The sequence below is a fragment of the Uloborus diversus genome, chromosome 1 (assembly GCF_026930045.1).
Source record: "Uloborus diversus isolate 005 chromosome 1, Udiv.v.3.1, whole genome shotgun sequence".
Classification (NCBI taxonomy): Eukaryota; Metazoa; Arthropoda; class Arachnida; order Araneae; family Uloboridae; genus Uloborus; species Uloborus diversus.
This window is the reverse complement of record NC_072731.1, coordinates 73769579-74011463: the sequence shown is the minus strand read 5'-3', so window position 1 is coordinate 74011463 and position 241885 is coordinate 73769579. Positions and strand designations below refer to the sequence as shown.

Sequence of the window (241885 nt, the reverse complement as noted above, 5' to 3'; positions counted from 1 at the left end):
TATTGTATGCTTAGCTGAAAACTTTAGCAGTCTCTATGAATCAGAATAAAATTTCTCACCACGGGTAAAATCCCTCCCCCTCCCCTTTTTTTTGAGAATTAAGGATTTTTTTCATTTTTTCCTATAGTTCTTTTTCTTGCAAATTTTATTTTTATTTATTTTTTTAAAGCATTTTTCAACTTATATGATCATTTTTTTAAGAAATTTTTTTAAAAAATTCCTTTTTTTCTTCCTTTTACGAAAAAGGAAGTATTGTATTCATGAAAAAATTTTCAATAGATCAGTGATATTTTGCTATATTTATATACAAATGGAGTGAAGCATAAAAACATTTTAAGTAAGGGTCTGGTAAGTCCCACAAATTTTTATTTCAACTAAAACATTGGGATCAAATAGCTTTAATTTTAAATTTTTAGTTTCTTTTAATTTTTTCAAAAGAATTTTCTCTGATTGAATTACTCTGCTTCACAATATTCCAAAACAAGTTTCTCTTTTTACTTACTTTAAAACATGCTGTTCAGTCATAGCTTAATGTTTTTTAAATATGTCTTTGACAAATGAGAAAAGGTTTTATTTTAGTTCATTTTTTAAAAAAAAAGCATTGTATGAAAATTAATTTATTGCATCATGTAATTGAATCTCACTTTTATTTTTTAGGGAACAAATTTTACGTGTGAAAGGAGATGATAATATCCCTTTCTTACTTGTTGGTAATAAAGCTGATTTGGAAGATAAACGACAAGTGTCATTAGAGGAAGCTGATCTTAAAGCTAGGCAATGGAATGTGCCTTACGTTGAAACTTCAGCCAAGACGAGATGTAATGTTGATAAGGTAAATTTCTAGTAATTCATTCCATAGGTATAGTCAGTATTGTAGATAGGAAAAAAATGTTTGAAGGAACTCGCCAAAAGATAAGGTTTGAAACCATTTTACATTACATTAGCATTATTTTTTGCTATAAAAAAAAATTCTTGGGTAATGGCCTCCTCCCCCCCCCCCCCTTCCACAGCACTAGGTGCAGCGGAACTCACTCCAGCTTGGTATGCAATGGAATCAGTTATACAGCAGCTGCCACCATGTCCCCCCTTAATCTATGCAATACATAAAATTATAATACATAAACTAAAAAACCCCAAATTTCTTTCATAAGAGAAATCTTTCGTATGTCCGACATTTTTATGCATACAGTATGGGAGCCCAAATTCTGATTATGTGGTCGTGACCTTTTCAGATTGTGGAATTTTGCAGATTTTAGATCCTGACTCAAAAAGTATTTAAAACTGATGTCGTGCAATGTTAGGCATGTTTTTCCAAATTTCTCTTGTTTATTTCTACCTATGCCATGATATTTATTTTTACCCCTATTACCTTTTCTCTTATTTATTCCCCCCTCTTTTATATTCCTCAAAATTCTATTCTACCAGCGTCTTGTGTTTGAGCCTTTTTTTTTTTTTTGTTCTTTATCAATCCCTTTTATCTTATCAAAAAAAAAATCTAAAAAAAAATCAGAGATGATTTACATTGGTGTATAATCTGTGGATGTTGCTTTTTCATGGTATGCATTATACGCTTTTTCAAATCGATGCAGTAAGTAAATCATATTTATTCTAAAAATAACTTAGCATTTTTGCTAAATAAGCTTTTTACTCTATACAAATGAGAAAATTAAAATCAATGTCGTAAACCGAAACCAGATAATAAAAGATTGCACAATTACAGCAAAACGCTAATTATTACACACAACACATGGCATCAATGAAATGTAAAAAGAAGCTGTAATTTTTAAACAATCAAAATTTAGAAAGAAAATGAGGATTTTTTTTATATATATGGGGTAAAGGAGGATACGATGAAGAATCGGCTAAAATGACAAATTTAGCATTTCTTTTCCCCCAAACATAAATCCTGTCCCAAAGAGGGAAAGACATGTCTCCCAATCTCAACATTATATGATAGATCTGCTTACTGTTCCATTTTTTTATCCCTTTTCTCCTGGTTTTAATATTCATTCAGTTTTACCTTCTGTTTTGTTCAATTTTTCCTGTTTTTCAATCAATATTTTTTAAGTCTTCCTAAACTGAGACTTACTTCTGACAAACTACATTCACCAGTCGGAATTAGCGCCAACAAATCTAGTTTAACTTCTACTCTTTTTCATTGTTCGATCACTATTTCTGTTTCAATGTGCACTGTAACCTACTAGTGGGATATTTTTATAATTTGGTTTTCAGATCTAAGTTATGCAGTACATTTGGGATTTTATGTTGATGGGTGTTTTTGCAGTGTGAGTTTTTGACCTATGTGTTATTAGATAACACAATGATTTTCATTTCAACAATGTCTGGGAAATAGTTGTTCAGACATTGTGTTAAAAATTCCACAACACTGTGCCACAACAGAACTGCTGTTGTACAGATTATCACAGCATCTATTTTTCGCATTAGTGTTAGTGGATAAAAACATGATTTTTAACGTTATCTGAAACATTCATAATGCCAGTAAGCATTTAACTGATTATTATTGCGAAGTAAATTTCAATTTAGTAACATATAGGATAAGCGTTTGTATCATGCTTTTTGCAAAGATTCATGTGTCTTTTTCCTCTCACTGTATTAAAGATTTTACCTGGTTATTAACTGATCATTTGTTTATGTGCACCTTCACCTTAAATTTTATTATGGACTTCAGGTATGCAATCTTTTGTTTCAACTTTTAAACTGGCAACGTAGAAACACTACTGAGTGTCAAATAAACTGATTTGAGTGCTTAGTTAATTCAGTAAAAACCTTTTCCTTTTTAACCTTTAACTGTGTTTACTTGGTGTAAGTATTGTGCATTCATGACGGGAAGGCACTTAGCTGTGCCTCCCCGAAAGCAGAGCTAATTTTAGCCCAAGAGATGATCGCCACTGCTTGCCATTGAGACAGCCCTAACTTTGGAGTGCATTTAAATTTGCAAAAATGTCTTGATTTTCTTTCCATTTCACGCTTCTCTTAATTGTCTGTATCCAGGGAATCTTTACTTTTTAAACTGAAAATTTCAGAACTATAAATATTGTATGTACAAAAAAAAAAACGTAAGGTATTTTGCAATACGAATGAAATATTTCTATTAAGGATAGGCCTTCTGAACTTTGTACGATATCCTTTTAAACACTATTGGCCTAAATTCTAAATTACAACTGCGCTCATGAAAAAAAAGGGGGGGGGTTGAACTTTTGTGGAAAATTCCATTGGCACACAGTCTGTGGATTGAAATGCTTAAGGGTGCTCTTCACTGAGAGTCTGAAAGATTCGGATCTAATGTTAACCTACGGGGAAAGTTGAATGTTATTTTACAAAATTCCTTTGAAGTTTTCGGGTCAGTTTTTTTTCTGAGTATTTTTCAAGCCTATGTCTGTGTATTTTAGTTTTTACTTTTTTGATACGTCCATTCTTCGATTTTTTAAAATTCGAGAAAAAATGAATTTCTTCGAAAACGAGGTACTGTTTGACCTTTCGCTCTGTAAAAAAGCTGCAAATCGTGCTATCGAAATTTTAAGAATGCCCCAACATGCAAAATATTTCCAGCTCTCTTTTGAGACTAAGTTTGAAATGATGCGACCATTTCTAAAAATATATCGGAGTTCCAACCATCTGAAATATTTTCGAAAAAGCTCAATTTCTCTACTAAGCCACGCCTCCCACCAGTCCGTCCTTCCTTGAGGGGAAAAACCGGGTGAGGTGTATAAGATTTACAATCATTAGCGCAAACGACCGTTTCCATTTACTACTCCCCTCTTTTCCGGAGGCAATTTTCAATGAAGGAATGAATGAGTGCTTTTGAAAGTGAATCCACATGCTTGGAAACATCTTCACGATTTGATTTGCGGTCAGAAAGGATATAGTTTTTAAAGAGTGCTTCTGAGATAATTCTTGTGAATTCTTGTGCTAAATGACCTCCTGAATCCAAATATGACCACCTTTTCCCATTCAAACGTCCCGCTTTTTTGGAAATGTCGCCTGCAATTTTTTTCAGTTTTTGACAGTTTCATAGCCATTATTTTTATTTGGAGGGGAAGGGATCATTATATTATGCATTAATACTTTTCTGAGGGGCTAGAGAGGTGCTAAGTTAGTACGCAAGAACATATGGAGGAAATTGGTTAACTCATGGGGGTATTACCACTTATTACATTTTTAAAATCATCAAAAGCCATCCTTTTTTCTAGGGGTTTGTTTTAAAAATTTTTCTCTTATTTTTTGGCATGAAACCAGAGTATAGGACTCACACCTATAAACCCTATATCCGAAAAAAAAAAAAAATTCACGTTGTAAATTTAAAAAAAAAAAGGAAGTATCGCATTTTGCGTAAAGTTGCATCGCAGACCTTCAGTGAAGAACCTTTCCGTGTTTCTCAAATTAATTTACGGATATAATTAAGATTAAAATGATCTTAAGTATGCTTATAATATAGCATTAATGAATATTTCTATTTCTGGGGATGCACTACCCCCATTACTTTTCACTACATCAAGAAGGCATAAACAATGGAGCTGGTGCATCCAACGAAAGATAAATATGCATATTAATGCTACTTCATAAGCAAATTTAAGGGTGCTTTTCACTGAGAGTCTGAAAGCCTACGGATCCAATGTTAACCTGCGGGGAAAGTTGGATGAAGGTTTTACAAATTCCTTTGAAGTTTTCATATAAATTTTTTTCCGAGTATTTTTCAAGCCTCCATCTGTGTCGTGTACTTTTTGCTTTTTTGAAATATCCATTCTTTGATTCTTTAAAATTCGAGAAAAAATGAATTTCGTTGAAAAAGGTGGTAGGTACTGTTTGACATTTTGCTCCATAAAAAATCTGGCAAAATATTTCCAGCACTCTTTTGAGACTTTGCTCGAAATAATGCGACCATTTCAAAAAAAAAAAACCGGGGTCCAAAACCGTATTTCAGATACTTACTAGACATTTGGAATCTATTTTTGTCTATATTATACTATGTTACTACAAATGTAAACGCATAAAATGCTTTCCACAGCTCAACAAACATTTTTGAAAATAATTTCTCGAGCCAAACTCGTAAAAAATTCTTTACAAGGTATGTACACATTGATCATGTAATTCATAATACAGTGAAATCCAGTAACAATGAACTTCAAAATCGGGACTAAAAACTTATTTGGTTGAAACGGGTATTTCGTTATACTGATATACGTTGTAACAGGATTTCACTGAATTTTTCTTTTGAAAACTTTCTAAGGAGAAAAATGGTACATACCTGCATTTCTTTAAAGCATGAATGAGTATAAAAAAATTGTTTTAAAGCAGGGGTGGGTTCCCAGGGTCGTGACCCCAAATGGGGTCGTGTAGCATTTCTTATTCGGTCGAAACATTATTCCTACTACAGTATAGTTGGGGGTGGATCGAATCTAACATAGCAGTTTTGTAATGTAGCATCTAACGTAGCTTTCACAATGTTGCCAGGTTAGGTCCACACCTAGCGATACTTTACTGACATGTAGGCTACGGGATCACAGGTCCTTTACTTGGACAAAAAAGGGTCGCAACGTGCAAAAGATTGGGAACCACTGGTTTAAATTTACAGATAATTAGAGAACTGATGGGGGAAGGGGGAGAACACTGACCATTTCGTTTTTAACTGGATGAATACACAATGTTCTAAGAATCTTCCGGTAGTCGTGTTACACTGAAATTTTCATAAGCTCAGACAAATAATTTGTCTGGCGTCTAAAACATTTCCCTGAAACCTAAGGTTTTTCAATTTTAGCCAGTCTTTATCAATATATATTTGTGTGTATGCACTGTGCAGTTGCGCCTGTTCATAGTGAAGTCTAAGGAACCGAATAACAATTTCGTTTATAGCCTCAATTTCGCTATAAAAAAGGTAAACAACAAGAAGGGAACTGAACCACAAATACAATATATACGGCTTGAATATTAGTACAAAAAACCAAATTTCTAGTTGAATTTTAATTTAAAGTGTCAAAGGTCAAAGTTTTTTTAATATGCTGGATAAAAAAACAAATACATAGCCACAAGTTTTCAATCAAGCAATGCATTTTCTACACTTATAATTAACATCTTTTACATGTGCTTTTAAGACGTTGTTTTTGACTTTATCTATTTCTTGCACAAAGCTCATGCTTTTTAAAGTGCATATTTTATTTACAATTTACACATTTAAAAATTGAAGATATTTTGGAGCACCCAATTTAAAATGGTGTTAAAGCTTCATTGAAACATTATCATTACTTAATATTATTCATAAATGGGGGGAAAACATTCAAAAAATAAATTAATACCAAACAGAAAAGAAAGAAACATTTAGCATCCAGCCCATAGCTTTCATTTGAATTTTGACGTCTTGAATTTAAATTATGTTTTTCACAATCACGAATTGTGGTAGAACAATACTCGTTGGGTTTCTCATTTCTACAAATGGTTCCTATCCGAATTACATTTGTAAAAGTCATGATTTAAATACAAGACGTCTACATTCAAATGAATTCCAGGGGCTGGATGCTGGACGTTGTTGACTGAATGCTGTTTTGTCTGAAAAGTATTGTAAAAAATCGAGAGGGTCGGGAATAAGTAAAGTCGATAGCGGGGGACATGAACTTCACCGCCCAGGAGGAGGGACATGATCGCGAAGACACGTGGAACAGACGAGTTTGCATTAAAAGCATAGAAAAATAAAGTCGAAAGAACATCAACTATACGGACAAGTGAAAACAATAACCAACTGTGGTCGCTCAAAAAAAGAATATATTTGGTCTTGGTCAAGCAATAATAAGGTATTCGAGGGCGAATGATTGGTATTAGTCTCACGCAACTTTGCGCACATCTCTCAACTTTTGTTGATTTTAAATGTTAACATTTATTAACATAGAAATTACACTATTTTAATGTACAAACATGCAAATTAAATTACACTTGTTTCGGGGTTACTAAGAACATCTTTATCAATAGAGATAGATACATGTGTTTCTGTCTTTTACATCATTCAAAAAGTTTTTATTGGGCCTGACAGATTTCTCTTCCACGTTCTAGAGTTATTTGAGTTACACTAATTTTGCTAACAGTTTAAAATTTCCCCGGGAAGTCGAGAAGAGATCAAAAAAAAAGAAAAATTAGAAAAATTAGAGCAATAAATGTTAGTACACTCAACAATTTATAAATTCTGCTTCATGAATACTTTTATACAAAAAGAAAAAAATGAAATTGAAATATTTTTTAAACTTAAAGGATAGTATACTAATGTGTGTGATTTGCAAATGTCGGATTATATTTTCAATTCTGATATTTTTTTCTGAATATAAATTACGTATGTAAGACATTGTTCACGTTCTTACGATCAAACAATTGACGTAAGTAGGGAATATTCCACGTAATTGTTACGATTGTTTGATTGATTGCAATAATTTGCATCAATGAAAGCTTGATTGAGTGCAGCTATCAAGTTTAGGACTTCGTTTGCACGAAGCTGTCAACATTGTGTGATAATAAAGATGTTTCATTTAATTTCAAAATGCGAGCATGAATGAATTTTCTGAAAATTGTGATTTTAGCCGTTGCTTTTCTCACCATAGTATCCGCAGAAAGGAAAGCATTTCTGATTATTGTTATTGTTACTATTTTGAATCGCAGAAAGCAATGCATAACTAATGTAACCAAAAATTGAAAACCATTAGAAAAAAAAAGACCTGAGAAGAAAAAAACCAAAAAAAGTTTTAAAAAGTTATTCTATTCCTCCTAACATTTTGCATTTGAATAAGTCGAAGTACATTGTTCCAAGTGTACTACAAGTAAACTGCAGCTTGTATTTTTAATTTAATTACATTATTGCAAGTAATTCCTTGTTGCTCGCGTAATTCCACCCACGAAATGTATTTTCAAATGTTCTCAAATATCATATAACTGCGTGCTTCGAAAATACACTTCAATAAAAGACTTACCAACTACTTATTATTATAGCCTGTTGCACTTTTCCTCTGATGCGTAAAATATTATTTATTATTAATATTATTTTTATTATTATTATTATTATTTTTGAAAAAGAATTTCAAATTTAAGAAGTATATTAATCATTTAGTCTTGTGTATGCTGCTCTAGTCACCACGCTGATTATCTATGTTTTTGCGGGATGATTTGTTTACTGATAGTAAACAAATGCAGCCCTGCGCATGATGAATCACCGGAAAAATATAAATAAATATCTAAAACATTAATTGATTAATTAACAAAAATGTCAGTTCAGCGTTGCATATCCTCCATCAAATTGCAGAAGTATTCCTCTTTCGACCATATAGATATATATATACTTATAATAGCGGGATCCTCCCCCCCCCCCTCTTTGAAATGTAACCATATCCTAATATGAAATTGTTTTCTGATTACGACATTTCTGCCGTCCTCCCAATAATTAAAAATAAAATCAGCATCGTTCCACCTCTTGACTGTAAATATCCGATAACCGATATGTAATCATCCCTCCTCACCCCTCACCCTTTTTTTCCGGGACTACACCATAGTTTTACACTAAGCTTATACCTCTTATGTTTTTTTTTATATATATATATATAATCATATCCTAACGCAAAAAATTGCATTCTTTAATTAAACTTCAGACAAGAAACGAATTAGCTTTATGAACGAAATAAAATTCGGACGTGGTAATTGAAAACATCGTTTAAAAAAAAATATGACAATCGTTTTTACTGTTCAATTTATGATAAATTTTCATTTCATTCATCAATTTTTCATGAATATAAAATCTGGGAACGCATATCCAAAAAAAAAAAAACTTTGTTTCAAAAATTACCGCAGACCCTTTGGTACTGACTATTATTTTCTGTTCTGTTCAACCTTCGCGTCGGTACTGTTCAAGTGGGGTTTTGGCCGCCAGCTAATTTCCTTGATTGCTCTTCACGACGGGGGTCATTTAGGGGTTCCTTTCCCTCCAGAACAATGACAGCTGTGACAGGTCACGTGTTCCTGCCTTACATCGATTACCGTCCACTCCATTGGCTGTTGAAGTGTCAATCATTTGATTCAGGTTCACTCCCGTCGTTCAAGGAAGAAAGTCATTTACACCCTAACTTCAATGTTTTCCCTCACTGAAGAGCAGCCTTAAGGGTTACGTTCCTTTTGCAGACTTAGTATCTCTCTCTTCCATCTCTCTTTTCTTGAGGGAGGGGGGGAAGGTGACTCAACAGCTCTTAGGGGTTGGGTGTTTGGTACATCTGTATGGATTATGTACAAAATTTCAGATCATATAGAGTGGGTATACAGTCAGTAGACCTAAAGTAGCACGTTATAATTTTTAAAAAAATGTTGAAAACATTATTCGAACAAAAGCTGCTCCCTCTCCCTAAACTTCGTTGAACCAAAGGCGGGGAATGGCCAGAAAGGATTTACATGTGAGAAATAAAAGTAAATGTAGAAACAATAAAAAAATCAATCTGAAATATATTAATGCTATTGGCTATTAAAAATCAAGATAATTTCTCTAAATATTGCATGAATGTTAATGTTTAGAAATATGTAATAATTTGTGGTGTGTTGTAAAAAGTGACTTTAGTTTGAATACTGTTTTAAAACTATAGGTTCATTAGTTATTTTGTCCTTTTGAGTGCATTATGAAAAGTGCTTAGTATTTTTTTTTTTAAATTTTGTTATTTTATTCTTTTTAGTGTAAATGTATTTCAGAAATAGAATAATTTTACCCTCACGAAACCTCACCTTATTTTTTCATATAAATAATCGGTACTAAAAGGGGAAAAACCTTTATATGTGTCTAAAACTTTAAGCAGTAGGCTCTAAAATTTAATCTTTGTTCCTCTTTAGGATTTATGCTTGCTAATTTCATCCTTGCTTCAGAGAAGCCTTGATTCAAAATTTTCATTATGATTGCTTTTAACATTACTGTTACAAGGCAACAAAATTTGTAACAATGGGCTTCATGTTTAAACATTTAATGGGGAAATTACATGAAATTTACTGTTTTCTATCCTGACTGAAATGATAATTTTATTTTAGAATTTTAATTTTTTAGTGCTAAGTTGTACCTTAAGATTAAGCAAATAATTTAGTGAAATCCCGAAGTCTCTAAGTGGTCTAGTTGCAGAGATATAAGCAAAATCAGGACTCAGATTTCTCCGTGACAATCAGGCCAAGTATAATAAAAGTGCTTAAAAATAAAAACTTGCATTAAAAAAAATAATTTTGAAAATTCTATTTTATCTGTTACGTCTAAATGTTTGCTGCTTACATTGCAAAAATTGAAATTTACATCCAACGTAATGTAAAAACTGAAAATATTTGGGGGAAAACTTTTGGTTCAGGAAAATCTGTTTGGTTAAAAAAAAAAGAAAATGTTTAAACCATGCAGTTTAACGAAACAACCCTGCTACTTAGTATAAAAGTACAATTAGTAAAGTAAAATCAACTGTAATTCAGATCTCATCCCTAGCGGTATTTAGATGAAGTATTGATTATATGTTTTGTCTGACTATTTACATTGCAAGAATGCTTAGAAACATGTAAAATTAGAATGCATTTTATATTTGATCTTTATTTTCACTTTTGATTTATGCCCTACCAAATTCTTAGACTTTCTACTCATTCCATCACTTGATGTTTTCTGACATTGTATACGTTCTTTTTAACTCATAATAATCTGAATATAGTAGTTTGATTATTTATTTTTTTAATTGTGAGGCATAATGCTTTTGACTATTTGCTATTAGACTGTATTTTATGTCCTGATATATATATTTTTTATTTTTGCATAGGTTTTTTTTGACCTTATGAGAGAGATTAAAAACAGAAAATTCTCTGAAAGTAAAACAAATAATGGACCCAAGAAGCCTGGTAGAAAGAAGAAATGTGTTATATTGTAAATGGTGCTGGTGTATGAATGTATTACTATTTTACAGACTGAATGTGCCAGTATTGAAATGTTTCATTACATTTGTTTTTGAAATGCCAAGAGAAACTTTGTATTACTAAAGGCAAAATGCTGATTGCATGCTTTAGCTCTTTTTCACTGAATTTCACTAAAACCTAGAATTTTCTTTTGTAAAAGTTTTGTAATTTTCAAAAATTAATTGAAATGGAAAAAAAAGAGCAGCTTCTACACTCTGTCTCTTAAAATAAAATCAGTGATGTAAATAGTAATTGCAAAGAGCTAATTAATAATGCTTTTTTCTGAAAAGCATTGACACGTTTTTTAATTTGAGATATTCATTTTAGTATTTGCTAATTTCAGTTAAATTTTGTTAGCATTGTAGCAATCTTCAGTTTAGTTCTTCATTCGTTGAATAAAAGTTGCCATTTTGTTGATGTAGAAATTGATTTGCTCACAGGAAATGATGTGTACAAAGTGTTTCCTCTTGTTTTTATATGTATATATGATTTTTTAGAATGTGTAAAATGTTTTGTTATACATATATGCATATATAAAATGTAATATTTCTGCTACAAATGAGCAATAAATGTTTCTGTATTTAAATAAGAAGTTTTCTCTGCTTAAATTTCGCCTATAATGATTTTCCATTTATAGCGTGCATAGTTTTTTCATGTGCAGAGAGGCCTGGATCTATAAATTTTGGAGCCCCCCTGCAAAAAATCAGGACGCTTAACCGCCGCTGGATAGCTCCCCCCTCCATACTGAATTTTGGAAAGAGTAATTGTTTGTTTTTTACTGCCTTAATGCTTCTACCTATATTTTGAATTAATTTGTTTTAACCTTTTTATTTATTTCTTATTATTTTGAGGTTTTTAACTTATCTGTTTAAGTGCTTCTAAATAATAATATGGGGTTTTTAATCCTGATTTTTAAAAACTCTCTATTTGTACCGTCTCCCTTATTGATGTTTGCAATTGAAATGCATGTCTGCAGTAAAATGCAATTTTTGTGCAATAAAATGTAGTTCATAATTTTAATACTATGACATGTTAAGGGGATCTTTTAATATCCTTGTCTTACTCTGAAGTTATAAATTTTTTCATCAGAAAAGGATTTATTGGGGGGGAAAGTTGGCTAATTGTTTTTATTCTTCAATAAATAGAATATATTACAGAGTCAATAGAAACTTCATCGTTTCTTCTCATCGTTTTTAAGTAAGATGTATCAACCAGTAAATGAACATTGAAATATGAATAGAATATACAAACAGTAGTAGTAAATGTATCAAATAAGTGTAAAATTCTTATTAAGATTTTCAAGAGAGTTTAAAGTACAAAAAATTACTCATTCAACATTTATCAGCATTTTCATCACTATCAATACAAAACAATTCTTGTTTAAGCATCATTTAATAAAGTACAAGTTTAGAAACATTTTTAATTCCTTTAAATCTATTTTGAGCTTTTGAGTGACCAACAAATGTTGGCAAATATTCTTTCTATTTCAGTACTACTGGATGAAGCACTATTAAAATTCTTTTTGTTCATAACTAAGGTTTCTCTTACTCCGGTGATCACCTAGGGAGGAGTAGGTCATGGCGCAGACTATGGCATTGAAATTTAGGGGTGGGGTGTTTTAAGGGGTATTTTTCTTTTGGGGGGGCCTCCTGATTTTGGGGGTTTTTTTGTGATATTTAGGGGAGGGCACCCCTGTCATACTTCTATTTTAGGTGTAATAAATAAGCAAGAAGATGTGAAGGCAAGATTGCATGATGTTCAATCCTCATTTTTACTTTTACCAAACTTGATTTCTAATTATCTCTCAGCGAGTTTTGCCGCAAATAACAAGCAACTGTTATTTTTGTGAAATCAGTCTACGGGATATCTAATGCTGTTGAGACTGGCTTAAATTGCTTAATCGGGTCTTTTACTTGTTGCAAACAAAGTCACATATGCAAGCAACAATGTTTTGGTTCATTTTGCTGCAAATGGTCATTTGATATTTTTATGTACAAGTTCAGTGGTGGATGTACCATGTGGAAAATCGTGATTGCAAAGGGCTCCCATGACGTAAGTTCCTGAAAAGGATTCAAAAGACACATAAAAATGTTTTGTCTAGACAAACGGGCCACCAAACTTGTAAATTCGCAACTGCACAAGTCATGATTTTGTTTAAAAGTTTATATGGAATTCAGATGACTACTCTGCCGTGGGCAGGTAAAAAGCAGAAACCTCAATTTTTGTTTTTTGTTTTTTTTTTGCATTTTTGTCATATGTTATATGTTAGCATTATTGTACAAACTTGTTTATTTGGTTACCGCAGAAAAATAGGCGCAAAAAAATGTCTATTTTCAACATTTTCCAATTGTTAGCATTGAAGTATTGAATCCATACACATTTCTTCAAATATCTTGAAAACTCATTTCTGCAGATACTGCCGTCTACCTGCCCACGGCAGTATTCCATGTGGTACTTACTAGTAACTGAAGTGAAATATATTCATTATTGGGGCCGGATTTAGACTTTACGGGGCCCTAAGCTATTTCAGATATGGGGTCCCTTTGGTAAACCACACAACTATTCTGTTGGAAGTGAAGTTTTTTTTCTCTCCATTAAGTTTATCTCTTTCCTGTGATACATAAAGCTTTGACTTTTTTTGTTTAATTTTTTTACTTTTAATGTGTTTTGCCTGGTGTCCTTTTTGGATTGAACTTAAGAGGGAGAACGATATCATGAGTGATGCAAGGCTCTCTTCAGAGTCGATGAATACATATATAGAATATCTTTAAATTTATGCGGTCCGTTTAAAAAAAATTGAATCAATATAAAATTCTGAATTCTGAATTTTGAAGCCTTACAAGAGGTAATTGGAAGTACAAAAATGTCTGTAAAAATGGACAAACAAAACTTTTTTAAAAGTTATGTACTATTTTGCAAATTAAGATAATGCTCAGTAAAAATTGTGTTTGGTTCGAGAAATTAACGACAGCATTCGTCGGAGGGAAAAAACGCGGAAGGAGAAAAGATAATGCATAGTTACTTGTTTACATCAACTTTCAATACAATAAGTTTTTGATTATCCTTCCAACCCACCGACAAATACAACAATGAATTAAATATCAAATGATCAATAGCAAAAAATGCTTCAATAAAGAAATTATTGACAGATTTAGAAAATAGGTAACAAGAGAGTAACATACTAACCCTTTGGACAATTCATAATTTGTGCACTTTATAAGAAAAAATTAAAGCACACCTTGCTTAGGAGTTTCAGAGACTTATATAATTATTTTAAAGCACTCTAGAACAATTAAAATTGTTTGAGGCACTTCACTTGCACTTTCTAATCTCTGACATTTTAGTACTTGGTTGTATAGTTTTACAGTATTGTTCTAACTTTGTAAGAAACAGCTGTTTTAAGTTTAAAAGAGAAAATAAGCAAAAGATTTCTCATTACAACATTTTTTTCAGTTGCAAGTAGTGCAGAAAACGAAAAAAAAATAGAGGTAGTTTAATATGTTTTTTTTTTTTTTTTTTGTGCTAAACAGATGTTTGGTCTCTCCTAACAATCTGCAGTAGAAATAAGATAAAAGCAAGCAATACAAAAGAATTTCCGAAATACTGCATTCGGAATTAAATAAATAGCAAGGTATGAAACATGTGAGTCACAAAAAATTATCGCAAGTAATATGTTACAGACACATGAGAACCATGATTTTTACATTTTGTTGTTGTTGTTGCAAATCTCCGGTGTTTAGCAGCGCTAAACCAGGTCTATGAAATTCGTCACTCTCAAAAAATCCAACACCAACATAGGATCCGCCAAAAGATCCAATTTTGAAAGTCCCAGACAATTCAGTATATGTTCGGGGGTGGCCTGATGGTCGGCACACTTCACACAGGCTGGAAAAGTCTTTTTTCCACTGCAATAAGTCAATGATTTTAGGTGCCCACTAACGAGCCTAGTGATGGTCGTCTGATCTCGCCTACCACACTTGAGAGATAATGCACCTCCCGGGCACACCAGTCCCTTTTTTAGCCAAGATATGGGCCATCTCATTACCGTGTACATCAACGTGAGATGGAATCCACTGAAAATGCACCTCTCGAAAAGAAGAAATATGTTCCAGTTTGTTAATAATAGAAACACCAGTACCATCACCCACTTTATGCCAGTTAGAGAGGTACTGGATGGAACTTCGGCTATCCGACAGAATCCAAACGGCTGAAGAGCCGGGAGAAGTCAAAATTGAACCGAGCCATTTTACATTTTTGATGCAGGATGTAGCATAAAGCTGAATTGGAATCAAGCTTTAATTGGCCCCACCACCTCCTATTTTTTATAGATTTTAAAATTCAAGATTTGCAGCCTCATTTTTCCAAACTTTTAAGGTTTTCAAGCATTTGAAAATTATTTTTCCTAAGTACTATTTTATTTATGTATTTATTTATTATTTTTTTTTAGAAACGAGTTGGGGGCCTGAAGCTATATATCTTTCTTAGCTTATCGTTAATAACGGCTCTGTTAATTACATTCTTTCACCCATGCTGAAGGAGCATGGTGATTTCGAAAACATAAAAAATAGAAGGAGTAGAGGGGAATTTATACTCCCCCCACCCCCTTTAAAAAAAAGAAAACATTTTAGTTGCTGATGATTTTCAAACTAGATTTAGCTTTGCAAATTTTTGTTTCTGCCTTTTTTTACTAATTTTTGCCATTGTCCTCTTAAAAATGACATTTTGCTGGCAAACTGACGAACCAGGGTTTAAATTAATTTTGATCCATACTCATAATTATTTTGCTTCAGCTTGCCTTCTGAAAATTTTTCCTACCTGTTAGGTGATGTATTTCAATCCAAATTCGATTTTTTATTTTACTTCATCCTGCGCAAAAATGATAATTTTCTTGCTCCAGCCTGCAGCAAAACGGTAATTTTTCTGCACCAAAGCGGTATTTTAGCTCCTCCGAAAGGGTATCATGTCTCACCCCCGTATTTTGAGGGGAAAAAAGTAATGGAGAAATTGTAGTATCAAAAATAACCGCGATCATAAATCGGTAATCGTCCAATTTGCTTATTGGTGCATCCCTAACGGAAACTCTTCCTACAGGAACAACACTTACTAAGCTTCATAGTGGTTGCAAGGGCTCTTATCGAAACGAAAGCAAAAGTTTTAAGCAGGTAAATACTATCAAAGTTTTGAAACCCAGCTAATTTTTGAAAGAATGATGTTTTGCCAGACAGTTTATGAAATTAGTTTTTATGCAATCAATAAAGTTGTGAAATATTTTTACTGTTTGAATCCATTTCCATTTAAATTATTTTGTAACATTTAATGAAAATTTGGGCGACTTTTGCATAACGTGCTTCCGCCTATTCCGTTTTTTTTTTCTTGTCAATCCCGCAAAAACGTCAATTTAGAGTTCTGCTGTAAAAATTTAAAAAGCTATAAAGCACGTTCTTGTAGCAATATGAACTAAAAAGTAACCTATAACCTCTGAATGCAAAGTAAAATCAGCAGCGACAGAATGTCCCACCATCAAGTATAAGTTAATATTTGAATGAACTTAGAACAATAGAAATAAAATAATTGACCGAAAGATTAACTTTAATGTAAATTTAAAAAAGCTTGATATCAATTGCCTTCATTTCTCATCGATGGGTAGTCATCAATGCAGAATCTGTGTAAAAATCATATAAAAAAGAATCCACGCATTTTTTTACTTAAAAGTTAACTGTTTGAGTAATTATTTTATTCCATCCAGAGCACCCATCCATATTCGGTTTGATATGAGAGCGCAGTTATTTCATGCATCTCATTACGCTGGGTACAAAGGGATATAACCAGGCCCGGATCATTGGGAGGGGGAAGGGGGGGGGGGGCAAGAAATGGCGAAAAGAAATTAGAAAAAAATATTGCAAAAAACTAGCACTAAGACTTCTTAACGTTACAAATATACACTGCTGGCCTCTGGGGAGGGGCGCTACAGACTTTGTTGTATGGGGGCCCAAAATTCATAGATCCGGGCCTGGATATAACAACAAGGCTACTAGGCGTACGTACAATTAATACTAACCCCACCCCTGTAAATACTCCAATAGGGAAGTAATTCAGGCATTTATCCTCACCTTGGAATATTATTTGTATGGAAAGCAGCGGAACACAGCTTGCAAAACTTGTGTTTTTTCAGGACGCATAAAAGGAAGTATGCAAAAATCTACTTACATCCTTCCTTTGTTTCTCAGTGTCACAATTGCTTTTAAGTGTAATTTAAAACCAATTTACATGTTAAAATTTCACCAATTTTACAATAATAAACCAATTATTCAGGGAATGGCGTCCACCCCCCCACCCCTTTTAATAGCCTGCAGCTCTGTCTATAGTAGCAACATAACCCATAAACGGTGCAAATATTACTTGTTTTGCAAATATAAACTTAAAGCATCTCATCATTATTTGCATACTGGATTGGCTAAATGGTATAGTTTCAAATGTCCTACCCTGGATCTTCAAATGCGCTTTTCTCTAAAGTCCCTTTGCTTCTCAGTGCCACAACTTTTTTGAGGGAAACTTAAACTCAGTTTACATAGTAAATTTGCATCAATTTTAAAATAATAAACCAATTATTCCGAGGACGGCGTCCCTCTACCCCTCCTCTCCAAAATAAAACTCTGTCTACTACAGCAATACAATACGTGAACGGCGCAAACAATACTTGTTACACGTTTTGCAAATACAAACTTAAAGCATCTCTTCATTATATTTGCATACTGGGTTGGCTAAGTGGTATAGCGTGAGATGCCCTAACCAGGATCTGAGCTTCAAAAGCGTTTTAATCGAAAGTTAAAAAAACTGCATTTACATCCCTTTTGCTTCTCAGTGCCACAGCTGGTTTTTGAGGGTAATTTAAAACCTAGTTACATAGAAAGTTTGCATCAATTTTACAATTATAAACCAATTATTATTAACGCCCCCCCCCCTCCTCCTCTCCAAATCTAAAGCTCTGTCTACAGCAGCAATATAATCCATGAACGATGCAAGCACTACTTGTTACACGTTTTGCAAATACAAACTTAAAGCATCTCCTCATTATTTGCATACTGGGTTGGATGGATAAGTGGTTTAGTCTCAAATGACGAGAAGAATCAACAGATTTACTTGCACCCTGGACCAATCCCACATCACGCAGCATCACCTAACTCATTAAACTGCCTTTGACCTTCACTTCGCCAAGACCCCGTGAACTATGCAGGGATGAGCTGACCTCTTTACCTCACGTGTTCTAGAGCCTTGACCGATAGAGTAGCATGAAAACGAGAGAACTAAAGGCATCATTGGGTAAAGATTTGAACGCGTGGTTTCTAACTTAGTAACAATGAATGGATCAACAGAAGAAACTGAAAGGGTCCGCTTCAGTCAAGTATGGATTAAATGGTAAAATGATTTCTAAAAGACGGAGACCACCGGGTGTAACAGGTATGTGTTGCATTTTGAGATGTGTTTCAATGAAAATGCAGCTGAAACTGGAAAACATAAAAAAAATTCAGTACAGCTATCGAAATGTTTTGTATTTTCGAAAATTTATGTTGTCATGGTGATTCTGGTAATATTTTAAAGTTAAAAAAGTTCCTTATTAAAAAAACGTGTTCGTAAGGAAACGTAAAATTGAAACATGAAAAAGAAATTTCAGAATTAAATTTCATAATATCATAGCAATCAGTCTATAAAGTGGCCGGTCAGGGCCGTGTTTAAGGGGTGGCAAACTGTGCGGCTGCACAGGGCCGCTAAAATATTTTAAAGTTAAGTGGCCGCTCAAATATTACAAGAGAATAAAATATTTCTGTGTGAAAAAATATCTTCTTTTTAATGGTATCAACAGAGAGAAGATGCAATGGGACAAACTTGAGCTACAGCGTATTAAAAATTGGCTATTTTCATGTGACCGATTTTGACAGCCACTTTGGATGCCAATATCTTTTAGAAAATCAATATTTACGCTCTGCAACTATAACCCATTAAAAGCATGTATACTGACAATAGAATTACAAAGTAAGAGCTTTTGAATCGTTCAGAATTTATGACATTCTAAAATCTGGAAAAAAGTTTCTCCACTGCGTTTTTTTTTTTTTTTTTTTGCGACTTTGCATGCATGATACACAAAAATTAATGAACTCAAATTCGTAAAAATACTTAAACGTATTGACAACCAAAACTACTTTGAGTTCCTAAAATTTCAGGCTTCCGGTGTGATAAAATTTCCCGTAATCTGAGTGTAAACATGACATTTCGTTGCGATAGACAGAATTTCAAACTCATTTCTATCCTTATTCGAAAGACCACCATCCAAGAAAAAACTATTTGGAAAGGAAAAAATATATTCTTTCTAATTGTATTAACGAAAAGAAGATGCGAAATGACAAACTTTAGCTACAGCGCTTTGAAAAGAAGCTATTCTTTACTTGAACGGTTTTAATAGCCACTTTGGATGACAATATCTTTTAGAAAATAGGTGTTTAAGAGCCATTGTCTGTAAGGATCAGGCAGGTTGTGATTGTTGGGATTTTTAATTTATTTTATTTTTACATATGTTGTTCCTTATCATGAATGTAATGTAAATCCAAAATTTGAGCTTTGTCTGACTCACCGTTTTTGAGAAAACATTTTTTTTTTTTGTTTAGGGAGCGTGGCACATTTTTGCTGGTTTTTCAAATTTGCAGATTTTAATGTGCGTGTTGCTTGAAGCGCCCTTATAATGACATGGATTTTTTAATTCTATATTACTATATGCTTTTTTTAGATACTGTTACAGCTGTCAAATCGGTGACACTACAAGGGCGACGCCCACAAACTCCGTTTAAAAATGACCGAAAATGAATTTTTTTTCTATGTTCAAGGCCAATTTTCTCAAAGCGCCTTCATGATGACACCAATATTTTTAGATCATTTTCTAGCCACACTTACATACATCAAAAATATGTATCAAAATCGGTGTCACTATAAGGGCGCCAGATGATATTGGAACTTTTATTCGATAAATTTCACAAAAACACAAATATTTAAAATCTAACTACAACTGTCGCCCTCATAGCAGAGATCTGATACTAAATTTGGTTGATAACCGACATGTTTGTCTAACATTTGCACAAAAAAAATCGGTATCACTCCTATTATTTTTGGAAATATAATCGTTCGAAGTTAGTACGTTATGGCGTTTTTTAATATTTATTTATTTAATCTTTTCATCCCCAGATAGTTTTTTTGAACATATTTATTTTTAATTTAATACAAAAATGTGTATCTTTTAACATAAATAGCTTTGGGCAGTAAGAGCGTCTTTTTCTTGAATAGAAAATGCCCGTTTTGATATAGGTACAGGCGGATGTATTGTGCATAATATGTCTAGATTATCATACCAATACTCATCTTGTTTTTTCGGCCAAACAAATCTATTTATTCCAATTGTTCTTGACATACATTTGACCTCAACTTGCAAAAGGATTTTATACGAAAGATGTATAGAGAGAAGCTCTTACAAACATCTTATATAAATGCTTCAAATTTTCAACTAATAAATACCCCTGCATTGCCAAAAGTTCAATTTAATGAAATTGGATGGGCCCTATCTTTACGAACTCAGTTCAAGTTCACTTCAAAGCAGAAGGAGTATTTATAAGAACAATTTACGATTGGTGAAAATATTGGGAAAAAACAACATCCCTGTCAAGTTGCACACTAGATGAGAAATGCAGTTCGCAAAGGGGAAAAACTGTTCGTTGCTTCAGAGTATTGTACTATGAAACAAATCCTATCCCTTTTTTTTTCGATGGAAGAAACAAAAAAACGAATGCATTCTCAATACATCAAATGAGAATATTGAAGAAAGCGAACATTCAGATCTGAAACTGAATTTGAGGATGACATAGACCAAAGCGAAGAAAACATTAAGAATCAAATCAAACCAATTTCAGATAGACGGTCATCTCTTATTGAAAACTGCTAATTTTGTAGCACTAAAGCATGGGAAAACATGGTATCCCAGAAAAATAGTACAAGTTGACCATTTGCAAGTTTAGGTCAAATGCATGCAGTGGCGGATCCACGGGGGGGGCTAAGGGGGCTATAGCCCCCCCCCATGAGGTCTGAACTTACACTAGATAAAATCGAAATTTCAGAGATTTTTAATACTGCAATATTGTTACATGCTTAAGTTTGTATTATATTTAAATAAATATAGAAGCACTATCAGTGGCGGATCCACGGGGGGGGGGGGGCTAAAGGGGCTATAGTCCCCCCCCCCATGAGGTCTGAACTTACACTAGATAAAATCGAAATTTCAGAGATTTTTAATACTGCGATATTGTAACATGTTTAAGTTTGTATTATATTTAAATAAATATAGAAGCACTATGTAGAGCGGCGTATACATGGGGGATGGGAGAGGGCATAAGGGACTGTAGCTTCTTCTCTCATTTCGTCAAAACTTACGACAGATTAAATTGTGATCTGCAATGGCACGGAACGGCTCAGAGGGAATAATTTCATTCTGCGATCGAGGTATTTTTTAATCTGAAAGTTAGCCGTAATATATTTTACATCATTCCAAGGCTAAGGGAGCTGTAGCCCCCCCCCCCTCCTCTCCCATAAGGTCAAAATTTACACTAGATAAAACCGAAATTTCGAAGATTTTAAATACGTCAATACTTCTGCGAATTACAAACATGCATTATATTTTATTAAATATGCACACTATATACGGTGGTTTATTAATGGCGAGTTTGGGGTGGGGGGGGGGTAGTAAGGGGACTGTGACCCCTTCTCCCATTTGGCTAAAACTTACAACAGATTACAATGCGATTTGTAATTTCATGGAAAGTCTTCGAGACAATAACTTTGTTCTGCTATCGAGGTTTTTAATCTGAAGTTATTACTTTCCAATTAACGCCGTCAGTGGCGAATCTATGAGGGGGGGGGGCAAGGGAGTATAGCCCCCCCCTACCTCCATGAGGTCAAAACTTATACTAGATAAAACTGAAATTTTATATTTTTTAATACTGCACTACTTATGGATATTTTATGTTTGTATTATATTAAATTAAATTTATACATTTCACTGGCAGATCTATGCGGGGGGGGGGGCTAAGGGGGTCTATAGTATCCCCTTGAGGTCAGAACTTACACTCGATAAAATTTCAGTTTTAGATATTTTTAATACTTTAATATTTTTACTAAGTTTGTAATATTTCATAAAATTTATACAGCTTCAATGGTGGATCTGTAGAGCAGTGGGGAGGAGGGGGAGGTGCTAAGGATACTATAGCAACCCTTACCATTTGGTTAAAAATTACATTCATAGAAAATGAAATTTCAGCGATTTTCATTACTGCACCACTTTTGTAAACTTAAGCTAGGATTATGTTTACTAAATTCTCTTCCTGTCAACGGACACCACTGTTCTTTCTTTGAAGCCCGCGACATCCAGAATGAAAACCTGTCGTTCACTAATCCTTTTCAAAACGTTTAGGCAGTAAATTAAGCAAGTGTACTAAGCAAGCCGGAGAGGACGATACATAATGGCTACTGACAGGTATCATCAGGAGCAGGTATGGTGCATCCCTATTTCCGCGGAAACCGATAATAGAGTCCCTCCCACTGAATTAGGAATATGCAGTCGGACTAGAAAAAAAGCAATAGTTCCTTTCTGTAATGTTGAATTGCTGACCATGTGTCTCGTTAGGACTTATGTTTATTGTAAATGAACTCTTAATAGGCTGTTTCTGCCCAGAGACAACATTGAGTACTCCTCTTTTGAACAACCAGCAATAGCACAACTAGTCCGGTCAATTTAGACAATTGAAATAACAAAAATTCCGGGAAAGCTAAATTTTTGTAGGGACCTTGGGTTTACTATTACAAATAAGGTGCCAAAAGTCCCCATCGATCCCATGTGCGCTAAAAAAGTTATTCGGGGTCAAAGGTCAAAAATTTAGGTTTTTTGGATTTTTCTCAAAAACGGTAAATTTTATCGAAAAGTACCGCAGACCAAAGTTGTAGATCTCAAAATTCTCTATAAAAATGGTCCTTATCATTTTTTTTCTCCAAGATCAAACCTTCCCAGATATTGCGTACTCTCAAAAGACAGCCAGCCATTTGCAGAATCCCCTCTACTCGCGTGGCCTTGAATAACATCTGGCTATTCTAGTCCGTGTGGCATCGTTCACGTACCCAGAGGTGCCCAACCCACTAAGAGCAAAGGCGCATCCCCTCATTTTCGCGGAAATCCCCCCCCCCCAAAAGCATGCCTCCCTCCAAATGAAAAATATTCCTCAAAACAATCCCCCTAAAAATTTCGATGGCGCAGTCTGGGCCATGAGCCCTCCTAGGGGGGAGGGCACTCCTGACGTACCTGCTTCTTTTTGAGTTAAACGTGCAGTTCGAGTAAATAAACGTATTTATCACAAGCGTCTACTGTTGGTTGTGCTGATCAATGTTTAAGAAAAATGTAACAATTTCGCTTTATTTGCAATAAACTTTTGACTGAAGGGGAAACTGTTGTGCTGGGCAGTTATGGAATGCCAACTTTAATCGATGCAAGTCTCGGGAGAAGTTATAAGAATGCTAATTATTTAAGAAGTCAAAAGTCCATTACAATTCGCGTGAATTGCAGAAAATCATACACCCGGAAAAATTCAATCTCTGCAGCAACGTGAGGATAAAGATTCCAGTACTTCAAAAGTAAGTCCTCCTCGTACTGTAGCGCGATTAAGTGAATTTGAATCCAGTTTTTGTTTTTAAAAACACTGCTTATTTTGTGGCTGTAAAGCGGATGAGGAGGCTGAGAAGAAGAAAACGCAGAATAATGAAAGAAAAATTCATAAAGCATCGACTAAATCATACTCAAAATTAAAACGTGCAAGAGCAGCTTTTGACACACCTCAGAACGATCTTTAGATAATTTTAAAAGTGATTCTTTGAATGTAAGTGTGGAAACTTTAAATTTTTCTGCGATAATTCTGCGTTTTGTTCTTCTCAGTCTCTTCATCTGCTTCCTCGCCACGAAATAAGCAGTGTTTTTTAGAACAAAAGCTGGATTCAGATTCACTTAATCCCGCTTTTGTTCGAGGTGGACTTACTTTTGAATTACTGACCATGCTCATTAGGGTGGATTGAAAAAAATCAAAATCTGATAAACGCTAAGTAATAGCCCGGAAAAATTGCTTTTTGTAGAGATATTTGGTTCAACAAAAGGATTTCGACCGCAAAAAATATTTTAAGGTGTCGCTCGCGCCTCGAAGTTGACCATAAATGCATAAAAACTGGAAAAAGTTATAATAATTTCATCAAATATCAGAATTTGAGAAATTTAATGTTATCGCTTTTAAGAGCAGGCTTTTTGTGTAGATTACACATTGCATAAGATCATTTTAATAATAAACTGTATTTTAAAGTTCCACACATGCGTTGAGTCTTGAATTTGACCAATATAGTCAGAATTGAATGACATCGTGTTGCTCCGTACTTAGAGAAAAAAATTAGAAGTTATGATTTGTAAAAGTTTGTTTTCATATTAATTCTTACATACATACGAAAAAAAATAAATAATAAAAGCATTTCTTATCTAGTAAAAAAATGTTTAATTCTCCACTTAGCAGATAACTTTGGCTCAAAATGTCAAGTTTACCTATGATAGAGAACAAAGGTTAAGTATAAAAATTTTAAAATAATGTGGCTTGCAACAGCCCACATCAGTCACCCTTTGAAACAAGAGACGTTTCTAAAGAAATTTTAATGGGTTTTGAGCCCTCAAACTGCAACCACATTGATTACAATAAAACATAAGTTTTGCATGCGAGTTGAACTATTTTACTCCTCATAATTTTCAGTCTTGATTGAAATTGTGGCTTGATGGTATTGTGGCTTAATATTTCTAGATTCTAATCTGACTCGAATAATCCATCCCTTTTGGTTAGGCAGCAAACTACCTGACATTAATTTTTCTTATATTACCTATCGTCTCACTGCATTAGTATGACACGTGAGGTTTTGAGTACCTGACACTTCTTTTTCTTATTTTACCTATCGTCTCGCTGCTTTAGTATGACGTGAAGTTTTGAAAACCATACTACTGGTGGCGTACCAGTAGGTACGCCACCAAGCAATTTCTTTCAAAGTTTTATCGGAAGTCCACTTTTTGAAAGAGGGAGCTGCCGAGTTTTACCAGTTCTGCTTATCGATGAGCTCATAGCAGTCTCTCTGCTTCAAAATTGAAATCTGGAATTATACATGTTCATTGTCCATCTTCGAACTGATCGTCGTAATCCGTCTTGAAACAAGTTCTCTGATGATGGTCATCCGCAATGCCTAGTGTTATATTTTTTAGATTCTCAAAGTAACCAGTTTACAGAACAAGAGCTGATGTTCTAAACATTGTACGTTGGCAAGTTTAAAAAATTCGATTGTATAGCGAAAATTTACAATTTCAGATTTTAACTTGAGTTCTTTGATAAGCAGAAGTGGGAAAACTCGGATCATCTTCTTAAAAAAGGAATATCAGATAAAACTTTAAAAGAAATGGTGCTTGAGGGCGTAACTACTGAATTATATGATTTCCAATACCTCATGTTATACTAAAGCAGTGAGACGATACGTAAAATTAGATGAAGAAGCGTCAATTACGGTTTGTTGTCTAACCAAGAGAGATGGATTTCTTAGAGTCAGATTAGAATCCAGAAATCTTACTCACAATGTATCACTAAGGCCAAACATTGTCAGAAGTCAAGATAATAATGCGACTCGCCAGCCAAACTATGTTTTATTGTATGAAATGTGGTTACAGTTTGAGAGCTCAAAACACATTTAAAGGGGGGCTGTTTTGAGGGGTATTTTTCTCAGTTTTTGGAGGGGGACTCTTGCTTCTTAGGGGGGGGCTCCGCGATATTGAGGGGTGCGCCCATGCCCTTAGTAGGTCCGGCCCCTTTGGGTACGTGAACGATACCACACGGACTAGAACAGCCAGATGTTATTCAAGGCCATGCAAGTAGAGGGGATTTTGTAAATGACTGGCTGTCTTTTGAGAGTACGCAATATCTGGGAAGGTTTGGTCTTGGAGAGATAAGGACCATTTTTATAGATAATTTTGAGATCTACAACTTTGGTCTGCGGTACTTTTCGATAAAACTTACCGTTTTTGAGAAAAATTCAAAAAACCTAAAATTTTGACCTTTGACCCCGAATAACTTTTTTAGCGCACATGGGATCGATGGGGACTTTTGGCACATTATTTGTAATAGTAAGCCCAAGATCCCTACAAAAATTTAGCTTTCCCGGAATTTTTGTTATTTGATCACTATTTTTATGTCTAAATTGACCAGGCTAAACGAAGTAGTAATGCTCATAATATGCTAAGGTTACTGATAAGGAAACACCAAGAGCGAAAATTTAGTTAAAATAATAAAAGGTGGAAAATTGTGGAAAAGTTTTTCTGGGACGCGGCATCGGTTGTCGCAGTATTGAACTGTTGTTTTAACGAATTGCTTGTATTAAAATTCATACTTGGATTCTTGGTTTTTTCACACTTGGAAGTTTTGTTAAGAAACAAATGTGGCGATTTTGTTGGACTGGCGCTTTAAAGGGCGGGCGCAAAATTGGTGTTTGACTTGATTTATTTCGCAATTGTTTTGATATTTTAAATATAAGTATTGTCGAGTGAATATGAAGCGTCGACTTACAGATTATTTTAGTAAAAGCAATACGCATATAACTGATGATTTCCAAGGACACGATGGAGTTAGTATCGATAAAATACCATCAGATTCCAAACAGCCGTGTTCTAATAATGGACTACTACAACGCATGCCGACTACATCTAACGTTGAGAATGTGAACAACTGTACAGCTGGATGTGAGACTTCTAAAGAACAAGTAAATATATTTTCTTTAAAATTCAGCTATATTTTAAATATGTTATAACATACCAACTGTATATTGATATACAAAAATAAAATTAAAATTATCGTTTAAAGCATAAATAAGTAAAATAGTAATCATGATTGCTGGTACATGGGGGGGGGGGTCATGTTAGCAGGAACCCCCTTTTTCAATGTAAAAAAAAGTGTGAGATTATGGAGTCTAAGACGTTTAACGAATTTCTGCATCCATAAGCTTGCACTTTTTTTTTTTTGCATTGAAAAATCTTTTTTTTTTTTTTTTTTTTTTTACCCCAAAACATGGGCAAAAGATGAGGTGATTTCAAAGCAATCTGATAAAAATCAGGTGCCTTTGTTCAATTTTTAATTCATTTATTTATTTTTCACATGTTAAGTTTCAGCATTTTATACTGAGGGTTTTTTTTTTTTTTTTTTTGCAATACTACTATAGTTTTTTCTCTCTTCTACATTGGTACTCTCATAAGTTGAAAAAATAAAGGTGTGAATTTAGAATGTTTGCTAATGAATTAGACAAATTTTTTGAAATTTACTAAAACTTTGAAAAGGAATCTTATTTGTTCATATATTATTAAATAACTATCTTTTTGCATGAGAAAGATAGTTTCGTTTTCAGAAAATTGGTTTAACCATAAAAAATAATGAAAAATTACAGTGCTTAAATTTAAGATTTTTAATTTTTTTTTCTAGAGAATAATTCTTAAAATCGTGAGTGTTCGTAAATAGAGTTTCGTAAAATTGAGTGTCAACTGCATTTTAAATGCATTTAAACCGTTTTGAACATTCAAGATTTTTTGTATCAGGTAAATCATTTCTATTTGAATGTATTTTTAAGATAGGAATATGTATTATAATTTGTAGGGAATATATTAAATTACTTAACTTATAAATGTATTTTTTTTTTAGAATCCTACTGATATAACATCTTTAACAAATTATCAATTATATGATATTGGATTAGCTGTTGGAAAGATTTTAGATGACGATAAAAAGCTGAAATATTTAAATGAAACATGGAAGCCTCCGGTGAGTTATAGCTTTCCAACAAGAGCTGAAGGAAAGCAGAACCGTAAATTTAGACGAGAATGGTTGGAGCAGTACAATTGGCTTGCTTACAGTGAGCTTTCGTCTGGTGGATTTTGTAAAATGTGCGTTCTGTTTGCACCAACTGGAGCTGGAATTGGAAATCAGGTGAGAAATTCCATCAGTTCATAAGTGGCATTTTTCAGAATTGAATTGAATTTTTTTTTTAATAGTGTCAATATTCTTTATAGGCAAAATAATAGTTTAAGCGCTCTTCTCGATATTTTTTTTCTGTTTTTTTTTTTTGGTTTATTTCTTAGATTCTTCCATTAAGTGGTGGTCAAAAGTTCTTTTCGGCTATTTCATTTATACTGACTGTCGTTATTAAGTACATTTGAAAAATAGAAAAATTCAAGATAAGAAAGACCGCGATCTTTTAAAAAACGGGAATCGCGCAACCCCGCGCCTTAGTGCGAACTCAGCTTTAGGTTTTACGCAAATCTCATGACCCACTGAATACATTTCACGATGTCAATATCGATCAAGCTTCCATCATTCACAAGCCAAAGGAAGAAATAGACCAAAACAACCTCGTAGATAGAAAAATTATTATTAAAATAGTTCATTTAAATTAATTTTTAATTATTTTTGAAACATCAATGACAAAATATCTATGTTAACAGTTTTAACGTCGATGGCATCAATACATCATATTTTTTACATATGTTTAAGGCTTGTAAACTAAAAGTTATCATATTAGACAAGTAAATTCATAAGCTGTATTTATTCATAACAAATTTATTTTTTTAATTGTCTAAGCAAAGTCCATAAAAATAGGAAGAATGGTAATTTTAATGAATTATTGAAATTACCTCAATTCGAAATCAAGTAATACAAAGGAATAAGCAACTCATGCATACTGTTAAAAGATAAAACCTCGAATATCAACATAAATTAGTTTGAATTATTTCGAAAGACTTTTGCTTCTAATGTTCCACCCGGTTCTTAACACCTAAATTGGGATATTAATTGAGCGTCAAATTTTTTTTTATATTGCAGTTTAATAAGATGTTTATTTATTTTCAGGTGCTTAAAACATTCGTTAAGGAGCCGTTGATTAAGTTTAAGAAAGCTACAGAAGAACTAAAATATCACCAAACTACCCAATACCATCAATTTTCTGTGGAAAAAGCCCTGCATTTTAAACAATCCATGGAGCCTATTCCTGGAAGTTCAGTAAGTCATGTTGGCCTCCTGATAGACGCTAGAAAAGCCTCTATAATAGAGCAAAATTTAAAACGCTTGAAGCCTATAGTAAAAACCGTACTGTTTTGTGCCCATAACAATCTGCCTTTGAGAGGTCATAGGGATGACGGCAATTTGAACAGCAGGGAAGAGCAAGAAAATGCATTAAGAGGAAACCAGGGTGTTTTCAAAAGTCTATTGGCTTTTAGAATTGATGCTGGTGATGAAGATTTGAAAACGCACCTTACCACTTGCAGAAAAAACAGTACACATATCAGCAAAACAATCCAAAACGACATAATCGAATGCATTGGCGATTATATCCGTTCGGAGATTACGAGTAGTATACAAAAAGCCAAATACTTCTCAATAATATGTGATGAAACCACAGATGAAAGTAAGAAGGAGCAGCTTACGTTTTGTGTGCGATATGTCGACATAGACAGTTTCACAACCAGGGAAGATTTCCTTGGATTCGTGGAACTCAAAGCGACAACTGGTTTATCGATTAAATCCGCAATAGACGAAGAACTGACAAAACTGAATTTGTCTTACAAATACCTCTGTGGACAAGGCTACGATGGAGCAAGCAACATGTCTGGGCCATTTAAGGGCGTTCAAGCTCTAATTTCCGAGGAGCAACCCCTCGCCATTTATACTCATTGTTTCAGCCATTCCCTGAATTTGTGCATCACAAAAAGCTGCCAAATTCCTGTTATAAGAAACGTAATGGGAACAGTTGAGACTGTCTCTGTGTTTCTCTCGGCTTCTGCGCACAGAACAAATGCATTAATCGATGTTGTAGAAAAGCAAGACTTTTCGGAAACTAAAAAAAAGAGATTGAAAGCACTTTGCCCTACACGGTGGGTAGAAAGGCATGACAGCCTAATAACATTTAAGGAACTACTTGTTCCTGTTGTGACTGTGCTGGAAAGTTTACATACAACTGCCTCTTCCGAAGCGTCAACAAAAGCATATATGTTAAATGCTTCAATAAAAAGGAGTGAATTTATTGTTGGCGTCGAAATATCAGTGTACTGTCTTAGTTTGACACTGAGGCTAAGTCAGCAGTTGCAAAGCCCGAAGCAGGATTTGTCTTCTGCATTAGCTAATGTGTCTCAAGTTTTGGACACTTTTCGGAGTGTAAGACAAAACGCAGAACTCGAATTTCAAACTATTTACAAAAACTGCCTTGAAATTGCTGAAGAATTGGATCTGGAGTTAGAAATACCCAGATCAGGAAAGCGTAAAAGTGCTCGAGACTGTACACCTCCAGAAAATCCAGAAGTTTATTTCAGACGAACAGTCTTTCTTCCTCTGATAGATCACTTCATTTCCGAGATTGATTGCAGATTTAGCAGAGATTTTCTTGGAGTGCTTCCCCTCGAAGGTCTAATTCCATCGAACTTGTCGAGGTATACTGACAAAAATATTATAACTGCTGCAGAAAAATACAGGAATTTTACAGATGAACTAGGAAGTTTGAGCTTGCTATTAGCAGAAATCAAGATGTGGAGGAATAAATGGCTGCCGATATGCGGTCCTCCTACAACAGCTATCGGGGCACTGAAAGAGCTAGACCCTTCGTTTTTCCCATCTATTGCTGTTCTTCTCCAAATTTTCGCAACAATCCCAGTAACGACTTCAACAGCTGAACGTAGTTTTTCTACCTTAAAAAGGATAAAAACCTATTTAAGAAGCACAATGGGAGAAGTACGGTTAAATGGACTTGCTCTAGCAAATGTGGCAAGAGATAGAGATGTATCTGTCGACAAAATAATTGAACTCTTCTGCAAAAGTAAGAAGAGGAGAATGTGCTTGGAAAACTGGGAACATGTCAAATAATGTTTAAAGTATTTTTTTTTTGTTTTAAACTAGAGTAACAAATTAAATCATTTTATTTTCTTACAACTAATGTGCCGACTGTGTTTTTGAAAAATTGTTTCATAATCATTTTAAAAAATAAACTCTTTTGACAATTTTTTAGTGTATTTCATGTTTTACAAGTTAAAAATAAACATATGCTTATTTTAAATAACAAATGTCGTAACATTCTCGTGAAAAGGATGCTGAACGATATTATACTGGACTTTTTTTTTTTTTTTAACAGACCTAAGTTAGCCCCCCCCTTGTCCAAGTTCTAGATCCGCCACTGAATGCATGTCAAGAACAATTGGAATAAATAAATTTGTTTGGCCGGAAAAACAAGACGAGTATTGGTATAATAGTCTAGACATGTTATGCACAATAGATCCACATGGTACCTATATCAAAACGGGCATTTTCTATTTAAGAAAAAGACTCTCTTGCTGCCCAAAGCTGTTTATGTTATAAGGTACACTTCTTTGTATTAAATTAAAAATAAATATGTTCAAAAAAAAATCTGGATGTGAAAATATTAAATAAATAAATATAAAAAAAACGCCATAACGTACTAACTTGGAACGATTATATTTCCAAAAATGATAGGAGTGACACCGATTTTTTTTTTGTGTAAATGTTAGACAAACATGTTGGTTATCAACCTAATGTAGTATCAGATATCTGCTATGAGGGCGACAGTTGTAATTAGATTCTAAATATTTGTGTTTTTGTGAAATTTACTGAATAAAAGTTCCAATATCTTCTGGCGCCCTTATAGTGACACCGATTTTGATACATATTTTTGATGTATATAAGTGTGGCTAGAAAATGATCTAAAAATGTTGGTGTCATCATGAAGGCGCTTTAAGAAAATTGGCCTTGAATATAGAAAAAAATCATTTTCGGTCATTTTTAAACGGAGTTTGTGGGCGTCGCCCTCGTAGTGTCACCGATTTGACAGCTGTAACAGTATCTAACAATACCATATAGTAATATGGAATTGAAAAATCCATGTCATTATAAGGGCGCTTCAAGCAACAAGCACATTAAAATCTGCAAATTTGAAAAACCGGCAAAAATGTGCCACGCCCCCTAAACAAAAAAAAATTGTTTTCTCAAAAACGGTGAGTCAGACAAAGCTCAAATTTCGGATTTACATTACATTTATGATAAGGAACAACATATGTGAAATTAAAAAAAATTAAAAATGTCAACAATCACAAATGCTTTAAACTGCCTGATTCTTACAGACAATGGCTCTTAAGCTCTGAAACTGTAACATATTAAAAACAAGTATTTTTACGATGTAATCGCGAAGTACGAGCCTTTGAATTATTTTGTTCAAATTTTATGACAACGTAAAATCTAGGAAAAAATTTCTCCGCCGCGCTTTTTCACGAGTTAACACGCGTGCATAAAAAATCTAATGAGCTCAAATTTCCAAAAATACTTGATTGTATTAACAACCAATTGTACTTTAAGCGCCTAAAATTTCAGGTTTTCAGTGTGATAAAATTTTCTGTAAATTTAGTCTAAACTTGGGAATTCGACACAAAAAGTTGATCCGCCGTTTTGGATCACATTTTTTGGAGATTCTAGATCCTCAGGATTTGGATCTAGGAAGCTGAAAATTTGCATAGGTCAGTTTAAAAGGCATCTCTATACCTCTGTAAAATTTCATCCAAATCGGAGATGGTCGAGCGGGGAATCCTAGGTCACTTGACATGGAATGACTCTTCTATATTTGCTAGTAGTAAAAGTAAATGAAAAGGCAGAAAAAGGTCAAAATTTTTCATTCATTTTCCGAAAGTTATTCTGAAGTTAGATTTCAATTTCGTAATTCATACCCCCCCCCCGGCTGAAAACAACGCAATTTAGATACCTTTATTTCATCAATTTCATCTCTTTCGGATTCCCAAAAAAATTTTATTGCAACCATATTTTGTGTCATATTTTTTCACATTAATTTTGTTATCTTAATATATAAAAATCTTCAGTGCGGATGTTTGTCACCATTAGGTTTTTAAACGGCTGGACAGATTTTGATCAATTTTTTTGTGTGTAATTAAGTTATGGCAAGCATGGTTTTGATGCGCGATGGATCGAATCGGAAACGTTTTTGCTAATTAAATAGTTAATTTCAACATTGGATGGTTATATCTCCCAAATCTATATATATATAAATGAATGTTTGTCTGTATGTCATCCATGAACTGAAAAACTACCCGGCAGATTTGGCTGAAACTTTCACCGTTTGTTATTTTTGATACTGGGAATGTTTATTGACCAGTTTGAAAAAAATCCGATTGATAGTTCCTTTTTTATTCCAATTTAAGTCACAATCCATTGGATAAATACGAATAAAATTATCGGTTGCAGAAATTAATTCGTGTGAAAGATCTCATTGATAAGAAGTTAGCTGTTGCCATTTTTCTTGAGTTTGAACAAATAAATTCTTTCTTTATAGTTTTATGGCTTTTCATGCAACGGGGGGATTTAAAACTTTTTCTATTTGATATTTTTAGCGATTGATTGATCTTGCAAACTGCGTGAGTACAAAATTTGAGTATAGTCACGGCTTCACTTGATACCTGAACCGATTATTATGAAAATTGCTATATATATGTATTTTTCCCCGGAGAAGGTGCATAATATGCTCATTGAAGCCACTCGCCACCAGGTGGCACTGCAGAGTAGCGACTTCTGCCCCGTTCAACCGATTGTCATGAAACTCAGTATAATGATGTATTTTTTTGTTGGCGTAGCAACGCGCGTCGGGTACAGCTAGTGATTAATATTTATTTCGACCTATTGTTGAGCGAGAACTGAAATAAATATTTACCCCGTTGCCAAAGGACAATAAAATAGCCAGCTCTACTTTTTGTAATGAAATTCCCTACTGTGATATATGTCAATGTCGCTGTTCTTTAGTTATAAACATACCTAAATGCTTATGCAATTTTTAATTTTTAAAATATAAATTTCGAAAAATCCTCGATTACTCCTAACATAAAATGTACTGTATTTTCCATAGCTAAAATATAAATTTTAAAAAAATATCCACATCGGAGCAATGTAGAAATCTATACTTGAAATTAATATTCGTCAATTTCAGTACATAGTCCTTTATTATCATCAAATTCTTGCGATTCACAAGATTTAGAAACCGAAATGGATATCTATCCTAACCTGTTGAACTTTTGTTTCTACAGCTGGTCTACCACAATGCATAAAAGCTTGTCAACTATTGATATCTGCTCGCCTTTCATCACTGTTAGACAAATGCCATATTAGGGATAAGATGTTATTCATTTATTTACAGTCTACACTGGTGTGCAAAAATTAAGGACGAGACGGTTTTTTCAATATAACATTGTACAAAAGCTTTCCAAATCAACACATTTAATACCGCAAGATCCCCAATACGTAAGGACATGTGTAATGTTAGCAACACTTACTAAAAGAGAAAACAGAGGGATAAAAAGAAGCTTTATTGAAAAAGTAGCATGGAGCGCAATGCGACTGAAGGCCGAAACATCCCTGTGATGGGTGTCCAGCAAGAAACATCAGGTCTTTAGTAGGGGATATGATCTCCCCCGACTACTAGGCAGGTTTCACAGCGTCTGCCCATGATGAGAATGAGGGTGTCAATGAGTTGTTGAGGCATTGCTGCCCATTCGTCTTGCAGCGCCAATCGAAGCTCCCGAATCGTTACTGGTGGTAAGATACGATCTGCCAAGAGTCTGCCTAGAAAATCCGATACATGCTCGATCTGATTGAGATCCGGAGATCGTGCCAGCCAATCCATACGTTCAATATCCTCACTCTCTAAGAGCTGTTCGGCAGCTACTGTGCGATGACATGGTGCATTGTCGTCCATGAAAAGGAGCTGCGGACCCATAGCGCATCTAAAAAGACGCACATATGGAAGAAGAATCTAGTTACAATAATGGGTCCCGTTGACTGAACCTGCGTCGAAGATGTGAAGGTCTGTACGACTACCAAGCATGATGCCTCCCCAAACGAGAACACCACGACCTCCATACCTGCCCCTTTCAATGATGTTCGAGGGATGATTGCGGCTTCCCCGCTTTCTCCAGATGAGTATGCGATGAGAATCGCAACTCAGACTGAATCTGCTCTCATCTGTAAAGAGTACTCGTCCCCATTCATTGTCTTTCCAATTCCGGAGTTCCCGGCACCACAGAGAATGCCTTCTCCGATGGGCAGGCGTTAGAGGTACACACCGTATAGGGCGTCGTGCAAACAGACCACCACCGTGCAGTCTTCTGGCCACGGTAAAACGCGATATCGGTCGTCCAGTCGCCTGTGTCGTGTGTCTAGCGATTTCTCCCGCTGTCTGCCGCCTGTTTCTTCTGGCCTGTAAGACAATATACCGGTCATCTGCGGGTGTGGTTCCTCGTGGACGATCACTACTGAACTCGCGGATAGCTGTTCCCATGGTTTGAAATTGTCTCCAAAGTCGTGAAACGATGCTGTGAACAATTCCGAACTCTGCAGCCACACTTGTCACACTGCGGCCTTCCTCCAACTTCCCAATGATTCGACATCGGGTAAAAGCATCCAGATGTCGTCTAACAGATTGATTATTCGCCATTTCTCGCTGAGGCAGCAACTCGGTGTGATTTTAACTGCTATACGACGTGCAATCTCTTTGCCAGAATTACTGATCTTACACCGACAACATGCTTTATACTACTCAGACACTCCTCCATTACGTCTGCCTGCATATCTGTGCATGTGCTACCGTACATCACCTTACTTAATCTCCTGATTGGTCTTTCTGTCCGCTCTGCCTCTTCGTTCAGCTGATATGCAGTGTATGTAGATGCAGTAAATTTAAATCCAAATGACCTAGTGATCAATCGTATATTCCTTAAGAGAGCAAAAGAAAATCTTCGAGAGGTAAAATTAAATTTCATGAATTTAAATTTAAATTTTGTAGTTATTCACTGGGATACAAAGCTACATCCAGATGTAACTGGAAAAAGAACGCCGACAGGATTACCGTGATAGCTTCAGGTCCTAATATTGAACAGCTGCTCGGAATTCCTTAGATATTTCTTCAGTTGTATATGATATCTTAGATGATAGCGCTTTATTGCTAACTGTTCTAGCTGTAGTGTTTGATACAACGACTTGCAATACCATCCGTATAAATTGTGCATGCAATTTTTTAGAGCAAAAACTGAAGGTGATATATTACATTTGGATTGCCATCATCATGCTCTTGAAATCGTACTGCAGAGTGTGTCCTTAAAGAAATTCTTGCCTTTCTTAGTTCTAGATCAGATATTCAATTATTTAAGCGCTTCAAAACTTTGTGGACAGATCTCCATCATTCAGAACTTATAACATTTTAATCAAGTACACATACCATTTAAATTCTAAAAAACGAAGTTAATGACATATTATTGTTCGCGAAAAGCGGAATTGAGAAAGATTACAGGAAATTCTCATAAATTGTAATAATATTTCCTGGTGAATTTCCTCCTACAGTGATATGTTTTCGGCAACCTGAAGCTTATCAATGAGCCGCATGGATGGCAAAAGGAATTTTTGTTTGAAAATTTTTATGTTTAGGAAACAATTTAAATTGACCTTACATGAAAAGAAAGTCCTCCAATGCTGTTTTACAAAGCTGTTTTACAATTAAATGCTGTATGAAGATAATGTTTTTCGCAGCAACCCAATCGAATCTCCTTTGAATAATATAATGTGTCTGAAAAACTAGCAGCGTACAAAATGACGACAAACCTGCAGCAGAATCAGTAATTGGAAAATTCATAAATCGCTTATGGTATTTAGGGGATAAACTAGTAGGTTTGTCCGTATTGGATGAAGGAATTAACTTTGAAGATAGGAAAAGACTAGTTCAAAAAATGCTTGTGATAAGGAAGACGTGTCTGATGACTGTTTAACAATTTTCAGATAACAGTAGATGATTTGGAATACTTTCTTAGTAAAGATCTTCCTCTTTATAGAATCAATTACGAGTCAATAAAACTGTTTGATAAGTTACAAATACTAAAAGATTTTTTTCTATTTGATCCTGATTCACGGCAAAATGAAGGACGCTATTTAAAGGGAAGAGAGATTGTTAAAATACTGAAAATTGTGAATGATACAACTGAAAGAGGAGCACAATATTAATCGAAGATTTTCACAACTAATTTACCATATATGAGTCACAAAACAATTTATTTTACAGACCGACCAAGACTATCGGAAAAAAATACACACTATCGAGATACATTGAGAAAAGCGTACGATTAAGGAAAGTTTCTAAAGCATTATTTCATTCTTATTCAACGAAAAATCTTTAGATGATATAAAGTAATTTAAAAGATTAGTTTTAGTGCTACCTCACTAAAAATATTTTGCAAACCTAGGAGAAACGATGTACTGGGTCTGAAGTAAAAACTCGAAGATTTGTGGGAAAATTGTCAAAAGTGTTAAAGTTCAGTGGCCTAGGAGCACGTGTTATTATTGACCGATCGAGTTCAAATTTTGCACACGTTACTTTTTATTATAGTTTCACAAAACTAGGGGGCGTCACATGTTGAATTCCGAAATTTTATATATATATATATATATATATATATATATCCAGAAGAAGGAGCAAAAACTATGTAAATATTCATCAAAAGTAAGTACAGGTTAAGTTAGTTTAATTTGTAAAAGGCTTCCCACAAACACAACTCATGAAAGACAAGAGAAGTTTTGCAAATTTAATAGAAATGCTTGCTAAAAGTAATTATACTTCTTTAAAGTTGTTTATACATTGCAAATTTCTTAGTTATGTTCATTTATGACACATTCCCATATTTCCATTATTTAATTCATTTATAAACTTACTAGAGAGAAAGGATTTAAAACGTCTAAGTATTTTCAATCTTTAAATTAGTAAATATATTTATTTATTAATTTTAAGTATTGAGGAATATTCTTTTAAGTTAAATAAGAAGAAAGTTAAAAGAACTTAATTAAGAAATTTAAGTTAAAAATTTTTTTTATTTGTCTTCTCTCTGCGTTTCATCCCTTTTCCTTTTTGATTGAAAATTTTCCGTGAGATGGCAGCACTAAAAATATTTCTACGGCCAGTAATTGTTGTTTTGAAACCTGTGTAAGTTGACCACTTGCGGTGCAGTACCTTGGTGGTCATCTTACACAGGTGGTCAACTTACAAAGGGTGTTTCGTAATGATTTTTTTTAAATTATTATTATTTTTTGTCATTTCTTGCACCATATTTTCACTTTTTGACTAGTTGACACTTACTTTTTCTGTTTAACTCACTTTTATTGTTTAACATTACTTTGAAACAATAATTAAAAATGTTATTCAAATATTTTTGTTTTTATCTTCCTTGTTTTTTTACTACATTAGACACTAGTTGTAGAAATTCCATATCTGTCAGCTAATTTTCTCTGGCTTTCTCCCTTTTCAATTAATTTCAATATTTCATACTTTTTATCAATCTCAAGTTTAACTAACGTTCTTTTTGAAGTCATTTTATGTAAAACTTATAACACAAAAAGCAACAAGCTGGACTCTCCTAGTTCATAAAGGTCGCTGAAAATGAAAATGTGCTATCCAGAAATAAGTAACTACTGTGCTGCTGTTTTATTTGATCGGTAAAATACTGGTCTGGCATCAAATCATTAAAATTATTCTTGGAAATCTATAAAAATAATAAATAAATGAAATAATTTGCTTAGTTAAATTAAAAAAATAAACCAAGTGGTCAACTTAAAAAGGTTTTTTTTACAATACTCCAAAGCAAATTCGGTACTCATTAGTGGTCAAGATAGACAGGTGGTCAAGATAGAGAGGTGGTCAAGTTACAGAGGTTTTTCCTCATTATATAAGTTAGGACTCATTCCGTTCCTGACAAAAGCGGTCAACATAGGCAGGTGGTCAACTTACAAGGGTGGTCAACTTTACAGGTTTTACTGTAATTTCATGTTACAGGTATAGTACTGTTTGACCACGGATTGTATGTAATTCGGCAATCTGTCAAGTAAAGACTATTCCATCTGAATGAATCTAGCAGGGGAGAAGGGAAAATAACGATGGGATTTTTATGCACGTGTTTCATAATGTCAGTAGTGCCTTATTCATTTATTTTATTCTCAAAAATAAAATAAGGGGAAACCAAAATAGTTACCATGGAAACAACAAAAAGAAAATAAAACATTTTCATTTCGTTCAGGAACGTAAAAACAAAATGGTAAGCTCAAAACTTTGTTGTGAATAAATAAATCAGTAAATTTTTCCCGCAAGAATATAAATCGAATATACTTTAGATTAAAAAAATGTTGCTGAGAGCAAATTTTAATTTTTACGAAACCAAGGCTAAATAACTGAGAGGCAAAAGTGCACATCTGAAACAAACCAACTAACATCCCTGGAAACTAATAGATGCGTCCATTTCCGCCTATAAACCGGATATTAGGCTTTCCATGTAGTCGATGGTCAAACAGTATAAGTCACGACATTAGTGCTAAAGGTGTTTGGGCTTGACATAACATTCTTGTCAACGAAAAAGTGGTAGAAAACTTTGTAGTCACATTTCAACTTTTTTTTTTATTTGCATTTTAAGTTTTGGAAGCCACGACGGTCCAAGTCATAGGCAAGTCGTAGGGGGGAGGGGGGGGGGGTAACTGCTCCCTTACTTTTAAAATTAAGGAGGCTTAGCTCCTTCACGTTTCTAACAATCGATCAAAAAATCATGTAATTTATCATTTCACGTGTTAAAAGACTGAAGAACTGACTGATACATGTTCATTTTTTTTTCAAAGAAGTTAATTATTTCATAAAAAATAAATTTGAGCATCAAATTAGAAGAAGAGGGTCTTCTGTGTTCACTAGGGTGTTCACAAAAAATCGATCTTCGAATTTCTTCCGCGGCACCCCCCTAAAATGTGCCAATGGAGTAGAAAACATGATTTGCAAAGTTTCAGATCAATTCGATAATATTAACACGTGCGGCAAAGCGGCTAAAGTTACAAAAAAAAGTGATTTTTAGCGAAAAATCGTAGTTTTTCTTCTTTAAAACCAAAACTTTTCATGCTAGAAACTTCGTTCTGGTCTCATTTTATAGGAAATTTTATTAACAAAATTTATAGAATGGTACTGGGCATTTTTCAGGTCAGGTCATGGAAGATATCATGAATAATGAATTTTCTTGCAAAGATCTAAAAGCATTACAATATTCAATTACATTTATTTGCTCTTTGTTGATTTTAATTTATCCATTAAAAAGGCTTCATTTGGAGGTACTTTAAAAATTAAATGCAACAAGTTGCTGATTTAAAATAAAATAACTAAGCAGTTCAGAAGAGAAAGCAGAGTTAAAAATGTACAAAAAAGAAAAGAAAAAATCTAATGCATTGTATTGCTTACACTGTTAAATTATGCATCATTATGTTATTACTTTTCATTGAGAAGTTAAAGTGGTAATGGCTTCGATATGACACATTTTGATGAATGTGGAAAAATGTGCCTGCATTCGGACATAACTTGTAATAGAAACTGTCCTTAGTTAGAAATTTGTTTTACACCTGTTTCAGATGTGCAATTTACAACCCTTAAACTTTTTACTATCTTTTTAGCTTTAATATAGTATTGGTTTTCACACTATTCATCAAGATCAGTATTTAAAAACTTTGTATCGATTTCGAATCTCTGTAAAAATGTGTATCTCTTTAAAAGTTTGAGGAGAAATGAAACAATCTACTTCTTTGTCCAATAAACTAAGCTTCTTTCAGATTGAGCTGTGGCTTTGTATCCCTATCATCACAATCATCTTCATTATCTCCTACTTCGGATTTTAATTTTGCAGCCTTCTTTGTTTTGATCTTTTTTTTTCTCTCTCAAAAGTATCGTCAAAAAAGGGAAATGCAGCCTTCTCTGAGTTTAGGGACCACAAATGATTAACTGTTTTAGGTAGTTCTGTGCCTACATCATCTTTTTAAATACTCTTGTATTGAACCAAAGATTTTACTAACTGTAGATCTTGGTTGGGGGCCAAAGCTGGATCGCAGACAATAAACCATACTTTTCCGTAAATATTGTTGATAAACAACCAAATATCTTCAATGCCCTTTATCTTTAAATCAATTATTAAAAACTGATCCCTGAGAAGATATATTTTAAAGAGTAGATGAGGCAGTGAGAAGCAAAGGAATGCAATTGACAAAATTAACATTTTCGAGATAATCATTACAAATAATAGGAGAACTTCTCCTCTGCTTAAGAGTTGGTACTAGTTGCTCTGGTAGGGGCTGTTATATAGCAGGATTTAGAAAAAAAAGTTCAACGAGAGCCTGCGTAGGATTTGCACTTTAAACGCATTTTATAAGGAACTTTAAAAAGTCCACTTACATCAATTTGCTTCTCACTACGTCATATGGCCTTTGCCATCCACTTGTGCGATGAATAGCGCCAGGTACTCGAAAAGTATCATTGTTTGGAGAAAGACTCCCTAAATAAGTTAAGCAAAGTTTGATGGACTTTTTACAGGCATCCCTAAGCTGCTACTGTTTTTATTTCTCAAAAAGAAAGCTTGAAATTTCACCTGGATTGCTTATTTTGTTTTTAATCTTCTATACTTGCTTTGAATTGCCTCTTATCTATACCATTCATCCTGAAATTCTTGAAAAATATAGATAGTTTTTCCTTTCTCTGGGGGAGTCGAAAACTCTTACAAGACTGGGATTTTTAAGCTAGAGTTTAGCGCTGACCACCGAGGAGGAAAGCAACGTTCCGTATTTATGACCTCTACAGTTAATTTCATAAGTTTTACATGCAGTTGTTTGTTTTATAGCTTTGAGTTTTAGAGACGAAACTATTCAACAGCAAAATTCTCTTACAACGAACTTCAAATTATCAGAAATTTTCTTCTTGTAACGAGGTTTTAGTAGTAATGAAATTCAATCAACGTAATGGAAATAAAATCGGAGCGGAAAATTTATTTCGTTGAAACATATTTCGTTGTATCGGTATTCGTTGTAACAGGATTACACTTCGTATATTTCTGATAATATTGCTTTTTTTTCTCTGATAGCTTAACATTGTAAGGGGGTTACAACCATTAATTAAAAGAAGCAATACAACTTATATTTTATTGATTCGTTCTTTTTACGCGATTTTGAGGATATTAGCTACGACCTGACTTGAAACATCCTGAATAATGTTCAATCAATTTTTACAAGACTTTAGATGAAATTAGACTTAAGGAGAATAAAAATCCCTATGAAATGAGACCAGAATAAAGTTTCTTGAATGAATAGTTTCAGTTTTACAGATGAAAAACTACGATTTTTCGCTAAAAATTGCCATTTTTCGTAACTTTAGCCTTTTTGCGGCACGTGTTAATATCATCGAAATGACTTGTAACTTTCCAAATCACATTTTCTAGTCTATTGGCACATTTTAGGGGGGTGCCGCAAAAGATTAGTTGAAAAAAGTTTTCCCACATGTACCTTGTGACCACCCTAGTGTCCACCCATTCCGTTTTTGAGGTCGCGTCCCTAATTTTTTAGAGGTCATTTCATCAATTATAACGTTAAATTTCAATTCATAAAAAAAAGAAAAAAAAATGATGTACACCATTTTTTGTTGCTACTAAAACCAGTGTTGTACACATCCTTTTACAGCGCTTTCTCATCTTTTCTCAAATATCTGTCTCCCTCCGTTCTTCCCTATAAAATCAGGGAAGAAGTTTAAAATATATTTTAAGAAACGTCAGATTCAGTCAATACCACCAAATAAATAAATAATGTACTGCATAATGCCGTTGTTGTAGCCAGAATTTACCTTCTTGTGGAGATTTTTTGCACATAATCGTCCTTACATGTACGCAAGCTTTCGCTTTAAGATTGAAAATATGTGTTTTGCTAAGGGTTTTAAGGAGATAAACTTTCAAACTCCTCCTAGTTGCGCTAGTGCATACAGCTTGCCCATTTTCAAATGCGCCTAAGCCTCCTGCGCGAGGAAGATTCCATCGGACATCAACTTAAGCCCAAAACTATCTAATGCAAAAGTAAAAAGTTTATGAAATCATTTTAAAAAATAAGAAAGCATCTTTGAAGAATAAAACAACCTGAAATTGATGAAGTGGTTCAAGAACTTTTCAAAATTTCAGTGATGTTATAAAGAAACTAATATTTGGTTTAGTTTAGATACATCATGTTTTGGGATTGCAATACCGGACCAAAAAGGGAATACGGGAATTCGGTATTTTTAAAACGTGATACCGGAATAGCAGTATTAGAAATTTCTCAAAGAGTGATCAAAAATTTACTGTTTCATTGCCATATTTCAAAGTTTTGTGTAAAAATTGTATAATTTATGAAAACGATTGTACTGCAAAAGCCTGATAAAAAGGTTTAAAGAATCCTGCACAGTAATCCTGGGCCTGATTAAGATATCGGGAGACCCAAGGCCGAACGCTTTCTCGGGACCCCCAAGTTATCAAAACATACAATTGTAGCCATTTGAGGCCCCTAAACAGTGCGGGGCCTTAGGTTACGGCCTAGTTGACTTATTCAGTTAACAGGTCCTGCAGTGACCTTTATTACGTGAATAGATTTCCCAGCAAAACAGCGTGATGTTGGTCAGCTTGGAACCAAATGTGAAATACTTGCTAAATAGTAATCAAAAAATCACAATTATTCTTCCATCACACATGACGGTGCTCGCACTGCCACACCATTGCAACCACTACAAATCTCCCGTTTACAATATGCCCTCTCCAATTACGGGAGGTTGATATGCCACAACGAATATCATATTGGCTAGATTTGAAATTTAGAACGAAGGTTAGCAATTTATATCTAGGTCAGTTCTGAAAATTGGTTTGATTCTGAAACAGTTCCGGACATTGAAGGCTAATTTTAAATGTAATCGAAGGTCTATTGATATTTATCAATAACATTTCTGGGAAAAATATGTTTTCCGGTATCGTATATTGAAATGCTGTCTGGGGCGTCTCAAACTTAAATTTTTGAGAGGGCGGAATTCCAAATTTTGGCGAAGGATGACAGTTTTGTTGAATGATCATAATTTGGTAGAATAGAACTCCAAAATTTACCGATTAATGACAATTTTGCCCAGGGTGCCCACCCCCTAAGAGTAAGCGCTCACCCCTCCCACGAGGACCCACCCCAAATCGGAAGCCTTCCAAAAAGGAAGGGAAATACCCCTTAATCCCTCCCCTAAAAATTTCAAGGGTGCAGTCTGGCCATGACTCTTTCTAGGGGGGCACCCCTAAATTTTGCCGAATCGTCAGACAAAATTTGCCGAAAAAGAAAAATTTTGGAAGTTTACAATGACCTCCCATCGGAACACCCCTGTACGTTTTCTGTGAGGAATTTCCAAGCTCCTAGTTATAGAAAAAAGCAGGGAATGAAATTTCTCTTGATTCTGGTCTTGTTCGATTTGCATCTTCTCTAGTCTCGTATTCACGAGAATGAGATCAAGTTACGACAGAGACGGCTGTTATTTGAGATTTCTCACGTTCGAATAAATTTAACATATATCAGGAACATGGAATCAAAGTACCAGCGTTTGTTTTGTACCACTAACAGAAAGGTGGTTGAATTGTTGAGTATAGCATATTGTGAAAGAAAACATTCTCACATCCTATTTTAAATAATCGCGAACGGAACGTGTCGTTATTTTACGGAACATGTTTTTGCGTTTGGATGTGTGAATATCCACAGCTATTATTACAACCATTTGTTTTGGAATAGTGGTACTGAAGAAGCGATTTCAGTGCTCATATGATACATACAGCGAAAAATTTCATTGGCCATCTTTTCCACGAAATATGCTTTCGTGTCTGAATGTGTGACTATCCAAATTTCTGCAGTTGTATTATCAGCATTTCTATTGGAATGATTGCTTATAAACGGTGATTTCAGTGATCATATCATATCTATAGTGAATTAATCAAAAGACAATATAGATAATAGCTGACAAAAACCATCAAGGATATCTTATTTTCAAACAAAAATGTTTTAAACGAACCTAATATAGTTGCTGCTTTCTAAACTGTTAATTTATTCCTTTGTTACCACACAAAGGTGAACACCTGATCATAGAATTTCTGGAGTCGGCACACATTGCATTATAAATGTTTTTAGGAATATAAAATGGATCTCCTTCAACTAATTAAATATGTGTGCGCTCTACTTATTTTATTTTTATTTTACTTCAATTGCATTGCATTATACTTGTACAAGGTCCGGCACATAAAGTTCCCGTATTTGGAGCGGGTGCTGTTTCAGTTGTGTTGGAGATCATACGGGGGGGGGGGGGGTGAAAGAGTCATCGGTATATAATAGTATACGAGCCATTTGCAGTAGTAGTGACTTGATCCGGTGATCATCGTCATATGTGGAGAAAGAGTACATTCGTGATGGTGTTTTTTAATTACTACTCGACAGGAATTTTGCATTGACGCCCAGCTTGGCGCGACATGATCATGTTCAGTTGGAAAAACTATTCACGTTACAAAGATCACTGTGGAGAAATAATAAAGTAAAGGGTAAGGATTTTTCTTACATTCCCCATTAGAAAATCGCTGGGCAACTGTGCTAAACAAGCTAGAAGTTCCAGGATGGACGTTCTCATATGCTCCTGATTTTTCAGCGGTTGAAGCGGTCTGAGATCGGCCAGGCGTTTCTGTGTTCTGTGCAGTACCTGTGACTCTTAAGTTTGACATCCAAACATATTTTTTTTTCTATCTGGAACAGGAAATGTCGGCTAAATTGGAACAGAGCGCGAAGTTCCTGCAAAGTAGTAGCCAAAATACTGCCATGACGAATATTCTCCTCCACAACACATAACGATGATCACTTAATATGGTCGATATAAAACTCTTCAAAAATAACTACGGCATTAGATAAAAAGAATTTGCATTTTTTAACTACCGATCAGAAATTTCTATGAATGCAAATTTAGAGTGACCAAATCAGTGACATAATTTTGATTTCATTCTAAACAATTCATTTCAAATCAACCGATCTTGTCTTTTGCCGAAGAGACACGCCCACATTAATTGTGGGGAAAAAGTTTGCTTTAAACATTAATTTTCCAAAATAACATCGTTGTGATCTTTCTATAGATATGTCTTTCTTAATTGCGTTAGTATACCAAAGTACCCCGTAATCTTCATGTATACAATCTACAGTTACAAGATCAAGTTACTAAAAACTTACTGTGTATACTTTTATGTCGATTTTAAAATTCTAAGATTGTTCACAATTCAAACAATTCTTTTTCTTTGATTAGACCGTTGTGTCTGACTGCGTGAAAATGGCACATAATTCTGCCACGAGATCTGCTTTTACGATTGCACTTACATAAATCAAGCCGCGCGGGAAGTAAATAGAGATTTCAACCCTTTGTTTAATTATATGCCACGTGCTCATTCCTGAAAGTGAACTTTCGATACTCTGACAGAAAGTATAAACAATAGCTTTAACTAAGGCAGTCTGGAAGCAAATGAATCTATCTTAAGGTGCGGCTATAATAATATGGTCGATATAGAATTCTTCAAAAATAATTGCGGCGTAAGATAAAAAGAGCTTGTATTTTAGAACTACCGATCAGAAATGGCCGTATTATTCTACGAGCATCTCTTTGATCTACCTGTAGTTATTGTCTTTGCAGTTAATATGAGCTATTTTGTTTTAGGGTAGCACTATTTTTTTCTTGTAACAGACTGGATAGCAAAATTCAAATCCATTAATTATAGACATTTGTAGTCAATATGCAGAATCGGTTTTTACAAGAGTATGTGATCTAAATTATTAAAAAAAAAAACAAACAAACAAACAAACTTTTACAAGACTTTTTATGTATACGCTGTTTATGAGTTCGTATAAAAATGTATGTTGTACCAAGAACTATGTGAATTCAATTTATTAATATTCGTATGGAAGGTCCAATGCCGTGCAACTTTGATCTTCGGTACATTGCAGTATTATATATTCCAGTTATCCAAACTCCTATTATCCGAATCGCTGATGATCCAAATTGCTTTCAGAATTGGGAGTCACAAAATAGTAAAAATAGTAGTTTTGTCTACGCACTGTTCTCCCCCGAAACTAGTCAACAGAGTATTACAGAGATATTCAGCAAGCAATGCCTTTCATTTAAAGTACGGTGTGCACATACTAAACTAATATACAGCAGTTGTAACTACGCTTAACATTGCCTTCTCACTTGATTAATTAAAAGCTCTCTTCTTCTGAAAGTAGTTTTTTTCTCCCTTTTAACATGCATTCGATAATTAATTTCAATAGATCCTTTTATAGTGGACAAAATCCAACTACTCGTTTTTTTTTTTTTTTTTTTTTGTTATCCTAATGGGGTCTGGTTCCATTTGATTCGAATAGTTGAAGTTTTGCTGTACTATATTTTACAGGAATAAAAAAAAACTTGCTGGATCATGTCAGTGAAATAAAAAACTAAGAAGGCAAAATATCATTCATAGTAAATTCTCTCGTGCTATTTACAGCTCAAAAATACAAAGGTATAGTCAACATTTATTTCAAATTTCAGCATTTCTATCCACCTGTTAGTAGCGAAAAAGTCTTAGTGGATAATCATGTACATTAAAATGAAATACATCTCAGAGTCTTTGATAAAAGACTGCATTTTTTCATACTCGCGATATGCTGAATTTTTACCTCAAAGTAACTCCAAACTAATCCTTAAATTTGGTCGATTATTGATTTCATTTTTGACTTCTAATGCAGTTTTATTTTTCGACCTATAATGCGATTTTTTTCCATATAAACTAGAGCTGTTGTCAGCTGAAATACTTGTTGTTTGGGAAATATTCTGATTTAATCGAAGTTTCTTAAAATAGATTCAAAGTTTCTGCATTTCCTATTGTGTGGTCAAAACAGGTTGGCAATTTTGATTATTGCCAAAAGTCTCACCTCTAATGCGTGGTATGACCTTGAAGTAAAGCCGGCGCAGGCCAACGTTCGATAAATAAGAGTTGGAACTTGTTACTTAACTTGAAATAAAGCTTGTTCTCTGACGCAGCTTCTGACAAGTGGACGTCACAAATGTGGAAAAAAAAAAAAAAATGAAACTTTTAAAAACACGTTTCGGCCCGTTGCACCAATTCCGAGAGTGTTGGGCGCAAGAGCAACACTCATTACCCTAAGTGTTACCTCGTTGAAATTTCTGTCACGCTTGCCCAAACAGAAAATTTGAGCCTTTTAAACTCGAGTCCTGATGGATAAACAAGTAAATGAGGGGAAAAAGAAAATGATTTAGACATCACCTATAATGCATTTCTGCTTTAAATGCCGTGAACAGAATTTTGCAATTTTTTCAGTGGTGAATGAGCAGTAAACGATGAAAGATGAATTAAAATCAGTGCCGGATCCCCGATTTTTTCAAGCAGGAGAAAAAAACAAGGCTTCAGTGTCCGGGTCGAAGAGTTGTAGTCGGACTGATTTTGGAGTAAGAGAGTCGGAAGTCAAAAGTTTAAAAACTCGAGTCGCAATCTGTCATTTTCTTTCAAAATTCACAAACTTACGGTACTTTATAAGAGTTTACGGAGTCGAAGTTGGAGTTGGAGTTGGACTGTTTTTGGGATAAAAGAGTCGGAGATATAGTCGAAGGCTCTAAAATTCCCGGAGTCGGAGTAGATAATTTTTCCTCTAACTCCGTAACCCTGGGAAAACTTGTACCTGCCGCCCTTACCCTTTTTCCATCAAGTTTTTGTTTCGAGTTTTAACGAAAGAAACAGAATCAGGGGGATTTGCCACCCATTTGCTCTTTCTATTTGCTCCTCCTAGATTTGACACTGATTAAAACACGGTGAAAGGAATCATCGAGAAAAAAATTTTCTTGCATAGCATAACATGACTGAAGAACCTTATCGGCAAAGGAAATCGCTATTTAAAACTTTTCTAAAGTGCATTTTCTATTTATTTTTTCTTTTGGAACAGTTTTAATAGTTGGTATACACATGGTGAAAAATCAGATTTCTGTTAATCTTCATGGACCATAAAGTACTAAACACCGCAAGTGGGCTGCGTCTGTGGAAACACAAGTCACGTGAACAAGAAGTGAAGAACAAAAACTCTATAAGTATTCAGAGCTCAAGGACCGTTAAGAACGAATAAATATATAAAAATTAGCAGAATTTTGTCCTTTTTTGAGAAGTGAATTTGTATGGACAGAAAAATTCTTAAATTTTGTTGCACGTTAAAAATAAATCAAAACTTGCCGACGGGGCACGTTTACGCATTTTCAGCGGAGCACATTTACACACGTTCTTACTGTGTTCGCTAGAAGAAAAATAGTCTTTTTGTTTTATATCCGCGAGCTTTTTTGGTCAAACACGAGAAATAAGTCAAATCGTGGTTCAACCAATAATATTGGGTAAGGTGTGTCTAACTCATAACAATTAGGTTTCTAATTTAGATTGCCTTTGAAACTTGAAATAATAATAGCAATCATTGACATTCAAACATGATTGATATTGTTTGAAAGGAAAATATGTATGATTTCCCTCCCATGCAATGTAACTTTGCTGTCTGAAAATGAAAGCTTTTGAGTTTTGATTTTTTGCAATCCAGTCTAAGTACAAATCAAAACTAAATTGTTTTTTCTTTATCTTTCCAACAGAAACCCCAAACCAAAACTGCGTAATGGTTTTTCAAGCTGAACCGAAACTCACGCTCGAGTTTCAGTTAACTATGCGGCCGTGGTAAGCACAGTAGTAAAAGTACTCATACCTGCACTTTTGAACAAAATTGAGTCAGTGTAACCAAGTTGTTCTCAGTTTCGCATTTTGCTTAATAAATGAAATGTTTTAGGGTCATTTTATCGGGAACTATTTTTAGAAAAATTCTGAGGAAAAAATAACTTCTGAATCAAATTTATCGAAGAGCCAAACTTTAAAACGCACTATTTCAGTCTGAGCTCAACTGCAGACTGCAGATTCCACTTCTGTTCTTAGCACGGCAGAGTATGCAGATTTTTTTTTAAAGTGGTGTTTAATTTATTGCTATGTGAATTTATAATAAATAAATTTTTGTTCAATGGAATGTAAAAGTTAATAAAAAGACATTAGGGCGTTTAGCCCCCCCCCCCCCCAAAAAAAAAAAACGTCGAACGAAGTCGATTTTTCAAGTCGCACACCCTCTTTTATTTTGCCTTTTAGGTCAAAAAAAAAAAAGTTAAAAAGTTTCATACAGTTTGAACAATGGCAATCTGTGCTGACATGTGCCTGAAAGTGTGAACCAACACTGTGTACTAGACCGAATCGAAAAAATATTTTTTTGGAAGTTTGAAACTTCATGTTTATAAAACGTTACTTCTAGCCGCACATGTTCCGCAAAAATGTTTATCAAAATCAAAAAATATTTAGGTGTCGAGCAGAACTCAATTTTGTAATTTTCTTCAAAAGATTGACTTAATTTCTCTATATATTTTTAAAAATGTAAGGTAAATTTGAAGAAGTTATCAAGATAAAAAATTATAAACAATAGAGTCGATAATAGCGTTAAATAGCAATTTTTGCTCTCTTGTGATATTTAAGTCTCCCACATTGTATTCAAAATATTGTAATTAAGAGGAAAATGCCAAAAGTAAGTGATGAAAAGGAAGCTGTCGCTTGTTGTAATTTCATCAGAACATTGCCAGAGGTTAGATATATCTATTTGTGTGTGACCAAAGAAAATTTTAGCCTTTTTGCACAATTTATATGAACTACAACCTACTATCGCAGCCAAAGCTTACCTTCCTGGAGTGGACAAGGATGGAGGGTTTAGCAGCCCTTAAATACATAGAAACTCCGGCGTTAGAATTGGCGATAAAATATTTAAATTGGTAAAGCACTTTTACTTGATTTCGTAGTGTTCTTAGTGTTCTTATTTGGTTTTTCACTACTTTATAGCTAACATTAAAAATGTGAGCAGCTTATCCTCTACAGTCAGTAGAAAGTTACAAAATAAATAAATCTTTCTTTACTAATAATAAAGCTCAAAGGTTGTCTGGATATCTGGATCTCTGTCGGGATATCTCTCCGAATCTCTGTCTGGGTCTCCGTTACGAGCAAAGCGCCTAAACCGTTCAGTCGAGTTTCATGAAATTTGGTACAAAATTAGTTTGTAGCATGGAGGTGTGCACTTCGAAGCGATTTTTCTAAAATTCGATTTTGTTCTTTTTCTATTCCAATTTTAAGAACATTTGAAGGAGGAAATTATCACAACATGGACGAGCAAATTACCATAATGTGGACGAGCAAATGAACATAGGAAATTGGCAAGAAATTCATCATTTATTATTTGTAAATATGCAGCTGAACCAAAATGACCTTTTAATTTTCTACTACGGGCAAAGCCGTGTGGGTACCACGCTGGTGAATGAATATAATAAAAGCACGGAAGTAAAAGATATGGATGACTGGTACCTTAAAACATAGAAAAATATTAGGCAAAAAAAATGAAAAAAAAACAGATTGTCTGGAACTTATTCCATTATGCACAACAAATTAAACAAAGTAAAGAAGTTATGCACAGTTTAGAGACAATACTTTTTGAGAGAAAAGGAACCTTCGAATACATTAAAATGATTCATCATCATTGCCAAAATTTACTTTCTGGGGCAAAGCGGTCTTCTGCAACTTATTTCACTTTTCTATTTCACACTGTTTTGAAGTTATGGTATTTCAAAATAGATTTTTTTTTTCAAACACTCTGTATGTAAATATACTGGGGTTTCTTGAGAAAATTTTAATTCATCAATGTGTGCAGCAAATCGTAAAAGTTTGGGAACCCCTGTTCTAGGAGGTTGACCCTCTAAATCCTACTCGCGGTGCCTCTGTACGTTTTTTCTTTCATAAGCGTCATTTTCAGTTTTTTGATGCTAGCGTCATCTACATGCCTTTAATTAGTACGGTATGATTGAAGGAAAATTCATATTAAAAAAAAATGTGCAAAAGTCTGAAATTGTTTTTTCAAATTAATTTTTTAACAGTGACACACTTTATAAACATCCTGTACAGCCATAACTGTACAGGATGATTTCTGTTTCATTAAGCGACTTTTTAACTGTCGCCAAATGTGCTGGGAAGATTATCGATGAAAATTTTTGACCGGGTCAATTTTCGAACAATCGAAAACACTCTTAAATACTCTTCTTTCTTCCTAATCCAACACATTTCATTTCTAATTCACATCCTTATAAAAATCGTGTCATTCAAAACTTCATTCGCATTTTTATCCCTGTGTTATAAGAAAGAGAGGAACTACATCGTATATATTTTTTTCGACCAAAACTAAATATCCGTATCAAAATAATGGCCATTGACAAATTCATCAAATAATGCCAGATAGAAGGTTACCGGTTTCGCTATGTAAACGAACCGATTGTTGTCATCCGGAAAAAGATAAATTACGCTAATTTTTGGCTCTATAGTTGCGCACTTGAGCTCTTTATATGTAACGTGCTTCCCAGAAAACTAGAACTGATCTTATATTAATTTTTGTTGCAAAAGATAGGCTGGGCTTAATTTCAAGGGATGACTTATTTTTTGACTGCCTAACAATTAACATTTGTTCATGCTCGAAAAAAACATTTATTAGGGTTCAAACGATGCATTTATTTATATTTAAGATACATCTATTCATGTTCAATAATAATCATTTAAAACTTGAAAAAATCGTAAAACAACTGTGACTTTAATCATAAATTCAGGGGAGTCATGACCTTCCCTTAAACGACTAAATTGAGCGTAGAACTGCGTTTTAGGCTCACGGGTTTACTCTCAAAGGTTAGGCTCTGCGTTTTAGGTTTTGCTACAGTTTATTGAAATTAACAGGGAAGAACGTCCCAGAGCACCTATTTGTTTGTCTTGAGGTCTTCTTTTTTATGATGATCTTAACTAGGGCTCATTTTAGGAGTCGGGCTTAATATTAAACGTTCCCAGAAAACTTGTGCTGGAACTTATTCCTTGATTAAATCGTATTCTCGGAGAAACATGCTATAGATGACGTATTTTCAGTTTACAATAGAGTTGGTCCTTGGTGCAAAAACTTCCTTTACCCGAGGGCCGTACCTCACATTAAATTAAATCTCGCGTGCCAGAACACGCATATCACCCGCAGAACTAAGGTTGGAAACAACTGCTGTTGGTTAATACATCTCTTTTGTGGAAACAACATTGTACATTTCCAAAACCGAAGTTACTCAGTTCGGATAGCCTATTACTACTAACGCTACTATTATTATTATCATTATTAGCAACATCGCCACCATTGTCGTAACTATTATCTTGTTGCTCTTCTTGTTGTTACTAAGTTGCTCTTCTTTTCTTCTTCGCCTCTTACTGAGTATGCTTGCCTCTTAGTATGCTTATTAGAGGTGATACGGGATGGGATTTAAAAAAAAAAAAAAGAGAGAAAAATATGAATTTGAATTCTGAAATTTTGAATTCAAATTATGTTTTTCGCAATCACGAGCTGCGACAGGACTCTACTCATTGGAGTTAAATTGTTTTTAGAAACGACTCCTGTCTCCCCAAGCCTGCCCCTCCTCTTCGGGCGTTTACGTGTGTATAGTTGTGTGTGCGTAGACATGCGTGAATGCATGTTGGCGTGTGTGTGTGTGAATGTGTATGAGCGTGCGTGTGTGTAGGTCATGGACGCCACCGACCAAGAGAAACGCATTCCGGGGGACAGTGCTCAGGACCGGAGGAACCACGCCTGCAGGGGACGGTGGGATTGAAAAAGGAACCAGACGCCAAAGACGGTCAAATGAAAACAATTAGCAATCGTGATTGCTCATAAAAAGCATGTTTAAAATACGTAATTGATTTATACTTAACCGAAATAAATTGTTACTGAAGCTACAATTATTCAAGTTTGATACAAAAACAGAGAAAAGTCTCCCGGTTACGATATCGCTGCTGGCGCCAAATTAATCAAAATAGCGACTTCCGCGCAGAAGAAAGCTAATTGTCATATCACCAGCAACATATAGAACATCTATAAAAATTTGGATAACAATAGTTTCTCTGTATGTTTCATTCATTAAAATAAAATAATTAGAAAATTGCAGGTTTTCTTTTTGTTCCACTCCCATTTAGGGATTGCAATACCGGACCGAAAACTCAATAGCGATATTCGGTATTTTAAAACGTAATACCGGAATACTGATATTAATACCGGTATTTAGAATTTCTCAAAAATCATTGAAAACATATTGTTTCGTTGGCACGTAAATAATTTTGTACAAAAATTGCATTATTTATGAAAATGTATTGTGAGCAAATATAAAATGAAGGATGTCATAATAAGAATTCTATTATTTTAAAAAACATAGTGCATCTGTTGAATTATCTAACCCTGGAGTCAATTTTAGTGCTCAATTTTCCTACAGTTGAAATTACTCTTTCTGAATTCACGCAGGTCGTTAGTACTGTTAAAAATGCGCGATACACCTCCTCTAATTGTATAGAAGTCCTTCCTTTTCAAATAATTCAGTCTCTTGTTCATTATTTTTGGATAAATCCTTTTGTGAGTGTATGTGTGTTTCATTTGTATAGTATGTATTATTATTCAAATTTATAGCTAATTGTAATTTCTTTCCGAAAGACGATACTTTTCCAAAATTAACATCATTTTTTCTTGAGCAAGAGAGGTTTATGTTTGCTTTTTATTAGCTTGACTAAAATTGATCTTGTTAGTTTCTCTTATTCGTTTTAGCTTTTTTTTTTTTTTTCAAAATTCCTTACAGTTATAATTATGTAAATATTTGAAGTTATGTTTCAATTAAGATTTACCTCTATGCAAAATTTCAAGGCACTATAGAATTTCTAAATATTATCTTTCAAATATAAAGCCAAATATAGCGAGACAGGACAACAAACCATGGTGAAACAAATTGCCATTTGTTATGCAAACAAAAAAAAGTTTTTGTCAAAATTTAGTACAGTTAAGACAAATATTTAAAAAAAAATCATAAAATTTTTCTGCAATTGATAGTTGGAATAAATTGTTCATCGGACAGATGCATTCAAAATTACACTCGAAAGTAACTTTTACAAAAGAGAAAGTGCGGATCAGGGAAATGGGAAAAAATAAAGACATAGTGCACAAAAGCGAACGAAATTACGATTCATCTCACCAGCTAGTAATGACAGTATAATTTTGCAATCTTTTCGCTACTTTTTTAAATGATATTCTATTAGTTCGAGTGTTTGAAGCCAAATTTTTACATCAATAGAATGATTTTGGTTCTGTATCATGGAAAAATAAATGTACATTTAAAATATTAGTAGATATTTAATAAGTTCAATTGAGAGAGAAAGTTCTCTAATTGAAACTGTTTATTTTTTCAGCTAATACCGAAATTACCTCAGAAAATACCGGTATTACGAAATTGCAGAAATGCTCAAAATACCGGTATTCGGTATACCGGTACTGCAATCACTAGTCGTATCACTGTCAATTTTTTTTTAATGAAAAGGCGAAGTATGATACTAAAATCAATAGTAAAATCAATTGCAAGTTAAAAAAGGGCTTTTCGTTCATCACTCACTCCTTTCAACAACGTCATATCTCAAAAAAAAAAAAAAAAAAAGTGATTTTTAAGGTGAGCGATTTTAAAAATTAAAAGTAAGATATCATGAAGAAAAACTATACTTCAAGCCTCTAATTGAACTTTTTCTAACGCATAAGGTCTGTTTCAAGAAAATCTGGTGTTTCTTTTCTGTTTCATGAAGAAGAGGTGTAAAAACTGTAAGTTTAAAAAAGTTGCGATTTGTGACGTTTTTGCACTAAATTTCAAAAGATACTGTTTGAAGTATCTCAAAATATCTCATTACTGTTACTAACTATTCTCTTAATAATACCGATATGAATGCAAATAGTGCGCTCTTGATTAAAAATAAGAATGAAAAATACCCCCCCTTTTGTGTACAATACTCTTTTTGGAATAAATAATACCATCTTTAACTGAACGACGCAGACGTTTCATGCCTAATGGATCAAACGCAAGATGTGACATTCTTGAAAAGAACATTCCGAAAATACTTGAAAATGCAAAATACGAGTTTTGCTCTCTAACAGCGAAATATTAAGTTATAGAAATCCAGGTCAAACTGAGATATTGCTACTCATTCATGTCAGTTCAGAAGGAGGCGTTACTCAAAATCGCTAATTTTTGAGATATGACGTTTTTAAAACGAGTGAGCGATATAATGGGCAATTTCGCTGATCACTTGGACGGACTAAAATCTCGAATTCAGACTGGAGAAGAAACCAAAAATGGGGCGCAATTTTCTTCTTAGTAGATAACCTCCGAAATCTCACGTTGTGATTGAATCAATTGCAGTTATTTTAATTATTTTGCACCTAAGCGCCGACAGTGTGGTGTAGATGAATGCGGCATGTAAAAGATCTCTCGAGTACTCGTTTGGCATGGATTATTTCTTGGCAAAATTAATATCCTAGTTCAGTTTCGCATCGAATAGAACCCAGATGCCTCCATCTAGTGGGGAAACTGGGCGTCGAAATCCTCGTGGCAATGGCATCCCACTAATAGTGGTGCTACGTGAAAGAGCGGATGCTATGCCGAAGGATCCCATTGTAAAAGGCAATGCCTAAGCAGGCTAGCACCGCAAACACCATGGTATAAGCTCACGGACCTCCAGGGGTCTGGGGACCTCACTTAGAGAAACTCTGAATGTTCAAAATGATGAAAGGAATACTTTAAATATCTTTACCCAGTTATCAAAACCAACTCAAGCCATTTTTAAATATTTTACAGGAGAGTCAAAAAATATTTCACGCACTGTTAACTTCATTTTCCCAAAAAGTTTTTTTTCCTGCGTTTAAAAAACATTTAGTGTATGACTTCATTTTTGTTTTCTTTTTAAAATTTAGCAGCGTTACCTGATTATTTACAGATAAAAATAATTTGGATTAAGCTGATTTTGTTTTTTCAAAATATTTTGATTCAAATTTCGTGGTCACATTGTTCTCAACGCTGCCATTCCAGATCTATACCTCTGAGGGGTGCTGCATCAGAGGTTGCTTGACTCCTGGTCTGGATTGAAAAAAAAACAGATCTCGATTTGGAGCTAGATCCAACCGGTAAAACCATACGTAGTGGTAGGTAGGGAGGACCCTGGAGTGTGGTATATAGTATTGTTGCAACAGAGAATGGCTCTTTCTGATTCAAAGAAAGATAATGTACCGTATTGAAGAATTACTCCAAGCTTTCAGAAGGTAAGTTTTTCGATCAACCTCAAACTGTGAGTCAGCAATTATTTAAACAAAACCAGTACCATTGTCTACAAGGAGAAAAAACAAACACTGATAAGTAATTAATCTACTAAAGAACTTCTGAACGTACTTACATAAAATTTATCTTGTTTATTGTAAATAGATACCCTTTAAGAAGAAAGAAAGAAAAGAAAGACCGTTTGAAAATACTGTGACACACCCAAATTCCCAGTCTTTTTAGATTTCAACATTAATGTAACAGTTGTTTTGAGTTATCAAGCTAGGCGAAAACCGGTATAATTTTATGAGTAAAAATCGGTTTATCCAGGAAAACATTTGATTTACCTCTCAAGTATGTACTCAACAACCATTTTCACCACCCTTAACAATTTCAACGTTAATATGTTAGTAATTTCATTCATTTAAGCAAGGCGCTATAAACCAGTGTATTTTTTACAAGTAAAGGTCGATTCATCGAGAATATATGTATTTTTAGTCACTTAACAGCAAGACTCAGCATTCATATTTACTGTTTTTTTTTCAATTGCAATTTTAATTAAATCACGTTATTCCGATCCATTTAAGCAAATCAAGAGAACCCTGATAGTTTTTATGAGTAAAGGCCGAATGATCAGGAAAACATTTGTTTTCATTTAACCAAACCACGATACTCAAGAATTTAAGCTCAAGGATACCACTAAATGTTCTTCCCATAAGAGTTTTAAACTGAACATTACTTCCTCAATAATTTAAAGAAAATTAAAAACTAGAGCGAACAAAATGAACCATTAATCATTAATGTGATTGCCGCCGCCGCTGCTACGCATGTTTCAGCTGCCGCCCGTTTGATGCTCTCTACCACCTTCGTAAAAGTTCCACTGAAATATTTTCTGCGGAACAAGTGTAGGAAATGACCGCTAGATGGCACGTTTTAACTGCTCTTGTAAGACGGACTGCTCGAGGCGTGTCTCAGGTTCATTGTGAAAGCCGAAAGTGAAAAGACAGCCTACTACTGTCCGATCATATCGAGTTTTTATATACGAGCAAGCAGGAAGTTGAGAACTGGCGCGATTTTGAAACTATTTAGAACGAGCTAGTTTCTGTTTTTAGACGCGCTCTTACGGAGCATTATTGGTTTTCTTAGTTTTCAATACCAATTCTTCAGTGCTGTAAAATACAACAATGTAAGTTTTTCTTTTCCTTTCTTTTTTTTTCCAGCTAAGAATTTTCACGTTATTAATTTAAAAAAACTTTTTGCTGTATTTTTATTATTTTTCATTGTTTTGAAAGAAATATTGAAAACTGTGAAAATATGCTTTAAAATTTGCAATACTTTATGTATTTCTGTTCCAGAGCTGAGAAGAAAATATGATCTTCTCTTTACTTTGTAACTTTACCAACAGTGCTGCAGTTGAAAAAAAAATTAAAAAAGAAAAAAGAAAATCTTTGGGGGTCATCATCGTCATTCATCTTAGGGTTTGGGAAACTTACCTAGGGTTAGAGGGCATTCACCAAAAGAAGAAGTGGTTTGAAATCACTTTGAATTACATTTGCACTACTTTTACACAGAAACCCGAACATTTTGAGGGACGACACATCCCTCTCTTTCTCTCTCCCATCCCCTAACTACAGCATTAGTTACCAAAGATTTCATATTTTTTGAGATATTTTGCATTTTTATTGATTCGTGACATAACTAGTACAGGTATCATCTATCTGTACATGTATTATCTGTGCTTTATCTCTTTTTATGCATGAAATTTAGAACAATTGATGTTTAATTTAAAGGCTAAGAATTTCACGGCCGGCGTTGATAAATAACTTCTTTCCGAGCTTGTCAGCTGTGGTCAATTCAGAATGTTTGTAATTGACGTTTCGTCTGACATGTCTCAACTTTTTCAGAGCTACCTTCATTTTAGAGTTCATTCAGGGTGTTTCCGGTTGACGTTTCGTCTGACATATCTCAGACTTCTTCACAAAAAGCTTCATTTTGGAGTTCGTTCCGGATGTTTCTGCCTGACATTTCTCAGATATCGCTTCAGTGCAAGCTTCATTTTGGAGTTCTGAAGAAGCTTTGGCCGACATGTCAGACGAAATATCAGCCAGAAGCACCCTAGATGGACCTCAGCTTACGAGTCTGGAAAGTAGTTAAATAGTTAAACTGTAAATTTGTACCACACAGCCCGTTTATGGCATTTACTGACTACAGTTTCACTCATTTTAGAAATTATCAGTATGGAATTTTCATAAAAGAGTTGGCGACATTAAATCTCTCACAGAAGCTGAGATAACCTTCACACCTGTAGCAAAATTAAATTTAGTGCAGAAAAGATTGGTCCGCAAGCATGACGCACCTCCGCCTCGTTAAAAAAAAAAAAAAACTTTCAGTGAATTTTCCACTATTCATTATTGTGTATTATGTATGCACTAAAAAGATTTCTTTTCCTTCTTTCTTTTTTTACTTGACTGTAAAAATTTTTTTTTTTAGTTTTGCATCTATTTACTGTAATTAATTACTCCGTTATAAACTCGTCTTGTGAGAGAGTTTCAGTAATTCAATCCTTCTCTCCTACTTCAGACACATAATGATCTTGCAGTAGGCGGGTCTCCGTCATAGATTTCTAACCTTGTTTGTGACTGTCTAGTCTATTAAAAAAAAAAAAAATCTGGTTACTTACCCAGTATTGTATTTCCTCTGTTTGGTGGGTATTTTTTGTTATTTGTTAGTGCAAGGTTTGTTGTATAAATCCCAATGCTACCTGTCACCCAGCGTTGCAGATACTTATACTTAACTTCTCTAAATATTCAAGTTCAGATACGTTTGTACTTCTCTTTGTTTTATTTGTTTAAATGTAGTTTTGTTGATACTTTTTGCTTCCTCGTTCGATAGAAATGAAATCGACGGCTTGGACTGTGCTAGGGCTATCTTTTAGGTGGCGAGGAAGGGCCAATTGCCCCCCTCCCTCCAGGCTTTGTGAAATTAATGCAGTTACATATTACTGGGCGTCATATTTGTTGCTTTTCGATTAATTTGCTTCTAGCTCGATTTTGTGCCCCCTCCCTTCCAACAAATGACGATATGACGGGACTGGACGATAAACTAGCTTACTCCCACATACTGTCCAAAAAAAAGTTTTTGTCCCCCATTAACTCGATTATTGTTAGGGCTGCGGAGTCAGAGTCAAAGAGACGGAATCGGGATGTTTTTGGGGTAAAAGAGTCGGAGCCGGAGTCGATCATTCTCCCTCCAAATCCGCAACTCTATCGGTACTTGCGGAGGCGGAGTCGGACTGATTTTTGGGTGAAGGTAAAAAGTAACTTATCATGGAGTTAGCTTTTCTGCACATCACTCCACTTTTTAGCGTGTAGCCTAAGATTATCCTAGAGTTAGCTGGTTAGCATTCTAAGCCAATGGTGCCTAACCTTTTTTTAACCAAGGGTCTCACCTCATACTGATTCTAATATGAATCTCGCGGGCCAGAGTACACATAACATTTAAATACAGGGTGTTTCAAAATGAATAGCGGGGTTTTAACATGTTATAATATTTATTACACCAAACTTACAGTCACAAGTGATATATCAAATGAAAGAGAAACTCAAACAGTTTTGTTTGTTGGCATCAGTGCGCATGCGCGTGGAATGTTTCTGCTGCAATCCGCTAGAAAACGCTTGTAGCAAAGATGGCGACTAAAGAACAGAAAGCGTTTTGTGTTTTACAGAAAACTTCATCTTTCAGCAAGATGGTGCGCCACCTCACTGGCATAATGAGGTACGCGATTGGCTTAACCTAACTGTACCCGACCGCTGGATTGGCCGTAAGGGGCCTAATGACAGGGCTTGTTTCCCATGGCCTCCACGGTCACCCGACCTAACGCCGTGTGATTTCTATCTTTGGGGTTTATTAAGGACCGTGTGTATGTGCCTCCACTGGCCGCCGACCTTCCCGAATTAAGGAACAGGATTGAAACAGCTGTTGCAGCAATTACTAATGAGACACTCATCAAAGTTTGGGAAGAACTCGCATATCGTCTTGATGTGTGCCGAGTGACGAATGGTGCTCACATTGAACACTTTTAGGCTATTATGTAAAACTGTTTGAGTTTCTCTTTCATTTGATATATCACTTGTGGCTGTAAGTTTGGTGTAATAAATATTATAACTTGTTAAAACCCCGCTATTCATTTTGAAACACCCTGTATTTTTAGATAACATGAAAAGCATGGAAAAGAGAAGAAAATTGCAAACCGAGAATGATTGTTATCATCGATCAGTACATACCTATTTCATTCATACGAATTTCTCATCTGGATTTCAGAAAATAATTACTGAGGCAACAATTTGCAACGATCATTCATAGTACTGAGCAAAGATGATTGGTTCTTTTGGAAGGTCCCATAATGTGTTTTTTGAATCGTAACATTGAACATAACAACGGGCCACGTGGATGAACTTCGCGAGCCGCATATCACTCGCGGGCCGTAGGTTGGGCTCCAATATGCTAAGGCATCGAAGTATTGTATCATCGAAATTTTTTCCACGCAAATATTGGCTTAAATTTGCGTTTTACTCAAACGCTTGATGTTGCATAGAGTTTTAAAAGAATGTACGAAAGCAGACTTAATGCATTGTAAAAATATCGCTAAAAATTGAAATCAAAATTTCAATAAATATTGACAGGGAAATATTTAAAAATGGGGTCATAAAATGAAGAAATGGGTGAATCGGCAACAACTTGTTGGTCGGTCCGTTTGTAGTCCGTAACAACATTTGATAGAATATTTCGATTCGAGCAAATGATCTTTAATTAGAATGACCTCAACCAGGGCACCCCATTCCCATGTTTCATGTTTTGATTTGAGCAAGTTTTCGTTCAGTAACAACCAGTTCAAAAAATAAATGAATAAATAAATTAAGTTAACTATTATAGCTGTTCAAGGAAATTTGAATTCCATTCTGATATAAAAGATTTTCTTCGTCCAACTTTGCCGAGGATAGCTTACGTTGCGTCGAAGCAGAGAATAAAAATACTTTTGCGTTGATAATTTCAAGGGTTATTTTAAATAAATTTTTACTAAATAAATAAATCCTCATATACATATATAATAGCGAATTTACTGATCGAGTAACGTCCTGACGTCACAAAAACTGATAATTTGACAACATTTTTTGGTAATGTTTGACATGCAGGGAAACGCTTTATTCTGACAAGGCTCAACCGGATCCGGTAACTTAACTGTTTTACTGTTAAAACTGTAACTTTAGGATAATGAAGAAATGAAATGGTGGTCAACAACTAACGCTATCTACTGGAGTTTAGGGTTCATTCACTGAATTTATCGTTAAAATTTCACATAGCAAAATATCCCCAAACAGGCAATGGCTTCATTTAAATGTAAAAGCAATTTTCGCCCGTCATACCTTGACGGGCGATCTCAAATTTTTTCGCCTTAAACCGCGGTTCCAAACCTTTTATCTTCCCAAAATCCGAAAGAAATTGCCGGTTCAAAATTTTTGAACCTGTTAACCCTTTAAACTTTATTTTCTTTTTTCTTTTTAAAGAAGAACAAAAAATAGGAGGGAATATTTTTCCCATGTTGCTCAATTAGAGTTCATAACAAGAAACGAAAACCTAAATAAAAAATATAAGTGCAAGCATTGCTGTAAACTAAAATTACAGCTAAACGAATTCAAAACTAATTCAACGAAGAAAAACCCCACTGTTTATTCTTTGTTAAGCATCAAACACCTTTGAAAAGTAAAAATATTAATAGGACATTAGTAGAAAAAAGAAGCTCGAAACTTCGCTAAACGTCTCAAAGTTTCAATCTTTACATTTAATTTGCTTCTGTATTCGTCTTTCAGTTAAGTGTATATTGAAAATCTTCTTTCACTCAAAAAGGTTAGTTAAAAAGCTTCGCTATAAAATTTTAAATAGATTTTTGTGACACAACAATTCATTTATTTGTAACAATAAGACTGAACTCAATCAAAGAGTGATCGTCAAAAATACCTGTCTCAGAAAAACTAAATGAGCTTTTACTTTCTTCAAAGTGTCTAAGTTGCAGTAAAGAACTACGTGTTCAGCTGTCTGACAAGTGTATATTAAACTTTCACATTAAACGCATACATTAATGGGTTGTGTGCTGAAAAAATTTCCTGACGTGTATGCTAAAAGTTTGGAATAAAATTCAGTTTCATCTATTTATTAATTTTTTAAATCAACATTAACCGGTTATAATTAACTCTAATTATTAAATAATAAAATATAAAAAATGTTTTTTAATTCTAAAGACTGTTTCCATAAACTTGGTTTGCACTAAAAAGCGCACTAAGTTAGCGGTATACAGTTCTATTCGGATAGCTTTTTTTTGTACCGCTAAAATTTCTTCTTCTCACAAAATTTTAATTTGAAATTTATTGGCTGCTCTAAAATTAACCAAAATATAACTATATTAAGATTATGCAATTTTTGAGTGTTGCAATGAAGAAATCATACTTGTTTTATTTCCTTCATTTTAGTGCAAACCTTGCTGATAGAAATGGTCTTTAGAACAAAAAAAAAAAAAAAAATCATTTTTTATGTTTTATTTAAAAATTATTAGAGGTGAAAATTTTTGAAATTTGAAACATGTTTACCTGTTACCCATTCGTAAAATTAAAAAAAAAAGAAAGAAACACGGCTTTGACTTTTGTTGTACTATAAATGTACTAGTCGACCCGTGCGGAACTCCGCACTGTACTTTGAATCGTTTCATAAGGCATTTTGATCTTTAAAAATTTCAAAGAAAGAATATTATGAAGAAAAACCGAAAAAAGTAAACGGAAAAAAGTAAGCGCACAAGAGAAGGCATTTAATTTGAAGACATCAGTAACAAAGCCTCGTTAAATACAACGTTGTGATAATTTGATCATCGCACCCCTTTTGGTTGTACGTATTTTCAATGCAAATATAAATATCATTAAAAGTGTGGCTGAGTGACACGTGAAAAATCAGTAATTTTGCATGTGAAAAAACAGGTTGTGGCAAATACAGTCCTGCCCATGTGAGCATCTGATGGAAAAAAAAAGAAACATTAAAGAGATATTTAGTGGTACGGATTCGAACTGGCGCCAGACTGATTAACAATACGACGCTCCAACAAACCTAGCAACTGTGCCTTCCTTTTCGAATGCTATTCATTGAAGGAATGCGTAATAAAACACAGTAAAAAAAAATTTCGCCGAAAAAGTATAATAAGATCATGTGTCTATGTTTTGTCATTAGCCAGCATGATACGATTTAAAATTATTCGTAAAACATTTAATTTGATTAAAGAATGAGGAAGATCTCACGTAGCGATTGAAACAAACATTCTAGAGAAGTAATAAATTCGGTTGAAAAAATAAGTGTTTTTATTTTTGAATATTCAACAATTTCCCATATAGCAGGCTTCTTTAACCTGTACGGCTTAAAAGCCCGCACTTGTTTTTCTTTTAATCGAACACTTAAAATTCAAAACCAAAACCAGTTGATTTGAGTCCGTTTTTTAAGTGTAATTTTTCGAACGTAGACAAAATGTTTTTTTTTTTCAGCCGAAAGCAGAGGAGTAGAAAATGATATCTTACTAATGAAGTTGATAATAATTTTAATGCTTTATATCGTATTCAAATAAATAATTAAAGATTTACTGGTTGAAACTCGTAGTTTTAATTTGGCGTAGTATTTTTTCATTTGTACAAAAGTGCAAACATTGCTATTAGAAAAATCTACATTTCAGCATACAATGAAAATGTTTTTCTGCACAAAAAATATTCCCTTGAGGTATATCTAATACTTTTTTTTATGCTTACATTATGCTCAGTGGTCTGGACGGAGTCAAAGCTTAAAAAAAAAAAAAGGGAAGAACACCTTTCGATTAGCAGTCAACTTATCTGAATGATAACTGTAGCCTGCATATAGGAGTCGAAACACCAAATAGCATTACCACTGCATTTATTTTGTTACGTGTGCTGTCTGTTGTATGTTATGAGTACATGTAATGCGTAATATTACTGTAAATTTGCTATTATGTCAGACAGCCCGAACTGGCCCGAAGTTCATACAGTTTATAGCCGAACTCTCTACCGAAAAAAAAAAAAACACAGGTAATTTTAATTTTTTTTTCCTTGCCGAGAAGTGTTTTTATTTTTAAAAATTTTTACAATTTGTTATCGCACGCTGTTTAACCGTTATGACTTAGATGGCAGCACGTGTTCATCATTTAACAGCACGGTTAAAATACAAAATAATTTGAACTAAGTTCTTTTTTAAGCGTAGCTTTTCAAATGTAGTAAAAATGTGATACGCTATTTGTTTTTTTGCAAAAAGAAGAAAAATATATATATTACCCTTTAAATTGAGGTAGTATTTTTTTATTTGTACAAAGAGTCAAACACTCATTAGAAGAATCTATATTTCAACATACGATTTATGTAATTTTACTGAACAAAAAACAATTCCAATGTAGTCTGAAATCTTAAACCTGATACTTATATTTTCGCTTACATTATGCTTTAATTTTCTTCCCGGAGCCAAAGCTTTAAAAAAAAAGAACCCCTTACAATTGAGTATCAATTTAGCTCCGTGTTGCATCGAGTTTTCATAACAGCTAGGAGCGTTTTTACCTCATGTATTCCCTCATATTTGTTATTCATTGTTCATATAATGAGAGATATTTTTCTAATTTTTTGATGCAGATTGTCCGGACGTGGGCCCGAACGCGCATTCTCCTGGTTACCAGTCGAACGCTCTGCCGATCAAGCTATTCAGCTCTGTCGGTAACAGTGCAAGTTAAAGTTTTAAATTTAACCGAAAACCTCATTTTGGTTCTTTAAAACAGGTTTTTTTGCCCGAAAAAACAATTTTTAGACCGTGGGTCTATTTTTCGTCAGTAGTCTGCACGATAAGCTTTAAAATAAGGTGTAAATCAAAGAAATCGATCAAGAATTGAGGAAAATCTCGCGTAGAAACCAAAAACAGGCTACAGAAATAATATATAAGGATTGCGCATAAAGAGAAAATGGCCTATAGTCACCATTATCTGCTCTAAATATTGCAAAGGGTTTATACTAAAAAGCGCACTAAGTTAGCGGTATACAGTTCTATTCGCATAGCTTTTTTTGTACCGCTATTGCTTGCCGCCTACCAATGTATTTTAATATGAAAACCAACTAAATGTGTACGCAAATGCATAACCGCAAGGTTTCAAAACTCTTGTGGTGGGGGATGGGGGGACAATTGACCCCTGATCTTCCAAATTATGGGCCTGCCTCTTCTTCCATTTTGAGATGGACACGCCTTTGGAAAGATTGTTCTTCTGTTTCAGCTCATTAGGGGCCATTCATTAATTAAGTAAATATGATTTTGGCAATTTGACGTCCCCTCCCCCATGTAAGGGTACGTAAGATTTTTCAAACTCATCCCCCTATTCTTACGTAAGATTCCATTTCGTTTTTCGAAATGATAAAATAACGAATCTTTCATCACTGGAATCGAAATTAAATTCACTAGTTTATTAAATTCAAACCTTTTTGTGTAAAGAAATATTTACTAAAAAGTTGGAATTTAGACTGAATGTTTTTTCGACATTTTTTTGTGAACATGCCATACATAGTGCGATTCTTTTATTATATTTTACACTATTCATTTTTTGTAAAACAAATAAAAAACAGCTCATCCTAATACGTTTTTTACCTTCCAGACGCAAATGAAATATAATCCCTGTCAAACCACTTGACCGCGCAATTTCGAATGCAAAATATCCACTTGAAAAATATTACTCATGAATGGGTTTGACCCCCCCCCCCACCCCAAAGTAAGGGTATGCAGAAATTTTCCGACCCCGTCCCGCTCGGGACCCTAACGTAATTAATGAATGGCCCCTTACCAATGGTTTAATTATAATTATCGTCTTCTAGACGACAGGCATGTTTTCTTTCAAGGAGTGGCCTTTATTTTTTGTGCTGTGTGAAGCGAAAGATTATTTAAATTAATGACATTTTAGGCGATCAATGACGACATTTTTTTAAAATTTCTCTCCTTGACTACTACTTTTCATTGAGTAGAAAAAGAAAAACCTTGAAATTGCTTAAATATGAAAAATTTTAAGAAGTCAAAATGGCAGGAAAATAACTTATTGATTTAATCGACGACTATTTTAACTGAACAGTGAATATCCAGTTTTCGTGTCGAAGTACTAACTCACTGTCCTTGTGATTAAGCTCTGAAAAAAAGAAATTTATTAGCAATAGGTATATTAATAATCTTTTCGATAAGCAACAAAGATCAAATTAATTTATTTTAATCATTTACTTACCTACTTTCTTCATTATTTACTTGTTTTATATATTATATGATTAATATTATCATTATTATCGTTAAAGTAATAATAATAATAATAATTATTATTATTATTATTATTAATACTTTATTACTATTGTTATTGGTATAGTTGATGCTGCTGCTGTAATGATTATGATTATGGTTGTTGTTGTTCTTGTTATTATTATTTTGATTTTTCAGAAGTTAAAGGAATATTGTAACTTTTTCTACGTACAAACCGTTTTAAGAAAGTTTTGCGTGCGTGAAAGTTTTTGATTTCCGAATTTTGGTGGATTTATCCGGCTTAACGTGTAGGGGAAAGTGGTGTAAAACTTAGACACATATGTGCCTTGATCCTACATTGCATTGACTTTACTTTTAGTGGTTTCAGTAACACTACACATGTAGTTCGCCTCTTTATCACCATAATTTTCAATGTGGCTAAATTTTTTCCAGAAAAGCTTGCAAATTTTGTTAAATTAATGCATTGAAAGTAATTTTTAAATTTTGCTTTTTTGTGTTATAGTTCAAAGTATACAAATTTTGTGTTACAGAGAATTAATCAACTCACAATGTGTACTTTTAGCTATACATATTATTTATCTGTGTATAGAGCATGTGATTAAAATGATGCTAAGCCTATACTCAAATTTTCCAGTAGACGCTCAAACAGTGTACCTTCAACCCACCATGAGTGGTTCACCTTGAACAAGTCTGAGGTACACTTAAAGGTACCTAGATTTACTTCAAAAACCACCACGATGTCTTATATAACATTACCTAGGATTATGATTTTCAGAGCGGGGTAGGGTTTAGTTTCAAAACTAAAGATAAATGAAAGCTTCAATAATGTGATTAAAAAAAAAAAGTTTCAGCAATAAACATTCGTATACTCGACATTATTTTCCAAAAGCAAAACGAAAACAAGAAATCATGAACAAATCAATAACTATAAAGTTTAGGACTTAATGACTATCAAAAACATAATAATAATGATAAATTTTGCTAATCACAGTACACATCTTGATGATTAATAACTGGCATGTGGATAATAAAGAAGTGGCAATAACTTATAACGTGTAAAACTATATGCACAACTTATCAGTGTAATATACTTCCATACTTAAGATGCCACGTAATAAAGTAGGAGTTAAAAGGAAACCCATGTCAGCAGGTTTAGATTTTTAAAAGCTCGTCAAAGGAGCTCTACTCTTGAGATCAAGCTACACCGCCTAAGATGTACCTTGGTCCTATTTGCATTTTTTTTTTTGGTTTTTAAATGCACTAATAGAGTTTAATTAACACCCCTACCCCCCAAATAAATATATATGTTGTGTATGAAAGGCCAATATGTTTAGGGAAAATCGTTTTATTATTTTATTGACAGTAAACCTAAACTTAAAAGGGTGAAAAGTTAAAATAGGTACAATCTTCCCCTCTGCCGAACACTTTAATATGTGTTCATCAGACTAAGGTTTTTAGGGGCCATTCATTAATTACGTAATGGTCCCGAGGGGAAGGGGGGGGGAGGGTTTTTGGAAAAATTTCTACATACCTTTACTTTGGGAGGGGGAGTAAAACCAAGAGTTTCCAAGTTGATATTTTATATTAGAAATCGCGCGATCTACTGGTTTAACCGGGATCATATTTCATTTGTGTCTGGAAGGTAAAAAACGTATTAGGATAAGCTTTTTTTTTCTTGCTTTACAAAGAATGAATAGTGTGAAACATAATAAAAGAATCACACTTCTATGGCATGTTTTTTTCAATTAGTATCGCATCATATACAAAAAAAAAAAAAAAATGTCGAAAAAGCACTTAGTCTAGATTTTCACTTGTTAGTAATTCTTTCTTTATACAAAAAGTTTTTTTTAAATAATTTAATAGTGAATTAAGTAACAATTCCAGTGTTGTAAGATTTGTATACATTAGGCAAAAAACTGCAATGAGATGCTTGTTTATGTTACGCGTATTCAGTTACGCTGCGCGCAACAGTACTTAAAGTACTTAAACAACGCGTATCAACCACGACGCCAGCGACAGCAAATGAAATAATGTAACAACTTATGTGGTGAAAAATGAAATTCTTTGATTTACGTCAAACTGGGTGTTTTAGTGAAAATAATCCCTTTCCAACAACATTGCATTAATTTTAAAAACGAAATGGAATCCTACGTAAGAATAGAGGGAGGGATTTGAAAAATCTTTCACTCTTACATGGAGGTAGTAGCGGTCAGAAATTGACAAAATCATCCTTACGTAATTAATGAATGGTCCCTAGAAATATCTGCATGTATGTTTGTTTGTGTGTATGTCATTTCGTTGAGAAACACTTTTTCGTTGGCGTTTTAATTCGAAAGGCAGTGCGAGAGACCGAAAGTAATTTGTTACACTGGACTTCAAAGGGAACTGATAAATTGAGCAATTGAATGCTTTTTTAAAACCTAACCTGACTGCTATGTCTCAAGAAAAAACTAGAGATTCATGCAAAAATTGGTGTGCATGTGGACTTCAATAATAAGATTATGCAGGGTTTTTTTTTTTTTTTTTTTTTTTTGACATTAATCACTTCAAGGTAAGAGACGCAATCGAATGTTTCAACACTACGCATGAGCTATGCATCTTAAAAAGTGCAGATATGTAAAAAAATAGTTTTTGTATGGACTTAAATTGGATTTCAGATCGGTTAAACTTTAGTGTCAATCACGCGATAGTTAGTAGTATAATCAAACGCTGTTCTAATAAACACCTGAAGACTTAATCTCAAGAATTACCCCAAGGATTCCAACAAGTATTGGTATACCAATGTACCGAGTGGGATATAGGGATCAGTATTTTTTGGCTCATTCTTTCAAAAGTTATATCACAATTGATAGTTTTCTTGGTAAACGTGATTGCTATATCTCAAGAAGTAATGTAAGGGTTCCAACAAAAATATGTGTGCTGATGGACTTCAATGAAAACAAGAGCTGATTTGTTTTTAATTGCTCTTTGAAAAATTTCAAAAGCATTGAGTTTTCATATGAAAGGAATGAAAGAACGCTTCGTGATAGCCGCAAATTACTAATTTACTTCTGTCACAGATACTAATTTGCTCAGCAAAGTTATGAATATACGTTCCAACAGATTACTGCATACACGGGTTTCGGAGTTTCAAGGAACCCAGTTTTCAATGCAAAATGGCGAGCTTTTGGATGTAAAGATATCCGATTAAAGCTTTTATCAGTTTGGAAGGTTTTTTTATTTAATTTTATTTTTGATTCAAAGTCCCATCACTTTTATTTAAATAGTTTAGAATATTCCACATTGCTCACATGTTTCAACCTTACAATGAATGTCAGAAAAGCTTTTAACCAGGCTAGTATTTCTTTCAAACTGTTTTAATTATTATTTCGTAATTTTTAGTAACCATGCAATATTTTTGAATTCTGTTTCAAATTTATTATACCTTTAGATACAGTCTTAGCATTATTTTAATATATTAGTGAAGCAGTTATCTATGTAGATAAGAATAGCGCCACCGTGGATCAAAGTTACACTGAATAGCTGGGATTTCTCTGGAAAAAAATTTCAAAATTGTTCAAACTCCATCAAATAAATAAATAAATAACAAATTATAAATATATGCACAAAACTGTGACTAAACGTGATTCCTTGTCGTTTTAACGTAAAATTCTGAGAGAGAGAAAAAAGAAAGATAAATTTGCAGATAAATTGAAATTGAAAGGAGTTCCAATCATCATGTTCTACTATATTTCAAATTGATTTAAAATAAAACGTCATTGAAAAATAAAGGCATGCCAAATTATTCCGAGAATAGATTAAAAAATTATCTGGATATTCCAATCTGTACTCAAATTTTGGTACATATAAGAATGTATGGTCATAAATTATCGATTCAAAAATTCATTAAATGCTCCAATATCTATTAAAGTGTATTCAGAAATATAGCGTCAAAATTACATATTTAAAAATTATTTAAATGTTCCAATTTACACTCAAGTTATGGTACATTTAAAGATATATCGTCAAAATTTTATCGATTTACAAATTCTCTACATTTTCCGATTTGAATTTAAATTATGGTACATTTAAATATGTGTGGTTAGAGATGAGCGAATATAAATTCTTTAAATGTTGCAATTTGTATTTGAATTGTATTATAATTAAGATACATCTTCAAAAATTATCGATTTCAAAATTCTGTAATCTTCCGATTCGTACTCAATTTGTGGTAAATGTAAAGATGTATCGTTAAAAATTATAGAACTAAAACCTCTTTAAATGTTCCAATTTGTATTTTTAATGATATATCCTAAAAAACTATAGTTAAAAATTCTCTAAATATTCCAATTTGTAACAAGTTAAAGGTTATTTAAAAATATGTCGGCAGAGATTATGAATTTAAAATTCTTCAAAATGTTCCAGGCGTGCCCTGAACTTCAATTTTTGGGAGGGCGGAATTTCTCAATTGGCCGAATAAAACTCCAAATTTTGTCGATTAGAACTCCAAATTGTGTCAAATGGAACTCCAAATTTCGCCGAATGATGATAATTTTGCCGAGCAGAACTCCAACTTTTATCAAGTGACAATATTTCTTGCCGAATTGTCAGACAAAATGCTTCCTAATAAAAGAATTTTTGGGAGGTCATAGTGACTTCCCACGACCCCTCCCCCCGTTTCAGTTTTAATCCAAATTATGGGGCATCAAAAAATATATCGTCAAAAAATTAGGAAGCGAAATGTGTCTGCAGATTCATGCCCTAATTGTTGTCAGTGAAGCAAGATATCCTTTCTTCAAACCCGACGACAAGGGATTTTTGTCATTCTTCTGTGCGCGCAATTCCAAGATAGTTGGAAAACAGCTTTTCCTATGCGCACTGGTGCTTAGCTAAGCGGCATTTAACTGTTGTATGCATGTCCGATTGAGGCGAAAATCGCGTAGATATTGCTGTCACGAATCTATGTCAAGGTTCGCTTTTATTGATGTAATAAATAGGTAATTTTTGGCCGATCAGAACTATCATCCATCGGTGATGGTGCGTTTCGTTAATGCGCGGACGTCAAGTGGACGAAATATAGTTGATTTTGTAAAGCTACCCTGCAAAAACGATTCAGCTACGTTCCTGGAAAATAATGGGCAGCTGATGTGCCCAATTTCTTCCAGTAACATATCTTACAAAAGCCAGGAACGTTTTCCTCTAAAATTCAATAAACTTACTGAAATTATCCTGGAAGCTCCCGAAAATATTCAGAACTCACTCCGTTTAGATCCAGGTGTATTTCTGGAATCTTAGACTAAACTTAGGTGAGTATAGTATAATCGTTTGGCACCTTACTGCGTTTCGAGGAAAGCTCCAAAAGGAGTATTGCAAACATGACCAAAGCTAAGATGGAATTGCAAGTAAATAGCAAGAATTTTACGCGCCTGTAATTCTTGCATATAGCTACGTAGCCCCTACACTGATTTTCAGCTTTTGGACGCTTTATCAGTCTGAACGGGCCGCAATCGAACTGAAGCGGATACACTTAATAAATACGCTCAGTTAATCTTTAAACTGGGAGCTAAAAATGTTTTTTGCAACAGTGAGAAGTATGCATTCGTGCTACCTGTAGCGATTCAGGAAACCTTTTGATAAGGATACTTGATTTTTCCAGGACTCGGATAAAACCATATAAATCTCGGAACGTTGCACGGAAATACTCAGTAACATTTCGATTTTTTTTCACAGTAAATAGCAGAAAGAATATTTTGTAAAAGCTTTGTCGATTTCATGTAAAATGTTATGTGTCCAAATTACATCTGGAAAAAGGAGCAGAAAAATAGTGCGTATATTAAGGTTTATACGTGAAAATGCAGATTTAGGTATGCTGTCTTTTCGCAATCTGCGGAAAATGCGAAAGAGTCATTAAAGTAGGAACAACACCTCCCCTACCCCAGCACATCCATCAGAATAAGGACAACATTTTCTAAAATTCTCCATTTGAATAAGAATTACGGTCCCTAAAAATCCTCATTGGAGTAAGGACAACAGTCCAAAAACATAAACTTTTGAGCCGACGATATATATTAACAAATTCAGCGTAATGAGCAAATTTGAGATAAAAATTTTAATTTTCATTGCGGATTTTCGCCTAAAGATGTTAGTTTTGTTTGTCTGCTACGTCTAAGTTTTCATCTGTCTCTCCCTTTGCAACTCTTTGTCTATCCAACTGGTTTATCTAAACAGTGTTACTAATCATAAATTTGCGATGTTCATCAAGGATTCTGCAGTGAAAATCGCAACTTTTATAGCACATTTGCTAATCCGAATATTTCAATTCATTGTCAATGTGTAAAATAATTAATATTATGGTAACTAGTATAACAATAAATGTGTAAGTTAAGTAAACGGATTAATGTATGTTTCAGTCTTTCTCTTCAACGATCTGTTTGTCCAACAGGTAGCTGAATAGCTAGATTGTGTGTCCGATCGTCTGTTTGTTCACTCGGTCTTCCTATCGAATTGTTCAGTCTAGACTACGTTTTTTAAGTTTGAATTCCAAATAAAAATATAATTTTTTTCCTAATGGGTTGTTAAATTTGTTAATATGTATACTCTTACCTATCTGATCAAGATTTTTTAATAACTTAGTTTCTAGGGAATGTAGGTTTTCATGCAAAATGTTAAGCTTAAATTCGTGATTTTAACTGCATAAGTAAACAAACATGGTGAACATCTTAGTAGTTAAAATACCAATGAAACTTAGAAATCTGTTACTTTTTCAGTGTTGTGCAAAATTAATGCCACTTACAATGATCCCAAATATTACCATTAGTCGGATTCTAAAATGTTTTTGAAGTATGCAACACATTATCTGTCTCAAATAAAAAATAACATATTTTTATCACGAAGCAATCTAACCAGAATTGGATTTAATGAACTTATATTTTTATTTTTTTCGTACACTTCTGATAAAATGCATTGTGTTCATGTTTTAAGTAAAATAAACTAAAACTCAAGCTGTTTCAATACTTTGATATTATATGTTCTCGCCATAGTATTTTCTTTTGGGTTCTGTTGTCGGAAAAAAAAAAAAAAAAAACTGGAGACAGTGAACTAAAGATAAGCTTATGCTAATGAATACGCTGCAAATAAAAAAGAGCGATGTAATACAGTTTTAAAAAATCTTGAATCTATTTAAAAAATATTCATCGATTTATAGCGTTTTATTCTATGGATATACTTTTTCTAATCTTAATTTTCATCAATAATCCTTGGGATAACCATGCATGAGCTTGGACGAAGTGGACAAACATCGTTTCTTAAAAATCGCAAATAGCGAATCATTGTCTCTCTTGTCTTTCACACATTGGATTGTAAATTGCAATCTAAGTTTCTGAGCAAAAAATCCCTAATATTTTTTCTGCAATTAGGTTTTTTCAAAAAATTAAGAAACAACTTGTTTTTTTTTTTTTGATCAGTGCCAATTTTGATTCATATCTTGTGTTGTGACAGAGATAAAATGCGAAAACCATTGCAATATGATGACGAGTGAATGTGCCAATAAATTTATTTTATGCTTATATGTTTCTTTCTGTTGTTGTTTTTGTTTCATGTTTTTCAATATTACGAGAACTCCTTGTAGCGATGAATCTATAATCCTCATTTCTATAAAAACAAATTCACTGATCGAGTAACGCTCCTGATGTCACAACAAGGAAACTCGTTCCAAGCCATAATAATTTTTTTGGTAATGTTTGACATGCAGGGACATGTTTTATTTTCAGAAAGCTGAACTGGACCCGGTCACTTAACTGTTTTATTGGTAAAACTAAGTTTAGGAGAATGAAGAAACGAAAAGGTGGTCAACAATGAACGGTATCTACTGGAGTCAAGATTTAATTCACTGGAGTTAAGGTTAAAATTCCAATTATCGAAATATCACTAAACGGACAATTGCTTCGTTCAAATGTAGAAGCAATTTTTACCCGTCATACCTTGACGCGCGATTTTCTAGTTTTGAATAAAAATCGAAGAACTACATGGTATGCTTTCACTGGGGGCATTAACTGAGATAGCCAGATAATAATTCAGGTCCTTGATAAAGAAGTCATCCTCTCAACTCCACACATTGGTTAAGGCTTGTCACTACTTAGAAGAGAAACTTGATTCGTCAACATGAAGTTTCTCTTCAATAAATATTGAAAACAGAAAACAATTTCTTCAGTTCTTGGTATATGTAGGCATCTGCTTTGGAAATGAATAGGTAGTAGTGACTATGATCAGCCTGCTTGGAAGTGAGGAACTCTAGTACATTGGAATGTTTTTCTTGATAAATAACTCATTTATTCTTTCAAAACTTTCTTCTGCAGATACACGATGTTATAAGACGATCCAAGCTTCCTTCACATCTTTGAGAAGTTTTAGCATTGCGTGTGTGTTTCCGTAACAAAGCAGCTGCTTAAAATCCGAAAATGAGGGGGCTCTATAATATAAGAGGTAAGATTTGCAAAAAAAAAATGGTGGTGGTGTTGATTTTGTTAGTTGGTATCTTGGTGATGGGATGGCTATTGTTCACTTTTCTTTCCCTTTTAGAATTCCAGCTATTTAAAATTTTTTCATGTTGAATGTTTCCAACACTGAAACGCAGATCTAACGTTTTTTATACGAATTTCATCTTTTGTGTTGTTTTTTACTGGTGTTTTGAATTCAGATTTGAAAATAGTTATTCTTGAATCTTCATCAATTTGTGTTAGTAAAGTGGCGACGAATTCTTCTTAATGGTATGTTGGACACCCAAAATGACCAAATTAAAATTGTTATTATATCAATTGTTTCGATTAAAAAGGTGTTGTTTAAAATTAATAGATTTTTCTTTGTTACATTTTCATCCTTACTGAAACGTTTAAAGAACAATAAATATTAATTTCTCTTGTTACTGGTGGAAACTATACCAAAGAGGTAGTACTTTAAATGAATATTATTTTGAATTTATATTATATCAAGGTCAGTGATACCCAACCTGCGAAGCGCGGGACACATCCGGTCCACGAAGCTGATTCTTGTAGCCCGTTGTTTTGATTAAATGCTACAAAACGAAAAGCTCGATTAATGACATACTTACAAATTTTTAGCCAAGTAGCCAGAAATTGGTTTCTGAAAACCAGAAGCAATTTGTAACAGAAGCAACAAGTAATAATAACGAAAATTATTGGTTGAAAATTTTCTTTATTTTTTCAATATTTTCTCATCTTATTTAAACTTCTTAAAAGTATTTAAAAATTTATACGTGTTTTAACTCGCAAGAATCATTTTAATATGAGGTGCGGCTCTCGGGTAAAAAAAAAAAACTTTGGGCTCCATAGGTGTAAGTGAAAACTTACCAAATTTTAGGCGCTTATTTTCGACCAGGAAACGCTAATACTGTCGTGTGCAGGTAAACGGTAGTATCTGCAGAAATGAGTTTTCGATATATTTGAAGAAATTCGTGTTGGATTCAATACTAACAAAGGGAAATCTTAGAATTAGATGTTTTTTCGCGCCTTCTTTTTAACGGAAACCAAATAAGCAAGCTTGAACAGTAAAGCTAAGTCACAACAGATGACAAAAATACAAAATAAATAAATGAATAAATAAATTTTAAAAAATGAAAAATAAGTAATTTGCAGTTACTGCCCTTTACCTGCACATGGCAGAATAGTCCGGCCTCTTTTTCGTATTTACGGATGTTATAGGTTGAATAGAGGCATTGTTACAAGACAGTAAATAATATCCATGTTTATACTACGCGTTGAAATAGTGCAATAATTAGAGTAAATGAGAGTAAAATGTTTTTTAATAACCCAATACGTTGTTAGTTTATTTATTATTTTTTAAGGTAAGTAATGGGAGACTCATGAGCAGTTAATATTTGATAAAGTTCTTTCTAGTCGCCATTTTTATTGTTTTTCAAACCTTGTTAAAAGGTATATTGAGCAGCTGATGTGTTATTAGCTCTTATTTAATGTTTTTTGAAGATGGCTTATTATTTTGGCTCGCCGAAAAAAAAAAGTAATAGTATAAGGAAGGCTTTCTTCATAAGTTGTAGTATAAATTTAAAGCAATGCTTAGTTTCTGGTAAACTCATAACAATTCTCACAAACAGTTTGAATAGTCACATTACTCGTTAATATCTCTACGACTTATAACATTGTTGAGCATTAAAATTGCCGTAAGTAAAATTTAAACAACCCCATTATGGGGTTGTAAAGACGACCTTGAAGACATGTTATGTCAGCTATAACGTTTCATTAACGTGTGTGTCAGACGTCACATTGAATACTGGTGATTAAAATTTTAAGCAAAAAAAAGTCTTTATTCCTTTTAACGGCACTTGCCAAACCCTGTATACAGATTTCTATATCTATCTATCTATCTGTCTCCATCTATATCTCTATCTATCTATCTATCTATCTGTGAATAAAATATGACAACGTATATAAAGTACAAATTCAAAATGAAGGGGAATTTCAAATGAATCACAGGAGCAAGTGTGAACTATTCGAGTTCCGTTGTCTTACCCTTTTTTCCTAAAAATCAGTCTACAAATTGCCAAAATCTTAAAAAAGTTTCATTTTTTCCGTCACTTTTTCTCCTGTTAATAAATTAAAATTTTCACAGCTTAAACACCCTGTTCAGAACCTTGACAAATGGGGCATTTATAGTGTTTCCTGCCAGTGCAAATTGGCCTACATTGGGCAGACTCGACGATCCCTCAAATTCCGGATAAAAGAACACGAAAATTACGTCAAAAAACAGGATCTCAAACGCTCCTCTATTGCTCAACATTGTTGGTCTTGTGGCCATAATTTTATTTTTTCTTCCGCCAAAGTTATTCACGAGTGTTCGTCCATTCATGATTTAGATTTTTGGGAGTCATATTACATATGGAAAAATGCTAATTTAATCGTCAATGATTTGTCTAGCACTCCCCCTTTTCCTAATGTTTGGAAGTCTGTTATTTGATTTATTTTTTGTCCGTGACGTTTTCTCCTGAGTGAAACTGTCCTATGTAGTTCTGACGTAACCTTGATGTCATCGTTTTCCGGTACTGCTCTCATATCTTTTACAACTCGTCCTCTCATTCCAATGTTCGCCTCGACTGTGTGTTTAGTCGGGTTGAACCTGTCTTCGTTTTTAATTGCACTGATGATAGCACTTGTATTTTAGAGTGCCGAAACAGCTGTTTGCTGGTTTTTTAACCTTTTTTCATTTTGAATTTGTACTTTATATACGTTGTCATATTTTATTCACTATGCAGTACAAAGTTTTCGACTACTTTTTATGTATCTATCTATCTATCCATCTATTTATCTATGTCCTTATCTATCTATCTATTTATCTATATCTTTACCTATAAATCTATGCATCTATCTATTTATTAATCTATCTATCTATCTATACTCACACATAAAAGAATTAGTTGAAGCTACATTTTATTTATCTTTGCCATCAAAATAATGATGCCTAAAAAATGTAAATTTCTGTTTTTGCGATATATAACCACATCAAAAGGTAAGAAATGAGTAAATTGTGGCAAAATAAACATTGAATGAATTTAGTTATTTTCAATAGAAATAATATTTTATTTCTACAAAAACACTTTTTTGGAAAGAAAATATCTTATTTTAAAAGTTTAACTTGATAACACTTTAACCTTATGATCATTGTTTGAAATTTAGAGAAAACAATCTGCAAGAAACGAATCGGCTCTTGAATGCTGCAATGATAATGTATCTGGTATTATTTACTTTTTCGACTGTCTATTGCAAGTTTAATTTTCTGGAATTTGTTTGAATTTAACGTAAAGGTAGATGTAAAAATAATTTGCTTCGGAAAATTTATTTGCATTTTGAATAGGTCTGAATCACATTAAAATGATTGTCTCTAAAACGGAATATAGAGCCTCTTTTTAGAGAATAAAAGATTTAGTAAAGCTTATCTTTCTTCTTGCATTTCTTCCGAAGAATCCAGTTTTCCTCTATTGTTACGAACATTTAGTTACTTTCAGTTTAGTTTAAAACGTATATATTTTTTATTGTATTCTTTTTCACAGTCTTCGCATACTCTCATGCAGTAAATCATCTTTCTGTCATGGCATAAATCCTTCAGGCTCTCTTAACTCCTGTTTTACATTGATGATCTCAAAGTGGCGTTACAAAAGTTAGTGTTGAAAAAAAAAAAAAGTGTCGCAAAAGCTTGAAAGGGGTGTGAAACTTGTTGAGCATGAAACTTTTTCTAGTGGAAACAATATCAACTAGTTCCGTGGTAGAATAAAACTTGTCCACATCACTGAATTTGTAAACAGTGAGAAAAGGAAACTTGGCTTTCTGTTATGGATTGGGAGTCTTATCAGAATGAAAAACCCTTTGGTGCAAAATAAATAAATGAATCAAACTATAGAAGTATAAATAAAACAAAATAAGTAAGTAAATTTGCACGAAAGAAAGCAGTAAAAATAATATAGAGGTAAAAAAATTAAATAAATCAATCACACTAAAATAAAGTATATTGCAATTTATTAAAATAAATAAAGAAAATTCACTTTTAAAATTGTTAATTTAGAGTGAATTATCACTATAAAATTTAATGAAATTATTTTTTGAACGCTAACCATATCAGAAGGAAAATTATTCATTCTGCCTTTGTAAAGAAGAGTAGAATTTTTTTTTTAATTATTTATTTGCTACTAAAGTTTATAACTATTAATGAATTAATTTCATAAAAGGGAAACTCATAATAACAGCATAATGAATCGAAAGTATATAAAAAAATAATAAATGTATAAATGAAACAAAAATTGATTGAAAAAGTTATGAATGCGTTAATGTAGCTAATAAAAGGTAGTAAAATAAGTAGAGAAACAAACTCTCAAAGGCGTTAGTTTTATCATCGACTTTTAAAGGCGAATTATATTCGAACCATTTGTAACCGAACTCATCGAATCGTTTTCTGAAGGCGAACCATGTTTCGTAAACCATTATTAATTCGGCTTGAACATAAAATAATAAGGCATCATTTTGTTAATAAATAGCTAGTTGAAAGTCATTTTTTAATTAATGAGTTAGAGCACATATTAATGTTAGAAACATTTATTCTGACGTGGGCAAGTAAACGACAAAATCTGCAGCAATGAATTTTCGAGATATTTAAGGAAATATCGTCGAATCAGAGCAACACTAAGATATCTAATCCCAGAAATAATACTAAGATATCTTACAAATACAAATGTGACGAATAGCAACAGGCTCTTGGCCCAGCTAGGCCGGTCCTAGCTGGGCCAAGCTGTTACTGTTGCTCTGAGGTGACGATATGTGTTGGATTTCATTCTAACAATGGGGAAATGTTGGAATTAGACATTGTTTTCGAGTCTTTTTTTCAGCGAAAACCAAATAAGCCAGCTTGTGCAATAAAGCTAACATACAATAGATGACAATAATACAAAAGAATGAAAAATTTGCAGTTTACCTGCCCACGGCAGTATTAGTGTGGAAGCTTCCAAAGGTTATATTATATACTGAGGCGTACGATAATCTGAACAAAATAGATAATTATGAAAGCAAATTCTACTCTTGATGATGGCCATCTTTAACGTTTGAAACAATTATTTACTTTTGCTCATAAAATTTCATGTTACGTACACTGTTAAAAATTGTCCTAAAAATTTACGGTAAAAGTTACTGGCATCCATGTTGCCAGTAACTTTTAGTGTAAAATCCTATTATACTGTAAAATTTTACGATAGAAAAAACGAGAACGCTGTGGATATTTGTGCTGAGTAAAAAGAACAATTTGCACGCAGTTGTGTCCGAACCTGCGTCGTTGTGAGTCGAGACTACTTCGTTATCCATCATACCAAGTGGCACGTGAAGTGAACGGGGATGGAGAAATATAAGCCTCGCACTATAAGTCACTTGGTGTACAAATTGACGCTGCTATCACTTACTTTTTCCCGTACAATTTACTATAAAATTTTTCTGTGCTGCAAATACTCCGTTTTACCATAATAGTAACCTGAAAAACTTTCCTGAATTTTTAACTGTGTATATTTATCAACTTGCACCGGTTAAGAATCATCATGGGACAAGCAGATGTTATCCAAAGAAATGTTAATACTATCGGTAGTCATTTCGGACAAAATCTGATTCAACGTTTGTATCTACAAAATGCTCTTGTTTTTGTATCTTACCGTCAGTTTATTTATAAGTGTCAGGCTGCCGGTTTATTCGGTTAGCAAAAGATATATATTTCAAGAAGTAAAGAGTAAAATATTTCAAGAAAATAAGTTGATTTTTAGTGAAATATTCCAGGACAATCAGAAAAGAGATTTCATCTACAAAATCTTAAAATCTTAGGCTTACGAGTCCTAGCCTCAGTCTACACACAAAGCTCTGAGTGGGTACTTCAGCAAATATGAAAGATTTCAATAATTAAAAAACAAAGTTGTTCAATAGGAAGTTTGCTCTCGATGAGATATTCCTTCGCAGAAGAAGACTTTTCATCTGCAAAGGCCTTCGGTTTGTGAATTTAGGCATAGTAGAACTCCAATTATCCGAATCAATTGGGATAGAACCCCATTCGGATGATTGGGTTTCTCTGAAAAAAAGGTTCATTTTAACTAGTTAATGTATGCATGTTGAAAATCAGAGAAAGAACTATTTTTAATGAAAGAGAACGGTTAATTACATATAGAAAGGAAACCTTTTTCAAGTGCTTTACATTAGAACAATGTGTACTACGGGTCTTTAAATGATTGTCATTGCTTGCTGAACACTTCAGTCAGAGTAAGGTGCTTGACATACTGAAGAATACGTAGACGCAATCATTATTTTGCTAATCGCAGTAAGCTTCGTTTTATTATTTTTCCCCCCGAAATTCTGAAAGCGGATTTCGGATTTTCTGATTCGGATAATCAGCGATTCGGACAGTTGGAGTTTGGACTGTTGGAGCTCTATGGTATTATAATTAAGCTATTAGTTTGCTTCATCAACAAGAAAGAAGCATCTCAAAGCGTGTAAAGTGAAACTTTTCAGGAATTTCACTTTTGGTGAAATATTCCTGCATAGATGAGATTGTTCACCAAAAATCTTTTGGTTTTAGAACTCTAGTACTTACGTCAAGCTATAACTCAAAAACCTTATTAAAAGTGAAACATATCATAAAAAGCCACTATTTAGTGGATAACTCTATGTGGATCAACTCTAGAGATAACGCTAGGTCAGCGTTTCTTAACTTGTGCTATGAGGAACCCAGGGGTTCCATGGAGACCAATCAAGGGTTCGACGAAACCCTCAATCATTATTTCCTTTTTTTAAAGAAAAGTTAAAAAACCTATTAAAATAATAAATTTTCTGAACTTTAGCTTAAATTTTAAAATTTGACATTTTGTTCGTTTTTGAGAAATTACGTTTTGGCATTAAAATATTTTATTTGAACTAATTTTCACTTTGACTGAAAATGAAACATTTCAAGAATCTTGCTTTAAACTATACAACTTAAGAAAATAAAACAGGAGTTCCACAAAAAAAGACGTTTCTTAAAAGGGTTCCACTGATATGATTAAAAAAATTAAAAAACGCTGCTCTAGGTGGATATTCGTGAAAATCCTGACACATAAAGATTTTCATCTGAAACGTCTTTGATTCACAGAAGAAGGATTCAGTTGACTCATCAACGGTCAGCTATTAAATTGCACCTTTAGCAAAAGTGAAACATCACAAGAAGACAGGTTATAGCATTGGTGACATACACGTGAACCACCTGATGCCTAGAGAAAGAGATTAATCCAAACTGACCCACTTTTGCTTCAGAGTGATTTCACGGACGTGACTAAAATAAAATTTTGATTTCCGTCCCGATCGATAACCTCGTTTACCCCTTTTCGCAGAAAGTCATTTTTATTTCGCAGAAGAAACTTTCTCCTTGGAGTCTCGGAGGTCTTTAACTAACGCGAAGGAGGCGAAAAACATAAAATGTTCGATGGTGACACATACACATTCCAGGTAAAAAACTTCACTAATTGTACTCATGCAGCCAAGGACAAGAGCCAAATATAATAAATCGTAAACGTGTTCTGAAACTTGCTTCAGCTGGAAAGCCGATTTTTGCGCTAAAAAAAGTCTCAACAAATTGAAGTGTTTTTAATTAATTAATGAACCATTGGGCAATCAACATGGAAGAAATCAGAATATTTCAGAAAAAAATGCGTAAACTTGGAGCAACAAAATAATTTTTTCAAAGCAACATTTTTAAAGAATTTCTTAGTTGGGTTGCAGAGTCAAAGGAAAAACGACCCGCTCCGATTCTGGCGACCCTGACTCATTTTCCCCAAAATCAGTCCGACTCCGCAAGCACTGGCAGATTTGCTTATTTTCGGGGGAAATGACTGACTCCGACTCCGACTCTTTAAATTTTAAACATTCGACTCCGACTCTTTTACCTCAAAATAGCCTGACTACGACTCCGCAACTCTGTTTCTTAGACGCTAATTCGGATTGTTAAGGATGAGTATTTTTGGATGAGGAATAATTTTGTTCCGACCGATTCACGAAAAACAATTATTTGAATAATGTCATTTGAGTTGAATAGGACATTTTTTACTTCCTTTTACAAAAAAAGGAAGTATTGTTTTCGCGAAAAAATTTTCACTCAAAAATCGACCTTAATTTCAATTTTGCTCACCCCTGAATGAATGTTGAGTTTTTTTTTTTTTTGGCTAGACCACACGTGGATCTAAGAACACGCTAAGAACGTATAGACACGCGAAATATCCATTTTGACCAGTCCCGAAATTAATTACAACGAGTTTTCTCGTGACGTCTGTTTGTATGTATGTATATACAGGGTGTCCGGAAAAAGACTGACTGTTTTCAAAAATTTATAACAGGAAAATGGTAAATGATAAAAAAATAATTCTTGCAAAAAATTCATATGGTGATCCATAAATTTTCTCCCCCGGAGTTCCAAATTTTTGTTGAAAAGTTCTCCAGAAGATGGCGCTGCAGATAGTAAGCCCTTAAATGAAAAAAAAAATGGATAGGAAATTACATTATAATGTTTCAAAAAAAAATGAACAAAAGAACAAAACAATATTTTAAAACAATCGTCGGCTGCAATCCCATGTCGCAATCGAAGGAAAAATCAGTAAATTACAATTCTTCTTTTTTGCCTTATAGGTTTACTATGTGCAGCGTTATCTATTGAAACAATTTTGAACTAAAATTTGGAGCTCTGAGGGAAAAATTTAGCTTCCACTACATGAGTTTTCTGCAAGAATTTGTTTTTTATCATTAACCGCTCTCCTGTTATAATTTTTTAAAAATAGTCAGTCTTTTTCAGGACACCCTGTATGTATGTACGTATATGCGTATATGCGTATGTATGTCGCATAACTCAAGAACGGAATTTCCTAGAAAGTTGAAATTTGGTATGTAGACTCCTAGTGGAGTCTAGTTGTGCACCTCCCTTTTTGGTTGCATTCGGGTGTTTCTTAAAGGGTCTTTTGCCCCTTTTTGGGGGGAAAACATTTTTAATTTCGATGTAAACTCAAGTGGTGTTATAATTTGGCGGACACTTAGCGATATACAGCCAGTCTTTTGGTCGCCAAGTTTTGTCGCCAACTTGGTGACAAATTTAGCGATTTATTATTATTATTATTTTTAATCTGGTTTCAATTTGGGCACTGTTGGTGAGATTTAGAGAGTAAACTATTGAATCACATTAAAATTGCCAATAATGGGGAAATGACATTAAATTGGAGTAAAAGGAAGCCATGTGATGAACACATCAACTCGTTTTTCTCTGACATCACAACTTTCAAGCAAAACTACAATCGCAACTGTCATTTCATCTCAATTAAAACAAATTAGGACATGCAATATATTTACCAATATCCTTTTCATGTAGTATTTAAATATTTATGAATAAAAATGCTCTTTTTCCAACCTGATGATTTTGATTACCCATCAGTGTAGTTTTGTTGAATTTTCGTTGACTTTTGAATTTTTAGCACTGCCAATGGTGTTTAGAAATTTATTTCCAGTACACTTACCAGCTGATTTATTGCATTAACCGCAAACTTCTTTCTACTCATCATCGTTTCACTATATTAGCTACACATAGAAAATATTTCAATTATAAAAAATGAAAATTCATTTTAATTTTGACGTTTTGAATTCAATTTAATGTTTTTTGCAATCACGAACTGCAATAGGACCCTACTCGTGATGTTTCTTGTTTCTACAAATTGAATGGAATGGAACTGGAGAAGAAATTCGCATCCGTCACATTATGACTTGTAGTTTTTTAAATTAGGTAACACGAAGCATATTTATTAAAAAAGAAATGGCAACTAGGATGTGGTAAGAAAGATACCAATTTGCACCTGTACACTTATCATTAACATTATAATTACAGCTTATACCATTATGGTATTTTTATTTCTTATCAATCTTCAATGGTGGGAATTAGTAATCTGGAAATGCTGTATTTAGAGGAAGTTTTGCTATTTAGTTCATCTTTATCAGTGTTTTTCCTGAAAAAAAAAGCTTTATTTTCTCAAAAAAAAAAAAAAAAAACCCCGTTTTTAATGTAAAATCTGCTTTAGGTAAGCCTTGAATGAACACAAACGATTTGTAACCATGATGACGAAAATTAATGTCTCTAATTGAGCAAAAACAATGAGCTAGACTTCTTCTCATCGTCATGGTAATCTGAAAAATCAGACTGACGTCAACTACGGTCAAATAAGGATAATAAGCAGTTCACGATGGCTCAGAAAAACAAAGCCTTTTTCTTGAAAAAGAAAAGAAAAGAAAACTACATGTACAGGGTGCCCTGAAATGGACTGACTGTTTTCAAAAATTCATAACAGGAAAACGGTTAATGATAAAAAGATGATTCTTGCAGTAAGTTAATATGGCGGTCTGTAAATTTTTCTCACTAATATTGCAAATTTTAGTTCAAAACTTTTCTAACAGATGGCGTTGCAAATAGTAAGCCCTTAAATTAAAGAAAGTTACAAAATTACATCATAATTTTTCTAAAAATGTTTTTATTGAACAAAATTAAATAACAATATTTTTTAAATGTCTACTGTCGGCTGTAATCACATGTCGCAAGCAAAGGAAAAATCGGTGAATTTCGAAACTTTTGCTTTGACTTACAGGCTTACTATCTGCAGCGCCATCTGTTGAAAAAAGTTTGAACTAAAACTTGGAACTTTGCAGTAAAAAGTTTCGGCCCATTACATGAATTTTCTGCAAGAATTTTCTTTTTATCATTAACCATTTTTTCTGTTATAAATTTTTGAAAACAGTCAGTCTGTTTCAGGACACCCTGCATAAAGTTAGAAACCTAAGTTGGAGGTACACTAGGGTGGTTCAAAAAAAATTTTTTTTTCAGCTAGAGTACAGGACACCATATTTTTTTAGACTTACTAATAGTATTATGCTGTAAAAGTTTTACCTTCGTACTCAAATTTTAAGAGGGTGCTCAATGGCCCTTCATCTTAACATTAGCCGTATCATAGAAAATGTCACAAATTTAGAAACATTTTATTTTTTATCCAGCTTTTCTGTAAATAATTATTTTATTGCAATTTATATGCATATTACTCGTGTATATTGTAATATGTAGCATTTTTTTTCAGTTCAATGTATTTTTTCAACCCCCTCCCCATCGTATGAAGTTTGGGGGAGAGGGTTGAGCAACCCTCTTTCAGTTGAAATAGGAAGCTAAAATTCTTCCAGTAATTACTATCCAGAAGTCTAACGATATTGAGGGGTGTCCTGTTATCTAGGAGAACCCTTTTTTTTTTTTGCATGTTTTTTTGAACCACCCTAAGGTACACTCGTACTAAATGCTGGGGATTTTATTTTTGCTGTGTACCCAACTACTTAGCTTCCGAGTCCAGAATATGACCTTTATTTTATGCTTCTTTGCTTTCACACACAGATTTTAAGAACCCTAAGAAAGTGTTGTAAAAATGGTTGGGTATAACAACTTCCTTGTGTGCTATTCGGAATTAAAATAAAAAAAGTTACGAGAAAGATTGTTGTCATTTGTAATTTATGTTCTGTCTTTATATCAAAACATACAACGGCTGATATGTATTAAAAATAAAGCGGTAATAAAATGCATTGTCATTCTTGTCAAAGTACGACATAAATGAATCTGCTTCCGAGTTCAAAGACATTTTTTTATTTCTCTTTTTTTAGCCATTAAAATACTCATTGCTGTCGAAATTGTCTGCCGACCAATTTGGAAGGGAAGAAATTATTTCCGAAAGTTTTAGTTGAAAAAAGAATTTTCGCTAGAGTATTAGAAAAAAGTTTAATAGCATATAGCATAATTTATAGCATACTCTAAGGTGCAAATACGATTTTTTTAAAAAAGATTTAGTTACAATTTAAAAATTGGTGTTCTATGTAAAAGTTTTTGCTTTTAGGATTCGACATTTCAGTATTTGTCGTTTACCAAACAATGATACATTTTATTGCCCTGAAATAGCACCTTTTGCTTTTAAATATAACTTAAGATCTCACTACTACAGATTACTACATTTTGAAAAAAGAAAAAAAAAATGCTTATTACAATGCTAGGAGTAGAACTTTTTATATATTTTTTTATTTTTTAATTTTTTTAGAATTTTGTTTCAATAATAGAAGAACAGTGAAAAATTAAAGGTTTTTACCTCAAACAACGTAGATGGTCAGTAGTTAATGGGGAATAGTATTGATTCTCTCTCCCTCCCTCTCTCTCTCTCTCCCTCTCTCTCTCTCTCTCTCTCTATATATATATATATATATATATATATATATATATATATATATATATATATATATATATATATATATATATATATATATATATATATATATATATATATATATATATATATATATATATATATATATATATATATATATATATATATATATATATATATATATATATATATATATATATATATATATATATATATATATATATATATATATTTCTTTCTCTCTATATATATATGTATGTATGTATGTATACATTTTAAAGTGTTTTTCAGTGCTAGTTTATTCATTTATACAACGAAATATTTTTTGAACTTTCTGCCACCCCTGTAAGAAAATAAAAGGATGGTAGTTTTGATACGAATCATTTAGGCAAGAAAACTCCATCTTACCATTTTTGATACTGTATTCTCTTACCTTCAATTTGAATCTGGCTCGATGCTTTTACACAAGTATGATTAAAACATCTTGTATGAAAATGCTTTTCACAATATTATTTTAAACATTAATTTTTGTTAAAATGCATTTTGCTTCAGTCGTTTTTTTCCCGATTTATTCCAGCTCTATTTGTAACTCTTTAAATGATATAAGTATTACTTATTTCTTGCTTTATTAATAAAAAAACATTTTCGACTGCAAGAGTCCATGTATGGATTGGAAATTTTCCAAGTTGATGAACAAAGGGGACGAATTTATATGCAGTGTCATTCTTTCTCATTGGTGGCAGTTTTATAGCATTATATCTTCATTTTCAACAGCGTTTGTAAATGCTAACTTCATTCTGAAAAATAAGTATTTTTGATTAAGTCAGGATTAACATAAAATTTTTGAAACTATTTGCTTTAAAATTTTAGCTCTTCCTGTAGTTCTAAAAGCAGAAAAATGTTTCTAAAATTTCTTGATTTCGTGGCAGTCTAAAATAGTATTTTTGATCAAATTCAAAACTGAAGAAAATGAAAAAACTATGTTTCCATAAAATAAATCGACCATTTGCAATGAGGCCTGTCATTTTGAATTTTTCAAGGGGGAGGAGGCAAAAGATGCATACTCAATGCAATTTTTATCGGAAAACAAATAAAAACATGCCCACTCATATGTTAAAACACTAATTTTTAAAAGTCATTGAGGAGAGGAACAATTGACTCCCTTCACACCCCTCCCCTAATGAGGGACGTGTTCACAATATTAAGTATCAAGCTGTTTTATTAAGCGACCATTTCCAGCTCTTGTGCTTTTTGATGTAGAAGTGAGAAGAAGTAATAAATGTTTTCCCAGAACGAGTATTCTGTAACTAAAATCTACCTGCTAATGAACGAATACTAATCTTACTACCGAACTATCGAACAAACTTTTTTTTAAATTACCAAATGCGCTTTCTTATATTATTAATGAAACAAATAAACCGCCACAAAACAATTGATTGAAAATTTGTAAATTCGAGGATCACATGGTATTTGGAAACGCAGTAACATTAAAGTTCGCTTTCAAAGGGACAGAAGACGTGACAAACATTCGAAAACGAAACCTAGTGTTTCTAACGCCATCTTCAGGGACAAAACGAATTTTTTTTTTCGTCTCTCAATCTGAAAGAAGCAATTGAGTCCATCGATTTCTTACTTTACATAAAACCAAGACACGTATTTTCTACGAAAGATTACAGTTTATTATGACAGTAGAACAGAGTTGGGGGAGTGATATCCTTGAAAAAGAGAAAGAGAGACAGAGAGGAAAGAAAAAATTGGGTTACGGGGGTCATGGCAAACTGTTCGCTCAGGAATAATGTCCGGTAATTTCCCATAGCACGCAACAATGTTTTTGGAAAAACTGCTACTTCTGTATTTAAGATTGAGGAAGGTAAAGCTGGGTGTGTCTAGAGGGTGCTTGTGATGGCAGAATTAGGTTAGTGTCGTCTGCAGTTCTCAGAAAATTGAGGTATTCTTCTTGACCTGAAACGATAGTCGAATTAAAATTAGCACAATCATCACAATCGTGAATAATACAATTAAAACCATGTTTTGTGAGGTCGTACTGCTATTTTAAGAGTTTCTCTAGAAGTTACTTTGTTAATAGTCACTTTAATAGTTGCTTGTTTCAAAGTTGCTTGAGCGTCATTCTGAACGTCCCCCCCCCTCATACCTTTAAAATTTTATTTCCTCGACGCTATTGATTCTACATTATTTACTCTTATTTAGATTGTATAATATGTTTATAACTATATTGTATGCGTTGTTCATGGTCTTTCGGTGAAAAGTAAAAGCTTCAAGTAATTTTTGAGATTAGCTCTGTTTATTTAAGAGGTCACCATAAATGACGATTTTAGCAAGTTAGGAGTTTGATAAACTTAAGGAGATTCTAAATATTCAGTAGCTAACTAAAATGTATATTAACTTTCAGTTTAATACAGATCTAGTCTTGTGAATCAGTTTTTATGCTCTATCATTTACCCTTCATCAAAAGCCTTTTTTGAGACAAGTTGAGCCTGCTTAAAAGGAATAACATATTCTAAGCGAAAAAGGATTCTAATAAGCAGATATTCCATTATCTGGGATCAAAACCACAAATTACGACTGTTTGGTACATTGAAAACATATTGCATTAAGCGGGATATTCATTCAACCGATATTCCAATGGGCGGGCTCAACTGTATTTATAGTTAATAATGTGATATTAAAAGTTAATTTCAATTTGTTTTTACAATGTTTCAAAATATTGCTGCTTATTTTCTTTTTTTGAAAATTTATGCAATGAAGTAGCTTTTGGAGCAAATGGTAATTTTAGGAATATGCAGTTTGAAATACATTAAACAAATACGGTATACTGTCCAATGTCCATTTTCTGTATCTACATTAACATAATGTTTGTTTAAAAGTTATTTATTTATTAAACGTTTAATAAGAGAGAGAGAGAGGGAATGTGAGGGAAAATGAAATGGTAAAATATTTTCAGTTTGCGTTGCTACCTATCTATCAATGTTTCATCTATGTTTTGGAACATGTAATTAAATCCTGTCCAAATATTAATAGCTTTATAGATCATGGTATATAATTAATGCAAGTCAGTTTCAATTTCTTTTTTTACATTTATTGCGATATTTGGGGAAAATAAAAAAATGTTTTTGTTGCAATAAAACTATTCAGTTCTTTTAATTAACATTTTAAGTGCCAATTGATGTCCAAAGTATTACTTATTTAGTTACTATTAGGTATGTTTTGATTTTAAATGTTTTATATGTTTTGTCCGTTTCACGCGGAGCAAAGTGAAATAGTTATTTTTTTTTACTTATTCATTTATTAAATCACTTGAGTATAAATACCTTAATTCATTCATTTACATTCCTTTCATTTCTTATTCGCTTATTTATTCATTCATTCACTTTTTTTCCTGGTTGTTCACTCTTTTATCTACTCATTTTTTCTGATATGTTAATTATTTAATTAATTTATTTATTTTATTATTCATTCCTATATTTACTCATCTATTTGACCAAAAATATTTATGAAAATTAAATAGAAACTACGTATTTCATTGGAAAAATATTTTGTCTTTCACTTTGTCTAAAAAAAAATGTAAAACTTTTCACTTTTTTTATGAAGATATAAGTTTACTTGCAAAAAAAAAAAAAAAAAAAAAAAAAAAAAAAAAAGAAAAAAAAAATAATGCAATGCAAGTATTATTAAAACTACATTGTTCTATCTTAGTGTACATTCTATAATTTTAAATCAAATTCCCAATTCCTTCATTTAGAAAATGTAAATTATCTTAACTATTTTTCTTTGCCCTACATTTCCCAACTTGTTTTTTATTTTTGGCATTTTTAACTTTAAAAACAAATCAACACAATTCTGTAAAACCTTAGTAAATTTCGAACTTCAAGAATGAAATTTATAGGTCAAGATCTGGTACTTCATAATAACCGTTTTTTTTTCTTTGTATTAAATATATTTCGTTCCTATTGTTATGTTTGAACTGTTGATTTATTCTAAAAACCATTATTAATCGTCAATTGTTTATTGTTTAAACATAAAAAGCTATTAGAAAAAATTAACAAATGGTATTTTCATCATAACTATTAATTTGTAGCTATCTACGATAGCTTCAAATACAATGCACATGATAGTTTTGTATCAAATATAGTTCTGTCCGACAGATTTACACTGGTGGACAATTGCTAAGGACGGATGGCAATAGCAGCGTTAGCAACCACAAAATGGAAGGCAAGGAAATATGGAAATTACCATAAGTTCGGGACACAGTAAGACGTGTTGTGAGTATGAAAATTTTCGACTCATGACGTTGCTGGACACGTGATAACGCTGATAGGCGATATAAAGAATTGGGCGCGTGATGACCATTGCTGTTCAGAAGCAAAGTTTGACGGAAAAGAATCAATGGGGTTGTTTCCTTCAGTCAAATGTAGTACTTTTTGTCACTGAAATTGATGGAATAAGCAAAAAAAAGAAAAAAGACATGGATCCAGGAAATACTTTTATTTTCCAAACAGTTATTTTTTAATTAATTTTTTAAAATGTCCGATTTTTGAAACAAGGCGTGGTCTTGATGACGTCACAAATGATGCACTTTTCCGCATCTTTCTACCGCGATTGCACGTTATGATAATCAAGAAGCGAATTAAAATTGCGCTCTATGCTTGCTATCAACCATATCGTTGCCAATACACGAGAGTAAAGATGCGAATTAAATATTTTTCTCTGTAAATGGCAACACAGAATGGCACATCATCATTTGTGATGTCATAAGACAGAAGCATAAACATTGAAAGCGCGCCGATTTAAATATTTTTTTTTAAAATATTAAACTTAAACAAATTATATAAAAAATGGTCACATCCTATGCTTTTAAGCATGCTCTTTCAGAAAAAAAAAATACTTTTAAAATTTTGAAAACGACCCCATTGACGAACTTGAATTTTTCGGCACGTCTTCCCGACATCCCTTAGATGATTTTATGGGTGGCCATGCGGTTTGCACCATCGAAGAAGGTCAGAAAATTTTAGATGTTGCCAGGGAGTTCGACGTCAGCCACAGGATTGTTTCTAGAGTTTGGAAATCATTTCAAACAAATAGAATGTGTAGCATATGTCTCGAGAGAGGTCGCGTATGTAATACGACGTCAGCAGAATATTGGTACATAGTGCTAGGAACGAAAAGGAACCAGCGCAACTCAGCTACTAAGGTAGCAAAGCAGTTTTCTGCTGCTACTAGCAGGCAAATATCCCGAAAAACTGTAGCCAGGCGTTTGAATGCAGTAAGACTATACGCCGGTCAGCTTGTTTTGTACATCTCATTGTCTACAAGTCAGTGTTTTGCTCGTTTGTAATGATGACTTCGGCATCGCGTTTGGAGAGAAGTCGACTCGGTTTGTGTACTATTCTCTGAGATGAAAGCTGGTTCAATCTTTCGTCTAACTGTGGACGACAATTAACCTGCCATGAGAGTGGTACAGCATACAAGCCGGAATACATAAAAGAAAAAGAATAGTATCCTGCAAGTTGTGTCATGGTATGGGTAAGATTATGATCAATGGCCGTACGTTGCTCGTGTGCTTCCAAACAAGACTATGACGTCTAGTGATACATTAATGTTGTTCTCCTGCCTCATGTTCACGTGTTCTCTGGCTCTGTGGGCGATAAATTCATTTTCCTGGATGGCAACGTAACATGCCATTAACAATCGCCATCCAGGAGTGTCTAGCTCACTCAAATATTCAAACCATCGGATGGCCACGTTCTATAGATCTGAATCATATTGAAAATGTTTGGGATGCTTTGGAGAGCAGTCTTGCTGTTCGACAACGCCTTCCAATAAACAAGGACACCCTTATCCGTGACTAACGGAAGAATGGGATAAATTATCCCAACAGCTGCTGGATAATGTTGTGTAAAAATAATCACATAACGTGTGGAAGCTTTCATCGCTCTCCATGGTAGCCATATCCCATATTGGCAAATTACGCCGGAACGCCCGGGGGTGGCAATTACATTTATTCACTTTTAAGTATTCAGCCCAAAATGAGTTTCGTCTTTTAAACATTTTTCAACAACACTTTCATTTCAAAGCACAACAAATTACCGACATTGCAATGTCTGTTCTGGCACTAGTTGATTTCACTTATATCGAATTACACTTACTTTTTTACGCGCTACATAGCCCGTTTGAATTCGTCCGTCCGGAGCGATTGTCCATCAGTGTAATTTCTCATGAAGCTAAGTTTTTCCTGATGAATTGATAAGTACTAAAATATTATACCAATTTTATTTTTATCCTCATTAATAATAGCCCAAAGCGGGTAGATTTTCGAAGAACGCTCGAAAACGGTAGTTTTTGGATTTTTATCGCAACAATTTCGGTTTTATTTCCTAGCAGGGTTCTTGAACTTCAAAATAAAGAGTGTTTTTTGTATTATTTAAAACCCAATATTTATTTATTACCAAACTTTACAAACATTTGAAAAACCCGCTTTGGCCTACCACGGAGCCCAAAGCGGGTAGGCTTAACTTATTGTAATTTGGTACATTTACCAATCAAATCAAATATGAAGTTATAAATGATTTAAATAGTTGAATAGCTACCTGCCATTATAAAAAAATATATAAAAAAGTTGTACTTATCCAATTTAAAATCAGCATATTTGTTTACAAACATAAAGAAATAACTGATTAAATTAATAGACTAATTAATTGCCGTCCTAAAAAATAACTTTTTAAAGTTATACTTATCCAATTGAAATAGAAATCTAAGTCAGTACAGTAGTCAAGAAATTATAAACAAATATATGATTGAATCCTAGAACCCGCTTTGCCCGAAGGCACGTTTTTTATTTTAGTAATTATAACCTTAAATTAAAAAAAGAATCAAACGAAATGAGTGTCATAGTTTTTTTTAGACACAAAAAGAAACTCCCTATGCACCACATAGTATCACATAGGGCCAGAAGGTAAGAGGCACAACGGTACAAAATACACAAAATAAAATGAGCACAACATACAAACATTGTAGATGAATCATGTTAGAATAACGTAATATTATTGACAATCAAAAAAATAAGCTGGTCTTCGACTAATCACGAGTTACAAAACTTCATTTTTTTTAAACAAATGTATCATTTTTATTATTTTAAGCCTGGTTGCAACATGCCGTTGCCGATTCACTGCTGCTTCGCTGGGACTGATTAAAACTCGGGGGTGTTCATGTACACACGACATACTTATGCATCGCCGCTTACACACCATGGGGGGGGGGGCATACGAAGGTCTATCCGCTTTGGGCCACCCTACCCTATTTTAACTTTATTTTCATTAATAATACACAGTAATATGCTGCTATAAGGAGCAAAAATCTTCAACAATGAATAAACTATATATTAATAAAATAATAATGGTGATGTATAACGTTAAAAGACCTTGTTTACATTTTTGCTCAAATTGCATTACATTATTTTTAAAAAATCGATTCGACATTTAAGGACAACTTCAAAGACAAAATTACAAAAATATTGAAATCAAATAGTAGTTTATAATGTAGGAGGACGTGGGGCACGTTGATTTGCTTTTTACTTCCTTTTACGAAAAAAGGAAGTATTGTATTCGCGAAAACAATTTCACTCAAAAATCGACCTTAATTTCCATTTTACTCACCCCCGAATAAATATTTAGTTTTTTTCGACTCGACCACACGTGGATAAGTGCCTAAGAACGTATAGACATGCGAAATATCCATAATGATGATTCCCGAGTTAATTACAACGAATTTTCTCATGACGTCTGTATGTACGTATGTAAGCATGTATGTGCGGATGTGCATATGTGCGTATGTGCAGATGTGCGTATGTCGCATAACTCAAGAACGGTAAGTGCTAGAATGTTGAACTTTGCTACGTAGACTCCTAGTGGAGTCTAGTTGTGCACTGTCTGAGGCACAAATTTGCGTAAATCACTGGCTCCTTAGCAATTGTCAAGTAGTCTATACATTGAGTAAAATCCAAGAGTCTAAAGTTTTTAAATTTCACCTGTAAACTGTTATTACATTGAAACGCAATAAGTTCCATTTGATACACTAGTGTTTATTAAAATGACAGCAAATATGAAAAAAAAAAGAAAATATTACTGAAGTTTAACTGTTAGGCGGGCCAGTGAAATCTTAATAGCGGGCTGCGAGCAGCCCAATGACCGCGAGTTGACGATTACTGGTGTAGAACATCAGTAAGGAGTAGAAGAGTAAATGATTAAGAGCAAAAAAAAAAAAGTTTACTGTTAATTTCTATCAATTTATTTAACTCCCAGTTGCTTGATTAATCTTTATAATTGGTTGTCATCAATGATTTTCATTTGCTTATAAGAAAACTCTATAAATCTTATTATAAATTAGTGCAAAACTTCAGTTTCCTTTTAAAGTGACTTAGAAAATCTTCCCGAAGAGTTTTATCAGAAATATTTCTCAGACTCATAAATCTTTAGAAGCAATTATAAACTTCAAATCTATTGCGCCATTTAGAAATAAACTCGTTTTATTTGAAAAGAGCAGCTTTATAGACTTTTATATTACTTTCTGGTACTTTAATCCGTTTGGAAACCATTTTCCATCCCCCGGAATCTCACTTTAGACCATAAAAGTTTCATAACAACGGAATTTGTTGTACACCATAAAAGTTGATTTTGCAGTATGAAGTATTGATGTTTTGAGGACGACTAAAAGGACTGTATTTCATCAAAATATAAATTTCTCTTAAAAGCGCGTATGTATAATAATTGTGCGTACAATATTGTTCATAGGAATCAAATTGAGTGATTTATTCAATGTATAGTCGAATCTCGAGAGCTCGAAGTCTTATAACTCGAATATTTTTTAATCTCGAAGTTTTCATTCGGTCTCAAAACAATTTAGTGTTTTTAATACAAAAATGTCTCTATATCTCGAATGTACTCTTTAAGTCGAAGTATTATATTTATGAAAACTTCGTTTTTATTTTATGCATAATATATATATATATATATATATATATTTCTCTTCAACACATGCTTTGTTAATTAGCTTGCATGAGGGGAATAATTTATCTGCAACTGGGGGGAAGGGGGCTCCTTAATGCTCATACTATTGCAAAATGGAGTGAAAAATAACGACTAGGGATATTTTTTGCCTTGACTGAAGACCTAAAATTTCATTGCCGGCTAATTTTCGAAAGACTTAAAATTCTGTTAAAAACCCCAAAAAACATCCTTTATTTTCTGTATGACTCAAATAATTATGTTTTGACGACAGAAAACTGCGCTAGGGGGTATGGTTTCGTATTCAGCAATGATACCGAAGCTAAAGTGACCGACGAATGTGATAATTTTAGGATGGATACGAAATTTTTGTTTCCGCTTAGACGCATGACTTACACTTACATCAAGACTCATGGAATCATAAGGTTGCGGGATTCCTAGTTGTTCCACAATGCCTGACATGCCATCTTGAAAAATAATTTTTCAGCTAACAAACGATCACAGACAAGCCCATCATTTAGGGAGTTGATGGCCCCCTCCCTTGCTTTGAAAAATTAGTGTTTTTACATATAGGCGGGCGTGATTTTTATTGTTTTCCGATAAAATTGGCATTGAGTATATATACCACCCCACCCCCCCTCTCTGGAAAAATTCGAAATGACGAGCCTAATTACTATATAACTAGCTACAATTTCTTCGGTGTATGTTATGGTTAATATTAATGTCCAAGTCACACGTGTACTACGCAGTTAGTACATTTCCTCAGGTAGCACACTTCGTAACAGAACCGTTGTAGAATGGTTGTTTACTTTGTGACATTATTTTGAAACGTTTAAACGTTACATGTGATTCCTGGGTAGTAGATTAAAATGTTTGAAAATGTTCATGAAGAAACTCTTGAAAATCACAAAACACACTTGTTTTCTAGGGAATGGTTCTAGAAGTTCATAAAATTCCCACGTGATAATAGCTCCAAACAGAGCCAAAATCTCGGTAATATTTCTCGACTGTTGCATTGTAAACTGTTATAATGTTAGATCCCTGTAACATTTTCCTTTCTGATATGAAATTTTCTCCTCCGAACATTTGAAACAAGTAGAAATACAGTCGAGTCCCGACTTACGCGAGGAATGCGTTCGAAGACCCCTCGCGTAAGTCGAAATTTCGCGTTGTAGAAAAAGGCATGTGTACCATTTTTTTAACATAACAAATTCTTTTAGGCACTTAGAAATACCCCTTAAACTACTTTAAAGTATTCCTCAATAATACATTAGTCTCTTACACAAAGAACTGAACTTACCGTATTTAAAAAAAAAAAAAAAAAAGCTGTTTTATTCAGTATAAAATTCTTTAAGATGCACAAAATGATCAATGGGAGGGAAATACATGAAATAAAACAACACGGCACGCACACTAATTAATAATAATAAAATGCTGCGCGATAATAGTACTTACTGTACAGTAGATGCAGTAATAATATTTATGAGTTAAAAAATAAAGATGATGTTTTACGCTCCATTGTCAGATGGTTATTCTTATCTAGTACATTTTTAAATACGGTTGATTCACTTTTTCTTTTATAATGTTTTCATTTATGGCAAGCTCTTCCTGATCTCTTTAACCCATGATACAAGAGCAGCTTCCATTTTCATAATAGTATTTACTTCGCTTAGACATTACTTTGCAAGTTTCAATATTGAACCCAAGTTCTGAACTTTTACGGATATCTTTTTGTTTTGACTAGACATTACTTTGCAAGTTTCAATATTGAACCCAAGTTCTGAACTTTTAAGGATATCTTTTTTGTTTTGACTTTTAATTGTACGTATGGAGGTTTCACTTATACTTATTGTCGTGCTACCGTCGACGTTTTGTAATCGTTCAATCATATCAAGAATCTTAACCTTTTTTTTGTCAGATACTTTCTTCTTCTTCTCATCTTCAAACTTTGGATGAAACAGCGCACTAAAGTGCCATTATATTTCATGAACTTTAAATATTTGGAATGGGATAAAAAAATGAAAGAAGCTGAGTTTTTATTTGATGCACTAACAACGCGATGTGCAGACTTGCATGATGCGGCAATTTTTGCTGTCAGTGATGATAAAGAAATGTAATGACATTCATGAAATCAATATTAGTAGCCAATAATGAAGCTGATACCTGCTTTAAAAAAAGAATCGTGTTGTAGACGAGGAATTCGCGTTAGCTCTAAAATTTGTCACTTGTGAAAAATTCGCGTTGTAGCCATTTCGCGTAAGTCGAATCGCGTTGTAGCGGGAGTCAACTGAGTAGATGTTGATAAAAAATCTCGACTAATTATAAGACCAGACCTCGAACTTCCGACTGTTCCACAGATAGAGTAACCTACATACCAGCATATACAATGCGATGCAAAAGTTTAGACAATGACGTTCTTCAGCTGTAGAATTTAGAATTGCGATTGTAGAAATACAAAAGTCTGCAAACATATTCAAAAACTCTTTTGAAATACTATAACCAAAATACAATTGTTTGATTTGCTTTAACAATACTGTTTCGGATAAAAATAGAAATTTGCTTGTTGCAAAAGTTTAGACACTATTACGAGTTTCTGTGAATTTTTTTTCGTATATGCAAATTTAAAAGAGATGACATCACAGACCTCTTGTACTTAATGTCTGCCAACGATAACACTTGGTAGTCGAGATGCCTCAAGCTGAGCAGATTAAAGCGGATGAGGTTACTAAGATTTGGCAGTTGAAAGCTGAAGGTAAGCTTGTTCCTGAAATTTCGGCTATTATTAAGAGATCAAAAAAATCTATTTATCAAGTTTTATCTAGTCACTGCAATTATAAAGCAAAACACAGATCTGGGAGGCCCCGTGGGACGAATAAACGGGATTCGTCAGATCCAAAGACTAGCAAGTACCCAAACAAATGACTGTTCGTGAAGTTCAAAGCTCCTTAGGGCTTTCGGTATCAAAGAATACGATTCGTAGACGAATTTTGGAAACAGGGACAGTGGTTCACTGCAAAATGAAAAAGAAACCAGCTCTAAAGCCACATCATAAATCACAATGAATGTTGTGGGCTCGAAATCTTATGTCATATGGATCGAAATGGATATCAGTAATATTTAGTGACGAAAAAAAGTGGAATCTGGATAATCCAGATGGCTGGACATCGTACTGACATGACTTACGGAAGGAACCCAGATTTTTTTTTAGTTGCCGACAAGGTGGTGGCTCTGTGATGGTTTGGGCAGCGTTTTGCTACAATGGACAAGAGTCTTTGACCTTTACCAGTGGTCGCCAAACATCACAGCATTACACTAAGACACTAGAGGATAATCTCCTACCATTTTCTGAGCTTATAGGGGATCCTCAGTGGGAATTTTAGCAAGACAATGCTTCGATCAACTGCAGGAAACACATAATCTTGGTTAAATTCAAGTAATATAAAAGTTCTCAATTGGCCAGCGTGTTGCCCAGACCTCAACCCTATAGAGAATCTTTGGGGCATCATGTGTCTTAAAGTTTACAGCAATGGTAGTATCGGAACTTAGGAGATCTATTGAGGAAGTATGTTACGAAATTGAGCCCCAAACCATACAAGATTTAGTTTCTTCGATGGAAACTCGTATTTATGAACTAATAAAAAAGAATGGATGCACAAGCAGGTTTTAAAACTGTTTTATTTAATTTTTATTTCGTTTGTGTCTAAACTTTTGAGACAAAGTTAATTTTTTGTTACAATGTAAAAACTTGTGAAATGCACAAGTCAAATTTTTATTGCTATAAATATTATATAGTATGCATAGCACCTTAGACTAAAGTAGTCTGAGGAAAACTGAATAAATAGATTTCGAAATCTGTGTGAATTTGCTCTTTGTCTAAACTTTTGCGTCGCACTGTACATGCATTTGTATGGGATGATTTTTGAAAACGGAGCGGAACGCAAATTTCAGATGCGAAGAAAACAATAAGCAATTATCAATTGCACAAACTGCGATACCTTTTTTAAATTATTTAATATTGTTTTCTCCTTCTTCGAAAATGTATAGTTACACATTTCTACTTTGGTACTCTAAAATTACATCGATTCTTCAACGTTTCGCGGGCAATTCATTAATTTTCACACATCAACACGGAAGAGGCATTGAAGCAACTATTCATTTCCTTCTGTGAAAAAATTCTTACTAAAAATTTAATTAAAACAAAACATTTACATTCTGGTATCCTTCAATCGGTCAAAAGGACATTTCAATGAATATTTGCTAGCTACTTGCAATGGCCTTGGTATCCTATCGAGAATCTAGCTCTTAGTTTTCTTAAGATAAATAACATTTAATTTTCCGTATATTATACGCAATCTCCCGTATAATACTTGACTCTTATAAAAGTTCCATCATTATATAATAATAATTATTTTACTTTCTTTTTTCACCTTCAACGCTTCCTGTCAAACAGTTTAACTGCGTCATACCTTGAAACATTTGATTAAAATTAAGCGCACGAAAGTGGTACAAAAATCGATAACACCTTTCAGTTGATAATGATAGACAGATGTTATTCATATCTTCCAATATTACTTCGGGGGAACAACGTAGAGAACATCGGAATTCAAATGCTCCCTTATTGTTTTGTGGTTATTTTTTAGTCTGGAGTAGAATTTCCTAATTTCTTTGATTCGAAAAACCTTCTTTAATATCCACAGTTTGGAACATATAGTTTTTCTTTAATGGAATACATCTGAAAAAGTTTACTCGCAATAAAATGGAAGATTTTTTCAAAATACGTTTTTTGTTTTTGAAAACCAACATAATTATTTAAAAAATAACTTTTAAAAAAACTCGTTCAAGCAGAGTATTAAATTTTAATATTTTATATCAACCTAAATATAATAATCATTACGCTTTATGGATGGCATTTGAAATTTCATGTCAGGTTAAACAGCAAGTATTTTACGGTACGTATTTTTGTTGACTGATAAGTTGAATTGAATCTATAGTTTCGCACATACTATATGTAGTTGTTAGCGGTAGAAGAGCTATTACCCACTTCGAGTCAACACCGACTTCCGTAACAATTGATAAGATTCATTTTTTATACTGAGCCAGAATCCTAATGTACGTAAATAAAACCAACAATATATGTGTATATATGTGTGTGTGTGTGTGTATTATTAGCAATAGAAAATTTGAACAAGAAGAATTGTAAATTATTTTTGAACCAAAATCTGAAAACACCCAGGGGGGGGGGGCTTTTCTCTCTCTCTCTCTCTCGATTTTAGGACTCGAAAATGGCGTTTTCCTATAATATGAGGGCGAAAAAATGCTCGCAAAAATTAGAATAAAATACTTATAGTAACCCCTGATTTTTCTGCATCAGATAAAATTTGTTTCAATGTTCCAAGGCAACTAGAACGTGAGTTATAACTGTTTTTAACTAATTTCATGCTAAAATGTAGGTGAGCCTTCACTTAGATATTCATTGTTGATCACGGTCATTATTGAACAATATGCTTTTATTCAAATTTGTAGTGTGAAGAAAAAGAATTATCTGTTGCCATTTTTTTCTTGAATAGGAATAAATAAAATTCTGGTTTTTGTTTTGTGTCTTTTCCTGTAATCGGGGGACTTAAAAATTTTCCAGTTTGGTTTTTTTTTTGCAATTTGTCGGGAAATTTTACAGATTTTACTTTTTTGTTCAAGCCTGATTCTTGAACACGCGTCACTTGACGTAACTTTTCTTTTTTTCGAGGTCTACCGAACAAAGCCGGGTGACGCTATTAGTGACTGTATAAATTCGAATTTCCGTCGCAAAGACTAATCGGGTGGCGTTTGAGTATCTTGTTCTGTTTCTGGCATAGTTAAAGGCAATAAATACATTGACAATGTACAATTTATTTTGTTATCTTCTCTGCTGTTCATTCGAAAAGTGCGGATTGAAACCTTCAGTCAAACCTTATTTTCATTGATTTCTTTAAGTGACTAACTTGGTTTAAAAAAGGAATGTTTTTGTTTCTTAAAACTCATGAATGACTCCATGGAACCATGAGATTCTGCGAAACACAGTTGCAGAAACTCTTCTCTAGACTGCTTTATTCTATTTTCGCCAGTTGTATAGTTTAATCATTTAATGGTAAAATTTTTTTCTTTTTTTTTAAATTGTGTAATTATATCACTATCATCACACGATTTGGCATATATATAGCAGTGCTTCTCAACTTGAGGGCGATCGGCCCATAGGGGCTATTTCACTCCTCGGGGGGGGGGGGGGGAAGGGGGCGATAATTTCTAGATTGGAGATGAGCATCTAAAAGATAAAATTGTAATACTATAAAACCAGTGAGTATCGAAATTGAAAACGCATACGAAACCGTATATTCAGAGTTCACACACAAGTTAAAAATAAAAGAAATTTAAGTTCAAAGATCTTCCCTCTCACATTTTGGCTGAACCGTACGCAAGTATTTCATCATTCACCGCCACGTTCATGAATTTTTGTTTGCTTGTTTTTTTTTTTTTTTTTTTTTTTTTTTTTAAATTTTATTTCAAGTGTCAGTGTGTTTTTCCCTCGTTTCCGATTTGAAAAAGAAAATGTTCGAAAAAATGTGCTTTCGTTTTTGAAAATTACTTCAAAGCTCTGAGTTAAGTATTTCCTTTGGAATAAGTATCCGTTCGTTTTGAAAAATATGTTTTTCTCACCAATGGCACTGCGTAAGAGACCTAATCTTTTTGCACACATACAATTGGTAGCCAAATTATTAGGGACACTTCTCAAATTCTCTTATTTTCAAGTGTAGGCTCACTTTTTGAAGAAATAAACCACAAACCACAATTTTATTTTATTTATTCTGAACTGCTGCTGATATCATTATTATTGTTTTTTAGAAGTGGCAACACTACTAGTCTGCGTTATTTTACAAATATTTGAGGTTATTCCAGTTTTAGTCACCTAATGAGAAAAAACTGCTGTTGTCATGAAGTTATATTAAGTATTCTAGAATTATTTCTTCGAAAATTTTGGTGTTTGCTATAGTTAATACGTAGTTAACACTTATTAATGAAGCATTGTTACTACAGTTCGCAATTAAAATTTCAATATTTGATTTATATTGTTGCTTGATATTGCTAAAACTGTTTTTTTTTTTTTTTGTTTTTCAAAGAATGGACAAAGCTTCAAACATGTCTCCTAGAAAGTGTGGGGAAATACAAGCATTGCTACTTCCCTTCACACATACCCAGAGAGTTATTGCAAGTATAACAGGTGCTTTTAGGTTAATAGTTGGATGTATTAAAATTAAAATTGCCCAAAACATGCCACTGGAAGTAGATCACTTAGGAAAATGTGACAGAAAACACATCATCAATTCTGGTACCGGCCACAGAGAGTAATATTTCCCTCGAAAATTGCAAAAGGAGTGTAGCCCGTCTTACTTATGAACGAACAGGGCTTTGAAGTTTTCACCAGGGCTGTCCGGAGGCGGTTGGTCGTAGAATAAAAAAAAAAAAAAACCACACCGCACAGAGGCAGAGAAAAAACTTATGAAGTGGGCAAAGCAACCCCCCCCCCCCCCCCCCCAAAAAAAAGGTGTTGAGGACTGGAATCAGGTAAGAGTGTAAGTAGTGCTATAAATAAATAATGTTATTATTTTGACTAGTTTAGGGTTTCATAGGCATGCTTCTCCGACGACTCCACTTTTAGCATTTTAGTTGAAAAACGTTTCTTTTGCCAGTGCCCCCCAGGTGGCGTGCGACGCTACATGGGGGAGTTATTCCATCAAGAATTTTTAGAGAGAGTTGAATATTCGAAAAAGCACATATCCCCGATTCTACGACCGGTACAAGGTGCAGTGATGCATTTTCTGTTCCATTTGTCTATGCGATCTGCTTTCAGTGACTTGTTTTGGTTAATTTTGAGCTTTTGATGCTTACAACTACTGACTTAAAAACACCAGTTAAATTTACAATGTTTTAGTGGAGTAGCAATGTTTTTATTTCCTTACATTTTCTAAGGGACATGTCTGAAGCCTTGAACATTCTTAAAAAATACAGTTTTGACAATATCAAACAATAATATAAATCAAATATTGAAATTTAATTGCAAAATGTAGCAACATTACTTTGTTAATAAATGTTACTTACGTATTAACTATAGCAGACACCAAAACTTTAGAAAAAAAAATTCTAGAATGCTTTAAATATCCTCACGACAACAGCAGTTTTTTCTCACTAGTGATTAAAACTGGAATAACATCAAATATTTGTACACTGATGCAGTCTGGTATTGTTGCCATTTCTAAAAAACGATAATAATGATCAAGCTGCTACGTAGAATTAAAAAAAAAGTGGTTCAGGTTTTTTTTCTTAAAAAAATGAGTTTATGAGAGTATCTGACTCAAATTAGTCCTCAATAGGCATTCAAATTCACCGATTGAGCACTTGGACTCCAGTTGACAAGATCACGTCGCTTTTTTGGCCAGCCATAAGTCAGTAGCATAAATCGAAGTTCTTAAACAGTGCATGAATTCTGTTTTTCTTCTGATTCTTCATTTCCTATGTTCTGCATAATACTACGATCAGAAAATCGCAAAATAGGGGAACCGTGGGTGGATGTAATTTTTATTGAAAAAATAACTGATAGCCGATAAGTTAACTTAAAAAAATGTTACTTGATTTGCTTGGGTCTCTTAGTCCAAGAAGCTTCTGATTTTAAGTCGACTGAAGTGGTTCAAAATGTACAAATGCACTGTTTCGCCCTTTTTGCTGTGGCTTTGAATCAGTAGCGATAACTTTTTTTGCTGTACCTTACGTCACAGAGCAATCAAGAAATCACTGTCATCTGATGAAAGAAATTTTTATAACGGAACAAAAAGTAATAAATAAATATGCATTACTCAAGAGGGTGTGTTGGTTCTCTTATGCTATTTAAAGACGTGTGTCGATGGTTTCGACAACTATTCCGTCGCAGTCTTTGAAACCAGCACCAGCAGGCCATTATGTATTACACCTGTTAAATGGACCCCATTCGTAATTTGCATACAATTTTCTATCATTTGTAATTGCAATGAATTGTTCAAATGGTTTTGATGATTTATTGGCATCCTCAGCTATCGTATCCTTGAAAATCTTTCAAATGTTCCATCAGTCGCCTTCCTTTGATGTATTGTTTTTCCGTGCCACAGTTATATATCATGCCTTGATCCCTACCTATCAGATGAAGTGGATCATATGCTTCAGTTATCTTGGAACAGAGAGTGTTGTACTTTGAAGACTCCGATTATGAGATGGAAAATAAATTTAAATATTACCCCGTAGCTCATTATACTATTCTTATTCCAAGGTCTCGTTCTTTTCATGGATTCTTATCTTTGGCACAATGTCTGAAAAACTAGCAATTTTCTTTCAGACAAATCAAGGTCGGAAGTCCCTAAGGTTCTCTCCTTGGCCCCACAATCTTTAATCTTCCGAATCGATCCAAAACAACAGAGTGGTGTTTTAAACACTGTATGACGCAATTTTCACTTTCTTGCTATAATAGTTTTGCGTGATGCTACAGCATTTTTAAATGCCTCCGGTAATTTACAAGGAATAGAAAGCGACGTCTGACCACAAAAACGAAAAGTCTTATAATATTTTTCTGACAGATTGATTGCGTGCATTCAATGATGACTTTCTAGAAAGTAATTTCTTTCTCAGTTAACAAAATTGACTACATTGATTCACACTGACATTGAACCACACTTGAAACAATTAGAACTCATTGAAGGAAAAGGTACATCTCAAAATACTATCAATGCTGTGCCTGTCTCACATTTGTTCCCTCTTTTCAGTAGGCAGTTTAATAAGGGTATCAACTGATATCTATAGCGGTGACTATTAGCACCAGAATACTCAGCTTCATGTTCAAGGTTGAGAAAGGCCCTTAAATATTTTTTTTAAAAAACGCAATTTTTAAGACACACTGTTCTACTCGTGGGAATTCTAGGTTTGAATATTTGAAAGTAGCTAAAATTGTTAGTTCTTCATGAATATTATTATTACTAAACGTAAAAATGTCTACTTTTTCCAAATGAGAAATTTTGTAATGGTTTCCATTTGTAAGGCTCACTTATAAGTACTTTCTTTAACATTAACGTTCTCGGCAAATGTTATAAAATTAGCAAATGTGAACGTACCCAGAGAATGCCAACTACAATTAAACGTGAATAAGATAAAACGTTGCAAAGCCATTAACGCCAGATATGGAAGATATCTGCGATTAAAATTTGAGAAAAATAAAACTTTTCTTGAGAAACGGTTTAACGAATTTAATGTTCTCTTTTATATCCTTTGTTTACAGAACGATGTAAAACCAGCAAATAGCGTAAATGACTAATTATGGGCATGGTTAAGGGATTTTTTAAATGTAGCTACTAAGGTTGCAGCTCTAGTTCATAGTAAAAACTAATTCTATTGCTGTTAGAAATTTCACTTTCATAACTGTGATATTTTCATTAATTTTCAATTATGATTTATATATATTTTTGAAATGAATTGGAATGCATTAATTGAGCTAGTTATTTCCCACACGTTTAGTTATGGTCGCATTAAAAACAAGTAATGACCATGTCAGATGGATTCAAATATTTTCAGGAAATACGCACAAAAAATACCTATTCAACAATATTAATGGCACTTGTTTTTCGTACAACTTAATGCATCTTGAGTAATAATCTATTCGAGCAGCACAAAATCAAAAAACGTATATCTGATAAATTGCTTTTGAAAGGCTCGTCTGAACAACAACAAAAATTAATCTCTACATAGTATAAAATGAAGTCTCCAAAAAGCGTCTGTGTGTTTGAACTCGCAAAACTCGAGAATTACCCAGCCGATTTCGCTGAAATTTTCAGTTTGTTCCTTTAAGTCCTGAAAAGGTTTGCAGACCAGTTCGAAAAAGATTCGATGAATAGTTCTTTTTTTTTTTCCAATTTAGGCCCAATTTTCACATACATTCCCGAATATGGAGGTGAAAAATTATTTGCACATATTAATATTATATATCGTTGGAAAGAGTAGAATTTTCCGCGTTCTACGTAATTTCTTTCAACGCTCTAACTTAATTACGGCGGGAGTTATTTGCGTTTTTAGCTCGAATTTTTTTAGGCTTAGCTGAAATTTAGGCACTACTTTCTTCATTAAATCCATCAATAAAAAGTGAAGGCATTGTCCCACAGTTTTCGTTTGGACTCCATTGGAAAGAGCTGCTTTTTCTACTCCAGATCTAACTCGACCTAAGGTCGAAAGTTTAACCCTCTATCTCCATTAGAAAAAAGTTACAAGTGAATTAAATGAAGTTCAAAAATCTGTTCTCTATACAAGTTTTTAACCATTTTATTTTGCGTTTCCACGGTAACGCTTTTTGAATCCATTGTTTATTTCCATCTTTCTCATTTTCAATTCTTAAACTTAATTTATTTTGTATTTCCATGGTTACGCCTTTTAAATCTATATTTCTCATTTTATTTTAATTTCTTAAAAGTGTTTTAGTACCTGTCGTCATTGTTTGGCGGGGAAATTTTGCATGATGATTTTTTTTTCTTTCATTTAATCCTGGTTATTGAATATACTTCACTTGACACAGTGGTTTTTTTCAAGGTAGACCGAGCAAAGCTGGGCAATGCAGCTAGTGAATAAGTAAATAAATGAAATAAATAGAATTATTCAGCTATGGAATTTTTTATTTATCGTTTGCAAAATTTAGCTCATGTTTGATCATAATGACAATTTTCTAAATAATGTATAAGAAATAAACTAGTATCATCTATTTCTATTTGAAGACGGACACGAAAAATAAGCAATAAAGTTTTTAAAGTTTGAATGAAGCCTTTAATTCTAAGAACTTATATTCTCTTTAATTGATTTTAAGTATCATTATCATTCCTAGCTAATACTTTTGAGTAAGAAAGGCCAGAACTTTAGTTATTGCCCCACGTGTCCATAGCTAAAATATTTCCTTTTGACTAATTATGGGCGAATATGTTTAAAAGGATCTTAAATATTATAACTAATGTTAGAAATATATCTATAAGATAGAAAAAAGCTAAGGAATCAAGACGTACCAGTAAAACTGCGATTCTGCGATTTAAAGAAAAACAGCAAAGTCAGTTCGTTAGAAAGAAACACTTAAAATACTAAAATTCAAAGAAAACTCACTATTGACCACTGAGAAACATTAACATTATAAATAACACTAGATAAAAACTTCTACTTAAAAAAATGCGGCGGAGGCATTCTTGAAAGAATTTCTTCCACTGATGTTGGTCCTAGAATATTGATTACAAACTTAATATTGGTAATACAAGATCAACCTGTCCATTACAGGTTGGCTGAATATAACTAATAATTTACTCTTAATAGTGACTCTTACGTAAAATTTAGTTAATCGAAAGCAATAATCCACGAGGACCATCAACCAGGGGTTCGTGGCGCAAACTGCGTTGTTGAAATGGTTAGGGGAGAGGGGAAAGAGATTTTTTGCGAGGTCTCGTTCTTGAGGATAACCATAGTTGGGAGTGAGGGGGGGGGACCACAGGGCCTGATTACTGAATAGGCCAACTAGGCATGGCTTAGGGTCCCCTTTAGGGGCCCCCTAATGGCTTGTTGGTAAAACTGTTTTCGCCAATTGCTAAAACTGTAAGGGTTGACTACACAGGGGCCCCTAAAAGGCATATGGCCTGGAAACCCCTGGTATCTTAATCGGTCCCTGGGCACCGACTACACAGGGGCCTTAAAAAAGATTATGACTTAGGGACCCCTGATATCTTAATCAGTCCCTGGGCACCATTGCTCTAGTGAGATGCATGGATACTCGTGAGTAGTCTATGATTGTTGAAAATAGCTACCAAATGAACAAAATCTGTTGTATGGCAGCTTGATTTCTTGGTACATGTAAAACTTTATAAAAGCACACTATAAAAAATACAATAAAATGAAAAATAACAATAAGAATGGTTTTGCATTAATCATCATGTGCGAGTCCGAAGATTTCTTTTTGAAGTTTCCGTCAGGGTCATATATCACGTAAAAATAATGAATCAACTCTGTTACATCACTAAAATCGGTACATGACTAAGTACTATTATTAAAATAGCATAAAAATAGTATTTTTTTTAATCAAAATATTAACAAATGTATGTTAACTCTTTAATTCCCGGAAGAATGCTCAAAATTGTGTGTCGGAAAAAGAGAAAACGTAGGTATTACAAAGCTTGTTATAGGTAAATAATGTAATAGTTGTTAGGTTTGCGTCAAATTGCTTTGTTTTGTTTGGACAACTGTCATGCCGTGACAGGTGTAGATGATGTACGGCTTTGCAATTAAATATAAATATTATACTATGTCAGCCACGAAGTCTCCAAAAGCTGTTATTGATTTTAAAAAGTTTCTTTAAGGTGTTATAATTATTTATCATAATTATATTACGAAAGGTGGTTTGAATGCACGATTTACTCTGCATTGTACTAATGGGCAGTATCTACAAATGTTTCATTTTTTATTTTTGTGCTATTTTTCTTCTATTGCTCTGAAGATTTATTGTACAAGCTTACCTATTTGGTTTCCGCTGAAAATAAAGCACGTAAAACACTTCGAATTCCAGTATTTTCCTACTGTTAGTACGGAAACCAAAACGCGTTTTTTTCAAATATCTCAACCCCTCATTTCTGCAGATACCCCTCTTTACCTTTCCACGGCAGTACTCGCTACTGGTGAGTAATTTTTCCGAGGGATTTAAACATAGTCAGATATTTTTCTGAATGCAGATCAGTTTCCGTCATATCAACCTCCCGTATTTAGAGAGGGCGCCGTACAAGTTGTTATGGTGGAGTGCGGAGGGATATTGATAGATAGCAGTTAACACAACATTTGCAGAAATAACAAATGGAGTGGCGTGGTGAACATCGTCATGTGTTGTGGAAAAGTGTATTCCAAATGGTGGTTTTTTGATCATTAAACTAGAATTTGCGATCGGTTTCAACTTGGTCAACATGATCAAGTTCAGCCAGAAAAACTATTCACGTTGTAAAGATCACTGTGTAGAGGATTTTCTTACATTTTTATGAAAAAACTGCTGGACAGCTTCGTGTTTAAGTGCTAAACGCGTTGGAAATTTATGTTCGGACGCTCTCACACGCACTACATTATTCAGCATTGTAGCTGTCAAAGGTAGGTCAGGCATTTTTGTGTTCAGTGCAGTCTGTACCTGTAATTGTAAATCTTGATAACCAAACTTGACTTTTTTAAAAATCTGGAACAGGATCATGTCGGCCAAATTGGAACCGAATGTGAAATTCCCGCTAAGTAGTAATAAAAAAATCACCATAACGAATATATTCCTCCACAACACGAGACGATGGTCACTGCGCCATGCCATTGCTACGATTGCACATGGCACGTATACTGCTATTGATCGAAATCATGTCCACCAACGGATATCACCATTCAGCACCTTCTCCAAATACGGGAGATTGATATGCTGGACCCTGTACAATAGTTATCAGCATGTAAGCTGTAACCACTGCATTTGGCAGTCTGAAGCATGAGTAACTGAATTTAATCCATACGTATTAAGAAAACAAAATAATATCATTAAATTATAAGTAACAGAAATAAATCCATCTTTGTTTAAACTTTTACTTCGAAGTCCAAAAACTAGATTCAATTCATCCGGGCCGTTTTCATTTTTTTACATCTCAGAGTATTTATTTTGTATACTACTACTAATAATAATAATAAGATACTGATAATAATTAGAAGAATATTATAATAATAATAAGAAGAAAAATAATATAATAATAATAAAAAAACAGCAATAATAATAATAATAATAATAACAGTAATAATAATAATAATAATAATAATAATAATAATAATAATAATAATAATAACTATAATAATAAGAATGTATTACTAATAAAAATGATCGTTAGGGTTGTTATCATTATGATTTTTTTACTATTATTTTTTATTATTATCGTTATATTTATTGCTTTTTAATTTGTTATTGTTATTATTGCTGTTGTAAGCGTTGTTTTATATTTCAGGCTTTTTTGATGTTGAATCATTCGAATATTTTAAACTTTAAGAAAATGGAATAGTTTTTATTAAATTAGTTTTAGTTTGAAAGGGATCTGATAATAATAGTTTTCAAATTATCTAATTATTACGTTTCCTTTTTTGTTTAGATAATTAATAAAGTATTATATATTTTAATTCTGGTTGAAAATATCTTTTTGCTGGTAAGAGTTTTAAAAATTCCCCAACCCTGATTGAACCACTTTTACCAAAATTCAAAGTTTTTGTAAAGACAACCACACTAAATTATTCCCATACAATAGCACTGAAATCGATCCAGATCTGAAGGTTTTACTAAACTTACTAAAATACTGCATGGAAACGCAGTTTCTACTTTTAATGTATAATGTCTGTTTTACTATTTCAACAATCAATTTTCTTCAACTTAGGATGAAAAATTTAAGCAAAAGAAGGATTTGTTAAGTAAAGATTGTAAGCAATTCAGTTCTGTCGTCCTTCATACTTTAAGCCTGCATTAATAAAAGGGATTGTATTTAAAAATAAGAAAACTCATGCAATCACTTTTTCACAAAGTCCGTTTGTACTAAAATAATTCATGACATAATTTATTTAGTAAATAAACAAATATCTTTAATGAATAAAAAACTGTTGAAAATTGTTTCATTTACTCACGTTATGCAAAGCAAGCTATTTTCCCGTCGTCAACGCATTAGTATTGATACCAAATTGAATTAGATTAAATATTTTGAAAGTTTTTCAAGGGATTATAATCTATACTTCAACCTTTTTATGTTTTTAATTCGGACGACGCCTATTCCATAAAAATTTACTTTTCAAGGACACGAAGTCGAGAAACATATTAATTGTGGTGGGTACCGAAGTAAAAAAGATTCGGAACAATTGCTTTCAAGGCTTGCTTCGCCACTTTCGTGCACTTCTGACTGGTGCAGAGGTGGGACTCAATGTTACTCGAATTTGAGTAAACTCTTGCTTGCAGACTTGAATCAGCAAATGACTTCAAACCCGTAGTCCGTGATTTAAGATGTTTCTCGGAATGATTTCCTCATTTGTCATGATTATGATTATGACAACGCGAGTCAATGTTAGTGACACGGTGGAATAAATTATTTGTTAGGAAACCAAATTTTTGATATTGTGTCAGAAAATTGCTTTGATTATTTTTTTGTCGTGGCGTATTGACTACTTTCCGGATTCACTGATTGAACTCTCGATTTGATCATCTCGACTGAGGAATTAAGCAGTTAGACTACGCAAAAAAGCTCGAATAGTACGTTTGCTTTTGCCTCAAAGAGGGTTAATAATGGATTTTTTTGGAATACAGTGAAATTCCGTTACGACGAACTTCAAGAGACAGCAAATTTTTTTCGTTGTAAAGCAAATTTCGTTGTAATGGAATTCAAGTAATATAATGGAAATTCACTCAGAATTAAAAATTAATTTCGTTGAAGTGGATATTTCGTTGTAATGGGACTTCACTGTATCTTCAAATAAAGAAATGTTTTTTTTTATTGGTGATCAGTAGAAAGTCCGATGACGTAATTGGCAATGCATCAAGTTTTGGTTATCTATGGATTTATTGCTAGAAGTTAAACAAAGAACTTCTTGCACTGTGCAGGCTCTAAACTGGACGAATTGTAGCAGAAAATACATTAGTTATTTTAGTTTATTTTCTTTTCATTGAATTGCTTCTATTTATTTATTGTAAGAGAGACTTGCTGAAGGAAAAAACGGTCAACAAAGCATTAGTTTCGATTTTTAAGTAGCTTAAAAGTCATTGTTTTGTGGGGTACAAAACCTTTGCGAAAGATGCTTTTAATTATTGACAAAACAGTTATTTCAAATCTCATTTTGAAAAAAAAAAGAAAGAAAAAATAATATGCATTATTTTATCCACTCTTCTTTTACCTTCAATACGTGTTATAAAGACAAGGTGTCTCAAAATATTTGAGAAATAGAGTTTCATATACTTGGAAAATTTTGGACGTAAATAAAACTGTCTTTGCGACAGACCGAATTTAGGTTTACGTTGACCGACGACTGATCAGATATTCGCCGCCGTATTATTTTGAATAAGGAACTTTTTTTTAATGCAGACAGGCTAAAACCTTTGCTAAAACGCTCCGAGGACCGATCATATTACTTCGAGGACCCGTGCCAGTTTGCCGGACCAGTTGTTTAGAATCCTTGTAGTAAAGCGTTTTCTCACCAGTTGTGCAGATATTTTTCGCTCATCTGCAGGTAATTTGCTGTAAGAATAGTAAATTTGCTGTGCTCTCTAGTGGTAAATATCAGAACAAAAAAAAATCTGTCATTATTTTCCAAAGAAGATAACGTCAGTTGAAGCCCTTTAAGCGAAAAAAATTAAGAATTTCATGTATATATATATATATATATATATATATATATATATATATATATATATATATATATATATATATATATATATATATATATATATATATATATATATATATATATATATATATATATATATATATATATATATATACATTTAGCGACTTGAATCGTTCTTTTCTTCATTACTTTGTTTTTGACAGTAGTAAAAACATAATGTGATAAGAAATATTGGCCGCCCTTAAAAACTTTGCCAGCTAACTACACTGCCTTATCAAAAGTTTGGCACTGCTATGCGGAAAAGTTGGAATAAAGGATAAAAACAAACTACGAAAACGGGAAGTGAAACTTAAAAGGTGAAGAAAATGAAGTCAAGGTGAATTTTTTTTTCATACTAGTAAAAAAAAACGGTTTAAGAGGAATCCCAACTACGCCTTTACAAAATAAATATTACAAGGTTTTACGACTAAAATGAGACAGCAGTTCAAGTATTGTTATTAGATTTAGAGATTTCCGTAAGCGATAAGTAGTGCTAGATTAATCGATGGACGATATGTTGCGTTAGAATGAAAAAAAGAAAGTAAAATGCGGGATAACTTAACCCTGAATGCTTGATTACTTAGTTTAATAGCACGTTTGAACGGCTCTCACTTTGAAATTTGTCTGTCTACAGTTTACTTTGATTTGACCTTTTATGCAATTTTTTTTTCAACTTGTTTATTTATTCTTTTTCAAATAAGTTAGTTTGCCGCCGAGGAAGTTTTTCTTTCGTATTTATAGGTATTGTTTATGTGTTATACAAATTTAGAATTTCGTTAATTTTGTATTCCCACAGTGGACTGTGATGATGAATTTTGTTTCTTTTTCATTTTTTTGGAAATGCTACATTGATTCTTTTCAAAACAACTTCCATTTTTAAATAAATTTACAGGGGTGCCGATACCCTTAAAAGTGATGGCGTACCCACCTCAGATTTTAAGGAGCACCCCCAAACAACAAGCCCCAGCCCCAAGTGAAGGCGAAAATCGGCACAAGATTAGCTCTTCCCTCTCCCCCCCCCTCTCCGCAAAAAAAAAAAAAAAAGAGAGAGAAAGGAAACGCTTGTGGGCACCTCTGAAGTTTAGAAGAAAAGAAAAGATGCATAAAATTTTGCAATAAACCACAATTTCTTGTAAACCCCCCCTCCCCCCGCTCGAAAAAAAAAATAACTCAGATTTTTCATTCAATGAATGGCAAAAGTAAAAATACTGGCCTCAGAAAACTTTATATTTAATCTAATTGCTAAGTAATTCCGTTTTTAAAATGAAATACCATAAAGAATATTTTAAGTACATTGATAAAATTGATAATCTATTTTCTTCTGCGAGATTTAAACTACTGAATGTTGACAGCAAATTAAATTTCTGCTGCATTCTTGACCGCTTGAAAAGTTATATTTAACGATTATTAGAAGGAATATTCATTACTTGTTTCAGAAGAATGTTGTTTTTGTGCAAGGAAAATGAAAATGAAACTTGAGTTAAACTTATCCGTGTGAATCATGTAAATTACAATCAAGGTTGGCAATCGAAAAAACCCGTACGGGTTTTTCTGACTCATCAGCATAATAAAACCACTTTTGTTTCTGTGCAATATGTCTTTGAAGTTGTATTTTTTGAATAATACCAATTTTGATATTTCTTTTGCGAATAAAACAGTCCTGCAAACTTTAGTTTGTTTAGTTCAAAAGCCAATGGTTACTCAAGGGCTTATTTAGAGAAAAGTTAAAACTTCATTTAAAAAAAATGATATTGGAACTCTTTTCAACTTTTCCTGCCATGATTTTAGCATAAATAATTACCACTTCAAGCAAATTAATTATTATTTAAATAAATTTTCCTAAAATGACAAAATATTTCGTATGCATAATCATTCGTTAACTAATCTGTCCTGATAAATGACTTAACATATAGATACTAGCACTAAAGAAACAGGTTAAATATGTGCCAGTCTCTGATTAGACAGAAGAGCAGAATTGTAAAAGCACTTCTATATATATTTGAAATATGCTTCTTTTGGAGTGAAGAAGGTAAAATAGTAACGAAAACCCGAAATGATGTCATTGATTGTCGATAATTTAGTGACAGAAATTAAGTCGGCAATTTGGCTTTAAAAATGATTGGTAAAATACAGAGTAAGCTCTTCAATACTTGGCGAGCTTTCCGTAGAGTCTAATACTAAAAGCATTGGTTTATCAGTTATCGCTGTAAAACTGTTTTTTCAGCGTTGGTTTGTGACAAGCAAAGAAGCGTGGAAATTGAATTTAAAATATTCTCCTCACTCTAAAGACAGGTTTTCTCAACTGATGGCCGGCGGACGGGCGCCGATCCGCAGAAAGAATTGATTGGTTCTCAGAGATCTATACATGTCCACGTTAAAAAAATTTCTTACTCAAATAAATAAATAAATAAATAAATAAAAAATATTAAAAAAAATAATAAAACAAAATGAAATAAAATAAAAAATGAAAACCAATACAAAATTTTGAATGTTAATTTTTTGATTACTTTTCATAATTTTTGTCCTCCCCCAACCCCCTTTTCAAAGACTTCCTTTGACATATCGATTGCAATCATTACTTTTCTTAGTATTTGAACAGTTTGAAGGTGAATTATGTTAAAATATATATTTTCATTTTGTGTATCAGTTTTTCAATACCTAGTACAGTAACCTCTCACTAGTTTTCAAAATTTATCAAAAAGGTTAAGAAACGCTTCTGTAAGCTTTTTTTAAAATCAAAATTGCATTCATTTTACGCATTCCATCACGCTATTGTTATTGCAGATTTATGATCCGAACAAAACTGCATATCCAACTGCAAAATGTTTGACGACAGGGGGTTGACTGTGGTAAAAGACAGGTGCTCGTTTTTTTGCACTGTCCTGATACTTATTAACAGATTTAGCAAGTTCTGACGATATGGAGTAAGGGTTTGATTATGATAGCATGAGATCATGAGGGACATACATTTAATTCGGGGCCTCCTTATACATTATTTTCACTATCAGAGAAAATGAAAGGATTTCAAAATTAATATTTAAATATCAAAATGCTAATGAAAATATTTAGACAGATATAAGACAATAAATACTATGAAGCTGTAAAACAACACAGCCTTTACTTGATGACTAGAGAGCAAATTTACCTTTTTTCTAGTCAAACATTTGCTATTTTAAAAAAGTTTTGACTAAAAAGATAGTCTTGCTACGCAGAGGCATAGTCATGGGGGGGAAGGGGAGGGTATCCTCCCGAAACCCAGAAATTTAAATTTTGACCACATAAAAAGGCTAAAACTAACACTATACCCCACCGAAAATTTATCATTTCCCCTCCCGAGTTTTTTTTTTCTGGCTACACTACTGTTGTTGCTCACTATGCAGTGATGAAAGCATCATACATTTTTTTTAGTTTTTAAAATTTTTTGTTACTAATCGGGGATTCGCAGTTATCCTAAAAATGTTGAGTTTTTCCCCTCCCCCCCCCAGGAATCCTGGGCATTTTCTCTACTTACCTCTACAGTAGTTAAGCCATGTATATCGTTATGGTCGTTAGAGCACACGGCACTGTGCTGTGTGGAGGCTTGTGCGATATTCTCAGATAGCACCTTCTAACAAACCATGAGGATATATAACAGCAAGTCGCCAAGAAAGTATCACAAGGCTTAGGATCACAAATAATCTAGCTAATAAGTCTGCTAATAAGTCAGAGCTTGTTCTTGAAAACACTAGCATTGACTATATACAACAGCAAATTATTTGTCGTCATGGAATCATAGCTCAAAATGAACCAACCTACAATTAGATAGGGCCAGGATAGCATTTGTTTAAAAACCAAACACTGTTTATAGTATATTATAGCAAGTTGTTTGTTTATTATTCTTTTAAGCGATCGTAGTTCGATATAATTTTAAAAGATTATGCCCTGTGGTCAGGACTCGGCTGGTATTTGCTCTCAAAAGAGGCAGTGACTATTAGCAAATGAAAATTGGTTTTCTGCAAAAAGCCACGACATTATACTGGTAGCACATAACATTTTGTCTGTATGTGAGATCACGAATTCCTAATATCTGTCCAGGGAAAAATGTAAATTTAGGCTGTGAGATGCAAAAGGATGTAAGTGCCAAATTAAAAATGTGACGATAACCAGTACAAATGGTAGGTAAACCGCTCCTCTCTTTTAGAGCGAGAGATGGTACTAGAAGTTTTGGTGGAAGCTGCTATACAGCAAGGTGTAGAAAAGAAATGTCAATGAGAGCTTATTGCGTCTCATGTGTTACATCAAGTTAATTTTCTCATGAAACCATGAAATTAATTTCTCAGAAAAGCTCACCATTTAATGAATTTCAGATTGGTAGGCATAAATCACAAAGCAAAAACAGTAATCTGTGTACCTGGATACCGCAAGCCACCATTGCTTAGAAACCGCATCCGTTGCTTATTCTGTGCTTTTTCAATATCAACAACTATCACTTTCTTTGCGATACGTATTGATGTTTGAGTTAAAGATTAACACAAGAATGCATTATTGAAAAAATTCCATCCATCAGCTCATTTGCATTTATTAGTTCAATTTCTCATTTCATCGAGCTCCTGCTATCCCATTGTTTTTTCAATGAATCGCTTTTCCTCCACCAAGGGCATCTCATAGACGTGACATTTCCCCTCGAAACTTCGTTAAGTTTGGAACCAGCTGCTTTTAGCTGACCTTGGTTCCGTTTTGGGATAATTCGTATCTTGCGTTACCCGTTTTTTAGTAATTTCATTACACTCCTCACGCAGTGATCGAGCAGTTTGGTTGATCTTCTTGCAGTAGTTTGCGCGCGCTGGGATTCTACTTCGGAAGCTCTAATTCTAAACAAGTAGATGTTGTTTAATTTGGTGCCGCATATTTAGCGTTTTGTTTCCCCGATTGCTCAACAGGAGAGAACCTAAATTTACTTTTAGTAAGCATAAGTTGCATGCGTTTATAATATTTTTAAGCATTGTGTAATTCGCCATTTTCTATGTTTGCATAAGTTTTTGTATTTACTATGTAGTTTCAAAAAATTGGATATTATTATTGTTAATATTATTATTATTTCAGTTTTGATGCGTTTCATACTTAAGCATGACGTACCTTAATTTACTAAGAATATGTCGCTGAAATGAAAACTATTTATTAGTTAATAATGCATTCGATTTCGTGAGCCATAAATCTCTTTTCGTGATTTCGGTATTTATTGCTATATTTTTTAAATTTGATTTGCACATTTCTATTTCTTTTTTTATTAGCCTATACGCATAATTTTCCAGTTGGAATACAGTTTTTCTTTTGAAATCCTATTTCGTTGGTAAATCTATATAATTTGACACATATTGAAAAAAGAAAGCTTTTGGGTCATTCTAAAGTAATCCTTGAAATTCAATTAATTATTTGAATGAACTTTACTTATAAAGTGCTGTAGAAAACCGCGGAGTTGTTGTGAAAAAGAATCGGTTTTGACTAAAATATGCCAGTGAACTTACTTCAATGTGCAAAAATTTGTCACCGCGAACGATTTTTAAAATTTAAATTATTTTAGTGCCCTTAATAAGTATTAGGCTTCATTTCAAAAGTGATGAAATTTAGAAGTTTATTAAAAGTCCTGTTGCGTCTGTTGACAATAGGTTCAATATTGAAATCAACTAACAGTTTTCACTTAAAATGTTTCTTATAGGGGAACAAAAAGTTAACTGAAGACTTACTTGATTATATTCTTGCGTGTTTCAGATTCAGCTCAATTCAATTCATCTTATTTCGATCAGGGAAATTTTTTTTCACAAATTCATTTCACAAATGAAATAAAAGAAAATAAATTACAAACATAAGTACATTTTTCCCTGTCTATTTGAAACTCCCTGATTAAATAGATATGAGTAAAGGATATAACAATAACCTGAAATAGCTAGCCAAATCTTTCTGCTAGCTAGATATAGCCAATAACTAGATATTTCTGATTCAGAAATCTAAAAAAAGGTTTTAGCAAATATGCATGCTCGCTCTTAGTTCTGATAAAATGTGTGAATCTCGTAAAGTATATGCTTTGTAAAAACGGAGTTCCATTTAGTGCCATAACTGAGTTTTCTCGTGTAATCCAGCTTTTTAGGCCTTCAGATCTGAAATTAGACAATGAAAAACACTCTATTCAAATTTAGTGGTGTTAAATATTTGGACAATGACACGAAACATAGCTGCATTTTGTATGAAATAATTATTTTTATGCAAAACACTACAAAAAAAAAAAAAAAAAAAAAAAAAAAAAAAAAATCTTTAATATAACAAAATTACTTAATTGTTCAAGAAAATTAACAACTTTGCGACGGGGTTCGAAGTTGCGTTATTTAAAGAAAAAGGAGCGGTTCTAACAATACTTTTGTTAAAAATAAACTAAATTACTGCTAGACGGAATGCAAGTATAAAAGATAAATTACTATATATGGGCAATACATTGTAAATATCTAAAAGATATAGATAGATAGATATATCTGAACTATTTTGTTTACTTGTTAATGACCTCTTTGATAGAAGATGATTGCTTGAAAGTTAGTAAAATTGGAACATTTTTTTATTTTGAAATTATGTTATTAACAGAAACTGTTTACAATTATTATAATAGCAATCTCGATTACAATACAATAAATTAATGTTACACTGAATGTGAGAATTAAAATCAAATTATTATTTGCGAGCAACGTATCATAAAAAGTTTAAAAAGAAGAACAAGAAAGACCTATATCACTCAGATTCCCAGTTAATGACGCCTGTAATAGATGATGATTGCTTGAAAATTAGTAAAAAGCGAAACAATACTCGATTTTGAAATTGCTTTATTAAGAGGCAGTTCAACCAGCAATTTCGGTGAAAATGAAATAAATTGCTGTTATATTTAATGCGAGCATTAAAAAAAATTACTGTGATAGGCTGACGCATCGCATTTTTTTATTATTCTTTTGGAGAAAGAAGAAAAACGGTAGACATCATTCATGTTCCTTGGAAATGACATTTATAATAGATGATGATTGCTTGAAAATTAGTAAAAAGCGAAATAATATTCGATTTTACAATTGCGCTATTTAGAGAAAATATTTATAGCAATTCAACTAGTAATGTCAATTAAAATAAAACAAGTTACTGTTTTATTGAATCGGAGTATTAAAAAAACACTATTTTAGGGCAACACAACATTTTTTTTTAAAAGGAAGAAAAAAAGGTAAACATCATTCCGATTCCGTGTGAATGACGTCCGTGATAGATGATGCTTGCTTGAAAATTAGTAAAAAGCGGAACAATATTCGATTTTATCTGCTGAGTGCATGACGGAGAAAGATCATGATTTCCAACTTGATGATAAGCATCTTCTTTCCGCTTTCGTTCACCTGATTCGTCAGAGTATTTTTACGAATATGTGAGTCAGAAGAGAAATCGAAAGAGGGATATGTCTCACTCAGTAAGTTTATAAGAACATTGAATGAAACATGCACGGATAAAATAACCACTTGTAGTTGTTAAAAGACAAAATTGGGGGAAATCTTTAGTTGCCTCTTTTTGGAAATGCTTTCGTTTTTACTTCATTTTACAAAAAAAAGGAAGTATTGTATTCGCGAAAAAAAATTTCACTAAAAATTCGGCATTAATTTCAATTTTGCTCAGCCCCGAATTAATGTTGAGTTTTTTTTTTCAAGCCGACCGCACGCGGATAAGTGCCTAAGAATGTATAGACATCCGAAATGTCCATTTTGACATTCTCCGAGTTAATTACAACGACTTTTCTCGTGACGTCCCTATGTACGTATGTATGCATGTGCGTATGTGCGTATGTATGCCGCATAACTCAAGAACGGTATGTCCTAGAAAGTTGAAATTTGGTACGTAGACTCCTAGTTGGGTCTAGTTGTGCACCTCCCTTTTTGGTTGCATTCGAATGTTCCAAAGGGGGTCTTTTACACCTTTTTGGGGGGAAATCAATGTTAATTTCAATACAAACTCAAGTGGTGTTATAATTTATGCAAACACTTAGCAATATATCGCCAAGATTTTGGTCGTCAAGTTTTGTCGCTTTGTTTTAAAATCTGGTTTGCATTTGGCCATTGTTGGTGATATTTAAAGAGTTAACTATTGAATCACATTAAAATTGCCAGTAATGAGGAAATACCTTTAAATTGGTGTAAAAGGAAGTCATGTGATGCACACATCAGCTCGTTTTTTTACTCATAGTGCTAAATGCAATATATTTTTAGTTGGTGAAGTTTATACTCCTAAACACATCAATTGGTATAAGCAATATATTTTTATTAATTAGTTCATGTTAAGCAAGACGTGTCTCACTCAGCATGTTTATGTCATAAGAACGTTGAATGAAACATGCAAGTATAAAATAACCATTCATAGCTACTGCAGGGCAAAAGTGAAAAAAGACTTTTAGTCACCACTTTTTTGAAATACTGACCACATCAATTTTTTTAACGATATGTTTTTCTTAATTGCTGAAGTTAATAATCCTAAATACATTAATTGATGTAAGGGGTAATGCATAAATGATGTCACGTTTAGAGGGGTAGGGGTGCAAACATTGTGACAAGTGGGAAATTAACGAGAAGTGTGACGTCATACATTCTTTGTCAGAACAATATGCTGATGAGAAACAGCGAGACATGTGCCAAACGGAGGGGGAGAAGGTAAGGTGAGGCATAACATTTTGTGACCAAAGGGGAAGGGGGTAAAATTTTTTGAACAAAAGTTTGACATCATTTGTGAGCAGCCCCTTAATAATATATTTTTAATACATTTGATCATATAGATTGCATCTACGTTTTGGCGGGAAAAAAAAATTTCCAACCACTTTATGTCTTTTGTACATTTTAAGATCATCAATTTATTTTTTGGTGTGCCGATCAGATAGCGATTGACAGCTGACCGTCACTTTAAAAAAAAAAAAAAAAAAAGACTTTAAAGTTTACAAAAGGCATTAAGTATCTGGTAGAATCCTTTCCACAAAAAACGAGATGCAGCGTGTGTAGAGTAATTTATTAAGAATACATACATTAGTGAATGTATTTTGGATTATTAGCTTCAAAGAACTCAAAAGAAGTACTGGGGTGTCCCGAAGTTAGATTTTTGGGAAAGCGGAAACTCTTAAGTTGCCGAACGGAACTCCAAAGTTTGCCGAATGATGATGACTTTGCCGAATAAGTAAATTTTTGGGAGGTCACAGTGACCTTCCGCGACCTCCCATCGAGGCGCCCCTAAAGAATTTTCGTTTAGCGCGTTCGAATAGCAAAAAAAAAAACTGTCCCTATTTAAAAAAAGTGACTAGTAATGAAGATGCCGGTGACTGGTGACTAAAAACTTTTCCTTAGTTTTTTCCTTCATTTACACCCTTTCTAAGATTTTCTTATATAACTTTCAACTACTTTGATTTTGTGGAAAATTTTATCCGCAAAAACTTTGTTTAAAATTCATTCACCGTTCAAACATAATTCTTGAAACTGGCATCATTGCAACACAATGCTCTGCGGAATTTTTTTTTGGCTTTTTTTTTTTTTTTTTTGTTAACTCAAAATCCAAATATTTATTTAATTTTCGTTTGTACAGCAAAATTTTTAACGCTCACCTGAATTTATGCAAAAAAATTCCCAAAGCACTGACATTAATTAAGATCTTGATATCGAAAATCGGAGGGACCTTTCAAGGTGAGAATGATTCTAAAAATAAACTGCCGCTAGCAGATATCTATTATAAAACAAGAGATCCTCTAAAAACATTTCGAATAGTAATTATGACAAACACAGTTACATAAGCCATTGGGCAAGTTTTTCTTTTTTTTTCAGAACGCTTTATATAAATATTCTGAGTTGCCTTGGGTTTTCTTTATTGCCATTCGCTGAAGAAGGTTTAGCATCTTACATAAGACAAGCTCTTTTTTCTTTTGAAAATATTTTATATGCATAAGGAAAACGTGAGTAGATTCTCAACTCGCCTAAAACTATTTATAGATAATCAATAAAATTAAAGTGTGTTTAGTTTTTCTTTTCTTTTTTTTTTGCAAAGTGGTTAGCTTTATGGTGACGTGACGAAAAAAAACATTCAAAAAAATCGAACGAATAAAAACAAGTGTTAAATTAATCGGAATATTTTTTCAAAAAAAATTTTCATAAGCATCTAAAATTTGACATTTTTAAAAATTTCAGTCTATGCATTTTCAACAGTGTTTCGCTCGTAAATGATTATAATTAACCTCTATGATAGCTGCGTAATGAAGAAGCATGTGTGCCACACAGAATTAAGTTTTTTCGCGCAGAGTCTTTTTTTGGCAAAGTGGTTAGCTTTATGGTGACATGACTTAAAAAAATAAATAAATAAATAAATAAAAAATAATAAAAAATCGAATAAATAAAAAAAAAAGTGTTTTTAAGCAGAATATTGAAAACGAAAGTTTTTCTTCAGCATCTAAAATTTGACATTTTTTAAAATTTCAGTTTATGCATTTTCAACACTGTTTCGCTCGTAAATGATTATAATTAACCTCCATGACAGCTGCGTAATGAAGAAGCATGCGTGCGACACAGACTTAAGTTTTTCCGCGCAGCGTCCATTTTATTTTTTTCAACGTGTATTTTTTCCTTTTAAATTTTAATAATAAGTAAATTTAGTCAAAGAAAATAAATTTAAGATAAAAGTTGAATGCATGTTTTAAATACATTGTATAATTTCAATTAAAAGTAGAGAAGTTCGTACGTGAAAAACAAATTTAGAAAAGATGCAAAAAACAATAATTTTTTTTTAAATTAACAATTTTGAGGTGAATATGTTACTTGCATAGGAATTCTTACAAATGGCAAAATTCTGCTACATGCTTGAAAACGTTTTGAAAAAAATATCAGCTAATACGAAGGAGTAACGTTTCGAATAGGCATAATCAACATACATATAGTTAACTAAAGCCTCGCATATAACAATTTGGGCCATTTTATTTCTTTTTAGATTCATTTGCATTTTCTGAATATTTAATGATACTAGTTCGAACTCTTCAACATTTCAGTATATTCTTTTCAAGTTTTGTTCATTTCAACTTCTCTTTGAGATTTTTTATTCCTGCTTGTATTTAATTTCTTATTTTTCGTTTTCTCTTTATTTCTCTTTCTTTGGGGTAATGACGTTGAACACTTCACTGTGCAGAAAGTTCTGTGATGAGAAAGTTAATGCAATCCACCTCCCTGCCAGGTGACCAGAGAGGAATTTAAGGTCAATCATGTTAGCCTCAAGTTCCATGAATTGTGAGAGTATGTCTTAGATAAAGATTTTTTGGGAGAAAAATCTTTCCAAACTTTAGTTATACCTAAAGTTATTAGAGAAGATAAAGACACAGAAAAACAGACCGACAAACATTTCCCCATGTTAACAATCCATTTTCAATTTTTTTTTTTTTAATTTTCTAATTTGATTTTCTTTTGTAATTGATTACCATTTGCATATTTAATGGTATTTTCACGTAAAATTGAGCATTTTTTCATACTTTTATTTGACTATTTATATTGTTTCGTCCATATTTTTTTTTTCAAAAAAGAGGTTAAAAGCTTAACAGCTAAATTTTTTTTTACTAAGAGACAGCGGTCCGAAATACTTGAGAAATATCAGCTTCGTCTTTGTTAGGAAATTTATTTTTAACAACTATAGCTAAAACAGTACAATAATGCTGACACAATTATTATGCAAATCGAAAAAAAAATACATTGACAAGATTTAACGACCATGAAATCTAATTGAAAACAAAAACCACGAAAATAGAAATAAGTTTATTTTTAATCACTTGGATGTGACAAAGTTTTTTCATAATCTCTGAATTAATTTCTATGTAAGAATGATTCATTATAATACTGGTTATTGAAGGAAAATACTTGACAATCGAAGCACGACTGACGGGGAAATTTTTCCAAGGTGAGAAGTTTTTAAATGAATGGGAAGCGAAACGGAAAAGCTTCTTGGATCATTTCGTCCTTAGAGATTCAGTGAAGATAACTGACAAAGATCGGGGGAAAGAGTGAGTGTTAAAACAATTTACACACACACTGACAAAGGATTATGCACAAGTGATACGGCAGCTTCGTTGCGCAAAATCTGTAACGGCTCATTTCGAGGCACGCGGATTGAATTTGACCTGTGTTTTTGAAAACGGTGCTAACGTAAGTATGTGCTGTTTTTAATTGAAAGAAATAATGGCAGTTCATGGTTAAATACCTTTCTTCCATATCTTAAAATACAGTATAATCTTCCTATTTCGAATTTTTCATGAACCTGCCTATCTCAAAACTTCCTTATGTCGAAAATTTTCAATTTTTCTGCATTTGTTGTGTACATTTTGCGATTCTTGTCGTGTTTTTCTTGAACAGATTTTCGCATAAACGTCTATATCTCAAATTTTGGCTATGCTCGAAGTATTTAAAGGGTAATTGCCCTACTATTCATTAATGAATGAATAAATGAATGAAATAAACAAATAATTAATAAAAGAGCAATTAGGCAATAACTAAATGAATGAATGAGGAATTAAATTATAAAGAATTAGTAAATACATAAATGAATGAATAAAATAAACAAGCAAATAAATAAAAAGTAATTAGTAAACAAATAAATGAATGGACAAAATAAATAAAATTAAATTTCTGCTTGCTATTCTTCCGTGTTAGGAAATTTGAATTTAAAATTCCCAACCAATGTTTTCTCGTTTTTATAATTCTGAGACTGGTGAAATATCCTTGTTCAGGTTTTGGGCTACCGTAGCAGCATTACCAAGTTCTAACTCCTGATGATTTTCATGTATGTATGATATATATGTTGCTTAGTAAATTTAATGTTTTATAAACGTCCTTTTATGATGCCGCTATTGAAGGTGTTGCAATAATAGATATGGTTTGCGTCAATGGAACTCGGAACTATTTTTTCAGTATCAGTTTTTTCTTAGTACTTATATATACGAAGCTATTTGGGCGTTTCTCAGATGCCTTTTAATCATTTCGCAAGTAGCATGAATGTTCAAAACTTCGTACAACAGTTAATTTTGTCAAAATTATGCATTACTGAATCATTTAAATTTGGTGTATAACTAGAAAAAGTCTATTTTAATTTGTTCAAGTGTAGGAGATAATTCTTAACTTTTTGTCACAGCATCAATTATTGTTAAAAGTTGATTTTTATTGAAAGATTTGTCATTTTTCACTCTTTATTTTCACGAGGTAATAATATCATTTATTTTAAAATTAATTAGAGCCTTACTGATACTATGTGGAACCCACAGCGACTCTTGCATGCTGAAAAACTATTACTTCACTAATTGAAAAACTTTGAAGATAAATTTCCAATCAAAAAGTTTTACAAGAACCAGGTTGCTAACAATGCAAAGATAAACCAACGGTTTACAGTTAGAATGCGGAACGAAATAAAGTGAAACTGTTCTTCAATTTATTTTTTAAAGATAGGAGGTGAAGAAGGTAGCTGTTAACATAGCGCAATGCTCTTAGATCTTTTTGAACTTGTTGTCCTGCTATTTCTCAAAAAGATGTTTCTAACTTGATTTGTTTGTAATTCAAAGTAATATCAACGTTGCAAAAGTGTCCTTTGTGCTTCCTGGAGGATTTCATGTCCTGTAAAAAATAAAGCAGAAGTGAGAAAGAATGGTGCTTAATTGATGGGAGAAAAAAATCTAGCTGCTGATTGATAAGGTTTTGATAGAATACACCAATGCACGGGAAATATAATAAAAAAAAGTTTTTTTTTTAAATATAATCTATGAAATATGTGACATGAATTCAGTAATATTGAAAGTTATGTCACAGATTATCAATATCAGGAAGTCATTTGTAGGATTATGTAAGGATAAAAAAAAATCACTTTTTCATTTAAAAAGGAAAATGTATTCAATAAAGGGAGTGATTAAATACGTTATTAGGAAGCTGGTGCTTTTCTTTCTTCGTTAAGGATGATTTGTGTCACCCATGTACTATTCATTTTATTTATTTAATCAGAACAATATTTACTTTGCTTTCAAACGGAATCCATTTTTCATTTATAATTTGTTTGCTTCCCTCCGTATTTTTGCTTCTGTATAAACCTTTTATTAACATTTCTGATTTCCTGAACGGAAAGAAATTTTGTGACTAAGCAATATACTTAAAAGCTTTCTCATTCTCTTTATTTAGAAGGTATTTTATCATGTCGTATGATAAAGTAATGTTACCAATATGTTTGAAGACATTGATTATAATAGTAATAATGATGATTATAATGATAATGAATACAGTTTGTAAAGTAACAAATGAATAAGTGTATATGTATTATTTGAACTAAACTTTAAAAACTAAATGAATACACTGTGAGAAACGTAAAAGGAAAACGAAAGCATAAAACTGAGTTTAAAAAATTGGCAATACTCTACTATTGAAAAACGACAAAGAAGTAATTTTCATAAGTTGCATATTTATAGAGCATAAGTAACAGCTTTATTTTCTAATGTACTTTAAGCTTATTTGTGTACCAAAAATCAAAAATTTAAGCGTCTTGAAAAAAAAAAAAAGAATATGAGCACTATTTTACTCTTAACACAAATTTGACTGAAGAAAAATAGGTAACAATGATTTAGTTCTGGGTCGATTTTAAATGAATCTGCTTTTGCAAATTTTAGTTATAATATACACGGTGTAAAACAAAATAACAACTAACATTATCTGTTTTTTTTTCCGCTAAATTCTTATTTTTTTCAATTTTTCTCCATTTTGGTTCTCGAATACAGCCGATAGTTTTAAGATAATATGTTTGAATTGGTTACTGTTTTTCTTGAAACGTTTTCCTATTGGAGTTTTAAAATAATTTTTAAAAAATATCATCCTTTAAAAACAGATTCAAGACATAATTGGCACTTTGTATTCAATGTTTCCATTATTTTATGTTTCATAAAACCAACATTCAAATTCCTCATCCTCTCTCTTTTTAACAGCTTTGAATTTTCTTCGTCTTAAAATAAATTATTATTTTCTTCTTGTTACGAATGTCAAAAAATTTTTTAAGAAAGGAAGAAACCCCTGAGAAAAGTATGTTTTAAATCAGATTTAAAAGCGTTTAGGGAGAACTGACCAGAAAATTTAACGACTAACTTGTTTAATTATCCTGAATAAGAACTCCTCTAACTTGGAATATTATTGTGAAAATATAACTGAAAATAAATTATATTTGTCTCAACTTACTTGATTATTATCACAAAATAGGGGGGTTATTTAACTTTTTCCCGCATCGTTTTTGGTAACGTGAGACTTGAAGAAAATATGTAAACTATTTTAAAAAGAGCATTTTAAGTTTAAATAATAATATTAGTGACCAAATTAAAATTTTGGAGATAACTCAGTGTAAATTATGTGAGAAGCACAAATCAGTTTTGTGGCACGAAAATTTAGTGGTAGCCCTTACCTGTTCTACTATCAAGAGGGATTCTGTATTAATTAATTAAAGAAATAATAATAATGAAACACGGAAAGCTCCACATTACTAAAACTTAGCACTCGTTATTCTCAAAACCTACCATTTACACCCCTTTGCTTCAAAGTAGGGGAATGTGGCGCAAAGTAAAATAGTTAAGATAACTTACCTTTTTGAAAAAGAACAAATTGGAAATATGTTTTGAAAATTACAGTACATAATGAAACAACAATGTATTTTATTATAAAACTTTCATTGAAGCATCATTTTTTACTCTTCACAGTAAATGTGTACTTTCATAAAAAGTGGAAATTTTTCACTTTTAATTTTCATGGGGCAAAGTGAAAAATTAAATTTTTCCAATGAAATATCTTCTGTTCGATTATTAAAAATATTTTTGATCAAATGAATGAGTAAATAAAAGACTGAATGAATAAATGAGAATATAATGAAAAAACAAATATAAATATAAACTAATAAATGAGCAAAAAATATGTGAGTGAATTAAATAGAGAATGAAAATAAAGATGAATAAACGAATAAATAAAAGTATTTTTAAATGCAGGAGTATAAATGACTTAATTAATAAGTGAATGGGTTTGTGGTTTAATAAATGATCGAATAAGTAAACGATATGAACTATTTCACTTTTCCCCCCATGAACTTGACTAATTGCACAAAATATTAAAAATAATAAAATGCTTAATATTGAATAAATAACTATCGCACCGAAATTAGTAGGTCTTGATTGATATTTATAACTAGCTGCGTCCCCCGGCTTTGAACGGTCTACCTTGAAAATGAAAGTTATGTCTAGTGACGCGTGTTCAACACTCAGACTTAAACAAAAAAAGAAAAATAACCAAAAAGTAAACATTTTAAACACGCCAATTACAGGAAAAGCCTTTGAAACAAAAGCAAGAATTTTATATTCGAGAAACAAAAATGGCAACAGATCTTTCGTCTCAGTGATTTTCTTCACGCGATAAATTTTAATAAAAGCATTGTTGCGGATAGTTGAGATGAAGCACTGAATAATAATTTGAATGGAAGAAAGCCTGCGAAAAATAGGATTTTATGCCGAAACCTAAGTGTCATATCTAATATATATATATATATATATATATATATATATATATATATATATATATATATATATATATATATATATATATATATATATATATATATATATAGTTTTTAATTGACATCTCCGCTAATTATTATCAGAGATGATGTTAAATAGCCAAACGTAAGGACGGGAAGATTACGAATCCATCGTACATGGTTTGATGGTCAGCTCACTGTCGTTCGGGAGAAGTAACTCGGACATAGATGACTGCATAGATACATAGATGACTGTATAGGTATACACATAGTTACATACTCTCAGTTTCTAATTATACGAAAATGTTAATAACAAGAACTTCATCATTTTATAAAAACAAAAATAATTTTTGACTTATAACAAAAAATCAGAATATGAGGGTCAATTTTCGGAAATTGCTTGTGTTATCATATGATTTGATTTTCAGAGGTAAATTTTTCTGGGTTGGAATAGACAACATGTGTAGTTGTATAGCTAAAATATTACCAGATAGGCGGAGCTAAGAGCAGAGCAACTATTTTACCATTTTAATTCGCCCCGCTATTTCACTTTGCCCCACATTCTCCTACATCAATTCATGCTTGCATTTGCATAAATAATTAGTTAGTGACATTGAAAGTTTTTTAGTTAAGTAAGGACAACGAAAAATACGCTTTGAAAATGTGAATCTGCTGACACGGAAAAAAATATATTTTGTTTCTGATTTAATGATAAAAATTAATGGTTCCTAAACTTTCCATATCAATGAAAACCTACTAATTGTCACTTACACAACTTTGCTTTATAGTGCATCAATTTATGTTTGTATTTGCATAAATAATTAGTTAGTACATTGAAAGGAATGTTAAATTAAGTTAGGACAACGAAACACACGCTTAGAAAATGCGTATTCTGTGTATTTTGCTTCTGATTTGATGATAACCATTAATGTTTCCTAAACTTTGCATATCAATGAAAACCGACTATTTGTCACTTTCATCCATTTGCTTCAAAGTACATCAATTTATGTTTGCATTTGCATAAATAACTAGTTAGTCACATTGAAAGGAATATTAAATTAAGTTAGGACAACGAAAAACATGCTTAGAAAATGCGTATTCTGCTGACACGGAAAAGAAAATATTTTGCTTCTGATTTGATGATAACCATTAATGTTTCCCAAACTTTGCCATATCAATGAAAACATCCGTCAGAATGAAATTCTCTAGAAGGACAAAGAATCGGTCAGGTTTGAAAGACTGAGACAGAGTGATTATCTAGAAGGTAAAGAAACAACCTTAAAAACTGCGCAGATCGCACTAATACTTCCTCCAGCTTGAATCTTGGAACGTCCTTCCAATCTTGTAAGCAGACTTTCCGTTTCATTTTGTCTTCTCTTCCACCCCAAATGCCCAAGAATTCCCGCTTGCTTTTTCTGTTTCGTTTGATAATTTCATTACCCGGCTTTTGTAATATTGTCTGTTGGTGAATGGCAACGGTAATGCAGACTGAAAGGATTTTTCCGCTTTTGAGATTCAACCTTCGTTGAGTATTTCGGTCAAGCGATTTCGGCCGTTTAGTATGTCTGGTTTTAGCGGTTTTCTGACCGTGAACAGCTGTTGTCTGCTGACACGCGACTTGGCGAATCGATACTCAAGATGGTGTTTATTTATTTCTCCACATGTTTGTTTGTTTTCATACCGCATTTGTTTTGTATTATTTATTCGCAAAAGAGTGTTACTCTTATCAAGGTGCACAACATTTCTAGACATCGATTACGTAAAAAGAAAACTTTTATTTCCGAGTGGAAGTGTGAAAAGTGTATTTTTTAGTATAAACAAGCTATGAAATTTAAACAAAATGTTGTTTAAATGTTGTTGTGTTAATGTTGTTGTGTTTGTAATTTGCTCATACTAAATTTACACTTTGCCTCGGATCTTTCCTAATTTTGGTACGGAGGTGTTGTTTTTTAGCTACACATTGTCAAAAGGCAGTTTAAAAAGTTAAAAGTTTCAAACCATTTGAATTTTATGTTTAAAATCATAAACCTTCATACAACTGTTTCTTTCTATTCGAACTGTTCTGTTTCGTTTCGTATTTCGTGCCACATTAAAACCTATAAAATTAGTCAGATGAAGTAAATCTGTATGACAAACAAACAGTACGACATTGTTTCTAACGAAGAAAAATGGAAAGACTTTGCAATTCATCTGATAAAACTGTCCCATGAAGAATAAAATGAACGCAAAAGATAAATTACGCTTAAACATTTTCAGTTCAACATCATCTGCTTTTGTTTAGGAAGTTTTACGAACTCATTAGCATAGTAATATTTCTTTTAAAAATGATGGTGAAAAGGTATTGGAGGTACAAGCAATATCCCAGATACCAATTATCACTTCCAGAGGCTGCAGTTTCGTTCTTATTAGAACTCATAAGCCTGGATAAGTGAATAACCGAGCTGGAGGTAGATGTCATCTTATTGAAGCTGAGATTGCCAACAAACTTTTGCCTTCAATTCACGAGTGGAACCGTAACATGTTGCGGATACTCGGTGGTGAGATAAATTTACTTTATCTACCAGTTTGTTGGCACTCTTAGCTTCAATGAGATGACATCTACCTCCGGTGCGGTTATTCACTATCCCAAATTGATGAGTTTTAAGGGAAGAAACCAGTTTAGACCGGTCAAAAAATTCACTTTTTTTAATGTTATAAAATGTTAGTAAGACTGTTCCAAGAATATGTTGCCAAAATTTCAGAGAAAACTTCTGATTAGTTCCGATACTATGAGCACTTAAAGTGACTGTGAAGATCCGAAAATGTTAACAGCATTTTGTTTTTCAAACGCACTTTTTTCGAAGCAACGTTTTTTTCAACTGGTTGGCATTCTAGCTCAAAAAGTTTATGACCAATCGTTCTGAAAATTTGTGTAAATATTCTTTATTCAATTATACTCTATATGAACCTAACTCTTTGATGATATTATTAAAAAAATAATAATAATGCAAGAAATGTGAAAACAATGCCAGAAAAGCATAACATTGTAATCAAACGCCTCAAAAACGTGCAATTTTCATCTTGTTTGATCACAGTTAGGTTCATATTCCAGGGAAATATGTTGTTTACGAGAAAGAAAAATTGTAATGATTACAGACAAAAATTGTGGCTTCGGTAATGCCCATCAGCAAGAAACTCTGATGGCGACCGCCCATGAACAGCAGCTTCTAACTCCACTAATTCTCGGGGAAATGACTTCAAAATATAACAAGGTGTACTTCAAAAGATAAATAAAATATTCTCTAAGTTTTGAAAAATTCTGATTTTTTTTTCCTGTTGAAAAAAAAAATCACGAAAAACACTGAAATGTCGACCTCCTAAACAAGTTTCCCCCCTTAATAAAAACGAAACTGCAATCTTTGGACGTGATAACCCGGCTGTCTGGTATATAGCATGTAGTTTTTGGGACCTTAGCCTTGGCTTAGGGGTGATAACTAACCGCTAAAAGTATTGGAAAATTTGCTGAAAATTTGAATGTTATTAAACTAAAAAAAGAAAAAAAAATCTTCCCAAAAAAAAAAAATAAAATAAATAAAAAAAAAATATTCTTCGAGAACGGAATTTTTTTTTTCTTTGAACGAACTGGAGCTACGTCAAATTCTGAAAAATTTCACTTTAAAGGCTGTAATTTGTTATTGCGTTTGTATCGCTTGATTGTTTGCGTTACATCAGGTCTATTAATTTCCTTTAATTACCACACATTTGTGATTAGGACTTTTATTGTCTCTTATCATAAAAACGATACGCAATGATACAGCCACAGAAATTCTGTTCTGCGTAACAACTTACTTTAATACATGTTTAGATCCTTAAAGTTTCTTTAGATCGTTTATGCCAGCCATAATCAACCCGCGGCCCATAGATCACATGCAACTGTTATGGTGTCATGTTACCTTACTAAAACACAAATACTCAATACTCCCGAAAATTTAAAAACTTTTCTGCCATTGTCACACCTCCAAGAAAAGGCCTTCTAGTGATTTTCACGTTGAATTGAAGAATATCTACGGGGAAATAACTACCCATCAAGCAGAAATGATGAGACACTTCGAAAATTATTTTAATTGAAAAAGTTCAAATGCTCCATAAGATCGTTCTGATTATTTATTTATTTATTTTTGTTAAAAAGGCACAGTTTGTAATACTGACATATCCTATTTCTAACCCTTCATATTTAAAAAAACTTAAAATTTCATATTAAAGGATTTATACTTTCTGTTATTGATTATTGATATTTTTATTTATGAAATTTGCACTTTTACCAATTTAAACAAAAAATGTCTTCGTACAATTGACTTACATTATAAATTATTTCAGATTTTTCAAACATATTTAATACATTAAATCAAATTTTCGAATAAAATAAAATAAAAAGTCATGCATTATTTTTTCGATTAAACGTTAAATTTTTGAAACAAAACTAAATGTTCAATTATTAAGACTTTTTGATGTGTAACACATCTAAAATTTTCAATAAATACTTTGCTATTTCCGATTCATGATTTTAAAAAAAAAGGAAAAAAAAAAAAGCAAGAGGTAACATTTTTAATAAAACGTATTTCGCATTGTTAGTTTAGGATAAAATGATTTCTTGACATATTTTTATGCTTAATTTTTTGATTATATTATTATTATTGCTGGTAAATTCATTATTGAACTTAATGTTCCCTAATTCTTTGCGGTAACGTCGTTATTCAATTCCAAGAAACCACAGTTTTGTGTTTCATGAGGGATTTTTTAACCTTATTCCCGTGTGACATAAATAGTCAATGTAGTTCACCAGCTGCTGACCAATTATGTTTGAATTGTCAATCATAAATGAATAAATAGATAAAAATACAAGTCAAAATAGAAAACAATGGATTCCAAAAGTTTTATGTTTACTGTACCAAAAACCTTCTAATTTATCATTGGTCTTTCGTAATCTTTCAGGGTTAAAATTGTATTTTTTCATTTTTAATGCTATAGTTAATTTTTAAAATTTTATTCTCTAGTTATCTTATATACTATTGAATACGTTTGCTAAGTTTTAGCTTCAAGTACTTTTTAATTTGAAGGATAATTTCTATAACCAGAACTTAAATATCTTAATCAGCACTAAACATAATGAAACAGTTTTTTCTTCATGAATTCTCGATTTAAAAAATAAAGTAGTAATTAAATTAACTAGTAAATGAAATTTCAGCTCAGAAATGGTTACTCTAATAAGTTTTCCAACAGCAAAATCATTATCCACATACTTCGTTTTTGGACAATATTAGAAACCAAGAGAGTATGGAAAATTCTTCAACTTGTTCTAAAACTGTTTTCATGATCTTTATCTTAAGGGTTTCAAGGGGGAAAAATTAATCCTGTTTATTTTTTATTTAATTGCTTTTTGTAATCACTTTTTCTTACATGTCTGGAACTTTCGTTATAATTTAAAGTTGTTTTCTAATCTGAAACAATATTTTTACGATTCTGACTTAAATGGCTTACACAGCACTTTATCTAATAAATTGTAGTTCTTAATGTCCAGTCAATTTAAAGAATATAAAGCTAAACTTTCATCAATAAATTAAGTATCAATCTGGAATAGATTATTTTTAAAGATGTGTGAAAAGCAAAATTAATAATTCACATACGTTGAAACTTTTGATTAATTTTTGCACGATATTGAAAACCGGGAAAGTTATGGTTGAACGATAACGAAAACTCTTCAACTTGTTTAAAAAAAACTTTTCCTTGTCTTTATCATAAGGGTCACTAGGGGAAAATTTAATCATACTCTCACGTTTGATTTTAAGTTTTTATTCTATTCTTTTTTTATTGCACGTCTCAGAACTAACGACCTTTTCCAACTCACATTCAATATTCTAGGCCTTACGCTATGTCATTGAGCCTTACATTGTTGGACAAGCAATTACTTATCATATGACGTATTGTTTATTTACCTCATGAAAATAGTTGTTCGAACGCTGCTTTTACGTAACGAAGAATGAGAATCATTTCCGCAGACGATCAGGATGCTGTAGGGTGGAACAATGCGTAGAACTTCCACCATTTGAAATATAACTTGTGAGCTATGAAGAAATATAGGACTACTCCAGTGAAGATTTCATTGTAGATGCAAATATTCTTTACTTTCGCTGAAGTGTTGCCACTGTATGTTTTAAAATATTGAATCTTTACAAAAAAAAAAAAAAAAAATTAGTGTCAAGTAAAAAAAAAAAATGTTAATTATTTTCTTATGGTTTCGAAGAAAGTGAATATTTTTGGGGTATACGTGATTACTTTGGTGATATTACGTTTTACTTAATAAAGGTAAGTTAATTGCTTTGTTTATTTTAATTTTAAAATGACATCATTAGAATATTTTGTTTATAAAATGTTCAGTAATATTGAGTACGGTATGTTGTACAAGAAAATGATTGAAATGATAACCTCAATTTTTATGCAACGTCAATTTCCTCTTCTTCCGTTCCGTATTTGATGCTCTAATTATACTCAGTAGAATTTCTACATTTATATCTCATCTTATTTTGTGTGTCTTTTTCTAGAAAACAGTATTTAATATCGCTAATCAATCAAACACACCCAATGACAATGGATAAAAACGCCATTATGGCTTTAACTGAAGAGGTACGTTTGTTTTTTACTACCACTATTGCTAAAAGCAATTTGTGTTAACATTTTTTCAATTCTATTGCTTGAAACGTGATTCCAAAAAAAAAAAAAAAAAAAAAAAACTTAGAAGTGCACAGCTAAAAAAAGTCGATATCTTCTGAAACTTTTTAAAATTTTAATTTAATCTACATATTTTCATCATTCTATAATTTATTCAACTAATGTTAGATACTAATTTTTCAGAACTTAGTAAATAGAAGATAAAAAATATACGTAAAAGCAGTTAATTTATAAAAGGGAGTGTAAAGAAAATCATAAATCTGTCTCTTAGATTATTATTATATGAAATACCTGTAATTTATTCTAACATTGAAAATACTTGGAACTAAAAAATGAGGCAAATAAAATAATACATATTAATCAAGGAAAGTAAAAATTGAGGAGGGTGGCCCAAAGCGAGTAGGTTTTCGAAGAACGTTCGAAAATTGTAGTTTTTGGATTTTAATCGCAACAATTTCGGTTTTATTTCCTAGCAAGGTTCTTGAACTTCAAAATAAAAAGTGTGATTTTTGTATTATTTCAATCCCAATATTTATTTATTATCAAGCTTAACAAACATGTGAAAAACCCGCTTGCCTTACCATTGAGCCCAAAACGGGTAAGCTTAACTAATTGTGGTTTGGTACATTTTCCAATCAAATATGAAGTTATAAATGATTAAAATAGTTGACTAGCTACCTGCCATTATATAAAAAAAATGTAAAACAGTTGTACTTATCCAATTTGAAGTCAGTACATTTGTTTATAAAACATAAAGAAATAATTGAGTTAATTAATACACTAACTAATTGCCATCCTAAAAAATAACTTTTCAAAGTTATACTTATCCTATTGAAAGAGAAAATCTAAGTCAGCACACGAGTCAAGAAATTTTAAATAGATACTTGATTAAATCCTATAACCGCTTATTTTAAGCTTGGTTGCGCCATGCCACTTCACTGTTACTTCGCTGGGACTGATAATAACTCGGGGGTGTTCGAGTAAACACGACATACGTATTCATCGCCGTTAACAGATCATGGGAGGGGGGGGGGCAAAGGAAGGTCCATCCACTTTGGGCCACCCTCCCCTAAGTTTTACTATTAAATACCTAAATAAAAAAAAAAATCTAAAAATGTTCTTTGGCTTTAACTTCCCTTTTTAACCATGGTGCTTTTAAAAAAATCTTTTTTAAATTAGGGTATAGAGAACAGTTACAAATTCATTTGTCAACACCATTTAGCTTGAAAAATAACAAATACTTCATAGTCAATTATTTTAAGATGATGATAAATACTGTAAAAGTACCTAACTGTTCAAGTAGGATATTTTTTCATAAAATAACAGAAATAGGAAAAAAACTAAATAAGAAACATATTTAAAAACAAAGGTACATGTATAGTAAATGCTGCAAAAATAAATCCATTTTTATGAACCATCAGCATCAGTGTTGCTGTTTACAAGCTCAAAATTGATACCATAGCATCTTCAACGCGTCTTATTAAGCTTTATTTGTGTTTTACTAGTTATTGGCAAAATCAGAGCTTCAGTTTCGCTTTCATAGTATTAATAAGGCTAAATTGGGTACGTTGCAAGATGGAGACATGTGGCGCTGGGTTAAATCGTCGTTTTCTATGTTTCAAATTGAGCGATTAGTAACTGATGTGAAAACTGCGTTTCATAAGCTTCGTAAATTGAGTTGAAAGATTGCCTTCCGAGATCGCAGTTCAAGTATTGCACGGTTAATTTCAGCTTAGAATGGACATTAAAAGTAACTTAACGCTGTTGTCTGAAGTGAAGTCGAAAAGTGTTTTTAGATTAGCGAAAATATTTTCTTCTTACTACTTTGATGGATCATTAGTCACTAAAATGAATTTAAATGGCTACTTTTACTTGTAAATAGGACATTAAAGAGCAGTTTCTTAGAAAAACATTTCTCTTTCCTTTCATTGAGTGTTTTGAATATTGCTTTTCTTGGTTTAAAAAATGTAAACAAATAAATTGATTAATCAAAATTAAAATTAAAAGGAAATAAATAGATAAATGAAATTTAAATTAAAAACGAATAAACAACTAGACATAAAATAAAAAATAAGCAAATGTAAATAAATTAATGAAAAAATATGTAAATAGATAAAAAAAAATAAGTAAATAAATTTATAAAAAGATTCAATATTTTAAAAACCCAAAGCAGACAAATCATTTTAGTTAGGAATGACAGTTACAGTACTGATAGATGTGAAATTTACGCTGTAATATTTAGCACATTTAATCGCCAATTTTAAAAGCATTCGCATGAAACAGTGTGTGACATATACGTTCTCCTCGTGGCATCAAACGGTCTTATTAAGTACTAAAAAGTCTCCCGTCCAAGTACGACGGTGAAAATTGCTTTTCTTCTTCTACATTTTAAAGAAGCAATTGCCTGTTTGCGGATATTTTGGTAGTTGAAATTTTAACCCTAACTCCAGTATATTAACCCTAAACTCCAGTTGATGGCGTTCATAGGCGACCGCTTTTTCGTTGCTTCTTTCCCCTGAAAAGATACAGTCTTACCAGTAAAACAGTTAAATTACCGGATTGAGTTCAGCCTTGTCACGATAAAGTCTTTCCCTGCATGTTAAACTTTACCAAAATATAATATCAAATTATCATGCCGTGCGCAGGTTTCATTGTTGAAACACGCGGGTTACTCGATCATCGGTTATTATTTGTATGAAGATATTCCCGCAAATATGCATGGTTACACTTTAGGCATCTCCTTGTAAAGTGCTGGTATTGAGCCCATTACTTAAGTAAATACTACCTGTAATGAGTTTTTCTTTTTGAAATATAAACTACTTGATGTCATCTTAATGTTTAAGAGAAACAATTAATATTATTGAAGTTAGAAAATTTTCCAGTTTGAAAAATGAAGACTTTTTACTCCGTGGCACTGAAAGTAAAATTGACTGCTGAAAAAAAAACCTGACGAATTTTATCTCCCTCCCCCTTCCTCCCCACAATAATTATTTTTTTTAATTTTTGTTTATTTAAATTGAACTCGTGATCGCATGAAAAGAATAGATATAATTCTTCTGGATTAAAAAGAACGTACATTTATTTTGAAGTCAACTTATTGATTGTACTTGTTCTCGCACTTTTTTTGCTCCATTTATTTTACCGCAAAGTCTTCACTAACAGAAAGTGCAACTACTTTACCTCTCTACATTCGTTTATTTTTTTCTTTTTACGCTAAACAAGCTAAGCTCTGAACACGTTAAGCTATAACCAAACCCCTTATTTAGAAGGAACCGTCGTGTCGTTTCACCGTCGAATTGACTGCACACTAATTTCATTAAATTTGTTTTTGCCGCACTTTCGTCGATGCATACAAAACTGATAAACTGGTCTAAGGTATGAGAAGTAAATAGTTGTAAAAGCTTTTTACCAAAATTTCTGCCTAAATCTGATCAGACCAATACTGATCAGATCACAGATAGCTAAAGAAAAAAAAAAGTGAAAATTTATAATTCTAACCTGGCAGAAAACTTGAATTCTCTCTGATAGCGTATGTGTGTGTGTGTGTGTGTGTGTGTCTGTCCAAAAACCTTCCCACAGATAGGGAAAGCTGCTGGACCCACGGACGGTTGTACCTACGGACGTTGGCTGGGAAATTCCGGGTATCGTCAAGAAAGATCCTAATTCGGGTTCAACGTGTGTGTCACAGCCTTCTCCAGTACCCCAGGAAGTTTCAACGCCATCAAACAAACATTTAAGATTCTATCCCATTTTTTTTTCGGTTTTAGTAGGATCAAAGTAAAAAAAAAACATGAGCAATTTCTTTTTTTTTTCGTCCGTCGTGGATTGTATTATTCATTTTTGTTGTAGGTATCATGATTCCCTATATTTTGAAGGTTTTGTTTCTGATTTTTAATGTTGTAAAACTGTGGTCCTGTCGATGTGACCGACTTGCAAAACCAAAATGGCGTACCTTTGTCTCCAAGGATTCATAACCATGTGTACCCATGGATGACAATTTTTAATCTCCTTGGGTCACACCTGTGTTTTCTTGCATTGTAAAAGTACCTAAAAATGGTGCCTTGTCATCAGCGTCCTAAATTTGCTTTCAACAATGATGATGAATTTGAAGTAAGCCTTAAAGATATATGTTGAAGTAACCCCCACCTGTTCTAGGATCTACAGACCATCAATCCCACCTGTTTTCATTTGAAGTCGACTTTTCTAGATTTTTGTTGATTTAATCTAAACTGACTTTTTTGTCATGGGTTAATTTTGGTTGAAGGTTTCAATTTGCATATAAATTGAAGTTATTGTGTAGGTACATAGAGAGCCAAACTATCATGAATCTAGTTTTTTTTTTTTGTTTAAAAACATATTAATTATTCATAGCATCATTAACTCTATTAAGAGCAATAACTTTTCTAAAGAGTTCACTAATGTTAAAAACTGAGGAAAATTTAAAAAAAAGGGAAAAATCCTTCGATTAATTTACAAAGTTTAATTTCTGTTAGATATTTTATTTAACATTTTTTTCAATAGATGTTTGAAGTATTTCAATTTAAACTGGCTTTTGATAATGTATTGAGTATAATATAGTTCCTCAGACCTATATATATATATATATATATATATATATATATATATATATATATATATATATATATATATATATATATATATATATATATATATATATATATATATATATATATATATATATATATATATATATATATATATATATATATATATATATATATTATGTCCATGGGTACAAAGGCATCTGTCCGCGGGGTGAACAGGGTATTGTACCGACGGACAAAACAGATGGTTTTTAAGAAATTCTTTTTTGAAGTTGAAAACTTTGAGATTTTCATTTGACAAAAATTGCCAAATTAGATGATAAGTTGTAGATTCTGCCAGAAAATTTTTCCGATCGATTATCCATTCCCAGAGACCAGCAAAAATTGAAACGTAAATTTTGTCCGTGGGTACAGCAGCTTCCCCTACTTGAGATTAAAAAACAATTTTGAATTTTTTTTATTTCAAAGAAAATATAGTAAGTACCTTATGACTCCTGATAATGTTCAATAATATATATGAAAGTAACTTCACTCTTTCACTTAATATTTTAACTTTCTTTTAATGTTTCAGTATGGAATGTATGAAAAAATTTTCAAACTTAGAACATCAAGTAGTTCTGAGCAAATATTTTCTCTTTGTTCAGTAACCAACCATTAGCCAGCGATAAAGCAGAAATACATAAAATACACCGCCAGCTCAATCATTTCCAGCCGAGGGCTGCAGTTTCGTGCTTATTAGCACTCATCAGCCCGGCATAGGAAAGTGACTGAGCCGGAGATAGAAAACCTCTTAAGGAAGCCAAATTTCATGTATTTTCTCTTTGGTTCATAATATTTGCAAACTATCTTTCTAATCATCATAATTAAAATTTCTCCGAGTACTGAGTCTCATTTTTCTGTTCGTGTGGTAGGTATGTGAAACCTAACTTTTGTTTCTGCCAGTTAGATTAAAATTAGAACTGCAAGCAACAATAAAATGCGATGTAAATAAAGTACGATTACATAGCAGATTATTTAATCGTTACACCATTAAAGAAAATTTTTTAAAGTTTCCGTATGAAATTACGTAAGAATGCTCACTCTAGTGAAAGCTTTTTAATCTTAAAGTATTATAATATCATTAAACTTTCCATTCTAGTAGTCGATTATTGTTTAGAAATTTCTGAATACTTTGCTGATTCTTGAAATTATCTTTTCATTTTTAATGAAAGACATGACATCCCCTTGTTTGATGATTTTAAATGCAATTAATTTAAATTTTTTTCTCTGTATCACATGCATGAGCACATATGCTTGATCAGTCATTTGTTTTTTGTCGAGTTGTTGTGTTTCGTAAGATGCTTTTAAGAGTTTTTCGAGGAATAATTTATCGCTTCATTGTCAAAATTTCAAATTGTTTGTTTTTTTAAACAAAACCCGTTTTCTGAACAAAAAATTCGTTTAAAATACAATGCAAAAAATAAACTTGAGTACTGCGAAGATACCGAGTAAACATTTTGCATGTAAGCAAACAATCGTTTTAAAATTTTGAAATGTATTCTTTTTTTCAAGACTTAAAAATCTGAAGAACTAAAAGGGCGTTTTAGCCAGTGTTTTGCGATCTGATTTTCTGTGAAGAAATTATTTAACGGAGATGGGAGGGAGGGGGAAGGGGGGTCTTTAATAAAGTTGCATTAAAAAAAGAATTTCTAACTCCTCTTTTGTTCAGCAGTAAGTAGTTCTTAAGCCAGAGCAAAACCAGAACTGCATGCAAAAGGTTTCAATTTTCATTATTGCACCAATCACATGTGTAGGCGATATGTATGGCATAAATGTATACGATTACGACGGGATAATGAATAAATATTAGGAACTAACCCAGATGTGTCCCGTAATGAGTGTTAATCAACCGTTTTTTAAGTAAATATTTGAACCAGCCTCTCCCCCCCCCCCAAAAAAAAAGAAGAAAATGTAAGAAAGAGAGAGAAGCTAAAAAGAGAGAGAAGCGCGCGCGCGTAATTCGCTCGTTTTGCAATTTGCTTTACTTAGGCGTAATTATTCGTTGCATTATAGAACCTAGCAAAATAGGAATGAAAATTAAGAACGAGATCGGGAAGAATTCTGTGATGAATATTCACCAATCTTTTTTAATTTTTTTCTAAGTATGAATTCTTTATTTTAACTCTGTGCCAACAATTGCAACCGTTATTCATATTAGATTCATTGATAAGATGAACAACAATCATTTAATGTCGAAAATAGTAATAACAATAATATCAGTTATGGGACAGCACTGTTTGTTTTTCTAAGCAAAACATAGGAGGTAGTTTTTGTTACTGAAAAATTTAACTGATGTAATTTTTGAGGAGAAAAAAAAAACTAATGCATAACCGTAGTTCCGTAGTTCATTGCTTATCGAATTTTATTTATAAAGAAAAGTCGGTGCTATATTTTAACCGTACACTTATGTTTGCAAGTGCACCATCACTCCTGCTGCGACTCTATTTTGAACTTGAGAATTTTGATTGCCAAATAAGTTCAAATTCAGAAACAGATTAATTTCGTTGTATTCAGTAGTTATACTTTAGGTTTGTTTAGCTGTTCAATTCTCATTTCAAAAAAGTAACTCCAGTTCTTTCCCTCCGGAAGTCTCTGTTGACAAATTTACATGCGGTTCTCAAGATTTTGTGGAACCAACTTTCTCCACTTAGTATCCTTTCCCCTTAGCCATTTTTATCAACAAAATGGATGAGACATTTCTTCCTATTTCATAAGGTTGGAGGTCACGAGACTTGAAAGAAAAAAAAATCTCGATTCGGCCGATGACCCCATAAGCCAGATAAAGAGGCCAGTGTTGGGAACTGCAGTACGAGCAAATTAGAATAACTTATGACAATGCGAGGATCATTCTTCCCCGGAGAAAATGTAAGTCAATTGGTATTTCATGTTTTGTTCGGTTCACTCTTTCAGTGCTGCTGCTCAGTTAATCTACATGCGTGAGAGCCGTCCTGCGATGAAAAGCTTTATGAATATGTCATGTGCAGTTTATGATAGCCTCAAAAAGAAATATATCATTATGAAACAGTGAGGCCCACAATCGCCATCTTCAAGATAACCATCGAAATTAGATCGTATTTAATGAAAATAAGATTTCCATGGCACTGATTAAAGCTGTCATGAACTTCAAAGAGTAAAACTTTCAAGGGTGACTGCTAAAGCATTTTTGGCCAAAAAAAAAAAAAAAAAAGAGTTTGTAGGTGCGCAAAAATTTAAAGCTAGGTTTAAAAAATAGCAAATTTTGGCATAAATGTATATTTTTTGGATTGAAGAAGAGTTTCCTAGCAATTCTTATCAATGGTATGTGCCTCAAGTTCTGAAGAAGAGGTTTCCAACAATTGTAATAAATGGTATGTACCTCAAATTATGAAGAAGTTTCTAACTATTCAATCAAAGGTATGTTCCTCAAATTCTAAAGAAGAGGCTCCTAGAAATTCGAATTAATGGTATGTGCCTCAAATTCTGAAGAAGTGGTTCCTAATAAGTCTAATCAATGGTATGTGCCTCAAATTCTGAAGAAGTGGTTCCTAGCGATTCTTATCAATGGTATGTGCCTTAAATTCTGGAGAAGAAGTTTCTAGAAATTCTAATCAATGTATGTGACTCAAATTCAGACCAAAAGCTTGAACCTTGATTCCACTGTTCTTGCTAAATGTGATACCAAAATATAGGAAACTTTTTTTGTTTTTACGTAGATTCGTTCAAGCTACCAAATGCATTTTCTGCAGCATTTTTTTTTTTTTTACTGTTCGTGATTTTATAATATGAAATATGATTTATCATTATTAACTGTATAAATTAATTTCAAAACTTTGGATCTAGAATTAGAACCAAGCTGGAGACTAGACGCAAAGCAAGAGTTTGCACACAGCTATGTCCAGTTCGCGTTTCAATTACTTCATAATGTTTTTCTGAATCGAGTTGAGGAACGTAATTTGACTTTGGTATTTTCAATTAAATACGATGCACTGCTTTTTATCTACTTCAAACAATGAAAAAGGAAGAAGAAAGCTCGTAAGCTTTTGAAGGTTTTAAAATCCAAGTCGTTTGCCATATGATGCATCTGGTATTGGTTCTTATTACTGTGATATGTTAAAAATACGTGCTGGAACAGATCATAGCTGAGTATTTTTAACAATGCTGATCACCATTAAGTCGAACAGATCAGCTTATCTTTAAAGCACATAGTTTCTAAGGACCAAACTGAATGTTTCAATTGTTCACTCATGCATGGTTGTTTTCCGATAAGCATCGTCTTGGAGTTGACAAGAGCACCGATTAAAAAGGAAACCTTAAGGAGCTTTTTGTGGAAAATTCTTTTGAAAAACTACGCAAAAAATAAATATTTTCCACATATTTTTAACGTTTTCTCTTGTCTGTGTGCACGTCCATTAGGCTTAATCTTTTTTTTTTTTAGTAATCAATTCTTTACAATTTTAAAGTGAATTTCTTTCATTCTTTCATTTCTTTTTTATTCTTTTTTCGTTTTCTTTCCCTACTTGTCCTTATTTTTGAAATGAATAACATTTTTAAAATATTCTTTCCCGACCTCAAGTATATATATCTGAAAATTATTTATTCCTTATTCTTCGAGTTTTATCGAACTTAAGACAGGAAAGATACATATTTCTCAGTTGGCATTATTTCACTCTATATTGGAACTACTAATTCAGAAATTATGATTGAAACTAATTGTTGCACGTTTTATTGAATGTGTTCTCATTACAATACGAATATTTTTCTACAAGCTGCAAAAGACAGCAAAGTGTTTTTTCAGAAATTTCATCATGATTATATTCGATATCAAGGATTATGCATTTTCTCTGAAATCTTCAGTATAACTGAACACTGTGACGCGATTTAAAAGTAAAATCAGTGGTTTCCCTAGATTTGGTTTGAGAAGATTTTAAGTAATATCCGCCATTTGAAACGAAAAGAGGTTCAATATCCTTTCAGTAATTGTTCATTTAGTCATCCAACAGCATCGTACAGGGACGGCCATTAAACATACTTTGGAGAACTAGTTTTTCTTCTAATTTTACGTTTCTGAGAAAAGTGTAGTGTAGTTTTACTTTGCAGTAACCTTGACCTTTGTAATGGAGTAAGAGAGAAGATTGAGACATTTATGGAGAAACTCTGATATTGTTTCGAACTCGAGTTTTTTTCCCCCTCGCTTCAGAATTCCTTAATGTTCAAATGTATTGCTAGTGCTCCTCTTAAAACTTACTTATATAGATTCTGAAGTGACTTTTAAAGTCGTAGGGGAGATTGAAAAAATATTGAGTTGACTATGGAGCAGGTTGAGAGAACTACTTTTTTTAAAGATTCGTATATAGGTTATTTGTGAATGCAAACATATGCAGAAAAATAATGTCTTTTTCTTTGCATAAATCTTGAAGCTACATATTATAATGTAAAGGAATGGCTACTAAAATTTTCTTTGATTTTCACGCTTAGAAGAGAAATGCATCAAAACACAGAAATAAGGTAAAATAATTTTATTTTCGATTTGCATTAATAATTAAATCGCTTTGTCCATAAAATAAAATATTAAAGTCGTTCTTACGCAATGAAGTATTTTATCTGGTAAATATTTATTATGCTGAAAACTTACCCCAGCGTGCAGATGTATTGTAACAGAAGCCCATGGTATGCGAAGAGTAATGTATTTCTTTCTCCATCGATGAATTTCATCTTTTGCATTTATTGAAAAAAAAAAAAAAAGGGAATTTTGGAACAATATATGTGTATAAATTAGTCAATTAAAGTAATCTATGTTTTTTGTTTCTACAAAATGATTATTTGAATACTACAAAATGCTCCATCTTTCATTATTTTTATTTCCTCTGGAAAATCCCCAGTTCTCATTCTGTCTATCACGTACTGTGGAACTATTTCACTAGTGCGCGTGAATGAGGTAAAATAAACCCGATTGTCGATTTTTTGGGCAGTTTGAGGAGCAAAACCACGCATGCATACTATTAAGTTCAGTAGTTCATTTTTATTTCAATTAATAATGAATGCAAGTTTTAAGTGCACACAAAAATTTTGCAAAAAATATACAGCAGATGAGAGAAAGAATTAAAAAAACAATTAAATCAAAATTTAATTCATAATTTAAAAAAGCTGCAGTACAAATGCATTGATGACATGTTGTATATTTAAGAGTTTTGGTCATACCTTTGAAATTTCATGTGAAATTTGTTACTAGCTATCCGCAGAAGTTTAACAAATTATCTAAGATAAGAAACAGTTATTTTTTATTCGAAGAAATTGATAATGAAGTACAGATTCATACCAATAAACAGAGCCAAAATTTCAAGAATGGCGATAAGCATTCTTAAAGAACAAATTTTGATTGTGGCACGAATTAACAAAACCCAATTTTTGAAGTAAGTCTACGCTACATTTGCAACGCTTCATTCTCTTTCATTTCCAATAATGCCAGTTCTCTTTTCGCTTCTTCAGTAAGTATCATTCCACATGATGAGGATCAATTTTGAACCATACCCCTGCTCAGTCGTGAATTTCTCTGATTTCGGCCCACTTCAAATTTAAACTTAAAGAAATCCCAATAAAACCGCAGTGAGCACGAAGAACTTGAAGAAATTACGATGGGTACCGCACTGAGCACGAACAATTTAAAGAAATTACAATGGGTACCGCACTGAGCACGAAGAACTTAAAGAAATTACTATGGTTAACGCACTGAGCACGAAGAAGAGCCGTTTTCTCGCCGTTCGGCTATGTAAACATTCTTAAGTACCAATGGCACAGATTTTTACTCGCTGAAGCTCTTCGTTTCCGCTTTGATTTACCTTTCCAGTGAGAAACTAGATACATCGAAAAAACAGTAAACAACTCAGTAAAGAGTCGTTATGAATTTCCTAAGGGAAAATGAGAAAGTAAAAGGAAGAACATTTCCTATCCCCACCCAACTTCTTTATCAACAATTCCACCCGGAATTAAGAGCTCTACAGATGGCAACAAGCTGTTGTGCAATGCGAAGGCAAAAAGAGGTTAAACACTTAACGATGCGCTGTCATTGTTGCCTAAAAGGTTGTTCCAGCATTTGTATTCTTGTAAATGGATACATGAAAGGGTTTACACTTGAGGGATTTTTAGGACCAGCATCCAAAAACAACCTTGACTTACGTACCAACCCACACAAGGTTAAATTAATTGGCAGACATATTATTTATTGTTTAAATGTTGTCGGGCTTGATTTAAAGACCTAAATTGAAATAGAAGTAAAAATAGTTCATTGTCTAATTCCTTTTTAGAAATTAAGTGCGGCGTGGCTGAACAGCCTGGGCACTCATTTCGAAACTAAGGTGTTCAGTGAGATTCCTAGTAATTACTCCCAGTCTAGTTTCATATTTTCGATCCCTATTAAAATACTCTGAACAAGAAGTCAGTAAGACAGACGATTGTAATTGTCAGGATTGGCGCATAAATGTAATGAATTTGTTGCTCAATTTACGTATAAATATCTCATTAAATTGTGAGTAACCTTTGATTAAAAATGCATCGAAACACAAGTAATTCGAGGACACTTTGTTAAGCTACGTTTTTGAAAAGTTATAAATATTTCAGTAATTTTCTGTAAATAATGAGTTTTTCGTCTGTAATGTGTTTCGTCTGTGCGAATGTATCCGCACGTCAGCAGATATATCCGCGCACGACGTGCGTGTACATTATTTAGTTCTGCTCACAACAAATGTTATACTCAGTTAGCTTAGCCACAGTCATTCAATATACAATCTGCCTTTCTGTGCAATAAATACCTGTAAACATGCCAGCATGTAAATAATTTCCTGTTTTGACGCATCAATGAATATGTGAAAGCAAAGACCCACATTGCTAAAATTGGTGTGAATCTTAAGTATTGAATCTCTACGATCTTTTTTTTTTAATTCTGTAAAATTGAAATATGTTTCACAGTTGACCTATAATGATATTTTTCACGACAAATAATTTTTTTTAAATATGTGAACAAAAATATTGCTTCAACACTCTATTTTCATCAAAAAGTTGGTTGTTTTGTGGTTTATTTATGTCGATAAAAGTTTGATGACATTCGCTTGCAAATTTTTTTGCTTCAAACTATTGAAAACTGTTTTCCTATTACGTAACACACAATTACATTTCAAAGATAGGGTTCACAGTATGTTTATTGAGCAAACATGAACTACAAAGAAATCTTACACGACAATCATTATATGCATACAGAACAAGCAATAAATAAGAAATTTTGAACATTTGGGATGAAAAGGTCATACTGTTTATGTCGATAAAGAAAACCTTAAACAATTTTCCGTGTGCGAAGAACTCATTGTTATTTTTAGATAACAGAATGCATATTTACATAAAAAGACGGTTAAAAAGTTATAGAATAATTTGTGCTGGACGCCTAGAAATCACTCCACGATCAATTAGGGGAGATAGCGGTCGACCTATTGTCGACCGCTCTCATTGCATAACAGAAATAGAAAATTTCATTTACAGTGGCTCCCAAAAGTGTTCGTACATCTACGATTTTCAATGAAATAGGCCATTATCCATTGGTTAGAATTAATATTTCGGAATAGGTATTTCATTATAAGATCTATGATCTATATTTAACAAAACTACATGAAAATTTTTAATAAAACATTAAAACATTATTTTTAAAAAATAAAAAACCAAAAATTGCCGGAAATTTTATCTCACAAAAGTCTTCGTACACTTTGAAAAAATGTCAAAAAATTAGTAAATAATCTAACTTTTTACAAAGTTATTATTTAGTAGAACATCATGCAGTATCAACAAAAGCTTTTAAACGTCTGGGAATAGATTTCATTGTTTTTTCGTTCTTTTTTTGCGTAATTTCTGAGTAAGTGTTCAACCCCAGTTTGAGTCTTACTGTTTCTAGCTCTATTTTCGTTTCAAAGCTGTATTTTCGTAATCTAGCCCCCAGATATCTCTAAATATGTTACATTAAGTTCAAATCTGGAGATTGAGGGGGTATTTCTAAGCTTAAGGACAATTTTTGAGGCACCAAACGCAAACGTGTGCTTCTTATCGTTATCTCGGTAAAAAACAAAGTTGTTTCGATTACCAAATTTTGGGCTAATAGTTTAAAATTGCTTTTTAAAATATTTAAATGAACAGCATGATTCATTTTTTAATCAAAAAATTCCAAATTTCCAAGTCCTGATGCTGTAATGCACCCTCACACTAAAACACTTTCACCGTCCTGATTAACTGATCCAACTAAGTTCTTCAGATTAAATTCCTCATTTTTTCTTTTATTTACAATTATACAACAATTTAACCCAAAATGTTAAATTTATTTTCATCTATAAGTAAGACGTTGTTCCAAAACGTTTTGAGCTTATTTATCATTGATTTTGCGACGGAAAGCGTGTAAGCTTACTGTTATTCGCACGAACAAGAAAATTTCTGCAGGAAGAGGTCTCATTTAATCCAGTTAATCAGAGAACTTGGCGAACAATTTTAGGTGAAAATTAAACGTAAAATGTTTCATTCAATTCTGCAGAAATTTTTTTATCACTCAAATGTGTATTTTTAATAATTTTTTTAACTGTAAACCTCCGATCACGCATTGTTAACTTTGCCAGTTGACCTTTTCTTACCGTGTTTTCGATCCTATTCTCGTCTTTAAAGCATTTTATCAAGCACTTCACTATAGAACGGTATAAATTACCTAATTTAGAGACATTTAAAACCAATTTACCGCTACTGTGAGTAAACAATTCAAATTTCGAATGGTGTTTGTGGTGTTTTTCAAATACCAGTCATTTTAAAGTAATAAGCACAATATTAAGGAATAAATAAACAAAAAATTAAAGCCAAATGACTTTTAAGGGTCAACACAATGCAAAAATAATAAAAAAAATGACATATGATAGTTTTAATCATGAATTTATTCGAAAAAATTTGAGTGTACGACGACTTTTGTGGCGTATTATTTCTCCGTCTCTTCATTTTTTGACAAATTTCAAAAATAAAATCTGGCAATATTTTGAAAAAAAACTACTGAGTTTTATTCAGAATGGCATAAGAATGGTGTGAAAAAAAATTGGACTTCATATTCAAATTCAGTTTTGCGTTATTTTGGTTTTACTACAAAATTTCAAGATGTGCGAACGCTTTTGGGAGCCACTGTATGTGTCTATTTGCAATAAAACAATTTATATGGACAAAGGACGCGGTATTTATTTTATCACATTTACCATTTTTACTAAATATTGAGTAAAAGTAGCGAAGGAAGTAGTAAAATTTAAATTAAAAGAAAAAGTCACAGAAGCTTAACTTTTTATTCTTTCGTATTGGCTTAATCAATGTTTGCATGTTCAATGTTTACTTTAATAGATTATTCTTGAAGTGGGAGTATTTTCTACAATTTACGTTGATTCTCTCCATGTCATACAAGCGTTCTTTTAAAATCACAACTTTCTTTCCTTCTTTTCTTTTCTTTTTTTTCCCTTTATTTGTTGAAACCAGGCTTCCGATTGAAGGAAAAAATGTGTGGAAAAAAAAACCTTTGAAGAAGCTGGAAAAAAAAAAAAAAAAAAAAATTTAAAATTGATCTCAAAATTCTCCTTTGTACCAATTCTAAAATATCTGAATATTACTTTGTATAGGAGTAGTTTTTCTTCTATAGTATAAAGAACTATAAATAATCTTTGACCATATTTAACCTTAGAAAATTTCACCCATTGTTAAAGGTAGAATGAGATTTTTAAAACTGAGAGAGTTTTTTTTTTTTTTGATCGTATTATTCAATTTAACAGACGTGACAAAATAGCGAGAAAGTCCGAATCCTTGAGAGCCCTCGTTGAAACTTTTCGATAGCTCTTTTGCGTGAAAGGCACATAGGCCGTTGCAATACTCGCCACAGGCTAGTTACGCTTTGGCTCTGATATTGCTCATTTCCACGATGGAAAGTTAATGACGTGCAAACGTGATTTTTCCCACTTTTAATTTTTATTCTTGGATGTGACTTCGACGCCTGGAGCTAGGGAAAACCTTGAAAAATAAAAGCCAGTTCACATAAAAAGCGCCGTCGAAGAAAACCGGTCGGCCTTCATCAACGTAACTTATTATTCCCAAAAACATATTCCAAAGAAGAGAAGTGACGTAAAAAGAAAGATATCTCAATAGCTATTGTTCAATGATGCGGAAAAATATTCTGTGTTGGCAATATGATTCGATTTCTTTGCCAAAATGTACTTAAGAGTGTGAGATAATGTTTTATAGTGCAAAAATAGATAAACAGGATGGCAGGCAAGCAAAGCCATAACTCGACTTATGCTTCGAGTCGGGTTGTATCAACAAAATTCTCATGAAATCTATACAATCAATGAAATTCAATTTTATTCATTTATTCTATTGGTTTTTGTTTGACTAAGCTGTTACAATGAGGGAAGGCTACTTTTAGTGCATTAATGTGAGGAAATATAAAAGGTATACAATGGAGTAAACACTTAGATTTAAGAATTTAAAGAATAAAACAAAAAGTAGGAAGAGATTTATGTTCTTATTTCCAGTAGTGAAGCATTATGGCAAAAAAAAACGAAAATGAAAATCAAAATAAATGCCGCTTTTGTCATGCATTCAAAGCAGGATGGAAATGGGAAAAGCAGGGACAGATCAAAGCTCCAAGGTTCTTTGTTATTAGAGTGTAGCCATAATATTGGCTAATGGAAGAAACTCTCTTCTTTTTTCTTTTTTGTTATATTTTTATGAATAAAGTTTAGCAGTTGCTACTACTTCAAATACATACTAATATCTAAGCTAAAGCTTCAACAATTCAGTTTTTTTTTTATATTAAAACAATTAAAATGTTTAGAATGCTGATTTTTTTTTTAAATAAGTTTAATGTATTTTGAATAGACCATCTAAATAATCCTTTTTAAACATATCTAATCAGGTCATGGATAATGAAAAATTTATTTTTCCTGCTATGAATGGTATAGCTGTTCAACATTCGGGGGGAGGAGGTGGTTCTTATTCAGCAATGTGGCGTACTGGTTAGGCGTTGGTCTGTTGCGCCAAGGTCACTTGTAGAAACCCGACTTCAGATGGTGTACGTCCAAAACGCAGAAAATCGCCAGCATCCATGTTGTATGACTATGTAACATGTTAAAGATCCATGAGTTATTTATTTATCTTGGATACCGTCGTGAAATTAAACTCATCTCGTGCTATTTCTCATCGTAAAAACCCTTGTGCCTCCAACTAGTGGGTAACTGGACATCAGAATTCTCAAATGGTTCTTGTTATCCGCCGATAGTGAGGTTGTATAAAAAAAGGATGTCATCCCCTAGAGAATGCAATAGGTCTGCAAATAGTAAATGACCAATACGCAGCTCCATTAGAAAATAAAAACACTTTTAGGATAGACCCAAATAAACTGAGCATTGTACCAAATTGTTGGATCAGAAATGTTGTCCGGTTAAAATTAACTGAATTCATCACTAGTCTCATAAATTGTAACAGCATGGGCTCCCCGGTCGGAGGTCACAGTGACCCCCTGTGACCTCCCAAAAATTTCCTTATTCAGCAAATTTTGTATGACGATTCACAAATTCGGGGACACAATTGAAATTTTTGAATGACCGAACGTCCCTTTTGATTAGATGAACTTCAAACTTAATTGTGCATACCCGTATTTTATCATTCGACACAACTTGAAGTACCATTCGGCAAATTGCGAATTTCCACCCTCCAAAATATTTAACTTAGAGGTACCACTGAAAACAGCATTGAGTTTAATAATGGTATCTAAAGTGTAAAACGCAGAAAGAGGCAAACTAGTTCTTTTTATCCATTATTGGTTTAAAGTTTTTATTATTCTTACATAATTCCTGATTCGACAAGCGTGTAAAAGTATTGACGCTCGTTAATTGACCTAACAATGAACAAACGCAATTATTGGAGACAATCAACAAGTTCAAGTTGGCAAGGACACAGGCACGACTGTCAAAGTTGATTGATCTAGGACACTCTCCTCTTCCATTACCTCATTTGGCGGTATTGTGCAATGTAAAGCTGCTTAAGGCAGCTCGTAATTCAGAAGTTTACGAAATACGGAAACTGATCTCCATTGCGAATTATATAATTACTAGATCGGATTTGAACTTGCTTGTTATTAAGAAGTGCTAATTTGGGCTGATTAAAAAAGGGAAAAATACTTACAGTGATTAAAATAAGGCTATCGTTTGCAAAACCGACATTGACTTCTAAAACTAGACCTACATTCAATTGATATCCTACTAAAACAACTTCTTTTCCTTCGAAAGTAAAAATGTGCCTTTCAAAATTTTTAAATCGTTATATAAATCGCATACGTGCTTGTTATTTCACCGAGTGTTTATACTTACTAATTGCTACTTGAATGGCCTGTTTCTCAAACTCGTATGAATAGCAAACTAACAGATATTGTACTTAACCTCTTTCTTTCAAAATGATTTTATGACGAATTCCGTTTTCTTTTTTCTAATTTTGCACGAAAATGTTTCACCGAAACCTTCCTTATAAGTCTTTTTTTCTTATACTGATATTACAAAAGAGATGGTGCCCATAACTTTAATACAAGGACGAACCGCTTCTAGGTTTGGAGGGAACATTTCCAGAAGGAGAGGAGGCATAAGCGGCTCGTACAGGGGGCAACTTCCTCTCAATTCCAAAAGAAAAGGGGCCCTGCTCCTTCACTTTTCAGAGTTAAAAATTAGCGATTGATTGAAAAAGAGTTTTTTACTTGATTCATTGATTTGTTTCACGAAAATAAAAGACAAAAATTTAAAACAAATGGATTTTTCTCGCGTTATTTCATAAGAATGGAACTTTGAATTGAAAGGGGATAGTCTACGGTGGCCATCCGTTTCGACATATTCTACATTTTTAAAATTTCTGGACATATTCTACATTTTTAAAATTTAATCAGTAGTGTTAAAATTCAAAATTGAAGCCGAATTTTACAGAAAAAAAAGCTTTAGGAAGCACGTCTTCTATTCCTTCCCGCCTTTTTTAACCTCCTCCTCCTTTTTTTTTTTTTTTTTTTTTTGCACCAACCGCCTGTGAGAGGAGGGAGTCATAAGTGTTATTTTTGGTATTAAATAGGAGGTTGGGAGGTTGGGGTGAATATTTTGAAACATAAGAATCTTCAGGCTACCTTTGGTCACCTGCAGAGGAGGTGAACCTCCACCTTTATCTCCCCCGTAAGATTTTTTGGAAAACGTTAATTATCAGGTGATACTGTACAGCTATATGGTTGTTACGACAGACAATGTATTTTCATAGTATTCACCAGGTAAATATCTATAGGTGACACCAATGAAACATCGTAATTATGAGAAAAATATGTATTGATTAAAGCCTAAAGAAAAATGTAGAAAATGTAATGAGAAGTTAATATTTTGTTGAGTCACCTTTAGCCACTATGAGAGCTTTAATTCTGCGCGGCATGCTATCAGTGCAAGACTGTACTGTCTCATGCATTTGAGGATGATGATTTCACACATGAATGATATTTTCTATAACTTAGGTTTTGTTTGTAATCCCATCTTTAGCCACTTCTTTTTTCATCAGCTCCCACATGTTTTCAGTTCTAAGTTTAACCGTCCCAGCGGCAAGACCAAGTATACTCGTGAGAATCAACGGGAGTTTAACATTAAGTAGGAGTGGTCCTGCCGTTCGAAGTTTTGAATACAACAACAATACCGCATGTAAACTCGTCGAGAACATTGTTTTTCTAAAAAAAAAAAAAAAAAACACGGTGCGTCTAATAAATTGGCAAGGGATTGTAATATATATTTGTGAGAAGTTCTCGAAAATTTTCTTTGAAAGGGTTTTAACTTCCAGTTGTTTTTTTTTTCTTTTTGAATTATTTTCCCAGCTTTAAAGCATCCCCCCCCCATATACTATTCATGAAATCAACAAAAATTTAAATTATTTCATTTCAATTTTAAAACTCTTAAAAGTGAGTTAATATGTTTTCTTACTCATCTGATTTTTTTTCTCTTTTACGCGACTTTCTTTAGATGAAAATTCAGTAAAAATCAAGCTTTTTCAAAAAAAAAAAGGGGGGGGGGGGGAGAGAAAAAAAAGAGTAAAAAAAACCCCCTAGTTCTCTCAAAAGTGAATAAAAAGTGTGTTTCCTGAAATGTGAATTCAACAGAACATTGATATTTTCAGAAATGTATCCTCAAATCTCACGAAATATTCTTCGTATTTGACAAAATGGCTTCGTGAAAAAGGGTCTGATTAAACTTTTCGATAAATTGAGCAAACTTTTCGTCATATAAAAAAATATTGTCCCGAGATTTGAGCATGAGCTTCAGATCTAAAGATAAAAGAATCGTCGTAAATTTGTCGAACGATTGCAGAATTCTCAAAAGTGAGCGATGCATTTCTGCGAGTATGTATAGTAGTAACTAAAAACATATGATGCAATCAGTAAAATCTTACGAAAACTTTGCAGAAAACTTAATCTTATGTAGCATATTGCTGCAAATTCTACTTACAATCAATATTTTAGGGAAAGGTATTAATTCCTCCACTTCGATAGTCTGAAGTTGATGTTAGAAATCTTTAACGAAGGCAATGAAACTACTCATACTAAACTCAAAATGAAACCATCTTTCGCTAAAATACTTTTTTTCTTTATTCATTTAATTTTAAGTTAATTTTCTCTAAAAAGAGCATTAAAGAACACATAAAGTAACTACAAAGTGAGTAAAAGTAACTAAAACGAGAATTCTATCAAAATGATCCTCACGCATAAATTTGCGATCAGTTTTTTTTCTGGTCAGTATTTTAAGGAATGTTAATAATTTTTATGAGATCCAGAGATTAGTTCGTGCTAAACATGTTAAACAAAACAAATCATGTTAGTTTTAAAACTTCACTTCTACGATATTATTTTTTCCCACCAATTAACTTGTTCGATTTGGTCCTTTTTCCTTTATCTGTGTTTGTTAATCAGCTTTTATCATCGGTTTTGGTTAGTCAAAGAAACTTGATAGTTCGTGTGAAAATAAATTATTTTTCATTGAAAAGTTAGTTTTGTCCTTTTACCTTAAATCGATTTTGGTTAGCTATCTTTTACTGTCTTTTTTTCTCTTCTGTTTCAGCACTTTTATCACATACGTAAAAAGAAAATTTAGCCTTGTTCCTTGAGCTGAAATCGGTTTTCGTTACCCATCTATTGAAAGGAAATATTACATCTCGCTTACGGACGTACGTTTAAATTACCACAACTGGAAGTATGAATACGAGAAATCACCGCAAAATCAACTCGGAAGTAGAAAATTAATCGTTCTATTCTCAGAAAAACACAACTGATTAATCATGAACTGCTAAAACATCAAAAACAAAAATGATTCAAGTTTCCGCAAGGTAAGCTTTTAACTAGTGGTTAACAACTGTCGTGGATAATACAAATCCCACGTTATGAGTTTCATGACACGTGACGCATTTGTAGCAAATGTTACCTAACGTTTGGAGAAGAAAAAATGTGTGATAACAAACTTTTATGCTTTAAATAAGCACAAAAAGGAGAAATGTTCGTCGTATGGTTTGAGAAAAGAAATTGCAGTTTTTCTACCTCTAATACGAGTTAAATTATTTTTAAAATCTAATAGAAATTGAAGTAATTTCAAGCTGTTATTCTTTAGCATTCAAATTGTTCCTTTTTTTAAACTGAAACTATTAAAAATCAAACTTTCAAAACTATCAAATGTGCTGTTTTATTTGAATCTGTGTCAAATGACTGTGTTCAACGGATCAAATAACCACGACTGAATTACTAACCCATCTTTCATTTGAAATACTGTGTTGACAAACTCGAACAAAGTAACGTTTCATGACATATACATAATCCGTTAAAATTTTTCTTTCCAAAAGCAATTGTTATACTCATTAGCAATTCCTGTCATAACTTTCATATCATTACGAAGTGCAAGTCAATATCCTTTGTGTGGTTTTTCAGGAAAAGTCTCACGCATCATTAATTCCGGAACTACACCAGAGTTTTGCTCAAAAATATGAAATTTTAAAAACTATAATCAAAGTTAGCTTACTACTGCAAAAGAAGTTGAAAAAACGAAAAGGAAATATAAAGAGCGTTACTTTAAAATTATGTACAATTATTTAGATAGTAATCACTATAACTAATTCCAAAACTATAGTATTTCTGTTTTTGAAAATAAATATTTAAGAAGTGAGCCACTTGTTGAAAATCTTCAAAGCGTTTCTATTGTGCAGCAAAAAAAAAAAGAGGCGCATCTTCTGTTTTAAAATTGTCATCGTTAAAGATTTTCAGCAAACATAAATTTCATTTTTCAAACACTGTTAGATTAGTTGTCGTTTCCCACCTTAGCATCTATATTACAATTAGTAAACATCAAAATCATCTTGCTATCTTGTTATTTTGAGAACTCATGCTTCCGGGAATCAGATGGAAATAAATTCATTAATAATCAACAGAATTAGCCATTTTCAGGTTGAGAACCGTTTCATTCATAAATACTGTTTCTCCAGTTTTTAGCTTAATGGTTTACTCTTCAATGGGCTTTTTACAATCCTCACGTGTAATATGTTGAGAGCGTGTTGTTCATAATTTGTTTGTGATCGGATTTAACTTGAACTTGCATCAGGTTGCAAAAAATGAATCAGCATAGAATTTCTACACATTTTGAAATTTGAAAGAAGAATTATAGTACTCCTTAATCTTGCAATATGTTTGCTTACAACTTTTATGATGAATATTCATTCAAAAAATATCTTATGTTGCATTAGAGAAAATCTTACAATTTAGAGATTACATATATCAAGGTCTTATAACCGCTTGAAAAACCCCAGAGTCAAAACCACATGTTGACAACTTTCCAAATTTGAAAGCATTCACCTTTGTTGAACTGTGCCATCGATGACCTTCACCATGACGTCAGAGAGAATGGTCTAACGGCTTGTTACTTTTGTTTCCGACGACTTTGTTTTTTGATTTCGTATTTAGGATTTTTCCCCGCGTGTTACAATTCTAGTTACAAATGAACGTCACAGTTTGAGGATTTCGCTGATGGCAATTTTCTTGTGTGAGTAGAGAATACCGGTCCAACTTGGAGATAGCCAAAGTGAAAATCGTCTTGAAGCGACGCGGAGACCTAGCTTCCGCTTGGATACACTCTCTGATCCCAAACCATGTTTTTGAAGAGTTTCTTGTAGAAGAACACGGTAAAGTGATTGTTTTTGTTTCATTTTAGTAATGATTTTATTTGGGTTGTTTGCATCACGTAAACAGTTTAAATCCTTTGAAAAAATATCAATTTCGCTAAAAGAAGCTGTCTTTTCTTCTTTTCTACTACCAACTCTGTTACTTAGAATTCAAAGTATCTTGCATTGCTTCATTTCTTTCCAACAGATTTGTATTCAATTCCTTTTCATGTTCTATTAGTTTAAAATGTGATCAAAAGTTTCAAAGTTTTTTTATTTCTATTTTTAAATTAACTTTTTTGCTCTTTTTCCAGAAACGTAAAGTGACCGCAGAGCTCTGTATAAATGACTTCAAACTCTAAAACTTACGTTCAACGAAATTGCATTAAAGTAAAAGATAAATTTTCATTCTGCGTAGAATTTCAGATTTTAGAACAAACTTTTTAATGAAGCAGACTTACTGGTTCATGTTCAAAAATATAAGAACCGCTGACGTACGGGTAGAGAACATTTTAAAGGTTGAAAGAATTGCAGGTTTTTGTGCATTGCTCAGATCTTTTTTGAACTTGCCATAAAAGCCTCGCTTGTATCGAGTACTCAATAAAGTAGCTACGACATCTTGTCATCTGACAGAACTGAGCTCATAAAATAAAACAGTACCCCCCAACTCTAAAATAAATATTTTCTTAAAATAACAAAAATTACTTTCAATTTGAAATTCCAACACCAAGCATTAATAATATGCCAATGATATGTGCGTATTTTCATCAATTTAGTACAGTAAAACCCATTCGAGAGGCCACCTATGTTAACCGGACACCCATCTTACGGCCAATTTTTTGTGGCACGGATATTTTAGCACATAGACTTAATGTTAGATGCACCCCTCAGCAACAGCCACCTACCCCTTCTAAACGGCCGCTAAGTAAGTGCTACCCCCCCCCCTTTTATTTAAAAAAAACTATTCACTTCTTGTTTATAATCTACATCTTTTCAGTTCAAGTACGAGAAGTCTTACTAGCTATTAATGAGTTTCAATAATTTTGAAGTAATCATTTTACTCACGCTTATTTTACTAGTTGGTCAGTGTGCGCGTGACCGCAGGGCCGCACCGTCCCTATGTGCAAGGTCGTGCGGTACACGACGGCGCCAGAGTCAAAAAGGCGCCGAGCTCTACCGATCAAAAATGCTCCAAATGAAAGGGGGAAAAAAACGCAAACCAAAAAAGTAAGATGGAATTCTTCATTATACCTAATAGCGGCGGTGAAATTATACTGCTCGTGAAAACAATTAATCCGTCTCGCTGAGAATCTAAATGGGGAAAAAAAATATTGACTGGGGTCTAAACATGCTATTCAAAAGCGCAATCTTTTACACTGAAGACAAGTGACTTTAATTGATGCATAAATTAGCATTTTCCTTCTTAATTGGAGCCGTGAATGCTATTTTGGTATGTCTATATTACCCAAGGTTGAGCATATACGAGGAGCAAGAAATTTGCTTATCCCCATTTTGGTTCTTGCGGTGAATATCTTATAAAAGAATTTGTGCAATTATAGTCCTTTTGTGGTTTTTAATTCGTATTAATTCCGTTGCTTCGTGTAATCATGCATAAAAAAATACGAGAACCACCTTTGCATATTATACAGATGTGCGTAGTATATAGAAATAGTAGGCAAAAATTTACTTCGCACATAGGAATGGCGCGTCCCTGCATGGGTGACACCTGGGGTGGTAATTTGTGGTTTCATCCTTCCCCTCCTAAAAACGCAAACAAAAATAAAAGTTTTAATATTCTAAGTAAACATGAAATTTTGACGATTTTCAGAAACAACTACATTTGTGTTACAACGGAATTTTAAGGGGATAATGTACAAAAGAAAACTGAACGCTTTACAGCTTGCCCTAGAAACAGAAGAACAAGGCCTCGAGAGGTCAAAAAACTAAGGAGGTGTATAAAGTTGCCGGTCCATTAATTATTTCAAACGTATGTCAAGCACAGGGAAAGATAATGGAATTCAATTTTTGTATAAAGAGGAAGTCCCTACTAGGTCTAAGTATTGAAAATATGAACTTAATCCTGAGCATAGTAGTCACTTCCTGGTGTGGGGTATAAAAGCCTATAAAATTATACCCCCGAAAAGGTTTTAAACTCGTAGTCTTAAAAATGCATTCTAGCTTCAAATTTTTCAAAAACATGCAATTCCACTTTGGAAGCCCCCCCCCCCCCTCCCTTCGTGGCGCCACTGTCTTTTTTGTCAGTCAGGGTACATTTTGATGAGTTGTACAGCTGAAGCTCGTAGGCTACCTTCTAGTACTCACAGATTTAGTTTTCATTTATCATTTTCTCTACCACCCTTTCCTTTCCCTCCTTCTGATTTGACAACATAAATAATAATGTATTTTGATGCTAAAGCTACACTACGAAATGATCTAAATATCTGCACTTAAACTATAGAAATTTGTTTTTATTCAAAATAATAGATTCCCGCTGTGTTTTATAAGTGATATTTAACTTCCTTATTTTTTTTCTCAATTCTTTATCTAAATAAATGAGCAAACATTCATTCATAAAACACGTAATTATTAGAAATGTTTGTCAAAACACATTTATGATGTTATTCAATGATTATAATTTTACGTCACAAAAACTATTTATTTTAGCTTTAGCTCAACTTGACTGCTTTCATGTAAGTAATGAATTGAATTCTATTTACGAAGCATCAAAATTCCAACCGTGAAACTAACAATGCTACTGTATAAAATCTTCCCAAAAAACAATAATGTTAAAATATGTGACATTGATGGGTTTTCGAAGGTAGTTGTGAAAATGAAAGATGCACATATAACCCTTTTTACAAGCATATTATATCAGTAATCGTATGTGTTTTACATTTCATTATTTAAAAATATATTTCGTTTTTCTTTTCTTTCAGTATATTAATCAATTTTTCGGCATCATTTTTTAGGCTATGCTCATGCCCCACCTTAACACGGATATCGCGTCATCTGAGGGGGGGCGGGGGGCACATCCTAGTGGTTAAGAGCGGCTGATTCATGAGGTATCCTTCACTAATTCTGAATCTGCTGGATTAGGGCAGTATACTCGTAAAACGACTAGAAGTTGCTATTTTTACTGAATTTCCAGGGGTGCCCACCTAGGGAGGAGGGGGGTCATGGCACAGACTGCGCCATTGAAATTTTAGAGAGGGGGGCATTGAAATTTTAAGGGGTATTTTTCTCATTTGGGGGGGAGGCTATTGTTTTTGGGGGGTCTTCACGATATTTAGGGGAGGTGCGCCCTTGCTCTTAGGGGGTTAAGCACCCCTGGTATTTCTATCAGAGCTGTTTCCGTTCTCTGCCTTTTCTAGCGAATACATTTACTATGCGAGCGAAGTTACTCATGAAAAATTGTTGCATGACACTTCTTCCTGAAAAACTGAGAGAACTTCGGTATATTTCATAATCATTCGACTGTAATACGTAAAATATATATAAATTGTGAAAAAAAGAAAATAAATAAATGCATGAACAACAGCATCAGCGAAAACAGCAAAAGAAAAATGATAAATAATAGCAATAATAATAAAAGTATTACTTCATTATTATAGTTATTATTATAACAACAACAACAATACATAATTAGTAAAAGCAATGCTATTTTAATATTTTTATGCTTTTACCACAATAATTATTGCTTTTACTACTACCACCGCTTCTGACAATCACAAAATAGTAAATTCATGAATGTCAAGCATTGCTTTGAGCAGATCATAATCGTAATTGCAGCTTTCTAGCTCGAATTTTATCCCCCTCCCCCCCGAAAGAGCAAAAATTTATTACAATATTAAAATAGGTTATTGATATTTAATGTTCTCTTCCAATTGTGCTCTTTGACGATTTTGATTTTGTTCTCAGAAAAACCTTTTACACTTAGAAATTGATTTGTGTAGATCTCGTTCGTTGTAGAAGAATTTCTACTCGACTTCTACTTGTTTACCAGATTGTTGCTCGATGTGTGCTCTAATTATGTAATGTAGTTGGCATTTGATGTCCACTCACATTCTGCGTATATAACAACTAATTTGAAACCAAAAAAAAAAAAGGAAAAAAAAAATCAGAAACATTCTCGAAATGTTTCAAATGTTATTTTGTTATGCATTTAAAAATGCGCGATATTGTCATTTTTTCCCTCAATGTTTATGTTCTGGAGGTCATTTCCTGCTTAGTTCAGATGGCTTTTGAGCCACTGTTTTGCAATGTCCAACATTTGTCCTCCGAGTACTATTTGAATGTACCACGCTGAGATGTCCTTCATGATTAACCTAATTCGTCAAAAATCTTAGTTGTGGACATTAGCCACATTTCGTAATGGTGCGAAAAGACATAATTGAATTCAACGAAATGAGATAACTCGTTACTAAATTTCTATCAAGAATGCAATGCAATAAATGGCTTCCATAATCAAAAATAATCTGAGTTTTAAGAATGTTTTTGTACTTGATTATTTATAATATATATATATATATATATATATATCTTAATATATAAAAATCTTCTGTGCGGGGACGTTTGTCACCATAAGGCTTTTAAACGGCTGCACCGATTTTGATCAAATTTTTTGTGTGCAATTAAACTGTGGCAAGCATGATTTTGAAGCGCGATGGAAAAAAATCGGAAACATTTTTGTTAATGAATTAATTAATTTAAACATTGGATGGTTATATCTCCCAAATGATTAATATTTATTTTAACCTATTGTTGAGCGAGAACTGAAATAAATATTTAACCCGTTGCCAAAGGACAATAAGAAAGCCAGCTCTGCTTTTTGTAATGAAATTTTCTACTGTGATATGTCAATTGAGAATAGATAAAACGTAGAGAGAGAGAGAGAGAGGGAAGCCTTCATTTCTCTCTTGAAAGCAACGATTTTAGGTCCGGAGATATTTTTAAAGTAAAGTACTGGAAGGTTCACGCAAAATGTGTGTTCTGTCGTCGTAGTTGAATCATGTGACCGGATCGATGCTTTAGGTTTTCCTAACCAAATGATCAGAAAGTAGATCTAGCAACATTTGTTTCTCGGCTCAGCAAAAGATCGGACAGCTAATCGGTCGGAGGTCGTTTCGGCAACTGATCGGCTGGATTACAGTAACGTGGTGGCTTGGCGACTTTGGCTATAAACAGTAGAGTTGCGTGATCATTTGTTTACATTTTAATGCTACTGCTAATGTAGTTTATTGCATTTTTTGTTTATGTGGCGAAAGATTTCAAACTGCAAATAACTGATTTTCATTTTTAAAGAGTGTTTAGTCATTTTAGTTGAAGAATGTGTTTATTTTAAATCGGGAGTGAGGGTGGGGGATGAGTGATTTTCGCTTATTCAGAGAACTGTTTTACCTTTATCATTTTTTTAAACTATATCCTTTCGATTGTTTTATTCCTTTTCATGGTGGATGTTGCAGCGGGATTTCCCGTTTGTTTTAGAAGGGTAGATAGTTTTTTACGCTTAATATCTGAGAACGTTTTTTATCTTTTGAGTATGGCTGAAGGAACAAGGCATCAAGTCCGGGAGAAAAAATAGTTAATAAAACAACTGCTCAGTGGGCATTAGATAAATCAAGTTGTAATAAATATACGCATTCTGACACCAAGCACAGCTTAAATCATTTTCTTTTTATTTATTTTTTTCAACAAAAAGGCTCAAACATTTGATAGTTTATTGAACTTTTTTAACTTTTCAATTTACAAAGTTTGAACAGAACAACGTCTGTCGGGTCCTCTAGTATATATATATATATATATATATATATATATATATATATATATATATATATATATATATATATATATATATATATATATATATATATATATATATATATATATGATATATATATATATATGATATATATATATATGATATATATATATATGTATATATATACATATATATATATATATATATATATAATATATATATATATATATATATATATATATACATATATATATATATATATACATATATATATATATATATATATATATATATATATATATATATATATATATATATATATATATATATTTCCTTTTCCCTGTTTTGTAAAAACATACGTACAATATAGCAACGAGTCTTATGTGTCAAACCTTTTTACCGCTTCATGAAAAAAATAAACTGTGGATCAAGTGGTTTTTACTAATAAAAAAAAGTGGCTAGTAAATTAAAACTAACTATAAGTTTTAATTTTCAGGTCCTTATTTAAAGGATTGAAAGAAACAAATTAAAAAAACTTATTAAAAATTAAAGGAGCGATAGAACGTGTAAAATTTTAGTTTCAGCTCCGACTCCAGCTCAAGGGAGAAACAGCTCCGGAGCGCTTTGACTCTGGAGTGCATAGGAACGTTTTCAAATGTAATGACATCTATCTCCATATATGTTTGTCATTTGCTTTCTTATGATTTAGTTTACTCTTATAAGTTTTTAGCATTATATTTCAGTTTAGAGTAGGGGAATGTGGGACAAAGTAAAATGGTTAAGATGACTGAGTTTTTTCAAAATGAACAAATCGGATAAAACAGTATTTTTTATTTTCGGCAGTAAATTTGAGTCTTCAAAAAGGAGTGGAAATTTTTCACATTTGTTTTTCATGGGACAAAGTGAAAAATAAAATATTTTTCTACTGAAATATTTCATATTAAATTATAAAACATATTTTTATTCGGTAAATAAAAGGTGGAAAGAATAAGTGAAAATGTAATGAAACACTAAACGAAAAATTGAATGAATAAATCAATTAATATATAAAGAAAAATAAATGAGCGAGTAAAAGAATGAATGAATAAGAAAATAAGTGAATAAATGAATAAATAAGTGATCTACTAAATGAAGGAATTTAAATGAATTAATAAATGAAAATGTAAGTGATTTATATTAAATGAGTGAGTGAGTAAATGGAACAAACTACTTCACTTTGCCCCATCCGCTTTGCCCCGTACGTACTTGACTAATTGTACAATTTATTTGAAATACAAATAAGCTTAATATTAACTAAATTAATACTGCATTAAAAATTAGGAGGTCTCAATTAATATTTAAAATTTAATAACAAGAACTTTTTTATTTAATAGTAGCAAAAATAATTTTTGACATACAACAAAATGTTGCAATGTGAGTATAATTTTTTTTTCAATAGCCTGCATTACAAAATTCTTTAATCTTCGGTGGTATTTTTTTCCTGACTGGAGTAGACTACATATGATACTACGTAATTAAAATAATATAAGATAGGTGGAGCTAAAAGCAGAGTCAATATTTCACCATTTCACTTTGCCCCGCTATTTTACTTTGCCCCATGTTCCCCTACTTAATATCTGTTTTTTTTTTTTTTTTAAATTACTTTTGAATGAAATTGAAAATATTCAATGCTACAAAAGAAGTTACAAAGTAAAAAAAAAAAGCATTTTGCAATAAACCTCTAAATAAAGCTTCTTGCTTATGTTTTACACTCGAGTAACTACTCTTTAAACTGATAAACTAACAAAATTAATAGGACTGCAAAACTATATTCTCTCTAATTATATTTACATTTTAGAAAAATTGTTATCTGAAATTTCCATCTGGATAAAATCTACAACCATCTACGACTAAGCATTTCATTCAGAGGTATGGAATGTGCGGCCCCCATGCCGCATGCGGCCTTCGTGGAGTTTCTTATGTGGACTTTATAAAAGTTAGCTCTTGTATGAATTCAGATATAAATATGTAGATTGCGAATATTTGTAAATCAATTTTAAAGTTGTTGCTTAGAAAAAAATCTGTTCCGGATATTCAAAATAAAATTTATCTGTGTCGAACTATCATCAATTGTCAACTTAAAACCTAGATATCAATATAGAAATATTGAATTACTTTCAAGTAAGGAACAAATAAAGCAAATACTCCACTCAATTTTGCTTTGGATTTAAAATTTATCTTATGTGATATTCCTATACGTTAGGTTTTAAAACCTTAATGTGAATATTTTTCTTATGAATTTCTTCACAACGTAATTAAAATTATACATTGAAATAAATTTGTAAAAATATTTCTTCGTTGTTATCTTCAATTCAAGTATGTTGTTTAAAGTGTTGTTATTCTTGCATGAATGCTAAGATATTTTTGTTTCCAACTTCTTATGTTAAATAATAAACAAACAACTTTATGTTTTTCTTTTCTGTTATTTCTATGACTTTTATGAAATATAACTGTATAAAAACTATGACAACAACATAAACTTTACATTAACAGTTTTGCCAACTTATGCAGCCTGCTCCCTTTATTAATGCGTAATTTAATGTAGCCTCCGATCGTTTTAAGGTTCCCCACCTCTCATCTAGTTTGAGCTTGCTCTAATAAATTTCTGGATTTTTAAATCGCTCATTATTGATCCGTTGGGCCTAGTTCAAGTCCGTGACTTTTTAGTTTAGCTTCCATAAATACAACCAAGATATAATATTAATTTTAAATAAAAGTAATAAAAGAAAAAAGAGATAAAATTACTCATTGAACATTAAGATACATTTTTGACCTTTAATTAAATTACTCGATGCTCAAGCATCGCATAAGTTGAAGGGAATTGATTTTAAGATTTTGAAAATTAAGGCATGTTTTTAATGTGCATCAAATTTTTCTGTCTGATCTTAAGTGTGCGCAATATTACCTTAATTTCGAATGAAAATCTTTAACTACTGTAATTTTATACGCATTTGCATTTGGTAATACTTATTTGCTAAAATATAACTTAGAAAGTTTTTCTTAATGATGCCACACTCCATGTAAAATGGACAATACTCTCCAACCTTAAGCGGATCGGAAACGAGGGAACCTTGACCTTCCAGAACAAAGAAGTTTAGACTAAGTAACCTTCAAACAAATGATTCGCTCTGTTGAACTGGGTGAAAATTCTCTGGAAGGAAGATAAAAAATCATGAAAAAAAAAAGAAAGAAAGAAAAAGATGTCTTAACACTGAACAATTTATGGAATTGTATATTTATTTGATTAACCTGTTGTAAAACAATGAATTATCTTTAATCTGTTTTAATATTTGATTGCTTTAAAAGTTTAAATCTCAGAACTGAAAGTTTGAATTGTCAGTTTCGTTTTTGAATCAGTTTCGTCAGTTTTTGTCGATTCGTCAGTCGAATCGTCAGTTTCGTATTTTTTCTTTGGATGATTTTCTGAAACTAATATGAACGAAGCATGGTTAAACTGGATTTTACTTTTTGTTTTTGCGCCTACTTCAAAAATTATGTTTAAATTATCGATGATGTTGCTCAAAGAAAAAAACTATACCGTTGAAGCCGAATAAACCAATTCATATACAGCACATTATTTAAAAGAGAGAAAAAAAAAATCCCTCTATAGGACCATTTTTAACCGACTTCAAAAAGGAGGCGGTAATCAGTTCATACCGTATGTATGTTTTTTTTTTTTGTCCACTCACAGCGTCTCACCTAGTGAACTGATTTTGATGATTCTTTTTTTAATGGATAGGGAACGGCTCAACTTAGGTCCCATTACTTTGTTTGCCCATATTTGTTCTTAAAAAAAGTTATGGCCAAAAAAACAGTAAATTTCATGCAATTTCCCTATTAAATGATTAAATATAAAACCCATTGTTACAAAAGTTTGATGTCATGCAACAGTAACATTAATAGCAATTGTAGTGATAATTTTGAATGAAGGCTTCTTTGAAGCAAGCATCAACTTTCTTCAATGCTACTAGGTTAGGTTTGCATCAACTATATATATAGTAGTATTTTTATCGTTATCATCTATTCCAATAACAGATGATCTGGGCTAAGTAAGGAGATACAGGGTTGCATAAAAAGCAACTATGATGTGAAATTTAAATTAGTTAGGGCACACGTAATATTTAAATGGTTATAATTAAATTAACACACAAATGAATTCCAGGGAGGATAAACGATAATAATAAAGATAATAGATTTTTAGTGTCAATCGCTTAAAGTTTAAGGCATGTTTTTAGTTGTTTTTTATTTAGTATGGAGCATTTTTATGAAAAAAATAAGGTGAAGTTTCTTTATAGTAACTTCTTAATATTTCTGAAATACATTTACACTAAAAAGAATTAAATAAAAAATTTTGGAAAAAAAAAACCGACTTCAAAATTGCTCTAAAAAGTGAAAATCAATTTTATTGTTTAAACACCATCATCGATAATACTTTTAAACGTAATTTTTGAAGTTGGCGCAAAAACGATAGATAAAATCATTCACAGCCATAACTCAACTACAATTATAAATTTAACCAGGTCCAGTTTCTTCACTACCACATACATTATGCATTGATGACAGCATATTTGAGTTTGATACAAATGTTTCGTTTCTAACTTAGGATGATTTTCTGAAACAAATATGAACAAAGCATGGTTACACTGGATTTTACTTTTTTTTTGCGCCAACTTCAAAAATTATGTTTAAAAGTAATATCGATGATGGTGTTTAAAGAATAAAATTATTTTTCAATTTTTAAAGCAATTTTGAAGTTGCACATAAAATATATAAAATACACCACCAGCTCAGTTACTCCATCCGAGGACTGCAATTTCGTGCTTTTTAGCACTCATCAGCCCGGAATAGGAATCACATGAGCTGGTGGCGAAAATCCTCTTGATGGAGCCAAGAGAGCTAAACAAAATGGTAGCTAATATAGAATTAGCACACCAGTCCCCCTTAAGAGGATTTTCGCAACCAGCTCATGTGATTCCTATTCCGGGCTGATGAGTGCTAAAAAGCACGAAACTGCAGTCCTCGGATGGAATAACTGAGCTGGTGGTGTATTTTATGTATTTCTGCCTTAGCCCTGGCTTAGGGCGGTATTATTACAAAATAATTTTGAAGTTGGTTCTTTTTTTTTTTTAATTTTTTTATTTGCTTGCATGCTTACATCATCAGTTGGGTACATTTCCCTCTCTTCTCTAAAGTTTCTCTCCTCGTTTCCGTTTGTTCAGATAAGCTTTTAGACTTTTTAATGATATGGACGATTGGTTTTTGTTTTATAAACAACTTAAGTGCTCTTTGATTGTTTCTGAGTAGGTGTTTCGGCACTATATGTATACTTTCATTAAATGCTAACATTTCAGAGCAATATGTGGGATATTTGAGGTAAAAGGATAAAATCAAATTACATGTGTTTCGGCAATATATACTTTCACTAAACGCTAACATTTCGGAGCAATGTGCGGGATATTTGAGATAAAAGAATAAAATCAAATTACAGTACTACCACTGCGGTTACATAAGACAACGACTCAATCGAGTATGTTTTGAAAGATTAAAGTGAATTTTGAAAGCGAATTTCCAATTTTTTCGTCTTGATTTATCGTCATGTTCTTTTGTGGTTATTACTTACAAAAAAAAAAAATTCTTAGAGACCTTTTTGTTCATTCTCGTTGTAATTCGTAACTCCAGAGCTTGAATACGCTACCTTGCGGTGATTAACAATACTAAAGGAAAAGGTAAAACATTCCATTCCACGTGTTTTCTTTGGTTAAATTACAGGCTTCAGACAGTTTGTGGCGTAGTATGATTTCAGAAGATTAGAAAAGAAAGCTTCCCTCAAACACGATGAAAAATTACTGTCATTCACTAAGCGTCAAAGCAAGTTATTCGCAACTCCAGCGCTCGAATACGCTACCTTGCGGTGATTTACAAAACTGCCGAAGAAACTAAAACATTGCCACGTTGCGTTCCACGTGCTTCTGTTGACGTAAACACAGGCAGTTTGTTCTGAGTATTTATTAACGCAATCGATGTGTCTCTGTTTGCTTTCAGCTGCAGAAATTAATTCGTCCCTTAGTAGTATTCTCGAGCTTCTCAAAATAATGTTAGTTTTCCTTATTTCCTTCTAAAATATGAGTTGATTGAGAAATGGTGATAGCGAAAACTCTGGATTAACAAACTTGGATAACGTTATACAAAGTAAACATTTTTATTGTTTAGTATGAATTTGTAAGAATATGAGTTTTTTTTAGTCTTAAATTAATTAAACCAACCTAATTTACAGCAGCATTTAGTTGGAATGGACAGTATGCAAAATATTTTCTTGAATATATTATCGTAGAACAAAATGAAAAATGTTTAACCGAGAAAGAATTTACTTTATTCCTTTTATTCTCAGTTGAAAGGTTTCGCCAAATTTGTTTAGGGTTATAGTTTTAGTATTGTGCGAGCAAAGTAACCTTGGCGAGATTTCGCGTTTTTAGTTAAACCATTTTTAATTTTTATCATGAGTGGAATAAAATGGTAGTAAGATTACAGAATTCCATAAGTAAAAAGAAATAATGGTCAATCAACTGAAAAGAAAACTACCATCATATGTCCGTAAGAATTTTGTAGATGATTTGCATAACATGACATAATTAAATCATAACTCCAGAAATTAGAAACATCGAAACAGAAAAATTTTAAATTAACTGATTCGGGAATTCGACAGAAATAACTCAGACAAATGCAAAACAATAAGTGCTAGCCAAGCAAAGTAAAGAAGTAGCATCTTCTATTCCTATTCCTACTCAGAGTCACAACTGACTACAACTGTATTTATGTCAAGGAGTGCATACTAAGTGCCTTGCCTCCATTATTTTATATACCGATAGATGGCAGCACCATCACCGGATCGAACAGTTAATGAGAATTTAGAACTAGTCCTGGAGCTAATAGCTACCTAGTACTAGCACCCCCAGAGGTATCGTTTCACTTGGAGGACATTGAGACCACGAGCATATTTAACGTCGCCCAGTCCCCTTTATTGACGACGGTGGGTCTTCGACCATCGAGGTTCGAATCCAGGACCCTCCGGCCCCGAATCCGACACTCTACCGATCGGGCTACCACGGCCCCAAGTAGCATCTTCTTTTGGTAATAATTTGTAATGTCATATTAAATTTTCTAGCATTAATTGTTATTCTTGTCAGGCCACAATTATTATTTAGTTTTCTCAAGAATTGATAAATATCGAATTCAACATCGTGAAAATTCGGAACTCCAGCGCTCGAATACGCTACCTTGCGGTGATTTATAAAACTGCGAATGCAACTAAAACATTGCCACGTTGCGCTCCACGTGTATCTGTTGACGTAAACGCGGTCAGTTTGTTCTGAGTAACGCATTCAACATGTCTAAGAACGCCTTCAACAACAGAAATTAATTCGTCCCTTAGTAGTATTCTCGAGCTTCTCAAAATAATGTTAGTTTTCCTTATTTCTTTCAAAAAAGTATTAAATGGTGGAAGCGTAAACAAGAAAACTCTCTATTAACAAAATTGGATAACGTTATACCAGGTAAAATTTTTTATTGTTTTGTATGAATTTGTAAGAATATGAGTTTTTTTAAATCTTAAATTAATTTAACTAATCATATTTTACAGCAGCATTTAGTTGGAATGGATAGTATGCAAAATATTTTCTTGAATTTATTATAGTAGAACAAAATGAAAAATGTTTAACCGAGAAAGAATTTACTTTATTCCTTTTATTCTCAGCTGAAAGGTTTCGCCAAATTTGTTTAGGGTTATAGTTTTGGAATTGTGCGAGCAAAGTAGCCTTGGCGAGATTTCGCGTTTGTAGTTAAACCATTTTCAATTTTTATCATGAGTGGATTAAAATGGTAGTAAGATTACAGAATTCTTAAGTAAAAAGAAATAATTGTCAATCAACTGAAAAGGAAATTACCACCATATATCCGTGAGAATTTTGTTGAAGATTTGCATAACATGACACAATTAAATCGTAACTCAGAAATTAGAAAAATCGAAACAGAAAATTTTTAAATTAACCGATTCGGGAATTCAAGAGAAATAACTCAGCTACAAATGGAAAACAAGCGCTAGCCAAAGCAAAGCAAAGAAGTATCATCTTCTTTTGGTAATAATTTGTAATGTCATATTAAATTTTCTAGCATTAATTGTTATTCTTGTCAGGCCACAATTATTATTTAGTTTTATCAAGAATTGATAAATATCGAATTCAACATCGTGAAAATGGCTGCTTAGAACTATGAACTACGTACTTTGCATTAATGTTTGACGTTTAGTAATGCTTCTTGAATTCTCATTTCTTTCTACGTGGGTCAGAATATCAACAAGACTTTGAAAATTAATTTAAAAAGAATAAAGCGAAAAAATCATACGTACGAACAAAAATCACAACATTTTTAGCATTTTCTTTGTTACCATGTGCGTTTGTTTTAGTTTTCAATTCCGCCATTAGACAGTGACTTCAGTGCCCCCTATAGTTCGTTGGAGTTGCGAATGGCTGCTTAGAACTACGAACTGCGTAGTTTGCATTAATGTCTGATGTTCAGTAATGCTTCTTGAATTCTCATTTCTTTCTACGTGGGTCCGAATATCAACAAGACTTTGAAAATTAATTTAAAAAGAATAAAGCGAAACAATCATTCATACGAACAAAATTTACTGGGCTTATTAGCATTTTCTTCGTTACCACGTGCGTTTGTTTAAGTTTTTTCGTCCGCCATTAGTGACTGCAGTGCCCCCTATAGTTCGTTGGAGTTGCGAATAAGTTACCGCATTTGTATGTTTTACCTTTTTCATCCGCCATTAGACTGGCTGCAGCGCCCCTATAGTTTATTGGAGTTGCGAATAGGCTTTGCGTAGAAAATTGATTCGAAATATTTTAAAACTTTTTTGAAACGAATGATATTATCTGAATTTGTATAACAAGCTACTCAGCAACGAACTCCACTATTGATGGATTTCCTCCTCTTGCTACTAAACATTTTATGGCAACAGTCAGATTTGTTTACAAATTACTCTTGATCTGCTGTTGACGTTGGCGTTGGTTACTTTTCCCGCGAATTTTAATTTTTTTTTTCAATCTAATCTTTTAATTTGCTAAATCTTACAAAACGAAGACATGGCTGTTTATCACTTTCTTAGAATACGCTCCAAGCAATCTAGTCTCTGTCAAAAGCAACTTTTACTCTACTTTCAAAACCACGCAAATTTCCATGTAACATTATTAATTGCTTAATAAATAATTTACAATATTCTTTTTTCTGTTTCCTCCCATAAAATAAATTATCTCTTACTTTTTTAGAACGAAAAATGGGAGAAGAAAATGCCAATTCTAATCCAGTCTCTAGTCTACTTGGGTACAAGTCGTTGGATGAAGATGCTGTTCAAAACGGTCAAATACGACAACAGCACGTGAATGAAGCATTTGAAGATAATGAAATTCCTTACATTCCTAATTTAAATGGAAATTCATTGTCCAACTCCGTAGATGTACCTAATAATAGGTAAGTTATCAAAAACTGAAATTTTGAGTTTAAGAAGGACTTAATTGTAATTGAAATTTTGACTTAGCTCTAATTACAGAAAGAACAAGCATTGAATCGTTTGCATAGGTTATAAGGACACGATTTATTTGTGATAATTAATTTGTAAACATCCACATTTTTACCCCAGTTTTAAAATATAGATGATAAGCAAGTGACACCATTCCAAGATTCAAAATTTTAAATTTAAGCAGTTTTATAAAGAAAACAATGCTTTGAGGTTGATCTCTTGGGCGGTGGAAATCTCACGTAACTAGTAACAGATATAAGGATGTGGGGCTCATTGAACTGGGGTATACATAGGACCTCATCAATAATTTTAATACTATTAATAGTTTTTATTTTTAATTTATGACTAACAAATAGCCCAAAAAGAAAACTTTTAGAAGAATTAGATGCCCAAAATTCTAGTAATAAGAAGTGAAGTTAATAAAGATCGAAGTCGTGCTGATTTTTGAGAAAAGGTAGATGGTCCTGGCATAAATGGCACAAAAGTAGAAATTTGACAATTTAATATTTTAGTATGTTATATTGATCTTTTTTCTTTTTTTTTCTCATGCTAAACACAAAAGAAAATAAGTTAGTTACAATATTGGATAATATTTATCATTGTTATTGAAGTTGTTTTCATAATGGGGTACTTTAGTCTGCTTCATAGAATTCAGTTAAAAAATTAATGTGGAAAAAGTTAATGAATTGAACATTAAAAAAAAATTTGAGTTTTTTGATGAGAGATAAAAATGAAAATTAGAAAAGCGAACACATTCCCTAGTAGGATGTCTTGGAAAAAAAAAGTCGATTTTTCAAATTGCACACCCTCTTATATTTTTCCTTTTAGGTCAAAACAATTGTAAGAAAGTTTCATACAATTTGAACATGGCAACTCGTGCCGACTTGCGCCTGAAAATGTAAAATAGCCCTGTGTACTTGGCCGAATCAAATTTTTTTTCCCCAGAAGTTCCAAATTTCATGTTGAACGTTGCCCCTATAGCCCCACATGTACCACAAAAATATTTATCCAAGTTAAAAAAAATTTAGATGTCCAGCAGGAGGTCTGAAATCCATAATTTTCTTCAAAAAATTGATTTTTTCTATTTATTTTTAAAAAAAATCACATGTACATTTAAATAAAATATCAAGTGGAAAAATTATTAGCAAACACATTTTCAAATAACGTACACAGTGTACTTAAAATAAAAAAATTTAACTTAACCTTGAAAGAATTCATATTCTGAGTTCTATGTTAGAAGCTTAAATATTGCAAGAGAGGGCAAAAGTTTTCATTTAACTCTAATTACTGACTTTACTGCTTATATTTTTCAGCTTGATAACTTCTTAAAATTTACCTGACAAAAAAAAAAAAAAAAAAAAAAAAAACATATTGGATGGGTGTAATTTGAATCAGAACTGTTAGTTGTTTCTTTTTTTTTTTTGCTGATTCTCAAAAGTGCTGTAGATAGAATTTGAGGCATGCTGAAACATTAAAAGACAAAAAATAAAACCTAGACCATTCTTAGCTGATGGTACGTCTTTGAAAATGGTAGATATGGGGGACTTTGGGGTGTCATGTCATGTGCCGCCATCTGAGTGTTGTTACGCCAAATGTTTCGACCACATCTGCGGCGGTCATCTTCAGTGTTTACGTGGTTAAAGCTTCCAGGGAAGTGACTTCCTAGAATGTTCATCTGCCAATCTTGGCCCGAAACAAACATAAATATTGACACCACTTCAAAATCTGCATCAGTTGCTAGGAAGTCACTTCCCTGGAAGCTTCGACCACGTAAACACTGAGGATGACCGCCAGAGATGCGGTCGAAACGTTTTGGGTAACAACACTCAGATCACGGCGCAACAGCCCAGAATCTCACAACATCAAATAGGAAATTGTCAGGAAAACATCCGGAACAAATCTGATATACCCCCCTCTTGGCGACTTTTTCTTGTTGGCGCCAAAAAAGCGTCGCCAAGAAAACTATGTATGACGTCATATGTCATACATCGTTCTTAGCGATGCTTTTTTAGCGCCAACAGGAAAAATTCAAATTATGTCATTAATTATTTAATGAAATTAATGCATTAATTTTTTTCCGTTGTTTCTCCGGGATACGAGCCCTCGGTCTCATAGTACTTTCGTAATGAGACCTCGGCTCGCCGGCCCTGCCTCGGTCTCATTACGAAAGTACTATGAGACCTCGGGCTCGCCAGGACCTCGCTGCCGCTCGGTCCGTTATCCCTCCGACTTTTAATATACATCACAGTCGGATATAAGTCACAGATCTCCTCCGTTCAGTATACAATAAAGTCACAGATTTTATGTGAAATTAACACCATTTTTGTGCTACAAAAATGCCAACCAGACCAAAATACAAACTACCAGAAACACACTAAAAACACAATAATTCAAAATATGTTCACTTAACTTTTTTACTTTTCTTTTACTTCCTCACGTGAGGCAGTGCACATATGTTCCGCTCTTAGGGAAATTATCCCATTTTTTATTATCATTACTTTACAAAAATATTTAAATTATGTTTGTTTTGACAAAAAAAATTCCAAAAAAACAACCTTATTTTACTTGTATTTTGTACTCCACCCAATTAATTTCGCGAATTATTTCCAAAAATTCGTAATCTCCTCTATTTTCAACTTGCTAGAACTAAACCATGACCCACTCCTGATCGTTGCTTCTTTTCCACAAACAACACCCCCAATAACCTTTCTACAAAAAAAAATTAACCCATCTGAACATTTTTTAGTTTTTTTAATTTTCATAACAGAATTACATCTAGAACATAACATTTCATTCTTAAGTAAACCAATTTCCCTTAAAAATTCTAAAAAAACCTCTTTATTTTCAATTAGTTTAAATATAAAAAATCTATTTAGGACTCCAGTACGTCCAAACGTTAGACGACCTGACGAAAAAGAAAAAGAAGATTCATTCAAAAATTTCAATTGATACATTTGGACAACATCACAAACCGAACTCATAATTAAAATAGAAAATTCAACTAAATTAACATTAAAAAACAACAAGAAAAAGAATACTCTAAAATAAAGTTTGAATTGAAACTTTATTTTAGAGTATTCAACTTAAAATCTCCCTAAGAGCGGAACATATGAGCACCTACCTCCTACCCCCGTGCAAAAAGACAGACTTCGAGAAACTACTTTCCAGCGTTCGAGTTGCAAAACCAGGGTTGCCAAGTTATCGCCTTATTGGCGATTTTCGTATCGAGCGAAAAATTAAAATCTCGCCAAGAGGGGGGCATATCAGAGGAGAGCCAAACATCCTTCACTTTACCAGAGGAACTCACTGTATCAGACTTGATAACATCATGTACATTATCCCAATTGACTCAAATAAGAAACTATTTTATTTTAAATCTTAAGATTTTGCAGCCACTTAAATATCCAATAATAAGGTGCAATTTTGTTTTCCTATATTTGCAATGCCACTCAAATCAGGCACAGATTCAGAGGGTGGGTCATGGGGGCCATGCCCCAAACGACCAATTATAGCTAAAAACTACATTTTTAAGACCTATATTTCAAAAAAAAAAACATGCCAAACCCCCTATTTGCGCCTGAAAATTGCCCTTTTTCTCACCCTTTTGGAAAAATGACCTCCTCCAAAACCAAGAGTTGGATTTATGCTTGACTTAAATTACAGGAATCACCAAAAAGCATAAAGCAGTTTAATCATGTACAATTTTCAAGTTTTTTAAAAATTTGTGCCTGACTGGTTTTCCTTTGATTAAAATGTTTGAAGTAAGTTTCAGTTTGCGATCTTTTGTAGATGTCCTCCAGATCATAAACTGAAGCAATGTCAGATACCTAATAAATAAAAAAGAAAAAAAATCGAGTTGGAGCCTTTTTCAATCTTTGTCCCATTTCAAAATAAACTCTTTATCCAGTTCAGTTAGTAATTGTTAGTAATCTGATGGTTCAACCAGTTGCCAAAAGACATCTTTTGGCTAAGAGCCAAGTCAGATTAATGCTTAGGTTATACATAACTTGGCTCCCCCTCAACTGAGTCACTAGGGTGAAAGAACAAAAAAAGACTTAAATGAACATTAGTGCCAGATCTCGCAAAGGACTGCAAGACATCATGAAAACATATGTTCATGGGTTGATCTAAATGTATATTTTTAATTCTGCAGTTAATGAAAAGGGAACATTTTTGTGAACTTCTTTTGTTTTTGTGAGAAAGAGGGTTTTTTTTTGTATGTTCCCCTTTATTATCATTATTATTAATTTTGAAAAAATATCTTGTCATATCATAAAGAGCATTATTATCTGTCACATTTCTTACATAAAATCCCTTTAGCTAAAAAAAAAAAAACATTTCCAGCTATTTACTCTTCAAAAAAAAAAAAAAAAAATCTTGCTTGCAAGAAGCAAAAAGTAGCAAACCAAGCAATTTAAAGCAGATTTTATCAGATTTACTCATTTGTCACACAACATCTTCAGTCACTAAGCTTTTTTATATAGTCATGATTGAGCGATTTTGTCTTTTAATTGGTTCTTAATATTTTCTGTCCAATTTATATTTATTTCCTTTTGCTTATAGGATAAACATACCAATAGAAAATGGTACTTACATTGAAAGCTTTATGTCTCCTCCTGTTCCTCCATACTCTGAAGTAAATTTCAAAGACAATAATCGAAACTTCATGGATAACCGATTTGAAAATGAGTTCCCCTTGAAGAGTGATAACAATAACTTGCAAAATGGATTGCCTCCAGACGAAAGGAATTCAACAAAGTAATTTTTTGAGTTTTTATATGATATGTTTATTTTTAAAGTTGATGTACAGTAGAGTCTCGAAAATCCAAGGTAATCGGAGCTCGCGCCACCTCGGGTTACTGAAAACTCGGATCATCCAAAATATTTTTTGGATAACATAAGGACATGCGCCATGGGTGCAAGACCTTCCGTCTCAGGACGGATTTCCGTCTTGACAAAATTTCCGAGACGGAGGTCGGGACGAAAGAAATTCAATGACTTTCTTTTAATTTTGAATTAAAAAAGAAAAATTGAGTGTTTGAAAAATATGCTTTAATATTACTGGACCGTTCCATAACCACGAATTTACATCGACATTCTCTCGGTTTTTCCGCCATGTGCTTGTTTTGTTTGCAACGTGCTTTTGGAGGAGTGACTTTTTGGCTCGCGCCGTTTGACTTTTTTTAGGTATAGCTTTATTTCCAACTCGCTGCATTGCAGACCGAGGAGTTGCTCGCTATTCTCCCTAATTTTGCGAAGCAATCGGCTCTAATTGAAAATTTAGCCTTTTGTCATGCTATTTTCGATCATCCTTTCGTTTTTTTCATTTGTGTTTTTTTTTTTTTTTTTTGCAAACTTGACACGCATAAATGAAAATTATGTACGCTCTTAAAATGTCTTAAGAGTTGAATCTGCATCACTGATTGAGAGTGATTGCTGACAAGATGAAATATTTTCGCCACACTAAAGGGCGTCCACATACCAGGTAAAACAGAAACTTATCAAGATTTTGAAGATTTTAATGAAAATGGGAATTTTGGAAATAATCGAGGGGGGGGGGGATTTCTAGCTGGTTGGAAACACCGATGGGCAAACCGTTCCTGCATTTTTGACAATGACTTGAGGTATCATTAAATTCTAATGTCATCGATTCGAACACTCGCTAGAATGGAAATATGGGTGGGGGGAGGGAGAGAAAGGAAAGGAGAAAAATAACGGCAGCACGAGTTTGGGAAAAATTGCTGCTCTTGCAGAGAGGGTAATCTGTCCGCAAATTAACCCACGATACTAAGGTCTTAAAACGTTGATATCTTGGACAATCTAGGGGGGGGGAGGGGTTACTCACGGGTTACAGTAAAAAATATCGAAAAACTGAATTGAGAATATTTTTGAAGCTAGGAGTGGTTTGATATTTCTCCAGTGCAAACTCTTAAAAATTTAAAAGTCAAAAAGTTTTAGGCTGTCTCTAATGATATAAAAGTGGGTTTTAAAAAAGAATCGAAGACTGGAGTCTTAAAAACACTAATTTAGGCAATCTTTGGTGAATTTATGAGAGATGGTTTTGGTGTTCTAACATGAAAATGTTTTGTAGCTGATGTATTAAAAACTATTTGAGGCTATATTTAAATGACTTAAGTTAAAGGGCATTTGCGACCCTCTCCCGAAAACTGTTTGTAATTGAAGTCTTAAATATTTTAGGCTGTCTTTGGCAATGTCAAGAGGGAGGGAGGGGGCTCTCTTTAGGCGAAATTCCGAAACTGGAGTCTTAAAAGCGCAACTTTGAACTGTCTTGGGGTTCGGGGTTCTCCTTTCCCAAAAAATATTCAAAGCTGAAGTATCCAGAACTCAGCTTTAGGTAATCTTTGGAAGACTTAAGAAGAGGGAATTCGAAGGCTTTCTCTCAATACGTTTCAGAATTTAAATTCTTAAATCTTCGGTGATGAAAAGGGGAAACAGCAAATTTTAGTAAAATTTAATGAACTTAGAGGAAAGAGTTCGGGGGGGGGGGTAAGAGTTAAGGAATTCAGGGGTCTTTCTCGAAACATTTTCGAAATTGAAGTCTTAAAACTTTGGGTTGTCTTTGGCGATGTTTGGAAGGGAGTTGCTCTGTCAATAGAAAAATAAATCTTAAACAAAAACTTACACTGCATTTAGTAAACACAATGAGAGGGGGGGGGGTGATTCCGCACCCCCAGCCCGAAACATTTTAGTTTCTGAAATTTTAAGAGCTTTGTTTTGGGCTATCTTTGGATGACTTAAGGGGGAAGGGCGTAGGAAGATTTTCTCAAAGAATTTCCAAAATTAAAGTATTAAAATTTTTAGGCGGTCATAAGTCATGTTTATAGGTAAGAGGGGTACTATTCCTACAAAACAATTTAGAAAGTGAAGCCTTAAAAATTGAAATTTAGGACATTTGTGGTGAACTCAGAGGAAGGGGTTCGGGAGTTCTCTTCCGAAAATTCTTTGATGCTGAAATATTTAAAGCGCCACTTTAGGCTATATTTGAGTGCCTTAAGACGGATGCGATTCGGGAACCCTGCCTGGAGTTAGGATTCAGTTCCCCTATTTCTTTTTTTAATTAATGAATGTTGGAAAGGGTACCTTATTTAAAAAATATATCTACTTCACTGAAGCGATTTTTTTATTACTAATTTCACCACCTGCTATCTTATAAAAGAATTCTTTTTCAAATGAAGACTGTTTGGGAATGGTGACAGTTTATTATCATTAGTCGGCCTTACCCTTCCCCCACCTTTCCTTCTTTTCTAGTTTGTTGGCGCTACCTTTTGTAGACTTTCGAATCAGAACTGATTTATGTTGCAAAAGTGAAAATCTTATGTCCTAAGCGATTTTATTGCTACAACAAAAATGTTTAGGATCGGCAAAAAACTAATGGTGGGGTGCTGCAAACGCTTTTACCCCTTACATTATCCAACATCGTCTAAAATTGCGTTTTTGAAACATCAATTTCGAAATATTGCCGAAGAAGGTTTCCAGAAATCCATCCCTTCAATAGTGCATTCAAAAAGCATATAAATGTTACGAAATTTAAATTACAATTTTGTTTTTAAATCTTCGATTTCGGGAAAGCCCATAGCGTCTCCTCCCCCCCTCTTTCTTTAATATTTTTTGAAGGTTGCCCAGTATTGTGATTTTGGGACTATCAGTTTGAAATAATTGATGTAAGAGTCCCTGAACCCCTCCTTTCCCTGAACTTTACCAAAATGGCCTACCACAGCGTTTTTTGGACTTCAATTTGAAAAAATTTCTGGGGGAGAGTCCCCAGATTGCCGGATTTTAGAATTTTTGGAATTATGATGTCAAAACACTTAAATATTACAATTTTAAGGCTTAAAATTTAAATCAAACAGATTACAAAACTGGCATTGTTAAAATCTGCAACATTTATACATACAAATTTTTCCTTAAGCCCGCATGCGGGCGGGGGGGGGGGGGGAGGGGGAGCTGAAAATATTTTCCGTCTTGAACACATCACCAAATTTGCACCCATGACATGCGCTGTTTACCTCCTTATGTTATAAAAAGGAAATATTGTCTCCTCGAAAAAATTTTTACTCAAACATCAACATAAATTTATGTTTAAATTAAACCTTAATGAGTTTTGATTAGTTTTTTTCTTGATGTCTGCACGTACTAGTGTGTAAACTTGCAGGTAACCAAAAAATGCCCTTTGATCGTCCTCAAATAAGTTTTGATGAGTTTTGTTGTGAAATTTGTCTATGTGTGAGCGCACCTATGTACCTCACATAACATAAAAATGTTTGTCATAGAAGGATAAATTTCATTTATACCTTTCGTACAGGGTCAAATTTTGCACTTCAATTTTTAATTGCAATCGAATGTTTCAAAATGGCTGTTTGTTCATTCTTTGAGGCAAAATAGTGTTTTAATTTCAAGTTTTTTTTTTTTTTTTGCATCAACTTACTTCCAACTTTTTCCAATGCATCTCTTAATCAATCTCTAACAGTCAATGTTTAGATTTCATGCCTCTTGGCAAGTTTTATCGACAAAAACCTTTCAATATCTTTTTATTACCTTATTGTATGTCATTAGGGAAGATCTATATAGAAAAATATTTCAACTTCCAGATTAAAACATATTTTGTCTGTAAAAAGAATACCTTAAAAATATTAAGAAAACACCTCGAAATAAGCGGAACCTCGGATTTTTGAGACTCGGATTTTCGAGACTCTACTGTAATTGTTTTTTTAAAAAGTAGCATTATATCTCATGTTAGTCTCTAAGCTCTATTTATTTTATAATTAGTTGCTATTTAAAACTCCTTTTTAAGTTTTACTTTTATACAACAGATGCTTAAACTTTATTTTCATGCTTCTTGGTTTAAATACAAATAGCTAAGTAACGCTGGGTCTTATTATTTTTTTGTATGATATTTTAGATTAAAATACTGGTTTTTCTTGCATAATAACTTTTCTAGCAATCACAATATTTTAGAAATTTTTAAATTAAATTACAGTAGTTTTGTTTAGGTAGTTTTATTCTTTCCACCATAATTTTTTGAGATTATTCATGCTATTATCCATTCTGGAATTACTAAGCTAAATGTTTGTGTTAAAAATATTAACACCCTTGGGATAAAAATAAAGTAAATGTAAGAAATGACATATATATATATATATATATATATATATATATATATATATATATATATATATATATATATATATATATGTATATATATAATTGCTGCAATTTTGAGCTATTATATCTTGTTATTTTTTATGTAAAGCAAATCTAGGCTAGATATCTGACCTTATAATATGTAGTGGACGGATCGTTAAAAAAGTAGATCCGCGGAAACGGATCCGGATCATTAGTGTCAAGATCCACGGATACGGATCTTAAAATGTTTTTGCCCAATTCGACTATCCAAGTGTAAATTTTATTACGGAAGGTATTCCCGTCACTATAATAACACTGCTTCTTCAAAAAACGTCATCTACGGCGAAAATATAATTAAGACTATGATTTACTCTTTGAAGAAATCTCCGTTAAAATTGATGGAAAGTTGGAAGGAACGGGTCATCGCGGCATTAATGCTTAGAAATGATAGAATGTGAAAAATTATTTCTAGCTTGCTCGGTAAATGTAGGATACAGGAGCAAGAATGCAAAGCTGCTACTGGATGGGCTAGAAATAATTTTTCGCATTTTATTTCAGCATAAATGCAGCGCTAACCCATTCCACCCAAATTACTCCGACTGACGAAATAACAGAACCGGAAACACCTTTACAAACAGTAAATAGAGACTTTCGTCTCACTTTTTTTGAAGGATGCCGGGAAAAACCATAATGAAGAAAAACAAAAACCCCATATCAATAAAAAAAAAAAAAAAAAAAAACTAATATTAAACTAAAAATTAAAAAAAAAAAAACATGTCTCAAAGGGCCGTTGGCTTCTGAAATGATACCTTATAATTTAAATAGGAAATAAAACCTAATTTAAACGGAATTTAAGAGTCTTTTATTCAAATATTAAAAAAATTTTAGAATAGAAAAGATCCGTTTAAGATCCGTCAAAAAAGTAACAGATACGGATACAGATCTTTATTTTTCCTCAGATATCTGCGGATACGGATATCCGGAACATCACTAATAATATGCTATCTGGTAGTATACCTACTTGGTCAAATTAGAAAATCCAGTGAAGGTGAACGAATGAGGAGGCAAGGGACGGATGAATAGGATCCGATTTTCTGCAAAATCAGTATCCAATGCAACTTTATAATGTAATCAAAACTTCTTCCTTATTCTAGCTTTGTATTTTACAGAAAGAAAAAAGAAAAAGAAACTTGGAAAGATGAAGTTCCTCCTGTGAGATTTTTTTCTCTGGTTAGTTCATTTTGAAATTTGCTTTTTTTCATAACTCTAAGAAAAGTAAAAAGCAAATTAATCAACAACAACAAAAAGAAACTTTTAGCAATAATAGTTGTTGATATCTAATGCTGAAAGTTTACAAATGTCAAAAAAAAAAAAAAGTTTATATATATATATATATATATATATATATATATATATATATATATATATATATATATATATATATATATATAATGTTTATAATATCAAATTTACAGGGCTTCCAAATGGTCCATATCTTTCTCTAAAAGTCCCTTTTTTAGTTTCAAGTCCACTAAAGTCTGTTTTACCAGGACTGCAGAGTCAAAGTCATGGGGTCAGAGTCAAACTGATTTTGGGATAAAAGAGTTGAGAGTCTAAGGTTTAAAATTTCAAAAGTTTAGCCTGTTATTTTCCCTCTAAATCCTCAACTGTGCCAGTACTTGCAGACTTTTTTATCAATTTGTATTTTTTCTTTAAAAATGTGAATGTGGTGATCAAACTCCTACTATAATAATTTGTTAATTTTGAAGCAAATAGCTGCATGACAGATAGAGTTCAAAACTGTTAGTTAGGCATAATATATTCATTCAGCATAGTTTCTTGTTCTAGGCAAAAGTTTTTTTTGTTATGAAAATTATTTTACAATCGTTTGTAAATAATCTTCAAAGAGGCTGAATACACTGCACAGGAAAATCCACCTTTTTCATACATATGACACCATTCTTGTTGATTCTTATGTCAAATGAAACTTTAAATTCTAAGATGACCACCATTCTCCCACTATCACCCATGATTTTTTTGGAAATTGGCCTCTCCCATTTGTTTCAGCTCTTGATCCTTCCATAGCCAATAGCCATTATTTGATTTGGAGGAAAAGGGAGCATTATATTAGCTTTTGAGATTCTTCCAAGGAGGGGGGGGGGCAGGGGCGCTATAGAGGTGAAAAATTCAGAAACATGAACATTTGTAGCAGGAATGGTCCTCACAATTGTATCATTAATATTCAGTTAAAACCAAAGGATTGATTTAACATGTATAAGCTCAATATTCAAAAATGTGTTATCATGGTAAAAAGAGAAAAAGACAAATTAAAAATGTAGGAAGTTTCATGTGTTGCATAAGAGTCATCTTGCAGATCTTCAGTATAGAAATTTCCCGTATTATTTAGATTTATTCAAGTTTTATTCAAGATTAATTCATTTACATATATAATTAAGATTAAAAATGAAATAAAGCATGTCTTTGATATTGCATTACTGTATATTTATTTTTCTGGGGATGCACCACAACCACTGTATGTGACTTTTTAACCAGAGGTGCCCAACTGGGGGGTTGGGTGCTTGTGGGGTATTTTTTATTTTTTCTGAGAGGGCTTCCAATTTGGGGAGGACTTTGGTATTTATGGGGGGGGGGGGGATGGACACCACTGTCATAATATCAAAAAGTGATAAACAATTAGGGCCTTCTCTAGCTCTTTAGTGGAATGTTGAGGGTTAATATATTGCTTCTTTCTCCTCCAAATCAAAATAATAGCTCTAAAACTCTTGAAAACTTAAAAAAATTGGGTTGAGTTATCCAAACATTTTTGTGCGTAATGGGAGAAAATGGTGGTCATATTTGGATTGGAGTATCAATTTAAAAGTCTTGTTTTGTTTTTTGATGCTCAATGTTACTTTTTAAACTTTCTTTTTTTTTTTCCGATTATCGCCTTCCTGTAATCAATGCATCTGGCCTCTGAACCCAGCCATACGGGGGGTCCACAGTGCAGTCATAATCTTAACCTTTATTAGTTATTATTAAGGTCCCTTATCAGTCTTTTGTTTTTATAAATTTAGGTCCATTTTCTCCCTAGAAACAGTTGGTTTTCCATTGTAAAAATTATGTAAATATAATTGCTGAATGTGTTTTCTTTTATTGAGTTTCCCCAAATATTTTTTTTAGTAATGCAGCACTGCTTAAGGACAGAAAAAAAAAAGTATATTCGGAGCTTTGAACTGACATGTATATATAATTACTTTAATATATATTTCTAAACTATGTATTATTTTTTCTAAGATTAAATTTTACTAATTAAAAACAGTTTATTTTTTCATATACAGGATTTATTTAATCAGATTTAATTTATTTAATACAGTTAGAAAATACATCATTTTGTGCAAAGCAATATTTTTTCTCTTTTAAAGAGCCTGGATAGCCTTGATGTTGTAATATGAAATGAAAGTGTCTGTTTTAGGTAATTCTTTTAATTCCAGGACTTTATTTCTTCTACTAATCTAAAATTTTTCTAGATTTTTTTTTTTCTTTTCAATGCACTTATCAATCTAGTACTTGAATGTGGAATAAAATTTTGTAAATATGTACTTGTGTTTTCTTTAATTACTAATTTAAAAGTCATCCAACGAAAGGCTGTGAACATAATTTAGCTGATCATTGGTATCCCCCCCCATTGATTGTTCTTATATTAATATGTTCTATATTTTTTCTTTAAATGTTATTTTAAATTCTCTATTTCTTACAGCTTTAATGATATAAAGTTCTTCATGTTTCTTAAATAACAATAACAAGCTCTTATTACATAATTTTGAGGAGAAAATGATGGATTATCATTTGAAACAAATGATATTCTATCTTTTATTGCTAAATGGTACAAGGAGTTGAGAAGAGAAAAAATTTCAGTGTCTAATAAATATGTAATCTTTTTCTCAGATTAAGGCATTTATTACTCATGTAATGACTTAAAAGGAACTATTTCCTATAATGTGATATTCTTTTCTGAATTTTCTAAAAGGCTAATTCTATATTGATTTCTGTAATTTTCTTTCAGTTCAGATATTCCAGTCATGTTGATAAAGTCCTCATCTTTTTTGCTTGCATTATTGCTCTGATTTCTGGAGCTGCCCTGCCAACTATTATGGTTCTTTTCGGCAACATCATCGACTCTTTTGTAGATCATCATCGAATGCAGAATAACCTCACCTCATTTAATCCATCTGATAATACTAGTGTGTAAGTTTTCCACATGCTGTTTTCATCTTTGGAACACTTAATTACTTTTGTAAATTTTGATTGAGTATGTCTTTTTTTTTGTAAAGTGAGATTTTTCCAAATATAATTGTCGTTTTAATGGCTTAGTAAGGTTGTTTCAAAAATCACATAATTAGAAATTCAGTTGCCTCGATAATGAGCATATTATAAGCAATAGCAGTAATAATACAAACTTTTAATGCTTAGGGTCAGGTGGGATGGAATGAGTATAAAAGCAGGTATTTTTAAAATAATTATCAAACTATTCAAATCTGATATCCAACAATTGAAAAAATCATAACTAAGTTTTTACATTTCAACAATGCACTTCACATATCCATAGTTATTATTTCTGAAATAATTTTATTATTTAGTTAAAAAGCTGTTATTTCAAAGTTTTTTTTATACCCATTCCACCCCATGGGTTGGGGTGAAATTAGTAGTATTATTTTAAATTAAATTTCAGAGTGAAAATATGCTTTTATTTATTTATTATTTTTTTAAAATAAGGGTAAAAGTCTATTGAACAATATAATTTGTAATTTCACTGCAATGAAAGGTATAATGTCCACAATTATTGAGGATTGTCCAACTTAGTTTTTTGATGATCTGTTCTTCTTCAATCTCCATTTTTGCATTATTCGAGAAGGTGGAAACTTTCCCATCAAATACTTCTTAAGAATTTTGACAACATTAGCACAAGTATTTAAAGATTCTAGAACGTGAGCAATAAAATACTTCTTAAATTTCTTAGCAATGTATTCAACGAGCACCCAATCTCCTGTACATATTGTACATAAGCTTAGTGGAATGGAAGTTTGATCAGACTGGTTTTCAATTTATTTAGTCGGCTCTAGCTTTGCCTAGTGGTTGCAGGACATGACTCGTATTAGACGGTAGATAATGACGGCAAATGATAGTTTCATTATTGATAGCATGCTTTACAGTTTCACATTTCAGATGGCTTCCATGTCTTTTCAGATGCTTTGCGAAAGTTTGAAACATTCTTCAAAGATCATGCCTTCCATTCTACCAGATTTAGTGCAACCATAAGCAACTCCATAACATAAGGATTTCAGAATATAAAACTTTCGATTAAATGAACAACTTACTTCAGAGAAAAACTTTTAATGAGAAAAAATGTTAATTCCACAGCCTATGTCATTAAGCCTAATAGTATACCCATTCCACCCCACTTCAATTTTTTAACGTATTTCTTAAAATGTATGGAATTTTTCTTTTCTGATTTTTTCAGTTGACAAAGGAGACTTCCTTAAATGAAAATAACAGTAATAAAATGGTATTTAAATTCAAACAAAATCCTGGACACAAAGTTTCAAGGATATCAGTTAGTTTTGATTTTTACAATATCACTTTCAAGAAGGCTGCCACTAAACTGACTGTTTCCATTCAGTTTTTTCTTGAACCAAAATAAAGTCCAACTATTCTAAATAAAATTAGCATTTTTATTATTTTTTTTAAAAGTTGGATTTTTTTTCTGTAACTCAAAGATTAATAAACCACCCATTCCACCCCACATACCCATTCCACCCCACCTGACCCTACTGCTCTAAATCAACTTACTTTTTATTTGTCTATTTATGATTACCCTAGCACCCATCCATACTTTTTTATGAGTTTCTTTTGCAGTGAATTATTACTTTGACTTTGTTATTTCACTCACAGTACTTTTTGTGCACAATTTCAATTTACATCATCTGAACTTATATTGCAAGCAGGTTTTTTTTAAAATCGGTTCCAATAATTTAGCAATGTGTTGTGAAATAATGAAAAAGAGATTCAGATTACAAAATAAAACTTAAATCAAATGTTTAGATTTTGGGTGCAGCCTAAGATTTAACTTAATGGTTACTTCAAATCTGTTTTTTTGCTATACCGTAACTAGCTAGAATTTTTAGTTGTTTAAAATAAAAAAAATTGAGTACATTACTTTGAAGAATTCAGATTATTTATTATTATTATTTTTGCATCTATTTTATCGTGATGTATCCGAAATTTTTCAAAACTAAGAATTGAACTGATAATATGACATAAAAACATTCAAATTATTCCTTGAATCAGAAATTTTAATTAGTGTCAATTGAAGGGAAAACTTTATGTAAATAATTTTTTTCTGTCATATTGATTAAGAGCTGTGCATTTCTTGCAGTTACATTAAGACATTGTTTTTTTTTCTATTTTATAATGAATCATTTATACTCTTTACAATTCTTACACAAATTGGTAAAAAATTAAATTTTGTATCCTATCATTTTACAGACTTTTTGTTTCAATTATTTTCAGCATTTCTACAGAAATTTTCCTTCAAAGGGTTGCCAACCTGTGCTTGTACATTGGCATCATTGGCTGCATTGTCTTCGTCTTCAACCTCCTTTATGTTAGCTTCTTTAGTATGGCTGCTGCCAATCAAGCATTTAAAATTAGGTGCATGTTTATGCAGTCTGTTTTAAGACAAGATATTGGTTGGTTTGATACTCACCAAACAGGAGATTTTGCTAGTCGATTAACTGGGTAAGCAGTTTAATCGTGTTACTAAAGGAATTCAAAAATATGAATCATATTTTAAAATAATGTTAAAACAATTATGTTTTTGAAACAAGAGTTATATGCTCATGACATTGTGGTATATCATGTTTTATGTTAAATTATGTGTGCCAAATTCAAACTGTACTCTTAAAAAATTGGTAAATTATTAAAAATAATCTTTTTTGAACAAATAAAGTAATGAATAATAATAAAAACAAATACAAGTAGGTTATTCTTTTTATAAAAGAAGATGAATCTTATATATATATATATATATATATATATATATATATATATATATATATATAAGCAAGTGTATGAATCTTTGTATGTATCTATGTCGCTCTAACTTCTTTCGAACGCTAGAGAATTGGCGATCAAACAAGGTATCGATAGATTTGTAATTTTTCTTCCATGATGTAGAGAAATTTTTCATTTTTTTACTACTTAAATTCGCAGGGATATTATTTTGAACTTCAATTCTCAGAGATGTTTTAAGCGCTTTAAAATGTCTGATTTTGTGTTGCTGGAATCATGCCTGTACTTGCCTTGCAAAGAAACGAGGCTACAGAATACTTGACCTTAGCGGAATAGTTCCTGGTTCAAGTGGTAAGTTTCTTCGTGTGGTGTTGAAAAAATATGATTAATTTTCTACTGTGATTCAGTGGTGCCCAAATAGTTGAGAGATTTACAGGAGAGTGGTTTTGAGGGGATTTCTCTCTTTAGCTTTGTAACATTTGAGCAGAATGCGAGAGTAGGCATCCCCGAGCTGGTTAATAAATTTTCTGCTGCAGTTGGTAAGATGTGTTTTTCCGTTTCCTCATGTTGCAAGAAGGGTTCGTACAGTAGGGCATCCCTGTAGTAATTTTGGACATTGGGCGGAAAATTTAACAATATTGCATTTTAACTGTTATATTGACAATGTAAGAACACATTCAAACTAAATTAACTAGTTTTTGGCATTATTACCCGAATATAATACCTTTTATTCGAAGAACTAACTTGATAGTTCGTTAGTAGACAATTTAATAAACAGTAGGTAACATGTTTGAAAACTCAACAAATTTAATTCTGTGATGTACTGTGCTTTATGCACCCCTGAAAATAACAAAAACATCCAAAAACATATCTTAGAAAATAAGAAAATTTTGGAGATAGTTTTCAAAATATTTTGAATATATTCGAATTACGAAAATTGCTAACAAACTGCTAACAAAACTATTAAATACCACACCTTGTAGAGAGTTTCAGCTTTTGTAACCGGTGTCAGTTCTTGTCTAAACCTGCCTATTCAAAACACATTGACAATTAAAGCCAAGTAATCATTTTAAATTTTTCAGTTTGTTTACTTTTTATTGCAAACCCTTTCAATCTATTTCCTTCGGTGAATCAGTTTCATTTTATCCTTTGTAGAGTGTGGGATGAAAGCATGAAAGATGCTAAGAAACATGTTTTTTTTGCTAGTTTCGGGGACTACAAAAATTTGTACTTTTCTGAGTTCTTAGAGTCAACAGATAAAACTAGCATGTTATGGCCATCACAAAACTTTTCTCCTATTTCTTTCTTTTGAATTCTGATCCCTTCCATGCTTGACGAGGAAGCAATATCCCTAACAAGAACAAAATTACACATGCAAAAACTTGATGATCATCCCAATTTCTGAATGATCGCAAAAGCAAAGCAAAGAGCGAAAATTGACAATCATTTTAAAAGCCTTGCTTGAATCAATTAAATATTTTATTGTTAACAAAAAAAGGATGGTAATGGTAAAATGGTATCTGTCTTATCTCTTTTTTCTACTTTTTGAAGACTTATCTCATTCAATAGAACTTTTTCGTTCAAAATATCTTTCTTGAGACATCTAAAAATCAATTTTATTTTTAAATTTTAGGAAGAATATGACCACTTGTAACTTCTAACCAACTAGGCTGATTTGGACTAATAAAACTTTATGAGCTTTTCAATGTAAAATGGATGAATAAAAGAATTTTTTTATTTGCAAGTTTTTTTGATACTTTATAAGTAAATAATTGCAGAATTGTGTTTTTGAGTTACAAGGGACTCTTTTTGTTTGGTACGAAAGAAATTAACTAACAAATAAAAGAGCATTGTGTCTTCTCATTTCGGGTTTCAATATGTTTATTGGTTACTGATTAATGCTTGTTTTTTGATTAAAATCCTTTTTTTGTGTAAGCACTTTTGTCAGATGAATTTTCATCTTAGCTGTCTTCTTTTGCATTAAAAAAGGGTTGATTGTAATTAAGGATTGCAGTACCGATCCGAAAATTCAATACCAGTATCGGTTTTTTAAAAACGTGATACTAGAATCCTGGTATTAATATCGGTATGAGAAATTTCTCAAAAAATGATTGAAAACATATTGTTTTGTTGCTGCCACATTTCATAATTTTGTGCAAAAATTGTATTATTTACAAAACGTATTGTGAACAAAAATAAAATGAAGGAGTAAATGTCATTATGAAAACTCAACAATAGTAAGAAACATAATGCATCTATTGAATTGTTTCTAAGCCTGGAACTTCTTTTAGTGCACAACTTCTTAGCAGTTGAAAATACTCTTTCTGAATCCATGCAGGTCGCTGGTACAGTTGACAATGTGCAATACACTTCCTCTAATTGTCTCCTTCATCTTCAAGTAATCTATCATGTTGTCCTTCATCTTCAAATAATTTCGTTTCTTGCTTGTTATTTTTGGATAAGTCCGTGTGTGTGTGTGTGTGTTTCTTTTGTTTTGTCTGTATTATATTTTTATTATTGTTATTTTATTATTACTTTTTTTGAATATATAGCTAGTTGTAATTTTTCTTTGGGGAACGGTACTTTCTCAATATTAACATCATCTTCAACGATTTTCTCTTGATCAGGATGGGTTTGGGTTTGCTTTTTTTTTAGCCCTTTGGTTTGAAATTTACGACGAACTTAACTAAATTTGATCTTGTTAATTTATTTTAACCAATTTGTTTTCGTCTTCTTTTCAAAATTCTTTTCAAATATAATTGTGTAAGTATCTGAAAATATGTTAAAGTGTTGATTATGCTTCACCTCTTTACAAATTTTCAAGACTATATAATTTCTAAATATTACCCTGGCAAGAGTATAAAGCTAAATAACGATACAGGACAACAAATAAATACCGGTGACAACAAATTACTATTTGTTTTTCTAGCAAGAAAATAGTTTTTGTCAAAATTCAGTACAGTTGAAACAAATTTAAAAAAAAAAAAAAGAGAAATGTATAAAGTATTACTGTAATTGATGGTTGGAAGAAATTATTTATAGGACAAATACATTCGAAATTACTCTTGAAATTAACTTTCACAAAAGGGTAAGTGAATGATCAGGGAAATGGAAAAAATAAAAAGATGGTGCACATAAGCGCACAAAAAATGCGATTCAGCTCACCATCTAGTAATGAAAATATCATTTTGCAGTATTTTGCTGCTTTTATTTGATGATGTTCTATTAGTTCGTGTTTTTGAAGCCAAATTTTTACATTAGTAAGTTGCTTTTGAGGTCTGTATCATGGAAGAAGAAATGTACATCAAAAAATAAGAGTACAAATTTAATTAGTTAAATTGAAAACTCTTTAATTAAAAATATTGATTTTTTCTGCTAATACCGGAAATACCGGTATTTTACCTCAGCAAATACCAGAATTTTGAAATTGCAAAATTGCTCGAAATACCGGTATTTAGTATACAGGTATTGCAATTACTAATTGTAATCTTAAAAACATTTCTATGTTTATTTGCAACTTTTGTACTCTTGTAATATTGTTTTTGTAATTTGTATGTTTCATGGTTTTATTTCTTTCCTTCCATCTTTCTTCATGAAAATTGGATAAAAATGAAGTATTTTGTTGAACCTTTTTTTTAACATCACAGTATGTGGTCTTCTCAATATGTACTTTTTGTTATGAGACTCGATGGCACTATTACACTTTACTATGATAATGACTTTATTTAAACCTTTATATTGTAGTAACATTTGACATAAAACTAAGTAACGAAGAGCAGAAGATTACATAAAGCAACATTACACCTTTTTTTACCACTTTTATTATAAATCTTGATTTGAATTGTTGGCAATTTGTAAAATTTCTTTAAAATAAAAATATATTTTTCTACATTTTAAACATAAATATTATTCCTGATTTTTCTATTTCTTTTTGTTTTTAGAGATTTAAGTAGAGTTCAAGATGGAATAGGTGAAAAAGTGGGCATGTGCATCAGTTTTATGGCAACAACAATCTTTTGTATTTGTACTGCTCTGTATTATGGTTGGAAATTGACTCTTGTTTGCCTCTGTATCATGCCCATTTTGTCTATTGCTATGGGTATAATATCAAAGGTAAGAGTTTATAGTTCTTTTTAATTATTGTTTAAAATTGATAGAAGTAAGGGTGAATATAAATTGAGGGTGATGGGAGTCATGACCACCTAAACTATCAACAATATTATTCATCCATCATTATCGTATGTGATCATTATTTAATGATTACATATGAAATTAATGGATTTTGAATATCATGCATATATTATTACACATTGTGTTCAAATACTTAATGAATAAAATTTTAAGTAATTAATTAATTATTTAAATAGATATTTGAAATAATACTTTCATTGCTTTTGAAATTAATTAATAAAAATAATAAATTTAAAATTAATACGTGTCTAGTAGGCAAAGTTCTATTGCCCTACTAGACTTGAGGTACCTTATTCCAGGCCCGTTAGGGGGGTTTTATAGACGCCAAAAAATTTTTTTAGCCTAAAACTCTATACTTTTTAGCTGTGAACCCTCCCCTCCCCTCCCTCCCCAATGAAAGTCTATATCCATTCCTGGATAGAAGTACATCAAACTAGATATGAATGCGAATCAAAATAATTAATTGAAGTAGTTATATTAATTTAATAAGAAAGTTATACATTGGTTCCCTTATTTTCATTAAAATTAATTTTTAATTTTTTAAAGCTCATTTTTATAATGACTTTAGAATCTGGAATAGTAAATAGATTACTTAAAACAAAAATATTTATGGGTAGGTTTAGAATTTGTTTGAAAGTATACAAGTCTTCCATTTTTAGATTCAAGCTGCTGTATCTGGAGATGAGCTTCAGGCATATGGTGCTGCTGGTGCTGTAGCAGAAGAAGTATTATCTGCAATTCGAACGGTTGTGGCATTTGGCGGAGAGAAAAAAGAAATTGAGCGGTATTTCTTTTTTACCACTTAATTATTTATTTGAATGCTTACAATGATTTTATCATGCACTCAGATTTTTCAATCTCTTTTTTTTCATTTTTATTTAAGTTTCTGCTATATAATCGCCTCATTAGCTTTTATTAATTCTGATTCATCATTAACTCTACTTTCATAGTTTCAAAAATTGTCTCAAAGTATTTTCCTTAAAAAGTATGCTTGCATTTTAGCAGGGATGTTTATGATCCCAAAATGTTGGATTGCTATTTCCGAAAATTTTGGGCTGACAACACATTTTAAAACTGAAGAATTATTCAAGAAAAGAAAAAAAACTTTTAAAATGGTTTTGCATGCATATTTGAAGAGTTTTTTGGAGGGGGGAGATTGAGCTTCCTCATAGCTTCTGAAAATTTTACACTGTCTTCAGAAAGTTTCACTTGAGTCCACTATCACTCCTGCATTTTAGATACATTTGACATCATGGGGAAAACAGTCAGTACTACCATTTCTGATAGTAATATAATTTTAGTTTTTCAGTACCTATTTTATTGTTTGTGTTACATTAGCAATAGCATTTTCATCAGCATTATCATTCTTCAGGAACTTCATATTGATGGAATTTGCATATTTTGCTGGAAGTCATGTTTTACAGTAAAAATTTACTACTAGTCTTGTTTACTGTAGTATTTGTTTACTCTACTTATTCATTTTATCTTACAAAGCTATTAATTTTTTTGTTTGCACTTTCACACAGAATCAGACTAGCAGTGTTTAGTAATTTATGTATCAAGTTTATTGTCTGAAATTGCATTTTGGAACATTATTCAACGTTAGTTTTTGTGGTTTAATTAGGCTTTTTTTACAGGTATAATAATTGTCTAATTCCAGCTAGTAAAAAGGGTATCAAAAGAGGCCTTCTGACTAGCATTGGAGCTGCTCTTATTTGGTTTTGTATTTATGCTGGTTATGCTTTAGCATTTTGGTATGGTGTTAAATTAATCGTTGATGGTCAAGGTCAAGAAAATCCTGAATACAAACCAAGCACCTTGGTTATCGTAAGTTTTTTTTCTCTTCTGGGAATTAATTTGGTGCAAATTTTGTTCAAATAATTGTAGTTAATACATGATAAATTTTGTTTGCTATGTGTATATTATTTGTGGGTATTTGATGTTAGAGTTTTAATTCTATTTTGTATTCTATTTACTTCATTGTGCTCTATGTATTTAACCTGAGTAAAAAAAGGGTTTTCAAAATATTCCAAGTTGTGTACAAGCTAAGAATGTTGTAAAAAAGTCACAATTTTTTTAATTGATCCCAATACTAACAAAAAGTATGGAAATTTTGTCACAATAGTTTATTAGCACTTAATATTCCTCTGTAAACCTTTTGAATGGCATTGATGACATTTTCTCCCCCTTCCCTTTGACACTTAACATTATTTCGGGATCAAAGTGCAATGAAAAATCATGGCAAAACCTCTTTTCCCTCTTCGTTTCTTTAGTTTTAAACTGTTTGCTTCTGTTTTGAACTTATCCTCATAACATGAAAGTGCCTATGTCAGCAATTTGCTACATGTGTAGTGCTGCAAGCGCATTTGCACACATTATGGAAGTAGAGATCAGTATTATAATTAAATCTTCTGAGGTAAGTTGTATACGTTTTTTCCTTTACCTTTTAACCGCTTATGAATGATTTGATACAAGCTTACATTTAATTCCTGAGACTCAGTTTTTGGCTCATTGAAGACTTTAGCAGATAGTATAAGCTTATTTCATTCAAATAACATCAAAAGTTTTTGAGAAAAGTTACAACGACAGTTATTACAGTAATTCGAAAAGAATTATTATCAATTTACCTTAATATCCATTCTTTAGTACTATTCTGTTTGCTATCACTAACTAAGAGATGAGATGCAGTCATGGAAAGTTAATTCTTAATTTTCAAAATGTAAATAAAAATTAAAAGTAATTCCTATTAATCAAACGTTTTTTGCTTCTGATTTTATAAATAAATGTATGAGTGATAAAACAGTTCTTTGAATTTTTTTTTTGATTTTTTAATGGTTATTAAGTGCAGAAAAGCTATTAAAAGGTATAAAAAACTGGTAGATTGGTATTGTCCCAACATTTTTTTTTTTGTTTTACTCTTAATTTTAATAAATTATGCCATTTCAATTTGTTTTAAGATGTTATTTTGTAGATCTACAATTTGAAGTGATAGGAAAATGAAAACATTGCATTATTTCTAAGTTTTTGTGCTCTCCCTGTTTTAAAAAGTTCATAACCTGTCAGCAATATTTGGAAAAACAAAAAATGCATTTTGAAATTTAAACAATAGTGCTTAAAAGTTTTTACTCAATATTTTTGTACTTATACATAGTGTAAATGTTTTCTTTATTAAAATAGGTATTTTTCAATGTCATACTGGGTGCAATGGGTGTTGGACAGACCGCACCATACTTTGAGGCATTTGCTTTAGCCAGAGGAGCTGCTGGAAAAGTATTTTCAATTATTGAAAGGGTATGTAGGTGTAGAAGTAATTGTTCAAAAGCGTCCTTTGCCTACTTTCTAGTAAAAGTGAATGCTTTAAATAATAATATGCGTGAAATAGTAATACTAATAATGCATGAAATCAAGCTAAATGTGTTGTAAAAATATTTCTAAAAATATAAAAATAAACTTAAATAATCAAATATCTAATCAAAAAAAAAAAAAAAAAAAAAATTTTTTTTTTTGATGGTATTGTTTAAAAAAAAAGTGAACTATCTGTGCTAGAAAGTTTGAATTTTATTGAATCCTGGTTTAATAGGCATTTCTGATTGGAGCAAACATAATTGAAAAGATGCTATGACCCCAGTATCAATGTGTCTAGAAACTAAAGGAAAGTTATGTTTTTCAACTCTGTTTCAAATTTTTCATAATTATGGAAACTGAAAGTTTATCATGTGTTTTGAGCTTGCAATAGATTTGCTAAAGTGCCATTTTTTTTCCTGATTTTGGAAGCAGGAGGAGGAATTTTAGTTCTCCAATTCACATATATGACTGCTGCACCAAAATTCCTTTTTTCTGCCATGTTGCATCATAAAAAAGAATTCCTCCCATTTGTGCGTGCAATATATATTTTTGAATCTGCCAGTCTTTGAAACTAGTATTGTAGCAGGGCACTAAATCCAACTTTTTGAAATGTAGTTTTCATTTTGTTCAAAAAATAAAAAAGAAAAAGAATAAAGCAGCATTTGACTGGATTCTCCAAAAAAAAAAAAAAAATCTGTTCGCTTAACTATTTGATAGTACATGATTTCGCACATTTATAAGGCTTCTAAAAGATATTTTTAAAGCTGTTTCTACAGTTTTCTTTTCTACCTTAATCAGAACTTGTATATCAGGATATTTCTCATGAAGTTGCTGCATAAAAACCTGCAACAAATTCTGTACAGTAAAGAAATTGTGCTGGACATTTAAAACAGCATTCAGTATGTTTAAAATTTTCTCAGTTCTTGATTTTTGCCCTTATTCACCTATTTTAAATCATCTTATAATGGAGTAAATGCAGAAAGTTACTATAAATATTTTTCAACCTTATGTTTTACAAATTATACACACTTTGCAAGGCATCACTTGTTTTACTATTAATTTAACAGTTTCCACAAAATAAAATTTTGATTTATTTTAAAGATTCGAAAAACTTTTTTGAAAATTTAAGTCACAAGTGAACCTTGTTTTATAACATTTCCTTATTCTAAAGAATAGTTTGGGGTATTTTCCTTGTTATTATGTTATATTCTTGATAAAACTAGTTTTTCAGATACATTTTAATAAATACATTTAATTTCCTATTTCATAGAAACCTCCGATTGACAGTAGTTCTCAAAGTGGTAAAATTCCCCAGTCTTTACAAGGAAACATTACTCTGAAGGATGTTCATTTTTGCTATCCAGCTCGTCCAGATATTCCAGTATGTAAAATATCACTTGCTTTTTATTCTGAAATTAATAAAATTTAATAAAATGCAGTCCTTGTTTTGTTTGAAAAGGAGGAATAAAACATTACGAATAAAGTACAATTTAAATTGAGTGAGTTGTGGACTTAAAAAAAAAAAATGTCGAATGTAGTAAAAATGAATTTATTGAGCAAGCTTCAATAATTGTACTGAAGGGGGAAAAACAGGAAAGATTGAAAGAAAGAAAGGAAAAAAAAAGCAATTTTATTTAGTAGATGTGTTAAACTACACCCTTCTCATGTTTAAGTGTTTAGTAGGAAGTTTTAAATATACTGCCCCTATTTCTAATTTTATGTACTCTTCATTTATGTTTGAGTGCTCATAAATAATTTTCAGTTAAAACCTAGCAGAATTATTCTTTTATACAAATTGCAATAATTGGGTAGTTTAACTTATAAGTGATTAAACTAGCGATTCTCAACCCATGGACTGTAGCCCACACAGCATGTCAGTGGGCGATGGACGAAGAGCCTGTGTCTGGTCCATCAGCCTTGGTCCATCAGTCTTGAGTGGTCAAGAGTCTGAGCCAAGATATATCTTGAGTCTAATATCAATTTCTGGATGATTCGAGGGTTAGATGTGTCATCTCTCGAAAACTCTTCGTGGCTCTTCGCCCAAAAGAAAGCCTTTTGTAGTTAAGATTTTTCATGTTTCTTAGGTTCTTTTCCCCATAATTTAAAATTAAATTCAATGAATCAGAAACTCCTTTAAAGAAAATTACCCAAAAAGAAATTGACATTAGCTTTGAGTAAAAAATACTCCTCCTTAGTTGAACTATCACATTACCTAACAAAACTCTGAAATCACTGTTTTAAAACAACACCATTGGCCCATTTTGGATAAATATTCAACAAGACAAACCAGTTATTGTCAAATTTACATTGAGACACTTGATTGATTTTTCAACAACCTATCTATTTGAATGAAAATTTTAAATTACAGTTTTTTAAAAATATAATGTAGGAATGAATTGAATGTTGAGAGGTTTTTGAGGCTTAAAACTATCCAGTGTCAGTCCATATATTGACCCCCCTTCTAGAGGAAAAAAATCCTATTAACATTTTTTAAAGCTTTGATCACTTGTTTTTTAGTTTTCTTACAGTTATACCAGCTACAGGACTGTCTATGAATTATGTCTCAATTTTTTTTCTCAACAAGTTGACCCCCTTTCCCCTTGTCACACTGTTTTTCATAAGCATATTGTTCTAAAAAATGTGTTCTTGTTATCCCATCCTCCCCCTTGTCATAAACACATTTCATGACCCCCCCTCCCCCTGTCGAAAAGTGACATCATTTGAGACCGTGAGAAGCAAAGAGATGCAAGTGGCAAAATTAAAAATTTGGAGATAACCAGTACAAATAACAGATTAACCTCTCCTCTGTCTTGATACAAGACATAGTACTAGTGCACAATAGGTATTGTTATACAGCATGATTTAGAAAAGCTTTTCAATGGAAGTCTACCAAGACCAACCCCTTATCTTACAACACATTTCCCTCAAAACTTTAAACTGTCCACTTACATCCCTTTGCTTTTCACTGCTTCAATTGTTTAATCTCTAAGTGTATTCAACAAAGTTATTTTCTTTATTAGAAAATACTTCTGAAATTCTTTTTGTACAGTATATCTATATCAGTAGCGTTAAATAGTAAACCACCGTTGACAGCAGTGGTGCCCAGCCCCCCTTTAAGCAAGGGCACATCCCCCTAATTATCCCAAGGACCTCCCAAATAAAGAGCTCCCCCCCCAAACATCCCTCAAAACACCCCCTTTAAAATTTTCAATGCCCCAGTCTGCGCCATGAAACTCCCTTAGTGGGTACCCTTGGTTGATGGTCTTTAATCTCCAATTTCAGTCTTCACGGTAATATTTATATTGTAGTTAGTGAGCCTCAATTTTTAAAAAAAAAAATTGTTGGTTTACACCAAGAGTTTTTGAACCGCTAGACTAGACAACTGTGAAAACTGTTTTTAACCTCTCTCTCCCTCCCCTCCCACCAAAATGAGAAATATTTCTTTAGAACTTAATTAGCTCCCAGTGACCTTTTTTTAATTACATGGAAAACACACTTTTGCTTTTTGGAGTTGGAAATATGTTACATTCTCTCTGTCAAACTTTGAATTAAGTAAAAGTGATTAAAAATCTCAATTCATAGCCTTCAATTTACTTAAGCCTAAGAGTTGATGAAGAATTAAATATTAGCCTGAATTTTGTTATGTTTTTTATCACCCGAATTTTAATCAAAAACAACTCAGTCGACTTCCTGTTTCATTTTGTTCTTAACTTAAACTTCATTGAAATGAAATTATTTTAAGTTTACTTTAGAGAGATTTTCTCTTTGCATTGCCATTTGGCATTAGCATTTCTTTTGAGCAGCTGTCATTTTTCATGTTTGTTTCTTATAGATTTTGCAAGGTTTGTCTCTTAAAATCAGAACTGGGGAAACAGTTGCTTTAGTTGGTCCCAGTGGATGTGGTAAAAGTACTATTGTGCAACTAATCCAAAGATTCTATGATGCTGAAAGAGGAAGTGTAAGTTTTAATTGATACAAATATTGTTTTAACATAAAATGTGCAACTTTATTTATTTTTTCGAATTTTATGAGCAAAAAAATGTTAAAGGGAGCAAGGGTTAAAAAATATTTTTTAGTTAAAAAAAAAAATTGCTGCTTGATTTGTCTAAAGATTTTTACCCTGACATTTTTCACTGTACTATTATGCTTCTAATCCATCAAGTTATAGTACTAATAACATGGGGAATGTATACTTTCCTTGGCACAATTTTTTTTTTTTTTTTTGGCTTTTTTGAGCACTTTTTGCCAGTCTATGACAAATGTGCAAATTTATTTAATTTTCAATTATTTAAATAACATTCAGTTTTACGAAAAATGAAAAGATAAAAACATGAGGATTTTTTACTATGTTAGTATTATATTATCAATTATATATATATATATATATATATATATATATATATATATATATATATATATATATATATATATATATATATATATATATATATATCCATTTTTCAAAAGAATAGTAATAGTAATGCAGCAGTCTCTCTTATCCACTCTGCTTTGGAAGAAAGACTTTGAGGATTATAGAACCTTTCAGATAATAGAGAACTTTTTTTGCTTGCATATTGTTTTAATGTTTCATTTATCACATTATTAATTTTACAATCTCTAGTTTTAAAAAGGATTTTTATTTTTAATACACTGAAATTCAAAATTATGCATTATTTACAACATGAAATATTCTCTCTTTTCTCATTAAATTTATTGCACGTGGAAATTATGATGGTTTGTTTCAATAATTTCAGTTTGTTTTCCTGTAGCCACAAGCAAATTCATTTGCTAAAAACTTGACAGTAAAACCAGCATCCAATCTTTTAAAATATCCTCTTCTTGTAAAATAGTTCAATAGATGTGCTTGGGAATGGAATAAGAAAAGAAAAAAAAAGATAATAAAAATAGTTCCATGCATAATCTTTAGATTTTTTAGCAATTCATTCAAAATTTTATTTGATATTTAGGTTGAAATTGATGACAATGATGTCAAAGAGTTAAATGTTGGATGGTTGAGAGACAACATTGGATTAGTTGGGCAAGAGCCTGTTCTATTTTCAACAACTATTGCAGAAAACATTTGTTATGGTAAAGCTGGTGCTACTCAGGAGGAAGTAGAGAAAGCTGCAAAATTAGCGAATGTACACAGTTTCATTGAAGCTTTGCCTCTAGTACGTAATTAGTTTTCTTCATTTCTGTTTTTTATGTTTTTTTTTGTTATTTTTGCTGTTAGGGAGGAAACATTTCCTTTTTATATCCTACAGCATTATTTTAGTATTATTAAATGTGTGTTATATTGCAAAAAGTTTGATTAATTTGTGGTTTAAAATTAAAATGTTCTCAATTGAACAGATTCGACCTTTTTGTTGGAAAAAAAAATGCTAAATAAGGGTTTTTTTTATAACTTTGAAACACCTGTATGCCATTTTCATGTCAAACTTTTGTGCTAGGATCGAAAGTTAGTTTTAATCTTTGTTCATTTTGCATAAAGTCATGAATCCAATGTTGTTTTTTTTATACACCTGTACTTGAATTTCTTGGTTATGTAAATTTTAGTGAGAGTAATTTAGTTATAGTTTTTGTCATTCTTGATTCTTGTTAATTTTTTGATCTCTCTTTAGAATTGTTATTTTGTGTGTATGGGAAAATGTGTTAAAAAATCTGATGTGAATGCCACATTACTTCCTTGCATGCCTATTCAAAGATTCATATTTTTTATAACTAAAAGAGCTCTGTTGAAAATTTAAGGTCCAAAGTGTTTTGCAGTTATAAAACTTCTTTCAGTGCTTGCAATGAAGTGCCTAAAAGGTATTGTTAAGTGTGTGGTGCTAGCTCTTGCTAAATGGTGCGAAACATTCACTTGGTTATAAAGGTGGATTGAATACTAGAGAACATATATTTTGGCACATAAAACAACTTGAAACTAACATTTAATTGCCAAAAAAAAAAAAAAAATCGCACATCTGGACACTGTTCAGCTCCTACATACAAAATTATTATCATTATTTTTTTTAATGGTTTATGTTTTTTTAATTATGAAACTCCAAAATGCTCTTGTGGATGGCTAAAATGTTTTTTTTTCTTTTTGTTTGCATACATTATTTCATGTACTTACCTATGTAGTTGCAAATTTAATGAAAAGGAGAAAAAAAATCTGATCCCCATCTGATAGGGGATCTTGATGATCCCCCAGGGAAGTAGGGAAATCCTCATACTACTTCACTGTGTGACTATTAAATTATAGGCATTTTGTAGCTCGAAAAAATGTTTGTGCATTCATGTTTGCGAGTTAGATGTAATACTTCTTAATTACATAACTTTTCAGACACAGTCCTACTATTATAAAAGCATGGTAAAGATAGGGAATGGTACTTTCAAATGTAAAGAAAGATAATGTTTTTATCAGAGTCTAAGATCTATCGAAAATTGCACAAAAACTACAACATGTATAAGGAACAAAAACACAACATAATAAAAATAGTGCATTATGTAAAGCAAAAAACATTTGAAATAATTACACTCCTAGTTTTTCAAACAGATCCAAAATTTTTTTTTTTTTGAGATTCATTTTCCATGAAAATTCAATAATTGATTTAATGGATTCCTTGCCAAATTCTGAATATCATATTTGTCATTCATTTTTTGAGTTATATGAAATACATACGTACATGTATGCATATACAGACATTACAAGGATACCCATGATAACCCCATGATTACCCATGATAATTAACTAGGGAATGGTCGAAATTGTTATTTCATACATTCAATGGTACATATGCTCATGCAAACAGGCCAAAAAAACTACTTGATCCTCATTCTGGGGTAAATAAAATTGAAATTAGGCCAAAATTTGAGTGCATTTTTTTGACAATACACTAATTTCTGTACTTTGCACAAGGATGTAAAAACTAGTCTAACTTAATTTAGAAGTATTTTAAATAGAAATTTAGGTTTAAATTTGGAACATTTTTTGGAGAAACAGTACTTCCATTACTTATTATCTACGAGGGGGTAAAACTGCAGAATTTTTTTAAATACAGTCTGAGAAAATTACACTAATTTTATGTTATTTTGTTATACTTTCTGTTATCAAGTTCCTAATTTTGTAACTAGCAAAAAAAAAAAAAAACGGTTAAAGTGAATTTTTTGTGCACTTTAATAGAAATACAATACTCTTGTTGGAGAGCGTGGAACTCAGTTAAGTGGTGGACAAAAGCAAAGAATTGCCATTGCTAGAGCATTGATCAAGAATCCTAAAATCCTCCTTTTGGACGAAGCCACATCTGCATTAGACACTGAAAGTGAAGCTATTGTACAGTCTGCACTAGACCAGGTAGGTATTTTTTTTAAATACTTTTTTATTTTTGAATTGCATGATTAAAGCTCTTAGTTTTGTAAAAAATTCTTAGTTCTGTTGTAATACATTTTTTTCAAGGATATTTATTGCAGAACAACAAATACAAAACATTAAAAAAGTCATGGAAGCTTTGTATTGCTGAACTTTCAGTGTGTTTTTACATTGCACTAAATCATTTTTACCATTTTTTTAAATTTGATTAATCTAATAACATAATTTATTGAAGTCAAACTTCCTTAGGCATGATGAGTGATTTTTTCTAGGAGAAAAACTCAGAACTTTCAGACTACTTGCATCCCAAACTTTGTAACTGAAAGTGCAATAGATTTGTCTGCACAATGCACGCAGACATCCAGAAAGGCATGAGTTCCAAAACATTTTGGGACTTCCCATATGTTCTCAGTAAAATCAATATGGCATAATTAAAATTGGATGCTGAATTTTTTGTGAGATGTTTTAGAATAATTTTGTTTTTGTTTTTTAGTGCTCTAAAATGTTTTTTTTTAAAAGGGGGGGGGGGGGAATATTGGATTTTATTGTCTTACAGGTATGTTGAAAATGTTATTTAAACTGTAATGCTTAATTCAATGTGCCTTTTGATATAAATAAGGGTTATGTAGAATAATTTGACACTACCTATCAATCAAAACAGTTTCATACACGTATTGGATTTAATTATTGTTGAATGCAATAAAAAAGTTTTGAGCTTAGAGCTCAAAAAGGGGGGGGGGCAAAATTGCTTTAACAATACAAAAAAAAATATTAAAAAAATAAATAAAATTAACAAAATAAAATAAAAATATAAATAAATAAATAAATAATATAAAAAAATAAATAAAGAAGTGCTCATCATTTTTAAAAAGGTTATTGTATTGTTATTAATGATAAAGAAATATATTTTCTTTTCTTTTTAGGCTAGACAAGGTCGCACAACTATCATTGTTGCTCACAGACTTTCCACCATCCGAACAGCAGACAAAATTGTTGCATTATGTAATGGAGTTCTTAAAGAAATGGGCACACATGAGGAATTAATGGAAAAGAAAGGGATTTATTATCAGTTGGTTACAACCCAAGTAAGTTTTGCGGTTTATTTGTTTAGGGATGAATAAATAATCAACTCAAAATTCTTCAAAATCATTATATCAAAAATTCTATTTTGCATATGTTCTACATCATAAGTTTTCTTGATGAATTCCGTGATAAAAATTGAAATTAAATACATGTTTCCAGTTGTTTTGGGATTCAAATTTCCTTCAAGAGTGTTATTTCCTAATTTGTTTTTGACCATAATCCACATGTAAATTGTTGATATCAAACTATAGTGATGAATAATTCATTTACTCAAAACAAATACATTTTCTCGTAGCATAACTGTACACCAAAATTTCTTTGGAAAAAAAAAAAAAAAGAAAAGAAAACTGTCCCGCTCCTATTTTAATAGTGTTGTTGCGTTTATTGGCTTAAAACTGAAGAACTTCTGAAGCATTGCCTTGTTAACCCTTTCCATTCAATTTCCTTTTACTTTATCTAATTACTCACTTAAACATCGCCCTTCATTAAGCTTTTTATTCATTATATCATTTGTTAATGGATTTCAGAACATGATACATGAAATATGGCGAGGAGAGCCCTGACATAAAAGTTAGATTGAATTGAAGTCTGTGTCATATGCAGCGCTCAACATGCAAGTTGATTGCAATAGGATGTGGCTGCCCTGCCAATCGAGCACTTTTGTCTAAATTTCTGACTTCTCTTAAGTTTTTCTGACTTTTTTTTTTGATTTTCATTCAATTTACAAATTTTGATTTATGCATTTTCTGTGAACATGAAAATGTTCCAAACATAATAGGCTTCGCCTAATCTGCTCTCTAAGCTTTACCTAGTTCTGCCAACTTCTGTTTCAAAAGAATTCTCAGTGATCCGCTTACAGATTTGTTGCAATAGAATAGCTTTGACAATTTCTGTACACCTTTAGAAATATTTTTTAAAATCATTTATTTAATTTTTTTAAGATTCTTTATTTGGTATATTGTAAGATAATTTAGTTTTTATATTTGTACACAAAGCATAATTTCAGTTGTTTTTTTTTTTGTGAAAAATTTGAGCTTCAGGTGTATTTTCAGATGTTTTATGTGTGTTATAATGTTATGGGTAACTTTGAACCATCACGTGAGAAGTGTGATGCTAAATTAATTATTTTGATTAAAGTAATGCAACTTTGAATCACTAAAATAAACTTTTAAAATGTTTGAAAACTTTGAATTTTATTCCTTGTGATTTTATAATTATTTCCCTGCATTGGGTTTAGACATATCTGCTTTTCATTCAAAAGATGTAAAACATGAAATCTCTTTAATATATATGTAAAGCAGTTCCAATGAGCAGATCTTTTTGTCCTACTTTTGAATAATTTACTATTTTTACAATTTAAGAACTGATCTTGGAACAAACTTTTGGTCATTATAACTCTTTCAATGTGATAAATCTCATAAAATATTCTTTATGAATTTTGGGGTGAAAAAAACACAATACAAAAAAAAAAATCATTACATGCTAAAAGCATTCTTTTCATTATCTCAGTATACACAATTTTAGTTTGACTTTCATCTTTTAAAAACAGATTCACAGTTTACATTAAATTATTACTGATACAACTATTTAAATTTCTAAACCTATTTTTCCCATAAACGACTGTCATAATATTTTTTTTCAAAGAATTCATTTTGTACTTTAGTAACTATCATATTAATGTTTTTTCTTTTTTGCGAAACTAATACAATACATTCTTTTGCAGACCAAAGACAGTGAAGAAGATGACGATGAAGATGAAGAAGATGATACTTTCATTGATGATTTACCTGTGCTTGAACGTCAATTCAGTATCTTAAGTTCAGGGTCTTATAAATCTGATACTGATTCTTTGCCTCGACATGTTTCCCGCACTCTTTCTGCTGGTAGTTATAGAGCTCATATGGTAATTCCCTTGTGTTTTCTCTAACTTTTACAGCCAGAAATAATTATTTTCATTTTTGCTGGAGTTTGTAAACCAAAAATATTGATTCAATCTGATATTTATTGGGAAGAAGAATGGTTCACTGCAATTAAAGGTTTTAAAAAAATGGTGAAAAAAAACTGCCTTTTCACTTTCCTTTAAAGAACAAATGAGAGTTAATGTCTACTTTTCTCAATCACCCATTTCTCTCAAACCAAATTAAATTTTAGGATTTTTAGAAACAATATTTATTTGAGATTTTTTGGCTCAGTAAAACTTATCTTATGAGATATGTTCATTACTTAGCAACAAGTCCTTCAAATATTGGTACTAAAAATCTTTAAAATTTAACTGCATTGTATAGAAATTGAGTCCACGTTCTTCATAAAATTCATGCAGCAAAACAAAGATCTAACATATTTTAAGTATTTCCTTGATACCTCTGTTATCATGGAATTGCTTTACTAAGACATGTTCTGAAAAATAAATAAATAAGTAAATGAATTGATAAATAAGTAAGAATTATTTGGAAGTTTTTAATTTTAAAAACTTCCATTATTTAAAGTTTTTCCATTAACAATGGATATGAAGATAAAATTTTAACTGCATCAAATGCTTGAATATAATATTTTAAAAAAATAAGTAATGCAAAAGTCAAGGGTAGAAGTTAAAAATAAGTTGCTGGTCCAATGTACCAGTAACTACAAAGTTTCAGTGGTCGGTATGCACTTTTAGTGTTCCTTTCTTGCACCTTGATTTCAAATCAAGTAAAATAAAAAACTAGCCAAAAATAGGTTAAACAAACAAAATACAGTAATACAGCTAATAGCGTTAATTACCAGTTTTCAGTAGACATATTTGAGTGACTGGAGAAGAGAATTAAACAACAGGCATCTTTCCATTCATCAGTACTAGTAAAGGAATTTGAGCAAACAAAATCTTATTTTTAAAATTTTTTCGAGAGAAAGCTAAAAGAGTGGTAAAAACAATGTGCTGTAATGCTGTAGGAATTTCTATTATCTTTTCTTACAAAGAAAACCTACATATTGTAAATAAAGGTACAAACTTTCAACAAGATTCAAAAAATGATGGGTAAAAAAATATTAAGCTTCACTTTTCCCATAAACCACTAAAATTTATTTTCTGCTGGTCCCATGGATATTCTTGTGGTCTTGGACCAGCGGACCAATAGACCAGCTAATTTGGAGCCCTGAAAAAGTCATTAAAAAATAGTGTGTTGTGCTTGACTTACATAGTTGGTTTTTCTTTTAATCAGAAGTGCTGTAATATTCAATGCATAAAATGCAAATGAACTTTATTTTGCTGTTAACTTTAAGTTAATCCCTACAAATGCAAATTTTCTGAAATTCGTTAAATGTTTGAAATTATTTCTTTTTTTTGTGCAATAACTAACCCCAGCTCCTTGAACTAATAGGATGAACAAGAACAAGGAGAACAGGATGCTCCATCTCAAACTAGGTTACTGAAAACATGTGCACCTGAATGGCCTTACATACTTGTAGGAGGGATAGCAGCTATCATTATGGGACTTTTTACTCCAATATATGGAATTGTATTTGGAGATATACTTGGGGTGAGTAGTGGCTGTACTTCATTATTTTAGTTAAGCTTATAAAATTTTTAACAGTTCCAAACTCATAGGATTTGTATGTCTCCAAAAAAATTGCAAAAATAGTGATCAAAGTCTGAAAATAAAATTCCCATACTTCTCATAAAAATAAAATAAATCATGTCTGTTACTGCTAAAAATATTTTTTAAATCAGTTAAGAGAGATAAAAATTTGGAGTTGGTTTTATTTTTATTGGAAATACTCTTAATGAGAAGCCTAATAAAGAATATTTTCAATTGAAATCAAACATACTTTATGAGTGCTGTATTTTACTCAGAAGCTTTTTTATGAAGAAGATAATGTTAACAGTTTGGTACATTAGATTTTTCATAATTCAGAAGTTTTTTGTTTTGTAATTTTATTTTTAAAAACTCGAACAACATGAATGAATTAATCTCTGAAATTTTTTTTGCAATGTGAAAAGAACTTTTTTAAAAACTAATTTTCGACCTTGGTGATCAAAACGGCGAACATCCCGTATCAGAGTGGGTCAAAGAGCAGTGATCAGTCTTTGTCGATGACAGTGGGGCAAAAGGGGGCAAACAGGTTCTTGCAATATTTTCAGCATTGCTCAGTTAACTTTGCCCAAAGTACAGAATCAACAGTATCTAGGCTGCCATAATCGGTAACTGTCGCCAAGTAATGCATTTTTTTAAAATTTCAAACTCCTTTTCTTGGAAAAAGTTTAATAATACTACCATTACAGACACCTTTGGCAGGTTATTAATTTGCCCTTTAACAAATCCAATCTTCATTCTAAGACCTAAAATAGTTGGAAAAAAAAAATCTGTGATGAAAACGCTAATAGCTGCAATCCAAGTCTGCTGCAAAAAGTTGAGATATACAGTGTGGTGACATCAGCTGCTGACGTTATAGGCCATACAGCTCTTTTGCTCATGGAATTTTTTTAAATTCATTAAAAGTTGAACATTGGTTTTCTGAATTTGGCGATGGTGAATTTTTAAATTTTTTATGTCTCTTAACAATAGTCAAAATAGAAATATTTAATAGGTAATACTTCCCTAATCAGCACCAAAATGTAGCTACTTTCTCTAGCCTGAGAATTAATAAATTTCTAGTCATTATATTTTACAATAATAAAGATCAATGAAGTAAATTACAATATAGTTTCAAAAGTTCATTTTGAAATCTATCAGCTGCCATGAAAGACCAAAATAGAGAATGTCAACTTTCACCAGTAATTCACCAGAATTATTAGGTATTTCACCATTAGTATTTGTTTGATTTTATTGAAAGTATTTTATTAGATTTCTAACAAAAGATATTTTCTGTAAAAATAAATCAAACTTCAAGTTTTTCATTCTCGCATGTGAATTTGTGAAAGTTGGTATTCGGCGACTAATGTCGACATTTATTTGACTTCACTTTCACATAAATATATCTGTTTGTCTACTTTTCTTTCTTTTCTTAATGAATACTTATGTTTGTTTTCTTGCAGATTTTAGCTGAGCAAAATGATCAGATTATATCAGACATTTCATTTTATTCTCTAATATTTCTTGCTATGGCAATATCTGCCGGTATATCATGCTTCTTACAGGTAAATTCTTTATCACTGTTTTTATTTTATTTGCTATTTTTTAATTTTTTTTTTTTTCAAATTAAGCAGTTAAAATGATTTCTTTAGCTTTACTGTTTCTTATTTCAACATGACAAGTGTCAATCTACCTCAGAGTCTCAGATCTATACTTTTTTTATGAATAAAATTATTGGTGGATCACTATTATTTTGTTAGTAATATTATTTTCAATGAAACTCTTTCCCTGTATCGCTTTTTTTTCATGATGAAACTTCTTTTGGGAGTAAATAAATTTTGCATAGAAAATATTGACTGCCTGAACCTCTGATTTTCTGCTACCTCTGAACACAGCCAACAGATTCTGTTTTCCCCGAAAGATTGTACTGTCTGTTATAATTGTAGAAAGATATCACAAAGATTCACTGTCGGGAAAAATGCATAACTCAGAATATTTCCAAGCTGAAAGAATGCATTTGGTTTTACCTCATTATTCCTCTTCTTATCTGAATTTTTAATTGTTTAAAGTAATCCCCTCTCCTTTCAGAATTCAATAAAAATATTTTAAAATTGCATTACTGTTTCATAAAAGCATGAAAGAAAGAAGTTTTTAGGTATAACTTTTCACTTAAATGATTTAATGACTTAATATTACTTTTTTTTAAGTTATTTCTTTCCTTGTGTTTTTTTATATTTTTGTCAAAGATATTAAAAATGTTACATAAGAAAATCCAAAGATTTTATATTATTTATTATTAATACCATGCCTCTTTTTCAGACTTTTATGTTTTCTATTGCTGGTGAAAAGTTGACTTCACGTTTAAGGAAAATGGTTTTCACTACAATAATTAGTCAAGTAAGTTTGAAAACAATTGCAACTTGTCTTTATATCACATGTATTTTTCACAACAAACAATACCAAATATTAATGCGAAATACAAAATGTTACAGAAAAGTTAATTAAAATTTCCTTTGTGATAGGATATTGAAAATAAGAGTAAGATAGGTTAAAACATTTCATTGAAACTATTTTAAAAATAATTATAAAATAAATTACTTATAGCATATGATAAGGGAATCCAACTATTATTATAAAAGCAGTCTAAAGCAGCGGTTCCCAACCTTTTTAGTTGTGCGGCCCACCAATTTTCTAAAAAACACCCGTGAGGCCCACTAACTACTATATATTACTTGTACAGCCAAAATTTACTTTCGGGGGGGGGGGGGGGATAGCATTTGCTTATAACATTCCTTAAGTGTAAATAATATACCGTATTAGGATTGAAAGTGTGTTAAAAACCAAAGCTCTGGAGGTGTTAATCACTTTCTCTTCTCATGCTGCAGCATTGATACTAACATATTGTACAAGAACAATTTTCAAATTAGTGTTTAAGAAAGAAAATAACTTTACTGTCATTCACTTAGCAGGCATAGCTGTAAGAAATTCAAAAACAAGTCATCAAAGTCAAAGCTCCATGGGTTTTTTGATGCTGTTTTTCCTCTACAAGGGAGTTGATATCTGGTTTGAAATTGGATAGTTTTACTCTCAAATAACTCGCAACATTCAATGCATTTCTATATTTCGTTTTTAAAAATTTGCAATGAAAAGTCTCATTTAAATAGGTAGGTTGTCGAAAAGCCCCTCAAGTGTCTCAATTCACTGGTTAGTCACGCCTATTCATCAAAGGAGGAGCCTTTTTAGCTTGAAGCTAATACTAGTTTCTTTGGTAATTTTCTTCAAAAGAATTTATGATTCATTAGATTTCATCTTCAATTATAGGGGAAATTCCTAAGAAATATGAAAAATCTTAATCTTAAAGTTCATTATTGACGATGAGCCAAGAAGGGGTTTTGAGTGACGGTACATCTAATAAGTGAATTTTTGCAAAAAAAAAAAACGGAAATAAAGACAAAAGATTTGTCTTGGTTCAGATTCCCACATCCCAGTAACACGCTCAGGGTTCATACGCTCCTTCAAAACTCCTCCAATACTCCTTCATTCAGGAAAATTTTTTGAAGGGCCCTTCAAACTCCTTCATTTTGGTTTTAACTCCTTCAAAATTCCTTCTTTTTTAGTTTACTACATACTTTTCCTCTATAACAGTAACTAAAAATACTTCGATCAAAAACTTAACATTGTAACAAGAACAATTTTTATGTAGTAATTTCGTGTATTTAGTAGTGATTTTGTGTATATATATATATTTTCATAAAGATGTGATTTACAAATTGATCATAGAAGTCGTAAAAGTTGAAGGTGAAAATATTATTAGATGACTAAGACATTTTATGAGTAAAGTAAAACATACTTAAATGGTGCTTGGCTATTTTTTCAAGTTTTATGATTATTGATTTTCCTTCCACTCAGCAGCAAAAATCAGTTTGTCTAATTATTATTTAAAGATATAAAAATACATAAGTAGATGTACCATATTAAGTGATTGTGTTAAAAAAAAACAGTTGTTTAGTAAATCGCAGTTATGATAGTGAAAAAAGGGTCATCCACAAGGGATGTCAATCCTTGAGGGGGGAGATGGGTTCATGTAGTTGTGACAAGAGGAAGAGAGAGGAGGACAAAGTGACATCACAGAGTTATTATAACAATATGTTTATAAAAATATGACCTGTGACAATAGGAGTAGTAAGGTGAAATGTGACAAAGGTGGAAGGGGGCCGAATATGCAAAAAAAAAAAAAAAACAAACTGCGACATCATTTAAGGACGGCCCATTAGTACTCCTTCAAAATCTCATTTTACTCCTTCAAAACTCCTCCAAAACTCCTTCATTTTGTTTCTGAAATTGAGTACGAATCCTGACGCTGTTCGCTGCCCACTTGTAGGCTGCAGCCCATGGGTTGGGAACCGCTGGTCTAAAGAATCATTTTTGTTTTTCATTTGCTTAGGTTTAGCTTTGTTCTTCATTAATTTTGTGCAATGCTAGCTATAAATTCTGCTTGCATGGCAGTCTATGCATTGAAATGTGCTTGTACAAAAGAAATTAATTTTTCCCCTTCATCTGCAATACTGCTTTAATTTTCTGTTGTTGCACTTTTATGAGATAGTTAAAATAATTTGCATTTTTTCTTTATTGTTTTTTTTTAAAGGTTGAGAACAAAGGTGTTTTTTTATTTTTCATTAATTAGCTTTCCTTGTCTTTAATTAGATCCATTTCGAAGTTGCTCCAAGAGTAATTTTATGAAAGTCTTTTTAGCATTCATTTTTTCTCTGGAAAGGCTAATATTTAAGTTGAATTGTTTTACATTTTTGATGGCAGGACATTTCCTGGTTTGATAATCCAATGAATAGTGTAGGATCACTGTGTACCAGACTGACATCTGATGCATCAAGTGTTCAAGGGGTAAATATTTTTTTAGTGTAAAATAAAATAAACAAATATTTCAAATTATCGTTTTTGCTATTTTAAACGATTTTTATAATGTCATTATTATATTGATTTCATTGTTATTTTGTAGGCCACTGGATCTCGTATATCCACTGCTCTCCAAGCATTATCAACTCTTATTGCAGCTATTGTTATTGGATTATGGTTCAATTACAAGATTGGAATTGTTGTATTATGCTTTATTCCTCTAGTCCTGTTAGCAACTTATTTTGAAAGTAGAGTTATTAGTGGACATATGCTCAGTGAAAAATCTGGAACTGAACAAGCATCAAAGGTATGAATATGAAGTTGATAGTAGAGAGATGTAACTTTGTCTCTGCCTGTGTAAAAAAAATACTTTGATGCCATTTTTATTTGGTTGCAAATGCTTTCAAGTTGTCAACTTACTGCTTATATTTCACCTGCGATTATTTTAGTTAACTTTTACAAATGTAATTTTTTATGGAACTAAAAAAAAATTAAATATAGTTTTTAACTCAGTTATATGGGAGAAAAATTGCCACAAAAGCAGAGATCCTTTTAGGTATAGATTATATAAGGGAGAATATATTTCAGAACCAATAATGATCATTAAGTCATATTATCGTGAAAATAAATATTCCCTTATTCCACTTTCTTATTTTGTGCTAAAGTTCATGTGTTATTTTCAATTTTTTTGCTAAAAGCATGTGTTTTATTGATTAATTTTCTTATTTTAAGATATTATCCCCCCGTTTAAACCTGTTTAATTTTGTATCAAATTTTGTTCTTTACATTTCACTGCAAAAAGAATTTTTGTTCATTAGATCTGGTTATGATGTAGTAAAAGGAACTCAACAATGTAGTATTGAACAAATTAGCAGATTAATTACTGCACCTGTTTTGGGATTTCAGGGAACTTCCTTATCAATGTAAAATAGTGAGCTTTTGGATGTAAAGACATCCAGTAAAAGAGCCTTGACATGCAAAAGCTCTCTATTTTGCGTTGAAAAAGGGATTTCCTGAAACATGTATATGCACTAATCTTCTAGTTTGTGCAATAACACATTGTGGATTTCCTTTTACTTCTCTGCACAAAGGTGCTTATATATTTCTTGTGGTTATGAGAACTTAATAACTTCCCCTTTTTTTAAATAAAATTGGTCACCAATCATGTTATTGGGCGAAAAACATTGAAACAAAAATGAGTATTATGCTTTAAATTTAATCTAATGTATTGATTTTTTGACAATTGAGATTTTGCCACCTAGCAGACAATATTCTTATGTTCCTTTAAAAGTCAACTGATGAAATGTAAAATTCCAGGTAGCCATTGAGGCTATTGAGAGCATCAGAACTGTTGCCTCCCTCCATAGAGAAGAAGCATTTTATGTTCAGTTCCGAACTGCTTTATATGGCCCACATAAGTAAGTATTGTTGTTCTTAAACTGATCACTTGCATCTCATATATTTGTACCTCAGAGCCAGACTGATGCAAGTCCCAAAATCGCAATTTTCTGTTTATTAGCATGGTATGTAGAAACCTGTTCTGCATGGAGCCATGTGAACATAATTCTTTAAAAAATCTTTTTTAATTTTTTATCTGGGTTAAAAGAGTGCGTCCCATTCTTTGCATGCAACAGAAGGAAGTTTTTTCCTCCTGCTGTAAAATTACCATCGTGTGACTTATGTCTTTCTTGCTCTGAAGTACAGATATTAAATAGTACACTTGCACACAGACACATATAGATATTGGAAATCCCACTGTGTGGAGAAAGTATGAAAGTCCACCTGTAAACGTAATCAGTATTAAATGGTTTCAGTGTTAAATATTTCAAATTATTTTTTCAGGAAACTTATGCTGTATTCTTTGTTTTCTCCTTACTTTACCAAAATTCAATTTAAAAAACAATAATTAAAGGTTTTGTGCTCATGTGTTTGCATTTCAACTTAAATGAAAGTTTAAGTCAAAATATGCTAACTGTTTAAGTATAAAATTAAAAGATATCTACATTTCCATAGATTTTATTTTAGTTATTTCCTTAATGCTAAAAAAATTATAGAAGTAAACTTAAAAAAATCTCAGAAAACCTGTAGAAAGTTTCTTCTCAAATGTTTGTTGAAACTCTATAAATGTACTGTGGATAGTTTTCTGCTGAAATAACCCAACAACACAAGATTTCATTTCCTTATTGTACCACATCAAGAGCACCCCAAACTTCAGCTTTTAGGAGAGGGAAATTTTGAGTTTTTCGAATGAAACTTCAACTATTATGAAATGATGAACAAACATCATTTTTTGAAAAAGAAAAGTAACATTCTTCCAAATTTGCCAAATCATATAAAATTTGCCGATTAAGGAAATTTTTCGGGAGGTCAAAGTTACATCCTGCAACCTTCCATACCATGAAATACATACCCTTGATTGTAGATGTCATATCTCTGAAGCGGCAAAGTTTGCTACAGATGATCTACAAACTGGGCAATGGGCATGAGTTTTTTGGCTTTGATGTAGTTGTTAATCCAAAAATACAAGGCTTGTTTTTAAAGTAAGGTTCGTTTAGAAATAAAAAAAGAACAAGTATAGATAGAACAAAGACATTTATTGCACAAAAATCTACCACCCTTACGCTATATTTTGACATAGCTCCAGTGATTTTCCAAGCATTTGTCATAGCGTGGTACAGGTTTTTGTATACCTATTAGTACAAATTTGCCGCCTGTGTAGACACCCATGAGAACTCTTACAGGGCTTTGGCTGGGACGTTTTTGAACATCCTCTGGTCTGCCCCCACCTAGCTCGCAGCAACTTTCATTTGTTTTCGCATCTAAAGTCTTTTCTAGGTGATCTGTGGCACAACAGCAATAATGAGCTTGGAGAACATGTTACCCCATGGTTGACTACACAGGCGGCAATTTTCTATGAATAGGTATACAAAAACCTGTACCGCGCTATGACAAATGCTTGGAAAATCACGAGAGCAGTGCCGAAATGCAGCATAAGGGTGGTAGATTTTTTTGCAATAAATGTCTTTGCTTTATCTGTTCTCGCTCTTTTTTTTATTTCAAAACAGACCTTACTTTAAAAACGTCCCTCGTAAATGGAAGTTTTTATCTTGATTATGTTTTTTATAAATGTAAAGTCACTACAATCCATTATTTCTCTATCCATTTTGTTAACTAGTTTAGAGCAAAATAATGCTGGCAGTGTTGTAGAAGACAAGTATTTTCAAAACTTTCTTGTTGAGTTGGTCAGAAACTGTTATGAGTTGTAGCGTTATTGGGGAGGCCTCACAAATTATTCTACATTGTCATCGCAAAACCATTACTGTTAAAAGCAATGCTGTGCGAGGGCTTCCTGTATTTGTACATTCAACTGAATTTTAAGACTTATTTTGTTTTTGTAAATAGCAAAATAGGCGTAATAGAAACTTTAAGTGAGTGATGTACTTAAGTATCAAAATATAATTGTTTAATTTTTCATATTATTTAATTGTAATAGTATGAAATTAATGTAATTTTCTTTTATTTTTTTGTTTAATTTACACTCCACTATTTTTTTTTTTTTTTTTTTGCAGGAAATCACGAAAGAATTCTCTTGTGAGAGGACTTACCTTTGGTTTTGCACAAAGCATACCATCTTTTGCATATTCAACGTCTATGTATTATGGAAGCATACTTGTTGCAGCTGGTGAATTGTCTTATCCTGACCTTTTTAAGTATGTGTTAAAGATACTGGTTGAAAGTTTCAAAACCTGTTATATTATAAGGAGTTTTGTTGATTAATGAAGTTTTATAGTTAACCAAAAAGTTCCTCCCTGTTAAAAAGAAATTTCTAAATAAATCAAGAGTAGATCCAGAAATTTTTCAAAGAGGGGTGGTTGATTTTAAGTTACCTAAGTATTTAATTTAAACATGCTTTGCATGGGGGGGGGGGGGGGGGGGGGGTAAGCTGGCGCATAATTTTTAGCTACCAAGGGAATCTTTCCATACTCCTTTTCCTTAACATCACCAAAAATCGTCTGATATTGTATCTTTGAAACTTCAATTCTGAAAATTTCCTGAGAATTAAGATTTGAAGTTGAAGCCCATTTCTTTCCTTAACGTCGTCAAAGATGGCCTACATTTGTGTTTTATGACTTCAATTCAGAATATTTTCCTGTGCAGGGTTCCTTAAGCAAGGGGCGATCGCCCCCATCGCCCCTTCCTTGTATCCATCCTTAAAATAAATAAATTGATAAAAATATTTTTTAAAAAAAGAAAAAAAAAAAAAAAACTATGTTCTTAAAATGCTAGAAGTTTGTTTGAAAATTTAGTACTGAAGTAAGTATGAAATTATTCTCTGTAGAACTGTCCTCTATAAAGGATTAACTGGTGAATTAATGTAGGAAGTTGTACCTGAATTTACAATGTTGTTATTCAAGATATATTTGTGTACTGTTAAATATGTTTTAACTATTCTGATAGAACACAAATTTTAGTTTTGCATGCTTTTTCATATTTTGTTTTAAAGGGGTTTAACTTTAATCATTTTAGCCATTATTGAAAAACACCTTCTTATGTGTTTAGACAGTGGAACCCTGATTTTACCCCTTTTGCTGTTATTTTGTGTTATGAAAATATTTTCATCAACATTGTTCAATACAACTTTAATGTAACATTTTTGCAACTCCTTTTACAGAGTGATAGAAGCTGTAATTCTTGGCACTGCAATGGTTGGGCAAGCTGTAGCGTTTGCACCAGATTATCAAAAAGCAAAAGTAGCAGCAGCCCGTATTTTTAAACTTTTAGATATCAAGCCAAAGATTAATGTGTTCTCTTCAGAAGGTCGCTTTCTGGTAAGTCATTTGGCTTTAAATTTGTTCTTTATTTAATGGCTATATTTGCAACCTTTCAAAAAAAGAAAAAAAAAAAGTTTATGCATTTTTAAATTGTCAATTGATTTATCAATCGAAGACATTTACCAGAATTCATTGAATTTATTGACAACAGAAATGTATCAGAAAGCACTTTGTTACTGTTCAAACAAATGAACAAGAATTAAAAGTTTAGTGCCAACGCGGTTGATGACATTTTTCAGGAGACGACAATGCAGTGCAACGTATCCAAAGGAGAAAGATGACTAAGGTCATTGAAAATAACAACTCATTTAACCTTCCTGTAAGTGATGTCCAGGAGGATGGAGTGAAAAAAATTAATTTTCGAAATTTTAAATGTCTGGGGCATTGCCTTTTAGCATCAGTAGATCACCGTTAAGATTTTTAGTATCTATAGATAATATCTTTAGGTTCGGATATGTCCTCAAAAAAGTCCAAAGGCGCAAAAAATCACCCTTTTTTTTTACAAAATTGAAAATATATTATTTTTAAAATGCTTGAGGGTGTTAATGTTAACTCTAAACAACATTAATATCTGCTAGAAGTTTTAGTTTCTTTGTTTTTTCCAAAAACTTTAAAATAAACCAGAAATTGATTTTTTTTTTTAATTTTAAGTCTTACAAAAAAAAAAAAAAAAAATGGTTAAGTGCACATAATGTAAAAATTTTAAAGACAGAATCTAAGTTGTTTCTACAAGCTATGTATTTAATTTCTTATTTAAATAACATATTACATTACATTCAAGATTTTTTATTGTGTACCAATATTGCAATATTATAAGGTGGAAAAATAGTATTTCAGGAAAGAAAGAATATAACATTGCATTATTTCACTTTTCAAGAAATTGGTTACTTTATTATTTATGAACATGAGTGTTTAAAGTAACTCCTAACCTATTAATAAGCACTCAACTTGAACAATAATGTTTTAGGCATGAAATAATGATTTAGAGTTGAACCAAGGCATTTCAGATCTGAACTTTGGTTTTCTCGAGATGAAATTCTCACTTCTTTTTATCCACAAAACAGCTTCTGAAGAATCTGTTACTGATATGACTCGACATTCTTGACTGTGGCATGGCTGTTTCTTTGAATATAGTAATTGCAAACTGGCTCCTTTAAATAAATTTTACCTTGAAACAATTGCTTCAAGAAAGACTTAATGGTAGAAGTGTTTTTTTTTCTTTTTTTGTTAGTGGAGACTCATATGTTTTATTTACCAGTTTATAAGTTCAGTATAATCTAGATGTTTAAAGTTTAACTTTAGGGTCTCTGAACTAAGGGTTATAACTGACTGCTCAGTTGGCTGGTGCCTAATCGACAAATTCTGAAGTATGCTAAAATTTGAATGCTCAGACCAGGAATATTTGCATGAAATTTGCCAAGTTGTTTCATCTGCAGGTTATTTAAGCAATATTGCCATTAAATACCTGATACTGTAGTACATTCTAGGTGGATAAACGACTGCTGCCCAACTTTTGAGATTATATGTGTCGACAGAGAATCAGAGTAAAATTATGGTAGAGCATGTTTTTGGAGCCACAATTTTACATCAATGGATTGATTTTGGTACTGTCTTATCAAAAAAGAAATGCATATATCTAATAAGTTAAACCGAAAACTTGTTAATTAAAAACTATTTATTATTTGTTACTAATACCAAAAATCCCAGTATTTTCCCTCAGCAAATAACAGTATTACGAAGTACCAAAATCATTTGAAATGCCTGTGTTTGGTATGCTGGTACTGGGATCACTAGTTGCAACTGAACTACATTGACTTCGCTTGAATTTTCTGTAATTCTTTGATTTTAAAAAAGTTTTTTTTTTTCATTGATTAATTGAAGAAAAATAAGTCTAGAAATGGAAGGTTTTCATTACTTTAGTTTTCTCAAATCTGAAACCAAGATTAATAAGCCTCATATTTTCTAGTATAATTAGAACATGCTTCATTTGTGCTAAAGAGAAAAATATTGAGGGTCTTCGGTATCTGTATTTATTTAGTTGTGCAACATTTTACTTCCATTGTAACCTTGAACACTATTTTCAAGAAAAAGATATGCCCCTATTTCACTAATATAATGTTTTAAATGCTTACAATGCTAAAATTTTTCTTATTTATTTATTTATTATTACTTGTTTTAGGATGATGTGAAAGGTTATCTTCGTTTTAAAAATGTTCGTTTCAATTATCCAAGTCGCCCAAGAGTTAAAATATTAAGAGGTTTGAACTTGGAGATTGATCCGGGACAAACTGTTGCCCTGGTTGGAAGCAGTGGCTGTGGGAAGAGCACATGCATTCAGCTAATAGAGAGATTCTATGATGCTCAGCATGGAGATGTGGTAAGATAATAATCTGATGTACTTTTATCATAGCTTTTTTAAATACATACAGTTTCTTCAAATAGACATAGAACTGTATAGTGGCAGACAAAAAAATTGTTTTTTTTGCAAAAATTCACATTTTAAAGAATTTCTCAAAAAATAAGAAAGCAATCATTCTGCAACTTTTGTCACATAAAAGGTCACAATTCATCCTAAATAGCAAGGAATAAGCTGTATAGTTCAGAAGTTAGTTTACTTACTTATGCACAATAGTTTTATGGATTTTTGAGAATGTGTAGCTTATATTCATGAAGATGTAAGCATTTCTTTCACAAATAATAATTTTGTTCGTATGTTTTTGGCTCGTAATTAAGATAAAGATTTTTTTCGTACTAATATTACTAAACTTTCAGAAAACTTGATGGCATACAAGAGAATTATTAGGTACACCAAAATTTTAAATACAAATATTGAAATTTTGATGAAATATGAACATTTAAAGCAATTAACTTCTTTCTATGGATGCATGAAAGATAGCAATTTATTTCAAAAATTCATTACCAAATAGATTTGGCAACTTATAGCAACAGTTGCAGTTGAATATCATATAAGCGATAAATCATAAGGAATTGTTCACAAATAATCTGTTTTGATCTTAAATCACACTAAATGATTGCAGGCAAGGGACGCCTGATTCACAATATGAAGAATGAAGAAGGTTTGCTCATTGAGTAGATAAATTATTTCACACTAAGTAGATGAAGAAGTATTTGCATATTAATTTTAGTTAATGTTTAATTTGATTATGAACATTTGTGCATTTTATCAGGATAGGATTTAAAAAAAAAAAAAAGGTTTTAACGAGCCTGGATTTTGCAAGCCTCGAAACTCAGATATAAAATAAACACACCATTAATGGACAGCGCTTAATACAGGGGTGCTCACCTAGGGGTGTCTTGGCGCAGACTGCACCATTGAATTTTTTTTTTTTTTTTTTTGGGGGGGGGGGGGGGCTCCTTTGATGGGTATTTTTTCTTTTTTTTGGGGGGGACTCTTTTTTTGAGGGAGGTGCGCCTTTTGCTCTACGGGAGCGGGGGAGGAGGCACACCTGCTTAATAGTGTTTTAGTAGTAGTCACTTCAAGGTTTATATTTGAACAAATAAGATTCCAGGTCTCCCAATGGATTCAAACATGAATGAGATAATACCCCCTTCGTTTGATGCTTTTTCAAATACATTGGGAGACCTGGAATACTATTTTTTCAAATCTAAACCTTGAAGTGGCCACTACTGAAGCACTGGCCATTGCTGGTGTGTTTACCTTATGTATTCTAAAGCTTCTTTGTGCTTTGTTTGTTGCTCATTATAAATTGATCAATTCTTATCAATTTTTGCTTTTAGGGCAAATTTTTAGTCATAAGACTGTAAATTTGTTTTTAGTGTTTGTTAATTCCTTTTCTAAAAATATAATGTATGTTGTGCACATTTGCCTGGTTTATAAATGTTTATGCTTGACTTGAATTTTGAAACACTAATTTCTCTTATTATTTTATAGATGTTAGATGATGCTAATGTGAAAAACATGAATGTATCTAATTTAAGATCTCACATTGGTCTTGTTTCACAAGAGCCAGTATTATTCAGTTACAGCCTTGCTGAGAATATTGCATATGGCGACAATTCAAGGAACGTCAGCATGGATGAAATTATTTCAGCTGCTCGGCAAGCTAATATTCATAACTTCATTGCATCCTTACCACAGGTATGGTGTAATATGTATGACCTTAGCGTGTCTTAGTGTTTTACTTATAGTTGACAGTAGCTAAGATTATTTTAGCCATTTTTGTTAATGTTCCTAAACATAAAAATCATAGTTTGTAGTGCATGTACAAGTTTAAATGTTCATTACGTATTTAAAACATTCATTAGTTTCTTCTATATGTAGTATATAGCGAAAAGTATTGGTTTTGTGCAAATTTTCGAATTTCAAATTTTGATGGTCTCGAATGAGGTGTGCTGAGTTCATTTCGACTATTTTTTTTAAAATGTCTGTTTGCGTGTGACAGTTTTTTTTTGGTGACTCTACAGCAAAAAGTACCACATAAAATCGAACGAAATTTGGTACACTTATGTGTCCCTATGTGAACTTGTGCCAATTAGTTTTTGGTGTGAATTCCTCCAAAGGGGTGAAGCAATGCATGCCTGCTATTCCCCAGGAAGTAATTGCTTGAATCAAATAAGACTTGGTCCAAATGTTGTCCCAAACAGGTACAGATTCTGATTCAATTTTGGTGGCAATAGCTCAAACAGGGGCTGAGCTATCAAACATTTTTTGTTGTCATGTGTGACTGCTACATTTCAAGAAATAATGAATGAAATCAAGCAAAAATTTATCAAGTAGCCCTTAGAGGGTACAAGAGCTGATTCTATTTTGGAGTCAATAGCTGAAAATGGGGTGGTGCAATTCGAATGTTCTTTCCTTTTTATTGCACGTGCTATATCTCAAGAAGTTATGCTCAATTCTGGTTTTTTCTTGTCATCAAGTTAAGGAATTTCCAGTTCTCAGATTGTTGCATGCTGGAAAATTCTTTGATTCCCATTTTGTATGATTTTACATGCATTAGTTTCAGCTTAAAATATTTTACATTTTCTAGCTTGAACTTTATATGCTTGTTTCCAAGCATGGATAGAAGGGATTGGCTATGGGAGCAATTGGGTCCTCCTTGAGTTGAGAAAGTGACTCTCTCCCTTGAGCATTTTTTGACAGTGCGGTTCACAGAACACAATTTTAGCCTAATTGTAAGGATGTTAGTGAAAAAGGAGTAATTTAATTCATTTTCGGATTTTTTTCTGAATTAAAGTCTTTTAGATCATTTTTTATTACGTTAAAGAGAAGGGACACCCTCCTCCTAGACATTTTTTTGGAATTGAGTCCGAAGAAACGCACTTGAATACTATCTTTGGTGATGTTAGGGGAAGGGATGGGGTTCAGAAAAATCTCTCAATAGTTCTTCAAAATTTGGGTTCCAAAAGAGCAGTTTTAAGTAATCTGTAATGATGTTAGGAAGAGGGGAGGTTCAGGGGGGTTTATATCTAAATACCCACTTATACACATAGCAAATATATATTGTACCTTTGTGAATGAGTTTGAAACTCAGGATATTTAATAAGTTATAATTTAAAAAAGTCAATCTCTCCCATCTTGAACAATTTCTCTATCCACCCTTGTTTTTTTATTTTTTTAGATACTTCTTTCTTTATGTTTCCAGCATTCTTTTTACTTTGTATTCCATTGACCATGATATTCGGTTTATTTACTTTAGAAATGGTGTCTAATATTTCTCTTCTGTTTTGGATGTTTCCGTCTCTTGTGTTACTAATATTTCTGTTATGACTTGTTTTGCTCACCTTTTGCTGTCACTCTTTTACCGCACAGAAATTCTTCTCATCTTGAGAAACAAAAATTTGTAGCCTTTAGGACACAATGATATAACTTCCCAGATTTAATGATTTATTCTGTACCCATTTTTTTTTTTTCGAATTAGAATATTTAAAAAAATTTGGCCACAAATCAAGAATATTTTATTTATAGAATTGGTTTTATTGGTACCAAATTAAAGAAAAGAAAAAAAAATGTGTTATCACAAATTATGAATATGTGCAACTTAATAACAAAATATTTCATCATATGTTTCATTATATGGTATTTTTTACCCAATTCATTATTAGAATTTTGTATAGTTCAAAAAGTCTTTGCCAGAGTTTTTGTTTATTAGACCCATTATATGCTTCAAATGTACATTTTTAAGCTGACCCAGCATCTAAATCATCTCTCCAGTTTTGTTAGAACAAGTAGTTCTGTGTAGATCAAGAAATTTTTCTTTGAATCCATGTTATAGAAGAATTAAGGCTCACATATTAAATGACTTTGGAAAATGAGAACATTGAAAAGATTAATGTCTAATACTTTTCTAGCAGCTTGAAACTTATTTTCTTTTATTCTGTGTACAGTTGTGGGGTAGCACTGCCTATAAGTATATAAGTATTTCTTATAGGCATAAGTATTCTTATTCTAATCTAAGAAATTGGATTCTATGCTTTATGTTTCTGCATTGAAATGTGCCTACTGCTTGTAGCATTCATAGACTTTATGCAATTCAAATATCATTCAAAAAGAAGATCATCAGCTCTAATGTTTAGGATGATGAATGAGTTATTGTATTCTATTCATAAATGTTTTACTAATGGGGTATTCCACAGTAACAGACATTTTTGCCCAAAACACTTTACTTTACCAAAGACGCCAAATATTATATTCCTTATGAACTTGAAGAAAAACATGGATTCTACTTCTGTAGTAGGCAATTAAATTTTGAATCTTTTCATAAACAATAGTTAAATAATTCCTTTTGTTCAGTAATGGACGCATTTCATAAGATACTTCCATTTTGGAGCCCAAGAATATTTAAATAATGCTTCCAGAAATCCTCAAAATTAAATAATATTAGTTATATGGAAGTAGAGTCGATGATCTTCCTATAGATCATGCAATGAAGCATAGTCTAACATATTCAACGTTTTTGTCGGGTGTTTTATTCAACAAATGATAAATTCATTAAAGTGATGAATGATCTAAAATGAAATTGCCTTTGTAGTGAAAACTATTTTTTACTTCCACTTTAAAGTGTAACATTGTCTTTTATTGAGTGTGAGCTACTTTATTAAACAATTTAAACTTTTTAACCATTGCATTTAAAATAATTTTAATGATAAATATGTAGGGTTATGAGACTCCTGTTGGTGACAAAGGTGCACAACTAAGTGGTGGTCAAAAGCAACGTATTGCAATTGCCCGAGCTTTACTCAGAAACCCAAAGATTCTCCTACTAGATGAGGCAACTTCAGCACTGGATGCTGAAAGTGAAAAGGTATTGTTTCATTATTAGAAAATTGTACATTTTTAGTAAAAACTTCTTTTTTTTTTTTTTTTGGAAAATGTACATAAATTTATGGAAGAAAAGCAACTTACAATAGTTTTGAACCATTGTGTGATTTTATAACTGTGTAAAAAAATTGTTTTATTGTGAATTTGAGTTACTTTAAATTTTGTAATAGACATAATGAGATGAAAATTATCTGCTATAAATTTTAATGTTTTCCCAGATTTGATAAGATTTTTTTAAATGGTATGTAAATTTTAATCACACTTAATTGAAACTAAATTAATTCTAGAGGTTGACACTCTTCCATATTACATCACATGCCTTGGTATTAATAACCTATCATACATTTTCTATGCTATAGATATATATTCATTTTATTTTATTTTTAAAGCAATTTGAGTGCAATCACCCCCTTTGTCAGTACTCTCTTTAGGCAGACAAGGCAGGTTTTGAAATTTATGTTGAAAAAACACATATTAATAACATTTGAAACATGTCTTTTGCAGTTCATTACATTTCTCCAATTACTAAATGAGCTCGAATTTACTCTTTGTAATATGCTTATGGCCAAAAGGTTTTCAACAAATTCTGAAACCTGATTGCTTTTGGTGCCATCTCTCAAATATTTAAACAGCACTCTCTCAATTTTCTCCATTTCTCAGTTAGGCACTGACGAAGTGTGCAACTGCCCTCAAAACCAGTCTGCTTATTTTAACTTTTTTTTTTGACTATTGATGTTCCCCTTAGCTTAACATTTTTAGTGCAAAGTACTTGACTCTAATTTTATTTATTACTTAGGTTGTGCAAGAAGCTTTAGACAAAGCGAGCAGTGGAAGGACATGCTTGATTATTGCTCACAGGTTGACAACTATTCAAAATGCTGACATGATTGTTGTCATTCATCATGGAAGAGTAGTGGAAAAGGGCACTCATCAGGAACTTTTGAATAAAAGAGGACATTATTTCAATTTACAGAATGCTCAGGCAGGCGCTCGGTAGTTGCATGAGTTCCGTCCTGTATCATAGTGTAAAAACTTCATATGATCATTTCAAATGATCCTTCATTTATACATTTAAAATGTTTTTTTTATGTATACGTGCAAATTGATTGATTTGCATTTAAGACTACTAAAGCCAAAGTGTTCATTTCTTTGAAGGAAAATGACTTAATTTATTTTTGTTGGAGTGTATTCTATATTTTCATGTTGATCATGACTTTACAGCATACTGTTTTCAGTTATAGTTTTAAAACCAACCCTCTATTGCATTTTTCTTGCCTTGGAAGCTTAATTTTAACCATTGTACTATGAATGAATTTGCAATACTTAAACTTTTGAGTGTTCTGACTTCAGGGAGGAATTTTGACCTTGTGCATTTCTCTTTTTTTTTTAATAAAATGATAGTATAATTTTATGAGTACAAGCAGGCCTATCATTTCAAATTTTTTCAGGGAGGGAGGCAAAAGTTATATATTCAATATGAGGAGCCCTCAAAAAGCATCAAAAACCACACTCACATATGTAAGTACATTAATTTTGCGAAGTAGGGGGGGGGTGGGTGAATGCCGTTTGATGCAGGCGTTATCCAAAGGGGGAGGTTCTGGTATCATGATACCTTCACTAAAGCAACTAAATTTTGCTTGACGTGGCATTTTAGTGACATATTTCTCACTAGGCATTCCTATTTGAGCACAAAATTTTAACTTTGAAACCCCCCTTCTAATATGACTCCTCCAAAAAACAGAAGCTGGATCTGCCCTTGCCTGGTTAAGAGTGTAGAATATGGGTACATTGTTGCTTTGCAATTTCTGTACTTTCCATCTTGTGACAGAAAAATATCATTAACGCCGCTTCGTGTTTGGTCCTCACACATGTTTCAATTTTAGTAATGAAACTTTCAATGCTTTGGGGTATTTATTTGGGGTATACATTCTAATGAAGCATTTAATGATATTTTATTTAGTTTACTAATTACTTCATACTTTAATGGAATATTTAATGCTAATTGATAGCCTGTGTTATTTATTTGGCAGAGTATGTTCATTTGGCGAGTTGTAATGTTTTGAAGAAATTCTTTATGTTCAAATAAAACTTTTAATATTTTTTAATGGCTTGCTTTATATAAAAGCTCATTAAAACAGGAAAAAAAAAAAAGAAAAATGTATGGCATTCCAAACTAGGTAGTTTTTATGTAACTTTACCTACAATAGCAACAAATGCTAGGGTTGGCATTCAGTAGTAGAATGTTGCCAATTAGGAAATTAGTTTGTTTGCAATTGCGATAAATCCATTATATCACCAATGCATCTTTATTCTACACTCTAGCCATTTTATTTTGGTGAATTTTCCAAAGAATAAACATAATTTTACACTATTTTTATGATTTCTTTGGGTATTCCTGTATAACCATATGGCGATAGATAGTTATAACATAAAATAAAAACTTAATTTATTCATGTGTAATTAATGTACTATCGCTTTGCCATGATTTATGTAAGTGGACCAATCGCTACTATATTCACCTATCCCACTGGTAGAGTGAAAGGGGCATTTATAATGATAATCCAGTTGAAGATGAGAAGTGTCTCTTTCATTTTATGTGTGCCATAGATGGATATTCATGCATACACAAAATTAGTTATACGAAACCATGCAATAGAGGGTTTATTGCCAATGATCTATGTGTAAGATAATAATATTGCCCCATTTTGATTTTATTTAAAGGACTATTAGACATTAACTTAGTTTGGTAATTTTTATATGCAGTTTGATATGATTGTCATTCTGGCAAATATACAATCATATTAATTCTGTTGTGTGACTATAGTATGTTTCCAGCATATAAATTGTGAAAATATTTATCACTAAAAGCTTATAATTTCTTTTCAGTCAATTATGTAGCTAAAACGTACATATTGTGATAAAATTTTAAATCTCATACAATTAACCATAGTTTTCTTCAACCTAAAGAATATTCATGTGATTTGCCTTATGATTCATGTGCTGTGATAATTTTGCATTACGTTTTGCATTTGCATAAAAAATGCATTACAGCAAGGTAAAGACAACAACAAAACAATTCTTATAATTCTATTTTTTTGTTGTTTTTTCATTTGTGTAGTTTGTTGTTTTTTACATACTTTTTGTGTTTCATTTGTGTACTTTGAATGTTATTGCTGTTAAAAGAAAAAAATCTTTTGTTGGTGTAATTCAAATTATTACACCTGTAGCATAACTTCTTCGAATAGTACACAATATACTTTATCTTCATCAAGTTTAAACCCGAAAATGAATGTCAAAGTATAAATCAAACAAATTTTCAAAACATTTTTTTTGTTATCAATTAATATTAGCTAGTCTTGAATCAGTTATAAAATATACTAATAATTTCAAGAAAAAAACATTATGAAATTAATTTACTTTCAACTTTTAACAGTGTTTAATAAGCTCCTTTAAAGTTTTCTAAGTTTTTAAATTATAAACAAATGCAAAGTTTTAAGAGGAAATAAGTAGTGATTTATCTGTTGAAAAAATTCCTGATTTCATGAATTTGTTTTCTCATTTACAGAGTAATTGTTTTTACGTCATTAAATTATATTTGTGATATGTATGATAGAAACAAAACTAATAATAGTAATTAATTCCGTCCAAATGCTTTAGTACTACAAATTATTTTTTCTATTTATTGAAAATGGCTATAATACATTTTTAAAAATATTTTTTGTACTTTTGTATTTTCATAATGTTTAATTTTTTCTATATTTTGCTTTTTCTTATAATTCAATTTCAGCTTTAATATTTGTAGCATAAAAATTTCAAAGACTTGTATTCAGATACAGTTAGAAGTCATTAGGTGTAAGTGAAGCCTTAATTCCTGCACATTTATGTGCATTAAATTTTCTTACAGTGCTTAAATGTTAAATTTAAGTATGTATATTAATAGTGTACCGTTCAGTGCCATACATTATTATAGAATACATTGTGTTAAACTATAAATTTTCTAAATCATCACTTTTAATTGTTCACTGTTGCTAATATGAATTAGTGTATATTTATAACTATGTGGTTGTTGCATTTATTTGTGTTTTTATACTTTCATTAAGCGTTATGGAATGCAAGTAATGAATGAAATAGATTTTTGTAAATCTAGAAATTACAAATGGATTTTTTTTTTAAACAATAAAACCATATTTGGTCACTTCACCTATTTCATTCTCATCTTTTAAAGAAAAAGCCATGCAAATAATGTTTTAATATTTTATTCATGATATGTGATTTTTACTCAGTAAAGTTTCCTTTTTACTCACTTTATTATTGTTTTCCAACAGTGATGAAATTAATTTCGACTTTTCTTCATTATTCATTATTTAAAAAAAAAAAAAAAAAAATGTAACTAAATATGTAAATATATATGGATTTTTGATCCTCTAATTCCTTCCATCCTTCCTTAGATCCATTGAAAATACTTCTTAACTCTTTTATGTGGTGTAATCTAAATCCTATTACTGGTTCCTGAATTTGTAAAACCTGCACATTCTTGTGAACTTGTATGCCTTGCAAATGATAATTAACCTTTTAATCTCTAGCTCCTCTGCCCTAGACTTTTTTTTTTACCAAGAATCATTGCTGAATTGTCATGGTAATAACTATTAGATTATTTTAAAAGCCATAATGAACAGTGAATCAAATTTTAAAATAAAGAAGTAAAAAGCAATATTTTTTAGAGCTCTTATTGGTAAAAATGCTTTTGTATTTTTTATTCTGCCAAAATTGCAGTTTTTAGCTATTAAAAAAGGAAAAAAATGTCAACTTCTGCATGCATAAAAAAAAGATAGTTTTACTATAAATTAAAAAGTGTCTAACATTCTGTTTTAACTTTTAAGTATATTTATAAAATGTAATGGAAATTTCCCTAAATTTCAGCATCATTACATGTAATCCAAATGTTGTTGGCATATTTGTTTACATAAATTTTGATGTCTGCATATTTTAATTTTTGATTTCAGAATAATATGACGATTTAATGTAAGGATGTGCATGTATGTTTTTATGTAAATAATGTAATAATATTTATGTATATGATTTTTACTTTGTCCCATTGTTTTGAGACAAAGCTAATAAAATTTCACATTTTTATTTTTATTTTTTTATAATCTCCTGGCAACATGTTTGGATGGCTTGTACATAATTTAATATGTATATTTAATTTCACAAACGTTTTTGATATTTAGCGGAAGTTGCTTTCAGAAGAGATTCAAATATATTTTGTAAGAACATTTTTCAGCATACTCATTAGGGTGCTTCAAAAATACATGTAAAAAAAAGTTTATCCTAAATAACAGCACACACCTCAAAATTTTTACAATGTGGATAGTAGTATACTGGAAGAATTTTAGCTTCCTATTTCAACTGAAAGAGGGTGCTCAACCCCCTCCCCCAAACTTCATAAGTATGGCGAGGGGGGGGGGTTAAAAATACATTGAACTGAAAAAAAAAACAATGCTACATTTTATAATATACACTAGCACTATGCATATGCATTGCAATAAATAATTATTTACAGAAACACAGCTGGGGAAATAAAATGTTTCTAAACTTAGGCATTTTTTGTGCTACGGCTAATGCTAAAATTAGGGGTCATTGAGCACGGTCTTAAAATTTGAGTAAGAAGATAAAACTTTTACAGCATAATACTATTAGTAAGTCTAAAAAAAATAGGAGGTGTCCTGGACTCTAGCTGAAAAAATCTATCCTAATGCTCAACCATTTATACACATACACAAACAGACATATATATTGTAACAGATCCGGCGCGACTTCCAACTTTCTTGAAAGGACGACACAGTTCTTGATAAAAACACAGGAGCTTTATTTACACTATGTAATGAAGAAATCATTAACAACTGCTAAATTAATCATCAGCCATTAAACAAATATCACTCAACACCGTAAACTCAACGGTTACACACGTATTTACTTCCAAATACGAAAAACAACACAGCGAAATGCCTCGCAATAAACAGAGCTAATACACTCTCAGTTTGAATTCTCAATCGAAACTAAACTTTTTATCACGCGGGACGCTTTTATAAACATCGAAAGAAATCTCTCGAATATTCCAGAAAATGCTACACCGTTTTACACTTTCATTGATAAAATCAGTGAATGAAATTAAAAAAAAAAATAGGGGGGTCGTATACTTCGGCCGAATGTAAAGGGGCTGTATATTCATTACGGGAAACTATTTACAGGTTACGTTACTACAATAATTACTATTTACAGAATTCATAACATTGCCCCCTTCCTAAGACTGCACATCCCGGGCAGTACAATCCCCAGAAGGTGTGCCGAACTTCTATCACATGTTCACAAATACACACATTTAATAATAACCAATAATCAGGGCTCCCAACACATTTTAGCTTCAGAAAAGGGTAAAAGAGGACCATTTTCAATCAAAAAGGGGACTAAAGAGGACCAGTTAGGATCAAAAAGAGGACCTTGGGAGGACCACTCAGAGTTAAATCCATGGAAGCACCAAAAGGCAAATTAGTTGCCAGCTGCTAAATTCGTGAAGATAATTCATTAATTAACTATAATAATGAGAGATACAATTCTTTTATCACCTGTGAAACTGATCTCTTTATCCATTGATAAAGTGCATAACATTGGGGGGGGGGGGGGCACTTAGTTCAGCATTTAAAGCAGCCTCTTTAGAACTAAATAGGCATAATGATACATTTTGACTTGAACCAGGGATGCTGGTAGTCTCACTAAAGGATAGGTGATGCTGCTCAGCATCTTTAATTAGTTTTAAATTATTTTTATGTTTTTCTGTCTTTTAATGCTACTTAATATAGTGTTATCACACACCAAACAAAAAACTTTATTCTCTTGTTGTTTTCCCCAGTCTTTAATTTTGTTCCCATTGTCATCAGTTTCATCTAACTATTTGTTGAGAAATTTGCACTTCCTCATGACTTACACTGAAATCTAAACGAGCTGATGTGTGCATCACATGACTTCCTTTTACTCCAATTTAATGTCATTTCCCCATTATTCGCTATTTTAATGTGATTCAATATTTATTCTCTAAATATCACCAACAATGGCCAAATTGAAACCAAAAAAAAAAAAAACTCCGCCAAATTTGTCGCCAAGTTGGCGACAAAACTTGGCGACCAAAAGACTGGCGATATATCGCCAAGTGTCCGACAAATTATAACGCCACTTGAGTTTACATCGAAATTAACAATGATTTCCCCCCAAAAAGGTGCAAAAGACCCCCTTAGGAACATCCGAAAGCAACCAAAAGGGGAGGTGCACAACTAGACCCCACTACGAGTCTATGTACCAAATTTCAACTTTCTAGGACATACCATTTTTGAGTTATGCGAGATACATACGCACATACGCACATACATACAGACGTCACGAGAAAAGTCATTGTAATTACCTCGGTGATGGTCAAAATGGATATTTCGCGTGTCTATACATTCTTAGGCACTTTTCCGCATGTGGTCGAATCGAAAAAAAAACTCAACATTCATTTGGGGGTGAGCAAAATGGAAATTAAGGGCGATTTTTGAGTGAAAATTTTTTCGCGAATACAATACTTCCTTTTTTGTAAAAGGAAGTAAAAATATTGTTTTGATTTTCAACAAAGTTACAACTGAGTTTATAGTAAAATTATTTTATATTTTAAATTTAATCTCTTATCACAGGGTTCATACCCTTTAGGGAGAAAAAAATTTAAGCACTTTTCAAGAGTAAAAAAATATTTTTCAAGGTACTACCCTAAATTTGCACTATATACATGCAGATTTCATTTAATGCTAACATATAAATAAAAGAAAGTAATATAAAAAGTATAGGAAAACAAACTGCTTTTTCTACAAGAGACACTTTGATAAAAGATCTACTGTATTGAAAGTTTTCCTAAAAATGTCTGAAATACTTAATCACAAAGAGAAGCAGATCACATGAGGCTTAGTTTTGCAATTTTCATATTCAAAGTATATTTTCAAGAATCATAAAACTTAGATTTAAAAAAAAAACTCCATGATTGCAAGACCATCAGTGCTTTGAACTTTTATGTGGGGGGGGGGGACTAATTCCCCTCTTTAGCAGGCATCATGACAATGAAAAAAAATGTACAAAAATTCACCTTTATAAAATTTTATAATTCAACTTCGTTTTAAATACAAACACTAAGTTAAAATGTTATGCACTCAATTGTTTACATTTAATATCCCCCCCCCCCCTATAAAAAACAGTAATAACCGAAAATAAGCTAATAATAATTAAAATTAAGTTTGCAAGTTAAGGTTGAAAAACTAAAAATTTGAATTTGAAAAAATATATCAATTTTTTTAGTTATTTAAATAAAAATTAAAAGGAGTTAATCTAATGCAGCATGTCAAAACAACTTCAAATTGCCAAATATATAAAAATATTTACTAGATGCAAAACGATTGAAAGCTCAGATAAGCAAATTTTCACGAACCAAGTTCAATTTTGGCATATTTCCCATAAAATTAATTTGTTTATTTTCTACTAAATTAAACATAAGACATGCTAATCTCAGATAGCAAGTGGGAAAATAACAATCGATTGGGCAAAATATTTTAATATTTTCATGATGCAAAAAGATTGAAATTTCAAACACTAAAACTCATTTTTCGCGAAGTCCGAGTAAGTTCAATGTTGCCATGATTTCCAAAATAATTACTTTGTTAATTATTGAAATTAAACGAAAAATAAGTTAATCTAAAGTAGTATACGTCAAAATAACTTCCTATTGTCATAAACATCAAAATATTTACAAGATGCAAAAGGATTGAAATTTCCAACGCGAGAAGCAGTTTTCCGCGAAGTTCGAGTAAGTTCAATGTTGTCATGGTTTCCAAACTAATTCCTTCGTTAATTATTGAAATTAAATGAGAAATAAGCTAATGTAAGGTAGCACATGTCAAAATAACTTCCAATTGTAAAAAACATCAAAATATTTACAAGATGCAAAAGGATTGAAACCTCAAACACGAAAGCAATTTTTCGCGATACTGCATATCGAACCTACGTTGAGAAAATTGCACTGATGAAATATTTTCAAAAGAATTACAAGCAAAAGTATGCTTTAGATTGCTTGTAATGATTTTTAAAAGAATTCAAGCAATAAAGATACTTTTTATACTTTTTCAAGGCTTTCAAGCACTTGGAAAATAAACTTTTTTTTTCATGAACTTTTCAAGGCGTAAAATTTACGAGCATATGCACCTGTAAAAAAAAATGGCGCATGCGCCACGAGATTACTTCCGAATTTATTTGCAAGAGGGGTGGTTCATAGCAGCGTTACTATTACAGTCAACGCCTGACATAAGTCCCAAGGGACCGGCTAAAACGTTCCGAGTTATGGGAAGTTTCCACAACAGTCTCAAGAGCTTGGGGTCCAATGAAAACTTTGAGATAAAGGAATATTCGAGTTTCGAGATGGGAAAGTTCGTTCGTTATTGCAATCGTAAGGCTGAAATTCCGAGAAATATCGGTAGCACCCTGCTTCGCGATTCGACGTCATAACTCCTCGCAAAACCTCGTTTTTATGAATTTCCATGCTGCAGCGGTTGAAGAAGGAGTAATGACGTCAATCTAAAGCGAAATAATACGGGAAAGTCAGGTTAAGGCGCCGCGGACGCGTGTTTATGTGTACAGTATCATTTAACACAATGGAAAACTTTTAAAATCTGATATTTAAGTAAAAGCAATATAAAAGCGGACTAATCGGACCAAAATGTTAAAAAGCGGTCTAAAACGGACTTAACCCGAAAAAGCGGACTTTGGCGGGAAAAGCGGACCATTTGGGAGCCCTGAATAATGCATAGGAAACAGAATAATAACAAGAAATATTACTAAACATTAAAAGCAAAAAAAAAAAAAAAAAAATCTACAACTTTTATGTTATCAACCATGGTTGTTTACGTAAATACTCATGAGCTATGGCCATAGTATGGGGCTAACCGATCATAATGTACAACCCTAGGTTTTGCATTAGGTGATTTTTGGATCCTCACTACGACGTCATTCAGTCAGTTAAATTCTTTGTAGGGTCCATCCCAATGCGACTGCAATTTGGGTGAAAGAACTTTCCGTCGGATGGGATTTTATAACCAAACCTTGTCGCCTTCGTTGAATTCATGTTCAGTAGACCTTGTGTCGTATCAGGTCTTCATCTTCTCCGCCGCGATGTTGATTCGCTCTCGTGCGAAGTTATGAACGTCTTCCAACCGGGCCTGGAGATCCTGGATGTACTCCTCAGGCGATGAAGGCGCATCAGGAGGACGACCAAAGACGAGATCACTAGGTAGCCGAAGCACTCGTCCGAAGAGCATCTGAGATGGGGCAAATCCGGTAGTCTCGTGGACAGCACTGCGGTAGGTCAGCAGGAACAAAGGTAGCTTCTTGTCCCAATCCTGTTGATATCTGGATACCATAAGCGAGAGATTATTCAGGATTGTGCGGTTTAATCTCTCCACCATGCCGTCCGATTTTGGGTGTAGTGGTGTTGTCCTAGTTTTCTCAATTCCGAAAATTTGACATAGGCCTTTAAACACAGCAGAGATGAAATTCCTCCCTTTATCGGAATGAATCTGCAATGGTGTTCCATATCTCGAGATCCAATGTTGGACTAGAGTCTCTGCTACGGTGGTAGCTTCTTCATCTGGAATGGGATACGCTTCGGGCCATTCGGTGAAATAGTCGATGGAAACAAGAATGTATTTGTTCCCATCAGCAGTTCTTGGTAGAGGACCCAGGATGTCGATCCCAATTCGTTCGAAAGGAGCTCCAACGTTGTACAGATGTAGCTTCCCTCTGCTTCTTTTCTTCGGTCCTTTACGAGCAGCATAGGCGTCACAAGAATGGCACCACTTCTCCACCTCATCCTTCGCCTTGCTCCAGAAGAAGCGCTCCCGAACTTTATTGAGGGTTTTCAAGACGCCAAAATGTCCTCCAGTCGCACTACTGTGTATTTCTTTCAGAACATCTGAAATCCTTGATCGGGGAAGTAGTAACTGCCACCTAGATGTTTTGCCGTCATCAGATTCCCATTTTCGGTACAGTACGCCGTTCCGTAAATGGAGTGAGTTCCATAAAGTCCAGTATCTTTTTGTTGCAGGGCTGAAGATGGAAACGTCCTGCCAGCTAAGGCGCCGACTGTCACAAGTTTTTGCAGCACCATCCTAAGATTAGCCAGATGTTCTTCGAAGCTGCGCCCCACGATGATGATATCGTCTAAGTAGACCAGACAGGATTCGTAAGAGAGTCCTCTTAACACTGTCTCCATAAGACGCTCAGACGTAGCTGGTGAATTGCAGAGGCCGAAGGGCATCACTTTAAACTGCCATAAGCCTTGTCCAGTTGTAAACGCCGTCTTCTCTCGGTCATCAGGGTGTATCTCAACCTGCCAGTAGCCGCTCTTCAAATCCAGGGTCGAAAACCACTTGTGTCCGGAAAGAGAGTCCAAGGTGTCGTCTATCCGTGGAAGAGGGTAACTGTCTTTCTTGGTGATTTCATTCAGCCGTCGGTAATCGACACAAAATCTGGTGGAGCCATCTTTCTTTCGGACTAAGACGATGGGAGAGGCCCAAGGACTGGATGACGGTTCGATTACATCATTCTCCTTCATCTCTTTCAGGAGGGTCTCAACCTCTTCCTTCTTGGCGAACGGTAGTCGTCTTGGATGCTGTTTAATAGGGGAGTGTTCTCCAGTGTAAATCCTGTGCTGCGTTAAATTCGTATGGCCAACATCCTCCGATGTAGATGAAAACAGATGCTTGAAGTCGTCCACCAATTCTTCCGCAGCAGTTCTTTGATCTTTCGATAATCGCGCACTCCCAATTAACTTCGATGTCAAGGACTCAGAAGACACATTTTCGGGGGAATTTATTCTTCTATTGATGCAGTTTACTGGAGTACAAGTTGCTAACACTTCACCTTTCCGGATATTCCTTGGCCTTTCACTCACGTTGGCGACTCTCACAGGAATTACATCCTTAGAAAGGTCCACAAGCGTAGATGCTACCAGCACTTCTTTTAGGCTATTGCGTAGGTTAGGGTATTCAATGAGTCCAAATCGATAACTATTGCTTTCTTCAATGGAGCCAGGTATTAATGATTCTGACCTTGAGGGAATCGATAAATCTGTTTGGGCTATTATTTGATGAGCAGATTTTACATCATTTTCAACGTTGAAGATGGCTATGTCTTCTCTCATCGAGTGCAGTTCATTAGTCTTGAAGTCAAGGGTGAAGTCGTATTTCTTTAAAAAGTCCAATCCGAGAATGAAGGGGTCCGTAATATTAGCAACGAATGCCGTATGATGGTAGGTGGCATTCCCAAACACTATTTCCAAGTCCACTTTACCCTCAATCTCAATTTTGTCACCTGTCACAGACTGGAGACTTACGCGTGGCGATGCCCACAACAGTTTCAATCCAAATTCACGAGCCACATCTGTCCTAACGATTGTCACATTGGCTCCAGTGTCGACAATCAGTTTGCAAGGATTCCCATTTACATGTGCGTAAATGAAAAGTCCATCACTGCCACTACTAGTAGAGGAAATCTGCAGAGCTCTGGTGGAGGTGATTTCTTTTCTTCGCGTAGCTTGGCGAGCCGGACAAGTGCCCTTCACTACCGCATTTCCAGCACTTCTGC

At 32.4% G+C, this 241885-nt stretch overlaps 2 protein-coding genes across 3 annotated transcripts in view; both read left to right on the top strand.

Moving 5' to 3' along the window:
* LOC129234648 (ras-related protein Ral-A-like) overlaps positions 1-11535 on the top strand; it is a gene marked incomplete in the record, with an annotated part of 84966 nt that extends 73431 nt beyond the window's left edge. The window contains 2 exon segments of one of the 2 annotated variants that reach the window (XM_054868683.1): positions 658-832; positions 10803-11535. In XM_054868683.1, the coding sequence (XP_054724658.1) occupies positions 658-832; positions 10803-10910 (283 nt within the window). 2 annotated transcript variants of the gene reach the window in all.
* Positions 11536-58272: 46737 nt separating this feature from the next.
* On the top strand, positions 58273-234297 carry LOC129230417 (ATP-dependent translocase ABCB1-like). Its single transcript, XM_054864818.1, has 29 exons — positions 58273-58468; positions 75984-76110; positions 176151-176352; positions 180965-181159; positions 186715-186775; positions 189609-189790; positions 192113-192340; positions 196555-196726; positions 197464-197588; positions 198442-198631; positions 199982-200095; positions 201420-201530; positions 203982-204107; positions 205117-205320; positions 207315-207485; positions 208424-208585; positions 210307-210486; positions 211940-212098; positions 213595-213696; positions 214451-214528; positions 216947-217030; positions 217146-217349; positions 218360-218460; positions 220612-220752; positions 221715-221871; positions 224054-224251; positions 225788-225994; positions 229014-229160; positions 229974-234297. The coding sequence occupies exons 2-29, from the start codon at positions 76086-76088 to the stop codon at positions 230172-230174; spliced, it is 4227 nt and encodes a 1408-aa protein (XP_054720793.1). The 5' UTR covers positions 58273-58468; positions 75984-76085; the 3' UTR covers positions 230175-234297.
* Positions 234298-241885: the final 7588 nt, after the last annotated feature.

Coding starts and splice junctions, on each gene's coding strand:
- LOC129230417 (XM_054864818.1), top strand. CDS start 76,086: ATGAGGGGGCTCTATAATATAAGAG. Junction 181,160..186,714: donor GACGAAAGGAATTCAACAAA/GTAATTTTTTGA, acceptor TGTATTTTACAG/AAAGAAAAAAGAAAAAGAAA. Junction 189,791..192,112: donor CCATCTGATAATACTAGTGT/GTAAGTTTTCCA, acceptor AATTATTTTCAG/CATTTCTACAGAAATTTTCC.